Source organism: Sinohyriopsis cumingii, chromosome 8 (assembly GCF_028554795.1).
Source record: "Sinohyriopsis cumingii isolate HCF-2022 chromosome 8, ASM2855479v2, whole genome shotgun sequence".
Lineage (NCBI taxonomy): Eukaryota > Metazoa > Mollusca > Bivalvia > Unionida > Unionidae > Sinohyriopsis > Sinohyriopsis cumingii.
The window spans coordinates 40,760,859-41,049,216 of NC_142968.1; the positions used below are offsets into that span (position 1 = coordinate 40,760,859).

The 288,358-nt window shown below is 35.6% G+C and overlaps 5 protein-coding genes across 10 annotated transcripts; 2 read left to right on the plus strand and 3 right to left on the minus strand.

Moving 5' to 3' along the window:
- The first annotated feature begins 25,771 nt into the window (after window positions 1-25,771).
- Window positions 25,772-78,522, plus strand: LOC149793341 (DDB1- and CUL4-associated factor 8-like). Of its 5 annotated transcripts, none has more exons than XM_089967323.1 (14): window positions 25,772-25,834; window positions 27,257-28,615; window positions 35,675-35,784; window positions 47,052-47,192; window positions 51,177-51,271; window positions 52,509-52,616; window positions 56,895-56,922; window positions 59,724-59,768; window positions 60,251-60,308; window positions 61,765-61,872; window positions 64,242-64,372; window positions 66,340-66,459; window positions 70,677-70,790; window positions 72,241-78,522. In XM_089967323.1, exons 2-14 carry the CDS (start codon window positions 27,358-27,360, stop codon window positions 72,355-72,357), a joined length of 2,433 nt encoding a protein of 810 aa, XP_089823449.1. In that variant the 5' UTR covers window positions 25,772-25,834; window positions 27,257-27,357; the 3' UTR covers window positions 72,358-78,522. The 5 variants fall into 5 exon arrangements, with proteins under 5 accessions (XP_089823449.1, XP_089823445.1, XP_089823446.1 ...); XM_089967319.1 differs by lacking the exon at window positions 25,772-25,834 and adding an exon at window positions 25,940-26,017; XM_089967320.1 differs by lacking the exon at window positions 25,772-25,834 and adding an exon at window positions 25,946-26,023.
- A 7,043-nt stretch (window positions 78,523-85,565) lies between these two features.
- On the minus strand, window positions 85,566-97,034 carry LOC149793342 (protein Flattop-like). Its single transcript, XM_089967324.1, has 5 exons — window positions 96,900-97,034; window positions 96,484-96,546; window positions 92,823-92,958; window positions 91,713-91,822; window positions 85,566-89,595 (listed from the first exon to the last, which is right to left on the minus strand). Exons 1-5 carry the CDS (start codon window positions 96,924-96,926, stop codon window positions 89,137-89,139), a joined length of 795 nt encoding a protein of 264 aa, XP_089823450.1. The 5' UTR covers window positions 96,927-97,034; the 3' UTR covers window positions 85,566-89,136.
- A 170-nt stretch (window positions 97,035-97,204) lies between these two features.
- On the plus strand, window positions 97,205-119,486 carry LOC149793343 (BOS complex subunit TMEM147-like). Its single transcript, XM_089967327.1, has 6 exons — window positions 97,205-97,344; window positions 102,675-102,810; window positions 103,826-103,962; window positions 104,420-104,504; window positions 110,285-110,406; window positions 117,550-119,486. The coding sequence occupies exons 1-6, from the start codon at window positions 97,268-97,270 to the stop codon at window positions 117,683-117,685; spliced, it is 693 nt and encodes a 230-aa protein (XP_089823453.1). The 5' UTR covers window positions 97,205-97,267; the 3' UTR covers window positions 117,686-119,486.
- Window positions 119,487-123,342: 3,856 nt separating this feature from the next.
- Window positions 123,343-152,874, minus strand: LOC149793344 (beta-secretase 1-like). 2 transcript variants are annotated; one of them, XM_089967326.1, is made up of 12 exons: window positions 152,101-152,874; window positions 146,378-146,777; window positions 145,582-145,670; window positions 143,966-144,182; window positions 142,292-142,423; window positions 140,469-140,603; window positions 137,493-137,594; window positions 136,359-136,514; window positions 134,084-134,168; window positions 131,162-131,308; window positions 129,733-129,823; window positions 123,343-124,726 (listed from the first exon to the last, which is right to left on the minus strand). In XM_089967326.1, exons 2-12 carry the CDS (start codon window positions 146,636-146,638, stop codon window positions 124,702-124,704), a joined length of 1,440 nt encoding a protein of 479 aa, XP_089823452.1. In that variant the 5' UTR covers window positions 146,639-146,777; window positions 152,101-152,874; the 3' UTR covers window positions 123,343-124,701. The 2 variants fall into 2 exon arrangements, with proteins under 2 accessions (XP_089823452.1, XP_089823451.1); XM_089967325.1 differs by lacking the exon at window positions 123,343-124,726 and having other exon boundaries at window positions 127,648-129,823.
- A 10,662-nt stretch (window positions 152,875-163,536) lies between these two features.
- Window positions 163,537-280,705, minus strand: LOC149793345 (uncharacterized). The gene is made up of 34 exons (XM_089968985.1): window positions 280,538-280,705; window positions 274,734-276,243; window positions 266,449-266,700; window positions 264,724-265,221; window positions 260,585-260,833; window positions 259,445-259,646; window positions 255,862-255,909; window positions 245,366-245,783; window positions 243,613-243,726; window positions 240,462-240,572; window positions 238,001-238,135; window positions 236,788-236,877; window positions 235,434-235,554; window positions 232,172-232,285; window positions 231,292-231,476; window positions 227,481-229,073; window positions 226,032-226,145; window positions 222,707-222,780; window positions 220,265-220,410; window positions 218,565-218,680; window positions 216,974-217,111; window positions 215,088-215,246; window positions 210,533-210,653; window positions 209,821-209,899; window positions 199,718-207,267; window positions 188,928-189,158; window positions 187,156-187,230; window positions 185,235-185,368; window positions 183,915-184,069; window positions 183,420-183,503; window positions 181,793-181,922; window positions 180,997-181,092; window positions 177,660-177,727; window positions 163,537-171,677 (listed from the first exon to the last, which is right to left on the minus strand). The coding sequence occupies exons 1-34, from the start codon at window positions 280,703-280,705 to the stop codon at window positions 171,572-171,574; spliced, it is 15,384 nt and encodes a 5,127-aa protein (XP_089825111.1). The 3' UTR covers window positions 163,537-171,571.
- Window positions 280,706-288,358: the final 7,653 nt, after the last annotated feature.

The following is a 288,358-nucleotide window of genomic DNA, read 5'->3' on the forward strand; positions in this document are numbered from 1 at the left end:
AGAAGCGAAAAAAGAAAAGAAGACCAAAGCCATTCCATTGCCACCACCACTACCTTCGACTTCTACTCCCGTAGCCCATCGGACACGTAAATCCGTTTCCAAACCACCCTTTCGACCCACCCAAAGTAGCATCACCGAAGAGTGGGTGACTTATTAACACACCAACACAAAATAAAAAATGGAAAAAGTCTTAGCCAGCATTTACTACGATCCCTCACATCCTGCAGGTTACGCAGGAGTTCAAAAATTGTATCGTGCTGCCAAAACGCGACTGAAAAGTCTCCGTTTACCTCAAGTGCAACGATGGTTACAAGAACAAGCTACCTACACTTTACACAAACCCATTCGACGCAAGTTTGCCAGAAGTCGCACCCGAGTGGAAGGCATCGATCATCAATGGCAAGCCGATTTAGCCGATGTCTCTCATTTGGCCAGCTACAATCGTGGTTACAAATATTTGTTTTGTGTCATCGACGTCTTTTCCAAATTTGCCTGGGTCGTGCCCTTGACTTCCAAATCGAGCAGCGAGTTAGTGCGAGCCCTACAACGGGTGTTGAAACAAAGCGGTCGTCACCCTCTTCGATGGCAAACGGACAAAGGCACCGAATTTCTGAACCAAGCTTTCCAAAAAGAATTAAAGAAACGTGACATTCATTTTTTTACCATCGAGAATCCCGAAACCAAAGCCAGCATCGTGGAACGTTTTCAACGTACTTTGAAAGAACGCATGTGGAAATATTTTACGCATCACCACACTCTGAAGTACATCGACATCTTACCGCACCTGGTGCAAGCGTACAACCAATCTTACCATCGAAGCATCGGACGTGCCCCGCAAGACGTGACTCCCGACAACGAAGTGCTGGTGTTCGAGCGTCTGTTCGGTACGTCCCCGACGAGGGCTGTCCCCGAGAAAAGTGGAGAGTTGACCGTAGGAGATTGGGTACGCATTGGCAAAACCAAACGCACTTTCGACAAAGGTTACTTACCTAACTGGACCACCGAATTGTTTCGCGTCACTGGACGAGTGCATGGCCGTCATCCTGCCGTCTATAAATTGGAAGACATGAACGGAGAAGTGCTCAAAGGAACGTTTTATTTACCCGAGTTACAACGTGTGACCAAAAAAGAAGACGACGTGTACGACATCGAAAGCATTCTCGAACGCAGAACCCGTAAAGTGGGCAAACGACGTGTCAAAGAAGTCAAAGTACGTTGGAAAGGATATCCACCCAGTTTCGATTCTTGGATCGACGCTTCGCAAGTCATCGACTATAAAAAGAAGAAGTGACCATCATGCCCTTTCACACAGCAGCAGACGCAGCTACGTCGACCACTCCTTCTTCCCCTAGTTCTTCTGTGCAAGATTTACAAAAACAACCCTTGTGGGTGTGGTGCGGAGAACGTGTGCCTAAAACGCAAATCGTCTTTTTCTGCCAAATCTTCGTGGTGTATTGTGTCATCGGGGCAGCCATCGCCAATTTGAGTTTGCAACAAGGAGACAAACAATTGTGGACCATTTTATTGAGCAGTTGCATCGGTTACCTGCTTCCCAATCCCTCCCTGAAATTCTCCTCGAACGGGAACGTTGTGTCGAGTGCCAGTGGCAGTCACCACTCCAACAACCACAACCAGAACCCCATTTTGGGCGGAGACACGCCTCTGACGTCCAGTAACCCCTCGGACAGCCACAGAACTCTGGAATTATGAGTCACCAAAACCAATTTTACTTAACCTTACCCAGTGACAGTTCCATGGAGGTGTTTCCCAATAACACGTTGTGCTGTTACACGGCCAAATTACCTCAAGCCATCCCCTTAGATCACGAAGCCCATTGGGAAGTGGCTTTAGTAGAAATGATTCACCCGACCCAAGTCCTCAATGTCCTTCCCCAGCAAAATACTTTTAAGGTGGAAGTTCATGACAAACAATTGCAAGATGAGTTGGATAAGATTACATATACCAATAAAACCTATGATGACAAAACTAAAACGTGGACCTACAACTTGTCCATTCTCCCAGGCTATTATTTCAGTGGTCATCATTTGGTCAGCGCCATAGCCTCCAGGTTTAATGGCGTGTTTGGGAAAGCTTTTGAGATTGTCAAGAACAAAAGTGTCACCATGGAGTACCACAAAGTAGCTCGTCGCTTCTTGATGAAATTTGAGCGAAGTAAAATCGTGTCCATTGAATTTTGTCCTGAATTGTTTGACATGTTGGGCGGGGACATGGAGCTGAGGAAGAAATTAAAAGAAGAAAAAAACGAATTACCAATCATTCACGACAACGTGACTTTTGGCCAGTATTTTCGTACCCCGGTAGAACTGAACCAAGGACTGAATTTGATGTTTGTGTATTCCGATGTGGTGGAGTACAACGTGGTGGGACACACCTCCGTACCGTTACTGCGTGTCATTCCTTTCAAAGTGGATTCTGCCACGAACGCTGACGAGGAAGGTGGAAACACTTACCACGTCCACCGCGAATTTGTCCATCCTCACTATTTGCCGGTCAGTAAGTCGTATTTGGACACGGTCAACATTACTATAAAAGGAGATCTGGGACAAAATATTCCATTCACCAAAGGAAAAGTCACGGTGAAACTCCATTTTCGAAAACGGTTCTCTCACGATTCGTAAGTAAGTCATGTATCCAGTGTACCAAGGGGTGGCTCGACAGCGAGGACACGGTTTAGGAGACATGTTAAAATCGGCCTTTCGTTCGGTGGCCCCGGTGTTGAAACCGATGGTGACACGCGGATTGCACGCCTTGAAAGATGCGGCACTGACACAAGGCAAAGAATTTCTCCAAAATGTCATCATCGACAAACAAAACCCTAAAGAAGCCTTCATGAGGGCAGGCAAAAATGTCTTGCTGAAAACGGGCAAAGACATTTTGGGTCGCCGAGACACACCTATAAATGCCCTGCACGCTACCGGGTCAGGCATTCAGCAAGGACAAGGCAGAAAGAGACGACGAAGAAGAAAACACCCTTTCACCAGACTTCAAGCGAGAAAGGCCAAGAAAAGAAGAACCGTTCGAGACTTAGACGTTTTCGATTATTGAAACACAGAACAAAATGATGCACCGAGAGTCTTGCGCTTGTTCCAAGACGGAACTGGATCTGTTTGCCATGCCCCCCACCATGATGACCATGCAAGAATCCCAATGGGTGGAATTTCATCCCGTCTCCTCATTGACCGATTCCGCTCCCATCGAGTTTGAAATCAAAGGACAGCCCGAAGATTACATCGATCTGAATAGCAGTTACTTGTACTTGAAAGTCCAAGTTCTAAAAAAAGATGATAAAGGAGTAGAAGACAATGACGATATAGCTCCCGTCAACAATTTCATGCATTCCTTGTTCAGCTCAGTGGATTTGTACTTGAATAACAAACTGGTCAGCAGCAGCATGGATACTTACCCTTACCGTGCCTACCTGGAAAATCTCTTGACGTACGGAACAGATGCCAAGACAAGTCATCTCAATGCCTGTGTGCTGTGGGTAGATGACACACCGGACAAGTTCGACACAATAGATCCAAGCAATTCCGGCTTTGAGGCAAGAGAAAACAAAATCCTAGGTAAAAAGAGTTTAGAACTGATGGATCGTTTGCATTTGGACATGTGGTTGCAAGAGAAATATTTGCTGAACGGGGTCAATGTCCGCTTGAGACTGAATCGCAGCAGTGCCACTTTCCATTTGCAGGCTGCTAATCTTGATAAGGCTCCTAAAAGCATAATCCAAGAAGCCAAACTCTACGTACGACGCGTAGAAGTGTTACCCAAAGTGGGTCACGACATCAGTCAAACGTTGAGCAGAACAACCGCCAAGTATCCCATACGACGTGTGGAAGTGAAAACGTTCACCATTCCTGCTGGACAGCATTCCATGATCGAAGATCATCTGTTTCAAGGACAGCTACCCAAGCGTTTAATCCTTGGTATGGTCCTGAATTCAGCCTTCAACGGAGCCATCAAAGAAAATCCTTTCAACTTTCAACACTTCAACGTGAAGAAAATCGAAGTCAGTCGCGATGGCAAGACCTTGTGTACCCGACCTTTCGAACCTGACTTTGCCAACAAAAATTACTTGAGATCGTACTTGTCCCTGTACGAAGCCACCGGCCAGTTAGGAACCAACACCAGTCACGGCATTGAGTACGACGATTATGACGGAGGCTATGCTTTGTGGGCTTTCGATTTCACTCCAGACCAAGGCAGCGACGAGGGACATTTCCACCCTATAAAATCCGGCCAGATTCGTGTGGAACTTCAGTTTGCAAATCCTCTGTCAGCGACAGTGAACGTCATCCTGTATGCAGAATTCGATAATACGATAGAAATCAACAGTTTGAGAGAAGTCATTCTAGATTATTAGAAGCCATGGAAGACTGTTATCCCTCTTTACCTAATGGAGAAACTTTGGAGATGGAATGTAAGGAGACCGTGGAAGGAGAAGAATCTCAAGACAAAGACGAAGAAGTTGTCATGATGAAGTCGAGATGGCCAGAACAAGAAGCCCATTTAGTCTCCTGTTTTGCCAAACACTTGGTCGACAAAATGACGGAATTGATCAAGAAAAATTGTTATGGATGTCAAAACGATCATCCCAGTCAAATTCAACACGATAAATGCCTGATGTTAAGTCAAGAAGAAAAATTGGACGAGTATCTGGACGAAGCTTGGAGTCTCATCTCGAACAAAGACGTGTTGCACCAGTGGTATAAAGACTTGCGTGAACATTCTTGTCCACCATTAACCACTCAAGAGATCCATCGTATCGAAACTCTCCTGAATCAGAGTGAGGAAACAGAACGAATAACCGTTTATTCGTCAGACATTTTCAAGCAAAAAGTCAGGATCGAATTGACGACTTATTATTACCTGTGAAGAAAAAAAAAAACACACAAACACAAATGGATACCTGGGAACTTTATTACCTTTTGAACCACAGTTCGTATACGTCTTCTTGGAATCCTGTCGTCTGTGCTAAAGATGAACTCCCTCATCGCAAACCTAAAGACCATCAAGCTTACGTGATCAACACGGATGACAGTCATCTCCCAGGAACCCACTGGGTAGCCGTCTACTTTCCTCAAGAAGGATGTGTGGAATATTTCGATTCGTACGGATTGCCGCCTTTGGAAGACGATATCATCGACTTTATGAGAAGAAATGCTCAAACCACCCGATTCAATAATGTGAAATTACAAGGCACAGATTCCTTGGTGTGTGGACAGTACTGTGTGTATTTTCTGCATCATCGCAGCCTGGGCTATTCCTTAGAACATTTAGTGACTCATTTCGATCCTCGTTCTTCTGCTAGAAACGATGTGAAAGTAGATCGATGGTTTTGTGACCATTATGCTTATCTTTTGTCTCAAGCTAGGAAACGTAGTGTCCATCAATGGCCTAATGATTTCCAACAGTGGAAATCACAATTTCATTCACAACGTTGTCAGCCCTGTTCAAAGTAATTGTAGATTGAGAAAAAAATGTTTGTGATTTGAAAAAAATTGTTTGATGTTATAGTGTTGGATTATTGTTAAAAATGTTGTTGTTTAGTGTTAAGTGATTTTTGAATAAAAAAATGTTGTGTTTAGAAAAAAAATGCCTTTGTCTTTTGTTTAGCTAGAAGAATGTTGGATTGATGCTCTTTCATTTCTTACTATCCCTCTCATGAACGTTGCGGCTCGAAAACCGTGTGGGGGATGTTTTCCTTCACGTCCGCGCTTTGACTTTAAGAACCCGGTTGTTCCCAGTCTAGCCATCCATTGTCGACTCATCCTCCTAAGAAGATGTGCTCCAAACTAGCTAAGCTCAACGAAGCCTACGTGAATCTGCATAGGGTCAGACACAGTCTGATACCGAAGCCAGAAGAAATAGAGAATGTGAGAATGTTAAAAATCACTGAAGACCTGATAGAAGAGCTCTTCAGAGAAGAAATGAACAGGGAGAAAGAAGAATGGACAGAGAAGTACAGACTTCAGAGACAGCAGCAACAGCAGCAACAACAACAACAGCAGCAGCAGCAACCTGAAGCTGACAGAGGCTTTGTCGATTGTCGTATCGACACCAAAGAGTTCTTCTTCTCTTTCCGAAGAAGCAGACCTATCGCCAGAAAGTCTATCCTCAGAGGACATCGCATTCTTAGAAACTAAAAAAAAGAATGCCATAGCAAAAACAAAAAAACAGCCCTTTTCAGGGCTACCCAATACTCTAGAAAAGAAATAACGATCGATTTGCCAATGTGTGTAGGTAGAGTAGTGTGAAAATAAACACTAACTCTTTCTTAAAAAATGTGAGGGTATGTGTTTGTGTGTTTGTGTGATTGTGTTTGTAAGTGATAAAGTAGGTTGGTGTGGATAGTAGATTAAAATGCTGTTTGTTTTTTTGGGGGGCTGTTTGAGGTGTATATTTGGGGTTAGATTGGATTGCCTTGCGTATGTGGATAGTCTATTGAAGTGATGGGTAGCATAAAAAAGTGAGTGAGTGTTTCTTTTAGGTCCGCGCGTTGTTGTTGATTTTGGTCATGATCTAGGTAAGATCAATTTTATGTTATTAGGGGGATGTTTTCCATCACGTCCGCGCTTTCACTATAAATTGAAACTCGCTGGGCAGTCTAGCTACCCTTGTTGATTGATCAACACAGCCAGAAGAATGAATAGCAGAATAGTGAAACTGTTAGAACTCCAGATGCACCTGGAATATGCCAGGCGCATATTAAACGAACTATCAGCGGAGGCTATCATAGAAGAAGCAAGAATGAAGAAAGAAGAGGAGGAGAGAAGAGAGAGGGAAGAAGAGGAAAAGAAAAGAGAAGAGAGGATGTCGTTCAATATTCCCGAAACAGAGAATTGGGGTGTTGAAGCGAATCATCCTCCCTCTGCGCTCCCCAAAAGAAAGGTGAAAGAAGACTGGGGAAGAAGATGCGTGTGCGGCGCCAGGCCAGGAAGGTGCAACCATTAGATAGGTGCATCAGGAGTTCAAAAAACAGCCCTTTTCAGGGCTACCCAATACTCTAGAAAAGAAATAACGATCCATTTGCCAATGTGTGTAGGTAGAGTAGTGTGAAAATAAACACTAACTCTTTATTAATAGTGGAAGTGTATGTCTTTGTGTGTTAGTGTTAGTAAGAGCTGAGGTATGTTTGTGTGAATAGTAGATTATGGGTTTCTTAGCGTATGTGAAGAGTATAGTTAGGGTTTTATTATATGAAAAAAGTAGGGGGATGTTTTCCTTCACGTCCGCGCGTTGTTGGGTCATGATCTAGGTAAGATCCATTTTATGTTTTTTAGGGGGATGTTTTCCTTCACGTTCGCGCTTTCACTATAAGAACCCACAGTGTTCGTCGTTCAAACCATTCTGCAAAGAATAAAAAGAAGATGGCGTCAAACCAAATGGACAAAATACAAACCTTGCAAGACGTTTTAGACAACTTAGGAATAATGGAACAGATGCTAATAAGACTGGTTGAAGACCATTATTCCTATAGTCCCCATCGTGTAAAGATGGAAATTAACAACTTAAGAAAAGCAAAGGACAAGATTAGTGGTGTGATGAAGGAAATAAAGGAGGAGAAGGAGGATGAAGAGGAAAAGATAAGAATAAGAACATGGAACGAAAAAATTGAAAAAGAAGAAGAAAATGAGAAGAGGAAGAAAGAAGAGGAGGAAGAGAAGAAAGAAGAGAAGGAGGAGAAAAAAAAGAAGAGAAAGAGTGTTGGAGATAAAATAAGAAGTTGGTGGAGGAAAAGAAGAAATTAGAAGCAGAAGAAAACCCAAAGGCCCTTTTCAGGGCCCCCATATTTCTCGAAAAGAGATAGCCTTCCATTGCCTACCCCTTTTTAAAAAATTTTAAAAAAAAAAATCCCATGTTAAATTCCCCTTGTCCGTAGATTGTCCCACGATTTATTCCCATGTTAAATTCCCCTTGTCCGTAGAGTGTCCCACGATTTATTCCCATGTTAAATTCCCTTGTACGTAGAGTGTCCCACGATTTATTCCCATGTTAAATTCCCTTGTACGTAGATTGTCCCACGATTTATTCCCATGTTAAATTCCCCTTGTACGTAGAGTGTCCCACGATTTTTCGCCATGTTAAATTTCCATTGTACGTAGAGTGTCCCAAGGGGTTCTGTAATGCTAATTCCCATTGTACGTAGGGTATCCCCCTTCACTACTGTGGTTTGAACTATCGAAATACTGTAAATTAATATAGATCGAGTAAAATATTAACATGTAAAACAGACAACCACGTATACCAGGTTATCTGTTTGTTTCCCAAATCAGTCCGTATGAGATACAAACGAACATTTTGCAAAAGAGCAGATAATAATAATAAAGTATTTGACGATGTTTTGCGTAAGACTTCAAAACAGTTGTGTGTAGATATAAGAACAAATTTTGAACATGAAAAACATTTTATTTTAAGCAAGATTTTAAAACAATAGATATATTGATTGATTGATACATAGCCAAACATAGCGTCGTGTATGTATTTATGTAGGGACGGACGGACTGAAGGATGGATGGATGAAGATATTGAATGATGGATATCTCTATGCATTCATGTATTATGTACGTATATATTGGATTTACTGGCACATACTGACTATGGTGTCGATTAAATAATAAAAAGGGAAAAATTGAGAACGACTATAGGGTTAAGCCAGAAGAAATCTGACTTAGATAGACGGCAAACAGTACGCAGACAGCAAAAGATGCCTACAAAGAGATATTCAGAATTACTATACTTTTATTAAAGATCAAGAAAATATATTCAATTTACAAAGGACGTCTCTAGTTAGACATCGTTATCAGCTAATACCGTACAAATGGGATATATTAGAAAGAAAGACAGACAGACACGTAGAAGTTCGTTTCAATATGCATTTTGCACTATGTATGTATGTATGTATGTATGTATGTATGTGTGTGTGTGTATGGATGGATGGATGGATGGATGGATGAATGTTAAATGTAACATATATGTATCTCTGCGTGTTTTTCAGTCTGTCTGATTGTATGTATCTGTGAAATTTCACTTTACAGACTTCCCCATATGGTCTCTCCTTTTGTGTAAAAAGTAGCACAATTATAATGATGAATAACGTTGCTTGCTTTATTAAAAACGTAGTAACTATCTTCTGAATAACTAGAATTCAACACTGATTATAAATATTCATTAAGTACATATATTTGCATAAATCAAAATGCGATACGTAGAATGGTTTTGCAGAGTATTTGGAGTCACTGTGATCTAATTTTAAAACAGATGGGCATAATTTACGCGTGGTAACAGAAGGCAAATAAAATATGCTGGAGCAAGTACGGATGGATGAACATAGAGAAGAATAATGAGCATTTTCTTGCATGATGTACAGAACATGCATAAAAACTTGCTTAATCTTTTTCAGTTTGTACAGACATCTTCAATTTGTTTTTATCCATCGCATTATCTAAACCATCTTCATGTAACTAATATTCCGCACAAATTAGATACGTTACGGATAAAATGTCTGTGATTTTTTCTTATTTTAATGGAATTTGTCGGTATAACGTGCATTTTTTTATGTGTATACGAACTTGGTCTCCCTGATTCTCTCATAAAATAGAGAACTTGAATCAAACCAAAGATAACTTTAGCTTAGTTTTATTCATGGACAAACGACACTCTTGGTAGTGCAAATGGTCCACTTGCATAGTTGACTAAATATTTGAGGGAGTTTCCTGTAAAATACAGCTTTTCTTTTGGCACTCAGTTCAACAAAATGTAGGAATATCTAACTAAATACACGAACTACAAAATTATGAATATTGCCAAAATACGAACGGTTCTGATTTGGGTTTTTGGGGGGTGAAGGTGGTTGTTGTTGTTTTTGTTATGTTCCAGTAGAAAAATTTCTCCTTCGATTAATATGTCATATAGACTTGAATTACTGATTTTAGGACTTTAAAAGATTCATAAATTTAAAGGTCACCAGTTGGTTATTATTTCCTGTTTCAATGCACGATAAATTTATTTTAACGAAAAATAAATACAGTACTTTAACTACTTAACACAAAAATTGTCGGCATCGAAATTACTAAGAATAAAACTGCACATACATCACAGAATAGCTCTACATGCAAAAATCTTATTTTACATCATGGAACTTTTTCTTTGAAATAATCATATAAATGTACTCCTTTTATAAAACTAATGACTGAAAATAATCAACATTTATAGCAACAAAACAGAAATGTACATCAAATCAAATATCTAACTGATCTGCATTATTTTCTTTGACACACATACAAGTGCTTGCAAACTGTGATTGAGGAGGAGGTCGGAGACCAGAAGGGTATAAGAAACCATTTATAGTGTGATCAGGTACGAATTTTTATCAGTCTTCCTTTTAACTCAATCGAAATTGACACTCAAACTAAAATAAAATACACGGTAATTTAAATCCAATCAACAACAAGAATTCCTTGCATCTGCCCAAAATCGCACTCTATCAATATAAAGCACATGGATGCTGCCCCTTAGTAAGGAGAGGAAGTGAGGATTCATGAAGTCCCCAACCAAGTGAATCGAAAGGCTTTATGGAAGTTACTGTGCCTGATAACTGTAACTTGCTGACAATGAAACAATTTTTTTCTTCACATGAAAGGACTTGTACAATACAAAATAATTAGTGATGTTGATGTTGAGGCAGCCAGATGCATTATTATTATTAATATATATATATATAACACTTTCTATTTGTCAGATACATTGCACGGAAGTTAACCGTTCAGAGCGCTTCCATTGTTGACGATGATGAGCTCATCGTGAGAACCTTAGTGATTTTTTGTGTAGCAGTTCATTGTGCTACATAATTATAACTCATATCCTTTCTCTGCGCTGTAGATCGCTGATCTAAGACCCCATAATGTATTGTGAGCAACAAGGAAACAAACTCGCTAAAATAGATAGAAATACTCGCGTCACACGCACATGGGTTAATTGTTCCGATTTAGTCTCAGTTGTTTGTCTGGGTGATCGGTATATATAACCTGTCCATGACCTTATATACATTCGCCATTTTAGCCTTTGTAAAAACGACTTTTCCGCAAGGAATACAAATGCAAAAGACTTAATGTTTTTATTTACTGTGCTTATAATATACTTTGAACAGTGCCCAGAGTAATCATAAAACAAGGCGATATACAGACATCAAGAGTAAAATCAGGTGATAATTCAACATGATGTATATAATTGCTATCATATATATATATATATATATATATATATATATATATATATATATATATATATATATATATATATATATATATATATATTCTTCAGTTCTTAATTGGAGATTTTTTAAAGATTAGAGAAACAAGTCGCTATGTGTGCAACCGAAAATTGGGTATTATTTTCTTTTTGAGATTTCACATAATGGCAAGCTTGTTGCAACATAAATGTTTAGATGGCATGTACGTCCATAGAAACAAACCTATTGTCAACCTATTTAAGTGTCAGATAAGATTGCATTATTGTCTATCTTGTTTTTTCCGAATTCTTACTTAGCAAGATCCAGGCAAGAATAGTTACCCGTTAAGTCCGAATAAGAACAGCTCCAATGCTTTCTAATACTTGTGTAAGCTCGGTTTATATCAAGCGTTTCCTGCCAAATTCACAAAAATGCTTAAATATGAGCCCATTCTAATACCTTCTGATGCAGTATGAATACTCTTGAATAGCAACATAATGAAGTATATAACAAGCATAGGTGTGCAGTATTACCGTATACCGGTTTACCGTCGTGTGTCTTTCCGGTGGAACGTACCGTATCACTGTATCGGCACTTCGGTAGTTTCCGTCAGTATGGAATGCACGTAACGTGCCGTGTAATCTTATTACGAATTAATGTTATTAGCTGCATGTTTTCTTTTTTCATGACCAAATAATTCAAACTATTATTATTCAGTTTTACGAAACAGTTGTATTGGTTTTATTAATTTTTTAATGTTACAAATATAATTGTAATCATGATTTGTTAATGACATGTTTGACAGGTGTCACTCATGACAGCGTGGAAGCCAAAACAGAGCAGTTCTCACTATTCTTTGATTTTAAATCAGTCTATCTTTGTGTAGACCAGTTTTTAATTCAATACTCTCTAGGAGAAGAAATTTCAATAATGTATGTCTCTCATCGTTTTTATATACTGCATGGCATAAATTTTCTCAAATGCAAACAAAGATTAACACCCTAAAAGAAATATCTATCTATCTATCTATCTATCTATCTATCTATCTATCTATCTATCTGTCTGTCTGTCTGTCTGTCTGTCTATTTCCTTTCAATTGACCCTGTTAAAGGATTAATAAGCTAGCATCTGTTATATAAAATTGTAAAACTTTTTTAAAATTATTTTGTATTTATTTATTTATTTATTTATTTATTTATTTGGGTTGGGACAAAGAAGTGCGTGCATTTTATAAAGTGAACTCCCTGTATGAGAAAATAAAAATACATTGATACTATTACTGTTTTTTCTTTATTATTATTTATAGTTGTAATGGTTGTAATAATAGGAGCAGTTGACTCTAATTTACAAAATACCAATCTCATTTATCACATTAAAATATTATTATTAAAATTTTGTCTAAATGAGGCATTAATTCTAATCAGATGATATGATTCACGGTCTGTGTCATTTGATAAAATCAGAAATGTATAGTGGAAAACAATGATTTAACAATGGACAGATTTTGAACACATCTTGAGACTACATAGTTGTACTTATAGAAGGATATTGAAGATGTTGACAGAGAACAATCTCTACTATTTACAATTTAAAAGAGAAAAGATTGTGGTAATATGTTTATGTTTTATGCACAATGAGGCATTTCCGATGCACAGTACGTTATAGGTTTCGACATTCCCCATGAAGCATAATATAAATTCATAAATAACATGACAATAAGTTAACTGTTTTATCCGTTTGTCACATAGTCGAGCATAGAGGGAGATAAATAAGGAGGGCCAGAGAAATACTTTTATATAAAATTCTAAAACAAAACAGGAAAAATAACATATCGATGCGTAATGATTACGTTTTCATGTGCTTCCTTTCGCTTTTGCTTCCATTTTCCTGTGAACGATTTCATACAGCTCTTAATAGAAATTTCTCCTTATTTTAAAAAGAAAGTTAGTTAAAGTTCGTTGCTGGAATATGGGGAGACATTCAATCAATTATGCACGGAGCACAACAGTTTCGTGGCTGCAGCGTCCGACATGCAGCCGGTGTATGAGAAGTTCAAAACTAACTGCTGACTGGCTGTTTCGAGCACCTTTGAATTGCATCTCGGCTCAGAAGGACAAGACAGTTTTATCAGTAAGGTCAATAATAATAGTTAATGTTAAATACTAAGATTGCAAGCCACGTGATGATACAAACGGTTTGTATTGTGGCATTCATACAAATAGTTGAGTAAAAAATACAACATAAAGTCTCCATCCAGTTTGTATTAGAAATGCGTTCTCAAGAATATGACTAATTATATGTTGTTCAGTTGTGGAACCTATAGTAGATATATTCACCATTCTGAATTCAGACACAAAGAGGCAAACTATTGATAATTAAATAATTACAAATAATCAGAAATAATATGCAGAAAGTGCGTATACAATGTTAGAACACAAAGGGAAAGCAGAGATTTGAATTTACCTCTATGATTTTTTTGCAATTTTCGAAATTACTGAAATGAAGTTTCTTACATTTGGTATGTTTTATTTCATGTGTTGTGCTTTCCAAGTTATTCAGTGGTCTGAGATACAGTTTTGTGGTATGTATATGTAATTTATATTGTGTGTTTAATCTTTGTTCGTGACTGAGGGTAGATTTTCTGTCTACCTGACTAATGTCATTTTTGTCTGCCTAATTTTTTCATGGTTATAAGTGGAAAAGTGACGTTTTTGAGTAGAAATCATTAGTTTTCCAGAAGAAGAAAAAAACTTTCTCTTCATAGGCCCCCTGACTGTCTGTATATAAAGGAGACTGGGTAAACAATTATGCATTCCTGTTTTACGATCAGTCCTAGGAATCACTAATAGTTTTGTTCACATATAAATTATACGTAGGAATTTTAAAGTACTTATTAATATTTTAGACTAAACTACTACTTTGGGATTGTTGAGGAGTCATTTAAATACATTCTGGATTATATCATAGTGATACATTAAGACCTTCAAGATTTTTGGAATTCATTTGGAACATTCCATAATTTTGGACTCGTGATATAACATTTAGGATTATTTGTGAATTAATTCATAATACTATATGTGTATCTTCAATTTTCACTTTGTACCCTAGGAAAAGAAATTATTTATTGAAGAAAAAAAATCATTTGTTGATTTTACTAAACATGATGGTGTTGGTTCTTTCTGGAAAATAGCTAAGATTTAAAGTCGCAACATTTGTGATAACTTCTCTAGAAATAGGATAATGATACTTAAGGGGTCATACAGTTTCTAGGGATGTCTGAGACAATTGTATCATATTATGATATGTAGTTCGCGGACACTGGTGATTATTCCGAGATTGGAGGCAAGATCACTGATGGGAGTTATATTGGAGCCATCCGTTCATATGTACGTCAGCTGTCACAAGACATATTTCTCTAGATCGGGCATAATCGTAGCATCTATGTACAGTATTCCCTTCGGTTTTATGAAAAATGTCCTCAATGACTTTGTCTCCCACCTGATCATAGACCCTAAAAAGCAATCTGAAGAAGAAAAAAAATTCAAACATGTAGGAATACATTTCAAACATGCTATCACTTAGAACTACCCAAGGAAAACAAAGACAAGTAAACAAGTCTCTTTAATTTAGGGTTGTATGACAAGTTAATAGATAATATCAATAAATATTTGCAGAACAAGGTAGAGGTTCACGCATTTATTTTGTCCATTATAATTGACAACAAGCGTATTGTCCAAATAGACTGTGCCTAAAGAATACGTTATGCCTTTTCAAAAAAATAAATATGAGAATATTTGCCATGATGCAAAATTCTATTTACTTGGGTTCGATTAGAGAAATACTATCCCCATTTTGTGGCATATTTTTTAAATTGTGTATTTGTGGTTCCAGACTTTCAAGATGTGAAGGAATTACAGATGAACATAACTCTCTTTTCTGACTATATCAATAAATACAGATATCAAATGTACTAAAAAGGAAAATTAAAATTAAATGAATGTTAAATGTTAATAAACACTGAGTTAGGTTCCATCGTGGTCATTTATAACATACTGATTTGGTGATATTTTAATTTAAAAAATGGACAGCACTATTATTATTGCAATTTCATGCACATTTTCATACCATTGTTCAGTCATATGAACATGTCTTTGACCGACAATGGCCACCAATGTATCAGCACCGATTTTTCTCTAGTCTTGTTTTCAGTTTACTCATGATTAGTTACTATTCCCTGCCACCATATGGCATTTAAAAAATACAGCAGCTACGTAATTATTCATGACCACCACAGTAATATGAGTTAAGTTAAAATTAAGAGCAGTTTCACAAATATGTGGTCAGATAGGACAGTTAATTTAGATGCTGTACCATTCATTCACAGTATCTATTTGGCTGCACTATCTGATGTTTCTTTAACATTTAATTTTATAAATAAAGAGATTTGCTCTATTATCAGACCCAAATTAGAATCAAAAGAGATAAATAAATATGCTTAAATACGAAAAACAATATCTAAAAAGAACATGTCAAGTTTATGATGTTATCATGGCTAGTACAGTATCCCTAGAACAAGAATAAATTTATCTAAAAATATAGAATAATGTTTCTAACATTGACAATTACCGAAATCAAAAAAACAGTAAAATAAAACAGATTCTTCTTAGTAATAAACCGTTGACAGTTAACATTGAACTAAACGCTGTATTATCAGAAAAATTTAAGAACTTCCATGATCCGATTAGTCAAGAAAAATATACGAAAATGACCATAGACATTGATCAATCAAAAGTATAGTCTGCTGATGGTAAGTACGTGCTTGAAAAAATTAAAATGCGAGATCTTTTCGAATGTCGAAGAAAGATGAGCGGAAAGGTAAACTTATATTTGTATCAGCATGATGATGAAATAATTCTTATATCTTCCGCTGAAACATTGACGATAGGCAAAGAAGTATAAAACAAAGTAAGTATAAACTTATACAAATATCAAACAACAAAGCAACATGATGCAATATTATAGTAGTAAGTAGAAAGGCGTGTTTCTGGATCAAAAAACCTATTTTCTCTGCAAATATAAAATTTTCACAAATATCGTCCTAGATACATACCAGATATTACCGATTGTTCGTCGGTTGCGAAAAAAATCGGTGGTCGGCCGGGGTTATCGTTTTGGGGTCTAGATCGTGAATATTTGTAGTTGTCCTGGCAAAATAGGTATTTTGAGCCAGAAACCGCCTCTAGACTTACTACTGCGGTTTATAATAATGTCTAGCACTGGGGCATCATGCCTCGGACACGTAGCATCATGCCCCACCCAGTCGCATTATCTTGACACCAGACCAACCAGTCCTAAGACTAACCTCTTAATGCTGGTTGCCAAGCTAAGCAGCTGTTAGTACCATTTTTTATACGTCTTTGGTATGATTCAGCCGGAGTTCTAACCCGCGACCTACCGCATCCGAGGCGAACGCTCTAACCACTTAGGTCATCGGAGCGGTCTTTTTGCTTTGTGTTATGAATAATATTGATATTTGCATTTCAATATCGTTGGGTTTTGACCACCCCTTGTTTCATATCATCTATTGATTTCCCAAAATTATATTTTGGACATTTTTGTGTTTTTCCTCTAAAATTGTACCACTAACACCAACAATCAGCATCTTTTGTTTCCGATGAAATTGATCTCTACGTTTGACTTCAATCTGTACAACGTCTCTGTAAATGCTCTCAGGTAGTTCCAGTGGTAGAATTTGGCACTGAACTTTTAAACTAGTCATTTACATGAATGTTGTTTTATGGAATAGCAATACGAGCACCAAAGGAAATCTTGAAATCCAGTAAGCGTAGTCCTTATCTCACATACGACACGTCGTAAAGGCGTCCCATCTTTTACTTCTTTGGAATTTATTTAGCAATCCTGAAAGTCTTGAAACTCTTCTTTGTCCCACAGAATTTAGTATACTTCTCCAATACCGTAAGTGAAAGTGGTGGCATCCATTGTCTTATAAGTTGTAGGAACTAGCTGATCAATAACTGACCATACCGGACAATTTAAAAGTAATCAGCTGCATTATAGCATACAGTACCAATTGTTTAACGTGTAAATTAGGGTGCGGATGTTTGTAGCATTTCACTTGAATCTTGACATAATCTCTGGAAATACGTTCTCGCAGTTCATTGGTAAACTACGAGTCCTCTCCACTTTTAACGTATCGAACACATGGATCATGTTTAGACCTACTGGTGTCAAGAAGGAGAGCCGGTCATTTAGACGTCTCCGTCAGCATGAAAAAAAATATGTAAACATCCTGCACTTCTTTTCTGTCAAACAACCGTCGACATGACTTCCTTTTAATTTCATCTTCCAGCCAAATTGATTCCTGCCCTGTACGGAATCACTCGCAAATAAACGCTCAGTTTCTTGCCCATTTGTTAGAAGCCAATATTAAAGAAGTCTTACGTTGGTTTACTTTAACAACACGTCAGTAACTTCAAGGCATCATCCACATCCCTCAACAGACTAAACACTTTTTTGAAGAAGAAAAATAATAAAGTGGCCTTATCACAACTGGCAGATTAAAGAATATATACTCAAACTAAAATAACAAATCATTATTACACCTGCGCGTTGTGGTTTTCTATGCTGTGTCATCATTAGTTCCCTCTTAAATTTGAATCACAATGCGTAAGCAGCCACCAAGAAAATAGTATCCCCCAAAAGACGTTAAAAAAGAATGATCCCACTGGCAGTGCATACCGCAAGAAAAAGAAAAACCCCAAGAAGAAGCAGTTTGAAGAAATACTTATCGAAATGAGAGGCACTGTTGCTCAAAGCTACCGTACTCCCCAAAACCACACCTGTTGATGACACTGTCTCCAGACTTTTCTACTTCTTTGTTGACCATGATGCCTTCCAACCCCGATTTAACACATGTCTTTCCTAATCTGATGAAAAATGGAACCCATTTCTAAAGGAACTCCTTCTCCGCAGGCTGCTACGACCTCTTCTTTAGTTTCAGCCTGCTACCCCTAAAAAAGTGGCTTCACCAAGATCTAAGTCCAAGACATTTATATACATTTGCATTTATAGTATTGATTATTGTATATATAAAAAACGAATTCGCTACTAAATTCATGTTTAGTAATATTTAATTTGGAAATAAAATATTCTTTAAGTAATAAATAATAATGTTTTAGAATCATATTGCTAATTAGTATTCTATTTTAGATTTAGTAAAATACATTTCTTCAAAATTATTGTTGCATTAATCGCAAAAATTTAATTTGTACTCATTGGTTAGCATGAATTTAATCGATATTGAATTATCTGTATTATATTCTAAAAGGCAGAAATTATACAAATGTATGAAGTTGGTAAGGAAAGTTGTAACTTTATATGTATTTCTTGTAAAGATAATGTTTTTGTAGATCTATATCTGGTATGTAATTTTATACATACATCAATTATTTAAATAAAGTTAGTTCATTTATCAAAAATCAGAGAGCTCTGTCTTTCTTACAGTCGTTCCTGTTACCTCTCGTAGCCTTCCCCAAAAATGTAGACGTATCTACACAGTTATGAGTGACACCTCTTGTTTAAAGAGCCTGCCTTTAATTTCTCTCTCTCTCTCTCTCTCTCTCCATAGACAAAGACATTTCTTAAGTTGTGAGTAAATCCTTCTCATAGCAAGACGTGAGAAGAAGGTTATTACAAAAATCTTTGCATAAAGGAAAAAATTCCATTATCGAAAAGACGTGAGCGATGCGATTTCACTTAGTTAGTGGGTTTTCTTGCCCGTAAAATAAAAGATGTCCCCCCCCCCCCAAGAAATGAACACTACGCTCCTCCCAAGACAACCAAAACAGGACAAAGAAAGGGACTGTCTGCTCGTTTAGCCAAACAGTTTAATGTGTTGTCGGTACTAACTAAATCCAACTCACTGATGAGAAAACAAATCATTCAAAAAGCACCTTAAGAAATCATCGATACCGTGATTGGATGTTGTTTGAATGTCTTGAAAGAAACGGCGTCTTTGTCCAGGCTACAGAAAAAAACGCTTACGAAAATATTAGAACGTTCTTCACCACATGATCAAAATGGAACTGCCCATAGGTGAAAAGGAAAAAGATGCTGATTCAACGCGAAGGATTTCTACCAAGGCTGATTGGACCCTTGCTCAACGTGGCTGCAACTTTGTTGGGATCGATAGCGGATCACTTTTAGAAGCATCATGAGAAGATAAAAAGGACTCCTTTCCTGAAAGGTTCCATATGTGTACCTTGGAAAGCTGACTTTAGTGCCCTACAAACGATGGATGGAATTCCATCACTGATACGAACAAAGGGCATCACATTTTACTCCGAATCATAAAGTCACCGATATGTCACAATTACAACAAGAACTACAATTCTTAATCGATCGCACAGAAAAATATCAACGATACTGTCAAGTCTTACAACGCAGTCAGCTCTTTCAGTACCAAGCATTAGACGAAACAGCTAAACCAGCTCTGAGAGATTTCAAGGCGACCATGAAAGTGAACCGAATGTTACGAAGACGAACGCAGACTCGATGATGCAAGGAGAAAAAGATGACAAGAAGTGTTTCAAACTCCTTCTGCTCCCACACCCACTCAGATGTTATCCACTTCCCTATTGACACCTTCTCCAACTCCCAGATAAGAAAAATAAAATCTTTGGTATAAAAGGTTATGCCGACCCCTTCTCCGGCAGAAGCAAAGAAGATAAATGGAAAGGAGAAGTGAAAAGAAGAAAAAGTTATCCCTTTATAACCACCGAAGTTGCTTACTCCTCTTGTTCATCGGACACGTCAAGGTACCTGTAAAGCCACGAATCAAAGATTAATATCGGTGAACTGTGGGTGGTTTTTTAAAGAGAGTCATCATGGAAACCCTTTTGGATTTTAACTACAATCCTGTCCATCCTACAAGTTACGGGGAAATTCAAAGATTGTATCGTGCTGCTAAAACTAAACTTAAAAGTGTACCTTTAGCCAAGGTGCGAAGATGTTTATAAGAACAAGCAAGGTACAAGTTACACGAACCCATTCGACAAACATTTTCCAGATGTCAAACCAACGTGGATGGCGTCGATCATCAATGACACGCCGATTTAGAGGATATCTCTCATTTTGCATCGTGCAATCGCTGTTATAAATATTTTGTGTGTCATCGATGTCTTTTCAAATCATCTCGGGTCGTTCCTTTCACTTCAAAAAACCAACTCCGAGCTAGTATGAAATTTTAAAATATTTTTGAAACAAAGTAGTTGTCACCCTCTACGATTTTTTTCTGAACCAAATATTCCAAAAGGAATTGAAGAAAAGGGACATTCATTTTTAACCATCGAGACTCCAGCAACAAAGTGTCGTGTCCTTGAACGTTTTCAACGAACTTGAAAATACGCATGTGGAAATATACACATCATCACACTCTCAAGTACATCGACGTGTTACCCCATCTCGTCAGATCGTACAGTCAGTCTTACCATTATAGCATCGGATGCACACTCGAAGAAGTGACCCTGAGAACGAATTGACAGTGTTTGATCGATTGTTTGGAACGTCACCCACTGGCCCCCTATAAATGTGGAATATTAACGAATGGAGATTGGATTCTCATTGGAAAAACCAAGTGCACCTTCGACAAAGGTTATTTACCTAACTGGACAAGCCGAGTCATTCCTTTCAAAGTTGATTCTGCCATTGCTGCTTCTTACGAGGAAGGTGGAAACGTATATCAAGTTTATCGTGAATTTGTACGTCCTCACTCTCTTCCTCACAGTGATCGCATTTTTGAAAGTGTCAACATTGGTATACAAGGAGATCTGGTACTAAATAGTCCATCGAAAGGAAAACTCACGGTAAATCTACATTTTTTAAAATGATTTTCTGGTGAATTATAAGTCATGTATCATGTGTACCAATGAGTATATCGAGAACAAAATTAAAGACCTAATAATGTTTCCTACGTTAAATATTTTATGCATATTTTATGTTTTCTAATTTCATTGTGTTTTTTTTGTAATCATGTTATTATATTTGGGTTTTTTATGTTACAGGTGTTGTCTAATGTTGTAAAGCACTTAGAGCTTCTAAAGATTAGGCGCTACACAAAGTCCTCATTATTATTATCGTTATTATTATTATTATTATTATTATTATTATTATTATTATTATATGCTCAAATCCGCTTTTCGTATTGTGGCTTCCATCTTAAAACCGATGTTCACTCCAAAACGATGCTGCGTTGACTCAAGGAAAAGAATTTCTTCAAAATGTAATGATTGATAAATAAAACAAGAAAAAAACGTTTTCTTGAGAGTATGAAAATGTGTTACCTCAAACTGGAAAAGAGACCCTACAAAGTTGCTTCAAGTTTCTGGCCAAGCATTCCTTCTTCGACTACGCTGCAGCAAGGACAAGCCAAAACGAGAAGTCGAAACCCATTCAGAACTCATAAACACGTTTCGAGAAATAATAACTTGATTACTTACTGAAACAAAAAATGGTGTACTGAGATGTCTGCGAATGCTTCAAGTCAGAATTTGATATGTTTGCCATACCACCCACCATGATGACAATGCAATAATCCTAATGGGATGAATTTCATACCTTGTCGTCTTTGCCCCTATCGAATTTGAAATCAAAAGACAGACCGAAGACTACGTCGATCTGAATAACAGTCACATGTACTCGAAAGTCAAAGTAATCAAAACAGACATAACAGTAGCTCCCGTCAACAATGTCATACATTCGTTGTTCAGCGATTTTGGGTATGTACTTGAACAAACTGGTTCGCAGTGGCATGGATATTTACCGTTACCGAGAGTACCTTAAAATCTCTTGACGTAACGAAAATAAGCTATGGAAACCTGACACTTTGGAGAAAATCAACAACACAGACATAACAGAAGCCGAAGGTCATCAAAATGTTGGATTTAAAAACCGTCGAAACGAAAGTCTGATGGATCATTTGCATTTTGACATGTGGTTGCAAGACAAATATCTGTGGAACGGAGTGGATGATCACCAGCTTCCATTTGATGGCTAATGCTAACGAGTACAGAACCACCAATGTTCTTTTTGCCCGATTCTAAAGGCGCCGTGTAGACGTTTTACTCAGAGTTGGTAACGACATCAGTCAAACATTGAGCATAACGACAGCCAAGTCTCCGATACGACGAGTGGAAGTAGAAACCTTCAAGAGACAGTCATGTTCTCGAGATGTCCAGAACAAGAACAACATATTGTCTTAAGTTTTGCTAATGACAAGGCAGAAAGAATTACAGCTCTCTCCAAGAAGATTGTTCATTATTTGAACACTATAAATTAGTGATGATGAGCCAAGAAGAAATGTTGGAAGGGTATCTCGATGACTCTTGGAATCTCGTCTTAGCAAAAAAAAAGTGCTGAGAAAGTGGTATAAAGACTTGCATGGCTATTCCTTCCCTCCGCTGACTTCAATAGAGATCAAACGCATCAAAGTTCTCTTAAAACAGAATACGGATATGAAACGTCCTTAATCGGCTTACTTGACATAAATGCTCAAAAAGAAAGCCACGCATGAATTACGACTCAGTATTAACTGTGAACAAAAAGAAAAAACAAGAGCAAGAATGGATACCTATGAAATGTATTACCTTCTGACGTACACTGGCAAAATGAGAGTATCTTGGATCAGTGAAAGTCACGTTTGACTCCACGATGTGTCAACCTTGTCAATACGTTTCTGTTTAAAATTGTTGAATTGTTGATTTGTATTTTGCGTTTGAGAAGCTTCTGATGATGATTAAAGATGTCGATTTCTGAAATGGCATTGTCTGGTGATTTTATTGGAACTGTGTGAATATAAGTTCTTTCGCCTCTCTCTCTCTCTCTCTCTCTCTCTCTCTCTCTCTCTCTCTCTCAATCTTGGTCATGATTTCCTTCACGTTTACGTTGCTGAATCGAAGGGATGTTTTCCATTATGTTCGCGTTGTAGGCATACAAAGCGGAGCGTTTGTCAGTCCGACCAGCCATCGTTGCATTGTCTTGAGCTTTTATACTTTAGATAAAACACACACGCAATCACACGCTCACACCATTCAATCATGTGGAAAGGGGATTATTGATAGTGAATATAAGGCGTTGGATAGTGCAAGTGGCGTGTTTGTTAGTATGTTTGTGGAATTTAGTCTCCTTCTTTTACACCCTACGCGTATCTTACGATAGCAGGTGTGGGGACACTGAACAAGGCGTTTTGGATTGTGTATGGGTTGCTGGATGGTCGACAGCGACTCCCAGGTTCAATTCAAGTAGACCCATATAAGTGTTTGGATAGCAGTCAAAAGGTTAGTGTTGGACTGAATATGTGATATGTTCGATTGCTTTAAAAAGGAGGTAATGGCTCATGCTCAGAAAGATGGTGTTGGATTGTATATATGACGTGTTGGATTGTATATATGATGTGTTGGATTGTAATCAAAACGTAGAAGCTGGATAGTATATGTGTTTGGATTGTATCTGAAAAAGTACCATTATATTTTCCCTTGTCACTATAAACACTTTTGACCTATAAACACTTAAACCTATGAACGCATTTCCATGTTAAAGCTATCAACAAATTTAACAAGGGATTTCCCATACTTACCTATAATGGTGCCTATTGAGGTCAACTCCAGTAATGTTATATGTTACCTCCATTGAAGTCGGCCACTTGCAACACTGTTACCGCTTGAGCCCAAGTGTCACTACCATGTTGACTCTATGGGCACTTATCGCCTATATAATATAATATTTTCATCAAATGCTGGCTGCATTTTAACCTATATACAGTGGCGTCGCTAGGGGGGTGCGGACCTCACCGGGTGACACCATCTCAGACGGGTGACACCAAAATGAAAAATTGCAAATTTTACAGAGCACACACTGCTCGGTCTAGTCGGATTTCATAAGCGGATAACCGATCATAGTTAAATACATGACTAGCAGGCACAGGGTGCCACCATGCAGTCTGCAGAGCGTCTGGTGCTTATTTGAATGAGATTCAGAGCTGGTCGGAGCAAACTTTGGAGTTATTTTAAGAAGAAGAAATCCATGGTGGAAGTCTGGAGGGGTGACACCATGAGTTTACCGCACTGGGTGACACCAACCCTAGCGACGCCGCTGCCTATATAGATCCCATATGACCCCCAGTTCGCGTATACTACTATTCCCATACCCGTCTTTTGAGGTCAACTCTAACAATGTTACTGTTTCACCCAATCGAGATCAGCCGCATACAACACTGTTACCATTTGACCCTATAAACACCTTTGTCTTTATTAACCCACCCCATGTTAAACCTATATACGCCTATGTACTATGATATGACACCCAAGTGTAATCTTCATGTAAGTCTAAGGGCGCCTGTTGCCTATATAACATGATTTGACCCTCAAGTGTGTGTGCGCGTGTGTGATTTGGATTTTTAACATAGCTTTAACAATTTGTCAGTCACATCGCTACGGTGTCGGTAGTGTGGCAGCTTATAATGATGTCTAACACTGGGTCAACATGACACAGACATGTAGCATGATGTACCACCCTGTCACATTATCCTGGCACTGGACCGACCAGTCCTAACACTAACCTCCTAATGCTGAGCGCCTAGCGAGGCATCTGCTAGTACCATTTTTTATCAGTCTTTGGTACGATTTGGCCTGGGTTCGAACCCGTGACCTTCCGCATCCGATGTGGACGCTCTATCACTTAAGCCACCGGAACAGTGACCCTCAAGTGCCACATCCATGTAAGTCTATATAGACCCCAAATACCTCATATAACTACTGAGTATCACAGTGTATTTCAATTTCAATTAACAAGTAAGTCCTGGGGGTGGGGGTTAGCTTGTTATTCGACCACGTTTAGTGTATGCAGATTTTGTATGGGGCGGATGCTATCAGTAGGATGTTATAGATTATGCAAAACTCAAACAAGAGGAAACACGAATATATTTACACAGGATAAACGAAAAATAAAACAAGTGATTACGCTAACCAACTTTCATTCCGCAAGTTTACAACTTGTCAGCTTCTGATATATCTAAATATATTAATCATTTACATTAATATTTATTGCTTTCATATTTCTGTTCCGACTTTGGCACATTGGCACATGCTTGACTGCCTTCACAATATCTAAGAAGAATGTGCTATTTTAAATCATTGCATGCTTTTGATAAATATATTTGTTTGTGTGTGTGTGTGTGTGTGTGTGTGTGTGTGTGTGTGTGTGTGTGTGTTGTTTTCTTGGGTAGGGGGTCAGATCATTTTCAAAACCCTTTTTCATGAAACCCATCATAACCTATCTTCCATATTTTTGTAGGCCAAAAAGTCTTAGTTATGCGTTTATTACTGTACACCTGTACTATTTACAAATAACATGATCTTAAAGATTGGTAAAATTCGCGATGATTTCCTGGATCCATTTGAAAATGATCATAATTTGGACTGCTTGTAAGTGTAGTGAAACGGTGTAAACAAACAATATTTTTTATTTTATTTAATCTATGATCCTAGCAGCATATGTGATGAGGATTTATTTGTAAGTAATCAAAAGAATGCTAAAATATAAATATTTGAGATCATCATAATGTGTTTTTTTTCCAGTCAATTAATTTCAACCAATCAGAGCCAAGATCAAACGTCATTCCATACTTGTTTTGGGAGACTAAGCAGAGAAAAACAACAAGGAATCAGCTGTGTGAAATCTGTCAACTTCACGCAAGTCTTTGTCTGTTTTATAATGCTGTTTGTAGAATTAGATGAGATATCAATATATTTGGCTACCTTCACGCGATATTTTTATAATTTTGGAGTAGCAGAAACAACTCTTATGGCGAAGATAGAGGCCCTTCCAGGGGGGTTGTCAACTTTGTTTTCGGGTCTTAAAAATATATATATTTTGGTAAATTAACTACATCATCCTCCAGGTTAATGCCATAAAATATTATAAAAATATTCCAATGTAACGGTTATATTGGTTATATTGGTCATTTTCGTCGCATAATATGATAGTGGTTTTTTATATGACGGAAATGTGTTTAATTGATGGTCGTGTCCCTTTTTTTTCTCGTATAGTACATTATATTATTACATTCTGACTTCAACATTATCACAGTCTGCGGAACATTCTTACACTTAACATGTAGTGGATTTAGAGAAGCCTGTTTTAATATTCTGCCAAAAAGAGTCCAGGTAATACAAACTGCATGACAAATTCGTTGCCTGTGAATTTCATTAATTAAAGGCCAATATGTTATTGTTTGAAATGAGAGAGAAAGAGTGTGATTGCTAACTACCGAATGGTGAGAAAGTGATAGACAGTATATCACACCATCCTGTTTGTTTGTACCCCCCCCCCCTTTTGATTATAAAATCAGAAGCCACCAAGGATATAAAAAAATGTACAAAACTTTGTTCATTTCATTAATTGATTTATAAGTTCTAACCTGATTGCCACCAGGGAGTCCAAAACAGTCAGCTTGTTGGCATTTCGAACTAAAAAGGACTTTCTTTAGCAACAGTGTTGCCATATTTGCTTGAGTCAGTCTGTGCTTGCAAGCAATATATATAATGTAGTTTGCTATCTTGGAAAATCTCAAAAATTCCGTAAATATTGTATTTACATCCTTTAAATACATGTATACATTAGTGCTTTCTATTTCTTTGTTCAGTTTGTTTTACAACTATTTAAACTAGGCATTGCAAATACTGGGGGGTTTTTTAATCGGGGAGGGGGGTAAAAATGGCAGGGACTGTGCTGATTCTATGACTATTTGTAAATCCTGCCCCACCCACCCAAGTGGTAGGGGGATGCACTAATTGTATTGACTATCCCTCATTTCTGGGTAGCAGGGAATTTTAAATAGTTTCAATAAAATGTTTGAAAATTTCTCTTTAACTCATGTGAGAGTGCACGTCCTATAATACATCCAGATTCTAACTTGAACACTTTTTGTTGCAGGTTGTATCAATGTCAATGATCATGTGACCATAGCTTGCACTGGTGTATAATTCGGTATCAATAATAACATACCAACACAAAAGGAAAGCAACAGTCTTAGTATGTCAGAGCAGCAGGGAGTTGCAGTCAACAAGTACAGTGTTACGGACACGGAACCTGTATCCACAGAAAACCAGAATCACAGTGCTAAAATACTTGATCAGGGTGCTTTCCAAGAGTACTCAGAATGCATAATGTCTGGATCAAATATATTGGACAGTGAATCAGAGCATCTCAAAAGAAGTATGGAAAATCAGGCCGAAGAAGCTGTCATTCTGCAGAACAGTAACAGAGACATTCAAAACAAGTCAGAAGACCAGTCCATAAAATTTGAAAACCAGTCAAATCACAATAATTCTAATGGAGAACATTACCTTACCATAGGGACAATGAAAAAGGATGATAGTGGTATAGACCTTGAAAAGTCTCCAACAAGTACAAGTGCTAAAGACTGTAGTGACTTAGATGGCACAGAGAGTATAAGTGAAAGCTTGGAAGATAGTGCAGTGTTTTCACAGAATTCTGAGTCTCTGATCCATGGTGAAAATGGTATTGATGTGAACATAAATGAAGCAAGTCTTGATGAGATAGAGAAAACTGATAAAGATAAAGATATTTCAGCTAATACAATTGAAAACTGTTCTGATAAGGCATATGTAACAGAGGACAACCCTGAAATCTCAAATAGTAATGATGTAGAGGGATTTGAATTAAGAAAAGCTGATTATAAATCAGCGTTCTTTGACATGGAAACAACAAGCACCTTATCAGATGCAGTTTCACCACAAAATGATAATCCAAACACCTCGGTGATTCAGATGGAAGAAGGAGAAGCAGCAAGTTCTAGAAAGACTAAAAAAAGCAAACAATCCAGAGCAGACTCGGGCGATAGTTCAGTCAAGAAGTCAAAATGTCTCAGGAGAAGAAGAATAGAAAGTGATTCAGGTGATAGTGATGCCAATGTTGAGAACAATGAAAACATTGAAGAGGCCAATGATTCCAAGCATTCTTTAAGCCTTGATTCTGATGACTTTTCAGATGAGGAGGTTGAGAATGATATTGAAGAGGATAAAAAGTCTGAGAATTCAAGTTCTGGCAATGATGAAGACATGGATATCAGTGATGGAAAAGTTCCGAAACATAATTGGAAGGCACTGACTGATGTTAGGGAGCGAGAATATGGATACAGGAATAACACACCACCTGGTTATTTCCGTCAGAAAATTCAGGGAAGCCTTCGGATGGTGCAGAGATTGAAACTACAATACAAGATGGAGTACCATGAAGGATGTGTTAATGCACTTCATTTCAACAGGATAGGTAACTGCTTTTAATTTTGTCTTATCTCTCAAAGGAACATAATAAATTTCCAGTGAGAAACATATTCAAAGCTCTTAATACATAGCCTTTTAATAAGAGTCTGACAGTATACTGGACATGTTTAAAACCACAACCAGGCTACATGTTTTATCTTTTGGTTAGAATAATACAGGACCATATAGAATGAACATTTAATTTATTTATTTGTAAATTTACTTAGTCTTAAATACAAGAACACCTGGTACTGAATGTCGATACAGTTACATAGACAAAAAGATTTAAGATTTAACACCAATCTTAAGTAAACTAGATAATCACAGGAAACAAAGGCGATTGACTTCCATGGGAGAAAGTGCACTGGAGCTTAAGAAATAATTGCACCTTCTCCACCCCTTTCTGAGTGGACTTAAGAATATATCTGATATGATTTATATCATTTAGATTTTTATATTATGGAAGTATAAGACACATTGCTTAAGTCAGGGCAGTGCATTAGGTGCAGGTAAAATATTAACTGAAGGTGGTGAGTATCATAAGGTGAAGGCACAACATGAGTTCACCTCTAATGAAAGTGAAGAGATAGGGTGAAGTAGCAACTTAATGCTACTGAAGTAATATACTTATATATCAATTCATGAAGGAAACCGCTTTGGTGGCCAAGTGGATAAAGCATCCACTTCAGATGCAGGTTGTTGTGTGTTCGAAACCCGGCAGAGTCATATCAGAGACTTATAAAAATGGTACTAGCAGCTGCCTCACCAGGTTCTCAACATTAGGAGGTTAGTGTTCGGACTGGCCTGCATGATGTCAGGATTATATGACTTCGTGGGACATGATGCTACATGTCTGTGGCATAATTCCACAGTGCTAGACATCACTATAAAATGCCATACTGCAGAGATCAAAGCAATGTGACTGCATCATTTTTAAAGCTACATTAAAAATCCAAATCACACACACATAAAATTCCTGAAGGAACAATATGTGTTTCCCAGATTTATCTAAACCATCATGATCTCATGCCTTCACTTAGGTAATCATGGTGATAATTAACCAAAGGTGAAATCATATCAACCAATATGATAGCAGACATCACCACATGAATAATAAATTCTGGAATTCCACATAATGTCAAGCAAGCAATAGCATATTAGATTTCATTAGGAACTTGATTTTGTTTATATATTACAAAGATCTCAGAAACGCTTAATTACACATATTTAGACGCCATTTTTTTATCTGGGGCACAGAAAATCACTGAGGCAGGAGTCCTCCATATGCATGTAATAGGTGTGCGGCAAAATTCAAAGACTTGCCAGTCCTGCTTCAGCCACCTGCTTTGTGGGAAAATGTGTTGATCAGTTAGCTGTGCTGATATTTACAAAGACAGAAATCAGTGACTGAGAGACCCCTTGATACATACATGTTGCCATTTTATAAGAGTACTTAAAAAAGAACATGTTGCAATAGCTGGGCGGTAAGTTCAGAGGCTTTGGGAAAATGCACTGACATTTACAGTGATTGAATTCAGAGGCCGAAAGACCCAGAGATGTACATGTGGTCATTTATAAAAGTACATCAAATAAACAGTAGCTTTCGTTATTGTGTCATTTCCAAATGTAGTGGAATAAGCAGTGCATGTGACCTCAGAATCAAGACATGTTGAGACTTAGAGAAAATGCCATTCGTAAGTCACCAGAAAACGTAAACTTCACCTTCTTCTGTTAGGAAAGCGAAAACGACTTCACCCTGTGATTATTTAAGCGGTACATTGACTGACCATACCATATTTTTTTTAAATGCCCCTCGCCTTAGCCCGGTTAGTTCTAGTGTTGTAATGAAATGTATTCATCAAGGCATCATTAGCAAGGCCTAGTTTTTATGTAAATTACATTGACAAACTCTTGCCCATTCACAAGCATTCTGTTTTGATACCTGATTGATCATTAACCCTTTTCCGAGTAAGGTAGCAACTATCAATTTCCTGCATGCTATCCTTTGATGATAAGACATGCAGACCTATGTTTTAAGATCAGAACTGGTGATCTGGATATATATTAACTGCATCTTATACACTATTTTGTCATAAAATTACAGTGTGACCCCACTATAACACGGTAGTTGGGAGCCATAAAACCCGACCATGTTATATACCGAACCGTGTTATATGGAACCAAGTCACTTAGCTGAAGGAAATTACCCCCCCACACACACACACACACAAAAAAAAGTTGGGGGTTTAATAAATGTGGACGGTAAAATACGTGCTTCATTGGCACATTTACCATCATGAATTGATGCATATTAAATGAGAAATACACCTGTAGTGAATACAGAGAAGACATAATATAATAGTTTACTTTATTTAGAGAACCATGAATTGGTACCTCTATGTGAATTCTGTTTATATATAAATTTCTAATGTATAGCATGAACAGAGTATCAACACCATGTACTCACCTGCGAACCTCATCATATACATTGAATCCACAATACAAGTGATTCCATCGAAAATATGCATACACATCTTTAAAATATTCATTAATTTTGTAACAGGTCATATTGGTCTGAATTCAGTGGAAAAAACATAGCACAATCACATAACAAATGACGAAGCACGTTTACTTTTAAGTATGTTCCAAGTCAGTAAAAGTTAGTTTGCGTTTTAAGCCGCCATTGGCATAAACTTTTTCGCTACAAAAAGGAAACTTTCACAGCACAGTTAACGTGTTCCAGTCATGTTGGAAAATACAAAAATCCATCATTCCATCACTTTTATTTAAGTTTGGTACTGACGTCTTTGAAGAAAAAATCTTTGCTGTTATTGAAAGATTGTAGTCGGCTTTCTTTGATGAATGGTGCATGTGCTATTGAAGTCACCGCTAAAGGACAGCTTTGGAGAACCAAACGAATGCCCATTTCTTATTGTGGCGGCAACATCAAATAATTATATTGAATGATTGAGACTGCTATTTTTTCCATTTGCTAAGTACATTTTCATAACAGCCAGTGCTTCAGGGTAATAATAATAATAATAATAATAAACCATCATTAACAAGGATAACGCATTTGGTCATGGCTGACCCATCTGCCATGTGGTCCTCAATTTTTGTAATTAAAAACAAATTGAACAAAATTTAAAAAAATAAAACAAATTTTTAAAAAAATTGAAGACCATGCACATAAGCATGCATCGTCGCACACTCATTCGTACATATTTGACATCAATGACTATGTGTGACTATACTGGGAAACATACAAATATTTATCAATTATGGATATGATTATGAAGTTTTCTATTCAGAGCTTTCAATATGTCATTCCAGCTGATCTAGAAGGAATTTCTTTAATGACATTTTAAAAGAAGCAAGGGAAGTTAAATTACATATCCTCATTGGTAACTAATTACATACAGTAGGTGCTGATATAGTAAATGATCTTTTCTAATGATTGGTTTTCAACCAAGGAATATGGAGATTGTTGTTAGTCGTCGATCAGATATTACGCTCAGTATTCGATGATCTTAGTTCAATTATGTTAGAGATATAATCTTGAGAAAGACCGTTTAATGTCATGATTCCTTTAAAATAAAGAATACATTTGAGGGAGTCATAACAGGAAGTTTCAGTACTATTCGGAGTGCCCTTTTCTGGAGTCTGTCAATTCTGGACAGATTATAATTTGATGTGTTTCCCCATATGGTACAGCCGTAATCTATCAGTGGTAGTATATAACCCAAAAAATAAATTTCAAGTGATTGTGGAGGTAGAAATTTCAAAAGCAATTTTAATAGAGTTATTCTTTTGACTACCATTGCACGTAAGTGATCGATATGCGCATTCCAGCTGAGGTGTTGATCAATGTAGATACACCACTCCCTCGATAACTCACGCACATCGGGGTCCAGAAACATCGACCGCACTATAAGTGAGGTGCGTGTTATCGAGGGACCTATAAAATAAGCCCAAAACCAATAAAGTGATTGACGACATAACAGAGAAATGGGGGGGTAGGCAGATTATACTGTTGAATACTCACTTTATAATCGTTCTGAGATTAAATGTTAATAAACATCTCTTCATAACGGTGTACTTTATTATTTCCTCATAGGACAACATTAATTTCAGAATAAATTACAGTATATTGAGGCGATCATCGAAAACATTATTCCACGTGGTTTCCGTTCGCTTAACATGTGTACCACTTCACACATTGTGTACTACGTCACTAATTTTTATGTTGAATTGGATACATTCTAGTTTTATTGTTTGATCCAAATTAGACGTTTTTTTATATACTAAAGATCAACTCTTTTCGAGAAACAGTGTCGATCGAACGATAGATAGATAAGTATTTTTGAATGTGATAGAACAAGGGTTAATCAGTACAGACGTATTTAATTGGTCTACAAATTTAAAACAACGTAAATTACAACAAGTTAATACTTGCCGTTTGTGCCACGCTTGACAAATATCAATTCACTTTTTGAAAAAAATCAGTTATTTTTTTGTGTATGTGTTACTCCTTGGTTTCTCTGCCGCCGAGCAAAATCCCTCAGATTTCTCAACTGCATGAGCTTTACGTAGTCAACATTTTGGGTCTCCAGCCACCTTATGGCAATATCAAAATATTGGATTGCTTCCTCAGTTCCTGTGCAGAGGGGTGGGGGGTGCAACATCTGGGTCTGCATCACTTTCAACACTTGTGTTACTCCAGTTAGAATCGTCTTCTGCTGCAAATTTGTTCGCTATAGAAATAATTATAGTTTCATCTGACATGTATTCGGCTGTGGGGCAATCATTGTCAGCACAAATCCAGTCCTCCATATCATCAAGAGAAACACCCATCTCAGGACCATGAGTCTGTACAAATTTCTCCCAAACAGCCTCGGCATTAATGACATCAGTTTCACTGAAACATTCGAAGTCACTATCGTCGTCGTTGTCTCTGTTACTGTTTTGCTTTACGTCAAAGGCAGCTCCAAGACCCTTAATCCAGCACCCGAGGTCTCTTGTAATCGATTTTTTTTTTTAATGCAACAAACACTTCCCCAAGTTGTTGATCAAAACAAAGCCGGCATGTACATGTAATTAGGTTCTCACAGAAGTACTCACGGGTTTCGATGTGACGGTCGATTGACTCTTTTCATGTTTTCAATGAACAGAATATGTTGTGATTATAATGTTTACACTGAAACGGAATTAAAGGATTAGAACGTGACTTTCACACAGGAAGACGTTTAATTGGTGTTTATTTCATTCTCAGTTGCCACCTGTTAGCATTTACCAGAAGTTTTCATTGATCGCTATTTAAACAGACTGTTTATTTACAGTATACTGACAACTATTTATCATAAGAACTTACATAATATATGATATCTTTAAACAGAGGTCTCGCTAGGATTTTAAAACTGGGTCTTTCTGCCTCTGAAGTCAATCACTAAATATCAGTACATTTTCTCACTCGGCCGCTAGTCAAATCCTTTGAACTAGCCGCCTAGCTGTTGCATCATGTTCTTTTTTTTTTTTTTTAATGTACTCTTATAAAATGGCAACAGTACATCAAAGAGTCTTTCAGTCACTGAATTCTGTCATTGTAAATATCAGCACAGTTAACTGATCAACACATTTTCCCACAAAGCAGGTGGATGAAACAGGACCGGCAAATCTTTGAATTTTCCCGCGCACCTATTACATGCATACGGAGGACTCCCGCCTCAGTGATTTTCTGCGTCCCAGATCAAAAATTGGCATCCAAATACGTGTAATTAAGCGTTTTCGAGATCTCTGAAATTAATTCTTCTTTAGAACTTGCAAATTTCAAAATATGGATTATATTTTTACTGGCATTAATCACCATTTTCGATGATAAAACCATTAATGTATCAAGGTTTAATTTATCAGTTCTTATCGTAATTTTTTCATGTTCAGCCTATTTTAAAGATATTTTAAATACAATTTCTCTGGAAAAAATTGGGAGCCAAGATGGACACCGCGTTATAAGCGGGATCGTGAGTTATCGAGGAAGCGGTGTACCAAGAATTTTTATATTTTTGACAATAGATATGTCTAAGCCATTTTGAGTTAGAAGTAAATCCATGTTAGTAGATAGACGTTGTTTACTTTGAAATTTCAGCAAACTATTTTATCAGGGTACATTTTTAAAAAGAAATTGGCCGTTGTTTAGACTACTCTACTTACTGTCCCTCCATGCCTACTGAATAAACCAATAAGTAAGATGTATTTTTTTTTTTACAAATTTCAACTGCAAAGTAGCTAATGTTAAGGATGGAATGTGCACCACTTCCAGTGACCTTCTGTCCATCCAACTGACCTTTTAGGGCTGTTTGCAATTCTTCCCTGACAAAGTGAAAACCAGTAGAGATCATCTTGACAACGCATATTTGTGATACAGAATTTCAGTGGGAACCTGTCTCTATGAATTTTTTTGTACAATCTTGGTGAAGAGTGCCCCTACAATATCATATACAAGAATCCAAATTTGTGTTGAATTTGTACCGTCCCTACAGGATTTTGGATTTATTTGGTTTAATACCACCCCCACCACTGAGAGACCTACTAAAGATGAAAGAACCATCAAATTCGATATGTGTATCAATAATGTATTATTAATCATATTGATACACTTCAGAGGTGTAGCATTTTTTCTGTTCTCTTTTGCTTTCTGCATCATTACTTTCCTTCAAAAACGTTCAATTTAAACTGAAGTTACTGTGGACTTTTATATTGTTGAGACATTGAATGCATTGGATTTTGAACAGTAATGACCTCATTTAGAAGAATTGTGACCCCTGATTGACTGTCTCCTAAAATTTGAGTTTCCAACTGAAGTTCTGTGCAAGGCTCCACCTAGCAAATCTTAGATGGATCCCTCACCATGAGTTATGTTAATAACTCTAATCAAATGGCAAAAGTAAACTTCACATCAGATATTGGGAGTTATCTTTATATCCTGCATATTTGCTGTACATATGTTAACAACAGGGTAGTTTTTTTAAGCCTACCTGAGTTTGTAACTTCTTTGTTCTGTATTTTTTAGGAACCTTGCTTGCAAGTGGCTCTGATGACTTGAATATTGTGCTGTGGAACTGGCTGAAGAATCGTCCTGCCCTTGTGTATGACAGTGGACATCGCAGTAATGTTTTTCAGGTACTAAAGATGATAGCCTGGAGACAGGAAGGATTACGTAGCAACAGGAATTATAGTAGTTCAGAAGAAATTGAAATCAGCTTGTAACCTGTCACATGGGAGGCTTGTTTCAGCTGTTAACTAGGCCCTTCTTTAATTTGATTTATTTTGCTCATTCCCCACCCCTAAAGCTAAAATTATCATTTGTACAAGGCACTTGAATCAATGTGAATTTGGAGATAAAAAGTGCAGAACCAAACCTCTTCAACCCACCCAACCTTGTACGTGTGCAAAAACCAGGTTTCCAGCTTAGAATATTAAAGACATATAATGAGCACGTTTTTGCTTCTTCCTGTTCTAAAGACTGATGGTTTTTGAAAATTCCTGTGAAAAACAATGTGTTTCCTTTCATTTTATTGCACGCCTGTTTCATGAATGAAATTAATTTCTCAGGTAGAACTGAGTTTTTTTTTTCACAAATTAAAAGAAAAGAGAATTAAAATTGTTTGCAACTTATGGTCAGTAGTTCAGAGTATGTATGCCGACTTTGAAATTTTACAACACATGAATAAGTGAAATGAAAGCAATGCATTTATAAGAAACAAAAATGAATGATATTGTTATCAGTTCTTTTATTTCTGCCCATCTCTATCCTGCTAATTCCCTTCAACAGTTTGAAATAGGGAAACTAGCTATAATAAATCCTCTATATGGACATATGAGTTTTTTAAACATGTTTTTGGATAATACCTCATGGGTGTCTGCCCATCCATTCACTCCACCCTCCAGGGATTGGATCCTTGAAGATGAGATGTGATCAGATTTGTATTTGGTTCAAGTAAAGATTAACTTGTATATCAGATTGAACTTTATGATAGGGATATTATACAATACTAGGGAATTTTGCTGTCTGAACAGAGAAAGAAATATATATATATATATTTATATTTATATAAGAAGGATTGGCCGCTGTGTCTATCCTTAAAGCCCCCAGGTACTTGGGTCCCAGGGTCATAACTTAGAAACTATTGAGATCCCACTCCTATCACCACATGATGGCCTATAGAGCATGAAATTTTTGTTTATGTGTGGAGTTAGGATGCATTGATCTGTCCTTTTTACACACATATATATATGCATCACTGCACACACACACACACACACACAACCATATCTACACTTTATATGCACAAAAAGACAATGCAGAAATACAGATGAAGTCGATCTAGCTATCATTGCATACACACATGCACACACTGAATTAGCCATGGATCATAACTTGGAAACTATATATGATGCACCTGTCCAGCCAACATTGGCCCCGAGTCTTTCATTACCCTCCAGGATTTATCCAAGAAGCCCAAATTTGTGGAATCCAAACTAATTAGGCAGATATGTTTAACCAAAGCTGCATTAAGAAGAGTATTTACCCATTTTTTTGCAGGTAAATTGATGAAATACACATGTAAACATTTTTAACTCTTTTATGAACATCTTTTTTTATACTTGTATAGTTTGTAAAACAATTAAGCATATAATCCAAAGTTATCATTGTGTTCTTCCAGTCATAAGTACAATCATTTTCTAAGGTACCTTCAAATATTTTAAAACTATGCAAATGGGTAAAGTTCTAGGGTATTTCATATGTAATTGGAATGAAAGAACATGGTCATAGTGAGAGTACCCATCTTTCGGACCCATAACATGAAATGTACCCTAGCTAATCATGGTCACTAAGCCATTTACACATTATCAGACCCATAACATAAAATGTACACTAGGTAATCTTGGTCACTAAGCCGTTTACACATATCAGACCCATAACATAAAATGTACACTAGCTAATCTTGGTCACTAAACCGTTTACACATATCAGACCCATAACATAAAATGTACACTAGCTAATCTTGGTCACTTAGCCGTTTACACATATCAGACCCATAACATAAAATGTACACTAGATAATCTTGGTCACTAAGCCATTTACACATTATCAGACCCATAACATAAAATGTACACTAGCTAATCTTGGTCACTAAACCGTTTACACATATCAGACCCATAACATAAAATGTACACTAGCTAATCATGGTCACTTAGCCGTTTACACATATCAGACCCATAACATAAAATGTACACTAGATAATCTTGGTCACTAAGCCATTTACACATTATCAGACCCATAACATAAAATGTACACTAGGTAATCTTGGTCACTAAGCCGTTTACACATATCAGACCCATGACATAAAATGTACACTAGGTAATCTTGGTCACTAAGCCGTTTACACATATCAGACCCATAACATAAAATGTACACTAGCTAATCTTGGTCACTAAGCCGTTTACACATATCAGACCCATAACATAAAATGTACACTAGGTAATCTTGGTCACTAAGCCATTTACACATTATCAGACCCATAACATAAAATGTACACTAGGTAATCTTGGTCACTAAGCCATTTACACATATCAGACCCATAACATAAAATGTACCCTAGCTAATCTTGGTCACTAAGCCGTTTACACATATCAGACCCATAACATAAAATGTACCCTAGCTAATCTAGGTTACTAAGCCGTTTACACATATCAGACCCATAACATAAAATGTACACTAGGTAATCTTGGTCACTAATCTGTTTACACATATCAGACCCATAACATAAAATGTACACTAGGTAATCTTGGTCACTAAGCCGTTTACACATATCAGACCCATAACATAAAATGTACACTAGGTAATCTTAGTCACTAAGCCGTTTACACATATCAGAGCCATAACATAAAATGTACACTAGCTAATCTTGGTCACTAAGCCGCTTACACATATCAGACCCATAACATAAAATGTACACTAGCTAATCTTGGTCACTAAGCCGTTTACACATATCAGACCCATAACATAAAATGTACACTAGCTTATCTTGGTCACTAAGCCGTTTATACATAACAGACCCATAACATAAAATGTACCCTAGCTAATCTTGGTCACTAAGCCGTTTACACATATCAGACCCATCACATAAAATGTACACTAGGTAATCTTGGTAACTATGCCGTTTACACATATCAGACCCACAACATAAAATGTGCACTAGCTTATCTTGGTCACTAAGCCATTTACACATATCAGACCCATAACATGAAATGTACATTAACTTATCTTGGTCACTAAGCCGTTTACACATATCAGACCCATAACATGAAATGTACCCTAGCTAATCATGGTCACTAAGCCATTTACACATTATCAGACCCATAACATAAAATATACACTAGCTAATCATGGTCACTAAGCCGTTTACACATATCAGACCCATAACATAAAATGTACACTAGCTAATCTTGGTCACTAAGCCATTTACACATTATCAGACCCATAACATAAAATGTACACTAGCTAATCTTGGTCACTAAGCCGTTTACACATATCAGACCCATAACGTAAAATGTACACTAGCTAATCTTGGTCACTAAGCCGTTTACACATATCAGACCCATAACGTAAAATGTACACTAGCTAATCTTGGTCACTAAGCCATTTACACGTATCAGACCCATAACATAAAATGTACACTAGCTTATCTTGGTCACTAAGCTGTTTATACATAACAGACCCATAACATAAAATGTACCCTAGCTAATCTTGGTCACTAAGCCGTTTACACATATCAGACCCATAACATAAAATGTACACTAGGTAATCTTGGTAACTAAACCATTTACACATATCAGACCCATAACATAAAATGTGCACTAGCTTATCTTGGTCACTAAGCCGTTTACACATATCAGACCCATAACATGAAATGTACATTAGCTTATCTTGGTCACTAAGCCGTTTACACATATCAGACCCATAACATAAAATGTACACTAGCTTATCTTGGTCACTAAGCCGTTTATACATAACAGACCCATAACATAAAATGTACCCTAGCTAATCTTGGTCACTAAGCCGTTTACACATATCAGACCCATAGCATAAAATGTACACTAGGTAATCTTGGTAACTGAACCGTTTACACATATCAGACCCATAACATAAAATGTGCACTAGCTTATCTTGGTCACTAAGCCGTTTACACATATCAGACCCATAACATGAAATGTACATTAGCTTATCTTGGTCACTAAGCCGTTTACACATATCAGACCCATAACATAAAATGTACACTAGCTAATCATGGTCACTAAGCCGTTTACACATATCAGACCCATAACATAAAATGTACACTAGGTAATCTTGGTCACTAAGCCATTTACACATTATCAGACCCATAACATAAAATGTACACTAGCTAATCTTGGTCACTAAACCGTTTACACATATCAGACCCATAACATAAAATGTACACTAGCTAATCATGGTCACTTAGCCGTTTACACATATCAGACCCATAACATAAAATGTACACTAGATAATCTTGGTCACTAAGCCATTTACACATTATCAGACCCATAACATAAAATGTACACTAGGTAATCTTGGTCACTAAGCCGTTTACACATATCAGACCCATGACATAAAATGTACACTAGGTAATCTTGGTCACTAAGCCGTTTACACATATCAGACCCATAACATAAAATGTACACTAGCTAATCTTGGTCACTAAGCCGTTTACACATATCAGACCCATAACATAAAATGTACACTAGGTAATCTTGGTCACTAAGCCATTTACACATTATCAGACCCATAACATAAAATGTACACTAGGTAATCTTGGTCACTAAGCCATTTACACATATCAGACCCATAACATAAAATGTACCCTAGCTAATCTAGGTTACTAAGCCGTTTACACATATCAGACCCATAACATAAAATGTACACTAGGTAATCTTGGTCACTAATCTGTTTACACATATCAGACCCATAACATAAAATGTACACTAGGTAATCTTGGTCACTAAGCCGTTTACACATATCAGACCCATAACATAAAATGTACACTAGGTAATCTTAGTCACTAAGCCGTTTACACATATCAGAGCCATAACATAAAATGTACACTAGCTAATCTTGGTCACTAAGCCGCTTACACATATCAGACCCATAACATAAAATGTACACTAGCTAATCTTGGTCACTAAGCCGTTTACACATATCAGACCCATAACATAAAATGTACACTAGCTTATCTTGGTCACTAAGCCGTTTATACATAACAGACCCATAACATAAAATGTACCCTAGCTAATCTTGGTCACTAAGCCGTTTACACATATCAGACCCATCACATAAAATGTACACTAGGTAATCTTGGTAACTATGCCGTTTACACATATCAGACCCACAACATAAAATGTGCACTAGCTTATCTTGGTCACTAAGCCATTTACACATATCAGACCCATAACATGAAATGTACATTAACTTATCTTGGTCACTAAGCCGTTTACACATATCAGACCCATAACATGAAATGTACCCTAGCTAATCATGGTCACTAAGCCATTTACACATTATCAGACCCATAACATAAAATATACACTAGCTAATCATGGTCACTAAGCCGTTTACACATATCAGACCCATAACATAAAATGTACACTAGCTAATCTTGGTCACTAAGCCATTTACACATTATCAGACCCATAACATAAAATGTACACTAGCTAATCTTGGTCACTAAGCCGTTTACACATATCAGACCCATAACGTAAAATGTACACTAGCTAATCTTGGTCACTAAGCCGTTTACACATATCAGACCCATAACGTAAAATGTACACTAGCTAATCTTGGTCACTAAGCCATTTACACGTATCAGACCCATAACATAAAATGTACACTAGCTTATCTTGGTCACTAAGCTGTTTATACATAACAGACCCATAACATAAAATGTACCCTAGCTAATCTTGGTCACTAAGCCGTTTACACATATCAGACCCATAACATAAAATGTACACTAGGTAATCTTGGTAACTAAACCATTTACACATATCAGACCCATAACATAAAATGTGCACTAGCTTATCTTGGTCACTAAGCCGTTTACACATATCAGACCCATAACATGAAATGTACATTAGCTTATCTTGGTCACTAAGCCGTTTACACATATCAGACCCATAACATAAAATGTACACTAGCTTATCTTGGTCACTAAGCCGTTTATACATAACAGACCCATAACATAAAATGTACCCTAGCTAATCTTGGTCACTAAGCCGTTTACACATATCAGACCCATAGCATAAAATGTACACTAGGTAATCTTGGTAACTGAACCGTTTACACATATCAGACCCATAACATAAAATGTGCACTAGCTTATCTTGGTCACTAAGCCGTTTACACATATCAGACCCATAACATGAAATGTACATTAGCTTATCTTGGTCACTAAGCCGTTTACACATATCAGACCCATAACATAAAATGTACACTAGCTAATCATGGTCACTAAGCCGTTTACACATATCAGACCCATAACATAAAATGTACACTAGATAATCTTGGTCACTAAGCCATTTACACATTATCAGACCCATAACATAAAATGTACACTAGGTAATCTTGGTCACTAAGCCGTTTACACATATCAGACCCATGACATAAAATGTACACTAGGTAATCTTGGTCACTAAGCCGTTTACACATATCAGACCCATAACATAAAATGTACACTAGCTAATCTTGGTCACTAAGCCGTTTACACATATCAGACCCATAACATAAAATGTACACTAGGTAATCTTGGTCACTAAGCCATTTACACATTATCAGACCCATAACATAAAATGTACACTAGGTAATCTTGGTCACTAAGCCATTTACACATATCAGACCCATAACATAAAATGTACCCTAGCTAATCTTGGTCACTAAGCCGTTTACACATATCAGACCCATAACATAAAATGTACCCTAGCTAATCTAGGTTACTAAGCCGTTTACACATATCAGACCCATAACATAAAATGTACACTAGGTAATCTTGGTCACTAATCTGTTTACACATATCAGACCCATAACATAAAATGTACACTAGGTAATCTTGGTCACTAAGCCGTTTACACATATCAGACCCATAACATAAAATGTACACTAGGTAATCTTAGTCACTAAGCCGTTTACACATATCAGAGCCATAACATAAAATGTACCCTAGCTAATCTTGGTCACTAAGCCGCTTACACATATCAGACCCATAACATAAAATGTACACTAGCTAATCTTGGTCACTAAGCCGTTTACACATATCAGACCCATAACATAAAATGTACACTAGCTTATCTTGGTCACTAAGCCGTTTATACATAACAGACCCATAACATAAAATGTACCCTAGCTAATCTTGGTCACTAAGCCGTTTACACATATCAGACCCATCACATAAAATGTACACTAGGTAATCTTGGTAACTATGCCGTTTACACATATCAGACCCACAACATAAAATGTGCACTAGCTTATCTTGGTCACTAAGCCATTTACACATATCAGACCCATAACATGAAATGTACATTAACTTATCTTGGTCACTAAGCCGTTTACACATATCAGACCCATAACATGAAATGTACCCTAGCTAATCATGGTCACTAAGCCATTTACACATTATCAGACCCATAACATAAAATATACACTAGCTAATCATGGTCACTAAGCCGTTTACACATATCAGACCCATAACATAAAATGTACACTAGCTAATCTTGGTCACTAAGCCATTTACACATTATCAGACCCATAACATAAAATGTACACTAGCTAATCTTGGTCACTAAGCCGTTTACACATATCAGACCCATAACGTAAAATGTACACTAGCTAATCTTGGTCACTAAGCCGTTTACACATATCAGACCCATAACGTAAAATGTACACTAGCTAATCTTGGTCACTAAGCCATTTACACGTATCAGACCCATAACATAAAATGTACACTAGCTTATCTTGGTCACTAAGCTGTTTATACATAACAGACCCATAACATAAAATGTACCCTAGCTAATCTTGGTCACTAAGCCGTTTACACATATCAGACCCATAACATAAAATGTACACTAGGTAATCTTGGTAACTAAACCATTTACACATATCAGACCCATAACATAAAATGTGCACTAGCTTATCTTGGTCACTAAGCCGTTTACACATATCAGACCCATAACATGAAATGTACATTAGCTTATCTTGGTCACTAAGCCGTTTACACATATCAGACCCATAACATAAAATGTACACTAGCTTATCTTGGTCACTAAGCTGTTTATACATAACAGACCCATAACATAAAATGTACCCTAGCTAATCTTGGTCACTAAGCCGTTTACACATATCAGACCCATAGCATAAAATGTACACTAGGTAATCTTGGTAACTGAACCGTTTACACATATCAGACCCATAACATAAAATGTGCACTAGCTTATCTTGGTCACTAAGCCGTTTACACATATCAGACCCATAACATGAAATGTACATTAGCTTATCTTGGTCACTAAGCCGTTTACACATATCAGACCCATAACATAAAATGTACACTAGCTAATCATGGTCACTAAGCCGTTTACACATATCAGACCCATAACATAAAATGTACACTAGGTAATCTTGGTCACTAAGCCATTTACACATTATCAGACCCATAACATAAAATGTACACTAGCTAATCTTGGTCACTAAGCTGTTTACACATATCAGACCCATAACATAAAATGTACACTAGCTAATCTTGGTCACTAAGCTGTTTACACATTATCAGAACCATAGCATAAAATGTACACTAGCTTATCTTGGTCACTAAGCCGTGTAGACATTATTAGACACATAACAAAATGTACACTAGCTAATCTTGGTAACTAAGCCATTTACACATATCAGATCCATAACATGAAATATACCCTAGCTAATCATGGTCACTAAGCCATTTACACATATCAGACCCATAACATAAAATATACCCTAGCTAATCATGGTCACTAAGCCATTTACACATATCAGACCTATAACAAAATGTACACTAGCTAATCATGGTCACTAAACCGTTTACACATATCAGACCTATAACATAAAATGTCCACTAACTTATCTTGGTCACTAAGCCTTTTAGACATTATTAGACACATAACAAAATGTACACTAGCTAATCTTGGTCACTAAACCGTTTACACATGTCAGACCCATAACATAAAATGTACACTAGCTAATCTTGGTCACTAAGCCATTTACACATATCAGACCTATAACATAAAATGTCCACTAACTTATCTTGGTCACTAAGCCTTTTAGACATTATTAGACACATAACAAAATGTACACTAGCTAATCTTGGTCACTAAGCCGTTTACACATGTCAGACCCATAACATAAAATGTACACTAGCTAATCTTGGTCACTAAGCCATTTACACATATCAGACCTATAACATAAAATGTCCACTAACTTATCTTGGTCACTAAGCCTTTTAGACATTATTAGACACATAACAAAATGTACACTAGCTAATCTTGGTCACTAAACCGTTTACACATGTCAGACCCATAACATAAAATGTACACTAGCTAATCTTGGTCACTAAGCCATTTACACATATCAGACCTATAACATAAAATGTCCACTAACTTATCTTGGTCACTAAGCCTTTTAGACATTATTAGACACATAACAAAATGTACACTAGCTAATCTTGGTCACTAAGCCGTTTACACATGTCAGACCCATAACATAAAATGTACACTAGCTAATCTTGGTCACTAAGCCATTTACACATATCAGACCTATAACATAAAATGTCCACTAACTTATCTTGGTCACTAAGCCTTTTAGACATTATTAGACACATAACAAAATGTACACTAGCTAATCTTGGTCACTAAACCGTTTACACATGTCAGACCCATAACATAAAATGTACACTAGCTAATCTTGGTCACTAAGCCATTTACACATATCAGACCTATAACATAAAATGTCCACTAACTTATCTTGGTCACTAAGCCTTTTAGACATTATTAGACACATAACAAAATGTACACTAGCTAATCTTGGTCACTAAGCCGTTTACACATGTCAGACCCATAACATAAAATGTACACTAGATAATCTTGGTCACTAAACCGTTTATACATATCAGACCCATAACAAAATGTACACTAGCTAATCTTGGTCACTAAGCCATTTACACATATCAGACCTATAACATAAAATGTACACTAGGTAATCTTGGTCACTAAGCCGTTTACACATTATCAGACCTTTGACATAAAATGTACACTAGCTAATCTTGGTCACTAAGCCGTTTACACATATCAGACCCATAACATAAAATGTCCACTAGCTTATCTTGGTCACTAAGCCGTTTATACATATCAGACCCATAACATAAAATGTACACTAGATAATCTTGGTCACTAAGCCGTTTACACATGTCAGACCCATAACATAAAATGTACACTAGATAATCTTGGTCACTAAACCGTTTATACATATCAGACCCATAACATAAAATGTACACTAGCTTATCTTGGTCATTAAGCTGTTTACACATATCAGACCCATAACATAAAATGTACACTAGCTAATCTTGGTCACTAAGCTGTTTACACATTATCAGAACCATAGCATAAAATGTACACTAGATAATCTTGGTCACTAAGCCATTTACACATTATCAGACCCATAACATAAAATGTACACTAGCTAATCTTGGTCATTAAGCCGTTTACATATATCAGACCCATAACATAAAACGTACACTAGGTAATCTTGGTCACTAAACCGTTTACACATATCAGACCTATAACATAAAATGTACACTAGCTAATCTTGGTCACTAAGCTGTTTACACATTATCAGAACCATAACATAAAATGTGCACTAGGTAATCTTGGTCACTAAGCTGTTTACACATAATCAGACCCATAACATAAAACGTACACTAGCTAATCTTGGTCACTACGCCATTTACACATTATCAGTCATATTTAACATCGTTATGAATAGACAATTTGATATAGGTTGTGTTTTACACTGTCTATACATTACCCTATTTTGTTATCAAAATCAATTTCAGAAAGTGAAATACTGATTTCATTGAAACCTTATTTACAGCTCAGTTTTACAAAGACAAAATGCTAGTATTTGCATTTGCTGTTATTTATGAAGTAGTGAAATACAAACGCCTGATAATATATGAAAATTAACATAGATTTATGACAAAAATGGTCTTTGCGAGTTTTAATGTGATGACAGGGCACTTATTTAAGATACAGAGATAATATTTGCATTTGTAAGCAAAATCTTTTCTTTACCTTTTCAGGCAAAGTTTATGCCCTTTAGTGGTGACTGCCATGTTGTCAGCTGTGCAAGAGATGGGCAGATTAGATTGGCTGACTTATCTCTAACTGGGGTCTGCAAGGGGACCAAGAAACTGGCCCAGCATAAAGGAGCGGCACATAAGGTATGGCACTAGACATGCTGCTGTTATGTCATAAATGTCATAACTTGATTTCCATATTTTATTTAATTTGTAGGGCACACATTGTTTTCTAACAAACAGCATCATTCTGTCACTTGGGGTAATAACCTGTGTCAATCAAATTGTGACTTTGGTTATCAGTTGCAGCCCAGAGCAAACAAGGACCTAAAACAAAAAGGAAAGAAACAGTAAGGAACAGAAATGACTGCCTCTGCTAAAATATAGGAAACTTTAAATGGCTACTTTTTCAAAACTGTCGAAGAGTTTTACAAACTTGACAAAAGGCATCCTGGCCTGAAAACGTTTCAGGTTTGCACACATGATACCAGTCTGCCATCAAATATGGCTACTGTTGCTAAAAATCTAAAATTAGAGAAATGTTTACATGACATCCTCAAAAACCTCTCAACAGAATTTAACCAAATTGATAGAAAATATCTTAACATAGAGATCATTCAGTTTTGTGCTAATGATGCTGAACTGTCATCAAATGTCGCTATCATTACTAACAAGAAGAAAAACATTTTAGTGACTTAACACTAACTGCTCTTCAGAACTGGACCAAATTTGTCAGAAAGTATTCTGGCATAGAGGGCCTGCAGTTTTATAAAACAGTGCTAATCCACCATTAGGTATGACCACAATGGCAAAAACTATTCAAATGTTTAAACCACTTCTTTAGAAAAACAGTTTAACATAATATAATAAAACTTTAGAGAAAGCATCATGACTTTCATATTTACGTAAACCATGCTAACCCATCAAAATATGGTCACCATTACTAAACTTAGGAGAAAAAAGAATTTTAATTGAGTTCTTCTCAGCATAAACATTCTAGCATTAAGGGCTTTCAGATTTATCCAAATGATGCCAATTTGCCAGAAAATATTGCTAAAAATAGAAACTTTCAACCCACTTGGACCTCTTGGAATTTTTTTTTTTCTAAAGCACTTTTTCCAAGGTGTCAGTCTTTTTGCCCCTCTTTTGTAAATAGAAAACCTATTTTGCAACTCTGAAAACCTATTTTGCAAAATTTCTGTTTACTATAACAATTTAAATAAATAATTTCAAATGTTTGAAAGGAAGACTTAAATCCAGACCTGAAGTTGGAACCTAGTACTGGTGATTTTATTGTACTTGTGTCTCAAACTGGGGGCTGAGTTCATAAACTCTATAAAATACATAGAGAATTTACTTTATAAGTGTACAAATTAGATTTTGATCTTGGTGAAATCTTGTATATTGGTCTGTGACATCACAGCTGTAGCTATTTTTGTGTCTCTTACATTTCAGCTTGAAATGATGATATCACTTGTCATCACAGATAGTTTCATAAGATATTGTACATGCAAGTGAACATCTACTTCTTTGCACAGAATATTATCTAGTATCTAGTGACCTTGGAAATCTGTATAAGGTCACCAGAAAATTAGGTCAGATTTGGTTCATTGATTCTGGAAATATCTTTGTCACTTATTGACAAAGAATGACCTTTGACCTTAAAAATCTGGGATTTTCTATAAAAACACTCATAACATAATTTTCTTTTGTTCACCTTGCCAGATATTTCCTATTTTTCTTCAGTAAAGTACAAGTTTATCAGAAAGACATCAACACCTAAATCAACAAATTCTTAAAGATGATGTAAGAGTTGCACCCCTTTCCAATTGGATTGTTTTGTCATTTGTAATGTCACTTTAAGCACATTATTGACTATATCATGCCTCGGAAGTATGATCTAAGTGCCTTTGCCAAGAGCACACTGAGGTCTGGACAGGAATCAAACCTGTAATCCATGAATGATTAGGAGTAGGATGCTCTGCCACAGCATGCTCCTATTAGAGATAATCTTACATTAATCTCAGTGGAATGCTCATTCACATAAGTCATCGCATATATAAACACTTGCATTTGTCTATCTTTCTGTATTTTCTACTTGCCAAAGAGGTTATGAGTTTGACAGTCATTGTGGCATCCCATATGTTTTTTTTGCGTACTTTTATGTTCTAAATTTTTTTTTAAACTGTCTAATCCCAATTTTTATACCTTTTTTAATCCTGCCCAGGACAGGCAATTAACTTAGCAAGCATTAGAAATACACAAAAAATGTCTGAATTATAACTTGTTTCCCCCCAAAAAAAATTTTATCATGTATAAATTTGTACTCACAAATGTATTTGCAGAAATCACTTATGAACATGGATTATTATTTTTTTTGACCTGTTGCAAACGACTTAACTCATACATATCTGCAGGAAACATGTAGATTGGTCCATAGTCATAATTGAGGAAGCAGGAAAGATGTTTTACTTCAATAAAATAAATCCTTCTCTTTATATTTTCCAAAGTTTACCAATAGTTTTCACCAAATATTCACTGTTGTATTAAGGTGCCATAAAACACCAAGTACATATCTTTCTATTTAAAAAAAGGTTTTTTACCAGTTTTGCCTAATTCATAGGAGGCCATAGGTGGCAGAGTGGTCTAAACCACTCACCTTTACTAATCACCACCATCTCACCTGTCACTGATGGGTTCAGATCTTAGGCTCAGCCAATTTGTGTATGTATGTTAAGCAAGCAAAGGAGTGATGATACAATATTTATCAGAGTACACACTCCTTCTTTGTCCATTTGTCTTTGCCTGTAATGTCTGTATCACTGTGTTGTCATAAACATATGGCAAAATTGCTAGTATTATCTGGATATATCTTGGCCATTTTGCATATTGTTTTGTAATAACTGAACAGGGACTTTGTAATGACATTAATCCTACAAACCTGAAATATTTCCAGATGGGAATGTTAAATACATCTGACAGACAGGGTTATAGTTACAATTTTGTACACCTTTTAAGTCAAAGCAATGCATTTTAATTTTGACATTAAATCAACATATCTGAATCATTCTGTAATAAAAGACACATGGTCAGCATATCATTCATTTGTCATTTGATATAACCATATCCATCTGAAACATGATTCCATTGTTTTGTCCCAGAGTCAAGTGGTTTTTCTTGCTTAGTCAGGAAACCAGTCTGGTAACTGATACCTGGTTTACACAGTAAACAATTTAAATTATGGCACCGCTCCGGTGGCCTAGTGGTTAGAGCGTCCGCCGTGGATGCAGGAGGTCGTGAGTTGATCACCAGCCGAGTCATACCAAAGACTTACAAAACTGGTACTAACAGCTGCCTTGCTTGGCGCTCAGCATTAAGAGGTTAGTGTTGGGGCTGGTCGGCCTGGTGTCAGGATAATGTGACTGGGTGGGACATCATGCTACATGTCTGCGGCATGATGCCCCAGTGCTAGACATCACTATAAACTGCCACATTGCAGACATCGAAGTTATATGACTGAAAAGTTGTTAAAGCTACATTAAAAATCCAAATCACATCACACGTTACTGAAATTATACTGAAATTTTATCAGAGGGACATAAAGCTCGCCAATTTTCCTTTCTTTCATCAATGTTAAGTGCCATGGTATCATTGTATTGTTTTGTAACGTAGATATTGATTGTTTTGCATTTGTAACGTAGGTATTGATGCAGTATATCACCAAAGAAAATAATGCTGTGCAGATATATCTCATGCTTCACCTCAGATTGGCATCTACCAAGTATTGCCTATACCTTATATAGTGTGTATCTATTCATGTTTTTGAGTCATTTTAATGGAGGTGTGACCCCTTTTTAGCTTGTATATTTATCTTATGATAAGCCAGTGCTTATTGATACGTTTACCCCCATTTTTACAAAAATGTTGTAATCTCTCTGATTATAAACTCCACTCTAATTTTTTATAGATTTTTTGGCACGACTTCCTGGTCTAACCATGGAAAAATACTGTAACCTGTCCTTTGTGAGGACAGATGTTACATTTGGTCACTAACTATCCAAATATATGCAGACCTTTTATTTTCATCTGTTTTATAAGAGAGTTATCACAGTTTCATCAATTTTTCAGCTGGCTCTTGAATTAGAGTCTCCTCACATTTTCTTGAGCTGTGGAGAAGATGCCATTGCTTATGAAATTGACCTGAGACAGGAGAAGCCAAATAAGTAAGTATTGTGTTCTTAGTCTTCATTTCAAGGATGTTTTCTAGTTTATTAGCAAAAGCAACTTGCCGTTCGTATCATGTGTAAATAGCATTTCTCATTTAGAACATGAGGATATTGTGAAAAGACTTTTTTGTTAATTAATCATTCTTAGAATGGTGTAGTTTTGATCACTGGTTCCATTAAAAAAAAAGTATTTTTATTGTTCTATCTGACAATTTTATGCCTCTTCCATCGTCTTTTAGCAGAGCTATGATTTACAGTCACCCACATTCCTTTGCACACAGCATCTCCTTTAATGTACACCACACTTGTTACTGAAGACACCTTAGTTGAGTTTTAGTTTCCACGTTCTTCATCTTTTAGCATAGTTTGGGCCCCTGATTGTTGGTCTCCACTTAAAAACATGTAGCAGCTTTATATTGTTATAACCACAGTGGAATTAGATTATTGTCTATTTACATCAGAATGTTGGGCCCATATAGTTTTGTTGCATGATAAAGCCAGGTTAGATTGTTACTGGAGTCTGCATGGAGCAGATTCATTACTGATTTCTTTAATCTTTTTTTTAAGTTATTATCACAATCAACTTTTATTTGTAGTTCTATATTCACTGTATTGTGTCTTTAATGAAAGTATCAGGCTTAAAAACAACTCCTGAAATTGGTCATTTTCACCTTAAAATCTCCTTGAAAATAAAAACCATTTGGTGCAGGGACTGTATTGTATGCTGAAAGCATGTATACTAACCTGCTATACAAGGATTTCCTGTCTCACCTCATACTGCACACACAATTTTTCTTCAGTAGGATAATAATACTGCCAGCTGGATCAAAGTCTGCATTGATAACTGAATTTCTTTCCCCAAATTAGTGAAAAAAAATGGTATGAATTTCTGAATAAAGATAGGGATTGAAAATACATTGCTCAATTTTTCATTCATTCTGGTGGTTTATTTTTATTTTTTTAGAATTAGCATGAATTTTTTATTGCAACATCATAGAATCCATGCAACCACATGTCATTGGAGCCTTAGAACAGCAACATATTCTGAAAGAGTATAAGCTGCATGGAGTATTTTCTCACCTGTATGAGCATAATCATAATGATGTTTGCAGGTGAGAAACAGCATTCCATGAAGCACGTTTTGATGCATTGTAAAGGAAAGGCATTTACATTTTATTGAATATATGAAGTCAGAATTATGTCAACTAAATCTTCTCCATACACATTTTTTCAGATTGGTGATAACAAAGGAAAATGACAAGAAGGTGGCATTGTATTCTGTCCACTCCAATCCCTGCAACTCCTTTGAATTCTGTGTTGGAGGAAGAGATCACTACATCAGGTACAAGGAAAAGTAGCCTCATGTTATAATGAAGAGGATTTTTAGTTACCAATATAACATTTATTATGTAATATATTTCTTTGCCAAGGTTTCCATTTTAATGATTTTACCAGAAATGACATTTTCCTCAGTACCTAGTTGTATCAGTTGGGGATAGATGTCTGTCTGTCCTCACAGATTGATCATTATATATGGATTGGACCTTAAAATCTGTGGTTTGTAGCAACTTGAAAATCTAAGGAAGTTGTGACAAATTAGAATGCAAAGCCTGTTTTGTATAAGCTTGCTACCAATACTATTTGCCTGTTCAGACCCCTTTTTCGCATGAATTATTTTAGGTCAATTTCTGTCAATACTTTTTCAATATTTCATGCATTTTGACAAAATCTATTGCTACAACACTGTATTTATCCATTTAGTGTTAAGAAAAAAATCATAGGAACTTAATGTTTGAAATGGGTTTAAGGTTTGAAAACCTCAGCCATAGATCATTTATCCTGGTTTACCTAGTTAAGTATTCTTTGGAAAACTTATGTGATGGGTCTGATATCACTTGTCTGTACAGCCAAGTGATTTTATTGGTATGGTTATTTGTCCATCATCCATCACCCTTCATTCGTTCACAGTTGCTAATTGTAGAATTTGACCAAAATTGAAAGAAAACATTCTGATATGAAGTTCTTTCAGTTCATTGAAATGAAGCCAATCCACCATCAGATATGGTCACCACTTCTTAAAATAGAAAAATCTAAAATAGTTTCTTAAAAACTGCTCAGCAAAAGTAGACCAGATTTGACACGAAGCAATTTTCAGATTTGTTCCAACAACACGTATCAACCCAAATAACCACCATTACAACAAATTAAAAAAATTACACATCTTTTCAAAAATCACTTAACAGAATTTTACCACATTTGACAGAAAGCCTAATGTCATAGAGGGTTGCAGGGGCCGAGTGTTCAAAAACACTTGCCTTTACAGACCACTGACATCTCACCTCTGTCCTCCACATGGACTAGAGTCTTGACCTCATGTAGCATGGGTATGCAAGAAAGCTTGCCAGTGGCTGCCTGACTGCCGTGTGTAGTCTGTCATGTGCTGAATTTGTTCAGATGATGCTGAAACACTTTCATATATGGAATTAGTATAAACATAAAATTATTTAAATTATTTCTCTGAACTGAACTTTTTCTAAATTGTCACTTAACAGAAAAGAACCAAATTTGATAGTGTTCTAACTTGTTGGTCTTTGGCCACAGAACATTTACAAAACTTTATCTCTAAAATCTGCTATAATAATACAGAAATGGCCAACTGTGACAGAAAGTGTTTTGGCATAGAGGCCTTTTAATATTTGAGAAGTAATGTTGATGTGCCATCATTTATGGAGAAAAGTATAAAAACCAGAGAAACCATGAAACAATTGTTTTCATAGCATAATATGCAGTCAAGAAATTACTACAGAAAGCATCCTACTGTCCCAGAAATTTTGGCTAGCTGCTCTTTCATTGCACTTTTAGGCAGAACATGATACGGTGAGAGATCTCAGACAAACTTGGATCTCTTGTTTAGTTTTATCATCGTTAATATTTTTTCTCTCTCTTCCAGGAAATATAGACATTGTTACCTGGCACTGAATGGTGTCAGCTTTGGCTAAAGTTTCTTTTTAGTCTAAATATATCTTAAGATAGCTCTCATACTTGCTTAGTATGCAGACATTTAACAAGTCAAAAGGTAAAAGTTGAAGTCACATGGGGTGTGGGTAATTTGGCTATTTCATATTGCAATCAACTTAATCCTTGTAGTCTACAGCATTTTAACCATTGAAATTGCTGCTTACAAACTCTTCCCAGTAGGACTAAGGTGCTACTTTAAAGCAGTTCGGTTACATAATAGGAACAACAAGAGAAGGACATATTATCAAGCACTTTTGCAGTATTCTCCTTCAAAGAAATATCCTCAGTTGGGCAAGATTTTAGACCTTTAACCTCTTGCAGGATCTAAACAAGCAATGAACCGGTTTTATTAGACAATATATCCACAAGAAGGCATGGTAGCTGCCATGGAAGTAACATCTTGTTGGTAAAGAAAAAAATACTATGGGGATGAAACTAGTATATTATGATTAAGATCACTAGTTTGGAACACTAAACCAGACAAGGAAGATCGTTAAAAATAATCCTGAAGTATGTAATTATATTTTCAATGATTGTCGGCATTACCACCAGATTGTGTAAATTAGCTATGAAAACTCAAATAATATGAGTAAGAATAAAATTGAAAGCATAGCAGCATTGATAGAATTATAGTTATATAAAAAAAATATGTCATACTTTACTAGCTATAAAGAATTCACATGGTTTAATTAGTAGATATGGGTATTATTTAGATGGAATGATGAGAATGCTGTAGAGGCTGTATACTAGGACATTCAGTATGGCCACCACAGCAGCCACAGAGGTCTCGCTAGGATTTTAAAACTAGGAGTCCAGGACTCCCATTTTGGTAAAAAAAATAGGAGTCCCACCATCAAAAGTTGCAGTCCCTTCTTTCCTACAGAATCAACACAGACGTGAGTGCATCTATTTTTAGATGTAGAGGTTTCCGTAATGTAATCACTCGCTATAATATAGCTCCATTACAACAGTCCATTGACAGGATTGCAAGTTTATGGTTTATTTATTTGTGTACGTACTTGTGGTAATTTTAGGCAAATAAATAGTATCTGATTTGCTGGGGTTTTTTTTCCGTATTATTGCAAATACATGTCATATCAGAAAATAGCTTAGACCTTAAAGTGCATCTCCTGAATTCCACAACATAGCATTGTCCCATACGTTTCTGACCTTCATAATTTGCATTTTAAAGTTGAACCTTTAATAAAATAATGCCTATGCTTTGGCTTCAATGATTTGTATATTTTTTCTGCATATATTTGCCCAATGATTTTTAAAAAAAAGACAATCTAATAAACTGGTACATTCCTGACTTAGCGAAGTCTGCCATTATTTCCCGTTAGGCCTACTGGTTCACTTACAGTTTCAAACTAATTTTATGGCAAAATAGTGTATAAGAGGCAGTTAATATATATCCAGATCTTAAAACACAACAAGTTTGCATGTTTTATCATCAAAGGATATCATGCAGGAAATTGATAGTTGCTACCTTACTCAGAAGAGGGTTAATGGTCAATCAGCTATCAAAACATAATGCTTGTGAATGGGCAAGAGTTTGTTTGTCATCGTAATTGATATAAAAACTAGGCCTAGCTACTGATGCCTTGATGAATACATTTGCTACAACACTATTACTAACCAGTTTAGGCGAGGAACATTTAAATAAAATATGGTCTGTTCAGTCAATGTACCTCCTAAATAATCACTGGGCGAAGTCATTTTCACTTTCCTAACAGAAGAAGGCGAAGTTTACATTTTTAGGCAACTTGTCACCCACTTACGAATGGCATTTTGTCTAAGTATTCTGAGGTCACGTGCAATTCTTATTCCGCTACATTCGGAAATGAACACAATAACGAAAGCTAAAGTTGTTTATTTGATGTACTTTTATAAATGACCACATGTACATCTCTGGGTCTTTCTGCCTCTGAATTCAATCACTGTAAATATCAGTACATTTCCACCTGGCCACCAGTGAGAGCCTTTGAACTTGCCGCCCAGCTGTTGCATCATGTTCTTTTTTATGTACTCTTATAAAATGGCAACATGTATGTACATCAAGGGGTCTTTCAGTCACTGGATTCTGTCACTGTAAATATCAGCACAGCTAATTGATCAACACATTTTACCAGAAAGCAGGTGGCTGAAGCAGGACTGGCAAGTCTTTGAATTTTGTCGCATGCCTATTACATGCATATGGAGGACTCCTGCCTCAGTGATTTCTGTGTCCCAGATCAAAAATTGGCGTCCAAATATGCGTAATTAAGCGTTTCCGAGATCTCTGAGAGAACACTTATTGGGTGAGACATAAATCCCCAAACTATGTGTACACTTTGATCCAGGTGGTAGCAGGCAGTAATCTTTGGTGTAAGGATTAAGTCAGTGGTAGAATGAAAATGGTGAATGGGAAGACATTTGTTCCTAGCAGGTACTAGATATTCAACTCTATGCTGTTCCAGCTTGTCAGTGTTATGCACAGCTATTGTCACATGTGTGCAGAGAAAGTTTATGATGTACAACCAGATTTGATAGAGATTGAATTACTAATGAAGAAATTGTTTGCTTATGAGGATATAATTTGTTTGGTTTTGTATAATTTCAGGTTGTATGATAAAAGGAAAATTGCTGAGGTAAATCAATTTTTGTGCTGCTTTTTCCACTATTACATTTTTCTGAAATCAGCATTGTATTGTAGTTTTACTTGATGAATTAAATTTATGTTGGTGCTAGTAATTGCCAGAATTGTCATTGGTGATTTGATTGATCAGATATCACACATTTCTATAAAAACAACATGGTAATTTCAATTTTGGGGGATTGTGTTGTCAGCAGAATTTGAAAGTAAAATTGCTGATATCCACTAATTTTACATTTTTTAATTGTATAAATGATGTAAGAGACTATATTTATAAGTAAAGCAATACATCAAAGTGCTGTTTGTTTTGAAAATCAAAAATTAAATAAAATGGGCAAATTTAATAAGAAATGTACTAGTCATTAATAGATAATGACTGAAGTTGAATATAAGTTGGATCCACAGGGAACACTTAACAGAGTGCAGCCATTCTCTGGTAAACTTGATGATCAAATATATCAGCATTTTGTAGGGCAAAACTTAGTGATTACATGACAGTGTTTCCCTTTACACTTCAGAGACCCCAAGTTTTGTATTTGACCCCCAGTTTTGATACCAAAATTTGTTTTTTACTCAGTCTGACCCCCAGTTCTCACACCAAGGAGATTTTTGACTCTCAGTCTTGCACCCTTGGGGATACACTGTTACATGGGAGATTCTAGCACCACTACTCATATAAAGGAGCTAATTTAGATCTTATATAATTTTTGTTAGTTTACTTTTTAACACAGCATACTAGAAAGGAAGTTTTCTTTACAAATACAGTACAAATAAAAGCATTAAAACTCGTTTTAATATTATACACTGAGGATAAAGAGCCAGATGATTCACATCAAGCACAGTGTTTAGGTCTGAACGCTTACTGGGGTGGGAAATCGCAGTGAAACAATGTTTAGTACTCCCGACTGAGAATCGGGGGGTTGCAGGTCAAAATTCTAGAATCTGTGATGACCCAGTTGTGAAGGAGACTATGATTTTATGATGTGTTTTGTTTTTTTACCATAAACTGGCTTTTGTTCCACATATTGGATACCACACAGGAAAGTTTTATGAGGCCTGGGGTTTGATGTGGATCATGGCAGATATGATGGGGTGTGGGTTCTACTCAAGTTGTACGGGAACTTTGTGGCATCTGTACTTGATTGTAGCTCAGTTTTGTGTGGCTTGGTTTGGAGGTCTTGTCTGCAGATGTTCCATGAGTTCAGTCATTTTGGTTCTTTTCAGGGAACCTCAATATTGGGATGGATGGGTTACTATTTAGTCTCCTTTGAATGAGATTTACTCTTTGGTGGGCAAATTCTTTCTCATCTGGCAGCAATAGGAGTCTGGGTTGCCAAAATGGCATTGGTTTTTGAACCATCAGGGGTTATATTTGATCGTTGCTACTACAGGGAAGCCTTTCCTGGTCCTCTTGTATTTCAGGGAAGTTCTCAGAAATTGGTGCCTACTGTCATGACCATATGTCCCCATGTGTGTGCAGATTTGGATGGGGAATGAGAGGTTGTGGCATGAAAACTGCATTGTCTTGGGATGCCATTTTTGCCCCTGATATTTCAGCCATTCTGGAATCTTCAAACTACCAATAGGCCTCATATGGTGGCTTTACCATTATTTCAGATTCCCATTTGCTACTAAGGGTTTTAACACATGTTGGCATTTCAGCTCTTGCAGAAATGTGATTTGTTTATAGGGTCTGGATAGGTGTCTGATCATATTGGGGGTGGGGCCACCATGTAGTTACCATTCGGTCCATCATTGGAAGATGGGCATCCTTTGTGTTTGGCAGATAATGGAGATGTTGTGGTATTATGTGTTGGGCATGCTGTCGTGACCCATTCATGTCTCCTCAGGAAGGGCCTCATACAGTGTAGACCTTGCCAGTGTCCACTGACTGTGATGTACATTTTAGTTGGGTGTGACTATTTCACCCAGTGGATATGCATTTTCTTATGTGGGCTCAGTTGGAATGCTTTTTTATGATGTGCTGCCAAAGAGTGTCCTGTTACTTTCAGGGAAATGCAGTTTGTGCAGTGAATTTTAGCAAGATGTTTTGGTGGGTGCTTTACAGTTTTTGCCCTAATCTTTTATGTGCCTTTTGGATGTTTGTACCCTTTGTCTTTAGTAGAGCTGCATGTTTCTGTTTGTTTAGTGGGTTTTTCTTCCTTTTATTATTTTCCAATGCTTTATTTTTTCATTTTTGGAACTTTGAATCAGTACTGTATAATCTGGATTGTGCTGATTTGCCAATAAACCCCATACATGCATACAAATGCTTTAAAATGCTGCCCATTCCAGCTTTGGTTTTCTACTGTAGTGTGTCCAATTGCAAGACCTCTTTGCTCCCATTGCCTCCGAACTTAATACTTCATGTGTTGATGTTCCTTTAAGCACCAGTTGATAAGTCGGTCTTTGTGTTATATTTCGTGCCAGATTCACATTACATTTTCTTGATAGTGACATAGTCCTATATTTATGTGTTGTCAGATTCCTATTAAAGCTGTATTGTCTCTTCAATAAGTATCACATTTGCAGACATTTTATAGAATAAAGAAGGAATGTGAATCAGAGTGACTCATCTTAAATTATTTATTCTATTTATTTACAAATGAATTTGTTAATGCACTAAGAAGACAGTTTCTTTGTCTTGAAGTTTGTTTATGGTTTTTCACCTGAATAACCCCATAGATTCAGTGTTACTCACTAGAATGGATTATATAGTCCATGACAATGAGCAAAACCGTTTAACTGTATTATATTATACCTGCCCTAGATATACAAGTGTTACTCAAATTTCAGAATGTTGATGATGGTGTACTGAAGAAGTTTTGCCCATCCCACCTGGTAAGTTGCTTTTGTGGACAGATTCTGCCTTAGTAAGCATGTCTAACAGTTCGGGGACTCTGTTTCACATAAATCTGGATTTATTGTATCAAAATAGTACATCCTGATTTATGTGAAGCAAAATGTATAATATTTTATTATCTGCATCTATTAATAAAGACTATAATTAAGGCATATGTCCAGTTAATTTATGTTATGTTTGAATGAATAAATTCACTAAAAACCTTAAGAGACTGGAGTTGAACATTTTGTCATTAAATCTTTTAAGCTTTTGTCATTAAAATGAGTTGACTCAAAATGTCTGTTTATTTAGTGGAGTTTGCAATGCACATCCACAGTGTAGCTCACATGGCTTTTGTTCTATAAATTCATATTATTTATTATTTGTAATGGATCTAATATAAATAACCCCCCACCCCCAGGTAGAAATGGTTAAGTTAATAAATAAAAGTAAATGTAATATTTTTAATGATCTGTTTCAGGTTAACAGTGATCTCAAAGCAAATGTCACATGTGCTTGCTACAATTACAATGGCACAGGTAACAAAATTTAAGTTTTAAGAATTTGTATGACCTTATCTACTAATTGAAAATCTAAGTAAGTTCTGACTATACAGAGAAGTCTACAAATGAATATAGTATAACATTATTACATTTGAGCCATCCCAATCATCAAGTCTGAAGTAGGACATGTTCTGACTTTGGACAAAAGAACAAGTCAACAAATGATTACAGTGTAAACTTATTACATCTGAGCCATCACAAGCATCAAGTCTGATGTTAGAGTTGTTATGTCTTTGTACAGAGAACAAATCTACAAATGATAACAGTATATATAAAAAATGTTACATTTGAGCCATCCCAGCTGGAAGAGTTAGATCTGGCTGATGATGTAATAATCAAAATCATAATATGCAACATAGCATCTTTATAGTAACATGTATAAAAATGTATTTGAGTGATACAGGTATTAACAGCAAGTAGTAATCTAGAAGAAAATAAATGGAAACTCATACTTTCATTATTTAGTTTAGTAAATATCTTTAAATAATCAATTAGAGTAAAACATTGATATTCCTGGTCATAAGTATCGGGCTCAGTTTCAGAGAGTACATTTGTCACCCTGGAAAAAGCAGTTAGTGAGGTAAGACAAACAATATTTTACTTTATTGATGATCTTCACTAGTGGCTCAGAAGATTGTAGTTATGTGGTGTACACAGTAGTTTCTATCTAGACTGTAATTAGGTGGTGTTGACAGTATTGTGTCTCATGAGACTGTAATTCAATTTGTGTGTACAGTACTGTGTCACCATGAGACAGTAATTAAGTTTTCAAAGTAGTATTGTGTCTCATGAGACTGCAACCATATGGTGCAGACAGTACTGTGTCACATTTAAAGAAATTGGTGCCTGGTATTAAGCAAACAGGCTTTTTGACAGTTTAACTTTTTGATGAAACTTCATAGTCCATAATGGTCTTTTTAAACTTAAAAACATGTCTGATCAGATAAAGGACAATTCAACTTTACAGATTTGTAAAACCTTTTATGAGAGCGATGCAATACAGCACTTGGGTTCAGCAGTTTGTATCGTGCAGAATTTGTGGACCTGTCAATGATTTGGCTAAACTAGGACAGGTAGACTAGTTAGAGTAAGTGTTGAATATAAATAATTTTTCAATATGTTTTGTTTTGACATTCTGGTTCTAATCAACCTGGATTGCTAATAGGTTTCAAAGCAGTAATTTTTAAAATGGTAAGATTTACTTTTTAGGAAATGATCCATATCATAACAGTGGTTACCCAGGAGACTTCATTTCAGATTTTAGGTTAAATTTGACATGTAAGCTTCTGCTGAGATGATGTTTAATGATATGAATTTTAAAATGGGCTAGATATTTACAAATTTTTGTCTCATCTTTTTTTGTTTTTGGTCCAAAAAATACCAGTCAGCTGTTATCATGTATACTGTGTCACCCATAGTGTTTTAATTACAGAGGTTCTTGGAACGTACAACGATGAAGATATCTATCTATTCAACAATGATCATTCTGATGGAGCTGACTATATACACAAGTATGTTGGCCATAGAAATAACCAAACAGGTAATTTTTACATACCTTATTCTTCATTTACTTTAATGGAAAAGTAACTTAGTCCTTTCAGTTTTTTATTTTTTTATCCCACTATCAGGGAGAGCTTTTCATGTAATGTTGGTTGGTTAAACATCACAAAACATGTTGTGGATTCAATATCTGTCCAGGCCATTCAAGGTCAGATGCCTCCGTGTATTCTTGGGAAGGGTATTTGGCTCCCAGTTTCTTGACATGATATAGCCAGTAATATGTTAAAAGATTCAACCAAGCAAACATCTATCTGTACAGTAGTCTGTTCCCTGTTTTATTTCCACATAATAACTCAAGTTCTCCATCAATCGCCATTACCAGACTTTGTCAGTAGCCTGAATTTGAGGCAGGGAAGGAACCTATAGATTTGGGGTTCAGATAGTCATCGTCATCTTGACTAAAAGACTACATTTTTGTTCACACAGTAACTAAATACTTTTACTAAACTTTGTAAATGGCTTGCATTTGAGATAACAAAAGGCATCTATTGATAGACCCACCAACTCTAACAAGGCCTCCGTAAGCAGTTGATTTTTTGCTGTAAGTTGGGCCCCTTTTCAATAAGGTGTTGCAAAATATTGTGTACTGCTATTGTCAAGCTGGAAAACATCCATTTAAAAGTCCAGAAGTGTGATTCAAGACTGATGTACCAATGGTAAACATCGTATTGAGCTCAGAAGTTTGTAACATTACCTCCAGTACAGTTTTACAGTTACAAACTGCAGAGCTGAATGGCTTCTTGATATCTCTCAATTTGATGTAATCCTTAAAGAAAAAAAGCTAAAGTGATGGCAGTCATCTTTACTGCCATGTGACATACTCAAATCAAACACTTGATGTCCACTAGTCATAATTGTTGCCCTTCCTGCTTTTTTCTCCAAGTAAATGAATATTCCGTTTGCCTCTTCCTTACTATTAAAACTTTGTAAGAGGTTTATTGTCTCTTTCATCCTTACTTCTCATTTGTTGGATACCATTTTTTTTAAAAACAAGAGCTGATCATGCAGATATTTCATATCACAAAATATGTGCAGTTTAAAGCGTCTGAGGTATACCGTTAAAGTTAGTCAGGTTCCACTGAACATAGTAGGAAACCCAGATCCAAATCAAACACAGATAAGCCAGTACCTGGATTTTACCACAGACAATTGTATTTCTGTAATTTGTACTTTTATTTCATAATTCCATATTTTTAGTTTGTTTTCCTTAAAACTTATGGTAAATTGTAAGGGTTGGCAGGTGTGTATTGATTTTGCATTCAGTGTCAGTGGTCAAGGTTATGTTGGCATTAAGAAGAAGCAAAATGACTTTGACACAATATCTGCACTTCTTTATACAGTGAACAAACATCTGATGCTTGCACTGAGACAAGGAAGATATTTATTGATTTTGAATGCTGCTGTTAATAGGTCAATGGGTGAAGTCAGAGGAACTTAAAGGAATTTGGTTTGCACAAAATAATTTTAGTCCAATGTTACAAGACATGGCAAAACGTTTTGTGGATGGCTTGAATTGAAACAAGAAAGACACTTATTGATTTGTGGTCAAAAAGTAAAAGGTCAAGATCACTGAAACTGACACTGAAAGAAGAAAAATGGTTTCTATTTTTAAAAAACATTAGTTCTGTGTTAACCAATAATCCATGCTTACTTTTAAAATGCCTTGTAAGTGTATGTAATTTAAGGGTGTGGCCTTCGACAGTTTCTAAGTTATGAATTGGGGAGGGAGGGAGAGATCATGGGGAGGATGCTGGTTGTAAGGGATCATAGATATATGGGTACTATAGCAACTATGTGCTCTAAGCTTTTCTTTCCCCTTTACAGTTTCAATACATGTGTGAATTTGCATTCACAAGCCAAACTGCCCTGTAAGCAATATCATCAGGCCCACATGGGCCTCTTGAAAGAATGATTATGCAGCACACAAGGAGTGAATGTGACCTAGAAATCATTTTTCTTTATTCTTCTATAAAATGTGCACCCCTTCCTAAAAAGAAGAAAATTGGGTTTTAAAAAAGTGCACATTGGCAAGAAACAATTAATTGAATCAAGATTGTGTGGATTAAGTTTTCCATTAATGTGAACAAACTTAATTGATTGCACATCTGACTCAAAAATATTTCAGTTTGCTTCTTGTCCTACAGGCCACGTGACTTGGAATTTTTAATTCTCCTGCATAAATTGTACTCATCCTGCGTTGTACACAATACTGAATCTACTTAAAAATCAATAAGAACATGTTGTGAAATGTTCTTCCACAGCCACAAGCAGATAAGTAGAATTTTCTGTCCCTGTTTCAGTTAGAAATGCATACATGTTGCTATGATTCCATTGCTTATTGTCTTTCAGTGAAGGGAGTGAATTTTTATGGCCCCAGGAGTGAATTTGTTGTGAGTGGCAGTGACTGTGGACACATCTATCTCTGGGATAAGGAAACTGAAAAAATTGTCCAGTTGATGGAGGGAGATGAGGGGGGTGTGGTAAGTTTTATCATGTATACATATTTACATATAAATATGAGGACACAAATAGCTTAAATATTTTACAATCTTTACGGTAGGTCTGTACCATTTGCATTGCGGAACCAGTTTCTTCATGATTGCTGCTTTTTATTGATTCTGTACAGTATTTTGACTGGTTGTAGAGATGAAATATTTCACATCAATTCCTCAGCTGGTTTAAAAGATAAGACAGAGCAGTGGTAGTGTTATAACTGGTTCCGTGCTAATAACAGTTCAGGAGCAAAATATCGCTTTCATTGTGATGAAGTGTTTGATAAAGTTTTTGACAATTTGAGATATTTTGCTGTAATATTAGAGTATAACCTAATCTGCTGCTTGAAATTTAGTTAGACTTGGTACCATGTTCTAACTATCTGCGAGAGACATATAGTTTTCAGATCTCTCCCTTGTGGTCCCAGTAATTGTTCGTAGGTTAATGATATATAAGTTGCAGTTGCATGAAGATTTTACTTTCGTAATCTTTCCTCCTTCATATAGGCTCTAAGATGGGGGGACTCACGTGTTCACAAATACGCAACAAAAGGAATGGACATTTGCAATGGCAGGCAATAACAATTTCATGTTTAGTGGTCCCCCTCATGAACAGCCCACCCTGGCAGGTGGCTACCCACTCTTTACGGCCAGAATCCCTTGGCACCACTGAAAGGCCACCATTCTAACGCATCCAGCGGCCAACATATTAGTGCACAAATGTAAAATTTACCCCCAACAAGCGGCCACATTTTATTATTATGTGTCCAGAACCAATATTTAATTATGGTACGGCAAGTAATCAAATTTTCTTTCCCAGTGTCTGTTTCTGGATGTTTCTGGATGTCAGGTTTTTGTTACTGTAAGAAGTGTTGGCTAAAGTATATGTATCACTAAGGTTATTAAAATATCATTAGTGCCAACATTTTCAGGAAATGGGCTCAGCAGTGTTTTGATAGAGCTTTGTGCTTCACACGGCGGATTTTTTTATTTAATTGATGATTATGACCGGATGTTTTTAATTGACAAGGTGATAACATGGTCAGATAGAAATGGGGTCAGCCATGTTTGGTCTTCACACAGTGGATATTTTTATATTTTTATTCTTTTTTTTAATTGAAGGTTACAACTGACGTAATTGTCAAGATCATAACATGGTCATATAGGCTAAAAATAGATTTTGTGGATTAACACACACACACAGAAACAATTAACCTTGAACAAAATGGTACCAGACAATGATAGAAAAATCACGTGACAGTACATGTATCACTTCCTTTATAGCAAGGCATTTCATTTACAAATGTTTTGTCTGCAACGTTAAATTGCAGTACTGTACACTTAGCAACATAGGAATAAATCGTTACATAAATTTAACATGTCATCACGTAAACAAAGAAATAATGATTTAGAAGATAAAGTAAAAGTTATTCGACTTGATGACGTTGAGGAGAGTTCACTTGCCAAAATATTTTATGTTGGGAAGACTCAAATAAAATCATAAAAAATAAGGAGAATATTCTGTAGCATTGGGAGAATGAGTAAAGAGAATTGTTTTAAATAGGATACAATGTATATACAAAGATTTAAATAACATTTTTGAATGGTTTTGTAATGTGCATCCCAACAATACCCACTCACATTTCATGTCTAAGAAACTGTTAATTTATGTTACCTTGAAATAACTGTTTTTTAAGACAAGAAAAACATTTTAATAACTGATGCTACTTTTAAATGAAGATATTAACTGCTTTAAGTTATATGTAGCCTTCCTACTATAGATACATATGCATATACATCTCACAAATATAGCCCCCCTCTTGAAAGACTGCCCGTCTTATAAGGTTACTTTCCCAGTGCAGAAGGGGTGGCCGTATAAGAGGGGTATCACTGTAGTTGAATTTAGATAGCTATGTTTATCAAGAAAATCTTGATCTATTATCATCTTTCTGCAGATAAATGTGTTGGAGCCTCACCCATTTGCTCCAATCCTGGCAACAAGTGGTCTAGACCATGATGTCAAGATATGGGCTCCAACAGCAGAGGATCCAACAGAATTAAAAGGAATGAAAAAGGTTTGTTACATAAACCAAGTTATCTATATTTAATGACATATTTTGTCTGATCATATAATTAGACATATTTTCGTGTATAATTAGACATAATTTCTTATATAATTAGACATATTCTCATGAGTTAAAAGCTCATTAATGTCTTTGATAGTCATTCATTAGAATAATCCTTTAGCTGTGTAAGTTTAATAGAGCAATGTATTTAGATATGGTGGCTGTATAGTAACCACCTTCTCCATCTGTCTGCCTGTCCATTTTTCCATTCACGTCTCTTCGAACTACCAGAGCTTTGCAACCCTTACACATCATTAGATATCATTAACAAGTAGATGTGCCTTTTAAAGTTTTTTTTTCATTTCAGTTCCAATTTTAATGGAATTATTGTCCTTTTAAGATCAATGTTAAATCTGTCTCACAGATGATCCTTGTAACCAGAATAGCTCCAATTGATACAATTTGGTGTGTACAGTGTCTTGTAGAACTAGATGGGCCTTTGATGTGTTTTGTTTTGTCCACTCCATTTTTGATAAGAATTATGGGCCATAATAACTTAAAATCTTCAGATGGGATTTTACTTGTAACCAGCACAGTTCTAGAACCATTGAACAAAACATGATACAATTTGGAATGAACATTATCTAATAGCCCAAGATATACCGTTTGCAGGTTTAGTCTTGTCAATTCTGGATAGAGTTATGCCCCTTGACAATTAACTTACTATCTTAACACTGGATTTTACTTGCAACTGGCATAGTTCAACAACCGTTTAACACCTTTTGATTTTTAAAGGTAATTTGGTATAAATATTGTCTCATGAACTTAATGTCTTTTATGTATTTAGTTTTGTTTACTCCATTTTGGACAGATTTATGCCCCTTGTTGAGAATAGTCTTCTCTTCATATGGAAACATGGAATATTGATTGCAGTCAGCAAAACTCAATACACATTTAACATATTCTGATGGAATTTGGTACAAACATTATTTCCTACATCTGGTTGTGTGTTTAATGTGCTTGACTCACATAAACCACTTGAACAGGTCAGACAGATTCATTACCTTTGTCAGTCAGTTTCATATCTGTACATGGGATGTTGCTGATAATCAGCCTAGTTCAAGAACCATTAGTATATTCAGATGATTTGATGTGATCATTGTTTCATAGACTTGTGTGTCTGATCTACTCCATTGTTGCCAGAGACATGGTCCATGTTGATCAACTTCACATCTTTACATGAGATGTTGGTAATATTGACGAGACCTCAAAGGAGAGTTGGATTTTAAACATCATTCACATGAGTCCCCATACATTTCACTGTGAAACTTTCTCTGCTTAAGAAGTAAATTGTTGTGTTCAGTACCTTTTGCAATGTATCATTTGCTACTAGATCTGGTTTACACAGATGCATACATCAAGAAAAAGACTTGGCTGTGCAGATTTAATAAGATGGTTTCAGAGCTAACATGTGCGGTTAAAATTTCAGCAACTAATTTTTAAAGTTGCCTGCAGTGTTGTGTGATTCACTTAAATGTATATTCCTTTATCCTTCATATTAGTTTAAAAAAATGGAAGCCCTGTATCTTTATTACTAAGTTATTGTAACATCTTGAGAACAGAATTGTCCATTTTTCAGGATATTGCAACTTCCAGTTTAGACATTGTTTTGCAGGAGTAAACAGTCTGGTAGCCAGAGGTTGGTAGAAAGTAGTCCAATAAATGGGACCCTCAAATATGTTTTGATACTGATGGATGATTTGTTGGTCTGATCTCACCTGTCCATTAAAATGTGCAATTTTGCTGCATGTAAACCTTCCCAGGGCACTCCACGTACAGCTTAAACACTTATCGGCATTTGGTAACAGCCATATGTAGCATGAAATTAAAAAAGGTATATGGTTTTGTTACCTCACATGGATTAACAAGTCACCAAAATTAGGATTTGATTTGGAAATATTCGTGCATAATGCCAAAAAGGAACCTTCAGCCAGTAATAGCTTAAAAGATGCTTGAAATATCGGTAATTGTCTCATATGTGCAGCAATATGTTGCAAATTTGTCCCAAAATATTTCCCAAAATGGTCCACCAGTATCAGCACAGATTAGTGGGTCTGATTTATCAGACTAAGTAGAGGAGAGGGATGCAGAGGGGCTGTGACTCCAATGTTTGGTACATGAACAAGGTTCCTTAATGGAGGGTCTTATGTGACAAAGTCCAAAGAAGCTACAATTTTAAAAACCTAGCTATAATGTAGAAAGCGTCTCCTTTCTCAGATGAAGTCTATTGTTGGGGTTAGACATTAAGTGTTGCCTGGCTGCTAGAGGCAAGCAAAACTCAGATCAAAATTGGAACATACAAAAACTTGTCCAGCTATGCAAGTGATTTTCATTTGTTACTGTAGAGTATAGTAAAAGGGAAATGTTTGTTCAAAACAGTTAACGATGCAATTAAAGTCAATTCCAAACTGTATTACCCTTGCGCATTCATACTAAATAGCAAAGTAAGCAGATTTCATCATTTCCAGTCTGACAGATGCTTGCATATCCTATGCATTATATGATAAGCATCAAATTGAAAACATTAAATTATTTGAGAGAGAGATTTCAGTTAGGACTTGAAATTAGAACTTCCAGTCTTCTGTATTAGGTAATAGATAAATGAATAACTATTTTGATTGATTGAAATTGGTCTCGTAGAGAAGAAAACCATTGCTCTATAGATTCCATTAAATGTAACATAAAATTCATGGCAGTTGAACATTCTTATAACCACATAAGAAATAAAAAATCTCATGGATAGAAATCGATATAAGTGATCAAGATTCATCAGTTTCATGATATGAAGTGGAAATCATTGTTAGGTTATGCTTGGTGATTCTGCATTGGCTGTTTGATCTTATGGTATACTTACACTTTGTCATTGGAAGATATTTTATGCTCCACACTGGACCACTCCGATGGCCTAAGTCATTAGAGCATCCACCTTTGATGCAGGAGGTTAAAGGTTCGAACCCCAGGTGAGTCATAGCAAAGACATAAAAATGGTACTTGAGCTACCTTGCTTGGCACTCAGAGGCTAGTGTTAGGACTGGTGGACCTGGTGTCAGGATAATGTGCCTCAGTTGGACATGATGCTACTTGTGCTATAAGCTGCCGCTTGGTAGACATTGTAGTGATATGACTAAAACTGTCAAAGCTACATTAAAAATCCAAAATCACACATACATGTACCACACATGGGAGCAGGTGGGGTCTTGTTTTCACGTTTAAGGTCCTGGCTTGATGTTGTTTACTTTTTCCATGGTAATTTGTTTTAGAGTTCTTTGAGATTAAGTCCTGAAATTTCATTATTTAAACAGCATTATTAGCTGGCATTTAATTCCCACATTTGAGGTCCTATCTTCCAAGTCAAGGTCACATCTGACTATTTTAAGTTTTGCTGTCACAGTTTCCTTTCTACTCTATAATTTCAGAGCCCTTTCAGATTTTAAGATGAAACTTTGTATAATTGGGTGTCGCCATCTGGGGGTCTGATCTTCAGCGTCCAATTCACAAGCCAACATTTTAGGTTTTTGTAGCATTTTGACTTTATAGATTATGATCTGTTTACGGTAAATGAATGAAATTTGGTATACTTGAATATTGTCACTAAAAGATGTGTTGCATTTCACTTTTCATATCCTACCTTGTAGGTCAGAGTTACAGTTATACATGTCATGGTTGCTTTTATTTCTGCTTTACATTTTAATAACAGTTTGAAATTTAGGGATGAACCATGGCATTCTTGTTTCGTTTCTCTTTTGTATTTTATCTCAGATGATGTATCACAGTCGAGGTTTCATCTTCCATTTCAAGGCGACTGGTCATTTTCACCCCCTTCTCTGCACTTTTATGGTTTTGGTCTTTGAGATAGAGACATGAAATTGTGTTACTTTTCAGGTGTCTTTAGTAACTCATCAATGTTGAAGGGGTCATTCAGATCTGATCTTTGCCTACTTTTGCTGACCTCACTACAGTAAGACAAAGATTGACTGAATTTGCTTCTTTTTTTTCAGAATGATGATGAGGATGATTTAAGCAGATTACAAATTGTCATCTTCTAATTGAAAGAAGTGTTGTACATGCACACCATTATCCTCACTTGTCTCTTTACAAGACCACAAAATTTACTGCCTCTGTTATTTGGATGGTATATTTATGTCATATATTCTCATGTTCTACAGCTGGTGAAGCGCAACAAGCGCGAGAGAGATGAGGAGAGGAGGGCAGAACCAGAGATGCTAGATGGACAGATGCTCTGGTTCATTATGAATCAGCTTCGCAGATCAAGGAGAAGGGTGAGATTCACAATTAAATTCCATGTAATAAGATCCTGTTCCTTTTGCTGCATTGCCACAAAAGACTAGATAAAGTAGTGATTGTATTGTCCATCATTCCATACATCTGATGAGAACCTGTATTTCAGCTTAATTTTATGTCCCACCAAAAATGTAATAGACACATAGTGTTAAATTTGGCAGGCATGTAGGTCGATTTTTGGGCACATTAGTTCCATGAACACATTTTTAGGGATCCATTAGATAAACATGGTGGAACACTGGAGTAATAACATTACCAGTCTGTCCATCCTTCCCTCCATCCTTTAGGTTTCTGCAAGATAATTTTGCTGGGAATTCTGGGATTTTAACTCAGTTTGATTTGCAGTATTGATATTTCAGACAAGTTCAATTTCCAGCTTTTTCTTTTTTCGTAGAAGAGATATGGCATCTAATTGCCTCATTACTTTTGTTTCTGCAGCGTAACCTTTCCAAGAATTTTATCTAAATTTAGTACACTGGCCTATATTGTTGAGACCTTGAATATCTCCCGCAACTAATCTAGATGTGCCTTGTATGGTTGAGAATTCATCTGTTTCAGTATCATTTGGTAGTGGGGAGGACATACATATACCTAATTCCATCTTCTTTTTTCACGTACAAATATATGATAATTGATGGGACTACATCATGATGAACTGCCATAGCAGTGACAGAGGTCCTTAAAACAATCTGGCAAGTTTCACTGGAATATTTACCACTGATCAACTATCATCCAATTTAGAATTGAAAATAAACCATCTGTCCATAAAAGAAGTTTTAAAGTGGGGTTGAAAAAATATCTTTCTATCCCCATGTTGTATATTTCTTTCAACATGAACATTTGATGCCATGTTCTAGGTTCAAAACAAGATCACTCAATATCAATCCATTAACCTTAACCAGGTGCTAATTTTTGCTGTTGTAATATTGGTACAACATTTTAGTTAGCTAGGTATCTTCATTTTTGAAGGCCAAAAGTTTTAATGTAATAATACTTAAAACAATGAATCTAATCAACTCTGGTGCAAAATATGAAAAAGTTATTGTTAACAAGTTACCTTTAGACCTTTTACATATGATATATATTCACATATAAAATGAGTCCAACTGCAAACTGTACAGACCAGATAAGTGCAGTTAGAAGTAGTTAGTAGAACAAACAACATAGACCCTGATCTACAGCAGATCAGGATCTATGTTGTTTTCAGTTGGACTTGACTTGTAAGCAGATATATATATGGTAAGTTTAAGGCCTTGCGTATTTAACTGCATTGAGTTCAAACATACTCAGAAACAAGTCAGTGGATCTTATTTTAATCTCTAGAAATTTAAGAAATGGACAGCTCTTTTAACAAGCCATGATTATTGCTTACTAAAACCTGTGTTTCATTTAGGTCGTCTGTTCATCATGTTTTACTTTCTTCTACAGCGTGCACAGGAAGCTGGCCTTGAAGATGATGAACCCTCCAGCTCCAGTGAAGGTAGTGACTCAGATTCTGAGAATTCTGAAGGTGTCCCTGAAAGACTTCAGTGTGTCCCTTCCTAGTCATTTAACAGTCCAAGTAATAAACTCATTCAGAGACCTTTGGAGTTGCTGTCTGTATCACATGACAGGAATCTGTGGACTTGAAAGTACTATTGATGCCACTTAAGAAGTTTTTGCTGCTGCAGCCAGTTGGAGGCTGATTCTTTTTGTTTCCCTGGACTAAAAAAACGTGATAATATTGTACAAATTCAGTTGTTTCTCCACATAAATTCGGAATGTTTTGCATGTTGCTATTATTGTTTTTTTTTATGAAAACAAATTAATGTACATAGCCCAGATTTTCCAGAATAATGATTTTTGCCATGAAACCTTCATTCCAATCCTTTATGCAGTAATTTTTTTTATAGATTTAATGCTTACTGCTATTTACTGATAAATCAATATCATTAGTTGCAAAGTTTCATTATAACATGCCTTGTTAAGATGTTATTCTTGATGTAGTTCTGTACCACTATAAACTAAATGACAGAAATCATAATAATGTTTAACAATATAATATGAGTGGACAGAAGACAAGGCAAAGCAAGTATTTTGTCATTCTTTCCTTTTAAAATACTAATTATTTAACCAATTTTGATAGTTCCCACTATATTGCAGTTCAGTATATTAAATTTTTCTCAGTATATCACAGTTCTGTACATAATGTTCTTTACTGTAACACAGTTCAGTAAATAAGATGGCCAGCAGTTGTGGACCCTGACCATAGTGTTTTAACAAGGGAGAACTGTACAGAGACACTGTGTGGACCCTGACTATAGTGTTTTAACAAGGGAGAACTGTACAGAGACACTGTGTGGACCCTGACTATAGTGTTTTAACAAGGGAGAACTGTACAGAGACACTGTGTGGACCCTGACTATAGTGTTTTAACAAGGGAGAACTTCACAGAGACACTGTACTGGCTTTCATTAAGTAAAGTATATTGATTGAGGAAGAAAGGTTTGCTCAAGTAACACAGATTTAACTGACCTGCTTGATGCTATTGGTAATTTTATAACTTTAAGAGTTAATTTAATTGAAGGGGACAAATATGCATGTAATTGGTAGAAAATAGTTTTGGTGAATTTTTACATGTTCCAACATAGTTTCAAGCAAATTTCTTAAATATGCAACTTTATGGAAAGAAAGGAAGTCCAACAGATGGTATTAGAATTTGGACATTATGCAAACATTTGTTACTTTAGTGTATATATCTGTGTTTTCTTGACTGCATCATGTTAGAGTGGAGACTGCATGTGTGTTTTTGAGACTGTATCAGGTATGGGGTCATGGGCACACAGCAGCCTATGTGCCTACCATTATTTATGTGATTTATGAATTTTTGTTTCCAGTTTGGTGGAGTGTTTTTATAAAAGCTAGAAAACATCTCTGCCAAAGTTTTTGCACTGTAGAAGATATTGATCAAGTTAGAATCTTTTTGGTGTTATATATTTCATGCTGATAATCTACAGTTGACATCTTTTTCCTTGTATGTGTTCAGGTTGGTAATCTCCCTTTATTGCCTTCTGTAAGTTGAAATTCATAGTGTTTTATGGAAATGGCCATATGCTTACCATGAATGCACTCCAGAGAATCAGTGAGCCAAGTGGTAAGAGTTCATTTTCACATCAGTCTCACTTCTTTGTATGGATACGTTGACCATGGACCCCCTACATAAATTTATGTATCTTTAAAAATAATATGTTGAATGCATATTACTGAGAGCATGCCTCGAAGTGCTTTTAATTTAACTTTGTGGCCTGTATTTGTTTAGATTGTCACCTTTATGTACAAGCTTTTGTCACAACTGAAAAATATAAGCAAGACATGGGTATAACTATTCTGAACATTTTCTCATGCCTCATCACGACATTGGTAGGTATATAGTGTTTTTCCAGTCCTTGACCTTGGTTAAGTTTCGTGTTTAGGACATTTCAGGCACCATGTTCAACAATATTCCATGAACACATTTCTAACCATTCATATTGTTTGCCATTTCTGTAAGTATCAGTGTCAAGTTGTTGCAGTTAGCTATTTTTATTTTTGAAAACAGTTATTAAACTTGATATGTACATTCATCAGTTGGAATACTACTCCCTGTAAACAAAAATAGGTCACAATTAATTTCTTTTCATGCTTCAGTGCTTATGTTAGCTTCTCGTATTAGATTCTTTCTCAGAAATTGTTGCACAAGCAGAGCAGGTGAGACCATTCATGTGAATTCGTGTTGAGTCAAAACACATTGATTAAAAACCCCAAAATGTTTCAAGGTTAGATTTTCTCTTTGGGGAAGAGCTTCCTAAAAGGTTTGTGGACAAGCCCCATAATAAAGTGTGAATGGGTAGGGCTTTGTCAGAATTCAAGAAGATGAAGGTTGGGGTTGGAAGGCCCATTTTTAAAGAGCACATTATGGATCAGTTTTTTATTTCATAGTCAACTAAATGCACTTAAAGATTTGGTCACCCAGCATTTCTTATGGTTTCTAGAAATTTAACAACTGGTTGAAAAATGATTAAGAATTAGTCCTGAATGTGTGCATAAATATATGCAAAATTGTTGTCAAACATGAATTATTAGGAATTGCTACATTTCCCCTCCACTTCCCCCAGCAAAAGATATTTAACTCATTGGAACATATGCAGAGATTACAGTACATGGATTTGTTGCAACACATGTATAGTGTTCAGTCTGTACCATTTTGTTGACTTTGCTTATTTTCAGAAAATTAAGTATACATGATAATGTAGATAAATTTTTTGCAATATATTTAATTATTGAAGCATATGCAGAGATTACAGTACATGGATTTGTTGCAACACATGTATAGTGTTCAGTCTGTACATATTTGTTGAATTTGCTTGTTTTCAGAAAATCTGTATTAAGTTCCACATTTGACAAGAACAATATGTATCCATTTCCAGATTTTGTGCAAAAAATTGAACTACGAGTTTTCTTGCTTGGGGGGCTGGGGGCTTACAATCTTTGAGCTTTATAATGATCACCTGTCACCATCCAAAAATGATTAATATGCTAGAAATGAAAGATAACTGTAACCTACTTTTAGATAAATGTATGTACTTTGAAAAAGTGCAAAAGATAAATATATTATTAGCCTTGTTCATTATTAACATCTCACAATAATCGAATGGAAAATTAATTTGGTATTCTGTAAAAAGTTAGTTATTTCTTTTACCCATAATAGCCATTTAGGTCTTATTTGTCAGCCACATTATGCACAGATAAGCACCAAGTCCCATGTAATTATGGTCTGTCTACCTTACATGTTGGAATAAGATATTTCATGCCACAGGAAAAACCTTTGTTTCTAACACCAGTACTTTTTTAAACTGGTCAAGAATTTTATGTATATATTTTTTCTGTGCCTATGTCATTTTGACAAGTACTGTCAGAAAGAAATATGGTTTACATCAAAATAGCTTGTGATATTATTTGCTTATTATGTTTATGTAGTCAGATGAACATTCATTAAAAATTGAAATATGTCTGCACGCTGATACATGTAATTGAATTGCGTAAACATTGATTTTTGTTGTAAACAGTTCATTGTCAATAGCTGTTAATCATGTATCAATTGGTAAATATATTTAAAATGTTGGAGTTTTTATAGCATTTAATTTTAAAATGGTATCTTCCAGTTCTATGTTCTCAGTGTTTTGAAAACAATTAGCAAATGAATAGTTATAATGGATTCCCTATTAATTTTCTGATGCAGCAATACAAAATTTTCAGTAAACTTTTGTGGATGCCATACTTTCATTTAGTTGAAGACACTTCCATGGATAGAACACCTGTTTATGAAGGACATCATTTTGGAACCATTCTTTGCTGTGAATGTATTTATTACAGTTTGCCATGTGAGACATCAATATAGGATACACCTATCTCAATAAATGCACTCATTGACACTGTAGATCATTTTTATGCAACAACATCATCAGAATCTGCAGTGTTTTTTGCAGTTAGTAATGAACAAAACACATTTTGCCAGCTTGTAATGCTAATCCATATTTAAAAAGTTTTGTAATGTAAACTTAAGATTTTTACATTTATCCTACAGATTTCAATACTCTGCAGTTCCAAAACTATGCCCATGCCCATGGTACAACATCTAATTCCTAATGAAATATGAGAAAATTTAATCCTTCATGAGCATTGATGTGGGATAGAGGAATCTAACCCTTGACATAAGATCTTCTTGACAGAAACTTCATAAATCCTCATTCCTGCCAAACATTGCTTACCCGTGGCTGAGAATTCCTGATTCCAAACCAGTGCACAGTCTGAATTGTGTTATTCTCAATATAACTTCGCATTCAACTTTATTTAAAAGGACGCCAACCAACCAAGAACTAAATTTGGTTTTCCCGTAAGCGTCTTTTGTAACCAGATTTCACTGTTTATCATAAATCATGTTGAATGTTATGCAGTTCATTTTTTTGTGCCCAAAAGGTATCAAAATAATTTACTAAATTACCAGGAATTTTTATTATGAGGAGGGTGAAGTAAGTGCAGTGTTCTCTTGCAAAAACAAACTTTACATGAAATTCAGGATAAAACAAACACCTACTTAATATATATATATATATATATATATATATATATATATATATATATATATATATATATATATATATATATATATACTAATGATTACTGATATACTAATGATTACTGAGTGCCTTGCCAAAATAAATAACTCAGAAAATTTTTCCAGCTCTTTTTTTAAAGAATACAATCTTAACTTTTTCATCTAGCATTATAAAAAGTATTGATATTTTATAAATAGAAATATATATGTACTCCCATACTAAGACATGAAGAGCAGGTTAAAAGGAAATTTTAATGTGTCTGACATTTGTATTGATGAAATATTTAATATTACTGTTATAATAGGAGAACATTCAGCACATGAAAAATTTGCATCATATTAAAATCAATCAAGTAACATCTTGTATATAGCAGCTTCATGTTTACAGTGTCCATCATTTTCTGTTCTATTACAGTTTTATACACCTGCCACAAGGCAAAGCAGATTTTGTTATGAAGTTGAGTTTCCACCTGTTTGTCATCAGTTTGTGTCTGAAGTTTAGTTTCCATTCAGTAACTTTAGTTGTTCACCATATATGTTCTGAATGGCGTGTGTTTGGGTAAGAAAGAGCCCTATTAATACCAGGCTCAAATGTCAAGGTCAGTGTTACTGAGAGTAGAAAAAAAAGTGTTAATTTCAGGCTCCAAAGGTTGAAAGCCAGGGGCACTCTAAAAGAAACAATTGGTGTGTGCACAAAACCTTTAGTTTTCCATCATCTATGGTGACCAAACTTTGTGAATGGCTTGCACTTGGTGTAGTTAAGAACTCTATTGATTTTGGAGTGAAAAGGTCAATGGTCTGTGTCACTGAAAGAAATAATTTTTAAAAATTATTTTCACAATAAAATTAGTTCTATATATAGGTTTAGTTCTTTATTGCATTATTCTAATTCTCAGAATTCTTCAGGAATGCCATGGTGTGCTTGGTTTGCCTACTTCATGCAATTAAAGTACATGTTCATCCTATTTTATTATACGTAAGTTTGAAAATATTAAAGACACATATATTTAATAGGTTTAAAAACTCTATGCATATCAATTTTTTTTTGCTTATGTCATTTTTCATCTAATATTTATGTCTGATTGAGGAAGGACCATGCTTTGCTAGAATTTGTGGTCTGACTCCATTGCATTTGTAATCACAATAATATTTTAAATCAGAAATCAAATACATGTGTACTTTTTTTTCAACTAAAATAATATAAAAACACATTTTCCATTAGTTCTTCATTATTTGTTTTTAAGAAATGGTCATCAATTTATGCACTGCAGTAATAACTAGTTTTTTCACATGGCATCTGTACATTCAGGATTGTATTTTTTGAGGAAATGAAAGGCATTATGACTTTATGTCAATGAAAGAAGGCAGTCATGTAAAAGGGATAATAACATTTAGATATTTGATCTTTGGGTTAGCAATAATTAATAGTTTGTTTAAAATGATATGTTTTTGTAAGTTGTTTGGAATTAAATAATGATATGATTATTGTCATGCATTTTGGGATGATAAGTTTACTGTACCTTATATTGATATGTGATCAGAGAGCTTTTGTGTTTCAAAATAAAAATTGAAACTAATGTCTTTTATCTTCATTTTTCTTTTTGTTTTTGCAATTTTATATGTTATGGTTTGTAATATGGCTTGACACATGTGGAAGGGGCATATAGTACAAACCTTGTCTTTCCATTCATAAACTTTTGTATAATTTGTATATATTACGTAAACGTTGGATCCATCTACAGACAACATCAACCCTGTTATGTTGTTGCATAATGCACCAGCAAATCAGTATCCATGATGTTTATGACCTGACAAACTGCATTTACCCAGATCTACCAGTACATAATGCAATGGGAGATCTTGGTCCTGGTTGTTTGTTTTTGAGCTGGCTTGTACACAACTGTGTATGGTAAGTCAATGCAGAAAGGCATAGGGGTTCTTTGACCGTATTTCTAAGTGGATATTTTTCAATGATGGTGATACCTCAGGTATTTGCTCTATAGTTATTACACACTTCTGAAAGAGGGACAGGTTGAAGTTATTTGCATTTGCAACATGCAAAGTGGAGACAGTGTTGGCATGCCATGATGCTACTTTCATGTACTGTGTCAAAAATTTCTTAAAATTGAGTAATGATACAAATCATACACTAAGGCAGACAGCTGATCACAACAGTTGTTCCCATGAGCTCAAAAAAATGAGCTTGAACTAGTCTAAAGTACACTAACTTTAACATTTATTAAAATATGGGAAATTAATTTTGTTAGAGTAAGAAATACCAACTTCTGAAAATGCACAAAATTAAATATAATGGTTATTGGCATATTTCTTCCCAATTTATCTTTGACGACCAGGAAGTGAAAATCACCAAGCACAGCTAGCAGTCTTTTGATAAAATTACCAAGCACAGATAGCAGTCTTTTGATAAAATCACCAAGCACAGCTAGCAGTCTTTTGATAGGTGCATAGTATACAGTAAGACCAAACTGTATACTTTGCAACCCAAATTACACCTGACAATCTATATACCAAAATAGATGGACTTGAAGCTTTTTTTTTAATAATACATAAGATACATAAGGTTTTTAATTACAAAGCCAGGATTACTCATGAGGAAAATTTTAAAAATTCTTTTCTATAGAAACAAACCCTATGCAAGTTATGAAAGCAAATATGGAATCTTTTTGTAATTACCATAGGTGAAGGTCACAGTTGATAAAAATAGATTTTGGATATGTATTTAATTTCTTAACGAAAACTGGAGCTCCAAAGTTCAGATTTCAGAGCATTTTGGTATGGGTTCTCGTAACCAAAGAAAAAACCCTACCAGTATATAGGGGTTTTAAGTCCAGTGTCATTAAATGGATTTTACCTATGCATATCATAGCTTTAGTTATAGTGAACAAATTTGGATGCAAAATGGTACATTCATCCCCATTATCCTTGGGGAGGTACATTCATCCCCATTATCCTTGGGGAGGTTCCATCTTAATACTTTAACTTCAAAGACAAAAGTCATTGTACTAAAAATAGATTTTTGCCTGGGCATTACATTTCTGAATAACTTATGCTCTGGTAAACAAATTTCAGTGCAAATTTGTACATATGTTTCCGTCAGCCCAAGAAAGAAACCTATCGATTTTGGATCTTTTAGCTCCAAGGTCAAGGTTACTGTTGCTAAAAAGTAGATTTTGATTATGCATTTAATTTCTAAATGATAACTTAAGAATTAGTGAACAGTTTTCAAGCAACTATGTACATTTGTTTCTGATAATATAAACAAAACCAATATGATTAACGTGTTAGTTGTTTAAAAAATAAGGTCACTCTTACTAAATTAAAAGGTCATACCTTTACATTTCATTTCCAGATGATCAGTTCAAGTGAGCATATTTCAGTGCAATTTGCACATGTGTATTCCTTGGCTTAGGGAAGAATCCTATTGATATTAAGACCAGTAGCTTCAAGGTCAAGGTACCTGTTGCTATAATAAATGTTCCTTGGGCATGGCATTTCTGGTTAGAGTTCAAGTTCCATTAAACAGATTTCATGGCAACTAAAACATGTGTCCCCTTTACCCAAGGAAGAACCCTGCTGATTTGGGGGTCAGTAATTCTAACTTCATGGTCAATCTTGCCAAAATTAATCTGATGAATTTCATTTTTGGGTGATAATTTAAGTTCTAGTGAACAGATTTCAGTGCTACTTGCTACATGTGTTTCACATAGCACAAGGAAGAACTCAGTTGATTTTGCAGTCAGTAGATACAAAGTGAAGGCTACTTTTTTTAAATAATAGGATTTGCATATGCATTTCATTTCTTGTTGACAACTTAAGTTATTGATAACAGATTTCAATGCAACTTGGTACATATTTTCCTTAGCCCAAGGAAGAACCTTATCAGTTTTGGGTTAGTGGCCTTCCTTTGGGATCAGGATTTTGCACACTCTAGCATGTGATAATAGGCAACTAAAGGTAACACTTTTTTTACTTAATGATGTTTCCTGTGATGATGTTCCAAGCTGAGAAAATCTTAAGCATTTTAAAAGAAAACAGTTTATATAAAAAATTATGCCATCTCACCTCTGCGTGGATTCGAGTCTCAGATTCAGCTAATGTGGGTATGTGAGAAAGCTTGCCAGTAGCTTCTCATGGGTCGGTGGTTCTTCCTCCACCATTAATACTGGCCACCATGTATAGCCTATCATGTGCTGAAAAATGGCATTAAACCCTACAACAACAACTACAACAAACTTGTATATTTATGCATGCTTTCCTTTATTGGACATCCTAGAGACATATTCTGTCTATATGCCCAAATAGTAAAACCTTGTTATCACAAATTGTCCTGTCTCTGATCTGATTTTGAACAAAGTTGCAATATATATTTAAATCATCAAGATCTCAAAATTGATAATGAGTGAGATACATGCTTGTTAATAAGGTGATCTTTAATTTGTTTGAGGCATGCAAGTTTTTTTTTTTTACATCCTCCCCCTTTTCACAGCATGATAATATGTTTGATTAAGAATAATATGCTACCTAATTTTGCTTGCCTTGCACAAAAATAGGATATCTACTGACCAATCTTAACTGCCACTTCGGATTACATTTCATTTGTAGTACATGCACATTATCAGCTGCATATCTCCATCTGACTAAAATACAAATGTGACAGTAAAGCCCATCAAAGTAGCCACCTCAACACAAAGCTTCTTATTTCAGTGTAAACAAGGGTAATTAAACAATACTTCATAAAGTGTACAGAAATAATGATTTTCTTAGATGGCATACTTTTGGTTTGTATCCAAATTTCGGAACTATCATGCATTTGCACTTTACAACATATCTCTGGTTATTTTGGGATTAGTTTCCAATGGTAACATCATCTTGGATTTAAGACAGTTGTGGAATAAGTGGATAAAGTTTAAAATGTTTATATATTTCCATTAATTATATTGATAGGCTGAAATAATGTGGTGTGCACACTAACAATTTTATTTTTCTATAGCTCCATTAATTTTGTAAGTAATGATGTTATATGAGATTTAATCTTATCAATAAGACTTTTCTTCTAGAAATGTTTTAAATCATGGGAAACAGTTGTTGTTGTTGTTTCGGGTTTAACACCATTTGTCAGAACAAGATAGGCTATACATAGCATCCATCAAAACTGGTAGAGGAAGAACCCAGGAAAACCCCAGTGAAAACCACAGACCTATGGGAAGCTACTGGCAAGCTGACTCATTTACCAGTACAGGCCAATCCCAAGACTTGAATCTTTGTAGGTAGAGGTCAGAGGTCAGATGGCACTGAACAGTAATCATGAGTGCTTTCAACCACTTTGCCACCCATGACCCCAATGAAAAGAGTAATATCAATCAGATGCAACTGGAATTCAGATTTGAAGAGTAATCCTGAAATTTGATTAAGGTAGCACTAAATGGTTTTTATCTACTGCCACAGTCAAGGTTATACCTCACCTTTGAAGAAACCTCATATTAAGTTCATACTCATCAACATGTAGGGGCCCCAAGTGGCCGAGTGGTCTAAAGCGCTCTCCGTCACAGATCACTGCCATCTCACCTCTGCGTGGGTTCGAGTCTAGGATTCAACCAATGTGGGTATGTGAGAAAGCTTGCCAGTAGCTTCTTGTGGGTCAGTGGTTCTTCCCGGAGTTTTCCCGGGTTCTTCCTCCACCATCAATACTGGCCGCCATACATAGCCTATCATGTGCTGAAAAATGGCATTAAACCCCACAACAACAACAAAAAAAAATCATCAACATGTATTCATCTTCAAGCAGGGAATGGATAGAGAAACTAAATCTATCATGACAAAACAGATCCTGCCATGATTATCTCATATGGCATCGCACCAACCTCTCTTACCACTTCAAAAAATCCTTTAAAACTTGAAATTTTGAACCTCAGACAAAAATGATATTGAATAAAATTAGAGATATTTCATATATGAGGCAGTGATAATTGCATCTCAGATAATACTTTAATGTTTAGGAAAGTGGAAAATGTAAAATTGCAGGCTTGCATAAACTATGTACAATGTTTTGGCAATAGAAAGACAAATATGCAAACAAGATAGAAAACGTAGAACACAAGACACATAATTTTAATAAAACTAGTTGTAAAAGTTAGCAATATAATACATTTTGGAATTAAAATTAATTATTTGTTATTTACAATGGAAGATGTGATTTGGATTTTTATGTAGCTTTAAAAAATGTTCAGTCATATCACTACAATGTCTGCAGTGGGGCAGTTTATAGTGATGCATAACACCAGGGCATCATGCCACAAACATGTAACATCATGTCCCACCCAGTCACATTATCCTGATACCAGGATGACCTGTCCTAACACTAACCTATTAATGCTGAGTGCCAAGTGAGGCAGCAGAAAGTACCATTTTCAGATGTTTGGTATGACTTGGCTGGGGTTTGAACCAATGACCTCCTGCATCCAAGGTGGATGCTCTAATGCATTTTAGTAGAACTAGTTATAAAAATAAGCAATATAATACATTTTGGAATTAATATGAATTATTTATTATTTACAATGGAAGAAAAAATATAAAATTTAAATATTATAAAATTTAAAATAATAGAATTGCATAAACTATGTGCAATGTTGTACACACCAGCAAGATACTTACGCTCCTCTTCTGACAATTGTATACTCATTATTCCCACTATGAAAACAAAGTCATTTGGACAGCATTCTTTTGCATACCAGGGCCCAGCAACGTGGAATGAATTGCCCACTGAACTTAGATACAAAGACACAGTCATCACATTCAAGAGAGCTCTCAAAACTCACTTATTTCGACTGCAAGAACAAACTTAAAGACCTAATAATGTTTCCTATTTTAAATATTCTCAGCATGTTTTTTTTAATGTTTTCTAATTTCATGGTGTTTGTTTTTGTAATCATATCATTATATGTTTTTTATCTTACAGGTGTTGTCTAATGTTGTAAAGCGCTTAGAGCTTCTAAAGATTAGGTGCTATACAAAGTCCTCATTATTATTATTATTATTATTATTATTATTGAAATGAAATATTTTAATTCAGTTCTAATATTGATTTTCCTCCAAGAAAAACATAGTTCTTGTTTTAAAAAAAAGCCATGACTACAGTTTTTAAAAATGCATAGAATCATTTGCAAAAACTTTGACATTATTAAATATTTGGATGTTTTGTATGTTATAGGAATTAGACTTTACCAGTTGCTAGTATTGCAATGTTAGAGTGTAAGAGTTATTGACATTTTATCACATGTATTGTATGTATCATATATTATTTTTGGCATATATGCAGTGCCGATAGCCACAGAATATTTAGAACTTATTCTTTGTATTTTTAGCTTATAATACATAAAATACACTAATATGCTTTCATTCTAACAAAAATTCCAAATTTATTTACCAAGGGTAAGGAAACTCATGGCTTTGCAAAAAAAGCCTATGAATTATAATTTGAATTGGTGTCAAAAGTCATGTAACTCTGTAGACCACAAATTAAAACTCCATCTCTAGATGAGTTTGATTACAAGTAAGAGACTAGGCATATTAATAATGCTCTTGCCTTTGTTTGGACCCTGGATGGCTGAGTGGTCTAAAGCGCTTACCTTTGTTTGGACCCTGGATGGCTGAGTGGTCTAAAGCACTTGCCTTTGTTTGGACCCTGGATGGCTGAGTGGTCTAAAGCGCTTGCCTTTGTTTGGACCCTGGATGGCTAAAGTGCTTGCCTTTCAAACACTGCCATCTCACCTCTATCCACGTGGGTTAATGTCAGACTCAGCCAAAGTGTGTATGTTAAAGAGCTTGCCAGTAGCTTCCCATAGGTCAATGGTTCTTACTGGGTTTTCCCAGATTCTTTCTCCACCATTTATACTGGCCATCATGTATGTTGCTTATTGCAATAGTGAAACCATCATCTAGAAGATCAACAATGACCTACTTATCATGTTGCCAGTTTATGGTATGACACGAGTATAATTTTTTATCTTCTAATGATGACAGTGGTCTCATTGTGGTTGTCAAGAATGAGTAAATGAGAAAATGAGTATAACACTCATTTTTCTAACAGTGACAGTGGTTTCATTATGGTTGTCAAGAATGTTATATTCATTTTTCTAACAGTGCAGTGGCATAATTGTAGTTGTCAAGAATTTTATACTCAATTTTCTAACAATGAAAGTGGTTTTAGTGTAGTTGTCAAGATAGTTATACTCATTTTTCTAACAATGACTGTGGTCTCATTGTGGTTGTCAAGAAGTTATACTCATTATTCTTACAGTGACTTGTCTCATTGTGGTTGTCAAGATGTTATACTCATTATTCAACAGTGACTTGTCTCATTGTCATGTCAAGAATGTTGTAGTCCTGTGTTCAAGTTTTGAAAGTTATATATCTTCTCCATTATGCATTTGGAGTACATAATTGAAACTTTGCACCCTGATATTCTTGGATTTCTTACTGACTGCAAAACAGAAAGCTACATAATCATAATGCACATACATGTTTGGTGGAATACGTGTTTTAATTGTGTTGGTGGCTGTTAGTGGCATGAGTTGTCAAACAAAGCAAGAAACACAATGAGTAAGTAGTGTTATGTAGAGTTTTTATTTATAAAGTGATTGCTTAAACTAAAAAGCATTGCTCAAAGGCTTTCAAAACCTAACATATGATACTATGTTTTCATTATCAAAGACTTTCAAAACCTAACATATGATACTCTGTTTTCATGATCAGAGCAGCCACCTTTATAAAATTTTTCTGCATTTTTCAGCTTCATCTTTTATTTCTAGGGTAACAATCTGTTATTTAAAATATTGAGTCAAGTTCTAAGATAAAGGGGCCAAGACTTCAACTGAATAGAATTGACACTTTTTTCACATTGTTAAATTGTCCTCATGCAATCATTCAAATAATTTTAACAAAGATCTGCAACTAGCATTAGAATTCAAACATCTTATTTCATTGTAAATTTAGTATGAGATATTATGTGATTACGCTCATCAACAAAAAATGAAATGTATTGTGATAACAGAAACATGCTTTGATAAGGAATAAGATAGTAATATTTGTAAATATTTTTGTACACAATTTGTGTATTTACATAATTCTATTACATGTATTTACACATATTGCAAATTTACACTTCATACATAATAAATAACAAATATAATGTTATAAAGGATTATAATGAATATCAGTATTTTAAGAAACAACAGAGATATAAGGTGTGGAAGAGTTTGTTTCAAATTCTAGATATTAAAGACGAAGACACTTTTTGAAACTCATAAATAATATGAAATTTTATATTCATTCATTTTAATTTATATTTTTAATGTAACCACACAGTGCTTCTTTATAATTGTTAATGGGAGTCATAAAAATGGCATGCATTACAAGGCCACCTTACAGTAAGATGTACTTGCACTTTATAACACTGTTCATGAGAGCAATAAACATGAGGGGCATCTTTCAGTGAGACATGCCCTCACTTTACAATAAAGCCATATATGTAAGGGCCACCTCACAATGAGACATGTTCTCACTTTATAACACCATTCATGAGAGCTATAAACATGAGGGAAATCTTACTGTGAGACATGCCCTCAGTTTATAATAAAGCCATAAATGTGAGGGCCACCTCACAATGACAAATGTTCTCACTTTATAACACTGTTCATGGGAGCCACAAAAAGGGCCACCTTACATGCTCTTATTTTATAACACTGTTCAATGGATACATAAAAGTAAGAGCTGTATTACAGTGAGACATCCTTTCACTTTATAATTCTGTTCATGTTAGCCATATAAGTAAGGCCACCTTATGGTGAGACATGCTCTTACAGTGCATGCAGCACAAAAATGGCATTCAATAATGTGAAATTACAATATACAGTGGGACCTCTCTATAATGCCATGAAAGGAATCCATAAAAGCATGCAAAGATACAGATCAGATCACCTTATACTGGGGTACATTATATGGAAAAAAAGAATTAACCCACACCAATGGGATCCATGAGTATACCCATGTTTTATATTTGACTGTGTTATACTGAAGTGTTATAATGAGGGAACACTGTAATTGATTCTCAGTATGCAGTAAAACATATATGAAATAAATTAAGCAACAATATGAATAGAAAGCATAATGAAGTTAATGGGATCCGTGATTATACCTGCACCGTAAGAAATTCAACAATATATAGACGGGCTTTGCAGCAAAGGAGCACCTTACTTAGAAAATTTTGCTTTATCAAACAAGGTTAACAAGGCAAAGTTGTATATCGCAGATACTAGTGGAATAAAAAGTCAAATCTTTCAAAAAGACTTCCCAAAACATGCTTATATTTTGACACTGGGTCACAAAAACTGGTTTAATCTTTTGTGTTCTAAAATGTTTACATATTAATTTATGAATCATTGGTTAACCTGGATTTGATGGTAAAATAACTATAATGTAGATTATCAGGAATCATTGTCATAATAATGTCTTAACAAGGAAGATTACATTGTACCAGATAATAACGATACAGTGGTGTGTGGTGTATGTTGAAAACTATCTCAGTGGAGACCTGTATATTAAGAATACCTGCTCATAAAGGGCATAATTTATGTACTCCTTTATTTAACTCCTGTATACGGACAAAAATTGTGTTCCATTAAGTGTCCTTTTTAGACGTGTTTCACCATGCTTAAGATACTGCACCAGTTATATCAGTGATGACAATACCATTAGTCCATACATGTAGTGTAAATGTGAGGCTGAATTGCAAATATTTTCATGGGTGTGATGCGCACAAAAGAGCAAGCAGCATTCACACAAATTTTCTGATGCAGTAACAGCAGATAACAGCACCGAGTGGACATTCTTCCCATGATTCCAAACAAGTACATTGGCCCTGATTTGCCAGTACATTATACTCCTACATATCAGAATCCATGTTGTTTGCTGTTAGGTATGGTTTATACATGGATTGATAGAAAACACAGAAACATAATCTAGAGCAGAGTTACTTAAAACAAATTAGAAGGCAGTGCTTGATAATTGTTTCTAACATCTTAAATATATTATGCTAATAATTTTGGATAGAAAAATGTGCCGATTTCCCTTCATGATACATGGCTTTTCAAAACTGTGGCTCTAAACTAACAAATCAACTAATTAGCCGTGAATCAGTAAGAACATTCAAAAGCAGTTTTCTAGATAAACTTCACAATTATAATCATAATATGGCCACTTCACAGGCAGAACAAGTAGTGATTTCAACATTTCTGGAACCCTGTTTGTGTTTTCCAACTATTTCCTACTCTAGACACAGCACTATTTCTTAACAAACTAATGATTTACCATCAATCCCTTTCTTTCCGGGCATTAGACCTCCAAATTAGTAACTAAATTAAACCTCTACAATCTATCTCATGATTCTTGTCTTTCACACAGAATTTAATGATATATACATGATTGGGCCAGTTTCAGCTGGTTTGATGTGTCTAAGCAAAACATAAGCCATACTCAAACATTCAAATTTGAGCATATTTTTTGTATGGAAAAACTACTGTTTTGAAGATTTGCGGCACATCATTTTTGTGTTTTGTGACTAATCATGTAAAAAAATATGATTGCTCACATTCAGTTCCATGTGAGTGTTTGTTGGTTTGGAAACACTTTGATCAAAAAGGCACAAATTTCTCCCTTGTGTTCCAGAAATAATCTGCACACAGCAAAACCTTGTATGATCCTTATGTAGGTACAAATAAAATAAAAACGTCTTGAAAAAGTTAACATATAAAATAATGATAATGAATATCACAGAAAAAGTGCTAAAGGGCAAGTTACTTGCATTTATTTACTTTCCATATTTATTCTAGTGTTATTACATGTATTTCTTTTAAAATACATGCAATAATTTGGGTACAACTTTTCAAATTAAATTTGTTCACTTAAAATTTAATTTGGGTAAATTAATTTTGATTAGCCAGTATTAATGATAAAACTATATAAAATTTTGTGATAGTCTTGATTTTTATATAAAAAAAGTACATGATCTTCTTTAAAAACTGTCCACTTGTCTCCCAGCATATCATTCACCTTCGACATTAAAATATTTTACCACATAATTCACATTCTTTTCTCCATAGGAATCAGGTACAGTCTTATGATCTTTGTACAAGCAATTCATGGTTTGGTGAAGCGGCCACACCGGCTTCACCATCTTTGGGTGATGGCCAATTTATGGGTGTTTTAGCTTTTCCTAGATTCTGTAACTCTGGTTCTGGTGACCCTGCCTGTGGTTTAAATGATCCTACCTCTTGTTTGTGCGAAGCTGGAATAGGTGGCAGTACTGGAGAGGTCATGAGTTTTGGACTGGCTGACTTCACTCGCTGTTCATGTGACATGGGACGTGGCCACTCAATTTTAGGGGATGGAGGTTTGAGACTTTGCCGTGATGCAGGGACAGGTGATCGAATAAAATCTGGAGCTGTTTGTGGCTCAGGATTTCTGGCACCTGATCTGTTATCACTTGGTACTTTTGTAGGAGATAAAGGTAGGTCTTTGGCTTCCACAGCCTTATCAGCTGTTTTATCCAGCTTCACTGGCAGAGGAGATGGAATCTGTGAATAAAACAATAACAGTAAGACTAAAACTGAGATAGTACTGATGACTATCATGATAGTGTCCATGACAATAATGAAAATGTAAATGACAATAATACTGATGCTAAGTACTCGCTTATAAAACAGGTCCAACTGCAAACTGCACAGACACAGATCTGCCATTGCATAATGCACTGGTAGATCTAGGTCTGTGTGGTTTGTTAGGAGTAATCAGCAGAACAAACAGCAAAGATCCTGATCTGCAGGTGCATTATGCTATGGCAGATCACAATCTTGGTTTGTTTTTTTAATTTGGCTCAACTTATAAGCAAGTACATATAGCATAATGACAAAATGTTTATGAAATAAGACTACAGTTGATGGCATTTTACAAATCAGCTGTATTATCTTTGTAATTAAATCAGATATTTGAACCTAACAATCCTAATTCTGAGTTTCTATTAAGAGCTGTTGAGGTCACAGACACGTGCCATTGAAATTTACTCAAAGTTAAAGATTTCAAAATCATCTTATTTAGTTTCAACCTTGGCATAGCCATTTTTAAATTTGATACTTAAGCCTCACAACTGATTGAGTGTTTGCTGACTATTAATAAAATGAAACTTTTTTACATAAATTTTCTTTTTTATTTGTGAAAACTATAGTTCCTCCAGTTTACAGGCTTAATTTATTTATATTAATGCATGCCCAACTTCAAATAGCATTTAATATTTTGGTGTTAGTGATCACCAACACTTTGCGATGTGATTAATTTCAACAAAAACAGTACATTTGGCAGTAGAACATTTTATGATTTGTGCTGTTGTATACAGTATTTTGTCATGAAGAATCTCATGTCTACTACTGTAATGTATTTTCAAGACTGGACACATTATGTTAGGAAATAAATTTTGTAACAAAAGAACATTTAGAAATGTATAATGGAAAAATAACAAATTAAACTATTGTTAATTTCAAATCAGAGAAAGAATGGGGTTGTAAAAGAAATACCAGTCAGTAAGGATTAATGATTTATGTTTTAAAAAAAGGATCCAGAACAAAAAATTCCATAAATCAGTCCTTTTCTGTTACATTACAAGCATCCCAGCAGTTCAAATGACAGCAACAAGTTCTCAAAGTACATAGTATAACAGCAATTTATCCAGCTTGGTTACATTGTACTCCAGGAGGAAACATACATGTAGTGTGCCGTAAGACTAAATTCTAAAGAGGAAATAATCACCTACCATTATTTTATTACACATACATGTTGTTGACATCTAGATAAATATACCTACTTAAGAATTATGCAATAAATAATTTGGATACTATTGATTGAATTTTATTTTAAGATCCACCTGTTTGGGAAATATTGGACATTCATTGATGTAAACTGGAATTGTCATGTCTTGATGAACAGTGCATTTTGAAATGATTATCACAAGAAAAATATTAAGTAAAGAATATAAAGGGAATGTACCATACTTACAAAATTAAAACAAGTTAAATATATTACTGTATCTTAAAGGTGGATAACAAGACTGGTTCTGCAGGGTGTGAACCACTGCTCAAACCAGGATAGTTTCAGCAATGGCCTTTGAAAGCTATTTGTGACAGACTGATTTAGACAGTACATGTAGTCTCTTTCAGTTAAAGAAAGCTGATCTTGACAAGTGAAATCATGTTTGTATTTTAATTAAGGTAGGATACTAGTATTGTACACCAATAATTTGTTCTCTGTCATTTTATACTATTTGTTCTCTGTCATTTTATACTATTTGTTATGCCAGTAGCTGCCTGATATCCAGTGATGGCAAAAGCTAGATGTTAAATAGTGGTGGAAAACAAATCTTGTTGGTCTAGTACTCCAATAGTGCTCACAACTTATCAGGGGAGAGACACCAATAGTACTCACAACTTATCAGGGGAGAGGTATAAATTAAATGTATGGAATAACAATGACATCTATTTTTGGAGAAAATGTTTTGAAGTTGTCGACAAGTGTAGTACTATATGCCTGACCATGGTCATGGTGGAACATGACAGTTAACAACATGCTGATAAACAAAATTACAGTTGTGCTGAAAACTATGCCAATGTTGCTAACAAATATTATTTTGGGGATTTTGACTCACCTTGCATCTTTTCAGTGCTCCACTTAAAATTATGTCTCCCTCTGACTTCATTCTCTCCAGACGATATATGGCCCCCTCTGCTCTGGCCATTGAGTTTGTCAGTTTGTTCCCTGAAAAATTTTGATTTAGTGATTTCTAATAAAATAATGTCAGACAACAAATATAATGTTCTGGAAGAGGACATTGACACATATAACAAGTTGGTGTCTTTCAAAATTCTTAAATGAGTTCAGAGGTCCAGGGTTCCTATGCCGATTTGGTGTGACTGAAACAACATTGATTCAAGATACAGGGGTAAACTGAAATGTCAAACATATACTATGGGACATTAATTATAAATATGACAAAATAAAGTCAAAACAAAACTTGACCTCAATTTTCTTAATATTAAGCCATGATACCAAATTTGGTTAAAATCCATTAAGTCCTCCAAATTCATTAAGTGAAAATGCCATTTATGATGCAAGTGCAGTTTTCGAGGAAAAATTGACCATTACTCAATCAAATTTGACTCTAAAAGATTACACTCAAAACTGGTTTAAGACTTTTGGTTGTATTTTAAGGAAGCCCTGGCAGCTTAATTGCAACAGTATAAGATTTGCCAAAGGGTCAAAGATTCTATACCTAAACAAGGCAACCCAAATTGGTTGCCTTGGCATGTCCATGGAAAAGATACATAAGTCCAATTTCTCTATAATAATGAGCTAAAAGTGCCTTTAAAGATCAACCAATCAAAAAAAAATTTATTTTGGTTCCCGTATCAAACTGAGTTTTTAACCAAAAGTCCTTCTAAAGTTATTAAACAAAATCTTAAATTCATGATGAAAAGGACATATAGAGATATACAGATAAAATGGGCAACACAATAGAGTATTTGTCAAGAAGCCAGGGCAGAGTAAGGAGAAAAATATAAAAATACAAAATAATTATTTTAAAAGGACAGTATGATCAGCAAGATTATTCTCATCAGCAGATCAATGTCAACAGATGACAGGTCAGCCATTTAACCCTGTTGGGTATTTCTCAATAATTTTAAAACATCCTGACTTGACAATTCAACACTCAATCTATTTCCACCTGAAATGAATTACAAAATATGTAAATATTTACCAGGAATTATTCTTGGCATATCCCAAGTTCCAATAAAAGTGCCCCATGGTGACACCCTTGACCTTTTGACACCTGGTAATAGATGCCCTTTGTCATTTGCTACAATCTGTGTGAACCCTTGAAATGCACGAGGCCTCTGAAATTATAAAAGGGGTAATTTTACTCATTTATAACATCTGCTTAATATACACACTCAGAAATTTGTCAGTTTAGAAGCGTGTGTGTGTGTGTGTGTGTGTGTGTGTGTGTGTGTGTGTGGGTGTGTGTGTGTGTGCTCATTGTAAGTGGTAGCAACTAATAAGTTATATGGTGTTGTAAATTAGTCATTAAAAGAAAAAATCATTCTGATAGATGAATATAAAAATCAATACAGGATGGGTATATATGGGTATACTTACCAGGATTTAGTAAACAAACAGTGAATAATAAATCAGTTATTATAGTGGTATCTTAAATAAATATCAAGCAGTCAAAATGTTCAGTCAAAATGACAGTGAGTTTTCTTTTATGACTGTACAAACAATTCACATGCCTACTTCCAAACTAAGCAGTTAATTGTTAGTCAGAATATAATGTCTTTGATATACCGCTCCGATGGCCTAGTGGTTAGAGCATCCACCTCGGATGCGGGAGGTCGTGGGTTCGATACCCGGCCGAGTCATACCAAAGACTTAAAAAAAAGCGGTACTAACAGCTGCCTCGCTTGGTGCTCAGCATTAAGAGGTTAGTGTATGGACTGGTCAGCCCGGTGTCAGGATAATGTGACTGGGTGGGACATCATGCTACATGTCTGCAGCATGATGCCCCGGTGCTAGACATCACTATAAACTGCCACATTGCAGACATCGTAGCGATATGACTGAAAAATTGTTAAAGCTATGTTAAAAATCCAAATCACATCACATCACATGTCTTTGATATGGTACCCTATAGATTACCTTATATGGATTGTAGTATAAGGTACATGAAGCCACTAATAACAAGCCTTGTTATAGTTAGGTGGTTAGTGTATCTGACTGAAGCATAACCACAAGTCTTGTATGTTAGTTATAAATTGTGTTCTGTCCAACAACTCATGTTTAGCATTAGATATAAAATTATTTTCTACAATTCACAACCACACCAACATGTATTGAGTATTATGTGTGCTATTCACACTCTTGGGTGCAGGGACCAGTGTTTATTAATGAAATGAAAGCTTAATGGGAAATCCCCCCTCCAACCATTTTGAAAAACTTTAATTTATTTTCTGAATGAATGAAGCATTTGATGAAGAAATAAAGTTGGTTTAAAAGCATAACACACCATTTTTGCACATTCAGTTCAATTTTTGGCTTGATCTTTTAGAAATAAGCATGAATCCTCCGACTGCACATCACCTAATAGACTCTGTGGGAAAACCTGCCATCATCTAGCATCATAAATGTTTTAATACTACAGAAAGGATCTTTTACTTAAACATAGCATGACTCTCTCTTTCACAGAGACTAACATTTAATATCCCCACCTGATGAATGGCTTTTTTTAACATGATACCTGCTTAAAATAATGGTAATAGCAGGACTTGAAATTAGTACTTTTTTCAATAACACAGGATCACCATAATCAAATTTGTACTGATCTTATCCAAATTGTACTGAACCTGCAAAAATCAAACAGAAGCCAGTTCACCTTCTTATTCAACTTTTATTATTTATTACCATCAATTCAAAACAATAACTATTGTATTCAGTGAATGAAGTGCCTCTGCCCCATATGCTTTCATATTTCTCCCAATTATACTCAAAGCGAAAAGTGTACAACATCACAGCCTATCGTGGATAATACCTCAACCATTCATATGCATTTTCCCATTATTTCTGCTACTTTCTTACTCTCTTTCTGTGTTTATATGTATGATTATACCATCTTATTTTGGTGTCAAGCTGCACATGCTGCTTAAACTTTTACATCTTTCCAATTGTCACAATGCACTGAATGTTTATCAACAAGAATATAAAAATCAAAACACATCCAGTAATATTCTGGATCATTTGTTCACTCAGCTAACGTGAACATTTCTAATTGGCCAATGCCAGACATAAACTATCTTGACAGTTATCATCCATATTGAAATCAGCATTTGGGTTAGTTCACCAGGGTAGTTTCATGTGTACCAATTAAGGCTGTTTTAATAAAACTCACCCAAATTTACTTGATGCATGTAATAACACTTGTCAGTTTCTGCCACAGACATTTACTGTACTTCATAAAGTACAGGATTTTGGTATGTATTTCATTAACACAATAAACAAGTGAATGACATCTCACATTTTATTCAATATATCTTACACCAAACCACTTGTAAAATGACAACAACTAGCTGACATTTGTCACTGCTCTAATGCATCAGTAATGGCTAGGGGTTTTGTGATCTGTTGAAAAAAATCTTTGACCTCAGTTAGCAGATTAGTGTTAATTTTGAACCATGTAAGAGAGGTGTTAGGAAACATAGTTCCATACCTCCACCAGGTACGGTTCAGTAGACACTGGTAAACGCATGACTCACACCTTCAAGTTCTCTGTTTCTTGCCACAAAAGAAATGCAATGTTCCAGTAATCCATTAACAGTTAAAGGCCACTGAAGGACTAATATTTCAATTCTGTTAAAATCCTGTAAATCAAAACTGTACATCTGCAAATATGCAGATGCATGGTAATTGTTTGTATAATAGATGTAATTATGATTAGGGAAAGCAGCCTCTACAAAAATTATCTTTGTGAGATCACTACTTTTGTCAAACTTGGTATTTGGCCTTCCTTTCTAAAGTTTGACATGAGGAAAAAAGTGGCAGACACATTCTAACTTATGATTCAATACCAAGCTTAAATGGAATAATTTATTGTAGGTTTGGTGGCTACAGGGTGGAATCTTTGTTTAGATACAGGGAATATTATTTCCCTTTTTCCATCCACAAGTCTAAGCTGAGACCTCTTGGGCTATTCTGATTTGGAATAAAGTGTCTGTCAGTGTGGTCAAATACACACATTTACTCATCATAAACTAAATACTGGATAATTTGGTGTTTAAAATTTCATACTACACACTTGCATATATATATATATATATATATATATATATATATATATATATATATATATATATATATATACATACATACATACATACATATATATATATATATGACAATTATTGAATGGTATGGGCTTTTACAATGGTGGCCAAGCACTAAACTGGGTAAACAAATCAGGACATCAGATCCAATTGTAACAAATTACAGGGCAGCACAAAATGGTTTAAACATGTGCAGCATTCATTGCAACAATCCAGTTTTTATTGGATTACACCTTTACATTGACCTCATCCAAAAAGCATTCTTGTACCATAACAATGATTTTGGTTTATGCAACTGTCAAGGTGTAATTATAATGACCTTTCGATGATTATGGATGTATAGGGTCAAAATAAAGTGAATAATCATCTTTTAAAAGTATGAGCAATCAAATTCTAAAAAATGACACCCAATACTGAAATAATTGGTACTGAACATCTACATGACAAATAAGACTTGGACTATGGGTTTAGTATCATCCTCATTAGATAATCCAAATAAAATAGACTGATGTGTCTCATGAGTGATTATACCTCATATTCACTTACCTCTCTATATTGTGATGGTACTTCCCAGTTCTGTAGAAGTTTGGGTTGAAATGCTGAGTCATACTGAAAAACAACAACGCAAAGAATAACCATCCATACAAGAAATTGATATGATACTTGGGATAATTGTAACAAGTACAATTTATGATGATTAAAAAGTGTAACTGCAACTGCATGTGGACAAGTTAACCTTCTTTGTTACTTATTGATCAGCAACTAACTGCAGTGCCGTATCGAATATTCTGTTATATACACTGTATTCAACTCCGCAGATACAGCATCTACTGTACTCAGTATGCCTTTATCATTCCGTATGTTGTTGTTCCGTGATTTATTTTCTACATTAAGCCCCCTTCTCCGCCTAATTAAACAAACGTGAATGCTTACTTTGTTCTTTAATGTTGAGTCATACCCACCTGATTTGCACTGAAATGCAAAGACATCGTTACTGTACCCACAGGCTCTCCGTGTCACGCTTTGTTTTCCCCTTTAAAATCACTGATGTGATGGATCAATTATGCCCCGTTGCCACAAGCGAGTGCGTATCTAAGGAGATAGGATCGCAGTAAATATGACGCTCACAATGCAATTAGTTTATCATTTATAAAAATAATCAGGTATAAAATATTGCAAATATTCTTCATAAAATATCTATACGACCTAGAAAATGTCAAACTATTCACTTTTGGCAATTTATTCAATTTATCATTTAGTCCGAAAGTAACCGGAACTTGATGATATTGTTTCCTGTGATTAGAACCCACGTTTGTTTTAATAGTAAAATATGACATTATTTCACTTTGGAAATTGCGTGGCCCTAGCCTACGTACCTTATATAATTGTTTATAAATGTTCTGGCTTGTAAGTATGTTTAAAACAAATTCCTGCCGATTAGATCTAAATGTATAACCGGTAGCGAGAGGTGGGTGGGTGTAACCACGAAATAATCTCCGTGTTACCTGCATAGATTACTTATGGGTTTTTGTTTCAGAATTATTTGCTAGTTTGCGTGGGTATTCTCCATTTGGAGTCAGTTGAACCTAGCCATTAAAGTAGTGAGACCAAACCATGTTTTCTGTTATTTAGCAAAACACAGCACTCGCGTACAATATAATATTACATGGGAGGACACTTTTTTTCCCTTCTCATGTGACTTGTCAAATAATCAATGCTGATATTTGAAGCTACACTTTGCATAGCACAATACATTTCGTACTGATGTTTAGCTGAGGCATACAGCTTGTAATGCCTACCCAAAGTTTGACTTACTACTACACCTTTAAGAAATGCCAGACCATTTTCCCTTGTTGATATTATCATGATCATGCCTGATAAGTATGCAGATATAATACTCTCATGTCACTGGTCAAGTGAAAATGATATAATGCACCAACTAATAGCCTAATTTTCAGTCAACCTTTAGCTGCATTATATGTGCAGTTATGACCACATCAACCAGGAAAACGGTCTCACATTCCTAAAGGGTTTTGTAGCAAGTAAAACTTTGTGGGGGCATAAGAAGTTGAATGCCTGAGCTAAATAGTAGTACCAAATTTATTATGCTATGACAAATGTAGCTTGAAATAGCAGGCCTCCCTAAACATAGTAATAAAATAATAAATATGTAAGTCTTTATACTGTTTGTTGTTCATCCATTGACATTGATGTGATATATGATTGCAGTTCATTAATGGAACACCACTTAAATGTGCATTAAGGGATACTGTCATGGTAGCAAATATGTGTGTCCATTTAGGAGTCATAGTTTTTATTTTGTTAAAATATGATTTAAAATCTCTATTTTTGTTGATGTTAAAAAACATCATACTGTAAAAGAAATGAAGTAATGGACACTTAATGATCATAATTTTATTGTATGGGCTTAAATACAAAAATAACAAATTTGGTTTTTTTATCTCTATTTTTGTTGATGTTAAAAAACATCATACTGTAAAAGAAATGAAGTAATGGACACTTAATGATCATAATTTTATTGTATGGGCTTAAATACAAAAATAACAAATTTGGTTTTTTTATTGCTTTCTATGTGTTCTCTCTCCCTCTCATCATCACCATTATCATTATCACCATCTATATGAATGGAAAGTGTTAACCCTGGATTCATCAGGAGAATGCTTGATAATGCTAACATAATTTTTCTTTGATTCTTTTGCTTAAAATAAAATCACATAAGGATCCTGTCCAGTTTAGAATATCTTTACACATGATGTCAAGAACTAAAGTTACAAATGGATGAGGTTTTAATAAGCTGCTGCACATATTTTGATATAAAATTGATAAAATCTGTGAATGAGGGCTCCTGACCCCCAGCCGTAGCCGAACAAAAATGTGTAGCTCTGGTGACCTGATATGTATCCTAATTTAATGTCCTCAACTCTGTAATTTTGTATCATGTATGCTTCCCCAAAAAAGCATGTCCATTTCTTGAATATCAGAATGTTAAATGTGACATAAATTCACATAGCTAGATTAGAAGAAAAGCAATTTTACAAAATAACTGTAAATCTTCTTTCCCTATTTGAATTTTGCACTGTTTGCAGAAACACGTTTACCTTTTATGGGGGCCTGAGCAAAACATACTGGATGTGTGGAATTAATGATGCTGTATGATGTAACAGGTTCTTGACACGTGATCTTTAATGTTGTGAATGTTCTTCGCCTGTGATATGTCCTTGAATTGAATTATGTTTTGATATTACACTCATCATTTTATTTTAATGGTGTATGATAGCTATAACCAATAAACAAGATGTTGAATGTTATTAATACTTATTCCACACATGAGCTTGTCTGCCTTCAGTCCTTATGCATTAAGAGACTTTATATCTTAATAAAATTTGATCCTTCTGGGTTGGTACATAGGTGCTGATAGTAGATGCATGTCTTTTTCCAGACAGTGGAAGTTGTATTTGCATTAGTCTGTCATTTACATCCTTTGGAAGATTTGTGTTCTAGCTATCTAGTTGTGATTTGATGGCAAACCAAACTCCAGCTTCATGTCAGTTTACTTTGGTCACTCCAGAAAAAGGTGTAGACTTCTCCTGCTTCTGTGAGTTGTCGTTTCTTTGCTGGGAGATTTTCACCCAGAGCTGCTATTTTGACATTGAATCTAGCCAGTTTGCTGCCAGCTAGAGCTGTTTTTCTCTTTGCTCTATCTGTAGATGTACTGTCTATTAGTGAGCAGCGCTCAAAGAATTTTTTTTTTTTAGACACAGGCACTGGGCTGGTGACTTAAATAAACTCACAAGACCTGACTGAAATTCTACAAGCCCAGACTCCAACTTCTGAATGCTCAAAATTGAAGCTGATGTAAAACTTTCTCATGAGCATTTTAAATAGCAGCAAATAAAGGCAAAGATGTCTGTTATAAACCACCATTTCACATAGTACTTAATTGGCTGACAATAGTGTGATATGTGTTTGAAGGCTGCAGTGGGTCAGACCATTGTGCTAATTTGTATAGGTAAGATCAGGAAGTGGAACAACCCATCATAGGTCAATCAATGAGATGCTAGATGCATGTACTAGAACAAAAGGTATCACATATTATTGCCTTGAATTAGAATGTTTTAGCCATATGTATTATGTCTGACAAGTTTGTGAACAGCCACATTTCTTTGAAGTTGGATTTTACTGCATATACTGAATGCAAAGTATGATCATTTCAGTTGTCGGAATAGTGTTCCAGTGTAGTTTATTTTTTAAGCTGACTTACGAAGCAGTTAGCTATCAGCAAAGCCTAATCAAAATAAATTTCAGAAATCTTGGTTGACAGAATTTTACTTTGTGAAGCACGCCAGCGAGAACAAAAAGGATTGGTGGGGAGCTATTAATTCTTTGCACATACTGCAAACAATGCATTGATATCTGTCAACTCGGTTCTTACCAGTATTCACTCAGAAAATCCAGCAGAGAAGTTTGAGCACCAGGACCCTCCAGTCACTAGTTAGTCTAGTGATGAACACTAATGACACTTGCATTACCTTCAAACCCCTTTGAACCCTATTGAGATTATATTAAAATTGTAGCTATTGCAACATTGTGTGACAATATTAAAAAAGGGGAAATTTTGGGGCATGTGGAAATTGGAACCCAGGCTTGAGGAATTTCAGTCATGTCTTGTGAGTTTATTTAAGTCACCAGCCCAGGGCCTGTGTCTACATAAAATTGTTTGAGCACTGATATTTGTTTAAATTTTGTTCTTTCAGCCTATTTCTCAAGCTCGGTTAATTTTAGAGTCATCCAACCAGTTGAATGTATTTCTATTAATATCACACCATTACCACAAAAGAATGTCGCTGTGATGTATATTTTACATTTTACTGAAAAGTACTATATGTTCATCTTAAAATTAGATCACAGTTACCCATATTTCACATTTAACTCGCTATGGTTAAATTTGACATTTTACTGTTAGTGCTATAGTTATACTGTTTAAACTATGTGATTTTATTCATCTTTCTTAGTACCACACCACACCACACCAAAAAAGCCACTGATCTGTATTTCACATGTTACAGCTTTATGTTCATTTGTTGCATTTTTTTTTTTAAGATTTTTGCATGTAATTCATGAATATGTGACTATTTGGCATATTATATAAATGCCATCTTACCTAAAACCATGAAACTTGGTGAGTGGGTGCAGCTTGATAAGTTTGATATCCTTTTTGTGAAAAGAAGCCTATATGACTGCATTCAAATTTTGTGTCAAAAGTTAATTTGTGTGTGTGTGACTAAGATTTTTAACATAGCTTTAACAATTTTTCAGTCATATCGCTACGATATCTGCAGTGTGGCAGTTTATAGTGATGTCTAGCACCAGGGCATCATGCCGTAGATATGTAGCATGATATCCTACCCAGTCACATTATCCTGACACCAGGTCAACCAGTCCTAATACTAACCTCTTAATGTTGAGCACCAAGAGAGGCAGCTGTTAGTACCATTTTTGTAAGTCTTTGATATGACTCGGCAGGGATTCGAACCCATGACCTCCCTCTTCCCAGGTGGACGCTCTAACCACTAGGCCACTGGAGCGGTCTTATTTTTTGCATGCTATTTATATTCCAAAGAAGGTCAATGTGAATTGCCTTTTTTGCTTTACTAACATGAGTTAAATACTTATTTTTTTAAATTTATAGCTGGTTTCTAGAGGTGGAAAAGGATAATAGCATTTGAAGCAGAATTTAAGAACAGTGATTTTTTTAAACATCAGTGCATAAATATCATTACTTTATTGTTAACTTATTATTACCTCTGTTTGATATGATAGAAAAAGAATAGTTTTTTTAATATTGTAAGTTATTATTCATATTTACAGTATGTAGGTGATTTCACATTATATAAGCAATATATTAAAAGTGTAGTGCCAATTAATTGGTCAAATTTCAAATTTTAGAAATGATTAACAGTTCAGGTTTAAAGATAAGAGACTGCAAACAAATTTTTTTGTTGGAATAGGGGCCATGATCACTTTAGTATGAATTTATTTTCATTTTCATAATGTTTACAATGGTTACTTTCGTAAAATGTTTATAATTTATACTTTAGACTAGTAAAAGTATAGGAAAATTGAAAGTTGCACTGAAAGTTTCCGGTTGTAAACCCTGCTTTGAAATCACTGCAGCTGGTCTAGTTACATCATTTAAATTTCTCAACTTGTGAGCAAGTGGCATTTAAATAGGTGTAGTGCTTCTAAAACTGTGTTTTAGGGATTTTATTGCAGTAGTGTGCAGTTTTTTTACATATTAATTTTCCCTTTATATATCCGTTCATTGTTTATTATGTTTATGCCTAGAATCAGTACTGTGTGATCTAGCACAACTATGGATCTGTGGCGTGCATGTGCACATTGTGTGTACATGATGCCATGCAACCTCTGCTTCATTGTTTTGGACAGAGACTTAAACATCTGGATAATTTTGAGGATAGTAGATGTAGGGGTTTTGTGGGATCCTCAGCTTGATAAAGAACCCCTTTCCCAAAATGCAGAGTTTTCCTTTTTACTGAGTTACTACTGAAAATGTAATTCTTAGGGGCTCAGATTTGTGTTATTGATGGGATTGGGGGCAGGAGGTTGTGTAGAGAATAAGTTGTTTAAAAAATGATATTAACATAATATTTTACATTATTATTGTTAGCATTATAATTTATTTTTCTATTTTGCAGGGCAGAGTATAGTGCGTTTTGGAAATGTGTGCAGGCAGGAGGGGCATATCTCTTCACACAGCTGTGCAAAATGATTGTATTAGCCACATTCTTCCCAACATCAGAAGTGCCAACAGGAGGCCTTGATGTGATAGGGGTAATTTATTTTTTATACCTCACAGTTGATAAATTCTTAGAGCCAAGACAGGCCAAGCCTACTTATCAGTGTAGAGTTTTCTATTAAATTTTTTCCTTTTGAAAATTCAGTCATTTTAATCAAAATTATATCCTATATTTTGTATGAATGTTATGAAGATTTGATGATAGATGGTGAAGATAAAACAATTTGAATGTAGACATGCAGTTTTATGAAAACTTTTGAAGGTGTCTGACAATTATTAAGCCAAGTTCATAGTAAGACAAACTTAGCACAACAGGTATAATGGTATAATATGTCATATAATGTAGCCCAGTTTGGCAGTAGGGTCGGACAAATCTACTTGCCCTATGCTGATGAAATGTTTCCAGTTTTGTGAAGCTGTTGACATTTTCAGGCTTCTAGACCAGTCAGATTGGCAGTATAATGTTACCTAGTAGACATCTTTAATAGTTGTAATCCTCTTTCAGGCCATATAAAAAATTACCTGTAATTCTGGCTACTTGACTGACCCATTTGTTTCACGCAGATCCTGCATATAAAATTAAACATTCAAAGGGATGTAACCATGATCAAAGTTAAATTCAGGTAGTGAATGATGCTTGATTTCTAGTTTGTGCTATAGAAAAAGAAAACTTTTGTACCTACTCATCATTTCTAATTGTTCTTTCATTCTATCCAGAACAACACATTGTTGTTGTAGGGTTTAACGCCATTTTTCAGCACATGATAGGCTATTCATGGCGGCCAGTATTAATGGTGGAGGAAGAACCCTGAAAGAAGCACTGACCCACGAGAAGCTACTGGCAAGCTTTCTCACATACCCACATTGACCGAATCCAAGACTCGAACCTACGCAGATAGAGGTGAGATGGCAGTGATCTGTAATGGAGAGCGCTTTAGACCACTCGGCCACTCGGGGCCCCAGAACAACACATATTATGTCAAATGTAAATAATAAGAACAGTGTGATATATCCACAGTGTAGTGTAGTAGTCAACTTTGTTATTTCTAGGAGTTTATGAAGTCAACAGTAGATCTGGCTGATTTAGTAGGAATTCATTTTGTCATGACTAAAATTGCGGGGAAAGGACAGCTGAAGTTTATGGTTGCAGGTTTGGGATGGGCCACAGCAGAACTGATCACAACCAGGTAATGGTATATCTTTAATTAAAATCATGATATATATATATATATATATATATATGTAGCTTCTAATTATATTGCATCAAAATCTGTTAATTTTATTGTGAATCTGTTTATTTTCATGAATATCAATTTCGGTGGTTTTGTGAAAATGACATTTTTTGAATACAGACATTCATTGATTGGATGCTGCTAGTACTCGTGCAGATACTGTGTTTGAATGCGTGTATATGTGTACGTGCAAGAAAAAATAAACTGTGATTATTACTATTTTTAACAGGTATGGATGGTTTAGCTTGATACATAGATGGTAATTGGCCATATGTAAATAGATTATATTGAGTTTGGCAGTGTTTATTGACTAATAGCATGGAATAAAACCACTGTGTAAAACTATTTCCTGTTTTCCAAGAGTTTTTTTTATATATGTAAAATATTTGAAACAGATGACATTTCTTTTCAGGTTCGTGACCCTGTTGGTTGGTGCAAGAGGTATAGAATTTGATTGGAAGTACATACAGTTGAGCTTTGATTCTAATATTAGCTTGGTAAGTTGATCTAGGATCTATTTTAATAATGTAGAATTATGTTTTATTCCCATTTGCAGTGCATGGAATAATTGTTGTTAAGAGACAGACACACCATGTGGTTTCATCATGTTTTTCATAAGTTTTTAATAGAGCACACACAAGTGTATTTTATTTGGAATTACCATTCATATGCATTTTTGTCAATAAACTAAACTTTTCTTTGCACTTATTAGATCACTGTATCTTGGGTACATCTGATGGATGTATCAATGAAGTCATACAAGATCACTTGAATGAATCTTTTCTTTTGATCTCATTAATAGCAGCAATGCAAACTTGCAATCAGCATGCCAGCATTAAATAGATGTTTATATCCCTTGTTATAATGTGCCAGTCAGGGTCCGTAACTAGTGATTGTATTATGTACAGTTGCCATGGATACATATGTTCTATTTTCGAGGAGGGCAGAAGAGAAAATGTCAGTCCCAATCTCCTATTCCTACACTAAACCCATAAAGCCATTTAAAAAAAATTGCACATGAAAATGCATGGTAATCAGTTTTTTATTCTTATTAAATAGTTGCATTGATGTAAATATATTCTTCAGAAAAATTATGTGTAAGTGGGGTGTGTGTCTGCTTTTGATAGGATGATATATATTATGCATTTTCTTTATTAGTTTCCTTTTTATTTAGTCTGTATAAGTGTTTCTTACATCTTTTTATTCAATGCTTATTTCATGATAGTCAGTACTTTTGTTATGATGATGCAGGGTTGATGACATTGGTTCCAGAAAATTCATAAGTTTCAAAAATGTTCACTTGTTCTGGCAACTTTTTCACTTGTCCTAAAATTTAAATCACTTGTCCAGATTTTATTATATATATATATATATATATATATATATATATATATATATATATATATATATATATATATATATATGCACTTAAGCTACAGAAAGAACAAACAAATAATGTACATTTATTTCTAAAAAGAATTTAAATTATATTATACATTTTGTTACATCAGATATTTTCAGCTTTCCATTATCTAGATATCTTATATGCATCAGCAATTCCATGACATAGAATGGAAGGGAATTTACTGGAATTTAGACTTTCCATAATTTCTCAAGACTTGACCAATTATTAGCATACAGTCTGTTAATTCCAAGTTAAACTGTGTTTTTTTCTCTTCAGAATTGCATTCAGCCTTTTCGATGAGAAGATATTTTTTTGCATAATGGGCTAGACTGTAGGCTGTGTTAAAGAGGGCTGTCATTTATTTCTTATCAGTCTTGTTTAGTTTTGAAAGAGCATCTCCTTGTAGAGACTTTATGGATTTTCTGCACATACTGGCTAGTGTCAAGAACACACTATGCCTTGTGAGGTCTAGAACTGCACATACTGGCTAATGTCAAGAACACACTGCCTTGTGAGGTCTAGAACTGCACATACTGGCTAGTGTCAAGAACATTATGTTTCATATGCCTTGTAAGGTCTAGAACTGCGCATACTGGCTAGGGTCAAAAACACTATGTTTCATATGCCTTGTAAGGTCTAGAACTGCACATACTGGTTAGTGTCAAGAACACACTGTTTCATATGCCTTGTAAGGTCTAGAACTGCGTATACTGGCTAGGGTCAAGAACACTATGTTTCATATGCCTTGTGAGGTCTAGAACTGCGCATACTGACTAGGGTCAAAAACACTATGCTTCATATGCCTTGTAAGGTCTAGAACTGCACATACTGGCTAGTGTCAAGAACACTATGTTTCATATGCCTTGTAAGGTCTAGAACTGCGTATACTGGCTAGGGTCAAGAACACTATGTTTCATATGCCTTGTAAGGTCTAGAACTGCACATACTGGCTAGTGTCAAGAACACTATGTTTCATATGCCTTGTAAGGTCTAGAACTGCACATACTGGCTAGTGTCAAGAACACTATGTTTCATATGCCTTGTAAGGTCTAGAACTGCACATACTGGCTAGTGTCAAAAACACACTATGTTTCATATGCCTTGTGAGGTCTAGAACGTCGCATACTGGCTAGTGTCAAGAACACTATGTTTCATATGCCTTGTAAGGTCTAGAACTGCACATACTGGCTAGTGTCAAAAACACACTATGCCTTGTGAGGTCTAGAACTGCACATACTGGCTAGTATCAAGCACTACATACTGAGAGAGGCAACTCATGAAATCCAATAGATGTCACTAGGACTAAGCACCAATATATCTATTTGATTCGTCAGGGTATACATAAGATTATCATATCGGAACCTTGGCTAGTGAAGATGGGACCCTCACTGTCGAGAGCTTTGTTTATCACATTTTCTCTTTTTGTTCTTGAAATTGAGAGCTCTCAAAGAAAAATGGATGAAATGTGCAAAAGTTGTATTTTTATCACTGGAGGATATATTGGGGTCATGTGTTCATGGTAAAGGTCACAGGTCAATACAGGTTTATTTTGTTCCTAGTTAATATCTTGTCTGAGGTATAGTGATGAACAATGGTGCCTTTTTATTTTTGTCTGTGTTCTGGCATCTCATTTATAACAGCAAAAGACTACATATTGAAGGTAAATGTCACTGATCAATTTTAGCCCCTTTTCTGCAGTTTTACTCCAGTGTTGTTTCTTCACTGTATAATTTTTGGGCAGTCATAGGATGGTAGGCATGGGGGAAAAAAATCACTGAAGTTTCTTGTTATTTTATTTAAATATATAAATTATTTTGAGTTAGAATTAGAGTTAGAGAGAGAGGAACCCAAGTATGAACTTGTTCCAAGCAGAATTACTTGCACATTTTGACCTGTTCCTGATGTCTTCTAAATTTTTGTTTATCCAATAGTCTGTCCAATGTTTGTGCTGATAGATTCCCAAAAAGTTTCTGTCTGAATTTTTGTGTGACTGTCTCTGACCAATATAGCAGATTGTTTTACTTTTATCTTTCATTTACTAATTTTAATAATGAAAGAAAACACATTCTCCATTTCTTGTCAGATAAGACCAGATGGTTGTAATTTCTCTTGTACTGATTCACTGGGAAAGTATGAGTCATTTAATAATAATAATAATAATAATAATGAGGACTTTGTATAGCGCCTAATCTTTAGAAGCTCTAAGCACTTTACAACATTAGACAATACCTACAAGATAAAAAACTTATAATGATATAATTACACAAACAAACACCATGATATTAGAAAACAAACAAAAAAAACATGCTGAGAATATTTAAGGTAGGAAATATTAGGTCTTTAAGTTTGTTCTTGCAGTCGAAATAAGTGAGTTTTTAGAGCACTATCACTGTGTCTTTGTGTCTAAGTTCAGTGGGCAATTCATTCCATGTTGCTGGGCCCTGGTATGCAAAAGAACGCTATTGATATGACTTTGTAATAAATCACCAGCACCATTATGACTTTGTAATAAATCACCAGCACCATTATGACTTTGTAATAAATCACCAGTACCATTATGACTTTGTAATAAATCACAAGCACCATTACAATTGTTGTAGACCAGTTTCCATTATGAGTTACATCAAATCTATGTCCATAAGTGAGAGACTTGTTTCCCCTATGCATCAATATCCTCATTTTGACAATGTAATATGGTAAATATTTTGGAAATATTTTGTTTAATACAGAATCCTTTTTTTAATATGTGAACTATATCATCTATAAATTTCTACAAGGGGGTTCTTAAGTCAGTTTTTTCAGTGTATGTTTTAGTTGAGCTTTGCAAGGCAAATGTCATTGAGCCAGTTCATTTCGCATCGATCGTTGTCATATGTATCTAGCCACAAGAGTGTTTGGAGCAAGTGTTTCTGTTACTGGCTGAAGCAAGCGGAATCATTTGACGAGTAAGAGAGCTTGTAGCCCATGTTAGGTCTCAAAGAAACATGATGACATCTATGATATCTGCAAGGGATTTTTTTTATTTTTATTAACCCCGTAATAGGTTGACCAGTGGGTCAGGGAACCATCTCAAGGTCACCTTACAATCAAACATTTCTGGTTATCAGATAATCTAGGGATAATAAATATTATCTACAGAGAAAGAAAAAACACACACACACGCATACACACATGCATATGGCACACAATCTAGGTGACATGGACTTTGTGATATTACAGTATTTTGTTCCTGTTTACCATCAAGTCAGAGACAAGTTACATGTTCATTATTGAGGTCCATTTTTGAAGAAATTGGTCCTCTTTTTTATTTACCTTGGCAGTGTATTTTTCAATGTTCTTATGCATTGCAACTATTTGCTTAAAAGCAAAAATAGAAGGATTTTTCAGTATAAATATAATATTTTGCCAAAATAAGCAGGAAATTACCCAAACTGTCCAGTTGTTCACTTCCTAAGAATGTTTCTTTTTTGGACAGATGTACAATATTTGGGAAATAAAGGTGCAAAAACTTCAATAAAACGGTACCAAAACTGAAGTAATACTGCAGTCATAAATGAGATGCTCAATACTTTCATTTTCACTCTTACAGAAAGTACATTTGTTGTCATCTAATATGTTAATTCTTTTAAGAAAATCATTAGTAGCGATTATTCTATGGATTAATTTAAAGTTAAAAGAGATCAACTTGGTATCCTTGGTACAGCATTTCGCCTCACTATAAATCTCAGACCACTCCGCACTACTTATAATTTTATTCAATACTTGCATCCAAGTTTCTTGCTTTGCAGTGTGTTGCCTTTTAGCTTCCTGTAAAAGATCTTTGTAAACAAACTTGAGTGAATCTTGTTTTCGCAAGTTCATTATTTTATCCTCCTGCTTATCAAAATTATTATGTACTAAATGGTTTTTTATGGCATCTTTCTATGCTTTTGGAATTTTGGATATTAAGGAGAAGTATTTCAAGAAATCATCGCTTCTAGTTTTTTGTTTTATTATTTCAAAAGGTATTAAATTACCATGATCATTTAGAATTTCAAAACTGGCTTCTGTCCAGGATTTGTATTGATAGATCATTTTAGGGTGGACAAAATTTAAAATACTCATGGATAGATACTCGTTAGGACTTTGCGGTTCTTCTTTCCAATTAGATACTGCCAAAATTACATCTCTTCAAAAACTGTTTTTAATGAACTTACTAAATTCTTCTAATTTCCTTCTCCCAAAATTCCAAATATCCTTTTTATTTCTGAGTATAGTTGTATTGACTAAGTTCTGCCACGTTCCATTTTCCTTTTCCAGCAATCTTTTAACCCATCTTATCTTAATATACCTAATGAATGAAAATATGTGTATCATTTAGTTGCAAGGGATTCCTTAGGTCAATATTTTATGATTGATCATGCAAAATATATAGGGCACCTGGCTACCTCATTCTGTCTTCATTTCTTATTTAGTTCTGACATAGGTTAGCAGATATCCCATTTGATTAATATTCACTCAGAAAACATAATTATTTTTACCGCTATCACTCTAATATAAACACAGTGAAGGACACGAGTGATAATATGTAATCAACAGTAGTGGCAATTTAGAGATGAATACCGAGTGTAATAGCGATAGCAGTTGATGATGATGTGTTGTTGATGCTCATAATAAATGAAATGGTTATCTTTAAGCTGTTGAAACTGGAAATAATACTTTCTTACACATAATTTCAGTGGCATGACTCTGTATCCAGAATAATACTGCTGGAAAAGATGATGTAATGAAAGAAAGTTGAACTGGGACAATTGTACAAGACAGCATTCTTATATGGTCAATAATATCATGGAAAAAATGTCAGATTTGTTGAATAATTTCTTTTCTTTTCAGGTTCATCACATTTGCACAGCAATGTTAGTTTGGTTGTACAACAGAAATGATGTCAACAAATCTTTTGTTCCAATTGTAATGACTCTGCTTGCTTTGAGCTGCTACAGACCACTCATTGTTGAGTAAGTATTTACTTCTGTAGTGTGAACAAGAAATTTCCATCATGTTCACTTTTGTTTGCATTGTTATTACATCTTTAGGATCCCTGTCTTCTGATTGTCATCATGTGAACAACTGTAATTGCTTAGTGATGCAGAATCATTGACATGGAAGAATATTTTCATACCTCACCCTTCCTTACATCACTGCTTTTCAGTATTAAAGTTGAGGTAGTCATTTTTGTCTTGGTACATTCTTCTTCGTATATGTTCCCAGATCATATCCAGCCCTCTCAGAATGTGTGAACAAGATTTTATTCATCTGCTTGCTGACATGGAAGTCACACAATATTGATAACAACTTCTGATTGTGCCTGGTCAGCAAAATCTTACATCAGGTCTTGTAAATACTGAGCACTTTGTGCCCTTTCACCAGTTTGAGTAATCTGCCTGAGTTTTCCCACCTTTACTCCATCTGTTCTTTGTTTTTGCTCTTTTATAATTGTAGATGAATTTTTTGCATTTCAGATCCCATTATTATATAATAAGCAGCCATATATGTAGTCACATTTAATTCAAGTCAAACTGCAAACTGCACAGACACAGATCTGCTGTAACAAACAACATCAACTCTGATCTGTTGGCACATTATGTAGTGACCAATCAGGGTCAGTGTTGTTTGCAGTTGGACCTATAAGCAAATATAAAAGATAATCAGCTTAATTCTAATGGCCTACCATATGGTCTAGTGTACTGACAGTTCATCTCAATACTCGACGGTTATTTTTGGTAGTTTTCTGTAGTAAATGATTTTCTAGTCAAAGTAATAATGTCATTTCCATAATCTTCTCTGGAATTTATCTTTATTCAGATTTTCCACTTCACAATAAATTCAGTGTCACTAATTACACCAGTCTATGTCATTGTTTTGCTATCTCTGATTATGGGTATCAATGACAATGGACAGGATTTAATTTAGCCCATGTAAGAGATTCTTGTTGGTGGAAGATAATCATCCCACCTGTTTAAACTGTAAAGGGTGTCGTTCTAATCATATTTGTAAGATTTGAAAAAGATGGACGACGGTCATAGCCAAGTGATTGACCTTTGAAACACACACAGACGGATGAGAACATGACTAGTATTGCTGTCAGTGCCAGCTCAGTCATCGGCTTCCATGTCACTAAGCAACTAGAGGTTGAAAGATTGCTATTTATAATAAGATATGGCAATCTTTATTATTTTGCACTTCACACAATTATAGCACTGCCATCACAACAGTTTGATAATGACCTACAAGTGGCAGCTTAATCATCAGGGAGGACTTGGCCTTTTACTGCATCCATTGAAGAAGTTTTTCATTTTTATCTTCCAAACTATTGTCTGCCTTGCTCCATCACTGGTATGATACAGAATTTCTGCATCAGTCAATCTATTAATGAAGAAATCTGACTGAACTGCTGACATTATACACCGACTTGAAACACAGCACTAAAATCCAAGCATGAACCGTCTTTCTTTTCACAGTGATTGCTCCCATCAAACTTCAAGCCAGTCTTCATTAGAGACGCTTTAGACTGTACCATTGAGATCCTAGCTGTTGACAGAGGCATTGTATGCCTGAGAATGTTAACACCTATCATTCGAGCATGAAACAGAAATCCATTCTTGACACATAACAACTGGTTCACAGCATCAAAGAAATAGACACTCTTCTATCAGAAAAGCAATTGAATTCGTTCACAACACCTCCTGAATGGTCTTACTCTAGTTCTAGTCAAGCTCTACATTCACTCAGCCAGCACATTTGTTCATGCACCTTAAGCATATTATCCCCCAAAATCTGCCTACAACAGGAAGAAGAACTTGCCATTCTTCAAACGCACAAGCAGTGTCCACACAGGACTCAAATTAGCAAGCAAAATGTCTTCTCTGCCCTGTCAGAGTAGGGTAAAGTGACAGAAAAAGAGGGAGATGTATGTATTGGGGTTTATTGGCATATCAGCTCAGTCTTTGCCATGCATTGCAGAGTAAGTTTAGGCATCCTCCAAAAGATACACATTCCAAAGATAAGGCATAAAAGAAGTAAAATCCTTGCTATAAACTGCAACATCATCATGGGATACATTCCACAGCATCATACAGCTTTCAGGATGGCACATACCTAAAGGAATATGGGATTTGCAGATGGGGTGGTTGAAGTGAGGTTAGAAGTAAAATCCTTGCTGTAAACTGCATCTTTTAAAAAAAAAATAAAACATCATCCAAGACCTTAGCTGTAGCATCATCATGGGATACATTCCACAGCATCATACAACTTTCAGGATGGCACATACCTAAAGGAATGTGGGATTTGCAGATGGGGTGGTTGAAGTGAGGTTAGAATTGTATTTTTTTTTAGAATGTTAAAAAATCACACAAGACTGCTATTTTACTCAACCTTTGGGCCAGACACACCTCTCCTTTATTACCTTGTGAACCCATTAATTACTTGTGGAGAAAATCAAGATCAGAATAGGTAAATGAAACCTTCATATATCACTAGTTTAGTCAATTAAATTCCATTATTATTACCTAGACATTGGATTCAGAATTATGAAATTTTGAGCTTTTAAGTCATTTATTTTGTTAATTTTTGTATAAAAAAAATAAAACAGTTCTCGGTACACTGTAAATAGCAATATACGATGAAAAAACAATCAAGTAAAATGCCATTAATTCCTACTGGTGGCAACACTTTAAGAAATAAATACCAGTTAAATAAGTCTTGTCACATGAAATTCATGTTTGTTTTATCGTCTAATTTGGTTTTTAGTCTAATCATGTGATGTGTATTCAGATGGGAAAAGTGTCAATCACAGCATTTCTGCGAGAACCTAATTAAGAACCAACTGTTTTGATCTCAGATTAATAAATGGATGTTTACATTGTTGCTATCGTTTAAAAGTTGACCTGCTTTTATATCATTATATTAGTCGTTTGAATCAAATCAAGTAGATAAAATAAACAAGTTAAAAGGTAAGTAGATCCTACCTGCATAACAGCTAGCAGTCGCATTAGTGCGTTAAGTCATTTCATTTTAATCACATAATCAACACTGAGAACACTTGTAGTATATGTTACATGATTAAAGTATTTATTATAGACCAGTGGTTTATCATATTTATTCGTAAATGTGATCCATGATAGCAATGTAACCCAGTTAAAGCATACTAGGTGCATCAAAATATAGGGTTCATTATGGAAAGGTGAGTCCAAAGTTTATAATGAACTTAAAATTGTTAAATTTCTGTAACTTAAATAAACCACAGCACCAATATATTACTTGTGTAGCGGTTTTTAAAAACCATGAGTTTCGATGTTTCTTTAAATAAGTATTACTGTTTTTGGAAATAAAAGATCTACAGTAATGTGTCTATTCTCATGCAAAACATGGTGTGGTAATATGCAATGTTTTTGCTGGTAGATGTGTGATGTTTAAATCACTTGGAGTAAGGTTTCAAATGATCTTTCAGAGATTGCATAAAAAGGTAATTTTTAGAGACAAGTGAGGAACTTCATTAGAAAAAGCTATTTATTAGCATGTATTCTTTAAACAGCATTCAACAACATATTCTCACTGTTAAATGGATATGGCATTCGCTTTCCAACAATTCCACTGTCATCAGAAGGCTAGAGAGAACCAAAATTCCCCAGACCCTCTGCCATCCAGTTTAGGACTTTTTTGGGTTGTATCCTCATAGACAAATCCACATTTAAGTTCAACACATCCCACGCAAGGTTAAGGTTCCAGCAGACTCACTTTCCTACAGATATAGCTTGATCTTTTTTTTCCTCCTCTCAATTTTTGTGAACCTCTGCAATGTGGTGGATGCCAAACTCCCTACCCTCATCTCACCAACTGCAGGTCTGACAGCAAGGAAAGTAGTCACCATTTGCCCCAAACTGGCATGATCTCATTATTCATGCCTTTATCCCTATTCTTCTGATTCCCAAAGCAAGAAAATCCAAGAGCCATCTTATCCTGATTGCTTCCCTTAGTGGGAAATATCAAGGATCAGTGACTTCCTCCTTTGAGTGGCATGGATTCCCAGGACATTGCTGCCTTCTCCTCACCTGCCAAAACAACCATACATGCAGTTTTCATACAAACCCAGATGTTGTCTCGAATCATATCATTAAATATTGTTACACTTCCATCATTTCAGACACATTTTGTCATCATAGAAGGGAGGACTTCTAACAGATCAAGCTTAGACCTTCCTCAATCTAAGACTTTGACCATGCCCAAAACAGGGCCTGTCATGGGTTCTGACATGGTTGAACAATGTACCATAAAGACCACAGCTGAAAGCCACTCAAACTCACCTTTTGTATAAAACCAGCTTCTTAGTCACTCTAACTATAGAATCAGTGAGACTTAACAGCCCATCAGAACTATATTAATTTTTGCCATGAAGGTTTAGTTTCATGAGGGATCCTACTTTCGTTGCTAAGAATGGGTTTCTGCTCATGGGAAAACAATCTTTTGTCTTAAAACTGCTGTCTTCTTTGCACCGCTCTGCATTAAAGCATCTAGGAGGCCCTCTCAGGACACTGAAGTGGTACCAGAATTGGACTGAGTTGACCGGAAAAAGGAAAATCTCACTTCTTTTTTGCTAAAAGAATGACGGGATGATAACTTCTTCTCAGGACACATATTCCTGGATCCATTACGTTATCCAATTATTCTAAAGGGAATCATAGCTGTCTGCCTCACCCAGTCATCATCAGCTTTGTAGGTTACTCTGCTTTGGCTGGATTTGCAAGAAACGTTTTTTTTTCTCAAAACCATGTCAGTGCAATGACCAAGTACTCGCATGAAACTCTAAGCTGCTGAACGTCTTTTAAGAGACTGGAGATAATGACAAATCCAGGATAACTGAATGTAACTACCTCCTAACGTATTATGACTGTGTATCATGTTTTAAGAAGAAAACAATTTTGGAGTAAGTTTGTTACTCAATCATACTTGCCTGATCATAATACGAGCATATGATTAAGGGAATTTGGTGTCAGTCCCTCTATCCAGTGGGAAAGCACTCTCATTTGACCTCAGCAAGCAAATGACATTTGAGCACTTTTGTAGTGAGCATCTTTATTAGCTTAGGATTTACAAGATAATGGATTTACTTCCTAACATATAAATGGTTAAGTATTATTGAAGAAACACATTTTACTCCAAAACGTCTGTCATGCTGTTTTAAAAAAAATACTTAGGAAATGAGATACTAGATGAATACATGATTCTAAATGTGAAAAGATTTAGCTTATGATGAAATTTACGTTCATGTGATGGACAGACTTGGTGGCCATAATGCTAAACTCAGAGCATACTTGGGAATAAAGTCATATTGTCGACATAAGCAGATGTTAAGATAAGTTGTTGTTGTTGTTGTGGGGTTTTACGCCATTTTTCAGCATACGATAGACTATGCATGGTGGCCAGTATTAATGGTAGAGGAAGAACCTGGGAAAACCCAGAGAAGAACCACCGACCCACGAGAAGCCACTGGCAAGCTTTCTCACACACCCACATTGGCCGAATCCTGGATTCGAACCCATGCAGACAGAGGTGAGATGGCAGTGATCCGTAACGGACAGCGCTTTAGACCACTCGGCCACCTCATTAAGATAAGTAGGTGGGGGGAACTGAAAATACATTGAAATTAAGCAGTCAGGTGAAATCATTAAGAAATGACCTGTCATCAGTGACTAGGATTTACACAGAGAGAAAAAAAGAACAATGGAAATTTAATGAATGTTAAATAATGTACATGTATATGAAAAATATATGAATTCAAGTATTAGATCATATATTAGAAAATTCATGTATCAGTCAAATCTCATTAGAAAACACAACAACTATTATCTGTTGTTTCAAAATATTGGAAATTTGATTTGGTTTTTTTTACATTGCTATTGGTGGCAATCATGAGTATGAACTGTTTTGTTGTAAACAGGAAACTTTCACAGCACAATACATATGTTCCAGTCACTATTAAAAATGAAACTATGCTTTTATTTCTGTTTGTTGGTGAGTTCCTTTGATCAAGATCTTCAGCATGATTTGGTGAAGGTGCATGTGTTATTGAAGGTGCCGCTAAAGGCCCTCTTTAAAGGACCAAATGCCTATTTATTATTGCTGCAGCAAAATCAAATAATTATAGAATATCGACTGAGACATTTTTTTCTTCATCATTTGCTTAGTATATCTACAGAACGATCAGTGTGTTGAAGGTAATCAGTTTTCTTTGAAGTTTCAGCAAAACTATTTTCTCTGGTACATTTTTCAAAAAAGATAAAAAATGTCATTGTCTGGTCAATTGTAGTCATTCAGAGGTGGTCGATTGTAGCTAGTCAGGTAGCATGACTATTTTGGTTATCATACGGCATACATTAGTACTAAGGCCAGATGTCAGCATAAGTGGATTATGATATAACAATGCTGTGTTAGGGTAGTTTGTAAATATGAACAAAGGATTTATGTAAAAAATAGATTCCAGTGCAATTCTTTATTGAAGTTTGTGACTTCCTGTCATAGAGCCTTTGAATTTCTCCACTCAAAACACTTTATCTAAATTTTAATATCCCAAAATTTTGCCAAAAAATCACCAGAGGGTATATTTTGTCGCCAGTAAGGAAAAAGAATCACAATTTGCGACATTGGTGAAGCCCAGTGCAGACCCTGCAATGCTGCATATATGGGTTAAACAATTAGAATAAGATTGTTCCTCATTTACACGAGTTTGTGAAGAGAGATTATGTATATGTAAGTCTTAGAAAATTGGGTCAGACATCACCAGTCCATGCACAATCGATATAATGACAGATATTGTATGTAATGTTGTGGTTTCCTTAACTGTTAACAAAGAAACTTTCATAGTCAGTTCCCTCTTAGAAGTTGGAAACTCTTCCAAAATCAAGTTGGTATATTTGGTAGGTTCCTTCCTATAATAATAATATGATTCATTTATTTTGAAATAGTTGTTGTTTCAGGTAGGTCTGCTTATTCATTATTAAAGCTGAGATTATCATGTGTATTAATCATTTTTGTCTTGGTACAGTCTTCTTCATATATGTTACCTGATCATATTAGTAGGTGATATATTTTTTTATGTTTTTCAGGATTCTTATCCATGCAGTGGGCCTGGGATCATGGCCTCTTCTATTAGCAAAGGCAGTTTTCACTAGTTGTATTGGTGCAATAACTTTGCAGATGTATCTAGGAATGTCTATGCAGCAGGCCAACTCCTTCTACTAAGAAGGATGTACTCTGTGAGATGAAGAGAAGCAAAGACAGTTTCAGTGTTGTGATGTGTGTGAGAGTGGATATATCTCTCAACAGCCACAAATCACTGAAAGAAGTTATTAGTATTTTAAATTGGACAAAGTGTTTGTCTTCTCTGCTGTATGCATCACAGGTATAGAGGGGTCTGTATTAGTTGCTTTACAAAACTACTTAACTGCACAATCATTACTATTGTTTTTTACTTTGTGCATCAACTACCACAGAAAACAAACTGTAATATAATTTAATGTCTGCAACTAACAGAAATGCTGAATTTAATTTATAATTGTTGATGATTGGGTGGCAACTGGTGCAGACCCGCTAGACATATGTAATACATATACCTGTGGGTTGGAACTTTTAATTAGCAAACTGATGTACATGAGTGATGCGTGTGCATTGGATGGAACCAGTGATAATACAATAACTGGTGCACATCCAAAATTGAAGTAAATAGTTCAGGGCCATTGCTTTGTTAATTTTTCCTCTCAATGTAAAATGAAACATTTTACCTTGTGGGCTCAGAGGCCTGATGTGCCATCCTTCACATCATTAAAAGCAGGTGATGAAAGAAGTAGCTACAATGGCTTACTGATTATCATTTAGGCTGAAAGACGTTTTTGTTTGAATCCTGTCATCATTTGGAGATATCTCCTATGGCTGGTTTCATTTCTAGGTTTTAGTAACAGGCTTGGTAGGTTTCTGTGACAAGTGGAAAACGTGTACAAGTTTTTTTCTCATAAAATTTTATTTGACAATCACAAGATGTATTTCAAATTTTACATATTATGACATCATTGTATAAATGTTAGTGAGAACAGAGACTCTATCCATAAAATAGAAATATATGTGGACACCTCCTTCTTTATAACATAACATATAATTACCTGTACTGTTTAATGGGAAGAACCTGTTTTCAATAGAAATCCTTGAGCGTAAAACATTTCATGGAATTCAGTTACTGGGGATGCAAGGATATTGTCATGTTTTGGTGCTTGTTCATGAACATATGCGAGGCTGCATATCTTGAGCTGAGACGCATCAACTCAATTTGCAAATATCTTTCAGTTGATGCCACTAAAACACTTGTGTGCTCATTAGTACTTTCAAGACTTAGACTATTGTAACTCAATTCTGTCTGGTTCATCTCAGTATCTGCTCCAGAAATTTCAAAAAGTTCAAAACACAGCGGCTCGGATCATACTTGGAGTACCACGATCAGAGCACACGTCCCCGTTGCTCTGTACCCGACACTGGCTATCCATTTGATCCAGAATCAAGCATAAATTTTGTTCTCTGTGCTACGTTTCACTGTCAGACTCTAATCCAACATACCTATCTGACCTCACCCATGTGTACACACTAGCAAGATACTTACGCTCCTCTTCTGACAATCGTATACTCATTAGTTATTCCCACTATGAAAACAGTCATATGGACAGCGTTCTTTTGCATACCAGGGCCCAGCAACGTGGAATGAATTGCCCACTGAACTTAGACACAAAGACACAGTGATCACATTCAAGAGGGCTCTCAAAACTCGCTTGTTTCGACTGCAAGAACAAACATAAAGACTTAATAATGTTTCCTACGTTAAATATTCTCAGCATGTTTTTTTTTATGTTTTCTAATTTCATGGTGTTTGTTTTTGTAATCATATCATATGTTTTTTATCTTATAGGTGTTGTCTAATGTTGTAAAGTGCTTAGAGCTTCTAATGATCAGGTGCTATACAAAGTCATCATTATTATTATTAAATATTTTGTGGTTTACACACCTTGATCCCTTCAGTAAATGATGGGTTTCCATGAAGCAAATGCTTGAATTTGTAGAAGTTATTGATGATCCAAATGCATCATCATCATCTTCCTTAGTCATGTTATCATCTTTAAAAGTAATGTTCCTCTGCAACTGATGTATCTGAAGCATCATGACTTTTTGACAGATCTTCTTGCAAAGAACTTCCCAATTTGTCAGTAAGTGGCATATGATTTGCTAACACCTACATCAAAAAACATTGTATGGCAGTTAACACTATTACTTCTTTTTGGAAGTGCATTTCATACATTTCTGAACTAAAAAAATTTTTTTTTGATTGCCTGGCATCAGTATAAGCAAAATTTGAATCATGGAATGCAGAAATATCAATACCAAGGCATCTTTTTGAATCAGACTCCTTATTTCAGTCCTTTGTTGTCGCCGATTGGAAAGAATAATTTTTTATCACTGTACCATGGAACAAATTAAATACCTTAATTTATCAGAGTGTATACAATCCAACTTATCTAAACTGGCCCCCCTATAGGCTGACCTCCTCAGGAGAGACTAAACTTTCATATAATGGCCATCTTTAGAAGATGGACAAAAGTTTCGTCCTAACAAGTTTCCTGTTAGGGAGGTTTTGTTATACTTTATTTAGTTGCTTATAAGTCCATCTGCAAACTATACAGAAACAGATCTGATGTTGCATAATGCACCAATAGATCTAGGTCTGTTATGACTAATCAGTGAACAAATATGTTATGCAATAGCAGCTTAGGGTCTATGGTGTTTGCAGTCGGACTTGTGAGTACATATGGTATACATATTATTTACCTGAACATTTAACAGGTCATTTTAACATACTTAAAATTTACAAACAGGAAGAAAGCACAGAGACAGAACTTGGATGGTATTTTTACTCTTTATTTGATGACATCTACAACATAATGAAATGTAAACCAAATTTCAAACAAATATACTTAGTCTCTGAAATGATAATAATGAAAAATTAATAAATACAACTCAGTGTAGCACAGTGCCAATCTGAAAACAAAATAATAAAACTTGAAAGCTCAGTGTTATTGCTACAAAAGTAGAAATTAGCACTGAACAAAAATAAACTTTATTTAAAGGGCAATAACTCTGCCAAACACAAGCAGTATTAAAAAAGAGAATTACAAGGAACAGCTACAATAGTATGAAGGCAATTTAATATGTAAAATTATTGCCAAGCTGGTTTCTTGAAAGTGAGTCTGATCTGTGCCTTGTTGGTTTAAATTCAACCTGAACAGACCTTGTAAGAAAATGCCAACTCCTGGGATGCATACAAAAAAGGTAGTATTAGGCTCGGCACTAGAGCAAAAATGAGCAAAGTTTCTTTTTACTGCATAAGAACTTGACAGCTTAGACATGCAAACTGAAGCGTGACAAACTTAGATATGCAGTTAATTTACCTTGAATATAATTTATGTGATGAATATTTTGACCTATATAATAAACAATATAGAGCAAATATACATTTTCTAAGGGTAATCAATGTTTTTCAAAAAAAAATTTAACAAGTTTTAAATCAGACAAGTGGATTTTATGCCAAACCAATGTGAGCACTGGTGTACCTTGTTAAAAATTCCCACAGAAGAACAGTTTGTTTTTGTTGGTTTTAATGGCATTTGTAACACATTTTTGGCTGTATTATACCAATAAAATTGGATCTAATTGTCCTTTCATAGAAAAACAGGCTGTTCAGAAGTTACATGTTCTTCATGCTATTCTGAGGTCTGAATTTCACCAGATTAAAACTTGCAATTTACAACTACACAAAGGACCGTAGCAGAACAAAATCTGAGATAAAAAAAAATATTTCTGGACCCATATACGCTTCTGCACTAGAATAGCCCTGTTGTATATACAAGATAAAATCATACATTCTTTACATCAGTATGTGGATTGCTTTGGTTCTGTTGCATAGCAAAGCAAAGTTTTATCATGCTGTAAAAAAATTAAGAGTAAAGTTCTTTGTCCTGGGATCTACCACAGTAGCCAACTTAAACCATAGTAGGATTCAATCCCCCATTATTATCATCATGAGCCCAACAAAGTAAATATGCACCTGCTGCAGCTCCTTGACACCACTAATTAATGAGAGAAACATATTGACACCTCTACAACCAGCAATTTATTCCTTGGACAATCATATAAAACTGTTTATTGCTACCTTAAGCACAGATTCCTTCGAAGGAATTTAAGTCTTACTTAAAATTATCCAATCAAGTGTCATTTGTGAAGATTGTTGTTGTTACAGGGTTTAATGCCAATTTTCAGCACAAGATAGACTATACATGGCGGCCAGTATAAATGATGGAGAAGAACCAGTGAGCACTTTAGACCACTCGGCCACCATTTATGAAGACTTCAAAATCAGACTGGTGTTGGTGATATTGAGACCTGGATATATTGCTACAAGTGTTTTGTGTCTTCAAAACCAGTCAGTTATGCTTCTTCCCAAGAGAAAATACTGTTCAGTATACATTGTAATCAATAGACCATTGTGGTAATTCTCTTAGCAAGTGGGTACTACAATTCAAGATCTTTTTGATCATGTCCTTCCATTTTATCAAAAAGTGTGAAACACCGGGACAAAGAAAATCTCCACACTAAAATTTATCAAGTAAACAAAACTTGCAAAATCATTTTCTTAATAACAAAGTCCATTCTATTTTCACTTACCACTCTTAAGGACACTTCCCATCCCACTCTCAGGAAATTTACTATGCATATTATGTAAGAAATGTGAAATTCCATGAAGATAACCTAAATAAAAATAAATAATTCTCAAAAATCTCATGTTTCTGCAAAAAATAACTAGCACATTAAAAAAATGCCTTAAGAACAAATGTCATACACAGCAGATAACACAACATGATGTGATACAAAAGTTTAATAAAAAAAAATTGCCGACTGCAGTATATATATTTTCATTATTAAGAATTTTCTGCTCATCAACATTTATCTCGATCATGTCAATCAAATCCATGTTTTGCCACAATGTATCTTTCTGCTTCATAAATATTAGAATGTAGTGTTACTGTACAATATTTCCTGGTGTGGTGCAGTTTTTCTTTAATTTGAAAGAAAAAGGCAATCTAAAATTTGGTGTAATATTTCCATTGCAAAAAGTTAACATGCAAAACATTTACCACGTAAGTACACTGCAAACATTCAAAAGTAAAAATCTGATATCACACAATCATTCAAATGTCAAAAGATAAAATCCTGTGGCATTTGTTTCATCAGCCAAATTTTACAGCAGCAACAATTACCCATTAAAAGCATAATATTACATTTGCCTTGATAAAATATGTGATATGTTACCCCTGGTACTTCTATATGAACAGGAATTTTTGAAAGGTTGTACAAGACAATTAGTACACATGTACTATAAACCAAAGTACCCTTAATAAGTTAAATAATAAGTTATACAGCAAATTTTAAAGAAAACAAAAACAAGACTTGCATCTATAAAATCTAAAGACATCTAAAGGTATCCATTTAAAACCCTGTTCCCATATAAGGCTTCTATGTACATCAAATCTATCTCAACATAGTTAACTTTTCTAAGCTAAAATTCTGGATTCATGATCTTTGTGTTGCATTGATTCTATTTACAAATATTCCTAAAATAAACGATGTTAGATATAAGGAGTAATTCTTAATGTAATGCATGTATAAAGCTAAAAATGGGTTTTCCCAATACAAATGTGTCAGCTGAATTAATGTCAAGAATGGCACGCTGTTCTGAAAGTCGATACTGGCCTACTCGTCAGTGAACAAAATTTATCATATTTGATATTTAGTATTAACAAGCCTTTTTAAAGTCCTGAATGTATAATATGAAAACAAACATGGGATGTATGCATATACCGCAGAGATGCGTTATGTTGTTGTTTTTGTTGTTCTAGGTTTTAACAACATTTTTCAGCACAAGATATTCTATACATGATGGCCAGTATAACTGGTGGAGGAAGAACCCTGGAAAACCCAGGGAAGAACCACCAACCCACGAGAAGCTACTGGCAGGCTTTCCCACATACCCACGCTAGCTGAGCCTTGGACTCGAACCCACACAGACAGAGATGAGATGGCAGTGATCCGAAACAGTGAGCGCTTTAGACCACCTGGCCACTCGGGGCCCCAGATGCGTTATGTAGACTTGTAATACAAATGCACTTCAAAGAATAGGACTTGAGAATAAAAATAATCCATGTTTAACCTCTACCTTGTTTGTTACTTCTTGAATGAACAAAATCTGCCTTTCATCACAACCTTGCCCTACACTGTATATGTAACAAATTCAACCGTATGATATAAATATGATTGTTGTACCATTGTTCACAAGTACATTATGACTGGATGCAAGATAAAAACAAAACCATCTAAGTGACATTTGTTTCTTTCAATATGGATGAAAGAAGGATATGTATGTTTTGAAACATTCAACTTAATACCTGGCCAAAAGCAATTATCACTTAATGAACATACTGAAAAGCTAGAGTTCATTGTCTGAGAAGAAAAACCTTTTTTAAACAGGTTACACCACAAAAATATATGAAACTCAAGCAGATATGATAGTAGATGATCTTTGTATCAAATAATAATCTACAACTGTCACCATCAGTGGAAACTGCTTGCCCACCTGCTGTCTGGTGGGTATTGTGTCTCGGACAAAGGAGAGCAATTTAACCCACCAGACAACATTTTATGAAAAAATACCAATGGATAGAGAAATAATATAATTAGTATTTCACATGACATAATGTGAGGTCATAAAAGTTAATGACAGAATGTGGCAACAATGCCCACTGGAACAGGTGTCATGACTGTAGTCCGCCATATTATTATGGAGCAAGGGGAAATACAATCTGTCCTAAATTTAATTTCTATTGATCTGAACTTAAAAAAATTATCACATGATGTACTAAAAACCACAATACCATACTGTAGGAAAACAGTTCCCAAGAGAGAAGGTATTAATTAAGGATGGTTTAGTATCACATGACAAAATATGATGATGTCACCATTGTAAAATTTCGCCCTTCAGTGCCCCAGCTTATTCACTCTAGTCCCATTATTATCCAATGCATGCTTCTTCTTCTCATATCTACTTTAAAAGAGTGGGCCTGCCTCTCTTCATTCCCACTCAAATCAACTTGTGCACCACTTTGAATGTATCACATCACTACTTTTGAAGCACTCCTGAAAAAGATTATGAGCAACTTCACTGACTGAATTAAGGGGTGGCACCTCTTAATTCTAAACTGAATATCTGAACGTTGTTTACACGTAACATCTTGACTATTTCATAGAATGGTTAATGTCAAATAGCTTTTTTTAAAATTCATTTCCTTCCTTCCAAACTTTAGTTAGATACGAAGAATGGTGAAATCTATGATAAACGGTTAACTTTATGATGTTTAAAAACAAAGTACCAGGATGACGGATATTATTAAAGGTTGTTGTTGTAAAGTTTAATGCCATTTTTCAGTACAAGATAGACTATACATGGTGGCCAGTATTAATGGTGGAGGAAGAACCATCGACCCACGAGAAGCTACTGGCAAGCTTTCTCACATAACCACATTAGCCAAATCCGAGACTCAAACTGATGCAGACAGAGGTGAGATGGCAGTGATCCGTAACGGTGAGCGCTTTAGACCACTTGCCCACTCGGGGCCCCTATTATTAAAGGTAACAATGAGATCACCAAACGTTTCATTTCATATATTTAAGTACATTTCCATTACTGTATTTGAAAACATGATTTGCATTAATAAAATTTGGTGCCCTCTTTGACTGACTATAGAATACTGGTCCACATGCTGACACTCGAAATATTACTGAGAAAATAGATATGCATCACATGCTAACATGCTGGATTTCCCATGCAAGAAAAACGTCAAAATAGTGCCAATCTGATTCATGAAAGTATCTACTGCATTAAATGAAAATGACACTCAAATGTTTGAAAGAATTTTCAAGAATTCAAGATACCATCTCACATATTCTTGAGAAACTAAGATTTTCAAATTATCCATACTGGATGCAAGATTGGTATCATTTTCATTTAGGACAAACTAGATACCATTAGAAGGCTTTGGTAAAAACTGCAATTTGATATGGCCAGCCATTCAGGAGAATCGGTTTTGATTTTCATTATGGTCATTGTAGCAGCCAAATAAAAGGTTAGATTGGTATTATTTTCATTCAGGACCAACTAGCTACCAGACTTAGTCTTCTGGTGCAATCCCCATGCAGATATGACTAACATCATTACTGTAGTAAAGAAAAGATTTCTTAGGTGGCCACACCAGATGTCAGATTGGAATCTTTTTCACTTAGGAGCAACTAGACATCACATCTCCTGGTGAAAACCCAATGTTGATATGTCTTTCCACCAAGGAGGAGTTGAGATGTGATATATCAGACTGGCACAAATTTCTCTTTAAGATTAGCAAGACTGCACAGACACTGTGGAGGCCATACTGGATATCTGAGCAGCTTCATTTTCAATTGGGACAAACTAGACATTACAAAAAGTCTTCTGGTAAAAATCCCATTCTGATATGACTTTGTTCACACGGAAGAGCAATGATAAAATTTTCAAGATAGCTGCCACAGAGGTCATATCAGCATCATTTTCATTTAAGACCAACTAGACATTATATTAAGTCTTTTTGAGAAAAGCCCATGTCGACTGACCATCCATTCTAGAAGAGAAGTGGTAAGATTCTAAAGATGGCCAGTGTGGCAGCTATTTTTGATGTCCATGCAGAACTAGTTATTTCAGAACCAACTAGACATCCATAAGGCTTATGCTGAAAGCCCCATGTTGATACTACTTTCCATTCAGATGTAGCACTAACAAGTTTCAATATGGCACCATTGTATTTTGAACCAACTCGACATAATAATAAGTCATTTTAGTAAAACTATGTTGATTTGACCATTCATTCAGGAGGAGTAGTGATAAGATTTTCAATATGGCTGATGTGGTGACCATACTAGATGTCTGAGCAGCACCATTTTCATTTAGGACCTACTAGATACTGGGATGAATATGTGTGTCAAGCTTCATGGCAATCCTCCAAGTAGTTTAGGAGAAGTATTGATATGAAACTTGTAATAATATATGGACAGATGTCTGACAACAGACAAGACATCCAATAAGCTATTCTGGTCTACAACTAATAAAACTAAAAACTATACAATGATATACGATAATAATAATTTTTCCATAAAATATTTTCTATTTTCCTGATGTCAATTTTTATAAATATAGTCTAATTCTAACACAAATAATCAAGGGTCAATAAATATTGCTCTGTCCATATTAATAAATAACAATATATAATAACGTATTTGTTCTAATAAGGTACTTAATGTGAACAATTGCTTTTGGAGGTCCAAGCAAGATCATGACCAAATTTATCACTGAATAACAACCATCCAACTGTGAACAGCACAGACCCAGATCTGTTGGAAGGTACAGATGGGGCTTTTTATTCTGTTAATTCAGCTTGTGATTTTATAACACAGACCCAAGGCACAGACCTAGATCTGTCGGACAGTTGCTTGTCAGGCTTTATCCTGTTCAATCAACTTGTGCTTTTGTATGAACAGTACTGTCCCAAATCTGTTGGACAGCTGTATTATCAGGCTTTATAACCAACTTGTAAATTTATATGAACAGCATATACTCAAATCTGTTTGACAGTTGCATATCGGGTTTTTCATTATACATTACATTTTTTGCATCATGAATGACAAGTATCATCTGATCAGATATGAATTTTGGGGGATTTAGGTTGCTGCAATCCGCAAATTTGAGGACCAAACAAACAACGATCTTGATGTGGAAACAATGGACTCCATACTCAGTCCACAAATTAAAGTTTGGATAAAAATGCCATTGAGACAAAAATAAACAAATTCAATGTATGCAGTAATCTGTAATAGCAAGGTTTGTCATATCAAGAGATTACTGACTATGGTGAAATCTTTATATAATTTAATGTAATTAGCCTTTTCTACCATGAAGTCTCTTTACTTTTTCTTGGAAATCCCACACACTTTGCATCTGGAGTTGGAACTAAGTATAAGAATAATAGCTTAAAAAATGGATTTAAATAATTTAATTCTTCTGTAACATTCACGTTTTCAAACCATTCTACTATCATCAAAGTAAACATCATAAAGGCTGGGGACCTCCGGGCGTGATAGGCATTTATGGTGTTAAAAATGCACTCATCATTCTCCTTGAGATCAAAAATCAAAAGGTCTGTAGTCTCATGATTCCCTCACACTGCCATGGCTGACTGAACCTGTCAATCTCATGATTCCCACACAATGCCATTACTGACTGAATCTGTCAATCTCATGATTCCCACACTGCCATTACTGACTGAATCTGTCAATCTCATGATTCCCAAACTGCCATTACTGACCGAATCTATCAATCTCATGATTCCCACACTGCCATTACTGACTGAATCTGTCAATCTCATGATTCCCACACAATGCCATTACTGACTGAATCTGTCAATCTCATGATTCCCACATTGCCATTACTGACTGAATCTGTCACTCTTCCCACACACTGCCATTATTGATTGAATCTGTCAATCTCGATTCCAACACTGCCATTACTGACTGAATCTGTCACTCTCATGATTCCCACACACTGCCATTACTGACTGAATCTGTCACTCCCATGATTCCCACATTGCCATTACTGACTGAATCTGTCACTCTTCCCACACACTGCCATTACTGATGAATCTGTCACTCTCAAGATTCTCACACACTGCCATGACTGAATGATGACTGAATCTGTCACCATCATGGGTCTATCTTTAGCATGCTGATCAACTAAATCCTTTACATCCATTTTTCTTGCTTCCCAGATATAATTTTGATCACTATCACATTTGATGCCAAGAAGATGTAGGGCAGATTTCGAATTATGAACATCTATCAAAGAACGATGATGGGAATGATTGAAATGTAATATACAGATGAATTTAATCAATTTCATCCAAATTTGACCTACCTGCACTTACAGCCTGAAATGGGATGGTGGTGGTGGTGTATGCAGAGAAAAAGTAGAAACTAAGGTACCACATTTTCTGTACGTCTTCAGACATTGTTTGTTGATGTACACCAAATGTTTTTTGGACAAAATATTATTTTTATGCAAGCATAGATGTTTTCAGAAACTGTGGTAGTTCTTCAATGATAAGAGCGACAGACTAATACAGCTTTCTGAAAGTGCAGGAATGGCTTGCTTGTCATTGGAAACAGTCTTTACGAGTACATATATTATTCAAACTGTAAAACTGAGAAAATGACATCTCTTTATTTATTAGTAATTTATATAAGAATTAGTTACAGTGGATAAAAACATATCTAAAAAAAATAACCTAGTACAAAAGATTCTCATTTCAAGTGTTTTATATATTGTTATGGAAATTTATGAGTATTGGAATGTAATTAATTTACTACCAATACTTGTACAAATTTCATTACCAGACCACAAACTGGACTGGTTCAAGGGTGAATATGTATTATCCACAATTGAAATATTAAACACAGTTTTTGATGGGACAACTTTCAATGTAATGGTTTCCTCTTTTAATAAAGGATGACATATTCTTCTAATATTTTTATAACTGAGATGTTGAATCTGCATGTGCATAATACAATATGAAACACATTATTTACTGTGTCAAGTGTCAGTAAGCCAACAAATGCTGAAATGCATTTCTCCTGGAACTTTACATTTTTAATCATATATATAATTTTTCCTAATGACAAGCAAACCTTTCCTCCACTTTTCAAAGGTGGTATTATTATATCTTTTTACTTTTTTAATTGTTTAACTAAATTGTGCCCAAAAATCTAAACTGATGAAATTATTTTCAATTTCTCGTTTATCTTGATTTTTTAAATGCTGAATGAAATATTCTGATTTGTTTTTAGACAATAAAAAACAAATTTTTTACCTGCAGAAAGCATACCATCAGAAAGCACACAAAAATATGCTACTAAATTTTTTTAGATATTAGATTTACACCTTATGCTGATACTACCTATCTGAGACAAGATCGGTTAAATCTGAATTTGACCTCTCTAACTTTTTACGTCGACAAAAACATTTTCTAAGTTGCCACTGAGCAAATATAACAAATAATGGCAGCACACACAGTCCACATATTCCTGCCATCACATATGCCACAATATTCAGAGTACTGTCGTGTATTTCAACTTTAACATAGGCACAATCCTTGTAGTTTCCTGAAAAGAAAAGAGAACAATGCAGACTGATAAGGTTTATTAAAATGAATGACCTTTATTTTTCTTTTCAAATTGCAATTATAAAACATGATACTCCCTTTGTGTGTACAGATTAACATGCACTTGGGTGCAAATGTGATTGCTGTGTCACTCTAAAATACCTCCAAGGGAGCTGTCATACCACATTATTAGCTGTAACACAGTGCAAATGCATTTAATGTAAGAAGAATGAAATTTCTATGATGAGTAATCAATGATTTGTAATAGAAATCTGGCCAAAAACAACATATACTGAACAATTCAAAACTGACTGTAGGTTATAGGCCAGAATATCTATTAGAACTGTTGCATTATTCTTTCTTAACTGATGCTAGGGCATCAATTGTTCTTTGTGAACTGTTGCTAGGGCATCCATTGTTCTTTCTTAACTTGTGCTTGGGCATGCATTGTTCTTTCTGAGCTGTTGTTGAGACATCCATTTTTATTTCTTAACTGTTGCAAGGACATTCTATGTACAGTTATTTAAAAGACTGTTGGAGAGGATAAAGAGTCATGGAACGAAACCAAAAATTAATTTAGGGGCAGTTTAACAACTTTAGTCAAAACGAAGAGTCAATTCATGGGCAATTGTTCCGCTTAAGATAGAGCCAAGAGTTGATTCAGGGTAGCTGTACAACTTCAGACAAAACCAAAAGTTGATTCAGGGTAGCTGTACAACTTCAGACAAAACCAAGAGTTGATTCAGGGGCAGTTAGACAACTTAAGATAAAACCAAGAGTTGATTCAGAGGCAATAAGACAACTTAAGACAAAACCAAGAGTTGATTCAGGGGCAGTTAGACAACTTAAGGCAAAACCATGAGTTGATTCAGAGGCAATAAGACAACTTAAGACAAAACCAAGAGTTGATTCAGGGGCAGTTAGACAACTTAAGACAAAATCAAGAATCGATTCAGGGACAGTTATACAACTTAAGACAAACAAAAGAACAGCAGAGGAATGTCCTGGGCACAATATCCCAGCATATCTAGCCTGAACAACAACATATCTTGGGAGTAAATGTAATTTCATGTGAGTAGTTCAAAATTTGCATAGCAAAAAAAGCAAAACACTGAATTTTGAGACTATTTTCCCTGCATCTTCCTTGCATGGTTCATCAGATCTAAATAAGAATCATTTCACCCTGTTGTCCAGTTCTTTCCTCACGAAAATAGGATACTAGTCTCTTTTGAAGTGATACTTATAGGGCCATGTACAGAAGCCATGTAAAAGGGTTTGGACAACATGCTTGATAAAAATGCAATCTTTAAAAAAAAAATTGAAGAAAAAGCCAGTCTACCTGTGTAATTTTTTAATCCCTTTACATCAGATTTACGGGCGCTGTCATCCCTTACACTGCAAACTGACTCTGCAAATCCAACTTGGAGGTTTTGGCGATCAAATATCACATAGTAGCCCTCCATTACAATGGCACCAATTACAGTACCTAGAATATTTAATAGTACCCATCAAAATGAATGTGTCTATCAATATGCGTGTCGTTTCAAAGATAATTTGTATTTCCTGACATTACTATTAACAACTAACATGCACAAATCTAGGCACTGGTCAAAATATATTTTTTAATACTGGTAAGAGAAATTATATTTGCATTCTAAATTTAAAAATACGCCTCTGAAAGTTATTAGGAAGGTCTGAGGATATAGATCATTTACACATTCATTTGGTAAAAATGGCCCATATAAAAAAAAAAACAAAGACATAGAATGTCCTTTATTAAATTGACTGAAAACACTGGTCAACAGTGAAATCATTACTGACTTGAAAAGGCCCTAATCTGTAGTATTTTGGTGTGCCGAACACGAATATAACCGTGAAAAATTTGTATTGGCTCTCGTTTTGAAGATATTCATATACCTCATTTTCTATGTTTCACTGTGTAAATTTCTCCAGTAGGACTGCAGCAACATCCGGAATAATGATGTAACATTGCATAATACCATCATGCTCACATCATCCACAGTTGATTGCATCATTTTCTGATGCAATGCAATACTAATGCCATGCGGCTGCTGAAGTAAGTTGACGTCAGCAGTGTACTATACATGTGTAGGCCTATTATACTAATGCCAGGCGGCTGCTGAAGCTGACGTAAGCAGTGTACTATATAAAGCCCAATCAGATAGGTTCAGCATTTAAAATATTTTAGACGTTGTGCGAGACAGTTCAAGCTACTGTTACATAAAACTTATTATTTTATCCATTTACGTACAATAAAGAACAGTAATGCCTCGAAAGTGTGTTAATACCGCGGACAATTTTTGCTATATTTGTGGGGAAGTGACATTTGCCAACCAGAAGAAAAGTATCAATTCTCAAGTGAAGAAGGCATATCATCTTTACTTCGGATGCAAGGTTGGTGACCAAGACAAGCCTTGGGCTCCGCATATATGCTGTGCTACATGTACAACACAGCTTTCACAGTGGTTGAATTGCAAAAGGTCATCAATGCCGTTTGCAGTCCCAATGGTGTGGAGAGAGCCAAGCAACCACCTAAATGACTGTTACTTCTGCTTGGTTCCTCCTCTTTCCGGCGGAATAACGAAGCGAAAGAAGTCGAGAATAGTCTACCCAAACATTCCGTCTGCATTGAGACCAGTTCCACATGGTGAGGGACTTCCTATTCCAGAACCTCCAGCAGAATATTCTCTTGATTCATCTGACGAAGACAAAGGTGAGTCGACCTGTTCTTCTCCTGGTCCATCAGCATGCAGTGATCCAGATTTTCACTGTGGTGCATCATCAACCCCACACAGAATAACACAGGAAGAACTAAATGACCTGATTCGTGATTTGGACTTATCAAAGAACAAGGCAGAATTGCTAGGATCAAGACTCCAACAATGGAATCTTCTAGAAGAAGATGTCACAATTACTGCATATCGAAAGCGCCACCAGCAATTGGAGCCTTTCTTCTGAAAGGAAAGTAATCTGATATTCTGTTCCGATATTGAGGGCCTCATGAATGCTTTAAAAATCACTCATGACCCACAAGAATGGAGACTATTTGTGGACTCTTCGAAACTGAGTCTCAAGGCTGTGCTTTTGCACAATGGAAACATTCTTCCATCTATTCCAGTAGCGTATGCTGTCCACATGAAAGAGACATACGATAACTTAAGGCAGCTACTGAATTCCATTGAGTATAACAAGTACAGCTGGCACCTCTGTGGTGATTTGAAGGTAGTTGCCCTTTTAATGGGACTGCAGCAAGGATATACAAAATACATGTGTTTCTTATGCGAGTGGGATAGCCGAGCAAGGGAAATGCACTACATGAGGAAGGAATGGACTCACAGGCAGAATGTAGCCATTGGAGAGAAGAATATCCAACACCCAGCTCTGGTTGAGGCTCAGAAAATCTTGCTACCACCCCTTCACATCAAACTAGGTTTGATGAAGAACTTCGTGCAAGCCATTGACCGGACTTTGCCAGCATTCCGATACCTGCATGAAAAATTCCCTCGACTCAGCGAAGCAAAGATTAAAGAGGGAGTTTTTGTGGGTCCTCAGATTCGAGAGCTTTTCAAAGATGACCGGTTCAACAACTTGCTGGAAGGTGACGCGAAACAAGCATGGAATGCTTTTCGCCTAGTTTCTACAAACTTCCTAGGAAATGTTAGGGCAGAAAACTATAAGGAACTAGTAGAAGACATGTTGATGAAATATAAGAAACTTGGCTGCAATATGTTTCTAAAGATTCACTTCCTTCATTCCCATTTGGATTTCTTTCATAGCAACTGTGGTATTGTTAGTGATGAACACGGCGAACGTTTTCATCAAGATATCGCAACAATGGAACAAAGATACCAGGGAAAATGGTCCACTACAATGCTGGCTGACTACTGCTGGACACTCCTCAGAGATGCTCCCGAACAGCTATACAAGAGACAGGCGAAGAAATCTAAGATGTAGTCAATGACTTGATTTTTTATAGGTAGGCTATTACAGTTGACCTTTTACTATTGGAATGCATTTCGTTATGTAAACATTAATTTCTTGCAGATTACAAAAAAACTAGAGCCAGTTTTGCAATTTGACTGTCATATTCGTGTTCAGCACATAAAAATTGATAAGAATTGACTAATTTTATTTCAGTAACATGACTTTTGTAAAAATTTGTTGTCCAGTGAAATTAGTAATTAAGCCACAAAAGTATTAAATACTTAAAATCACTGACAGATGCATCATTTAAGCTTACCTGATTCAGAACTTGTAACAGCAAACTTAAAGCAATCTTCCCCCTTAATTGTATCATTGTCATTACTGACAGGTCGTAGGTATTGCTGAAATAAGAACATTCCTTTGATTTGAAATTGAATTTGTCTTCCTTTTGCATGTACCAAAACCAAAACATGAACAGTGAAATTTTACAAACTGGTGACTAATGACTACTATGAGCAGACAGAGAAATATGTTTTTTAATAAGCATAATAACCTTGCAAAATAAGAATATAACAATTTTCCCTCAAAATTTACAATGTCTCTCTAATCAGTTCTCCATTACTATGCAAGTCTCCCACAAGATGCAATATTTCACTACCTTGGTACTCAGTTTTCCATTATTATGCCAGTCATCCACACTCTGCAATGTTCTGCTACTCAATTCACCATTATTATACATGTCTCTTACAATTTGTTTGTTCCACTACTCAATTCTCCATTACTATGCATGTCTCCCACAATTTGTATGCTCCAATACTCAATTCTCCATTACTATGCATGTCTCATACAATTTGTATGCTGATTCTCAATTCTCCATTACTATGCATGTCTCCCTCAATTTGTGTGTTCCACTACTCAATTCCCCATTACTATGCATGTCTCCCTCAATTTGTGTGTTCCACTACTCAATTCCCCATTACTATGCATGTCTCCCTCAATTTGTGTGTTCCACTACTCAATTCCCCATTACTATGCATGTCTCTCTCAATTTGTGTGTTCCACTACTCAATTCCTCATTACTATGCATGTCTCCCTCAATTTGTGTGTTCCACTACTCAATTCCCCATTACTATGCATGTCTCTCTCAATTTGTGTGTTCCACTACTCAATTTTCATTCATATGCAAGAAAACAGAAGCAACAAGAGTTAACTGCAACCAAAGCATCACAGGGAGCCACAGAAGCTCAGCTGATAGAGTGCTTAACTTGTAATCAAAGGTGCAAGGGTTAAGTACCTGCCTAGACAAGGCCAGGTTGGCTGTCTGGTATGTCCTTGGGAAAGGCACTTTGTTCCCATTTCCTCAGCATGATATAGTCAATAATGTGTTAAAAGTGCCCTTTAAACCAACAAACCAAAGAAAGCATTTCAAAGGGTCCTACTCATAACAACAGCAGGGCCTTAAAGAAAGAAGCTTATGTTGGGAAACCAAAGTTGGGTGAATGACCAATCAGGGGTCATAACTCTAAATGATGATACAGATTACTGTATATCCAAGACATTCATGGTCTCATCAAGGTTTATGATAAATTTAGTTGAAATCCAGCATTTCTCAATAATTTTATGCTGCAGAAACTCAATTAGGGTCTTATCTGTATAAAGCTAAATACCATGTATCCTCGCTTATAAGTCAAGTCAAACTGCAAATAACAAAGATCATGATCTGCCATAGCATAATGCGCCTGCAGATTAGGGTCTATGCTGATGTTCTAATGATTATTCCTAACAAACTGCACAGATCAGATCTGCCGGCACATTGTGCTGTAGTTGGACTCTTCTTATAAGCAAGTATAGACGGTATGAAATTCTTGATCAGCCACAAGTTACAACTTGCTAATAACTTACTCTTTGTCACTTACTGGTAGTCAGTACATAGTTATACAAAATCAGGAACACAGGATACAAAAATGTTACTGCAAGTTTTCTAGGATGTATACATCACAATAGCTAGCACTACATCTGCTCTTTTTCACAGGTATCTCTGAGTTGTTCATGCATGCATGTTTGAACTTCTCTTAGCTTCTTCTACCTGATGCTTTGGATGTAACACAAAAGAGGCATGCATTTTGGACCCTTTACGGTAGTCATCATGACATCACATTTTATCAAGGTGTATCACAGCACTCTGCAAGAGACTGGATGTAAAATTATATGCTTGAAAACTTCTGTTTCTTATTAAATAATACAAAAATAAATCCCCACATAATTTTGTCACAGTTCCATGAAAGAAAATGATAAAGTCAATGAAAAGTATATCAGACCTTGGGAAATCTTTAGCAGTTAGCAGTACTACCTTCGATAAACTGGTCACAGAGTTGTGGCAAACCAATGTGAGCTAAGTAATAAGGTACTATATTACTCTGACACAATTAATACCAACCATAAGCACCGAAAAACTCTCAACAAGACTATTATACTATTATAACGAATAATCTGTGAAGGCCCATAACTCTTTTTATTCTAAGAAACTAGTGTTTTACATTAGCCTGACCCAACAATCTGAGCAAGTGAAAACAAGAATTAAACAAACAGACCTGTGGTGAGAGATTTAGGCTGAACATGGAGTTATTGGTGGTTGGTAATACAAGAGTTATCACTGGGAAGTCATTGTATGGAACCCTGTTTCTCCCCCAGCACAAAACTTCATCTCCAGTCCAAAATGTTGTTAATGGAATCGTCAGGTTCGTGTGCTGGAAAGAAGTTAAAAATTATAATGAAGGTTATCATGAATGGCAGATGATATACCCTGTGTCTAATAATCCTCTACATCATCATTTTTTAAAAATTTTAAATCATAATCACATAGAAGAAATGTTGCATATGCAAAACCACTCACAAAATAAAGCAATTATTAAAATACAGTTCAAAGACTCAAGTTTGTGATATTTATTAACAATCCAAAGCTGAGTAATAACAAGATACTCCTTGACAAGAAAACATTTTATACCAACTTGACAGTGACAAAAGCAATGAAGCAAGAATGATAGCCATGAAATTAACCAGACTTTCAAGGGGGTCCACTTCTTTAAGACCGTCTCAAATTTATGTGTAAACCAACTCTCAAATGGTTCAGTTCTTTAGGACCATACCAGATTTATGTGTAAAAAAGACCAAGACTTTCAAATAGGTCCAGTTCTTTAGGACCATATCAAATTTAAGATTAAATATTAACCAGTCTTTAAAGGTGGTCCACTTATTCTGTTAACTAAAGGAGACGTTCAAGGGGGGTCCACTTTAGGGCCATATCAAATTTATGTGTAATTCTAAGGATTACTTCTGTGGTAAACTTTAACAAAAGTTTTATCTGACAGGTTGTTCTCTTTTAAACCAAGGCAATCTAAATTAGGTAGGCAATCATGCAGATTCTCTCTAAATTAGGTATTCTACTAGATGTGGGAATGGTTTTTCAACGTGATGTATACTTTCATGTGCTTTCAACCCTGAAAGCAGTAATAACAACCCTTGTTCTCAATTTAATTGCCATTTTTACTAGCAGAGTAGGCTGAGTCTTTATAACTTTCTGTCCTCACATGAAATTCTGGAATAAAAGAATGATCCATATCCCTTAAGCATGCACGGATTAATCCAAGCCTAAAACATGACATATATGAAAATATACTTTTTTATGCCTTTGTTATTCAAACCTACAGCCAAACAATTTTCCTTACCAGTAAGCTCTGTTGAACTCTTTTCACAATACTATTAAAAACCTTAACAGGCAGTCTCAGATTGGTTGTTCCACTGTCAACTATAGTCTTTCCAAAATTGTACTGAAAGGAAAATAAATTCATTTAACAGAACAGAAATTTACAAAATATAATCTCTAGGTTGTTTCCATGAGAAAATTTCAATTAAATATTTTTGTTGTGTACTGGATACAACATCTGCAAATGAGAAAAAGGTTACTTATGAGAAAATTTCATTCTGTGCAAATACTAGTATATTGCAGGTAAATTTAGCTGTGGGGAAGTTTTTAGTGACTAATGGGTTTACAAAAATAAATGCCATAGTGTATCCCCTTATTTATTTAAACCTCTCTAGATTCTCAATTGCTACAATTTTGACAAAATTCCTTACTAGACATATCTGAAAAAATTCTGATACAACTAACAAGACCTTTTCATTAATAATTAATGAAATTATAGGTCCAGAAATAATAATGTGATTATAGAACACAGGATCTAAAAAATGATCTAACATAAAACATAACCAAAGTGTGGCAGATAGAAAAGTGGCAAATTTCAACAAGTTGGGACATATTTTATTTATTTATAAACTCAAACTGCATCACATCCATGTCTATTAAATATATATAATGCAATTTAGTCCAAATAACACTGAGCATGCCCATGTTCTCATGACAAATTTTCAATATGAGGTGCCCAAATCAAAAACCATATTAGTAGTGCAAGGGACATGGTTCCCACGCTTTTCTAAATATAAATTTCCAGGTCTTTTCCAGGATGATATTAATTTTTTCAAGGTTAACATATGACCATTACTGAATGGAATTAATGAACATTTTGGATTATAAAACAACCATTTTCCAAATCTGAAGATGTTTCTCTTTCATGAATCTCCAAAACATATATGTCAGACAAGATGATCATGTACAAAACCACAAAATGAGTCACACGAAACAAATTTGACTATTTTTCCATAAATTGGCATTTAAAGCCATTTCAATTTACAGAATATAAATTCTAACTTCACTTTGCTGACCTGCATTTTGTTGCTACATGGAAACAAAATAATGAGCATAAATTATTTTTTCCTTTCAAACCTTTAATTCCAAAGAATTCTAGAGCAATATGTGTGCATGTTATACAAAGTAAACATTTCCTATCATAGTATGAAGAAAAAAAACAATAAATGCAAAGTTTTAGAATCTTGTTATGAAAAAAGTTTAACCCTGAAATTATGTGTCAATAAAATCTCAAACATGATTTTTTCAACCAACCTAAACTCCTGAAGATGATTTGGTTAAAAATCCCATCCTTTAAAGACATTTACAAAAGGGTTGATTTAAATTCTGACAAAAGACCTTCAAAATTATATATTGTTGTATAAACAAAATTTTCTGTAAAATCAACTTGTCTTGAAGTTAAATAAACCAGTCCCCAAACCTGTATTGATACATGGGCTCTTATCGTTTCTTAAGATATAATAAAAGGGATGACAATTTCCCATTTCTCCTGCGTTCCATTTAAGATCCGAAACCAATGCTTCAAGCTCCATGTCACTGTATAATAGTTTCACACCAAAGTTCAGCTCAGGGATTCAAAAAAATTTCTAATCCGGGTTTCCGCCAAATATTCCAACCCCATACTTCACATTTGGACATTTTGGATGGAGTGTGGTTTCAAAGCAATTACATATAAAAAATTGGGAATCTGCAGCCACCATAAGATAGCTTACCAGCATGAAATCGATAGGAAAATTATTTATTTTCTCAAAAATGGCAAGTATTTATATCGTTGTCTTTAATCCGCTGACAGACTAGACAAAACTCAGCATAGATGAAACCTGACCCGGTACTTGCCATTTGTGTTAATAGTCACATTACTTCACAAATCTCAAATGACAACATTGGAAGCCCAATAGTCACATGATATCAACAACAAATTCCTTTCTAATGTTGTACAAAATTTCAATTATATTAAATGAAAGTCTGATACCTTTTGTGAAAACCAGAAAGAACATATAATTCTACAAGAAACTTGCCAGTCTGATTCATCAAGCAAAGTAGTCTGGTTCCCTGCTTTGTATGCTCCCTACGCAAGAGAGCACGTCAACGTGGTAGTCACATGACACAATAAAACTCCGAAGTTGGTCTCGGAATAAATAGAGAGATTTTTGTGCTCTTTCGTTTTTTGTATCTTTATTACAACCAGTATATGACTTTCATTGAACATTTTTTCTACAATATTTGAAAATGAATGTTGTGAGATTATGTGTGCTCAAACAACATGCAATCGAAATCGCTAGTACCAGTTCAAATTTCATCAACGCATTAGTTTCATCGTCTTTCAGCAGATTAAAGACACAACGATTTTAATACTCTTGCAATTTCTGAGAAAACGAATAATTTTCATATCAATTTCATGCAAGTATAACTCGATTTAACAACGTTTAAGTTTTCTAGCCCATCCGCTAAGCGACTACACTTTAATGCCACCATGTTTTGATGCTAGACTGGTTTTCATACCTTCCATTTAAAAATTAAAAAAATACGGATCCTGGGCTGTCTGTGAATTAAAAAGTCTACTAGATGAATCTAATCCACTAAGCATTTGGATTGTCTCAACAAATATATTTATGGTAAGCACCCAAATGATCCATACTGAAACCTCCTAATATTCTGGTTTGAATTCGATAAATTTAACTCATGATCAGTTCAGTTACAACTCAATTATGCAATTGTTTCAGGCATCACGTTGTGGAGGAAAATTCCTGGGCTTTTCCTGACTTTTGTCTGTATCTGCAAAATTCAAGGACTTTTCACAGTCAGGAAAAAATTATAATTTCTCCTGAATCTTTCCCGATTTCCCAGTAGCATGGGAACCCTGAAGGGAACAGTAATGGGGAAGATTATTTGTGTTTATCTGCATAGGTCTGTAAAACATGTCTGTATGCAACTGTACCTCTTTGCAGTCCATATTGAGGCTGACTCCTCCCACCTGAACATCTAAAAGTATGACTTCATAGTACCAGGTTTTGTAAATAGGAGTGTAGAATATAGGGCCGATGTGCAAAGATGAGTCCAGTCCTCCTAAGATCTAGATAGAAAATAAAAGTTATATGATTAGATTAATCAAATATATATCAACCTTGCTTTATATAATTTTAAAAACTTGAAAGACCACAATATAAGACTGTGTTCTTTTTACATTTTAGTCAACTTCTGTTAACTTAGTCTTTAGAATAGTCATTTTAAGTTCTTTTGTATGTTGCAGTCAAAGCAATATATGACTTCTCTACAAAGAAACAAATGGGCAGACCCAGTATATGCATCATGTATAATAAATCTGGTTTCCTGACCTTTTCACCACATTATAAACATAGTCAAGAAAGCAAGGTACCAAGCAACAATGAATAAAATAATGACAGATCAGCCATAATAGTCTCATTCATTTTAAGAGAATGAGAAAAGAACAGTCCAATGTCTGATGGCCAATCAGGACAGTTCAATGTCTGATGGCCAATCAGTATCATTCATTTTAAGAGAATGAGAAAAGGACAGTCCAATGTCTGATGGCCAATCAGGACACTCCAATGTCTGATGGCCAATCAGAACACTCCAATGTCTGATGGCCAATCAGGACAGTCCAATGTCTGATGGCCAATCAGTTTCATTCATTGTAAGAGAAAGAGAAAAGAACAGCCCAATGGCTGATAGACAATCAGTATTATTCATTTCAAGAGAATGAGAAAATAATAGTCCAATGTCTGATAGCTAATCAGAATTGTTTGCATAAAATCGAAAAGTTCTATATGCCAAGATGCTCCCTGCCAAATTTGGTTACATAATGTTAAGCAACTTTTTTAATAAAAATGATTTAAAAGTATGTCTATTTGTATTAACAATGGCCAGAATCAACAATGACTCAGCATCCTTTGTACAAATTTATAAGTCCTTTATGCCAGGAATTTTTCTGTCAATTTCAATTTCAATCAAATTATGTTGATTAGCAGAAATCATTTAAACATCAATCACTCAATTGTTCATCATTTAATGGCTCTCTGTCCCATTATAGCCAATTTTTTGGCATGCATCTTCAAGATCTAAAAAAGCAGAAATTTTAAAAAGAATTAAACCAGCAACATTCTGAATTTTTGAAGTTTTAATGTGACTTATGCTACCATCATGCCTCTCATATGTATGTCAGATGAGCTTGAAATGCCAACAGAACCATGCATTTCAATGCTGACCAATGGGTCTCCCATCTGTATGTCAGATGAGGTGGAATTACTGACAGACCTACACAGTTATTGCTTACCGTTGTGCCTCTAATCTGTATGTCAGATGAGGTGGAATTACTGACAGACCTACATAGTTATTGCTTACTGTTGTGCCTCTAATCTGTATGTCAGATGAGGTGGAATTACTGACAGACCTACACAGCTATTGCTTACTGTTGTGACTCTAATCTGTATGTCAGATGAGGTGGAATTACTGACAGACCTACACCTACAGAGTTATTGCTTACTGTTGTGCCTCTAATCTGTATGTCTGATGAGGTGGAATTACTGACAGACCTACATCTACACAGTTATTGCTTACTGTTGTGCCTCTAATCTGTATGTCAGATGAGGTGGAATTACTGACAGATCTACATCTACACAGTTATTGCTTACTGTTGTGCCTCTAATCTGTATGTCAGATGAGCTGGAATTACTAATATACCTCTAATCTGAGTGTCTGATGAGTTGGAATTACTGAAAGAACCACACTGATGATGCTTACCATTGTGCCTCCCATCTGTATGTCAGATGAGTTGGAATTACTGACAGACCCACACAGTTGCATGCTGAACATGTTAGGAATGCTGGTCTGGTAAACAAGGGAGTCAAAGAATGGTGTGATGGAACTGTCAGGCTGCAGCATATAAACATTAATTAGACTAATTATAATACTTAAAGATGATAATAGATGTTATAGAAAACAACTCCAAAATTTACAACTGATTTAAATAAATTTGCTAAAAATTCAGGAAAACTAAGTGATCATGATGAAAAATAAAATGTAATTTGAAAGCATCTCTGATATCAAAGGACTGAATCCCAGCTGGCTGCTGTTCAGAACACAAGTGAGAACAAGTCTGACTTTAACCATGACCATGAAATAACAAATCCATAAACTGGAGACAAAAGAGGTAAATAGTACTTTTCAATTTCTGTATGATATCCCTAATATTAGTAATATCTCTGGAAATATAAACAAGGAAGTATATATATATATATATATATATATATATATATATATATATATAAAACATGGATCCCAAAATTCAAATGGCTCTTACTGGACAGTTTAGGCAGAAAATTATCACGCCAGATGGATATTTGTAAAATATAAAACCATTCAAAGGAGGTATAAAATGTGATGAAAAAGAACAATTGATATATTTAATAATTACATGTAAAAGAAAATTGTGCCATTTTCCTAGTTGCCATTGGTTTCATTTTGTATTATCCTTAAATGGTTTCACTATTTTTTTCACAAATTGTTTATCTATAAAAATGATTCTTCTTTCAGAAAGCTATACAACATAATTTTCACTCAACATCTTTTATTCCACTGCACAGCTTTTAAAAATTACTAATTAAATTGACAACATGCAACATACTACATCAACACAACAGAGCATTTAATTGACAGGCATTCTGGTCAAGTCTGACAGTAAAATTTTATTTCATCAAGTCTCAAATAGGGGATCATAATAAATATCTTTTGTTGTTGCCAGCAGCTTTTTGTTTTTACTTTGTGCCTAGGCTAGATATAAGTTGTTCTGAACAACTGATATGCACTGACACACTGACACATGTTAAAAAGTAAACTGTGAGGGACTAATGCAATGTACAAAAGTAAAAACCCTGGGTTATTAGTTAAATTCATCCTGTTTTTACAAATCCAGGAGATAAGATTTCACACCATTGTTATATTGTGATTTCTGACTATAAAGTGTATAAATAATTGTGAAACATAATTATAAACATAATTACTAACAGCTGAAACATAATTACTAAACTGAAACATAAGTAATAAACAAATGAAACATAATTACTTGACAATTGAAACATAATTACTAGACAATTGAAACATAATTACTAAACAAATGAAACATACCATAATTACTTAACAGCTGAAACATAATTATTAAACAATTCCATGGCATTAAGTATGGGCGACTTGTGTCCTCTGTCTAACATCTCAAGTTGGTAGGTGGTTATCTGAGCCCAACTGTCAGTCTAAAACAATATTTATAGTTTTAAAAATTCAAATGTAATCAAATTAGTCAAATTAAAAAAATGCTTTATACTTTTAATACAGCCCTCAAACAAGTAAAATTTATTGAATTAAAAATAAAGCAGATGAAAACTTGTATATAAAACAAATCTCATAAATAGAGGAACTTACCCGTGCTATTTCAGCATATCCAAAACCTAAGATTCCCTGCCAATTAGAACCATTTATAAAAAAGTTCTCTGCAGTTGTGATTCCAGCAATGTTGGCTTTGAATGAGATATTTGGAAGCAAGGACACACTGATGATGTCTGAACCCAGAGTACCTTCCCATTTGCCTTGTGTATAAGGTACAAACACTGATGTCCCTATCTCCTGGTAGGAAGCAGATCTGAAAATATGATTAGTGTAATGGGCAGAGATGAGTAACACTATCTGCCCTTCCTCCCCAAGAAATGGCAGGGGCAAAACAATTCTAATCATGTTGACAGGGATTCAACTTGTCGATTATACATACTAGAAATGTCCAACTTACAGACTGAAAAACAAAACTAAAAAACTGTCCATTTTGTACACCAACATCATGACTGTTAGTATGGGTGTTTCTGCAAACTTACATGAAGGTTTTCAAACCAGAATATTAGAACACACAAGTCCCTGACATTCTACTACCTTAAAACGAATTTCCATCAATTTAACATAACTGCCAGTGTTTTGGGATCTGTCATATTGGTATCCTGCTGAGGTTTGCCTTCACTTCTGATTAAATATTACTTGTTAGAAAGTTATGACTGAAAGGATGTGGAAGTATACCCTCTCGTCTGCTGGGGAGATCTAGTCACCCCTGAATTTGTTACTATGGTAACTCATCAGAGGGAATTGATCTGGTTGATTCATTTGTTCAACTAATCACTCGTCTTATCAGTGAGAGGTTTATATATCCCTTTGTCGCCAGCGTCATAGTTCAATTGATGCCCTCAATTTTACCCAAAATTAGACTTACTGGAGATAGGGATAGAATTTGTTGTTGTTGTTGTTGTAGGGTTTAACGCCATTTTTCAGCACAAGATAGGCTATACATGGTGGCCAGTATAACTGGTGGAAGAAGAACCCTGGAAAACCCAAGGAAGACCCACTGACACATGAGGAGCTACTAGCAAGCTTTCACATGTACCCATGTTAGCCGAACCTAAGACTTGAAACCCACACAGACAGAGGTGAGATGGCAGTGATTCATAATGGTGAGCACTTTAGACCACTCAGCCACTCAGGGTGGGATAGAATTTGTGATCCAGTCCAACTATATCTGTGTATAACAGTCCAGACACTATGAAAACATCTCTTGTGCAGCCTTATGCTTAGTGTTACAAATCTTTTTTTTTACTTTGTTTAACTACAATAAAGAAAACCAAGACTTTGTAATGTAAATAAAAATTCAAGTGTTTTTCTTAGTCATTTCTTTGTTTATACCCATATTTAAAACATGGTTTTCTATGATTGTTTTATCCAATGTTTTAGCTAAATCCTGGCTGTAAGACAATGTTATCATTCAAAACCTGGAAGATGCAATAATAGGTCTCATCAATACAATTGTTACATGACCTAACATGTAACAATACAGGCTGCACCCGGGACAAAGGGGTACATAAACCTCTAACTGATAAAACAAAGTGATTAGTTGAACAAATGTATCAACCTGATCGATTCCCTCTGATGAGTTACAATAGTCATGGACTAGGACCTGGGATGACTAAATCCCTTCAACAATATGCATATGGTCCTACTAGTACCTTTCTCTGTGAAAGAATGTGGTAATCTCTGGATAACTTCTGGCAGCAACTGCAAAATTACTGCTTCCAGTATCAACCAGAACATTCAGCTGTCAAAGATAATTATTTGAAGATACATTCATACATATATAGATAATTTTAAACTAGTCTAATGACAATATCCTAGCTGGTGATAACCCATTTATGGACATCTAAACTAAAAATATGTACTTCCAACACATTTCCCTGCCAATGTAATGACATTTCATTCTTAATTAAACAAGGGCCATAATTCCAAACAACTTGGCCAGAAAATGGCAAAAATTAAACTTTAACTAGGTCTTATTAAAAATAAAACCTCAAACTAAATGTTACCTCCAACTTAAGTTCTTAAGAAGTTACTGAGCAGAAATTTGAGGGCAAAGTTGTGAGGTCCAAAGGAGGCTACATCTCCACAACATTTTACAGAAAAAGGTAAAAATCAAACTTGACCAATGTCTCTGCAAAACAAAACCTTGATCCAAATTTAGAATAAAAATCCAAGAAGTCTTTAAAAAAAGATACGGAAAATAAACTGAAAGACACACACACAGACAATATTTATAATAGTCAAAACATGTCCAATTCAACTCTTTAAAACTTTTTCATCCAATTTTCATGAAATTTTCAAAATATATTTCTCAATCTTGTTTCAATCACTGGAAATTTTTTCAAAACATAAAAAGCTAATTTTGATGAAATAGAAATGCAAATTAGTAGGCAGAACATTGTTTTTTCCAAAGTGTCAAGTGTTCACACAGAAAAGTTGTAATCTTACCTTCTGTGGAGGTGTTCCAATCATTACTTCTATGTAGTACCCTTGTCCTGGTCTACCTTCCAGGTTATCATGATGTTCAACACTAGGATCAAAAGAATACAGCACTTCTCGTCGCAACCGATAATCAGAGGCTACTGACTTGTCCTTTAAAGTCTTGTGAAGTAATGACAGTTTAAAAACATCACCACTCACAACAGTGAAACATAAATTAAGTAATATCAGCAGATTTAATGTATCAATTAGGTTAGTACAGAATTTCATTTTGTTTCCTTTTCAAAAGTTCTGCATGAGTTTTACCAACAGAGATGGCCAAAAAATATATCTAGCTTCAAGTCAAATCCATCTTGCCTGTGTTTTCTATGATGTTGATTGCCAAAGCACATTTTCATTTCTTCTTAATCTGTAAAAGAAAAACAAACTCTTAATAATTCAAATACAGAAATTCAAGACAGAATTATACTAGATTTACATATGTATGGGACGAGTCATAAGATTTTCAGACCAACTGCACATACCTACTGGTGTACTATTAAACAGCAAAATGGATTGATTAGTCTCAAATTTACTGTCTGCAACAAAGTCAACAGAGTAAATACTGAATCAGGGGAAAATTAGACTTTAGAAAGGCCCAATGAAAATACGTGATCCAAATGGTTCTGATATTGCTTGCCCGACTGTATGTACAAGTCCAAAATGCAAACCAACAGACCTGGGTTGGTGCAGTTTTTTTTATGAGCAATCAGTAAAAGAAACAACAAAGACTCTGATCAGTAGGTGTACTATGCTAAGGAAAATCAGGATCATTGTTCTCTGCAGTTTGACTCGACTTACAAGTATGTATTGTAGTTAACATATATCAGCCTGAAAATGCAAATTCTGACAGAATGAGACTGCTTAATGAAATGCATGGAATATATACAGTACATGCATCATGGATTACAGAATATCCATGATCACATGATGGACTTTAATAATTTCATGCTCTTTCTGGGATGGACCTGATGTAGTGGCCATTGTGGATTGTCATGAACAGCTAAAATAAACAGTGCAGAATGCCCACTATGGCACCTCAGCTTCCAGGGACTGTTGATACCAGCAACCTGTCACATTGTTAGCGTAAGCAGTTGTATAACCAGAAACATGCAAGTTAAAACAAGTCCAACATGATGAGCTTCAGACATTTACTATTTTATTTTCATGTATCAGTAGATACTATTTCTCTGTAAGATGTGAATAGGTATATCTGGTATTAGATTGATTTTCTTTCACATGTTTACAATAGATAGATTGAATAACAATATGTATTGCTCAAAATAAGTAGAAAGTGATGCATTACCATGACAACTTGTGCAAAGGATAGCACATTGATATTCATGCAGGACAAGTACTAATTATAGGTAACCAATGAAATACACTGTACTGAGAACAGAAATAATACTGTTCCCCCATTTATTGGTCATGTGCTGTTGATACAATGAAACAGATGCTCTTCAAAGGTAGAGGACCTACAAGTGAAGCCTCAGTGCAGGGGGTGGGTGGGCAGAATGTTAATAATTTACCTGAATCTTTAAAGAACTTCAGAATGTCAATGCTCTGAAGTTTTGGACATCATTTATGTCAGGCAAATGATACCAAAAAACATTTCGACAGGCTGACATGCAATCCAAACAGAATATGCATGATTTAGAAGGGCGCTGGGTGTTGGGCTTTCAGACTTTTACTGTTAGCACTCCCAAAAATGTTATTGGTTTTATCATAACTCTGATTTTATGAGACTTTTCTTCTCATCATCCTTTTTATAAAAAAACATGCAGAAAACATTCTAAAATTTGATGTTTATTTTCTCAAAATGTAAATCCTATGCACATATAACAAGTAATCCCTTACAGACGAATTTCACTTATCTGCTAAATTTAGATTTTGTTTAGCCCCTTACCAGCCCCCCACCCCAAAAAAAACTTTTCTCAACAGCCGCTTCTGTAGACAATGTTACATCAGGACTGAAGATGTTGAGATACATGTGTAGCTACAAAATGATGCTCTGATTTCAATGAATTTACTCTGTCTCTTAGTAAACAGTATTAAATACATTAAGAGTTGAACATAATGACTAAAGGTATAATATATTGTGGCCTCTATAGAAATGATGAATTAATATTGGTACATGAAAGTACCTAAATACATGAATCTGCAGACGTAAACTGTTGTCAAGATGAATCGCACAAGCTTTAGGTACTGATAGTCGAATATTACCTGTAAAATGGAACTTTTTCCTTTTTTTGGCATTAGTGTCATTTTCATTACAAGTTCATATCCTGCTTACATTCACAATCAACAAAACGTTTTTTTTTTTAAGTAAATCCAAGTAGCCATTAGAGGGGTAGGCTGTTTCACATTATAATTATAATTACAATGATAAGCATTATCTGTTAATTAGCCAACCAGGCTTCAAGCTTGTTTATGTAAGTCTAGCCTTGAGCTATTCTGCAGATTGGCCGCAGATAACTAAAATATGAAAAAGGGAGCTTCCTGGGGGGAAAATGAGACACTTCACTGGGACACATTAAGGGCAGAAGCAATATCATCCTTTGATAATTTCATGCTTATTTTACCATGTTGTTTGGGTCCCTGATGAGAGGATATAATATAGACCTAAATCAATCAATGGTAAAATATGCAAACATTTTTTAATGAAGTCAACCTAAAAGTGTCATCCAGTACAAACCACATTTAATATCATGTGTTGTGATGTCACAATGAAAGCTGTGCATGTTACTACCCTATTATTTTTTCTAATGTTATGATTTGTGTGTGTGATTTGGATTTTTAATGTACCGGTAGCATTAAGACATTTCCAGTCATATCGCTAGGATGTCTGCAGTGTGGCAGTTTATAGTGATGTCTAGCACTAGGGCATCATGCCACAAACATGTAGCATCATGTCCCACCCAGTCACATTATCCAGACACCAGGCCGACCAGTCCTGACACTAACCTCTTAATGCTGAGCACCAAGTGAAACAGATGCTAGTACTATTTTTATAAGTCTTCAGTATGACTAGGTCGAGGTTCTAACATGTGACCTGCTGCATCCAAGACGGACGCTCTAACCACTTAGGCCGCCAACCCAGTCTACAGGTTATGATCAGCCAACTGATGAAAGAAAAAGACTAAAAGCACATCAAGTGCAGATTGTCACTTACTGAAAAGGAATGAAGCTAACTGTAAGGCACTTTAAGATACATAAGAACAGCAAAACAAAATGGTAACACAGATATTAGTTCAAATCATGACGGGAGAGGGGGAGGATCAAGTGTATTATTTGCATATTGATTGTTCTCTAAAGTTATCAGGCACTTCATTCTAGAGAATGGTAGCTGCATATCCGTAAGAATTTTGCCATGTGTCAAGGTTTTCAGAGATTTCGGAGGGCTCTTAATCCAAATTGTAGAAGTCTCTTAATCAATATCCCTAAGTCAGAGCTTGCATTTTTGCATTAAATAAGAGTTTATGATAGCTACATGTGTATCAAACACAAATCTCTGAGCATGTTCTTGTATTTTTTCAAGTTTAATAGTGTTCATGTCACTGCAGAAATGCCAGGCTAAGGGACAGTGATTGAAATTGGATAGGATAAAAGCATGCATGACTGTCAGTTTTTTAGTCTAGTTAACTTCTAAGCAATAAGTTTCAAAACCGATAGTTGCCTTGAAGCTTTCCTACAAAGATTTTTACATGTGAATTACACTGCAGTTCCTAGCCAGTGTTGATTCCTAGCAATTTAACCAATTGAGAGAGCAATGATTAGCATAATGACATTTAGTCTTGGAAAACACTTTATTATTATCAAAACTTATTTTTTTTTAAACTATAAAAGCTTGGAAATGAAACTGTTTCAACTACTTCACACATTATAAATCTTGGAATACCTCAGACTATTTTTCCACATAAAAAATCATGTGATTTTAAAATAAAGGTCCTTGCAACTGTTAAGGTACTATCACTATTAAATGCCAATATGCATTATTACATTAAAACTGTCAAAAGTCACAGGTTATTACATTTTCTAACTTGAAAATTTAAATACCTATTTCATTAAAATATGGTACCAGTATTAAAGCAATGAAAATATTCAACGGTTAATCACTTGTATTCATAGTCACTTTGTTTACATAATGGTTTAACCATATGTACAGTGAAGATTTTAACTTATGCTGAATAAAGTACATGATTTGGTTTACCATTGCAGGTACCATTAAATGAATTTGAATAAGCTAACAAATATTATAAATAAGTCACAAAATAATTCTTTGAAAATTGTGGCAATAATACTGCAGTGGTAGTTGAATGTAAGCGGCCTTTCAATAAGTAGATTATTTAATCAGCAATGGTAATCGTGCTAATACTCCATAGGGTCGTGTATATCACAGATAAATGATAAATGTTGCATGCATGAATCAAAGTAAATAAAATGGCAATAAACATACAGCTAAAATGTAACATGAAACAATGAGATTCGGGTAAAAAGAATTAATAAAGTAAAATTTGCACGTATGCAAGTGACACAAAGTATGATATGATTTGAGTAAGCTGGCCTATTGTACACTTCAATACAGGTCTCCTTGTAAAATGTAAGCAGCCAGTAACTTGCATACTCTTTATTTATTTTTTTCATGTCAAAGTAAGCTGAGTAAGCTGGCCTATTGTACACTTCAATACAGGTCTCCCTGTAAGATGTAAGCAGCCTGTAACTTGCATACTCTTTATTTTTTTCAAGTCAAAGAAATCAGAAAATATGCATACATGCAAAATAAATAACTTAACAACAAACATAGTAGTTTATAACAATTGAATGGCACTGTCACTGAACAAGAACTGGTCAATGCGATGTGACATATGGTGATCTTTACATGTTTGTGTCTGTAAGTATTGGGACACCAAAACTGTTCTATTTTTTATGTGCATACAAGTCTTGGAACACAAATAAATGTTTCCTTTTGCAAGATTTATGTCATTACGATATGGTAAGTAAAGGTTTCATATCAAATGTCTCTTTAACCACAGCTAGTGCTTGAAACTTTTCACAGTTGGCTTGCATTTTATTCACGGTGAACCAATCATGTGTTCGTATTAAACCAGTTAATCAGAATGTTGGGCTGTTTCAAGTGTGTCAATCAGTGTTCAAGTCTTGTGAGGAAACAACAAAGTCTTATCATTAGCAGTTATATAAAGAGCCAGATTAAATCAAATTACAAAAAATTAAAAATGATAAAATCATTAAAGAATGTTGATGCCTGACACCTGAGGAATCCTTTTTTTTGGATTTCAGTTATTCATGACACCCTGCATTAATCAGCTGCTTTCCATTTGACAGATAACAGCAACTCTGTAAGACACCTACAGAACCAAATGTCACACTATTAGTCCCACAATGTAAGACATAGCACGTTATTTTTGACGCCCAGAACATAGTCATACCATAAGCCCTTAGTTTACAGATGAAAACATCATGCGGGAGACTGTCAAAAGGTTTGGTTAAGTTCATCAGAAATGCAGCTACATATTTTGGCAACAATAAAAACCGAACATTAAGTGAGACAGTCAAAAGCCTTATTTAAAAAGGGGGGTGGGGGTGCAACAATAAAATACTGGAGGACTGTTTATCATGACTTAATAATTCACACCAATAAGATATGTATTCTAGTCGATATCCGAGTGTCTTACCTGTGTGCAAGATTACTACATAAAATGAAACGTTTTATATCGATCATGAGCTGTGACTAGCAACTTCCGGAATGTATTGCCGCAACTAAAGTACGCAACAGTTGACAGAGGTAGACCGACGGATCTGCAGGAACAACGATATTTTGTTTATGTGATGCTTGTTATTCCGGTTAAATAGCAGGAATAGTAAATGGCACAGCTTTGGAAACATCACTGAGCTGCCAGATATCGGTCATTCCGTTATAATACGTAACTGAGATCTTCAGGTTCAACACGATTTCATTTTAAATCAATTTATGAACTTGCCCATAGCCTCAGGCTTTTACCTGATTGCTGATTTCTTAGAGTAAAAATGATTGGTTTCCATCAGGGTAACACTGGGTAAACGTGATCTGTAACACGTACTTGCTTCTATAAACTACCAGAAGATGATCATGTGACCCTTGTTTGCATTTTAGAAGCCCGTATAACCCATGTTTTGGAGAATTAATCACATTAGAAGCTGGGCTATTAAACTGTTGTATGTTGTGCTGTTTGGAGTTATTTCAGATTACATGGTATGGAGTTATTTCAAAATTACTTGGATTCAGAAGGATTGATTCTGTTATTTTTCTGAAAATTACGTGTGCCCATGTAATATTGTGGAACAAGAACAGTTTTGTTTATAAAAATGTATTCAGCTATCAGAAACAAGAGTGATCATTTTTATTTCTACATGAAACTGTAGACTTCAACACTACAGATTGCAGCATACGTTATCGTCTTCCATCTAGGATTCTTCGTCGGTATTCGATTGTGAAATCAGTAGAACATTTTGTTATTAGGACTACTAAAATTTTATTCTCTGATTATTTTCGGATTTGATTCTATAGAATCGTAAGTTCATATTTTTTAAAATTAATTTTACAGAATTTTTACAGGGAAATAAATTATTGTATTTTTCAAAGCTTGCTGTTTGCACTCTTTTTGTGTTACTGTTTATTCGAGCCTAAACAAGTGACATAAGATAACATATTTGGACTTTGGACATTTTAAAATACATGAGATTTTTTTCTTCAAAGGAGTTTGATGTTTCATCCATAAAACAACAATCACAGGAAAGGATTCAGAAACTCTACTGGGTCAAAAAGTATTTCCATGAATTAAAGTTAAGAGTTTCTTCACTTCTGCTGAGTGTTGAAACCAACTCTGATATTCTCTAGCAATATTATTTTGAAATTATCCAGTAAGTCTGCCATCTCCAATGGAAGATTGGCACCATTATCACTTTGAACAAACTGGATACATTTAGAAGATTTTTCGGTGAAAATCCAATGTTGATATAACCATTCATTCATGAAAATAAGTGACAAGATTTTCAATGTGCTCATTGTGGCAGCCATATTTGAGGTTAGCTTGGCACCATTTTCATTCAGAACCAACTGCCATGTCATAATATAAATTTCCATTTATCAATAACAAGATTTTCTGGTTGGCAGTCGTGTTGGCCATACTGGAACATAAGAAGACTTCTGGTGAAAACTCCATGCTGATATGACTTTACATTCAGGAATATTAGCAATAACCAGAATTTCAAGATGGCTGATCTGGTGGCCATATTGGATGTCAGATTGACACAATTTTCATTAAGAACCACCTGGACACCATAAGAAGTCTTATACTTAAACCCCCATGCTGACACAAGCATCCATTTAGGTGAAGTAGCAATAAGATGATTTTTTCAAGATGGCCACTGTGATGGCCATGTTGGATATCTGGGTGGTACCATTTTCATTTAGGACCAACAAGATATCATACAAAGTCTTTTGGTTGAAATACCGATGTTGATATGATAATCCACTCAGGAGGATCAGTGATAAGAACTTTAAGCTATTTTGGACCAACTGGACCATGGGATGAATGTTTCTTGGCAATCCTGAAATAGTTTAGCTTAAGTAGTGATGACAAACTTATGATAACAGACAGATGGAAGGAAAATGGAAAACATGCCATCCCATAAGCTCTTCTGGTACATAATCCGTAGAGCTAAAAATGATGAAAAGTTAAGTAAAATTAAATATCAGTATCTCTTTATTATATATCTTCTGTCATGTTTTTCTGAATGAACATCAAGCTCTTGTGGGATTTTCTTCCCACTGAAAATGATCCAGTCTTATCCCAGTTCTAAAGCTCTTTCTCTGTATGGCTTGGCAAACATCTGAACTTAGATGAATGAATATGATTGGTTATTTTTAGTTTTTTCCTCCAGTGTTTTGGAGTGCATCTGCAAATAGGGAAAACACAAGTCAAAGTTTGTTTCTCCACAACTTCCACAATATAAAGTTAACATGCACTTATATACCTTTCACCAACTTGGATATTTATTTTTTATCACCATTGGTAAAAGAATAGGCTATTTAAAATAAATACCTAATGAAAATGACAATATTAGTGTATTTGAAATAGCACAATAAGTTTTTACAGTGAAGGCAATACTAATGTATGAAAGTTCACTTATGACATCTTTATATATATAAAAATGGAAAAAGTTACTTTTTAAGAAATAATTTTCTTCATAAGTTCAGAAATTGAAAATAATTATGTAGAGCTATAAGTCTTCTATGAGATATACATCAGAAGACCTTCCTGTGTACTCTCAAACCCAAAGCAACCCCATCATTCAATATCAAAATAAAGAAAATTATATGATCTTCAAGCCTTCTCATTTTTATTTTATAACAAGGATTTTTATAGAGAAAATCGGGGGAACACCTTTTCTGTAAGTATTGAAAAAGCTGTGCAAAATATATGAAACTCTTGAGAAGAACCTTAAGGCAAATTTAAATGTCACCATTCCTTTTCTCTTTTTCATGTGATCCCATATTGTTTTTGAATAAAATGGCCAATTAATATTGATTCAAAAATAAGCTAATTATGCCAATTTTTCTCACTGTATTATTGCATGCCATGAGGCAGTATTGTGTGTGAAATGTATGTTGTTGTTGTAGGGTTTAACACCATTTTTCAGCACACGATAGGCTATACATGGTGGCGAGTATTAATGGTGGAGGAAGAACCCGGGAAAACCCTGGAAAGAACCACCAACCCACGAGAAGCTACAGGCAAGCTTTCTCACATACCCGAGACTCGAACCCACGCAGACAGAGATGAGATGGTAGTGATCCATAACAGACAGCACTTTAGACCACTCGGGCCCCGAAATGTATATATATGGATTGACATTCATTCATTAATAGGAAAAGCATGTGCTGTGTCTAAAGCAAACAGGCGATGAAAATGACTGTGTCTGTGTACTGTGAAATGTGTTTGAAATAGCCCAAAGTACACTATCTTTCCCTGCCTTTAAAACACATGATTTTTGGAATGTAAGCATTAAAAAAATTTAAAAGTGTACTTATTAAATTTGTAAATATCAAAAAGGTAGAAAAAGTTATGGACTTTTTTAAAATAACCATTGAAAATTTTATGAGATGCATATTGTACTTACGGCCTTGCCATGTACTCTCAATCAACATTTTCAGATAGCAAAGTAAACAAAATTGAAGGTTCTTTAAGCATCCACTATGATCAGCAACCCTGAAATCAATGTATTTACCACTGATATCAGTGATGGGGTATCTCAGATAAACTTACAGGGTAAACTAATCTACAGTAGGACACAATTTTGAGTCAGGCAGTTTTATATCCATGGTAACATAAAATTAAGTATACCAACAACTTTCAGGAATCACAGCTCTGTAAAGAAAAGGTTCCTTAATATTTACTACACAATATGGATATGTCTAGCTCAGTATCAGATTCAAGGTGAAATTGAATGCAACTTGAGATTACTTCTCTGTCTCTAGGTGAAATTGAATGCAACTTGAGATTTCTTCTCTGTCTCTAGGTGAAATTGAATGCAACTTGAGATTACTTCTCTGTCTCTAGGTGAAATTGAATGAAACTTGAGATTACTTTGCTGTCTCTAGGTGAAATTGAATGCAACTTGAGATTACTTCTCTGTCTCTAGGTGAAATTGAATGCAACTTGAGATTACTTCGCTGTCTCTAGGTGAAATTGAATGCAACTTGAGATTACTTCTCTGTCTCTAGGTGAAATTGAATGCAACTTGAGATCACTTCGCTGTCTCTAGGTGAAATTGAATCCAACTTGAGATTACTTTTCTGTCTCTAGGTGAAATTGAATCCAACTTGAGATTACTTCTCTGTCTCTGAGTGAAATTGATTCCAACTTGAGATTACTTCTCTGTCTCAAGGTGAAATTGAATCCAACTTGAGATTACTTCTCTTTCTCTAAGTGAAATTGAATGCAACTTGAGATTACTTCTCTGTCTCTAAGTGAAATTGAATCCAACTTGAGATTACTTCTCTGTCTCTAGGTGAAATTTATTCCAACTTGAGATTACTTCACTGTCTCTAAGTGAAATTGATTCCAACTTGAGATTACTTCTCTGTCTCTAGGTGAAATTGAATCCAACTTGAGATTACTTCTCTGTCTCTAAGTGAAACTGAATGCAACTTGAGATTACTTCTCTGTCTCTAAGTGAAATTGATTCCAACTTGAGATTACTTCGCTGTCTCTAAGTGAAACTGAATGCAACTTGATATTACTTCTTTGTCTCTAAGTGAAATTGAATGCAGCTTGAGATTACTTCTCTGTCTCTAAGTGAAATTGATTCCAACTTGAGGTTACTTCTCTGTCTCCAGGTGAAATTGAATGCAACTTGAGATTACTTCTCTGTCTCTAAGTGAAATTGAATGCAACTTGAGATTACTTCTCTGTCTCTAGGTGAAATTGAATGCAACTTGAGATTACTTCTCTGTCTCTAAGTGAAATTGAATGCAACTTGAGATTACTTCTCTGTCTCTAAGTGAAATTGATTCCAAGTTGAGATTACTTCTCTGTCTCTAGGTGAAATTGATTCCAACTTGAGATTACTTCTCTGTCTCTAAATTTCTCATTTATTTGCACTTTTAAGCAAACAAATGTACTAAATGTTTTGATCTTCAAGTAAGTATTAGGAAGAAGCAAAACCAACAAGTTTAAGTCAATTTCAACAATTTATTTCCCTTGAATACAAAGTGAAAATTCAGAAGACACAGTATTGTGAATTAAATTACAAATAATCCTTAATGTTCTGTCACAAGTCCAAAAGTATATAATTTTCCAAATGAATTCCAATAATCTTGATTGTCCTGATGTACAAAGAGACTTAAGTTTCTTGATGTACCAAGTCTTAAATGTGTTGTGGTACTAATATTCTTAAATATGTTGATGTACCAACAATCTGGATGTATCACAATGATCCAAAATGTCTTTGAATGAATCACATTAATCCCAAATAGTGTTTTAATCCAAAAGGTCAATGAGCACTTCTTAATTCCAATGAATAATTTAAATAAATTATTCCTCTCAGATTATAAATGAACACAACATTAAATGATTCCACAAACTAAGCTTACAACAGGAATGAATAACTTGTTTACCACATCCTTTATATACAAGCTGTCACCTGACCTATGACCAGAATGTCCTGGAAAATTAATGATTTCTAATGGAAAAGTTTCAGTAATTAACAATACAACATTTGGCCTTGAACTGAAATTCAAGTATATATCTTTTTTTGTTAAATTATAAAAGTCAGATAGACACAACCCTTAGTCAACTCAATCTCAAGTAGGCCAAAACTCAACCCTCAGTCATGGACAAAGGTCAAGCACATAATATAAATTAAATATACATGACATAAGAAAATTTCACACCTTAATCCCCATCTGACAGAATATTGTCCTTGTAACTCTGTTGTATCTCCTTGTAACTCAGTTGTAGCTCATTGTAACTCTAATGTAGCTCCTTGTAACTCTGTTGTAGCTCATTGTAACTCTCTTGTAGCTCATTGTAACTCTGTTGTAGCTCATTGTAATTCTGTTGTAGCTCATAGTAACTCTGTTGTAGCTCATTGTAATTCTGTTGTAGCTCATAGTAACTCTTGTAGCTCATTGTAACTCTGTTGTAGCTCCTTGTAACTCTGTTGTAGCTCATTGTAATTCTGTTGTAGCTCATTGTAATTCTGTTGTAGCTCATAGTAACGTTGTTGTAGCTCATTGTAACTATGTTGTAGCTCCTTGTAACTCTGTTGCAGCTCATTGTAATTCTGTTGTAGCTCATAGTAACTCTGTTGTAGCTCATTGTAACTCTGTTGTAGCTCAGCTGTGCTCCTTGATTATGTCATGAAAGATAGCAACTAACATATTTTCACCCTTGTTTGTGTCATTATCATTTACAAGATTAAAGGTGAGAATGGCATTTTGATATTGAAAAGCAAAATTATAACTGCCTGACTCATAACTGTCTTTCATTTATTTAGCTATTAAACTTTCAAATAAACACCTTAGCAAAGTAAAATTAAAAAATCTAAACTTGTTATGTCAGTATGTTTTTACAATTTTTTAAACACTATATAGCATAAAACACAAGACAAAAGGTGTATGATACAGTCCATTATTTATTTCAGGGACTCATTAAGGTACTTCTTTAATAAAACAATTGACATTGACATGATTCTGCCTCGTTGTGTATACACTTTTAAGTAAAATATTTTGTAGCCCTGCTCTGCCTATGAGATCAATAAGACCCTGCAGTATAAGTGGGCAAAACATTTACTTTATATTGTATGTGCCAGATACACCTTACTATTATTATGGTAAACCATTCTTAAGAAGTTGAGAAAGGGGAAGCACTCTTTTGCTTCAAGAAATAAAAAAGCCCAAAAGTACCTATATGTAAGAAACCAGTCTAATAATACTAGCATCCTCTAAGGATATCATGTTCCCTTAATTTTCAATTTCTGAGCATGCATGGTTGGGGGAGAGGTGTGCATAGAAAATTGTAGAAAGAAGCATTTTTAAAGCAAAATGAAAAGAAAACAACAATAATTTCCTTCAAATAAATTGATCTTATTTGCTTTATGGACATTCTCCTTTCTTGGTCAGACATGAATTGTACGGTATCTGTGCAAAAGATATTGAATACCTTCTAGGTTTCACTTCAGAATAGATTTTTGAAACATTTCATTATTAATCCTCAAAGATAAAATTATGGTAAATACTTCATGGAGCAGTACTATATAAATTTTCATACATTTTACTTTGGATTTGATTTTTTTGCTTGATTTACAACACCCAAAAATTGTGAAATTAAGATTGTGTTAAATATAAGAAGGCTGAAAATTACATTAAAAGAAGGTCAGGTTTAGACTATATAAAGATTTCCTTGTTTTTAATTAGAGCTGGACTATGTATATGGTCACATGATAGCAGACGGACCTCACTGGGTGCATTTTAATGTTGTTGTTGTTGTTCTAGGGTTTAACGCCATTTTTCAGCACAAGATAGGCTATACATGGCAGCCAGAATAACTGGTGGCGGAAGGACCCAGGGAAGAACCACCGACCCACGAGAAGCTACTGGCAGGCTTTCCCACACACCCACATTAGTCGAGCCTTTCACTTGAACCCACACAGACAGAGGTGAGATGGCAGTGATCTGGAATGGTGAGCGCTTTAGACCACTTGACCACTCGAGGTCCCGGGCGCATTTTTAACACTTTGACATTAATTTCTGTGGTAATAAAAGTCTATTTACTGCTGAGACTGATAGTTAGAAATAAATATTTAATATACAGTAATATATTCGTCTGTGAGTAAAACAGTATACAATTCATTATTTGACAGCAACAGATAAATAAAAAAATTGTTGTTGTTATATTTGGAGTAATCTCAATGCATTACCATGTGAAAGTTTATGATGTATATACTGTTCTCTCTCTCTCTGAGCACCTAATAAATTGACATATTACAATGCTGCAGTCTATTACTGAATATGGCCTGGCTAATGAAAATGAAAAACAGGTGGCAACCCTATATATGGTCCTGCAATTACGAATGTGCATTTAACAGTTCTTGTTATAAATAATTGACTTGTCTCACTTAACTCGTCAAGTTTTTGGATTATGTATTGTACCAGCAAAGCTTGTGAGACATATTACTTAAAAGAATTACTTGTTGATTAGATCTTCGCATAGACCTCCAGTTACAAGTGTGAACAAAAAGAAAAATCTTGAATTTAAATTGATTTCATCAATAGGAAAAACAGCAATATTTAACTTGTATCTTCTTTAGTACTCTTAGAGACTTTCAGTTCTATTCTTATATTAAATAAAATTAAACACATGACCATACTGAGTATGAGAGACTTGCTGACCGATTCACACCATTTAACCTGACCCTGAAATGCCGCAGAATGAAGTGTTATATATTTTCGATATATTGAGTCTGCATATAGTGAATTAACAAGAATAAAACTGATACATGAGTGAAATATTGTATGAAACATAACATTTAACCAAATATACATTGTTATTTTCTTTTACACCTATAATCATTTATAATTTTGAAGGTCTGTGCCAGAATGAACCATTAGGAAAGTCTATTGAATGATGTCGCATCTGCTTCACCTATATACCGGTAGTATATAATCTAATAACATGTCATAGCCAGTTTACTGGCTTATCTTCAGGACCAGCAAGACCTCAGAATTAATATTTGTGTAATGTTTCATTGCAATCCTCCAAGTAATTTAGAAGGCATAGTGATTACAAACTCACAATAACAGAGGGATGGACATGAATGATAGACAGCAGGCCATCAAACCATTAGATCATGCAAAAAGGTCATGAGCCTGCATGTTGACCCCCATGATCCAAGCATTACTATAAAATGTGTGACCCTGACCCAAAGGTCAAATGGTTCATCATGTATAATGCATAATGAATCATTTTAGCTTCATAATTATTCACCCAAATAATCAACAAAATCCACGCACGAAGGGGTTTAGAAAATATAGGCAAATGAAAATTGTTTTTAACTCCTGAAATGCAAGTTTTCTATGAATGTGACCTTGACCCCATGACAAAGAGACAAGAATTCCTGTAACTAAATGAATTATCTTAGCTTTATAATGGTTCATCACGACTATTGAGGAAAATCCATCTAGGGTTGAGGAAATATAAACAAATGAAAAATCCTAACTGTAAGACAAATTTTCAAGTTGGTCACTGTACTGGCCATATCAGACCTATGCAGGACCAATTAGACACCATATGAAGTCAGACCTATACAGGACCAATTAGACACCATGAGGTCAGACCTATGCAGGACCAGTTAGACACCATATGAAGTCAGATTTATGCTGGACCAATTAGATGCCATATGAAGTCAGACCAATGCAGGACTAATTAGACGCCATATGAAGTCAGACCTATGCAGGACCAATTAGATGCCATATGAAGTCAGACCTATGCAGGACCAATCAGATGCCATATGAAGTCAGACGTAAGCAGGATCAATTAGACACCATATAAAGTCTTTTGGTAAGACCCCATGTCAATACGACTTTCCATTCAAGAGTATTAGCAATACAAATTTTAAATTGATATGAACATCCTTCAGGAGGAGTAGTGATAAGAAAAAAAAGGTTTCCAGGATAGCTAGCGTGATGGCCATATTAGATGGAAGATCAACGCCATTTTCAATTCAGACCAACTAGATATGATAAGAATACTTTATTTAAAAAAACCATCGATTGATATGACCATCGATTCAGCAGTAGTCATAACAATGTTTTCAAGATGGTTGCCATGGCTGTCATATTGGACTTTCAGTTGGTACCATTTTCACTTAGGACAAATTTGGCATCATAAGAAGTCCTTTTATGAAAACCAGATGTTGATTTCACCATCCATTAAAGACAACATGATGTTCAAGATGAGAGTTTTCATTTAGGACCAACTAGATCATGGGATGAATATGTGTGTCAAGTTTCATGGCAATACTCCAAGTAGTTTAAGAGTAATAATAACAAACTTGAGTTAATGGATGGAAAAATGACGGACAAAAGACCACCCAATGACCACTAGAATTAAAAACCTGAGAGTGACAACAGTTGTGTCAATGTTTGCAAAGTTTGACTGCAATTTACCAAAAGCTGTTGGAACCATTATACATATTATACTTACAGTAGACCACTCTGGAGGTCTAAGTGGTTAGAGCATGCGCCTTGAATGCGGGAAGGCATGGTTTCAAACACCAGCCGATTCATAATAATGACTTATAAAAATGTTACAGGCACCTGGCTCGCTTGACGCTCAACATTAAGAGGCTAGTGTTAGGACCAGTTAGCCTGATGTCAGGATAATGTGACTGTGTGGGACATGATGCTATAGGTCTGTGTCATGGTGCAGCAGTGCTCGACATCGCTATAAACTGCCACTGCAAGACATCATAGCGATATGACTGAACAATCTTTAAAGCTACATTAAAACTCCAAATCACACACATACATATACCATACCAAGGACAGCAGAACCATATGCACATGTCATTTCAGTATTGTCTACCATGTTTCAGGGAAATTCTTTCAGCTGTGGAACTAGCTGTGCAAAAAAAATTAAGTCGTGTAAATAATGTCTACCAAGTTTCACAAAATTCCTCAAAAGCTGTTGGACTAGGTGAATGCACATAAGGGACATAACTCAAGAAAAGCATATCTGAGCATTCCAACAACACCGCATGTACATGTTCACCTCCTATCAATATCTGCCATGAAAGAATTATCATACAAGCATTTAACACTAAACAAAGGAAAAACTCAGAGCTTGATGAGAATATTGTTTACCTTATGTCAATAATGTTTAACAAGTTTCATCTTAGATTTATAAAAAACAAGGTAGAAGTTGCACACAAGAAAGACAAGTCATATACTATATGCCACTGGTGGTCATGTTGGATATCAGATCAGTACCACTATTATTCCAAAACAAAACGAGTCCTTCAGTATTAACATGGCTGATCTGACCCTCTGTGCTGGAGTAGCAATGATGACAATTTCAAGATGGCTACCATGATGGATTTGTTGGATGTCTGATTGGCACCATTTTAATATGGGACTAGCTATATGTCAAGAGAATTCATTCAATAAAAACAAGGAATAGCAATAACATGATTTTCAAGATGACAGCCAGGGTGGTCATGTTGGATGTCAAATCGGTACCATTTCCATTTAGAACCCTCTGCTAGTCGTAAACCTTTTTGTGAAAATCCCATGTCGATATGACCATCAGCGAAGGAGTAGCAATATCAAGATTTTTCAAGATGGCAACTTCAGTGACCATATTGGATCACAAGGGGCAACATTTGTATTCAGGGCCAATTAGACTCTAGGATGAAATTACATTCCTAGATATTGACCTTCTTCCAAATAATTTAAGAGGAAAAGCAATAAGAAACAATTGTTAACAGACGATAGACCAACAACAGATGCAGCCCCATCACATAAGCTCTTCTGGTCTTTGATAAATAGAGCAAAAAAATGCAGTCAATGAAATTCAAGAAATTTTTTATTTACAGCATAAACTAATATGCATATAATTTTTGTTTATAAAATACAGATCACACTTCGGGTTTGTTTCTCACTTTTGCATCCATTCTTTGTTGATATAACTCTATTGACATATTTACAGATATAAAAAAACAAATCCAAATATGTAAGAACATTTATGAAAATGTCCAAGCATGACACTTCTATTTCATCTTTGCATTTAACCAGACAGCTTAAACCAAAAAATCTAATTATTTTAGAGCCTGTCTAAAACTTGCTACATTTTTTAAACAAAGATGATTCAATTTTATAAATCCATGTGTTCAACAACAAACCCACCCAGTTAACCACTGCAACAAAGCAACCCAAAAAGCCCCTGAAGTAATGTTTTCTTTTTAAGAAATAGGTTTGCTTTCCAAAAATATAGACAGAAAAAAACAGCTTTGCAAACAAGATGTAAAATTAAGCAGTAATATTTTTAACTGAAGCATGATAACTGATAAATTGGGATTATCACATGCCCAAACAATAGTAGCTTTGCCCATTAGAGATCTTCTCATGGAAATATAACCAAGTAATTAAATAAAAATTATTGACATACAACCCTAAGCTGCTGGCTCTAAATGAAATCATTTTGAAATTTCATGCAGAATTCAAATAAAGTGCATCAGTTTTCTAAAATATAATGCTTCACATCATATCACACACACAAATAAATTCTTTATTAAGTGAAATTACAAAATCATGCATCATCTCCAAACCATGGAGAGTGAAAATAGCTGCAAAACAAAACTGCATCTTTCTATGCATATATCTTGACAAAGGTTCACAAGTACACTAAAACACACACGTACATATGTTTAGAAAGTGAACACAATATAAATTCTATTTTAAATAAGCATTTAATGTACAGAGTAATATAAATTATTTCAACATTTCATGAGGCAGTGACTCTACCAAATTTATCTCATGCATAACGCACCAGTGGATCAGTGTTTACACTGTGTAGATGTACATCTGCCATCCCATAATGCACCTGCAGATCAGCATCTGCATGTCTCAGAGTTTAACAGTTGGGTACGTACTACACACGAGAAAACATTGTATTATGAACACATCATTAACAAGACAATTCTTTAATTAGTCCTTATACCCTGATAATTGATTTATCTGCTGATTTATTGCATTAGATTAAAAAAACACAAAGTAAAAAAGTAGATCAAACATCAGAAAATTATTTTTTTTTCAAAAGTATTTGCTGCAAGATGATTGAGTTATTATTAGCTCAAAGGACATAATCTATACAAATAATACTATAACTTGACCAAATCTGATCTTTCATTATGACAGCTGAATCTTTCATTATGACGGCTGAATCTTTCATTATGACAGCTGAATCTTTCATTATGACGGCTGAATCTTTCATTATGACGGCTGAATCTTTCATTATGACAGCTGAATCTTTCATTATGACAACTGAATCTTTCATTATGACGGCTGAATCTTTCATTATGACAGCTGAATCTTTCATTATGACAACTGAATCTTCATTATGACAGCTGAATCTTTCATTATGATGGCTGAATCTTTCATTATGACAACTGAATCTTTCATTATGACAGCTGAATCTTTCATTATGACGGCTGAATCTTTCATTATGACGGCTGAATCTATCTGACAAGATTAGGTACTGATAATAACAACTATTGCTTAAATTTGACAAGTAGTTCTTCAATACATGCATTCAAAATGCATACACACTAGTTTGCTACTTGCAAAATGGTCTATGCACTAACTGATATTTTCTCTGTAAAATGTACACCAGAAAATCTGAATTGTTCTGAAATTAAATACTAAAGTAATTTTACCATTGTCTGTTCATTCCTGCTTGTTGAGTGATCTGTACCTTAGTTATCATCACAAAACATCCAGACAAAAATTATTGATCGCTATGGACTTTAGTAATGGCACATTGGCAATGATTTGGGTCAAGAAAAGTGGAAATAAGGTCTAAGCATTACTGTGCAAGGACATTTCATGGTTTTCCAATACAGAGTGACTTCATTGTGACTATTCAGTATGATAATCAATCTGGTTTACATTGGATCATACCTGGACTCATTTAAAAATTAAACATATTTTCTCAAGGCATTTATATAATGATCTTCCAAGGAATATGGATCAACGAGAGAAACAAAGCAAATGAATGCCATTTAAAAGTATTTGTAAAAGACACCTAGAGTGAAAAAGTTGGTACAAAACACCTACCTGACCTGCATAACTTGACATCATAAAGTACACATGAAGGCATTAAATCACTGAGAATTTTAAGTTCATTCACATGAAGATGAAAATTTAAACCTTTTAGTTACCACAAATTTAGTGTTTGTTTCAATCAAGGCATACAAAATAACATTACTTACATCTTCATTTTGGCTTAAAAATATATAAAATTTGTTAATCAATTTGCAGTGCAAAATATCTGTGCAGACTCGTGCAGTATGAATTCAACAACCTATATTTGTGCATAACATTCCACCCTTTTATGTGCTGGAAACCTAAATCTAGTATTTCAACCTGGATCATGTATGTTATCTTTTCCTACAAGCAGGGCCCTTGATGGATGAGTGGTCTAAAATGTTTGCCTTTACCGACTGCTGCCATATCAGTCTATGTGGGTTTGCATCTAGGGCTTGACCAATGTGGATAAGTGAAAAAAACTCAGTAGGTTCCCCAGATCTGCAGTTCTTACTGGGGTTCTTCCTCTACCAGTTATACTGGCCACCACATATAGCTATCTTGCGCTCAGAAAAGGTATTAAAGCCAAAACATTTCCCACAAGCAGGGTTTATTCTAGAATGATAAATCAGTAAATTCTACAGTCAAAATCAGTGAGATTTTATACCTGCATATTTAGCAAAATGGTGGTGTAGAGTATCAATTGACAATCAGAGGAAAGCATAATGATGAATGGGAAAAAGGTCCTTTTATTATTTCATCAAACTCAAATACTTGGTTTACATGAAACATGGTACAGCATTTTGCTTGCTATACAAAAATATTTCAATGTAAAATTATTGTGAACAAATGAACATTATTTGGAAACACAAATCTCCCAGACTTTTGGAGAATAGTAACTACTGCAGATCCCACAAACAGCTGCTCACATAGATCCGCAGAAACTTAACAGACCAGTTGTTTAAGAACTGAACTTCATATTTTACAGGATCCATGAATTGCCACAGTGAAATGAAGACCATCCTTGTGTAGTGTTATTTTCAAGCTTCAGGACTTCCTGACTCCATAAAGAATGGAGTTATATTATAATTACAAAAAAATCACAAAAATCAAAACTAATCTCAAGAAATAAATACTATTTTAACCATTTTTTTAACAAATACTGTCAAAGAACACAAACAGGCTGTATGAATACAAAAGAATTTTTTTTTCTAGCATTAATGACTAATAATTTCTAGTTTTCTGCATCAGATTATGTGATTTTTAACCAATTTAAAAACTTGCTACAAAGGCTTGATAAAAATGTCTACGTTTAACATCTACATGCCATTTTCAGTCAAGATACAATATTATTCACAACACACACATACTGTAAAAACCTAAACTGAATTCACAACAAATTGCAGCCTCCACTACCCTCTACATTCAAAGCTGGATCAAAATGAATATCAGGATCAATAAGCAACTTTCTCATATAAATATATCCCCATGTCTGCCACATTCCACGATTACTCAAAGATGTGCATCAGTCCAAGGACAAGAAAAATGGAACAACTCTATGAAAATAGTGCAATCAAACTATTTTTTCATAATGACCATAATTTAAACCAAGTTTCACTGCATATACTTAATACTGACTAATGCATTCACGAAATTCTCATACATTGCACTCAGCCATTAGTGAATAAGGGCAATTACTCTTACAAATTCCAGGAAGCAAAAGGTTTGTCAATATGCATCTTTATATGATAACCATTATCTTTTATTGTTGACCATAATATTTACAAGATTCACGCAATTCATTTCAAACTGGTGAATTAGTTAGGGTAGGACTAGGGCTGCACTAAAATTTCAGAAGCAAAGTGCTTTGTTGAAATGTATAATTATGACAATAATAATTACCAAGTACGACTATAATAATAACCAAGTCTTATGGCAACCAATCAAAAACTGAATAATGACTTGCGCTAACAACACTGTGTCAGACAGAACGGAAGGTGGTATAGATGGACAGTCACTAATTTACCACCATCTGTCGTCAAAAATATTACAGACAAGTTGCCATCAGAACTACTGAGGACAAGTTACCATCAAAAGTCTTAAAAACAAGTCAACGAAATTATTTGTACCAGTGACTTAAGAAGTATACATAAAGGCAAACAAATAATGCAATATCATAAATATCCAAATTGTTCAAAAATTCAAGTTTTTTAAGTAATCAAAGAACAAGAAAGCAGTAAATACGAGACATGAACGATCCTGAAAGTTTATCCGTGATTCAAGTGTAAATTTTTCTTTAAAACAATACATGACTAGTACAATATTGAAAATGTTTTAGATAAAATATGAAATGAACACCATTATCTTAATCTTGTATGAGTATAAATTTGAAAAATCAATTTATGAAAACCTTGAGAACTTTATCTAGTATGAAATATATATTTTTAAATACATCAGATACAATAAAACAATGGATATAATATAAACAAGATCTATTACATGTACAACATGTAACCAAGGAAACGAGATTCATATACTTTCTATACATTTGGTAATGAAATTTTAAAGTATCATGTGCATATTAGAAGTACAAAGTGAGTGCAACAAGGAAGTGATTCATCTGGTATGAAATATTTATTACAAGAAACCAAATGAGGCTGAAAAAGGATGCAGTTTTTTTTAAAGCAACAAGTCACTTGTCGGATGTGAAAAATGTATTACAAGATATGAAAATAAGGATGAAAAAGGATATAACATATTTAATAACACACAATAATGCATAATGTTCCAACAAATGACAATTAAATGTGCCTTGAACTGAATGTGAAAGTTTGATGTTAGTATAGTATGACAGATGTTTGTAAGGGAAATGAAACTTGCTGATAATTTAACACACTTCTTGACAGAATGAACAAAATACTGATTTTGGTTAAAAAAATTGAAGAACATGATGGTTTATATCTTCTTTATAATTAAATTCTGTATTAATAACAAATTCCATTAATCCCCACAAAACTGTCTTGTAAATATGTCTAGTTCAATGGCTCCCATTCAAGCTTCACATGTACTGGAATCAACATGACAAATATTGAAGTCAAAGAATGCAAAATAACTGATCTTGCAATCACCATTCATTTAATGTTGTTAATCAAGCAGCTCACTAATCTGTGTTTAGCAGTGCACAGAAAAATGAATCAAAATATGGCAATACGAGTCAAGACCCATGCCAAGGCAATGGAGGCCTTGCCCATAGACATACACTCTAGCTGACCCAGGCTGGTCTAAATTATATAGTGCCAAGGCAATGGAGGCCTGCCCATAGACATACACTCTAGCTGACCCAGGCTGGTCTAGATTATATAGTGCCAGGGAAATGGAGGCCTGCCCTGAGATACACACACACAATGGCTGATGAAAACTGGTCTAGATCAAAAGCAATGGAGACCTTGCCTCAAGACACATACTGCTGACCCAGGCTGGTCTAGACAACATAGTGCCGTGACAATGTACACTTTTATTTCATAATGCTTTTTAAAGTAATGCAAGTCAATGATATGACAGAATAAAATTGAATACTCATTGTTTCCCCCGCCTGTTTGAAATACAAGTTGACATAAATAATCAACATAGGGTTAGGCGGTAAGACAAGGACATTCCAGTCTCAGAGTTACATTATATGTCTTTTGCTAGGCAGATCTTTGACTGGAACTTTCCTTTCTTGGTGCCACTCTAACACATATTTATTTTGCAACTCATACATAAGCATAGTGCATTCAATGTTATCATCAACATGAGATTATAGCTTAAGATGATTCCTTTATAGAAAATGCCAGTGTTATATCCTTCCTGTTCTCGATTTCTAAAGTTCAAGTTCTAATACTGTTGTTGTTGTTATAGGGTTTAATGCCATTTTTCAGCACAAGATAGGCTATACATGGCGGCCAGTATTAATGGTGGAGGAAGAACCCGGGAAAACCCCGGAAAGAACCACCGACCCACAAGAAGCTACCGGCAAGCTTTCTCACATATCCACATTGGCCAAGTCTGAGACTCGAACCCACGCAGACAGAGGTTAGATGGCAGTGATCCATGACAGAGATCGCTTTAGACCACTCGGCCACTCGGGGCCCCAATAGTTGTAATACTTGATTTAATAAGCGTAACTACATAATACTGGACACCATGTACATTTGGCTCACCTCTTATTTAGCATGACTGCAAGCTTTTATATTTTGTTAGCTTTTATAGCAAGGATAGAACATCTGTTGATTTGACAGGCTAGTGACTGACCAAAACATTACTGTATATAATTGCTTATTATAAGTCGAGTCCAACTGAACTGCACAGACCCAGTTCTGCTGCTTCATAATGTAATGGTAGATCTGGGTCTATGCAGTTTCTTAGTATAACAAAATAGACCTTGATCGGCCAGTGCATTATGTGATGGCAGATCAGAGTATAATTTGTTTGCAGTTAGACACTACATATGAGCAAGTATACACAGCATATGCTTAAAATTTTAAATTATTTAACAGATTTCTCTAGCATGACACTTGCGGAGCACGTCCTTTATTTCTGTATGACAAATTTACGTTTGGTTACGGGTCTTATTCTTACGCTGTGTTCACACTATATTCTCTGTAGACTGATATTTTAAGTTAATATCAATGTACAAGCTTTAAGATCTCTGACAAGGCTAAATCATATTTTTTTTAAAGTCCGCAACAAAACTGATTACACATAAGATTCAAAATTTAATAAATTGTCTTTTGTATGAGCACAGACATTTTCAAACTGAAGTCACGTGTACAAGTAAATAATTGCTGGTATAACCTTGGTAATCTGTACTGCATGGGGAAACAAAAAGAACAGAGAAAAAATGCAAATTTGGATGAAAAGTTTGGGTTCTAGCAAATTATTGCTGCGAAATGTTGCAGTATTTGACATTACGAAAATATGTCATTTATATACAGCTTAGGATACAAGCAATTCAAATTCAAAATTTTTTGTTTACACATCTGTGTGCATTTTCTCACTTTAATACCTACCCCAAAGTTAGGATCATTACAGGAAAGAGTAAGGGAAGACATAAACTCCCAAATCAATTATTAATAAAATATCTGCTGAATGAGTGTTTCAAAATTCATCAAATTAGCAAAGATTAGATTTCTCATCAAATACACAAAGAAAGTGTACATTGGTTAATTATTTTCCAGCAAGACACATTTATTTAGATAACATCAACTTTCCATAACGCCAAGTCAGTGCAGCTAATTTACAGCAGGTCCTAAATTAGTACTGATTTTCCAAGGACTTTTCACTGGCATTATCCTTTCTTTTCACAAGACTGTTATTGTGTAATTAACGTTATGTATGTAACAGAAGTCACAATCACATGAATTCATCTCCAATCTCTCCCAGAATTCTGAGCACTACAAAACACTTAGGCAACAAATGATGTCACAGCAAGGATGTAATAATGTAAAAATCATATAATATTATGCAGTAAGTAATGATTTTAGAAAGGTGGACACCCTTAATAATCTGGAAGTTAGAATAAACCAGTAATGACAATGAAAATGGTTTGGATAAACCAGGTTCCACGGCATATGCATCATTATTTCTGTCAGAAAAGGTTCTTTTCATATTTTATATCCCCTTTGATGAAAAATTAACAGATCCACTGGGTGGATTGGTCACCGGAAGCAATGCTAGGACAATTGAGGAGTTTCATCAAGATGATCAACTCCTTGATGCCATTTCTACTCTGTCTTTGGCCAATGATGCCTGTGATCAGACTAGTTGAGGTATTTTCTACATTTCTTCGAGCCACAAGTACAAGGAATCTTCACATCCTCAATAGGGAATTTGTAGTCATAGGTCAGCTCTTCACCTCGGTTGATTCTGTAACAATATAAACACACAAAATTAGAAGAAGAATATAACATAGGAATTCTTGGATTATATTTTTATGAACTATGGCAGACCTTAGAAAACTCAATCCTCATGTTTTGAGGTTTCCTTGTCTAGAGTTTCCAGAGAACATCACTAAATCACCATCTTTGAATGAGGTACAATTATTTTTTTTAAATTATGCACCTCATTAATGTGATGCCACCAACCAATGTGGTGTGAGTTTCCAAGCCTGTTATTCTGGAAATTACACCACTACTGATGATCTGATGTCACTGACTAACCAAATAGGAGACAGATATATTACTGGTCTAAGATACTTGCATGTCAATTAAGGCTAGGTATCAATTTAGGTTAAAATATGGAACTGTGCTAATAATTGAATGATGGTAAGTATTTTATATTTGGGTTATGTAGTTTTTGAGAGAGCAAAACTAACTTTAATCGTGTAATACTTACTCGCTACTACTGCAGTACTTTCCTTTTCCAGCACTTGCAGTCCCCTGTGCAAGTTAATTATCCCCTCCTCCAATTAATAATGGTGGGCCAGAATTGAAAAGAATACAATCCCAGTCTGACTCCTTAATCAAATTATGGAACATCATTCTCTTTTGACATGAACCTAGACTACAGCACATCAGCACTGGGTGGAAGGTTGGAATCTTTACAACAGTAGCTTGTAGGTATTACATAATTAAAAATACTGTTACTCTCATCCACCCCTCCATGCACACAACAAAACTACATTTTAATAGCATTAATACATTACCTGTTAATAAGGCATTGCTGAATTCTGAAGGAGGCTGATGGCTTCAACAATTATGGTACAGAAAAGTATTGTACTTAGCCTTATGGTCAGAGTGATCACTACTGTAGCTGGTATAAGGTTGTTCTGCCGTTAATATAGGACCCAATGAAAAAACTACTTTGCCCTGATGCACCAATGATCAAATGAAAACTTAGAAGGTAGAAAGAGAAGGTAGTGGAAGAATGACAGAAGGCAGCTCTTAAAACTTGATCCAAGGAGGAGTGATTTACATAGGTCCAGCAATAACCCTTACCTAATGGATTTTAAATCTCATTAAAAAATGGTCCCTCTCGGTAAGGGACTGACATATTCTCTTCATAGTGAGGATTATCAACCTGGAATGTGGCCACCTTGTTTCAAATGTCTCAAACACAGATGCAACTGAGACTGAGAATCTGAATAGAAAGTAGACTCTTGAAGACAGATGAGTCTGAGTCAAGAACCCAGGTTGGCACAGAGAAACCAAATCATTGGAACAGTTGAACGATAAGCAGCCATTTTCTGTATAAAGATACAAAGCTCACTTCTTGCCCTTGCAGACACAAAGGAGTAGGAAAAGAGTCTTATCAGGAAGCTTCTTGAAAAATGATTACTTAAAAACAGGAACTGGAGAGGGTGCAGGTAAAATCTTAGGGTAATAAAGTCTGCGGCCAAGCTTAGAGGCCCTGGAGGAGAGAGAGGTAAAAGAGAACTGACAATGTCTTGGATACAAGAACCATTGAGGGACAGGATTTGGTCAATCCTGTCCAGAGAACATAAACTCTCCCAAGGCTGATGAGTAAATTCACCCCCACATACACTGAGAAATAAGGGATAAGATCCTACTTTCCTACAGTACAAGTCACATGGGTCATGTATGCCCATTTACTCATGTTAAATTAAATATAAATTGTTCTTTAAAATTTAATACTAATTTTCTTTAACTCAAGTCTATTAAATTATGATTACTGAATGTTCTGCACCTTAACTGTCAAGAAACCTCCAGATGAAAATTATTGCTATGGACTTTTACTATGGTGGCCATGTACTAAAACTTGGGTCAAAATAAGAGTGCATCGAGTGGAATCGTCACCATCGAGGGTAGTATGAATTTGTTTATCAACATGTGTAGCATTCTTTGTGACATCACAGCACATGACATTCTAACCAGATTGTACTGAATCACACCTTTAGCAGACCTGCCAACCCTGACGAGTCCATCTCAGTAAGGCAGTTGATTTTTGTCCTTAAGTCTGACCAGTTTTCAGTAAGGTGTAACAAAATATCATAAACTGCTATTATAAAGCTGGAAAATGTACTTAAAAGTTCGGTATTCAGAATGTGCAGCGACGATAAACATTATGTTCAACTGAAAAGTTTGTCAAGTACACGTAGACTTTATTTACCACTAGTACAGTGCACAAATTTTAGTTCCAAACCCTATGCTGTCTCTCAACTTGGATGTAATTCCTGGAAATTCTTTTTCCATTTCACATGATGACGGCAATCATATTTCCCACTACAGTCACACTCAAATTGGCACGTATGTCCAATAAACATAATTGTGCCTTTCCAGCTTTTATTCACAAGAATCTGAATATTTCTTTTCATTTTTCCTTGTGTTCATTATTAACACTTTTCAAGAGGCTTATTTTCCCTTTCGTCTTTAAACATGCATCGCTTGCTGAACACCATTTGTGAAAAAAATTCTATGATCAACAGTTTGATCATGCAGACGCTTTGCATGAACAAATAGTTGCAGTTTAAAGTGTCTGATGTGCTGCTGTTAAGTTTGTCTGGTTCCCAGACCAATTTCACTCTTTCTAATATGAAACCTGGATCCAAATCAAACATGGCCAAACCAATTTCTGGATTTTTTGGCAAAGTTTCGTAAGACTTAAGGCAAAATAGTAAGAGTTGGTAGGTCTGCTTTAGATTCATTTCATCCAAAAATGTATATGTACTTTAACAGATTTGCCATATGCACCTCTCTGGGCATCTAAATAATGACCTTCCAAAGGAATATGGATGTATGTGAATCCAAATGAAGAGAATACTTGCCACTTAAAGGTATATAGAATCAAGTTCTAAAAAATGACACCCATTACTGAAATAGTCGATGTTGAATGCCTACATGACCCAAACAACTTGTACTATAGGTCTGGGAAATGTCTCTTTGGATCAATAGAGAATATCTGTGGGTATTGTCATCAACCAGTTACCAAATTACTGGAGGATGGGGAAATCTGATGACCTCAAGTGAGATGAAACAACATCCATCAGCCTGATAAAAGCTCTGCAGTTGGAGGCAAGGTGAGGTGGAACAGAAGAGCTACAAAATTGAAGTATATCCTGGTTGAGATAAAACTGAGGGTTTTCTGAATGGAAGGATGATAGGGATGTAAATGTATGCATCCTGAAGATTTATGGAGACTTATGACATTCCTAACCAAAGTGGTATCATCCTGCCTCAAGCATTTTTCCTAAAGAAATCTGTTTAAATAGAGAGGTTGATTATGTGCTAAAACCTTCCACCTTTTCTTGACAACGAGAAGATCTGGGAATAGAAAACCAATGTATATTGTTTTCAACTCTCTCAAGTGCAACTTTCTGGACTGATGGAAAAAGATGAGGGTGGGGTGTCCATGTCAGTAACAGAACCTAATCAAATCCCTAGAAAAAGAGTCCCTAGAAAAAGAGCTAAATGAGCTCCTACCAGATGCTGAGAAGAAGACGCTGCTAGAGTGGGCACAACACCCAAGGGATGACCCTCTACCTTCTTGGGTGAGGGGCTTGAGTCTTAAGACTTTATCACTCTGACAGCCATATCTACTGAAAAACAGGCAAGTGGGAGCTTTGAATGGAGTCTGCTTGTGAGACAGTTGAAGGTGTGCATTTCTTGGCCTCTTTCAATGGGCCTGGTATGCTACTGCTAGCAACCTGAGCTGTTGGTCCCACAAAATCCTGTAATGTCACAAGGGAATGAAGCCTTCCAGGACCAAATCCACCATGACAGGTGCAGACTTTAAAAGGTTCTTGCTGTGGTCCAGCAATACCTTTGACATCTCCAAAGCAGATTCTCGGTATTGGCAATGAACCCTCTACAAGAATGTCATTGACATTTAGTACACACGATGCAATATATTCACTACAGGTTCCAGCAAATTTTAAAGTGCCACTGTATATAATGATTCCTCCTTCAAGAGATCAGCATGTAAAGCAATCTTCACAAGAGTATGGGACTTGAGTTTCAAGGCCTCCAATGTTTTCAACAGGAGGCAAGCCCAGGCCCAAGCCAATATCCCCACCTGTAATGCCCCATTATCTGGATAGGCCTTAAGTGGCCAAGGCAGTGAATGGAATTGACAGACTGAAGTAGAAATCAATGACTGAAGCACAGAATAGGGCCTGACCACTCCTGCTGCTTGGTTAACTCTTGTCCCCAGAAAAACCACTGTGTAAACTAGAGAACCACAGTAGTGTGTGAGCAATAGAAGGTCTGGACAAGATGCTGCTCTAGACAGCCTCACCAGACTGGAAAGATTTTATTTGTCGTCAGTTCCAGAAGGCTTAGGACACAAGTCTAGAGGAATGTAAACGTTGTTCACTGCTTTACTGAAAGTCTAAACTTCGTCCTCCTCCAACCCCTACCCTGATGGATCAGAAGGAGCTAGGGTCCCCAATGGAGGGGAAAGGACAGTTGCCACTGGTTCCTCTGAGAACTCACTTGAGTCCATCATGATGGAAATAACATTATCATCCTCAGTCTGCTCCTAAGGCTAGACAGGAATTTACCTCCTAGTATCTCTCTCTGGCAGACGTCAAAATGTGGTTGTCCTCATTCTAATGCTACTCATGCAGTGCTGGCTGGACTAACAATTCTAGTGAACATCCTATGCAAATGGGAATGTTCATCCCTTCTAGATCATCTAGGGGTTGATTGGTGGCACTCCTCCTTTTCGTTGGCCCAGACTCGAGGGGACAGCGCATGTCCATGGTCTGTCATGTCCACCCGAACTTGAAACCAAGATGGGGACATCGATGGTGCCAAGGAAGGGTGAAGGGGTGTACAAACACACTCCCAATCCCCATCTGGATCAAATGGTTAACATCAGGATTGGAGGGGAGATGTTGATATCTCTGTCAGGTCATTATGTGATGGCAGATCTGTCCCACCGACACCAGAAATGTCATCCCCATGTTCTGATATTCAGCTGGTTTTACAAAAATGCAACCACTTGTGTTTCATACATCAGTGGTTGACACTGTCTGCTACAATTGGGAATATTAATTTTTTAGACGTTCCACATGCAGTACAAAGACCTGATGCACATTCATTCATTTGATCAGTAGATATGGTTATTGAATTACCACCATCATAATGTCCATAATATGCAAAAAAGGTCGATGATAGTATCTAATTAAACTTGCTTTTTATTTTTTTTAGCGTTGTTTAAATTGTATGTATATATCCATTAGGTATGGTAAACTACCTTGGATACCCATTTTCATTTTCATGACACACCTCTTTCCCATGCTGAATATACATGCAATCATAAAATAACCCAGCAAAACTTCATACTCAACAATGGTAGAACAATGGTCATTCCTAATGCAGGCTTCCCCAAGTTTAACCACATGGAATAAAGCTGAGGTGGGCAAACTTTCCAGTGCAAGTGCCGCATACACAAATTTACACCTGGTCACAGGCCGCATAGTTCATTAAGTAAAATAATTTTAGGTTTTTCTAAATAACAACATAATTAATTTTCAGTTGTTAATATGTCGTTAATATTTGAAAACTTAAACTTAAACTTCAAAAGAAGCACATTTATTTGATAAAACAGAGTAACATAAACAGAGTCAGTGTGAATGATGACTTGAAAGCCCTTGGCGGGCTGCATGCAGCCCGCGGGCCATAGTTTACCCACCCCTGGACTAGAGTCTTGTAAACTACTTAAGCTGTACATGGCATATACAGAATATTCATGTCATGTACTTTTAAACTGAAATATCTCAACCACTGATGGCACTGGGTCAAACATTTTCAGATACTGCATAAATCATCATACTGAATAAATTTAAGATATTTGATATGGGGGTCCTTTCAGGCCAACCTTTAATATCACACTTTATTTCAACAGCTTTGATTTAAATGTATGAAAAGAGATTAACAAGGTACTTACGGTCTCATTGCAAATATAACAATGTGTTTCTTCCCATCAATGTTGATAACTTTTGAGTAGCAGTTGGGCTGGAAATAGAGCATATCTTCTGTTTTTAGTTTCTTCACCAAAAACATCTCATACAATAATCAACTGCTCTATTTTCAACCAATTTTGTTCAAAGATCAATCTCCTAAAAATTTTATTTACCATAAACAAAGTATCATCCAAAACAAAACTATAAAGATACAAATCTACAAAGACCGTCTCCAACTTGGTAAATAACGTTTAAAAAATATGCAAAATTCACAAAGTACTTGACTAAACAAGAATATTTTCATTTAAATGTACTGAAATATAACCAGAGGAATGGTGAGCAATTTGTTCATGTAAATATAGCCTTGTCTCTCCCATATTTCAACTGTACCTCATGATGGAGATGAATTTAAGGACACAAAAAAGCACTTCTTTATTATAGTAGTGTGAGTACACAGATTTGTCAACATATCTTCTGAGGATAAAACTATAAAAAGTGCTAAGTTTCACTGTAATTACTAAACACTGCAAGATTACTTACATACACAAAAAATTCTGCATCGACTTTTAAGTCAACAATGGGGAATAACTCTTAACAAAACTAATGGGTAATGGGAGCATCATTTTATGCTGACCATAATGTGTACTAAGGCAATCCTTAAAAAGCAGCATCACAAACTGCAGCATTAGTTACACTAGCAAAACTATGTCAAACACTGTATTAAGCTATAAGACAATTACTGTATATACTCACTGATAATACGAGTCCAAGAGCAAACTGCACAGACCCAGATCTGCCATCACATAATGCACTGGCAGGTCTACATCTGTGCAGTTTGTTATGAGAAATCAGTAGAATGAATAAAACTGACCCTGATCTGCAGGTGCAGTATGCTACTCTAGATTGGGATCCTTGATTTGTGCAGTTTGACATGACTTATAACATGACATGTATATATGGTAATTAAAATATGGTAATAAAAATTATCGGAGCAATGTGGTCTACCTATACACATATCTTCAGGAGATGACTATAATATTTACCAATCTTTTAAGGAAATCTATGAAAAACTACAGGACTAGTTATGCCAATGCATTTGTTTCATAAATTGCATTAAGCTACAAGACAATAAACAAAAATGGTATAGTAACAAAGATGTAAACCTTCAGGTGACATTAGACATTTACCAAGTTTCATATCAATCCAAAAAAATATGAAACTACTGGAACTAATGAGATCATTTCATACACTACATTAAACTTAAACTGTCATATAATACATTAAACTTAAAGACTGTCATATAATACATTAAACTTAAAGACTGTCATATAATACATTAAACTTAAAGACTGTCATATAATACATTAAACTTAAAGACTGTCATATAATACATTAAACTTGAAGACTGTCATATTAATACATTAAACTTAAAGACTGTCATATAATACATTAAACTTAAAGACTGTCATATAATACATTAAACTTAAAGACTGTCTTATAATACATTAAGCGACAATACAGAAGTGCAACAGTTCTAATTTATTGATCAGTGCATCTTCAAGGTGATGACTATAATATTTAACAAGTTTCATGGCAATCCATCAAAAACTGGGGATTATTTTGCACTAATGGGATTGTGTTCTGCATTAAGCCAAAAAAAAAAAAAAAACGGGCAATAACTCCAACAAAATTGTGGCAGCAAAGTGATTGTTGAAAAGCTGTATCTTCAGGTAATGACCATAATATTTACAACTTTACTGCAATCCAACACAACCTAAAGGACTGGTTGTGTTAACAAAATTTCATCATACACTGCTATAAGACCAAAATGCCAATAACACAATATGCCCATTTTCAGTTCATGACCATAAGACAAACCAAGTTTTATGGGACTCTATCAAAAACTGTCAGAATAACTATGCTGATGAATGCCAAATGTAAGGAGAGGAACAGACAGACTGCCCAATGGATCGACATGTGCATCACTGTAACCCACGATCAAACAAAAAAAAACCTATAATGTAATCTGTACAAACTTCTGACAAGAAACTAAGTTCTAAATATAACTGTTGTTAACACAACATGACAAAAATCCAGCTTGTTCACCATTATTCCATCCCAAATGCACCCAACCCATTTCTAGACCATGACGTAAGGCATGAATCCAAAATCAGTTTAATACTTGTATACTGCTGCTACACAAAAAAAATTACTCAAAAATGTCACCATGTTCTTGTACATTTTACCTCTGATCCCTACCGGGGGCAGAAAAAGCAATTATATCCTTCTAGTTAATCCCTACCATGGTCACCAGGGGACAGACCAAACAATCATATCCCTCTATTTAATCCCTACCACACAACATTAGGGAACAGACCAGGCAATCATTACCACTCTAGCTAATTCCTACCATGGACACCATGGGTCAGACCAAACAATCATACCCTTCTCAAACATAACTATGAACAGACCAAGCAATCATACCCCTCTCAAACCCTACTATGGACACTAGGGGACAGACCAATCAATCATACCCCTCTCAAACCCGACTATGGACATCAGGGGACAGACCAAGCAATCATACCGCTCTCAAACCTTACTATGGACACCAGGGAACAGACCAAGCAATCATACCCTTCTCAAACCCTAGTATGGACACCAGGGGACAGACCAAGCAATCATACCCTTCTCAAACCCTATTATGGACACCAGGGGACAGACCAAGCAATCATACCCCTCTCAAACCCGACTATGGACATCAGGGGACAGACCAAGCAATCATACCCCTCTCAAACCCTATTATGGACACCAGGGGACAGACCAAGCAATCATACCCCTCTCAAACCTTACTATGGACACCAGGGAAGAGATCAAGTAATCATACCCTTCTCAAACCCTAGTATGGACACCAGGGGACAGGTCAAGCAATCATACCCCTCTCAAACCCTACTACGGACACCAGGGAGCAGACCAAGCAGTCATACTCCTCTATCTAATAATCCCAACAATGGAGACACCACGGGACAGATCAAGTGATCATACCCCTCTAGCTAATAATACCAACCATGGACACCAGGGGACAGACCAAAGTAATCATACCCCTCTAACTAATCCCAACCATGGACACCAGGGGACTGACCAATTAACCATACATTTATTATGCAATATGTACACCAGCTTTGCTTTATTTCCATCTAGAAGTTTACAAAGCTATAGAGTCACAGAATGATGAGGGAAGGTATCACAGTATTGTCCAGCTAAAGCGTGGGAATAATCAGTTAAGAGGTACATAATTAGAACACATATATGATGAAGACTTACATCACAAGAGTGATTAATGAAACGAGCAGCAGTCCCATGCATAGTGGCATCAACAACTTCCATGTCATCAATGCGGAACATGTAGCATCCAATGCCCTGAGAGAAGAACAAGTTAATTAGATAAAAAGTCATGCTAACAACATGATAATGAACAGATCGATCATTTTAGGAGAATGAATTTTACAGGTTTGGCTTTTTTCCTTTATACATATATAAAACAAGAAGGTCCATGCATAATTACTTTTACATTAAAATTTTTTGATGGTATGTGCTTACCATACATACTGTAACAAACAATACAAAAGCTGGTTCATATAATCTTTTAGCTTCCAGTGTTTTTCTTGTTAAAGTCAAAATTACAGCTCTTATATTTCTGAGAGCTATCTCAAATACAGAGGAAAAATATGATCATAATTTTATCAAGAAAATACACATCCAACAAAACTAAATAAAACTGCTCTTGTTTTAAATTATTCTTAATTAACACAAAAAGTGAGATCAACTGAAGTAATGCTCTCATTTCAAATGCTGGTAAATTGTGATTCATTAAGTCATTTATTTTCAGCTAGAGTAAACTTCCTTAAAAACCTGACTCTAGACATTGTGACCATTAATGACAATATTAAGATTCTCTAGTACAAGATCTCCCTTATAGCCCTATTTATTGTGTGAAATTTCATTACATTTTAGTTTTTGTCAAATATGAAATGCAGACAACGCCAAAAGGACATATCTTGACGTGAAAAGTACTCAAAAGGCTGGTTTAAAGTAACAGTCTTCCATATAACATACATACCTTGCTTTCATAGTACTTTTCCCTCTTATCTGTCAGTGAAGACCTAATTACCTCCCCTGCATACTCTATCACCATCTCTCCAGCATCAATGTTCCTCTTACAGTAGAGTCCACGACCATGGATTTTGGATCTGAGGATACAGAGTATTAAACTGAATATAATTTTAATATAAACAGAAACATTTGTAGGAAAACACAAATAAAAAAGGCAGAATGTAAATTCAAAACATGCTGTCAGTTCATATAATGTGGTCAGTAAAAACTTTTAGAATTACAAAAAGTGATCATTTGGTTTGATCTTTCATTTTTTAATATAAAGATGTCAGAGGAGAGGCCCTAATTTTTAATACTCAAATTTTGATCCTTTTCACTGAGTATTTTATACTGTTTTGTAGCCAATGTGTAAACCAATGCAAAATGGAACTCTTGAAATAAAAATGAATGTGTCTATGCTACAAGCATTTAGGGCAGGGGTGGGCAAACTATGGCCTGCGGGCCGCATGCGGCCAGCCAATGGGTTTTCATGCGGCCTAGGAACAAGACATCATTTGCACTGATTCTGTTTATGTTACTCTGTTTATCAAATAAATGTGCTTCTTTTGAAGTTTAAGTTTAAGTTTTCAAATATTAACAACATATTAACAACTGAAAATTAATTAAATGTTATTTAGAAAAACCTTTTGTTTTTGCTATTTCAAATATTAATTATTTTACCTAATGGACTATGCGGCCCACAACAAGGTGTAAATTTGTGTATGCGGCACTTGCACTGGAAAGTCTGTCCACCTCTGATTTAGGGTATGCCATTAATAAGCATCAGGGTCAACCATTATTAATCCTATGTGACAATTTCATATCTTATGATCCTGCAATTATTGTAACTATTCATCGGTAAGGCAATAATGGGTGCTGAGGCATTAATAACATGTTGTAAAGCAGTACAACCCTTGGGAGGGGGGGTCTGGTTTTTAACATAGCTTAACAATTTTTGTCATATTTCTAAGACATGTGCAATGTGGCATTTTTATAGTGATGTCAAGCACTGGGGCATCATGCTGCAGACATATAGCATCATGTCCCACCCAGTAATATTATCCTGCTGACACCAGGTCAACCAGTCCTAACACTAATTTCTTAATGCTGAGTGCCAAGGGTGGCTGCTACGAGTACCATTCTTACAAGTCTTTGGTAGGATTCAGTCAGGGTCCGAAACAGCAAACCCTCCCCCCTCCCAGCGAGGCAGATGCTCCAACCATTTAGGCAACCAGGGATTTACCTGTACAAACTCACAGCCTCCTCAGCATGCTCCTTTGTGAGGCAACAAGGGTGATGAGGCATTATTAATATAAAGAAGAACAAAACTGTAGGGTCTTACCTGTAAATACTCATAGCCTCCTTAGCATGCTCCTTTGCAAGGCGAAAAGTGTGGTGATGCATACATAACATCTACTTGTATAAATCCACAGCTTCCTGAGCATTGCTTCTTTGTGAGGCAACAAGCATGATGAAGCATTATTAATAAAGGTAGCACAACAATGTAGGGACTTGCCAGTACACATCCACTGCCTCCAGAAGGGTGGTCAGACATAATTAACGTTATTTTGTAGTTCAACACTGAAGAGACTTACCTGTACACACCCACAGCCTCCCGAGAATGCTCCTGAAGTTTACGGAATCTCATTGCCATTGGCAAGTCCATACTTGTTGCTCTCCTACAGAAAGAAAACATGAGTTACAGCAAAGATCTTTCCTGTTCCATTTTGAAGACAGACATTTTTTTATCTTCAGTAAATACTGAACCTAAAGTTTTATCCCCAACATATAGTATGGATATAACAATTAGATCACAACATATAAATATTAACACCTGTACTGCCTAACCTACATTTTGAAAACAATCCTGTGTGTAGATTGGTACTTTTATAACATGGACAAAAAAAGAGACATATATTGCACCTACAAGACTGGTTTTATCCAATTGTTGGGGGAAAATGGTTAGTGCCTGGACTGTAGATATGAAAATTAGGTGACTGTCAGTGAAACAAAAAGTGAATTTTAACAAAGGCAGATGTTTTTCATTTGTATTTCCACTTTGAATTAAATGACAAGTGTAAAGCTGTCACCTTGATGACTTGTGAATCATCTCCACATCTTCCTTACAGTTCTCCTCTACTGGCATCTGGCGGTACTTGGACATAAGGAAGCTGAACATGTCATATGGCTTCCTGCCCTGGAATGGTTCTGATCTGGCACACCCTGTGGGATTCTGAACTGGCTCCTAGAAAATACATATGACAGGGTGTTTCATATCTGGGATGATCATTCAACATACATGGTTTACAACAGATATACACACGCTTTTGAATAAAACTTTAAACATGCAGCAGCAACACCTTCTGCAGTCAAAAGATGGCCTCAAAATGCTGGTGGGCTCTCATGTGGGGGATAAAATGGTAAAAACTGCACCACTTGGATGCATGACAAGGCGGCATCTCATCAAAAAATGATAAGCTCAACTAATTAATATGCGTGTATACAAATGAAAAAAGTTGGAATGTGATAAATATTTTACTTTCCAGCTGTATGACTCATTTGTCGATTGATCTCTTTGCCTTAAACAGTGATTAGATCAATTAACTAATGGACAACAGAAATACTGAATCCCACAGACTGAAAGAAATAACAGGTCAACAGATGAATGTGCTCAAATTCTGTTCAGCACTTTTTGAAATTTCAATCCAAGATTTATCTATTTTTAGTATCTATAGCCATATCTTGTGGAATATCATCAAAAATTGTTCAAAATTCCGACCCATGATGCTGTCCAGCAAATCTGATCAAATTCTCTTGTCTGATTTTTGAGAAGTCAGTCAAGGATTTTCTGTTTTTATTTAGTATTACTGACCAAATTTGTTGATTGCTTTTTTAAAATAATCATTTGAAAGCTTTTTCTACATCAGTAATGGCAGACATACTTGATGGCAGTCCATTATCATGTCACCAAATTGTATGGACTTTGCTTTCTGTTGAATTTAGTCAAATTCTGACAAGCAGTTTGTAAAGGCCTTTCTAGTTTTAGCAATTGTCGGCATTTTGAATGACACACCTGCTGAACAAATTTGAACGGACTTGATGCCAGAATGCATCCTGCAAATTATGTGCAAACTGGTCAAACATATTTTGTTCCAAAGTAATAAAAAATAATTCTGAATGACATGCTATGGACCATGGATGATGCACAATGGATCATACCATGAACTCATTTGGCCATCGAGTCTGGTAATCTTAAAACTGTAACATTTACGTTAATCCAGTGTGTGTATGTATGGAGATATTAACAGATATGCACACAGATGCAAAAGCGATCAATGTGTCAAGCTTCTACCAAGGCAGGACTGACAGTAAATGACTGACAGTAAATGGTAGCTTATGAATCTTATTACCTCTTCATCTTCTGGCACAAGGTGCTTGTGGTATCTGAATCTGTATTTCCGGCAATGTTGAGCTCCATACAGCTGCTCTACAAGGTATACTACTGAATTGTGATTCAGTCCGAACAGTTTCAGCACATCCAAACCTGGTATTAAAAAAAAACTGAGTTTAAAGCTAAATTCTATTGCAAGATAGATTCTTGCATTTCCAACCATCAGTAAATGTTGGTATATCTAGGTTTTAATACACAGACAAGCACAAATCAATTTTAAAAACATAAAATGCGAATTTAATACATCTTGCCTGGATACAAATTTTGATTCCCTTATTTTGCCTCTCCCTAATTTCTGATAGGAAACAGATATCTTCAAGCTTAAAGGTCAAAGTTAGTACGATAAGTAACATATCTGTCAGCATGCTTCAAGGTCAGTGTAACATGCACAAAACTTTTGTCAGTAAGCAAGACTAATGTAAAATGCAGAGCGCATTTGTCAGCTTCAAGACTAGTATATGGTCAAAGTACAATCAGTTCTAAAACTAAACCTCTTAATGCTGAACATAAAGCGAGGCAGCTGTTAGTACCATGTTTATAAGTTCAAGACAAGTGTAACAGGAGTAAGATACTTAAAACTTTTCTTTATGTTTCAACAAAGACTAATCAAAGAGACTTAAAGCAATTCTTTGCATAGATTCAATTAATAGGAGTTAGTGTTTGGTAGGAAGTAATTAATATACATGGGCATTTCTTTAGATGAGATATGCATTATATAAGCCTCCCATTAACTATTCCAAGTGCCAACTATGGATGTTTAAACACATAAGAGTACTGATAAATGAAGTATATGTCAAAATATTATTCTAGCAGAGTGGTGCCGCCATCACCCAAGGGCATGCTAACACTAAGTTGTATGACAGAGACCAACTGTGGACTTGAAAGTAAAAGAGGCATGATATATATGTCACAGTGACCTACTTTGGTGGAAAGGTGTTGTACCCACACAGACGTCAACATATCAATTACCATGACCATCAAACTACAATGCTAATCTTAAACTCACTGAAGCATGAAATTTAGATTAAACTGACTAACTTTATATGATATGGCATTTTACCCAACAAGATGCATCCATGAACTAAGGGGGGCCCCGAGTGGTCTTAATCGACCTCCGTTACGGATCACTGTCATCTCACCTCTATCTGCATGGGTTCGAGTCTCAGATTCGGCTAATGTGGGTATGTGAGAAAGCTTGCCTGTAGTTTCTCGTGGGTCGGTGGTTCTTTCCAGGATTTTCCCAGGTTCTTCCACCACCATTAATACTGGCCACCATGTATAGCCTATCGTGTGCTGAAAAATGGCGTTAAATCCTTCAACAACAACAACAACCATGAACTAAGCTGCACAAATCCCAACCAACTGCAAGTAAGAAACTAAGGTAAATGAAAAAATTAACCAATGTTAGGGAACAATGAAATGTTCACACTGACCTAATTTTGGTACTTTATTATTTCGCACATCAAGATATAACCACATATGAAGTACTATGACTGGACAACTTGACAAACTGACTACACTACTTCAGTCAGTTTCTAAGCATAATCTTTGACATTAAGGTTAACCATAAACCCAATGTGCTATCACTGTTAAAAACAAGAAAATTCCTCACTCCATGAGACAACCTATCAACCAGGATGATACAAAATAAAATAAAAGCTTATTCTAGATACATTCCAAATTCAAAGTGAGTGGTATTGAAATAAAGGAAAGTAAAAAGAACCTTTAACACTGAGGTGAATGGACAGTATGTATGTATGTATGTATGTATGTATGTATGTATGTATGTATGTATGAACACACATATAGATGCCAAAGTAATTGCTATTCTTATCTTCCACTAAGACTGGCTCAAGAACAATTATGCAAATTATAACTACCTCCATATGACAATGTCTTCATTCTGGAAGCAACTCTGGCATCTTGAACTTTTTCTATAACTTGCTTCCAGGCATCTGAAATGTGATTGGTTACTTTTGATTAAAACATGAATAAAGTTATGCATTTGCCGTGTCATTCACAGTGACCTACTTTTAATGTGATGATCTAGAACTCAATATAATAGACCAACTCATAAAGCTACCACACTGAACAATCAAAGCTGTGTCATGCAATTACAATATGCCTAAGGTAACAGAAGCCATTAAAGTATAAAGTGTGGCTCACAGGGATCTAATTTTTGCAAGAGTTTAGTTCTCTACAAGTTCAATCCACAAACAAAATTACAAGACTGTAAGTGAGAATGGCTGAAAAATTCACCTAAAGTAATGCAGACTAAACCAAGGAATGATGAGAAAAGGGCAGCGAAGAACTGACAGATGGACAGATGGGTAGGAAGATGAGAATAACTTCAATAAAATGTTTCAGTGAAAGTGTTTGAGATTTCTGGGAGTGACCATTTCTTTAAGAATATGATATCAATAGCTGCTTTATTTTTGCCGATGTTTTTTGGTTGTAGATTTAATAAAGGCATCAGAGCTCAACCAAAAGAAATAAAACATGACATCTTCCTCTTGCTCACTGTAAATCTGTGATGACCTTTAGCTTGCCATAAGCATTTATTCAGATTTTCATTTTTTGGATTGGCACTTAAATTGTTTACATTTTCTTACTGCATCTTTGCACACATCATCAAACCACAGCTGGCTGACACATTTAGGAATCACCAAAGTTTTGATACTGAATCCCCAAGAACATCATGGAGTATCTTTGTCAAAGGATCAACTGTCAAATTTGATTTGCAGTGAGAACAATTGCTCCCCATTCTACTGCATTTATTTTCCATCTGTCATTTCAGTACATTATTTCTTCAGTATAGTGGAAAGTGCTACTACCATTAAGGTTGTCACCAACTTCCCAAGACTAGATTGATTGCAGATAGCCAGATCTAAAAATGAGTAGGGTCCTGTAGCAGGATGCAGGCAGGTATATAACTAGCACACACCAACAACTATTGTTCTATCAAGATATTTTTGGCTTTTGAGGAGTTTTATTATTTATGACAATGGTCACACCTGCATTGACCACATGAGTAACACTTGTAACGTTGTTGTAGATTATGCACCCTGATGTCTGCATTCTTCAATGCTGATACCACCTGATTCATGACAAGTTCTGTAATTTGTATCTGAAAGCTAAAACCCGTCTCTTTTTAGTCAATTGGACAAGGTCCCAAAAAAGTTCAGCTATTCTATATCTCAGTAGAAATCTATGAATGAAAAATAAAGTCAAACTTCACATTTTTTAAATCAAATATCAAAGATACAATAAGTTAAATTGTATCAGAGACAGTCTACCAAAATTAAGATTCACCTTCAGTGCCGTGGGTGGGTGAGTAGTCTAAAGTACTCGCCTTTACTGATCACTGCCATCTCTGTCTGTGTGGATTCGAGTCTTGGGCTTGGCCAATGAAGGTATAATGAAAGCTTTCTAGTAGCTTCCAGTGGGTTGTGCTTTTTATCTGGGTATTCCTGGGTTCTTCCTCCAACAGTTATGAAGCCACTAAATATACATTATCTTGTACTGAAAATGATCCTAAACCAACAGGAAAGAGGTTTTGTCTTCCTGTCTGGATCATCGTATATTAAATCTATAATGTGGAATCCCATCTGTAATTAAGAAACATTTATTCAGATTCCTTGAAATTCTTTACCTTCCATGGTATCGGCTTTGCAGGAAAAGCCATCATCACTGGTAATCTCATACAAAAGTCGCAGCCCATTGTTGCTGGATGTGCCATCTAACTGCTGTGCCTGCCGATTCTGTCTTTCCTCATATTCAGCCAAGGAAGAGAACTCTGTTGCTATCACCTCCTCCTCCACTGCAGGCTGTGGCAGTAATGCCCCCTCCTTCTGTGGGTGAATTATGGGATGGCTTAAAACTCCTGAAATTATGGCAATATAAAAACAGTTATAAACTGCTTGAGATGGACTTTCTGAAAAGCAGGGAAGACAAACTTCAGTTACATCTGCAAATATCATAATTTCACCTCTGCTTCCAAGATTTTCAACTTTGTAAAGTTAACAGAAATAAACTAAAATACGAGTAAAAAAGAATGTAGTTCCACCTGTGTCCTGTGAAACTGTGTATACCCCATCTATCCGATATGAAAAAATGTACACAAAACTTTTCAAGTTTTACCTCAGAATACAAGTATATGATGGATTGATCAATGAACAAACAGATAAAAATGTAAATGTTAAAATACTGAAACTTAAAAAATGTTAACATCAAAATGCACAATTATATGACTTGTCTAGCAAAAGTAAAGTATTTCATATAGAGATCTTAACAAATGAGTTTTGACGAAGAAAATGACGTGGATAAGCAGACAAAAGTATTATAATTAATGAACCGTGAAAAGCAAAAATATTAAACACTAGTCTAAGAGGTGTACCAAATTTCACAGAAGCATCAGGAATAGTTACTTTCAGAGTTATGAGCTGGAAATGAGTAATGATTAATGAGTGCACGAACAAATGGATAAAAACAAAACTACTGAAACTGAAGAATTCCACAAAATTTTGTCACAGAACTTAATCTTGAACAAAATGTTAGTCTGCAGAATACATTTTTGTTTGAATGACCTTTAAATACCAAAAATAATAAGCCTCTTCCATACCTAATTGCAAGCCCTCCTCAATTTTTTGCTAAAAGACCATGAGGTATAGAAGTAAACTTATAATGTGAAAATGAATTTTTCTTCTAAAGTCTTTATGGGGTTTTTTAAAAACCAAAATCAATAAGCGTTTATGAAATGTAATCATTCGCAAACTTGACGAAGGTACATGGCTGAGAATTGAAAATGTTAGCAGAAACCATTTCTCTGCTTTCATTCAGTGACTTTGTCAATCATTTTGAGCCCAAATTAAACAGGCTTCTTTCTGATACCAAGAGCGAACCATCTGCAAAGACTGGTCCCAATCTGTGACATAGAACAAATGTTATTGTGCAGAAACTATTTTTTCTTTTTTATGTTAACAGTGACTTTGATGTTAAACCCAAAATCAACAAGCTTGTTCCTTACTCCAAACACATAAATTTGTAATGCTGAACTAATGTTATTATTTGGAAACCATTTTTATTCTTTCTGTCAGTGACTGTCATCTTTGATCTTTTGGCCCCCAAATCAAAGTTAAGTTTATTATTACCTCACGCCATCCATAAACTTTGCTAACTGTAGATGGTGGATGTGTGGAAATAAAATTGGCAACAGAGTGTTTCACAGATGTCTGGACATAACATAATGCAGCTCCACCTTGTGGATGGTGCATAATGAAGAAATGTAATCAAAACCATAGCAGCGAAAAACAACATGGCCCTGGAAACCACTGCCAGAAAAGGAACATATAAGTTCGGTCTCAACTTCACTAACTTGGGTTCAACAGCAATCACTGCCACTGAAATTTCATTCGAGTAGAACAAAATTTTACACAGAATTTTAACTTTTGAGATCATTTTTCTAGCCATACCCATACTAGGTACATTAGGGGTCAAGCTAGACTCGAATTTTAGGGAGAAGTGACTTCTCCTTTTGGACAGAACTGGGAGAAGTGGGAGCAAAGCAAGACACGCAATATGTGTGTGTGTGTGTGTGTATTTGTATTTGGTGTAAACCGAGGACATTCACTATATTACACACAAACGTACCGAGGACACACATCCAACTGAGGACACCTGTGGTTGGAGAAAAAAAATGGTAGCCTAGAATAACGTAAAATCATGGTTTGTAGGAAGGTCCCCACTTGGTGCTTGTTTATGATTTTAGAGTATCTTTCTTCCAAAGCTGGAGATACATATGCCCAAGTCCATGTCCTTGATTGCCCAGTAGAAAACTTGTAGAGAGAGAGATCTCCACTATCAAATTAAACATTGCAAAAACAAATTATCTCACTTTAGACCCAGCATCAAATACTAACTACATAGCTAAACTGTAAGAAGAAAACCTGGTGCATATAACAGTCCCTGGTATTTTTTAAAATATTTCACGCATGTGAGATGATAGTGTTGTTAAACTCACGATACATTCATACCATACATGTCCAATACATGCAAATAAATCTATGACATGTACAAAAGTATCAAAATGCTATTGGAAATATGCATGAATTCATTGCAGAGCTGTACCGAAATTGCAGAATTATCCAACCAATTTGTAAAGTAAAGCGTCCTGTTTGAGGCAAGATTTTGTATACAAAGATAATGAAAAGACATCCTTGATATGCAAAATTTATTTTATGATTATTAAATGAGCTATATCTGCCCCATTTTCATCATTTGCCTACTTAATATTCAAACAGGAGAGAACAGATGTGAATCAAGTGAAAAATCCAGCTGAGATCAAATTATCACTAACCGAATTTGGAAATTACACGCACAGAATTTCAGTAAATATATAGAAAGATAACTATATTATATAGAGGTCAAACATTTATCATCAAGATGATCAGTCCCAAATGAACCATTTAATTGCAATATATTTTTCATTATTGTGCTCTTAAGACCTGTGTCTTTATGTGCAAGCAATCATAAACTACTGAATGCATTCAATGTTCATTTAAATGTATATACTTGCTTCAGTTGGTGATTTGACAACTTTGCTTATCATGAATTGTGTTTGTATCCATATTTCTGTAAACACAAGGCGCCAATCTATATTGTTTTTCCAAATTTAATGATCTTTTTAACAAAAGCCAAAATGCTCAGGATGTTCTACTGGACCAATGTGTATTTATAACTTAAATGAACATTTATTTAGAGTTGCATCAGATTCAGCATGTTTTACATAGAAGGGAGAAAAAAAAACTGTTTAAAACTTCCAATCAACGATAAAAAACACCTTCATGAGGTACCTTGGATTAGCATATGTATAAACTAAGTGATCTGGAAGGTGAACCATGAAAATGAGAGAGAGAGAGAGAGAGAGAGAGAGAGTATGACGTGTATTACTCTATTTTTACAAAAAGCGAATAGTCATTGCCGATAAGGCGACTTTCCTACCATAAATGCTCAATTCCAGCCAAACGGTATTGTTACAAGCCAGGGGTATTTGCTTGACCGAGCGGTGTCAAACCCTGGCACAATTCCACTAGAAGTCATAAGTTTATCCCAAATTTTCAAATACTTGTATACAACTTCAGTTATAAATTAGAGAGCCCAATTACTATGCCACCTTAGGCCAGTCAATTTATGGTTTCAAGGAACATTTCACCAGTACAACTGCATCACATCTGCCACCATGACAACATAAACGGTATCTGCTAAGTCCCTTCTTTATTCCTTTGTGTAATTTATTGGTCTCCTACCGTAAATAAAAAATAATAATAAATAATATCCACCACAGTCACATCACCAATGTACACCACTAGGTTTTAATAGGGACTATGGTATTCCAGGGACACTCTGGCGCTTTTAACCTGAATTCACTACAAGTCAACCATGGCATCATGGAAAATCACTAACACTTCACTCCGTGACGTTTGCTCCTATTCCTTGGCTAATTGTTTTGGGCCAAGGATTATTTTCCATCGCACTGAGTTCCAATAATCAAACAAGTAATCACACAAATCCAAGAATTCCTTACAATGGGGCACTAAAACCAAATGCTCATACTCCATATTTATTACAGTATGATCTCCAAAGCAGTGAATTAGTCATACTAATTGCAGGACAATCAGTCAATCAATAAATTCATCAGTCAGTCAATAATGACGATATATGTTAAAATAATTATGTAATTGCCTTAAAGAACAGTTGTAGACAAAACTCTTATGGAGGTTACAGTTACCTAATACTAGTATGTGAATTGGATATGATTTTAACGTAGCTTTAATAATCTTTCAGTCATATCACTACAATGTCTACAGTATGGCAGTTTATAGCGATTTCAAGCACTGGGGCATCACACTGCATACATGTAGCATGATGTCCCATGCAGCCACATTATTCTGACACCAGGTCGACAAGTCCTAACACTAACCTCTTAATGCTGAGCACCTAGTGAGGCAGCTGTTAGTACAATTTTTATGTATATGTTATGACTAGGCCTTGGTTCGACCCCACAACCTCCAGCATCCAAGGCTACTTGAGCAGTCGTATTGATTGTTAAGACTGGACTAGATATGCAAACATGTCCTTGTTGGTCATAATGTAACAATGTCCATGGTCTCCGTGATTTTGTCAAATAGTGTGCGTCCTTAGTTTGCATGGATTATACAGAATATTTGTGTAAATGTGTGTGTCCTCACTTGCATTGCTAAATTTCTTATTTCTTAGAACTGATAAAACAGTTCCCTCCTTGATACATCACCATTTGCTAATAATTTACTGCCTCAAACAGTATTTCTCTTTGTTCTAACATCGCCAAAAACAAATGTCCACGATATGTGGTTCCATACCTGAGTTCTCGATATCCACCAAATACAAGAATGTCTGTCTCTGTGTGTGTGTGTGTGGGTGTGTGTGTGTGTGTAATGTTTTAATTCTCTTATTTGAATTATGCCATCTATTTCCCAGTATGCATATTTGCATTTAACATTGCTTTAAAGCAATACTTTATTTTCAGGAAGAATGTTGTCTGAGTTCTATCTATATTATAAACACATTTGTTTAAAAACTTTCATATTCATATTCAGTGTATTTTGACTTAAAAAGAGAACAACAGAAGCTCTACATTGTAATAATTTTAACTTATTAACTACAGAGATCTCGGAAACGCTTAATTATGCGTATCTGGATGCCAATTTTTGATCTAGGACGCAGAAAATCCAAGAGGCGGGAGTCCTCCATACGCATGTAATAGGTGTGCAGCAAAATTCAAAGACTTGCCAGTCCTGCTTCAGCCACCTGCGTTGTGGGAAAATGTGTTGATAATTAGCTGTGCTGATATTTACAATGACAGAATTCAGTGACTGAAAGACCCCTTGATGTACATACTTGTTGCCATTTTAAGAGAACATCAAAAAGAACACAATGCAATAGCTGGGCAGCAACTTCAAAGGCTTTGACTGGCGTCCGGATGCAAAATTGTACTGCTATTTGCAGTGATTGAATTCAGTCAGAAAGACCCAGAAATGTACATGTGGTCATTTATAAAAGTACATCAAATAAACAACTTTAGCTTTCTTTACTGTGTTCATTTCCGAAAGTATCGAAATAAGTAGTGTACGAGAATCAAGACATGTTGAGACTTGGACAAAATGCCATTTGTAAATTTGGATAAGTATTTTGGGGTTCAACGGCACACTTACGAAGATTGTAACGAGATTAAGAAGAGTGCTAAAGCTGCTAGAATTGATAGCTCGGATAGGACAGTAGCTAAGTGTAAGAATGTGTGTGATGCCTAGCTCAGTGTTTGGAACAAGTCCTTACTTGGATAGCCAAATATTCAGTATCACTCTGATGGACGAACAAGAGCTATTAATGAGGTACACTGGCTGACCATACTTGTTTTTAAATGCCCCTCGCCTTAGCCCGGTTAGTTCTAGAGTTGTAGCAAAATGTATTCATCAAGACATCAGTAGCTAGGCCTAGTTTTGATATCAATTACGTTGACAAACAAACTCTTGCCCATTCACAAGCATATGTTTTGATAGCTGCTTGATCATTAACCCTTTTAAGGGGCCCCGAGTGGCCGAGTGTTCTAAAGCACTCTCCGTTACGGATCACTGCCATCTCACCTCTGCCTGCGTGGGTTCGAGTCTCGGATTCAGCCAATGTGGTTATGTGAGAAAGCTTGCCAGTAGCTTCTCGTGGGTCGGTGGTTCTTTCCGGGGTTTTTCCGGGTTCTTCCTCCACCATTAATACTGGCCACCATGTATAGCCTATCGTGTGCTGAAAAATGGCATTAAACCCTATAACAACAACAACAACATTAACCCTTTTCCGAGTAAGGTAGCAACTATCAATTTCCTGCATGATATCCTCTGATGATAAAACATACAAACATGTATTTTAAGATCAGAATCGGTGATCTGGATATATATTAACAGCCTCTTGTACACTATTTCATCATAAAATTAGTTTGAAACTGTGAGTGAACCAGTAGGCCTAACGGGAAATAATGGCGGAATTCGCTAAGTATTGGATTTACCAGTTTATTAGATTGTCTGTTTTCGTAAATCATCAGGCAAACTTTTTCAGAAACATATACAGATCATTGAAAGCAAAGCCAAGGTATAATTTTATTAAAGATTTAACTTTAAAATGCATCTTATGTAGGTTAGAAATGTATGGGACAATGCTATGTTGTGGAATTCGCGAGATGCGCTTTACCGTCTAAGATGTTTTCCGACCCGACACATATTTGCAAAAATATGGGAAAAAAACAGCAAATAAAATACTATTTAACCATTGCCTAAAGTTACTACAAGGACGCAAATAAATAAACCATAAATTTGCAATCCTGTCCATGGACTGTTGTAATGAAGCTATATTAAAGTGAGTGATTACATTACGAAAACCTCTCCATCTGAAAATAGATGCACTCGCATCTGTGTTGATTCTGTAGGAAAGAAGGGACTGCAACTTTTGATGGTGGGACTCCTAATTTTACCAAAATGGGAGTCCTGGGCTCCTAGTTTTAAAATCCTAGTGAGATCTCTGAACTAGATTACAATATTGTAATTGCAAGTTAGTAAAAATGCTTAATCAACTACCCTTAATCAAGAATATTTTTCTTTTTACTTTGTAAAGTTCATTATAAAATGGCAATTGAAAAGATTTCTAAACTTGTTTGAAACATCCCCTGCTCCATGTACATGAGAGACAATGCACATGTCTTTCAGATCATACTGTTCGTCCTAATTATTTTAGAAAGAGGGGTTTTCTTAATGTAATCACTCACTTCATAGCTTCGTTACAACAGTCTATTGCAAGTGTAAGATTTTATTATTTGTCTACATACCTGGTGTAACATAAGGCATTGGGTAAATAGTATTTGCTTTGCTGTTTGTTTTGGGGGCTCTTCGTATTTTCATAAAAATTAGTAAACTCAGAATACAACCTTGAACTTATGTATCTCATCAAATTCCACAACATAGCAAAGTCCCGTCTATTTTTATGACCTACATAATTGCATTTTAAAGTTAATTCTTTAATCTAATATTTAGTCTCTGCTCTCTTACAAATTTTATATTTTCCCCATAATATATTTGCCCAATGGTTAACGAAAAGAAACAATCTAATAAAATGGTAGTCCAAGAACAGTTTTGTCTGCCATTATGGTTCCAAACTGATTTTTATCAAGAAAATAATGTACATGCGGCAATTAAAATAGGGACCCTGAGTGGCCGAGTGGTCTAAAGCGCTCTTCATTACCGATTACTGCCACCTCACCTCTGTCTGCATGGGTTCGAGTCTCAGATTCAGCCAATGTGGGTATGTGAGAAAGCTTGCCAGTAGCTTCTCGTGGGTCGACGGTTCTTTCTGGGGTTTTCCCAGGTTCTTCCTCCACCATTAATACTGGCCGCCATGTATAGCCTATCGTGTGCTGAAAAATGGCGTTAAACCCCACAACAACAACAACAAAACAGCAATTAAAATATACATGTTAGTGATTAAATTCTTAAAACTATTTACATAAATGTAAGTTTAGAAACACAAGTTTGTATGTTTTTATCATCAAAGGATAATGTGTGGAAATCGAGCAGTTATAGTTGCTAACTTACTCAGGAAATGGTTAATGGTCAATCAGCTATCAAAACACATGCCTGTGAATGTGCAAGAGTTTGTCGGCATAACTGATATCAACATTTTGCCTTGAGCTGTCTAACATAACATTGGAAGTAAACTGGCCAAGACGAGGGAGCATTGCCCACTTAGCCTGGTAGCGTGACCCCTGGTACATAGGTCAACATCAGAATTGTCACCTGTTGACTTCATGAATTTGTTATACCATCTTGTTCACCAGATATGACCATATTTCTTTCCAAGATGTAATGTGGAAGCAGCCAATAAGCAGGTGCAGCTTGTGCATTTAAGGAAACTACTGGTATATTCCATTCAGTAAAATTCCATTATCCACAATTTATAAGAAAAAATATCTCAAAATCATTTAATTTGGATCAAGTTCTTTTAAGATGTACAGGAAATTGCCTGTGCTTTGTGGCTTCACTTTGTTTTATGTCTGAGACTGCACAATGAAAATGTGTCCCTTCAAGAAATTTTACTGGCTACAACAAATTACAAATGGCGGAAATCTTACCTGGTCAGTCAATACACCAGTGTCATCAATGATTTTAACTCTATGAAACTTTCAGCAGTCTCTGACGACCATTGCAAACATTCATTATCATGCAGAAATAAATCCACACTAAGTGATCTTGACAATGAAATCTTTGCCACTGTGACCAGGCATCAAAGACAAAATAAAATAGCTCCATTCTTGTCAATGATATCAAAGCAGAGGTACAGGTAAAACCCCATGCTCAGGGTCCCAAGAATAACATCATAATATAAGCAGGATTGCGTTTTCAAAAAAATTCCCCACTGAAAATGTCATCAGTTTTAACTAACCTCATGATCATACATTGGCTGTTTTGTTCACCGGGTTTCATCAGACATGAAATATACTTTAGGTTTGAACTGTATACATGCCAATATGACAGAAATGGTGCATGGTGAAGTTAAGGCATTATTAAACACTGTGCTGGAATTAAAAATCTGCTAGGGATACAAATAATCAGCTCTTCCAAGAGTATATATTTTGGTTGTTAAAAAGAGAGGTCACCTTATATTTTTAAAAATGGGAGCCATTCTGTCATCATGTTATAAGTGGTATCGCATTATAATGAATTGCAATATAACGGGTTTTGCCTGTACTATGATGACTTGATAGAAACCAGCGAATAGTGTTGGGTGTTTTTTAAATCATTGTATTTAAAATCAGTTTCTGAAGAAATGGTCTCCACCTCCAGAAGCTAGAATTTACTGGGCGAAAGACACAGGATTTTTAGTACACTCCAATTATGGCCAGTATGCCACAAATCTGAAGCATATTCCATGTATCATTAATTACCTAGGCTAGCCACTAAAGCTGAGGCAGGGAACTGGGTGGCTGAGTGATCTAAGATGCTCACTCAAACATCTAACCTCTCTCCACACGCATTCAAGCATCCGCTGGACCAATGTAGGTACATGAGAAGCTTGCAAGCAGCTTCAAGTGGGTTGCTGGTTTTTCATAGGTTCTTCCTCCACTAAATACACTGGCTACCATGTATAGCTTATCATGTGGTGAATAATGGCATTAAACTGCACAGAAAACCCCCCAAACTAAAGCTGAGGCCACGCATGAAATGCATGCAGTCCTTGAACTAATTCCTATATTCATTCACAAGTTCAGCACACAATTGGGTTGAGGATATCCTATCACGGTACAAAATGTAGTCATTAATATGGAAAGCTTACAACTCAATAAAAAAGAATATTTTCTTTACCTATGTTAATGAGGTACCAAAAACATTTTAACAAATGGCAAGAGTTAAAATATATAGCTTTTGGTACCATATGATGTAATATATCCAGCATTAATGTAGGAAAAGAAAATACATGACTTGTTCCAGAATCAAAGTTTAAAAAAACCTTCACCGCAACATGCTAAACCCCACCTGTGTTTTATAAATTCACCTCACATTCATAGCCTGATCACATAAATGTGACTTAAGAAAGCGTTAGGATTTGATTGAACTAATCTGTCACAGTTCCATTCTTGTCATTTTGTATACTATCGGACCATGTCTGAAAACAATGCAAGTCTGATTCAGCAATGCATCACACTAGGTTCACCACTGGCATCAAGTAAGGGGAAATAACTTTAAAGATACAAGAATGGTATCTGGTCAAATTACTTTATCAAAAAATAATTTCCATGTCTGAAATGTAAGGCAGGTCCTATTTATTTGTTCTAGCTCAAAAAGTACTCTTTTTTTGCAGGTTCAACTTCTGCAGGCTCACACATGCATGCATCGCATGGCATGATGAGAAATCTTGTACTTTCACATGTGAAAATATGATACATTTTTCACACAAGAAAATATAGGAATGAAGAAAAAAATATTAAAATTATTTTGGCAATAAGTCTATATATTTGACACTTAAGTATATTCAACTACTGTCATAAAGAACTGTAACGTGGACAAATCGATGTGGTCATAAAAGAAACTGAAATACTTTAAAACCTGTATGTAAGTATCTAAAATGTAGGTTACAAGAACCTTTTGACTGTATGGTGAAGTACTTACAGATATTCCAATTATCAAGTTTCACAATTCAAATATAAAGAGCACCCAAAAAATGAACACAGAATGTCAACAAAGTCAATGAAGCATGAAATTTGTATCATTTGTAAAAAGGATGATAAACCTATCCAGATGCATCCACGCGCCAAGTTTAATCATTCTAGGTAGGATAGATCCCTAAAAAATATCTGATATTAAACAGACTTACCAGACATATGAGGTCCACTGACATTCCTTATTTTCTGTGGACTCTTGCGATGTCTCTTGACAGTTGCCCTCTTTTTCCTCTTGTTTGGTGTTAACTCCTGTTCTTCAGTACTAAAGACTTTTGGTGCATTGAACAGCGACACTCTTTGTCTACTACCATCGGGCACACTCTTATTGACCAGTACAATTTTATTTGCCTCCTCTCCTGTAGGACTCCTAATTGACAGTGGTGTAATAAAATCCTCGGACAACTGCCCTTGAATCAAACCATTCTTTTCCAGGTAGGAATTTTTAATGCCATATCTTCCCTTTGAACCTTTAGTAACTTTATGAAGAATGTTGGGTTTCCTCAGTTTTCTTGCTAACAGTGATTTTATTTTATTGAAGGTATATTTGCCACCTATGTTTTGACTGGATGCAGATAGAACTTTGCCACCTACAATTTTAGACCCTGTATAGCCAGGTTTTGAGTCCGTAGATGTATGACACTCTGCATTGGCATTTAATAAACTTGTCATTTTGTTCCGAGAGAGGATTTCCTGTAGTGAGCAATTATCTAACTTTGCACTAAAATTGATATTTGCTTTAACATACTCTCCAGTTGATGTTTTAATGGCAACACTCATAGTCCTTGGTGGCAGGTTGGGATTTGCATCAGATAACATCCCTTGATTAGACTGTTTTAATGCAATATCTTTAAGCTTTTGCAATAATTCTGTATTTTGCAACACTCTTCCAGGAGACTGAATGCTGCTTGAGGAATCAGACTGTCTTACTTTAGAAATGGTGCTTGAACAAGAGACAATTTTATCACCAGTTGGTATGGCAATTAACTCCTCCATAGGCCCTTTTGACACCAAATCCTGACTGCTTTGGGATGAAAATAAATTATTTCCAAACATTCCTTTCTGCATAGAACCTTGATTTGTACTGGAAATGATGTTTGGAATTAACACATTTCCATTACCGTTGACCACAACTGACTTTGAACTTTGTGACTGTGTTGGAATGGCAGCTGTGGTTGTCATGACAACACTGCTAGATAAAGAACCACCTTTACTAACAACAATCTGTACTACAGAGGGAACAATTGGCCTGTTGACTGACTGCTGCTGTTGCAGCTGAATATCTGCTGCAACTGATGCAACCTGCCCTTGCATTGCACGAAGTGACGATAACATACTCTGCAAACCCTGAGGGGTGATTGTCACTTTCTCTGCAATACCTCCTTTGTTCAAAACAGCACTTCCCATGTAGGTCAGTCCTGGATTTGAGACCAATGGAGGAATCATAGCCAAATTTGGGGATGGATGAGACAGTGTTGGATTCTGGATTGTTCCCATTCCTGAAATCTGATTCAGTGCATGAGTAACACTACATCTTGATACTGCGATTGGCACAGGCTTGATGGACATATTCTGGGGTTGGTTTGGTTGTAGAGTTGTGAAGCTGCACTGGTTACTGGGTAGAATTGCTTGAGGCTGTCCAAACTGTACACTAGAGTGATTGCTATATACAAAACTTGTATTCAGAATTGGATTCAAAGGTGAATATTGCACAATGGTTGTCCTACCCTGAAGACCATCAGCAGTGGTGATATTTGCCTGAGCTGGATAAATATTTGACTGTATACCAACCTGAGTGACCTGTGGATATTGGATAACTTGGTTTGCCTGTATACCTAGTTCATTTGTGATTCTCCCCCGATATAATGAATGAACTGGCTGTGTTGTTGGAATGAATGGAGCCAAGGGAGGGTTTCCTATTAGGTCACTTCGCTGACCAAGCAAGCCTTGCTGTGACTGGCCGACTTCTTGGGCTTGAAAAGAAGCATAATCCGTTGACAGAATTTCCTGATACAACTCAGCAAAACTTTTCCTGTCCTTCTGATTTAAATCTTGAGACACTTGTGTGCCAGTTTTTGAAGGATCACTCTGCGAAACAGTTGTTCCACCTGGCATTGTTGAAGTGACAGAAGCTAGGATCTGTGAAGAAATGGTTGGCATACTATCACTTGTTGGAGTTGATATCCTTTCCACTACAGTATTTTTTAGTTGTGCTTTGATCTGCTCTGGAACTGAAGAACTCGTCAAAAGAATGTCTTTCCTCACTGCTGCCTCTCTTGAAATTTCCATAGGTGATGGTACAGTCACTGATGAAACACAGGCTGTGATTGGTTGATTCTGAGGTAATGAGACAGACCGTACAGAGGCTGGAATATCATTTGCTGGATTTTGTATGACAGGTAATACATTAGCCTGTGATTCTGATGAATTATCACTCATTTCTGGACCTTTACTGAGCTTAGCACAACTTTTCCTCGACAAAGATTTTAATGCAACATCATAATCTTTCCTTTTGTCCTTTTCTAAATACTTCAAAATTTGTTCATTTTTGAAGGGTCTGCCAATAAGTCCCTTTTCAGATTTTTCCCATATAAAACTTGTCTGATCTTTGGGATCCTTCAGAACCACTCGATGGCCCTTTTCTAGCAGCTCAAGTACAGTCTTAGGAATCTGGCTCAAGGGCATGTGAAATGCCTCGTTTGATTTCTCTTTTGAGCTCGTTTCCATCATGGGATCCAACACAGAACATTTCTTAATATCACTGGACTCATTTCTTTCCAACTCTTTCTCTTTTGTTGCATCTATTCTCAATTCTGATCCATCAGATATAGCGCTAGAATTACAGTCCATAGCCTGACCACTCTCTCCAAATGCGTTGCTTGTATCGGAACTTAGAGAGTTTGTTTCCTGTTGTTTTATAGGTTCTTCAGAATGCTGAGGGGGAGTTTTACTTTTGACTGTGGTACCTATCTCAGAACTCTGACCACTATTCTGTCCATCTGAATTGTTTATTTCTATCATGACATCTTTTCCGTCTTGTTTTGAACTCTCGTCTGTTGGTTTATTATCCCCTGAAATATTCATACCACTTTCCTCTGCAGACTTTGTGCAGTCCTCTGGATTGTGATATGCCACAATGAACGATTGATCTCCTAAACTGCTTTCCTGACTAGAACCCTCTGTCATTTTGAGTTTATTCAATCTTTCCTTATCAGCTTTGCTGTGCAAGAACACCCCCAGGCTCTCATCTAAATAAGGATACACTGATTTGCTTTCTGGAGCAATATCCTCTTCCTCTAAAGTGTTACAACCTTTTTTTCTGCCCAACTCAGAATCTCTGTCTTCTTTAACTTTCTCCTGCATTTCAAGTCTGTCTTTGTCTTCACTGTCCTTCTCCTCTGAAGAATCTCTTTCCTTGCCCTGAAACTCATTCTCACTGAATGCTGACTCTTCCAAATCTTGCTTCCTACTTTTGTCTTCAATGGACTGAACCTGTGATTCATCGTTACTGCTAGTTGCACCATCACTCAACCTACCTCTTTTCCAGGTGAAATCTTTGGTATCTATCAATTCACTTTCATTTTCACTAGTGCTAGTGCCTGGATTGTCTTTCATGCTTTTACCATGTGAGTCATCATCCGAGGACTGTATTTTCCTAGGTCGTCCCCTACCTCTATTCACTTTTACCTCCTGACTTTCTGCTTGTAATTTGTTTTCTGTCCATTTTACATCGGCTTCCTCTGATGGATTATCTTTGTGCTTTGGAGGTCTTCCTCTACCTCTTTTAACAACAGATTCTTCTACCTCTTTCTCTTCAACAACTTCCATAGATATGGGAGGAAATTTTCTTGGCCTTCCTCTGCCACGTTTTTCAGGTGTAGACTGTGTATTCACATGTTCTGAAGATTCAGTGAAATGTCCTGGGTTATCTCCACTCGATTTTCTTTTCTTACCTCTTTCCCCTCCTGTAGTGCTTGGACTGACAACCTCTGACTTCTGTCTCATCTCAGATTCCATAGCAAGCCGCTGAAAGACAGTGCTCCTTCTGAACTTGGGCAAAGATGGGTTATCCTCTTTGTCTTTATCCTCGTCCTCTTCATCACTTGTGCTGACCTCAAAATCACAATTTTTCACATGGTTCTGGTAACTTTCTTGAGTACGGTACATGCGTTTACAGGTTGGACATTTAAAAGGACCCTGTTCTCCAGGGCTGCTTTTGGCTAAACTTTCCATTTTGATTTTCTGTGCAATTCTGTCATGAAGAGGTAGCTCCTGTTCAACATTATAACAACCAGACCTCCACTTCTCTTCTAGCTTTTCCCCATCTCCATTGTCATCAATGCCAGAACTGACAAGCTTGTCTTTGGCCTTATCATCAAAACTAAGATGTCTTTTGTGAGGATTAGTGCCGACTATAAATTGAGTTCTTTTGCTTCTCAGTGGGTAGATCTTCAGAGGAGATAAAACTACCTTTGCCTGTCGCATTTTGTAAGAGTTGCCCAATTTATCTTTAAGCAGGTAGTCTTTCAGTGGAGATGGACTTGTTTTATTCATCTGTTTCTTTGCCTTTTCCACATCCTCACTTCTTTCTAAACCAAGACCTCTAAGTAAAGCCATTTTTGTTTCACTTCTTGCCTCGTTTGATAAGTCATATGTTGAACTGGAAGTGTCCGGCACAGACTTATCATATTTTTTATTGCAAACAGTTTCATTTTTTCTGTCACATTTCTCTTCTTTTACATTCAAGACATCTTGATTATTTTCTGACTGTGATGAAGTTTTCTTATTACTCTTATCTTCAAAGGACATTTTGATTTCAGAACAAGTGAAATCTCCCTTCATGTTGATATCACAATTCTGAGCAGTACTGAGAGAATTAATCTTTTGAGGAGTGTTCTCTTCGTTGCACAAGGTGTCCTCACTATCAGTTACATGATTTACAAACACTGATTTTCTGGCTGATCTATCACCCGAAGCCAAACCCCCACCGTATAATCTAACATTTCCATAATCCCCAACCTCTACATCTGAACGAGAGTCTGGCCGTAACTGATCACCATCGACTTCATCCACAATGACATTTTCACCTTTACCATGCACTCTTTTATCTCGTTCTTCATCTCTCCCATTGTGGGCATTTTTACGAATTTCATCACAATCTTGCTTTTCTTTCTCGGCTGAATTCATAGATAACTTTTTCACATGACAGGATGGGTCAAAACTGTCGGTATCCACAAAGGCCATTGGACTTACACCAATTTCTTTCAACTCTTTTTTGGGTAATGCATCCATCAGATCTGTCAAGTTGTTTGTCATACAGACTGATCTATCACCAGGGTCATCCATCTTCTCTACATATGACCCATCTCCTCTTTCACTGACCCTCACCTTCAAATTCAGCACAGTGTCAGGCTGGTGACTCTCAACTGGAACATCATGATCCTGCTTTTCAGAGTCTTCAAATTTTGAACTTACAACCACAACTTTTGCTGAATCAGAAAGAAATTTGCAATCCTCATCTAGTTCTTTCTGTCCTGGGCTCATCTGCAAGCACACTGATGAGTCTTTGGTTGTTAGGTTGACACTTACTTGTTCTTCTGTACTGTCTTCAATAATAATGCATGCCATATTTGCCTCTGATAATTTACTAGAATCTGACTTAAATGAACATCCCATTGTTTCATCATTTCCTTCTGATTTTGTGATCAAGCCAGTTACATTATCACCTTCTTTTGCTTGCTTTCCAGAAATATGCATTTCTCTTTGCTGCGAAGTTTCTGCATCACTTAAGACATTAGATTTCTTCAACCAGCTTGGGTCAGTAGAGACCACTGCGTGATTCATGGGTAAAGACTGGAATGAATCTGAAGTACCTACCTTGGTGAGATCTGAATCCTCAAAACTAGCGCTTTCATTACTTATTGTCTCAAATATATTTCTTTCCAGTCTTTGTGCAGGTGTTGAGCAACTAAGTGGCATGGCTGCTGTGTCTTCCCTTGTCTCTCTGCTAATCTGCTCCATTCCACTGTTAAACACAGCTTCACTGGATTGCCCATCACACTCCATCATCTCTACTGTACGATCCTCCAATTTCAAAAGAGCTGAATCATCACTTTTGTCCATTTTCTTCAGTCTGTCTGTGCCTACAACATTGCATGAATCTAAAGCCTCACCTTCAATCACCTCCAAACTTGAACCCACTTCCATCTGTGTACAACTGTATACATTTTTAGTTTCCATAACAAATTTTTGCACATTTACTTCATGAATTTTTTCTTGATCAGCGTCTTTTGTAACACCTGAATTAGATTGCTCGTGTCTACATTGACTAACAATCTCAAGCTCTGGTTGCACAACTCCTTCTTGAAACTTCTCCTGCCCTACATGTTCCACATCTGTTCTTTCTTCTGTTGATGAGTTACTCTGCTCAAGAAATGCCTGTGCTAGCTGTATGGCTTCCTCTTCTGATATGTTTGGATCTTCGGTCATCACAACAATTGCCCCATCCCCTGACAGATCTTTCAGAAGATTCTCAAAACTCACTGGATTCCCAACTTCAGATATAGAGTCTGTCTCCTCAGAAATTGGATCCAAATCTGATATAATCTGCACACTATCATCACTTCTGGAACTTTCTGTTGAAGCAGACAAGCCAATTTGTTTCACAAAGATCTCTTCCAAAACTGGTGCCGACACTGGTCTAGGTCTTGACTCTTCAGATAAACTTGATTCTGTTTTGCTTTTATCATTTTCACATCCCTGATGTTCCTCAAACGATCTTGACCTTGGTCTAGTTTCAGTGGCAAGTACTGTAGGGCTAGCTTCAGTGGTTAGAGTGGGGAAAGATCTGTCCTCTGATTTAGATCTCCTTGGTAACAATGTAGGAGGGGTAAATCCAACTGGCTGGTCACCTGGACTTGACAACATCCTTTCTACAGATGGTGACCGTGAGGATACAGAATTTTGACTTCGTGGTCTGCTACTAGGCAAGCTACCATAGCCAACCTTCTTTTGAGAAGCTCTTGCTGCTGCTTCATTCAGTCTCTCAACAACTTTGTTCAATCTGTTATATACATCGAATTCTGACTGGGCTGATTCCAGTGGCACAGATTTTGATGTTGAATCTGCCAACTCTTTTGAGGATCCTGCCAAATATTTCTCTGGGTCTTTAATGTTCAAGCACTTGAGAGTGTTGGGTGACAGCTTGCTCAAATCTATTGGAGGCTGTGACTTCACTTTCTTCTGGGCAACTAGCGGCCATGATGCACTGAGAGAAGTTGCATCAAAACTTAAGGAAATGGCTTTAGGAGGGAGACATTTGGAACTGTTACTGTTTGTGCTAGAAACAGTAGTTACGTTTTCCTGCATTTTGCAGAACTTGATATTCCCTAAGTGCTTCTGTACAATAGGAGTCTCATCTCTTGTGAGATCAAACACTTCCATAATGCTGTTTTGAGTCAGGTCAATAACATTTTCCTGTTCAATGCTTTTCTGAGTGGGTAGAGACTGTTTGGGACAGATGTCAAGTCCTGGAATGTTGAGCTCTGACAAGGGAACATAGTCAGGGTGTGACTCATCATGTACAATCCTGATATCCTGCATTATCACTTTTGGGGACTGTGCCTCTGGCTGGATCTCTATAACTCGACAGGTGTACACACATCTCCGGCGGCAGTCCAGTGTGCTCCAGTAAATACGAGTGGACCTGTCAAGTAGTAAGTATCTCTAAGAATATATTCTGCTTGTGTAAAAAATACGTTAATCAACTTAAGAAAATCTGAGGCTACAAACTACAATTTTTCTCTAAAATTTGTCTCTAAAGTGAACAAGCCAGCAAAAAGAGAAAATTGCATGACACAATTCTCTTTATATTAACTTCAGCTTCCAAAATTATGTTGTCACAAATCCCTTTTCTCACTCATGTGCTTGAAAAATTATGCAGATTTATTATTCCTACTTTTCCAGTCTGCAAAGTTGTTTAGGGTCTGATGTCTCTGTCTCTGTCTGCTGACCCCATGACAAGATACGCTCAGATGATATAAAAATGATGAAAAATCTTTATATCCACAATAACAAGTCAATGATTTGATGAAATACACGTTTCTTTTCTCTATGAAGAACAAATGAATGAGAAAAATAATCAATGTAGAAAGTTGCAGACCACAAAATTCCCAGTGTTGCAAGGTTACAACAGCAAGATAAATGGCATGTTTAACAGTCATGTGTGTATAAACTAGTAAGACATGGTTGACTTTGGCATGTTAAACAGTCATGTGTGTATAAACTAGTAAGGCATGGTTGACTTTGGCATGTTTAACAGTCATGTGTGTATAAACTAGTAAGACACGGTTGACTCTGGCATGTTTAACAGTCATGTGGGTATAAACTAGTAAGGCATGGTTGACTTTGGCATGTTTAACAGTCATGTGTGTATAAACTAGTAAGACATGGTTGACTCTGGCATGTTTAACAGTCATGTGTGTATAAACTAGTAAGGCATGGTTGACTTTGGCATGTTTAACAGTCATGTGTGTATAAACTAGTAAGGCATGGTTGACTTTGGCATGTTTAACAGTCATGTGTGTATAAACTAGTAAGACATGGTTGACTCTGGCATGTTTAACAGTCATGTGTGTATAAACTAGTAATGCATGGTTGACTTTGGCATGTTTAACAGTCATGTGTGTATAAACTAGTAAGACATGGTTGACTTTGGCATGTTAAACAGTCATGTGTGTATAAACTAGTAAGGCATGGTTGACTTTGGCATGTTTAACAGTCATGTGTGTATAAACTAGTAAGGCATGGTTGACTTTGGCATGTTAAACAGTCATGTGTGTATAAACTAGTAAGGCATGGTTGACTCTGGCATGTTTAACAGTCATGTGTGTATGAACTAGTAAGGCATGGTTGACTTTGGCATGTTTAACAGTCATGTGTGTATAAACTAGTAAGGCATGGTTGACTTTGGCATGTTTAACAGTCATGTGTGTATAAACTAGTAAGGCATGGTTGACTTTGGCATGTTAAACAGTCATGTGTGTATAAACTAGTAAGACATGGTTGACTTTGGCATGTTTAACAGTCATGTGTGTATAAACTAGTAAGGCATGGTTGACTTTGGCATGTTTAACAGTCGTGTGTATAAACTAGTAAGGCATGGTTGACTTTAGAGAATAGTGAACCCAAAAGCAAACACTTTACAAAGCTTGGTCAAGGCATTAATCCTGAACAAAAGCAACCCTGCAAATCCCTTTTTCTTTTAACCGTAATTACCTTGACCCGTGACTTAATCACCCCTAAATCAATTCATCCATACTTTATGTGTAAGCCCGCCACAAACTTTGGTCAAGATATGTGGTACAGAATTAAATTTTTCTTGCAAAAACAAATTTTCTTTTCTTAAGTGACCTTTGACTTTTAGACCCACAAATGTGTGTGTGTGATTTGGACTTTTAACGTAGCTTTAACAATTTTTCAGTCATATCACTACAATGTCTGCAGTGTGGAAGTTTATGGTGATGTCTAGCACTGGAGAATCATGCCGCAGACATGTAGCATGATGTCTCACCCAGTCACATCATCCTGACACCAGGTGGACAAGTCCTAACACTAACCTCTTAATGCTGAACACCAAGTGAGGTAGCTGTTAGTACCATTTTTATAAGTCTTTGGTATGACTGAGCAGGGGATCGAACCCACAACCTCCCATATCTGAGGTGGATGCTCTAACCACTAGGCCACCATAGTGGTCAGACCCACAAATTGATGGCTTTCCTTTTCACCCCAGGTTTAAGCCAGCAATATATAGGGTATAGGTTAGTGATGCAGAATTGATCTTATTGTTCCAGATTTACCTTTCCTCTCATAGTGACAATGACCCTGACCTTCTGACCCCAAAATAAATAGGCTTCTTTCTTACCACAAGTGTAACGAATCCAAAGTATAGTAACTACTGGCGGTGAACTCAGGCTATTTTACAAATATAAACTCATCACAGTTGGACAACATAATATAATATGCTCCATATCTGAATGTAACTATATATATATATATATATATATATATATATATATATATATATATATATATATATACACACACACACACAACTATATATATATTCACTCAATTTCCACAGAAAACTTCAAAAACTTCAAGTACTTTACATATAGGCAGTATGTGAACTCATCCACACCTAGGATAATAAAGACTTATCCAGCTTGGGATAAGTCTGGATATCTCAGTGTGTACTTACATAAAATCAACAGGAATGAGGTAGTTTCTCTGGTCTGAAAGTGGAGTCAATCGACCAAGACATTCAATGGTGGAGGAACCTATCACAAAATGAAAGGATATATATATATATATATATATATATATATATATATATATATATATATATATATATATATATATATATATATACACACACACACACACACACACACACTTACACACACAAAGTGACTAAAACGTTCAATCTCTAAAGCTGTACTTATGGGTCATCAACAAGTATTACTATTACTATTAGTGGAACACTACCCAAGTGAGGTAACTACTGTAAAGTATAAACTGATAATTAAATTTGAGTTACTTCCCTTATAACATAAAACAAAACCCAGTGATCTACACTTGTTGCAAAGTTTTGCAAGAACTTTCATTTTGTTACTGTTATTCAGTCTTCTCATCATTATTATTCAAAAGAACACCGGTAAATAATGGGTATAGACTAAAGTAAAATGAGACCAACATCTAGAACAAAATTACAAAGTGGAACTCTTCTCAGCTAAACCAATAATCAAATTTTTCAAAAAAATGCTTTGGGCAAAATCTGACCACTTTGGAAATTGGAGCACTTTCCTAAAAGTATAATATGATTTTAAAGATAATCTGTATCATAAGAATTTTCTTCTATGAATAGCATTAGCTATTCAAATGTAAAATGAGAAAATAAATGTAAAACTCACCAATAATGATGTTGATCTCAGCAGGGTTAAGCCCCCTTGACCATGGTTTTTTGGTGTAGCGAATATTTTCTTGACTAACATAAACTCGCCTCAGCACAGCAAAATTGTTATCTTCTACTAGCTGAAAATAGGCCCAAAAGAGATAATGTACTTTTAATCAAGAACAATCAAACTCTATAAATGTGGACTACTACATGCCAGGAACAAAGTAAATACTAGAAATTACTGTGGATTTCGGTTCTAATGCCTGATTGACCCGGTTGCCACTTACTGTCTGAACTGTGACAAATTATGTTCTGTCATGCTAACTGGCAACTAGCAGTCATACAGTGTGCCACTAGTCAGTGCAATCTTCCATAACCTAATTATAATGTCAGTGACAGGTGCTGAACATGTGATCCTACTAACTTGCCCTATTTGTTTATGTCTACTTGTTGAAAACCTTGTTCTGTGTGGGTGTGTGTATGCATGTGTGCAGGATCCCACAAAGTTATCTTCAAGGAGTTTTTAAGGAGCTGTGACAGGTACAGCATAGAGTTGAGCTGACCTGATAACGAAAGTATTCAAATTGAATTAAAACACCAAATTTTCATACTTCCAAGGTGTGTGCCATTTAATAGTCATACAACAATCAATCAAAACGTTAGTCTTAAATAAAAGATTTCCAATCTTGATTGTTACCTTTCATATCAAAGATAGCCAGATAATGAGTGTTCTAAAATCCATAAGGAAGCATATTTTATTCTATTACACAAACATAAAAACATTCTTCATATTAGAGTCAAATAAGGAAGTTCTACTAAGTATTCAGTCTATTAACACTAATTACAGTTGCACCAAAATCTACAGATTATTCCAGAGCATGGATTTTGGTCTTCAACTCTTGGCATAGGAACTTCATTTCTCCTATAAGACCTTTCACTTTACATCTCAAAGCATTAGCATTGTAATTTTCTACCACTTACAACAAGGTTCTCAACCCTCATGTATACATCAACAAAGTCATGTAGGCACCTTGACTGCTATTAATAAAAATATTAATTAAAACATAGTACTAAAGCAGTTTTACCAAAGTCTCTTCATTCCTGAGTAACCTGCACCTTAGTTTTTGTCTAAAAAACATCCCAAGAAAAAAATTACTGATCACTACTGACTCACAATGGCAATCAGGCACTAAATTGGGTCCAAAAAGATGATGCTGGGTCTAACCATGACCTGTGCAAAGAGTACAATTTTATTTCTTCCCAATATACAGTGATTTCATTGTAACATTATAGTGTGATACTCAGTTAAGTTTAAAACGGATTGCATTTCTTGGTTGGCTTCATGTAAAAATGTCAATGTACTTGAAGAATTATTTTGTCACATGTATTTCTTGGGTTTTTTTATATAAAGATCTTGGTTTGTACATTTAATGCTATTATTCAGAACATGGTAGGCTCTACATCGCAGCCAGCACAACTAAAAGGACCCAGTAAGACAATGGAAAGAACCACTGACCCCTAGAAAGCTACTGGCAAGCTTTTTCATATACCCAAGTTGGTTGAGCCAAGACTCAAACTCACTCAGACAGTGGTTAGATTTGCCAGTTATTTGTAAAGGTGAGTGCTTTAAATTAGCCAACCAGAGCCCCACTTTAGACACAAACATGTTGTCATGTTCATAGGCGTGCTCACAATATCACGGGTTATATACAACTCAGCAGTCATGTTATAACAAGTCATGGAAAGATTAAAATGGTTCATGATGTATGATAGCTAGTTACCATCCAATAATTCATAAAAATAAGTCTCAACTGAGCAAATCAGACAGTATGAACAAATTCAGTAGAAATGAATTTTACATGTAGAGGATATATGGGAATACCCATTGATCTATGTCTAGTATCCATTCCTGGCCTAAACATTACTATCACATTAATCATGTATTAAGAGTGGGGGTTATTTTTATGTTTTTTGTACCTGACGGCATTGAACAGGATGAAATAAACTTGAATAATACCACTTGTGAATGCTGATGTGCTTATTCATTAGAGTAGGACTAGATTATAAAACTGTAAAAATTAGCAGCATCATAAAAAGTTAATGATTACAAAATAAATATATAATAAATATATTCTGGGTCAGCCAGGAGGAGGACCATAAATTTTCAGCTCATAACTTAGTCCAAACAAAGTTATCTCCTTGTTACAGAATGAGATTAAAGATATATTATCTAAAACTTTGATCATTTTATGTGTAGTGTTAATGAATATAATGTTAATAAGTGTAGTTGTTGTTGTTGTTGTTGTGTGGTTTAATGCCATTTTTCAGCACACGATAGGCTATACACGGCGGCCAGTATTAATGGTGGAGGAAGAACCCGGGAAAACCTTGGAAAGAACCACCGACCCCTGAGAAGCTACTGGCAAGCTTTCTCACATAGCCACATTGGCCGAATCCGGGACTAACAAGTGTAGTACTAATAAGTGTAATATTAACGAGTGTAGTGTTAATGCATATAATGATAATGTATAGTGCTAATATGTAATGTTATGGAGCAAGTGTTAATGTGTGTAAAAATAACGAGTGTATCGCTTATGAGCGTAGTGTTAACATGTTGTGTATAATAATAATGTGTAGTGATGATGGCAGAAGTAATCATAAAATATCTTTCTAATGTATTAGATTAGTGTAGGCCTCAATTTTTACTAAAATAACACTACTAAAACTTGCCAAAGCCCTCAGAAACAATGTTATTTTCTCCTTGCAGGACATTTTTTAAACAATAGACACAAGTGGGTCTGATATCACTCAACACTGCAGTCAACATTTGTCTGCTGGTAATGTCAGTATAATCAAAACCAAATTTTTAAGTAAATTATGTTTCGCTGTGAATACTTACCAATGACATTATGTTAGGAATATTAGCCTGCTACCTCACTAATCCAGCCCTACTAAAGGCAAAAATGGTATTTTCTTGTCCATCTCATATAGACAAAGGACAATAACTCTTGCCCACTACCTTCCCATGTCACCATCAGGTGTCACTGTTTTTGTTTAGCTGAGCGATATACTAACAAAGATATCATATGGCAGAGCAGAATGGAGTGTTTATAAGAAATGTGACAGGGTAAGTATTCTCAGAGAAATACAAAATAACCTTAAAATTTGCTTTCTCCTTCAAATACATTCCCCAATCACATTATGTTAAAAGAAAAGGTAATAGAAGGAGGGATCATCTGATCTCTACCTCAGGTATCCTTCATGGGAAAAATGGCTGGATTTTGCATGTGAATGATAACCTGTTCTCCTAATTACTTAAGCAACACAGCCTTACATATGGTTAAGAAGATCATTATTGAAATAGCCTTATGTAAAATATTTCACTGGAGAATCAAGAAAAGCCGACAGGCTGCACTGATTGTTTTAAATGGGTCTGTTGGTCATCTGGGCTGCAGCCACAGGACCTACCAGATTCAAGGTTTGCCTCTGCAAAGCTAAATCTCTGAGAGAAAAAAGTATGGCTGACTCTTTAAGTCAGCCAACAGCTTCTACTAAAACTCAGTTTTAATGCAATGCACACACAGCTCACTCTAATCTCATGAGTGGCAATCTTCCAGTTGAGCAAAAAACTTGTGTCAGAGGTTTAAACCAATGTAGCTTACATGCAACGTGTGTCTACTAATTCCAACTAACATCAAAGTAAATGTAACAAGTGTAATGTCATAGTAAATGTAACAAGTGTAATGTCATAGTAAATGTAATAAGTGTAATGTCATAGTAAATGTAATAAGTGTAATGTCATAGTAAATGTAACAAGTGTAATGTCATAGTAAATGTAACAAGTGTAATGTCATAGTAAATGTAATAAGTGTAATGTCATAGTAAATGTAATAAGTGTAATGTCATAGTAAATGTAATAATTGTAATGTCATAGTAAATCTAACAAGTGTAATGTCATAGAAAATGTAATAAGTGTAATGTCATAGTAAATCTAACAAGTGTAATGTCATAGTAAATGTAATAAGTGTAATGTCATAGTAAATCTAACAAGTGTAATGTCATAGTAAATCTAACAAGTGTATTGTCATAGTAAATGTAATAATTGTAATGTCATAGTAAATGTAACAAGTGTAATGTCATAGTAAATGTAATAAGTGTAATGTCATAGTAAATGTAATAATTGTAATGTCATAGTAAATGTAATAAGTGTAATGTCATAGTAAATGTAATAATTGTAATGTCATAGTAAATGTAATAAGTGTAATGTCATAGTAAATGTAACAAGTGTAATGTCATAGTAAATGTAATAAGTGTAATGTCATAGTAAATGTAACAAGTGTAATGTCATAGTAAATGTAATAAGTGTAATGTAATAAGTAATCTAATGGAATCAGCTGCATCCAATCAGACTGCAAAGTATTAGATGCAGTTCTGGCTAGTTACATTTGCTAAGAGTCAATGTAGTACAGAGATGATCCATGGCTTCGAAGGTATGTCACAAGGAGCATCAAGATGTCACAATGGAATAAAACATCAGGTAACACATGCAATAAAATCTTCCTGAAACTTACATCTCCATCCACTCTGTCTTGATGAAACTTGCAGAAGACTTTCTTGTCCTCTTGGAAGACACAGTTGTCTCCCCTGGCACACATGAAATGATAATTGGCTGGACATCCTCGAGTATTACAGCCCACGGTTGCTCCCGACTTCTGACACAAGTCACATTTCTGAAAGAAAACCATCAGCATATATAATTTTATCCATAAAAAATACACTGCATACATGCCATCCCTAACAAGTCTTCTCAGTAATGCAGTAAATATTGATCAATTTCCAGTAAGTTATAACAAAATATCACGTATTGCTATTGTTGACTTGGAAAAAATTAATATAATCAGTTCAGAAGTGCAATCTGAAACTGAGATTATTTTAAACTAAAAAGTCTGTAAAGTACACATAGACCTTGTTTCAAGTTCAGCTTCTTCCCATGTACAACAGAGGCTTCAAACAAATTGCCATCAATAATTGCAGAAGCTCACAAGCAGGGGATTTTCCAAAATCGTGTTCTAAAATTGGATGTACAAATGACACCATTTTCATGTAGGACCAACTAGGTATAATAAGAAGTCTCTTGGTGAAAACCCATGTTAAAACAAGCAGCAAAAACAAGATTTTCAAGATGGCCACCAGACAGTCATTTTGGACATCTTGATGATCAACATAGCATTATAAGAAGTCATTTAATGAAAACACCATGATGATATAGCCATTCATTCTGAAGAGGTAGTCGAAACAAGATTTTAAAACTGGACACTGTGGCAGTCATATTAGACCCCAGTTCAGCACCAAGCAGACACCAAAGTCTTTTGGTGAAAACCTATCTCAATATGACATTCTGTTTAGGAAAGTAGCCAAAACAAAGATTCCTTGATGGCTGAAGTGGTGGCCATATTGAACTTCAGATCAGCACTACTTTTTTACTTCATTTGGAACCAAGTAGACATCATAAAAAGGTTTTTTTTTTCAGTGAAAATCCCATTTTGATATGACCACTGATGTAGAAGGTAGAACGATCATAAAACTTTCAAAGATGGCCAATGTGGCAGCCATATTAGATCCCAGCTCAATGACATTATCGTTTAGAACTAGCAAGAAGACATCATAAGGAGTCTTTTAGCGAAAACTTCATGTTGACAAGACAATTAATTAAGGAGGAGCTAGAACAAAATTTTCAAGATGTTAGTCACAGTGACTCCATTTTTATTCAGGACCAAATAAATATCTTAAGAATTACTTTTGTAAAATCGCGATGTTGATATGACCATCACCTCATGATTAGTAGCAATAACAAGATTTTCAAGATGACTATTGTTGTGAACATTTTTAATTTTAGATTGACAACATTTTCATTTAAGATCACCTAGACATCATAAGACATCTTTTAGTAGAAACCCATGCCAATATTAACATCCATTCAGGAGGAGCGGCAATAATAATATTTTCAAGATGACTAATATTGTGGCCATATTGGATATGTGAGAAGCACCCTTTTTATCCAGGACCAACTAGATAGAGCATGGGATGAATGTGTAAAGGTTTATGGCAATCCTCGAAGTAGTTCAGGATGAATAGCAATAATAAATGGATAGAAAACTGACCATCCCATTAACTCTTCTGGTCTATAGATGCAGATGAATTATCTAATGATTTTTAAAGCTAATCTTGAAAGACTCTCAATGAAAAACAGTGAAATCTATCTATGACGAGCATTCTGGGAATCAAAAAATGTGTCTTTTATAAGCTGGTGCCCTTTTAAAAGAGAAGAAAAAATCTGAATCCATAAACAGTGTCTATTATGAAAAGGTGTCCTCATATCAAGACCTTACCTAAAGCAGGCTTTAGAGTACTGAAATCAACAAAAGATACATCCAAAACACCTTTGAGAACTACCTACCAGCATCTTGCCCCTACTGTATGCCTCCTGGACATTCTGCAGTGATCCATTGCTGTCCTCATATACCTCTGCTGACCACAGTGCACAGTTAATATGGATCCAGTCATCCTGACCCGCATAAAGGAGGCGCCCAGCATCCTAATATGAAAAAGAAAAAAAAGATGAAGAATAAGTTCATATGTTCAAATTTGTATTACATAGTTATCTAATTAAGGATTTCAACTGGTCAATTATCTGAAGCGTACTGTGAATGGCACATTCAATGACCAAGCCATATTTGGTCTTAATGACCTCCTTTTGTCTCTTAATTCCAACAGTTGGCAGTTTTCTTGTTTTCACAATGTGAAAACTGGATTAAGGCCTTGCCTTAAAAGTCTCCACAATCAAATGCAGTTTATTTCTAATTCAACATGGGTGGTTTTAACTCACACTGTTGTAAGTTATTATGTTGACCAATCTAATTTAAACTGGATAGGTGATGGAGTCTGCAAGTTTTCTGTATGTATGAATGTAAAAGATAGAAGATAACACCTTTAGTTGATATGATAGTCACTATTATGCTGAGGTGCCATCCGTCTGTCTGTCCATCCATCCATACATATGTAAATATAAAAGTAAAAAAGATAAGTAAGGCATGTAAATAATAGACAAAGATAAAAACTATACTATACTTGAAGTATAGGATGGAGTCACTGAAAAAGTAAATTCCAATCCTCCTAACACTTTTAATTATAGAACAGCCCCATAAATCTGGACATAACTCTAATGAAAAGACACATAGTGGGGCTATGAACCAGCAATGTGTATCTTGGAAAAACAGGGTTCAAGCACCAGTCTTCGAAACTCACAGTGCAAATCTCTGATAAATATTTTCATCTGCAACATAACTGGTCAAAGTGTTTGCATACACAGATGTAGCAACATCTTAGTCTAATCAACTCATACCTCCTTCCCTGCCAATGAAACTATTGCAAAATAAGAGTAATGCCAGCCTCGTGAATTGTTTCCACTAATAATGACCTTGACCTCTGAGCTAGGAGATAGACTATTGCATGGAAAGGTGTGGAGCTGGGTAAAGCTTCATTAAAACATCTTTAGAGATTTGAAAGCGAAGTACTGATTAAGGAAACTGGCCACTGACATGAATTATCCCTTGCTGTGATCTTGACCTTCAGGGCAGGGACTGAATAGACAAGTCAATGTTAAAATATGTAGCAGGCACCATTAAAATATTAAGATTTTTAAACAATAGATGTCCTTCCTTGTACCTCGACCTTGAGACAGGGGGCATGGTTTGGGTACGCAACATCCTGTCTTAGTCATGACGTATATTTGAACAAAGTTTCATGAAAATCTCTCATAATGTTACAAAGTTATGGACCTGACACATGTTAATTGGAGGACAACAAAAGCTAATATATAATACCCATTTTAAGATGGGGATATAATAAAACTGTATTTCAAATAAAATTAATATTCAGTACAAAGGAAAAATTTGAGCCCCAAGACATACCTATGGTCCACTTACTTTCTGATGGCAGTGACAAAAACAGTATCTATGACCAAAGTGCTAGCACAAAGAAAAACTTACATTATGGTCTTGGTCTCCAAACATCGAACACAGGATGCATCTGCGCACATCTTCTCCTGCTTCAACAGACATATCCAAGGATGAGTTCTCAATACCTTCTTCTGATTCTAAGAGGGCTGTAGGATGAAAATGCAAATATTAAAATACACAGTACAACATAGTTAAATGCAATGAAGTGAGAAGGGAAGCTTGATGACCCAGACCCAACAGCAACAAACCAGTCATATCCAGCAACCAAAAGAGAAACCACAAATGATATGCAAGAAATATACATGTGGTCATTCTCAGAAACATGAGATCTTTTGCAAATTTGAACAATGTTTCTAATAGAGATAACAATCTTTATGTTTCTAACTAATTGAAACTTTCACATTTTCTTCTAAATAATTATATTTCTGTCTTAAATAAGGATTATCGTTTTGCTCCTCCAATAAGGAAATTATACAAGGTGACTTAAAATGTTTTTTTCTGTGCATAAGGCTGAAACAATTCTTCCATGACTTACCAATACACAATGATGAAATGAACTCTTTGGAAGAAAAACTTGTCCATAACTAACAATGAATATACTGCAATCTTCTGTAAACTTATTAAAATTTAGTTAAGTTGATGAATATATCACCCCACACACCATTTGTTGAATCTATCCCCTATATATTAAAGATACAATATGTTATATAGAAATAACTAGCTTTTAACAACTCAGTGAAAGCATTCATTTTGGTTACAATGTACATCACTTCCCTATACAATAATGTAGCAAACTGTAAAAGGTTAACATCAACAGGTAGAACCATAGCTATTAAGATGCAAATATTACCTCTCTAATCAAAGCAGTCTAGTGCAAATCTGCAATAATTTTATTTCTCGTGACTCCCACTACACATAAGATGGCAGCACTACCATGAAGATCAAAGCTGCCCCCATCTTACATCAAAATCTGAATCGGCCATTTCGGTGCGAAACTGCTAAATTCAGCACCTTTTATTATTTAAGATTTATAGACAAAATCTGCATCAGCTGAACATGAACAGAACTGGAACTAAACAGATTCTATCAATACTGTAACAATGCCATAAAACTATTACATTTCCAGTTGAATATTTGTTGTTGTTGTTTAACGCCATTTTTCAGCACACGATAGGCTATACATGGCAGCCAGTATTAATGGTGGAGGAAGAACCCAGGAAAACCCCAGAAAGAACCACCGACCCACGAGAAGCAACTGGCAAACATTCTCACATACCCACATTAGCCGAATCCGAGACTCGAACTCACGCAGACAGAGGTGATATGGCAGTGATCTGTAACTGAGAGTGTGTTAGACCACTCGGCCACTCGGGGCCCTAGCTGAATATTTGAAAGAAGATATCACATTCCTTGACAAAACAATATTATGTGAACATAAAATATTATATAAAATATACTGTAAACCTACAGATAAACACTGTTATTTACAGTACGATTTCTATATAGCTATAAAATAATTACATTTGTAAAACACAAATGGTCCATTGCAGGAAAAATTCAATATGCCCCATTTGCAATAAAGAAAAAAAACCCCAAGACTTAATTTAAAAAAACAAACAAGCCACCCAAGTGGGCTGACATTACTCACTCAAATTACATAACTTAACAGTCGACCATATCACTATACGCATACACACACAAACTCCACTTGTCAAAGGACTTTTTCTTACCTTTAGGGGAAAGCTTCTTCATGGGAGTACCAGATATCCTCTTGAATGGTGAGGGTTGAGGGGAAACTGGAGGCTCCTCCCTCTCAAGCCACTGTGCATAGGTATGGTCAATGCACGGGGGTATTGTGGCATCTGGCAACATTCGGCTGAAAATGTTATTTAAAAAAATGTCATTTAATACAAACAGGAAGGCTATGGCATGAATTTTGAGTATGCAACCAAGCATTGCTATAAAATGTGTGACTTTGAAACCATGGTCAAAAGGTTGAGAAATGAACTGCATTAACTACATATTGATTAATCTCAAGTACAGACAATGTATGTGCGCAGAAACATTTATTTTTTAATCACGGTGATAACTTTTGACCTCAAAATTAATAGTTTTCTTCCTTAAACCAAGTTCAAACTATCCAGAATGTCTGGTCCAAATCTGTGATACAAAACTAATGCTACTGTGCAGTAACTTTTTTCTTCTTTCAGTCACTGATACCTCAACTATACCTTTAGACCCAAAAGATAATAGGATTCTTCCTTACCACAATTACAAGCCATCCACAGTTTGGCAACTGTACCATTTATAGGACACGGGTTATTTTGCAGAAACATTTTTGATCTTTTAAAGTGACCCTGATCTTTGTCCTTTTCACACCAAAATCGATAGGTTTCTTTCTTACAAAATTTGGAAAACTGAACATGGTGGACAACTGGAGCTATTGTGTAAAGCCATTTTCTTCTTTTAGTCACGCTTTGATATTTTACCTTTTAAACACAGTTCTTCCTCACCACAGGTGCAAGCTATCTATAAAGTTTGGTAACTGTAGATATTGGATTAACTGAATTACTGTGTAGAAATGAAACTGGTACAGACAGAAGGATGGACAACATCCTAACATAATACCTGTAACAGTCTCATGGTGTCTGTATGGTTGCATGAAATGTCAGGATGATAAAATAGCCAAAACTTTCATATTACTGGAAAGTCCAAGACTGGCATCAACAAATTGTATCAACGATTTGTTACATCTTAAAAAAAGAAGTTAAGTTTCATAAAACACAGATTAATGAATAAACAAAAATCAATCTGGGCTTTTCACTCATCTGGACCTATGGAATGTCCCCATGACATACACAGAGCTGGACATTACTTATAGAAAATTGCTCACTTAAAGTAGTTGTCCTTTAACATGATATCAAAATTGGACAAGTCAATGTTATTTCAAAAAGGGCATTTTCTTTATACAATTAACAATCTTTAAAAAAATGAATAGATAAGCTTTGTGCTTGAAGCAACTTGCCAACTTCAACTTCAATTAAATCTTAACTTACTTTAGAACTGTTCCAGTAAAACATACTTGGGACCAAGGGAAGGTGCTTCAAGTGTGAAGGAAGAAGTCACTCATAGACACTGTCTAGAATTTGTATGCCATTTTCACATTAATTCTTTTGGTAGTCACACCTTGGCATATTTATTCCCAAAAATACTGCCTTCCATGGGTACACTGACATTATTATTCAGGGCTTTACAAACTTTATAAAAGTCAGGGAAAGCTGAGCAGAAAAAGACCCTGACTTTGAGCTTGCCCCAAATATGACAACAAAATATCACAAGTAAAAAAATACAGAATGAAGTATAGGATATTTATTTTACAAGTATATAACTTCCATCCTTTGGTTATTTTTGTTTGCACCTTAAAGTCATGTGTCAATAAGTCAATATATATATAATAACGATAAAATGGACATAAAGATATGGGTTATGGAAATGGAAAGATTTTTAAGAACAAGAATGGCGTTTAGGTAATACACTTTAGAATGAAACATTAAACAGCCAACACCTGAACTGAGAATTACTTAATTCTGATCATTTTGTAATATACAATAAATTTCCACTTAAAATTCCATTCATCATAAGACTGTATTATCATATCCTGTAAGAAACCAAGGTAAAACCATTTCCCTCACTGAAATATTCCAATGTTAATGAATTCACTCTTTGCTTTTATTCTAGGGAATGCTGTGTCCACTCACATGCCTGCTTCTGCTTCCAAGCCATCCAGTTTTCACCTTGAAATCACCGACATACATCTAGACAATCTCTGACAAGCCAACTTTAAAGAATGATCCATCTCATTATCTTCCAAATAATTAAAATTTATTGGTCTGTTGTAATAACCAAATAAACAACTGACAATAAACACTGCTTGTGGATTTTCAGGTGACTGGTCAAGCCTAAGATTCAAACCAATGCAGATATAGGGGAGATGTAAGTGATTGCCTTAGACCATTCAGCCACCCGAGAACCCCCCTAATATATATAATGCCTTGATGATGATGATGATGATGATGATGATGACTTTATACTGTTCATGCATTGTGGGACTAAACATACACCACATTAGTTTCTGTACATGAAGACCGATTTAGTAGTATCATTTCACTTACTCAGGCCATGACTGGTTGATGTCCCACAATTTGCTTGTCTTCACATTGTACCATGGGAAACAGCGTTCCATTTGCTAATAATGATAAAATGTATATTAACAATATTATATTTAGATAAAAATAAGACAGCTATATTAGGTCAAAATTTGATTTTATTGTCTGAACCAGTTATGAAAACAATATATTCAATGTAATTTACAAATTCAAAAGGGAGATAATGCAGATACAAAAAAAAGCTTTCATTCTTGAAATGACAACCTATCCACGAACATGAGATATTCCCATTTAATATCTGACTATTCTGATCCTGACCTCATGATTTCAAAGGATGTGTTATGTTCCTTAGTAAACTCTAGTACAAACACTACTGCCAACCTATCCAGAGAGACAGAAGATGCGTCTTTGTCAACCTGTGGCTTTTTATCTGACCCACTTACCTGACTCCACTAAGAACCCTAGGGATTGAAAACTGAAGTCAAACCTTCTAAGAACATGGAAAAATTTGAACCAATTGATAACTGAGTAAATGACACCCTGAACCTTGACTAATTAACATTACCATTAGACACAGAGTGTCAAATCCTTAGATGAGTTTTGTCCCCTGATAAATTAGGGCTATCAGCAATGGATACATTGCAAAGGGATCTGCTCACTACAATTTGCTCAAGTGGGTTTTAAATAGAGCAACTTGTGTTTTGAAACAAATTCTGTGGCTTTAACTCCTATAAAAATAGGATATGGAACAAATCCAACTCATTCAAAGCTTTAGCAAGATAAAACTGTGACAAATTTTACTGAAATACAGCATTATTTAGTAAAGCTACAATGCAGAAACCAAAGTTAGCAGGATATACAATTAAGGGCCTGTACTCCCATAAACCTCACTGTATGCCATAAATAAGTCATTCGCATGTTTCAACCATATAAAACTGCATGAGAAATGTGACAAATCTAACAATGATTGGTAATGTTTTGCTATAGAAGCTAGTCAAGAAGTCAGATGAGGGGTCATCCATTTAGTATAGCAAAGCTTGAACCCTCCCGCCCCTCCCTGTACACATGCACACTTTTTTACACACACCCCACCTGTGTATGTATGCATGACACCCCCCCCCCCCCGATACCCCAACAATTCTGCAGAATGGCCTAGTTTAATCTACGCAAAAACCAAAAAGGATTAATAATATTAATGTGTTTAATAAAACAGATAGTCCACCGATGCTGAATGTCTGGTTGCATCAAAAACTTAAGCTGCATAACTTTAAACAGTCTGTCTAGTGTCCATTAAAATTCAAACGCCTACTGATTCCAGTCAAACAGGTTACATATTAGACAAATTGTTAGAGGTTTCACCCCCAACCCACCCTGTTACCTATGTGTACATAAATTATCGGTAGACCCCCCCCATAGGCAAGTGTATGTATTTGGGTTACCCCTCTCCATGCGTACATACTAAATGGACGGACCTTAATCAGGGGTTATAACTCCTTTAAATGGTGTGGAATGTTGGAAATCTAACTAGTTTAATTTGGCTGAAATCCAACAAACCTTTATAATGTTTTTCTGCAGAAATCGAAGTCAGAAGGACTGGAGATCAGCGGCCATAACTCCTGTAATAATACTGGGTGAAGGTGGAAACGAAAGTTGGAAAACCAGTCAAATTGAGGTCACAACTCATCCAAATAATGCTGACCTACCAACCCTAGCAAGACCTTCTCAGTAAGGAAGTCAAATAAATTAAACCAATTTTCAGTAAACTGTAATGAAATTTCATGTACTGCTACTGATGATGCGGAAACATGCATTAAACAAATTCAGAAGTTTGAACTTAGACTACTGTAATGAAGGCCAACATTATGTTCAAGGAAAAAACTTGTAAAGTATACTTGGACATTAATTACCTCCAGCACAGTTTGAGAAACTGCAGCTTTAAACCCCATGTAGTTAAAGGCTTTTTGCAATATCTTTCTACTTCAAAAATAATCTAAAGGATTGTTTTGTTTCTTTAATTTCAACTGTTGATAACAATCATCTTTCTCACCATGAGATATACACAAATGAATATATGATGTCCAATAAATGAAATTCTTGCAATTCCTGCCTTTTCCACAAAAAATCGGAATATTCCCTTTCATACACAATGCTTAGAAAATCCTAGAAGTTCCAGCACTTTGCATGATCAAAAAAATAAGCAGTTTAAAGCATCTTAGGTATTTCTGTAAAAGTTAGGCTGGTTCCTTGAGCAACTCCACTGAAATGAATATAAAACCTGGATCTGAATCAAACAAGGACAAATCAGTTTCCAGGTTTGAATACTAAAATTGTATTTTTTTAATTTTTACCATTATTCTTAAGTCCATAATTTAAGGGTTATTTCAGTAAGCCTTTCAGTCAAATTTTAAGGGTAAGCAAGTGTTACAATGCCACTGAAAGATTAGAAGAGAACCTTTTAAAAGTCAAATCAATTTAAAGCAGTATACAAAATTCAGTTAAAATCCATTAATTCCCTGTAAAAAGTTATCTTACAGAAACCAAATTTTTCACCGAGACAAACAGCTGAAAAATATGACAACCAATAGGGTCCACTGGCTTCATCAACTAAAAATCAACTGACCTTATTCATCTGTAAGCTCTGATGACACTAATCTAAAGAAGCATTAACTGTTACACTTTAAAAACATTATTAATTAAAAGGGCAAGCCAGATGGATGGTCAAATGAACAGTGGTGACATTATCAAACTTATATCTCCACTTTTTATGATATCATCACAATACAATCACAATCACTATACTGTTGTGTTCCTGATCATGTGCCATCACCATGGTTACAGCTCACAGAAAACTGCAGGTTGCTGATATTTATACATGACGATCATGTATCAATTATAATGAACCAATGCAGAGGACACTGTTGAATATGGTAAACAAGCTACTCTCCTTTAGTGCTCTGTATTGCAGTCAACTGGAAACAGAATTATGTGGACTGGGGGTAGGAAGAAATCAAATCTATACATTTTTAACCCATATATCTTTCTTTACAAAATCTGTTGATACATCCCGTTGACAATATGACATCATCAGTTTTGGGTAGCGTGATTGCCATGACAACAACTGCTGCTGTTTCAATCATTTTGATAACAATTAATCCATGAAAAGATAACTCTCAACAACTTATCAAAACACTCTAACAAAATCAGCTTTGGCCTTTCAACTATTTATGTCATGGCCATGGGGGTTCCATACAACTAAGTGAACATGTTGCCAAGTATTATAACAATCTATCCAAATTCTTCTGACTCAAAAGTATATTTTAAGATGACATACCTTGATAAATATGGATCTGACAGAGTTAATGGCCTTTTTCCGAGCTTGCTTTTGCTCCTCTGGATTTGAGAGTGCCGTCATGATGACTCTTACAATATCTTCGCTAAATTCCTCCTGAAATAGCAAAGATGAATGCAAGTTTAAATTGCAGCCTAAATTAGGAAATTTCCACAACACGTATCTTGCAAAACCGCGGGCAATTAAACACACAAAACTGTAACAGGATTATCGTATAACAAAGATTAAAAAGGCAATGATGTACATGAAATTTGTCATCAAAACTGATAGATAAAGTGTCATCCTATGATGAGATTACTTTCTCCTACTAAGAACCTGCACTTTACTAATACAAGGCAGTAACACAAGGCAGATAACTAAACACTTTACCAGACTTACTGGGATTATCATGTCCAACAACAGTCTGCTGGTTGATTACTCAAAAGATAAATGAAGCACCTGTCGATTACTTGAAAGATAAATGAAGCTGTATCCCAAGGCCAGCAATGAATAAAATTCACTCATCTGATTCCAACCAACCGCTGGTTGCCTCTCATCAGTAAGGAGTAAAAGAAAAAAAAAAATAGAAGACATAAAATACTGACAAAATCTTACAGAACTCTGCATCAAAAACAATCCTTGCATTCTATACATTATTTGTACATAAGCTCAATAGCATTTCTTTTTTAAGGATTGTTTTTCTTCAGATTTTTTTCTCCATCATTAATTTCAAAGGAATCACCTAAAGCAATGTACCATATCTGACTTGTAACTACATGTGCCCTAATAAGCACTATCCCATTTTTTATCACCATGCATGCCTTATGTCTGGTAACCACCTAACTTTTGGGTTAAAATCAATCCCAAAAACTGATATTACATGTGCTTTATTCAGTACAACCACACTGGAACCGAGAAATATACCCTGTAACCAGATAGCATGGAAACATGGAAAAAAGAAGCTAACTCTTGTGCATGTGTACATATTCAAAGTTTGAACCTTGTTTCTTGTGTCAGTCCCCAACATGTAAAAAAAGGGAGCTAACCCATGTGTATGTGCACATACATATAGTGGGACATTGTTTAACATGTCAGTTTCCAAAATGGAAACTGGCAGTAACTCCTGTGCTATGTGCATACACATAGTGTGGACCTTGTTTCAGCATGTACCCAATATGGAAAATGAAGACAACTCTTCTAATTTGTGTATACACATGATGGGATCCTGCTTACTATGTCAATGTACATTTATGATAGCTTTATCCTCATGAAAGTTAGCCAAATACTTTTTTAAAAGCAGCATACACTGAATGGTCTAATACAAGGTTTTTGCTATATATATAAAAAACTGTCATGGTAAATTATGCTACTGTAGTTTCAAACCCTGCAGTATCTAACGAACTCTAGCCAACTCAAGGCAGTGTACAATCAAAATATTACAGATAAACATACCACAGTAGAATACTTCCTCTCCTCCAATTTGATCTTGATTTGACTCAGGTCTTTTGGGTACTTCTTTGTAATATGTACAGGATCCTCAAGGCTAAAGCGAACCTGAACAGATTTAGGTCGACTGCAATCGGACTGGCTACTATGTGATGCTGATTCTGACTTTAGTGATGCTGACTGCGTGTTCAAGGCATGAACAGATTCTGACTGGCTGTTAAGAACATCTTTTTCTACTGACATTTTTGAAGATTCATTGGAAACTTTAACATTTGATTCTTCTAAATCAGTCACAGATTTTAATTCTGTTTCTGAATTTGAATTCACAATTTGTTTAGACTCTTCCACTTTTGCAATTCCTGATTGATGCCCACCTGAAGCATATTCCATATTAATTAACTCACTTTTACAATCTCGTGCCTTAGAATTAAGAATATTTTCAGATTCCTTTCCCCATTCTTCAGGGATAGGATTATTTTCTTCCGACTTCTCATTTTTTCTTACAGTCTGATCCTCAATAATGGGTTTTTCTTGTGAGGAGTCTAATAGCTGCAGCTGTTTTGACTCAAAAGTCGCAATTATACCTACATTTTCAGTCTGCTCAGATTTTATTGTGCAAGCAATATCTACAGACTTCTCAGATTTACTACAGTCATTGACTTCACAGGAAAGCTCCCCAACATCCATGGCTTTGTGAGACTCCTGATTTAATAAATCTTTCTGTACACAGTTAGCATCTGTGTCAAAGGATTGCAACAGTGCACTATCCAATTCTGAAGGCTTAAGATCTGATACTGAGTCTGAATTAAATTCACAGCTAGCTACACTTATCACAGATACCGAATCAGAAACTTTGGCCACAATATCTTCTTGAACATAAAGTCTTTCACTATTAATAACTGAGACATCCTTACATATATGTTCTCCTTCAACTGATACTGACTGCAAATCCAAGCTTTTTACTTTGCAACCTGATTTATATGTATTAACAATCGCAGCAGACATTAAATCACCTGATAATTCAGTTTTATCACAGCTGGATATTGTATCACTCGTAACGTCACACAATTCAAAATTAACACCTGAGACATCTAGATCCTTTGAATTGTTCTCACCTTGCTGTTTACCAACAAATTTAATCTCCTTTTCTTCACCTTTTACATCCTTGTCAATACAAACTGATTTAATCTTAGAATCATGTTCAATATAGTCAAGCTTCTCTTTTTCACAACATTCAAATTTACTTGAATCACTTGGCTCTGTTCCAGAAATATTCACTTCTGAATTTGAAACCACAGATGTGGGTTGTGTAAGAGTGCTTTCCTTAGGTAATACTGTTTGATCACATGACAGCTCACTAGAGGTCACAACCTTTTCTAATGAAGATGACACATCTGAATCACAGACATCTGTGTTTTCCATATTTGTTTCCTCCAAGAGATTCTGCGAGATTTTGTTATCACTATTGAAAGTGTCTGTATCCATTACAGAAGAGTTATTTTCTTCAGGTCCATCATCACAATCTTCTGAAGTTGTGTTTCCAGCACTTGAGTGGGTGTTTTGAGGGGATTTCTTATCCTGTACATTTTCTTCTTTTTTCTACAATAAAAGGAATAAAAGATATTACTTGGCACAGTAACATGAAAAACTTTATGAAAATGATACTTCATAGTCTATACGTATTTTTACATACATTTTCACATGCAATTAATAAAAAGACTATATGCAACATATAAAACACTTCAAATGTTCCATAAAACCTGGCCCCATATTCACAAAACTTCTCAATGAATACTCAAATATTGCTTCTTTGATTAAGATTAAATTTGTGAAACATTTCATATAAGATACATTTAATGAAAAGCATTCTCATTAAGAAATTAGTAGCAGGTGAATTTATTCTCTCATTATCAAGCAGAGTTTTGTAAATACATGGCCTGTTGTCTCATTTACACTTGTCCAATTCCTCATATATTTAACTTGTAAAAACTTCACTATACAATAATGAAGCCACAACTATGGTGGCCAACAGAAAATGATACATGTCTTACAACAACCAAAATAAAATTAGGTACAACATTAAAAAATTATAATGAACAATGTTTACAATGCAAAAGCCAATAACCCAATTCCATCTCAACCCTAGCCCCACCACTCAGTCTGACTGGCATTTTCACATAGGACTCTATCATATACATTTAGTCCAACCAATACTATGAAGGGAAAAATTTATAAAATAAATTCAATAATCACATTCAGATCAACAATTCTCTGCCCTTCTTATTCAAAACTATACCTACCATTACCAAGAATTCCAATAAAGAGTAAAAAGGATTATTCTCCTGTTCAAATTCATTGGTTGAACCCAACATCAGTGATTTTTTTCCCCAGGGAAATTAGAAATGGGACCTGGTCTCATCATGTTGGCAAAACGCGCACAGAAAAATTTAAATTAAATTTAGACAGAGTTTTGCATTACTTTCTAATATTTTACTGTGAAATCTTGGCCCATTTTACATTAAGAATGGGGGCCTCATTTTGGACACTACGCTTCCCGGAAGAAAAAAGAAACCCATGAAATTCCAAGGAATTGTGTCCTGCTTCATGCGCTGCCATTAGAGACACAATTGTTTTCAATTTCCAATGAATTTTGACCTTGACCTTACCTGCAGATCAAAGGGACAGTATAAGTGTTGTTGTTGTTGTTGTTGTTGTAGGGTTTAACGCCATTTTTCAGCACACAATAGGCTATACATGGCGGCCAGTATTAATGGTGGAGGAAGAACCCGGGAAATCCCTGGAAAGAACCACCGACCCTCGAAAAGCTACTGACAAACTTTCTCACATACCCACATTGTCCGAATCCGAGACTCGGTCCCACGCAGACATAGGTGAGATGGCAGTGATCCGTAACGGAGAGCGCTTTAGACCACTCGGCCACTCTGGACCCCAACAGTATAAGTGCATGAGTATGTAAGGTAGTAGCTGCAGACTACTGCCAGAGTATGACAGCTATCACATCAAAAGGACAAGACTTATGAAAATAAATCCATTTTAACTGAAAATGTCAACAAGAATTTCAAATATCTTGACCTTGCCTGGGTAACAGATGTGGTCTGGTATGCATGAATATGCAAGGGTAAGGCTCCAAATTCTACTGTCCATGTATGACAGGTATCCTTCCCAGGGCAGACCTGCCAACAAGACTTCAGTAAGGAAGTCTGTATTTTTTTCATAAGTTAGACCAATTTTCATTAAGGTGTAAGGCAATATTATTTATGAAATTTCATGTACTCTATTGCCGACTTAGCAAATATGCATTTAAAGTTCAGAAGTGTCATGCGAGACTAATGCACACAAGGAAAGCATTATGTTCAACTAAAAAGTGTTTAGTACACATCAACTTTAATTACCTCTAGTACAGTTTCTGAAACTACAGTTCCAAACCCCATGAAGCCTAATGGCTTCTTACTATATCTCTCAACTAGACATTGTTATTGTTTTTATTTTCAATTTTACATGGTGATGACAATTATAATTCCTGCAATGAGACACACATAAATCAAGCATGATATGCTGTAAAATAAATGTAGTTGTTGTCTCTCCTCCTTTTCCTTCCCCAAGAATTTGAATATTCCTTTTTATACTTATGTGCTGATTGTTCAAATGTTTTAAGAAGCTGTCTTAAGTAAGTTCTCTCACTTTCTTGTAGAATTATGAATATTATAAACTTTGCAGAAAATGACAGATTAATTGAATAATGTAATAATTGAATAATGTAATAATTGAATAATAATAATCATGTAATGATGTGTACCTCATCAATCCTAATGAGGTGTTGTGCACACTTGGATGTAACTAGTGAATGGATGACATCTTTAAGTCGCACAAAGAACTCGTGTTGCAATATGTTGGGCAACTCATTTGTCTGATTTCCCTTGCACACCTGGCAGATGTAGCTAATGTCGTCAGGAAGGTATGACAGAATGTTGTACATTTCATCTGCAAACATAAAATGACATAATTAACAAACATGCAAGATTAAAATTTGTTCTATGACTGCAAAAACAGATTTGGCCCTTACAAAATTTTGAAAATCTCAGACGATAAACTCTTCCAAGTAAATGTAAACATGAAGTACTGCAAAAAATGTAACAGCTAAACATGTTTACATTTTGTAAAATTTATTTTAAAAAATAAAAGACAATGGCTAAATTCCTCCAACTACTGGGTCAAAAATGATTCTAAGTAAACTATTAATGCAAACAAGAGGAACTTTTTTTAAAGACAATAACACCTCTTGTTTTAAATTGCTAATATTGTATCTGGACCACTAGTTCAATATGTGCAGTTTCACAGAGATACTGTGAATGGTTTCAGAAACAAAAATGTTTATTAAATGACCTACTGACAGATGAATATTATAAAAGCTATATCTCCTATATTACATATGCAGAAAGAGAATAAAAAGCTACAGTTTTCATAAACCATGTGATGCCCAATGGGAGATAGGTGTTGAACCTAGTACTGGAAAGTGGGAGATAGGTGTGGGCACATGTTAGAGTGACATACAATGATACATTAATTTGGTTACAATCCTTAACAAGAAAACTGGAATCAAAATCTTTTTATTTTATGTAAAGTGAGGAATACATGAATTTGAAGTAGGTCAAAATTTCTGGAGATATGATGTTTACCATTTAGTCCTTCACACCTGGCATGTACCCAGCTGTCACATGAAGAGCACTGGATCATCTTGGACTCCCAGTCATCATCAGAGTAACACTTGTGACATACTGGACAGAAATTACCTGTCAAAAGAAGGTCTCAGTGCAATCAACATCACAGTAACACTTGTGACATATTTGACAGAAATTACCTGTCAAAAGAAGGTCTCAGTGCAATCAACATCACAGTAACTCTTGTGACATATTTGACAGAAATTACCTGTCAAAAGAAGGTCTCAGTGCAATCAACATCACAGTAACACTTGTGACATATTTGACAGAAATTACCTGTCAAAAGAAGGTCTCAGTGCAATCAACATCACAGTAACTCTTGTGAAATATTGGACAGAAATTACCTGTCAAAAGAAGGCCTCAGTACAGTCAACATACAGCTGCCAACCCCAGAGCACAAAAACACTGACTTCTTACGACAAAAATATAAACTTTCTGGAACATATTCTGATTGTTAGAACTTTAATGCATATGTAACTATTTACAACATCTACAACCATCAGTAATGTAGGACAATAACTTAATGTCAAAGATGCATGTGTTGCATTCTTGTACCTCTGAATAGGCCCCATTTGGACGCCAATTCAGAAGGTGCAAGAATGCAATGTATTCAAAGTCAGACACAGGCTGTTTATAGGAGTCTTTTCCACAACTTGTTTTCTTAATCATTATCAATTCCAATGTACCATCTTTCATTGATATCTGAATTATGTGTGATTATTTTTCATTGAACTGTTTTTGTTCTAGCATATGATTAATCCCTTGCGATTTTACTGTCTAGAAAAAGTGTGCAAAATAAATCACCACCAACACTAGCAACTAAAAGAGAAAGGTTAATTTCTGAAAGAAATTTAGCAGAATGAACTTCCAATTGAATTACATCAAGATTCTCTCTGGCATTTTTAAATTCAAGCTGAGTTATTGATGATGAAGCAGCAAGATGATGTTTATCAGCTTTTTTATGCTGTTTTTGGTCATGGGTGCCTCCTTGTCCAATAGTAAAATCACAATTACACCATTTGCAAAAAGCAAGGTTTTCCCTTCACTAGATGGTTTCATAAATCTAAACAAGATGGCACAATTGTCCTCCATTCTTTTATTTTCTTTACTTGAGAAAATTCTGAATCTTTATTCAACATGACGAGAAGTTGAATATTAAGAAGAGATACAGTGATAGTGGCAACTGCTTTGTGCAATCCAATATTGTGGTTAAAGACGGGCATGGCAGCCTCAACTTTGAATGAACCAATCATATTTTAAAACTCTCTATCCCTATAGACATGTGATACATTTACTCTCAGATCAGATTCTGTTGTGTCCAATGGATGACCTATATGTACAAACTGAACTGTACTTTTATTTGAAAGTTACTGTCCAAATGTTGACATTTAAAGCATACATATTGCCGTAATAGATGCCTTGATGAGCAAATGATCCATTTAGAAGTGACATCACTCACATCAGCGGAAAGCTGCCTCTAAATAAACATGCACAGCTTAGCTCATCCATTTCCTAGACAGTTGTCACAACACTTCTAATAGCAAGGTAAATCAGTCATTAGAGATTCGTTCTTCACCAAACTAACAAACATGGCATTATGTACTCCAAAACTCATCTCAAATGTATTACTGAAAAAAAGAGCCAATTTATATTGTATATTTCTGCAAGCATAATAAATGCTGGAACAGATGCATATGAGGAAGACAAAAACAGTCATAATCTACATTTAAAAATGGGGGGCCCCGAGTGGCCGAGTGGTCTAAAGCGCTCTCCGTTACGGATCACTGCCATCTCACCTCTGTCTGCGCAGGTTCGAGTCTCAGATTCAGCCAATGTGGGTATGTGAGAAAGCTTGCCAGTAGCTTCTCGTGGGTCGGTGGTTCTTTCCGAGGTTTTCCCGGGTTCTTCCTTCACCATTAATACTGGCCGCCACGTAGAGCCTATCGTGTGCTGAAAAATGGCATTAAACCCCACAACAACAACATTTTAAAATGATGTGCACTGAAAAAGTTATGACCTAGAAAGCCATCAATTTTGCCTCATTAATTTTATATATTTTTGTTCATTATTTGTCAGAATCACTAGCAACTGTTTTTCTCATACTATATGCAGAATGACAGAGCACTGCAATTTAGCTGGTTTCATGAAAATCAATAAATTGATGTCTGTTTTGGATAAGTATGTTAGTGCTTAGTGAAATCATTCAACAGGATACATGTACATCAGTCACACTGCTCAGGTACAGCTGGTAATTGCATCAGCAACCAGCTCTGTGTCGTGTATCACATGTACAGAGACACGGGAACACAACCAAGTCAGCAACTGGTTATAAAACATTAGCCATATGATCAACTTGACCTAGAAGTACATGGTTTGAACTTCTCTGTAAAATGCTAATATTCATGGCTCATTTATTTTTCTTTCTGTGCTGGTTCTGCATATTGATCAACAACATGGAGTACTGCCTAGCATAGACATGGCATTTTTTATTTCAGAGCCATCTTTTCATGGGTACTGAGTAAGTTTTTTTTCCTTCAAATTGTAGATTCTATGTGAAAATATATTTACTCTGCTCATACAAACATGCATCAAGTTTTCAGCTGCAATTCTTTTTAATTTAGATGACTGTAGCGTGTTTTAGAATATAATGCTTTTTCCGCTGGTGAGGTGAAATTTGAATCCCTACTCAAAGACTTATTCTGGCCACTGGAAGAGTCATGCCAAATGGGGACAATCTGTCTAGCAACTGTGAGCTAGGCTTTAAGTGTTCATTTCATAGGTGGCTTTCTTCTTAAGAGTAGATTCTAAACCATCCATTTGCATGACCAGGCACTTACTCCAACAACTGGCGTTCTCTGTGAAAAACATAAGCTTATTATCAAAAGTGTAAATTCATCGATATTAAGATTATAAAAAGACAATATATGCTTAAAATGACCATACTTTAATACTATTTTTGAAACAAAAGTTCAGTTTCTTCAAAGATTGGTGAATAAATCTTTGAGGTCCCTCAATCCATATATTTGCTGTATCTGCTGCTATTGAGAACGTATAAACATGTCTCCACAACTGATATCAAATTTTGTTGTCTTCAATACACTAAAATTTCCATTTATACGTCTACCTGCCTCTTTTCTTTAAGCCAATACATACACACAAGCACTAAAAATGAAAATTGCAACAATGTTAAATCAAGCCTTTTTCTAATGTGGAGACAAACCTTTGTCCATAAGTTTCCCACACTCGTAGCAAAGTGAGAAGTTGTATGTCCATGTAGCATTCCAGGCAGTCCCAGGTGTTGTGGCACCACAACTTTTACACCTCACACATTTAGAGCAAATCTGAAATAATCATGTTTACACTTTAATCTACACTTCAAAAATCTACATTTAAATTAATTTAAATTAAAAAATGGTCGTTTGGAAAGAAAACAAAACAGGGTTGCAATTAAAATGGAACAGCACTATATTGAATATATATGTATAAAATTCTGCATAATATATGGAGAAATGAACAGTATTGAAAATAAAAATGACTTGGACAGTTCATATAATACTATATTACAGTTACTAACATCCTTGTAAATACACATAATTTTAACTATAAATGTCTAAGACCTTTCTTCTTTTTATCTTTAAACTGAATCGAAAAAAATGCACAAAATATCTCGATTAAATATCCATGAATTACCACCGATAAGCATTTTCTGTTGAAATGATTGTTTTGTTTGCAGTGCAATAATGAGGCAGCTAAATACAAAAGGAGGTAACTGTCAAATTTTAGTTATATCCTTTTACAAATCCTGACTTCAGTGTCAAAAGGCCAGAAGAGTTCAGCATGTAAAGAGCTTAACTCATTAACCCCTGGAGGTTTATGTCGTTTTTGCCTGAAATACGAGTAGGAAACACATTTTGGGGACTATTTCTGAATACATCCTAATATATTGACTTTCAAGAGATTTTCCATTAATCTAATGGCTAGTTGTGTTAGAAACATCATTTTTCATTGGTTATTTTGCTTGCGCATGAGCAGAAGGGTAAAAGAAGGAGTTCTTTTTCTTTTTTTTGCTTAACAGACCCAGCAGTTTAGTATCGAGACCACTCTTTATTCCAAATGCCCACCTTCTCCTACTTTTTGCAAAGGTTCATCTGTCTGTGTGCAGTTTAGACCGGTCTGCCTTAGATCTGAGGCCAAAAAGTCTAAAACACTGACACAAAATCAGATTCTGACCATGGGCAAATTTTAGGTGGAAAAAAAAAATGGGTCCAAAAATTCAGGTTTTCTCTCTGTATTTTGTAGTGCAACTAGAACATCCAGATTATTTGGTATCACTATAGAGCTAAATCTGTCTTCCTTTCTATAATACCACCCACTTTAGTGTATCATACAAGACCTTGATGCTACAGAGCTCGGCAGTAGGCTACTACCTCCTGCCATGTAAATGCAGAGCCTGGGGTTAATGAGTTAATTATTAGAAACACAAATTATTCTTAGTAACTGAGAGTAAACATCATGACAAAATAGTAAAATCTAACTCAAATGTACTAATTTCCATCACGGTGGAACCAACTTACCCAGATTCCTTTCTTGGATGGTTTTGTGGGATAATTGGGCCCAAGGCACTCTGGATGGTAGGTATTCTGACATTTATCACACTGCAATAACTGAAAACACCCCAAATATCATATTTAAGACAGTAACAAACAGATATATCTGTAATACATATTTTTTTACAGTAAAAAGATTTCTTCAAGAATACTTACCTGATTTTAATGTGTATATATTAGGAACAACAACTTCACTAATTGATTTTAATATGGATGTATTAGAATAACAACTTTACTACCTGAGAAAGGAGACATCGTATGAGAAAAGATATTGAAAAGTCTTCTTGATCTCATAATACCTACAGGTAATTGAAATTACTAACAGATGTCAGTAACATTAATTTATTGCCAAGTCTGATGCTACACGAAAAAGATATGTCCAAAGCCATACATTTGAGCTGAAAGTGCACAACGAATATTAGTCTGACAGCACAATGATTTCTGTGTCTCAAGTGTGACATTAGGATAAATAAAAGGTACTTCTTTATCTTCTTCAAGAACGCCCCCCCCCCCGACAAATGGTGAATATTCCATCGACTGTGTGCATATCCATCTCTCTATAATTGGCATTTTAAGATATGAAATTTTCCATCGATTCAAACAAGAGTCATATATATATCGAGAACATTTCATGAAATCTGGATGAAAATGTTGATAAAGAGCTGAATCTTATATGCAAAATATTTGATCTATTTCCCCTGTTTAGCTGGAAAAGCTCCAATCCCAACACCTGATTATATATAAAAATTTATACCTAGCTAGTAACTGAATTGGTTAGTGGCTGATTGGAATCTCTGTTATACCACAGCTGATTGACAAAATGCACTTTTTGGTCATAGGGGTTATAACAAAACATTCTGTTGATGAAACAAAATGTGTTCAAAGTACACAAATGCCCTTCGCCAACCTATTCCAATTTTTAATGACACTGCAGCCCAACACAAAAGAGAAAATTACCTAAACACAAAATGTACGCAATGTCACTGAATGTATGCCACAGCAATATACTTTTAGTGTTATTGTATTGAGCTCACCAAGTTACGTCTACATTCAAAGCTGTATAGCTGTTGGACTATAAAGATCTCTAGGTATCAACCCTGCACAAATCTGAACCATGACTACTGTCATGGAAGCATCATGATGGACAAGCAAAAGTTCTAATAATACAATGACAACTTACGTTATTCTGCCTGCCACAGACATGACAGAACTGACAGCGAGAGCAACACCAGTTCTCCAGATCCTCCTTACTGGGACTGGAGTCCTCTAGACAGAACTCATGGTAAGGCTCACAACACAATGTGCAATATATGAGCTGAAGAAACAAGTATGCATAAATCAATTTGAAAATATATATTACAAGCACCTGTTCTTTTTAATTTCATTTATAGTCTGGAACTCCCTTTCTCTGAACTGATTGCTAAAGTCAAGTATAGTAAATATTAGTGACTGATCTTCAAGCTGAACACTTGAATATTCCTCAAATATTCATTGAAAGACATAAATAAGCAGAACAAATACTGCAGTATATACTCACTTATAAGTTAAGTCCAGCAAATTCAAGATAAGCCATTCCATAATGTGACAGCAGATCCAGGTTGTTCACAGTTGGACTCAACTTATGAAGGTAATATATATATGATACCAAATTAGATACATGTACACATGACACCGAAACATAGGACATGAAATAAAATTTTGAAGTTAAATTTTGTCAGAAAATGCTACAACTGAAATCAGCTATTAACTTCATAACGTAGAGCCTTTAGCAAACTTTGTATGGATCGTTAAGTCCTTCAAATGTTACGGAGCAAAAACGAATATGTGCAAAGGAATGGATACAAGATGAGGGTAAAAATGAATATTGGTAACACTATATGCCTCCGCCATATACATTTGGTGGGCCACAAGAAATGATTAATTGCTCACATTTCCATACAAGTTTATTAGAGTCAAACATAATGAACTTTAGATTAATATTGTCCATGGGACTCCAAAAAAATGTTTTATTCCAATATCAATGAAACTGAGGATACATATTTTACACAGAATTGTTTTCTTTTTTGTTGTTGTCAATATTTACAGCATTTTAACATATTATTAGCTACTATCTATACTTGCTTATAAGTCAAGTCAAATTTTAAACAACAAAGATCATGATCTGCCGCAGCATAATACACCTGCAAATCAAGGTCTATTATGTTCGTGTCTCATGTGACAGCAGTTCTAGTTCTGTACAGTATGCAGTTGGACTCAAATTATATCGAGTATAGAAAGTATATGATATCATCATAGCTGCCAACCCTCCATGCTCACAATTAATGAAAATAGGGATAAAAATTCGTGAATTTTGACATGAATTCATGAAGCAATCTTCAAGTCCGGGAATATGTCGGAACAAATGTTTAGCATGGTCTCCAGCAGATAAAGGTAGATTGTATTCAACAAGAAAACTCACAAACAATGCTTCAGCATTGGTAGCTTGCACGTCTTCCGTCAATGGCTTAAAATATTCCAGAGCTGAAATCTGCAAGTTCTTAATTTTCCCAACCTCTATGTGCTTTTTGTTTCCTATGTGCTTCCTCACATTGTCTCTGCCACCATGCCCAATATTAAAATTTGTGACATACTGTATGCAAAAAGCATGATGTATATCAATGTTTGATGGCTGAATCCAAGGCCAATTTTTGCTATATTCCAAACTAAACATCACTTTTTGTGCAATACATTTCTTTTTCCTTATTGGTGAAGACATTTTCAAGATGTGATGCCGAATGGTAATTCAAATAAGTGTTTGCGGCAATGCACGGAACAAAATTACAGTTAGGTCCCAGTTTCTCTCAACAGCATTTGTAAAACTACTCTTATACATATAAATTAAAATACATTAAAATGCTTGCTACAGGGCCAACTGTACCAATCAGATTTAGTTCCACTAATATCACGACCAGCAGTACCGGACCATTTCGTCAAGTGCCAATATCAAACTAGCGCTTAACAGGAAATTGGTTATTTTATTAAAGATTTCAAATAACTGAGAATTGGGGAATTCATGATTTTGTTGAATGGTTGAAAAAGTCGTGAAATTCACGCCAAAATCGTGAGGGTTGGCAGTCATCAATCATGCCAAGGATATGGGAAAAAAGTGCCTTTACCCCACGGACACACTAAGGCAGATAAACCTATAAAGGACCTGAAGTAACTAAGGTTGTGTGTTGAAATAACAGATCCTGTATATTGTTATAAATGAACTCAGGATACAGTGATGTCCAATGGACACCCAACATTATTTTGTTATATCCCAATATCATTGAAAATGAGGTTACCTATTTTATAATTGATCAAGAGGCTATTGCATGGCTATTGTGATAAAAGACAAAGTCTACTGTTCTGTAGGACCTATATTGTAATAACAGATACATTACTGTAAGTTAACTTTGGATACGAATGTTCAAGAGATCCCTAACATTATTCTATTATATTCAAACATCACTGACATTGATAATTCAAATTCTATACAGGACCTGACAGGATTATTATAATAACTGATATGGTATAATGTTGTACCACCACTATACTTTAATAACAACAATAAAAACATAACATTTACAGCATGCCCAACAGGTAAAGACTACGAATACCTTGTGTTTTCCTGAACTTCCACAGAGGTAGCAAACAGATCTGACACACACAGGACCTGACATAGTCAGTGACATCCCATTCACCCAGGCATACTCCAGATCATAGTCCTCCTAAAACAGACAGGTCATCATGCACAAGGAGTCATATGAAAAAAATGGCTTGGATAGTGTGAAGGTAATTAGAGCTGTAATGACACAGTGAAACATATTAGCAATATAAATATATTTTACAGTCACATGATATGCAGTATTATCCAAAAATATTATGCTAAGACAATGTCACTTTAGTAATATATGCAACGGTGTAAATTTATAAAGTTATGACTTCTTCATGTAGATAAGATTACTGGAGTAACAAAATGATTCAAGTTTTACAGACTATCTTTCGCAAAACTTTTTTTATGGATAAGTTATGACTGAACATGTCTCTCCATCCATCTGGCTGTCCTCTTGTCTATTCATCAGTCTGTATTCCATGAAACCATCTAGATCTAATCCATTAAGCGAGTAAACATATTGAGAAGTGTTGCACCCTGAGCAAGTTCTGGGTCATTCTCTCTCAGAAACTTGCCAGTATTCCCATCAATTTATTTAATAAATTATTTTGAATTTTACAGACAGCGAGAGAGAGAGAGAGAGAGACAAAGAGAGAGAGATACCAAAAATGGTGCAGATGACTTTCATCTCTAGTAGCATACCATGCACAAAATCTGGACAAAAAAGGCCCAAGTTACAATGATATAACTGTGTACTTGTTAAAGTGCAAATTCTGCCCAGGTGTTTGAGGTCAATTTCATGGGGTTGGTAATGTCACTGTGATTTGTAAGTGGACTGTAAAATGAGCTGTCAAGTGATCACAAACGCACGGAACTAGAAAACTATAAAATACTCTACCAGCATGGAATCAGCATTTCCATCAAATTGCATAAAGATATTTCATGTATTTAATTGGAATGAATTAAGTAAATTCTATGTTTCACTGTGTATTTTTTAAACTTCAATATCTCAAAGTCTGATATTGCCAAACTGTTAATACCACATTATCTAGCCACAAGACTTACAGTCAATAAAACTTAATACCACAACATCTAGCCACAAGACTTACAGCCAATAAAACTTAATACCACAACATCTAGCCACAAGACTTACAGCCAATAAAACTTAATACCATAACATCTAGCCACAAGACTTACAGCCAATAAAACTTAATACCACAACATCTAGCCACAAGACTTACAGTCAATAAAACTTAATACCACAACATCTAGCCACAAGACTTACAGCCAATAAAACTTAATACCACAACATCTTGCCACAAGACTTACAGCCAATAAAACTTAATACCACAACATCTAGCCACAAGACTTACAGCCAATAAAACTGTTAATACAACATCTAGCCACAAGACTTACAGCCAATAAAACTGTTGATACCACAACATCGAGCCACAAGACTTATATCCAATAAAGCTGTTAATAACACATCTAGCCACAAAATTTACAGCCAATAAAAACAAATTGCTGGTAATTTTAACAGGGCTATGCAGGAAGTAGAAACTGGAAAGTAGTTTTTCATCGTCAGTCTGTTTTCATTCTGTTCTCATGCAATATGAGGCCTTTGGAAATACATTTTATTTTACAATAAACTTCCAGTTAAAAGACCTAAATGAACATCTCAGACAGAGATAGAGACAGAGCAAGAGAGAGAGGGAAAGAAAGCAGAGCTGCCAACCCAACAAGCATGTTCATCACAATATATAGCTTCAATTTTTAAGAATCTAGGCATCCTGTCTGGAATAAATAAAATACTTCTTAATAGTAACAGACTCTCTAAACTCATAATGCTTCTTACCGTTTTCATTTAATGTTTAAACAACTACAATAGCTTTTCTAATTTGTACACTCTTACACATACACAGCTGATACACTTTCCATCTCATCACGTAAGTGCTTATTAAAAGATGAATCTTTTTCAAGTATCAAAACCATCAATAAACTGAAAACCTCTAAAAACAAAAAATTTACCAAGGGTTTTCCTTTTTGAGGGCTTTCACTGTATCTGCAGCTTCCTTTTCTCTTCATGTCTGATATCTTTTTGTTTATTTAATCGATTTATCTACATCATATATTTTACATTTAGTTGTTGTTGTTGTTGTGGGGTTTAACGCCATTTTTCAGCACATGATAGGCTATACATGGCAGCCAGTATTAATGGTGGAGGAAAAACCCGGTATAAACCCCGGAAAGAACCACCGACCCACGAGAAGCTACTGGCAAGCTTTCTCACATACCCATTGTTTTACATTTAGAAAATATCTTCTATGTATAAAGTCTATCAAACTGGTGCAAAAAATTTCTCCCCACATGACTCCACATTTAACACGCCTGTTCGCAATTTTATCTGAAAATATTTTACTTTCTTGAATTTTTTCAATACAATTTGAAATGTTTAATTTTCACTACACTTAAGAATTCAGCAAAATCTGTGATTGTTTACAGCTTTGAGAGAGATGTATCCAGTGAAATTCAAACTAACTTTGCTGAAGCTTTGCATGTGTAAAGAGCCTAATATCCCCAAGTAGATATACCATATATAGAGGGGCCCCGAGTGGTCTAAAGTGCTCTTCGTTATGGATCACTGCCATCTCAACTCTGTCTGCGGCGGTTCAAATCTCGGATTCAGCCAATGTGGGTATGTGAGAAAGCTTGCCAGTAGGTTCTTGTTGGTCGGTGGTTCTTTCCGGGGTTTTTCCGGGTTCTTCCTCCATCATTAATACTGACCGCCATGTATAGCCTATCATGTGCTGAAAAATGGCGTTAAACCCTACAACAACAACAACAACAATATACCATATATACTCGCCAACTGCCAACTACCATCACATAATGCACAAGGAGGTCTGGGTCTGTGCAGTTTGTGAGGAGTAATCAGTAGAATAAACAATAACAAACAACAGATACTCGGTCTGCAGAGCACACTATCAGGAACTTTGCTGTTTGCAGTTTGACTACTGATAAGCAAGGATATTATGGCAATTTCACTGACTTGTATGCTGGCAGAGTATAAGGAGTTTTAGGAAACAGTTTGTCACTTGCTACATAAAGAAATAAAAGCCATCTCAGTATTATGAGGCAAAGATAAAAGGGTTTACCACAAAGTCAGCTCTGACTAGATGATGTTGATCTTCAAAACTACCAGACCTCCAGTGTCTGATGGTGGATAGGAGTGGCTGCAATGTTACTGTGTCCTGTCGACCAAATCCAAGCTGAAAAGAAGATTAGACCTAAAATCAAATTTCAGGTTGAAAATTATAAATTCATAAAAGAATTAGTCTACTCTCATTGCTTTTTTCTCTATCCACATTGGTAATTAAATACAATGAAATGCATGTGAACAATTTAACATAGATCTTTCAAGGCTAATAAATGATGGTGATAAAACATCAAGCATTAGACTCCAGACAGGTGCTTGCTACCATGCACTAATTTGGCATTTTGCAACAAAGTTGTAATTTCTTGCCACATGGCTTTTATTCAAATTTGGTATTAAACGGAGTGTAACTGACAATTGCACAACTCATCTCTATGACGCGTTTCATAACCTCCAGTAGCCACTGAACATAAATGCAGACTGAAGCCTACCTTGACAACAAAACAAGCTCCTGTGATATGCAAAAAATATTAATTCTTTTATATAAAAAATAACAGATTAAATCTGTTTTTCTTTGTTTCTTATTTTGTATCACTGTTCTTAAATCTGCTTCAGAAGATATTGTCTACCAACAGAAGCCTTAAAAACTACTTCAAAACATGAGGTTCTCTGGTGTTTGTAATATAAATGGTTTGGAACTTATTATTTCAACAAAACTTCAACATAGTACATCTTTTCTGCACTTGCTTAAAACTACGAGTGATTAGAATCTTGGTTTTTTTAAAATTCTACTGTAAAACTTCAATAATAAACTGTTTCATATTTCAGTAATTAATAACACATTTTACTGATTCTTCAGACACATCAGACCAATCAAGAGTACATCACAACATTCATGAATAGAAAATGTAAGAAAAGATGAAATATTACAAAAAAGCAACATACTTGGAAAAAAACATGTAGTCTTGAATCGAAAATTAAATCCAAGAGGGGGATGACTACTAAAACCAACGGAAGGAGAGTAAAGAAATGAAATGTGTTTTAAATTAATTTAAATAAACAGAAAAGTTGTCAAAATATTTGCAACCAAGTTTTAGCTTCTAAATAACTCCACATTTTCACCTGATAGGGGCCAGAATGCCCCACCTTTTCCATTTCTGCAATAAGCACCGTAACTTCAAAGGACAATATTTGAGAGTCCCTTTTCTTCACTTCCTTTATATATGTAACCTCTATATAAAGAATATTTCTCAACAAAGGACCAAATGTGTGGTCAACCGAGTATCCATTATAGACAAGTTTCACTGCATACGTAAATTGTTTTGATTTTTTGGGGGATTTTTTAAAAACGTAGCTTTAACAATTTTTTCTGTCATATTGCTACGATGTCTGCAATGTGGCAGTTTATAGTGATATCTAGCACCGGGGCATCATGCCGCAGACATGTAGCATGATGTCCCACTCAGTCACATTATCCTGACCCCAGGCTGACCAGTCCTAACACTAACCTCTTAATGCTGAGCGCCAAACAAGGCAGCTGTTAGTACCATTTTTGAAAGTCTTTGGTATGACTCGGCCAGGGATCGAACCCACGACCTCCCACATCCAAGGTGGACGCTCTAACCACTAGGCCACTGGAGCAGTCGTACGTAAATTGTGTGAACATGACTGACACAAACTCTGTATTATTACAAGCTTTCAAATAACAAAAAAAAAAAAACAACAGCAAATGAGGTAATGCAGTTTAACTTTACCTTGTCCTTCAATCGTCCCTCCTTTCTACCCTGTGTCTCTGTCATTTTTGGTAGTAGTACTTCTACACAGCCCTCTTGTGTCACATTACTCTGCTGACCTCCAATATCAAAGTTTAGCCTCCGGACCTCAGCTCCAGCCCTGAACATTCGCCCTGATCTTACATTCTGAAAAAAAAGTTCAGGCACTGGAAAATCTGGCTGCTTCATGATACCCTCCTGACCCCTACCAGTTTGAGACAAACTAGTTTTGTGATGAAAGGACGTCACACCACCTCGAGTTCTATTAGTGGTTGTTTCTTTCTCCAAGTCCCCCGCTGCTTCTACATCACATGCTCCTTCTTGACCCTGTCCTGACTTCACACTGATGAAAGCACTTGTAGCTGCCCTGGCATATCTAGGATTTTCACATCTTCTCTCCCTACAATGGAACATGTAAAATTTACTATAAATGCTTCCCTCACCGGGTCATTACCTCTCTTTGAACATCAACCTTATTGTTTAGTCCTTCCACTTTCTAAATATTAACAATGACAAGCATATTTACTATTTTCTGTATTCACATCACACCCCTATACTGAAACTTTTCCTTCATGCTGCATAGTACTTTATGAATTGTGAACATTTATATGTATTTTACTTAAAGATGTTAAGACTTATTTCTCCAAGCCTATTTAGAAAACTCACTGTACAGCAAAATCAATAAGAAATACTACAACACACATGACAATACCCCACACAAAATAACGTTAACTGCTAAATGTATTTTGCATAGTATATCACTGCTAAATGTATTTTGCATAGTATATCACTGCTAAATGTATTTTGCATAGTATATCACTGCTAAATGTATTTTGCATAGTATATCATGAAAAGTCATGTACAGATATGGTTTCAATAGTACTCCACTTTAATCTATGATTTAATACTGGTGTGAAACTTACCAAAAAACTTACCAAAAAACTAACCAATAACTGACCAAAAACTGACCTGTTTCGATTTTTCTCAATGGCAAGCATATGTATCAAGCTTCTATGAAATAATTCATGACGAGTCCAAAAATGAAATGTGAAAGCAAAATCTTTAGTTCGTAACTTTAAGACAATTCCTGAAGCAATATGACTCTTTCTGGGATACAGTAAGTATGATACATGTACCATGTTTTACTGAGGGTTGTTCCAGTAAAACATATACCCCCCAGGGGGAAAGCACTTTCAAATTCAACCAACCCACAACAGAAGCAATTAAAAAAAATTATGATCCACCGTCAGATCCGTTTTAATCGAAAAACACTGCCCCCTACAGAAGCATATTTTTAAACATGATTTCTGGCTGTGGGTTAGTGGGCGGTAGAAGCGATTTTAATATTGGGTTGGGGACAGAAGCGATTTAAATGACAGCTGGCTGGAGGTAATCTATTGAATTCTTATAGATCATATAATCTACTGTATCTTTATTTGTATTCATTCATTATAATCAATCTTTTGTCCTTTTGTTTGTTTGTCTGTCAGCCAAGTATGTCTCTGATACTGTGACTTATTATTTGTAGATGTCATTGATCAGTCCCTTAATACCTACTAATTTAACATCCATGAATACAGATTTTATAATAGATATTTCTATTCTAATACAGAAATCATGAATTTGTATCCTTACTAAACTGGGTGTTTACTAAAGTGATCACAATGTCTTGCTATTTTTCTTTGTTCTCAGGCACGCTGCTTTTGATTAGAATAATAGTTTAATCTTGTATTGCTATAAATGTGTGGTCAGATTCTATGATTCCTTGTTATTATTTTTTCAATAAATGTTTTGGTAAACTTATAATACATGAACTGTCAGAAAAAAACCCATTGATGCCTGTGAAAGTAATGTTGCATTATTTTTGTCTACTTTTACACTATATCATTTCTTGTAAGAACATCTTTTTCAGTTACCAATGTCTTATTTTTATGCCTTGTTGCAAGACTAATATAAAGTTATAAAAAATATATAGCAAGTCAAACATTTTTATATCATAAGTTACATTTTAAAAAATGGATGAAAGTCAAGGAATCATTTTTCCCAGAATACTCATAAAATCAATGTCATTGCAGTTAACTGTATTGTCAACAGCATCATCATCATCACTGATGGCCTAGCAGTAACATCCTGCACTTCCAATCCAGATGTCACAGGTTCTATCTCCCACTTCTAGTCTTTCAGATGAGACTTATACCTATGGCCTGAGGGGCTTTCATGGCAGAGTGGTATAAGATGCATGTCTTGTGATACAGATCTGAGAGGCTTCCATGGCAGTGCTTGTCATGTGATTACTTGCCTCCAACGTGCAAATGAGAATGTTGCCAGTTACTTGTGGAAGGCAGTGGTTCTACAAAAGTGGTGTTTGGTGCCTCAAAAGGACTTGGATTTTCTTCTGCAGTAAAACTGTCTGCCATATATAGATTCTCTTCATCTGAAAATGGTGTAAAGGCCATAATGATCTATCGAAACCCAAGATCGCATGTCTAAATAACTTCAGCTGTTGGAGATAAACATCAAATCAACAGAGGCTCCATGTGCCCAAGTGTACTAAGGTGCTTGCTTTTACATCACTTGCACATCTCACCGAGTGAATTTGTGTCACAGATCAACCAATTTAGGTTGGTGGTCTTTCAGGGTTCTTCCTCCATTAAATATTTTGTTAAAAAATATATAAAAAACAAATCGAACAAAACTAAATCGACCAACGAATCAACTGTGGCAACAGCAGCAAAGGTACTAGTCAATCATTTTTGCCACAGCTGTATGAGTTAATAAATTTTGACTCAAGTAATTTTTGTAGATCTTTGAATATCATCAATTATGCCTTTCTGACAGTTACCTAAACGTCATCATCAGTTGGTACAAATGGATTTTTGATGGTGAGCATATGAGATGGAAAAGTCTTGAGCAATCCTGCATCACACACTGCCGAAAAGTTTAGATTTCGCTCACTTAAATTTTCTCTAACAATGTTCATTGTTCCAACTATAACTGTTATAACTTTTTCAAGCTATATTCACCAATATCTGGAGATATGCATCTGTAATAAATATTTGTAACAAAGTATGAGAATGCATCAATGTTTTTCAATGATGCATTTGAATTGAGCAACAACCACAATCACCAAATCAAGAAATAAAATTATTCACATCTCTCAGGCAGAAGTAGGGTATAATCATAATCTGCCAAAAGATTTTAAAATTTTTAAATTTGCCAAATATTTTTCCAACCATACTGATTCAGAGGACATATCACCAGAATGGACAGAAACAGACCAGATGGTTAAAATCAATTTGATACATGTTTTAAGTAGCTAAATTGATCTTGGTTTAGTTAACTGTACGCCCTTTATTGTCTTCCTTTTGATGAAATTTCTTATTGAAGCTGAGAAAATAATGTTGCACACATAAAAAGTGGCACACTTCTACTCATTATTGTTTTTATTATACTTCTAAATTCCAGCCTGTTCTTATGATCTTGTCCCCCCACATACTGTTTGTCTTGTTCTGTGAATATGCATATCAGTGGGGAAGACTAAATCCAAGATTGAAAACCTCTACATTTCTGGATGTATTCTGCTTAGATTCCATATTTCTGCAAAAAACTCAAAGAGTTCAGGACTCTCTGTACTAATTCAGTTCCCACTGTAAACCTGTGCAAACACCATATTAAAATTCACTAACTTAAATTTTCGAGTGCTCATGATCAAATCTGTATCAGTATAGACACATCTATGATGACAGCTTTTGTGAAAAGAAAACCATAACAGCCGCACCATTTTCTGGATCTATACAAATTTGAAATGTGTGCTTTCAATACTGCACCAAAGAGTCAGCTGCTGATTTCAGTAACGAGTTGTCCAAACTCAGGTCTGTAAAGGGACAGAAATTATAATACAATGTCCCTCACTTTTTTCAGTTACAAGTAGGACAAGCTCTCAAAAGATTGTTTTTACTAAAATCTTACTTTCATTATCAACCAATCAGGGGCAGACAAACCCATATATAGTCTATTTTATCTTCACTGATTTATAGTATGGTTCTCGTTCTTTCACATCTGTAGTAATGTGAGTCCTTTAACAACTCTCAATGGTTGTAAGCCTTTTTCGACCATGCTGACTGGACACACTGTAAGATAATGTTCAAGTAACAGAAATACCATGGGATAACCAGAGACCAATAAAATCAAATAGTCAAGTTATCTCCCCTGCAGAGATGCTGCCAGGATTTCAGGATTTACTCTAAGTTTTGTGTGTGTGTGATCTCCAATGAGGAAGTCATGGCAGGAGGAATAGCCATTGTTAAATATCTGTCACTCTTTTAAATATCTGTCACTCTCATAACACTTAAATATCTCACTCTTTTTTAATGTTTCACTATGTTACGGCTCTACTGAAATCAAAATTCTTGAAGAGATGTCATCTCTAGTTGTATAGCGATTATTACTGTGATGTCATTGGGCATGGTCATGTGGTTGTGGTGGGGTCTTTGTTGAGTTGGACTTGGATAATTGATTCATAGTCAATGAACAGGTTCTAAATTTAATGTGTTTATTTTGGAGCTCTGTTCCTCCATCACATTCAAGATTTGGATATACCAAAGGTGAAATTAGTATAGCTGCATCCTAAACAACTATCATGGCTACTTCAATGTATTTAATGTGAGACTTTAATGCAAGAACTAGTAGCTTCATTGATTTTTGGAATTTAAAAAATAATTTATTCTCAAACAACTCAATTTGGTGCAGATTACATTGTTTTTTAATGATACTGTGAGAATACTACCACTGGGAAAATACTGATAGGAATATACAGAAATAATGATATTATTTAAGTAGAATATATTGTGACAATACAAGCGCTAGTTCTACAACTTTGCAAAATACATTTTGTACAACTATTCTGTTGTTTCTAACAACACTGTAATATGGTAATAATTTCTGCCCACTTTTTACTTCAGTCCCTTGCTAATTAATAGTTTTAGATTTTACAACAATAAGCACATTTTACCTTTTGACAATAACATCATTACAAATACAGTGTGACCCTGCTATAACACGGTAGTTGGGAGCCATAGAACCCGACCGCGTTATAGACCGAACCGTGTTATAAGCAACCAGGTCATTTAGCTGAAGAAAATTATGCATGCACCCAAAATAAACTGCATGGAGGGGGTGTAGGTAATAAATGCAGGCTTCATCGGCACAGTTACCATCTTAAATCAATGCATATTAAATGAGAAATACACCTGTAGTGAAAACAAAGAAGACATACAATAGTTTACTTTATTTAGAGAACCAAGAATTGGTACATATATGCAAATACTGTTTATATATATATGTCTAATGTATAGCATGAATAGTATCAATACCGTGTACTCACCCGCGAACTTCATCATATACAGTGAATCCACAATACAAGTGATTCCATCGAAAATATGCACACACACACACACAGAGCTTTAAAATATTCAATAATTTTATCACAGATCATATTGGTCTGAATTCAATGGAAAAATATAGCACAATCACGTAACGAATGACAAAGCACATGTATTTTTAAGTATGTCCCAAATCGGTAAAAGTTTGTGTTTTAAGCCGCCATTGATTGCTTTCATAAGCATAAACATTTTCCCTACAGAAAGAAAACTTTCACGGCACAGTTAACGTGTTCCAGTCACGTTGGAAAATGCAAAAATCCATCAGATTCCATCACTTTCATTTAAGTTTGTTACTGACTTCCTTTGATGAAAAGTTCTTTGTTTTTATTGAAAGATTGTAGTCGGCTTTCTTTGATGAAGGGTGCATGCATGCTAAAGGACATCTTTGGAGAACCAAACAAATGCCCATTTCTTATTGCGGCGGCAACATCAAATATCTGGGACCGATTTTTTTTCTCTCCATTTGCTGAGTATGTTTTCATAACAATCAGTGCTTCAAAGGTAATTTGTTTCCTTTCAAATTTAAGCAAACCATTTTATCTGGGTACATTTTTTAAAAAAGAATTGGCTGTCGTTTTTCCCTCTATGCCTACTGAATAAACCAATAAGCAAGATGTATTTTTTTTTTTTAAATCTTTACATATGTGGTAGTAGCGTTATGCTGCTTTCCACTCATGCATCTGAAAATTAACAAAGGGTCAACGGACGATGGAGATCCAGTTGTTCAGGTTTGATGACAGGAATTATTACAGATAATGTGAGTGTTCTGAAGGATTTAATTCTGAGTGAAAAGAAGAGATATTTTACTTACCATCCACATACAAGTGTCAGTCTTTGTAAATATATTAATTACTAGCAAGCGGCCAAAATTCCAATGAAAGATAGATTACGAGATAATACCTTGTCCGGTTGATCTCCGTTACCAGAAATGTCAGCAACAAAAAAGATGACCGGGATATTTCCAACATACAGTACTCATGCCAGAAGTCATGATAAGCGGATTATAATATAACACTGTTTAGATGTTTATGTAACAATAGATAAATTTCAGTGCATTCTATAACCAGCTTGCAGCTTCCTTTCATGTGGCCTCTCAATTTCTGCACTCCAGACCAAAATTTCAGAAGCCACACCACAATCGTCTTGTATTATTCATACGCGATCTGAGGCCCCGAGTGGCAGTGGTCTAAAGCACTCTCCGTTACGGATCACTTCCATCTCACCTGTCTGCGTGGGTTTGAGTCTCGGATTCAGCCAATATGGTTATATGAGAAAGAATGCCAGTAGCTTCTCATATGTCGGCCGCCATGTATAGCATATCGTGTGCTGAAAAATTGTGTTAAACCCCACAACAACAACATATACGCGATCTCTTCTCCAAAATGATAATAAAGTTTTAAAATTTGTTTCGTACTTTTAAGAAAGATTTTTTTTGTGCACAAGAAAAATACATGTACATGAAATTTCGGGAGCCACACCACAACCGTGTTGTATCCGAATTTGTTATAATGGAGCGCACTATAGTGGGGTCACACTGTATTTAGATTGCAAGAAAATAGAAGTTACAATTTTATTAAAAGCATTGGTACCAGTAAGACTAAAGGACATGGTAAAAAAAATATCAGGATGACCAGATTAGTAGTGTAGTGAAGAATCCATATATCAGAATGACATCAAGTATTTTTTCATCAATTTCATCATTAGTTAATGACACTGCTTAAAATGTAGTGTACTAGATAATAGACTTCTTTAGTTATCCAATTTGTAATACAAATACCAAATGATGGCTTGGAACCAAGTGCCAAAAGGTCTGCAGAAAAAAACCAAAATGATCAAATATACATAGGAAGAACCGAACACAAACAGGACAAATTTTATCCATCTTGCTTTGAGTTTACACAGATCAGCCAGTCTCTTATGTTTAATGTCATTTCATTTTTGCACATAGAGAGCATGTACTTTATTTGGTCATACATCTGCATGATATAAAAGTTTGTCTCTTTATTCTTTTGTTGCCATAGTGGTTCTGCCAACTAGAGATCTACACACACTTAATTATGTTGTATGGGGATTCTCTGATGCTCCCTATGAGCATTAATCTGTTAATTGTTTCTGAATTTAATATGATCCTCCTCCTCTTTGTATGAATATTATTCTGTGCTGTGAACTCCTTTCATTGCCTGCTGTCTGAAACGCATATGCATAACTAGCTTGAACAACATACTATTCTTTATGGTTGTGTAATTTTCAACATCTCACAGGTATGGCTCCATACCATCTCTTGGATATCTCTGTTCCAAAAAGAAAAGTTTTGAACCAGAGGTCTTGTTAGGATTTTAAAACTAAGAGTCCATGGCTCCCATTCTGGTAAAAATATGAGTCCTGCCATCAAAAGTTGCAGTCCCCTCCCAGAAAACTATGCAAATTATACGAACTATTGGTTGCCATAGAGTTTAATTTCTACATTCATTCACTGACATAGCTCTTGTTTGTCCATCAGAATTTGTCTGAATTTTTTCGATCCAAGGAAGGTCTTATTCAAAGCACTAAGCTAGGCATCACACACTTTCTTACACTTGGCTACTGTCCCTTCCAAACTATCAGTTCTAGCAACTTTAGCACTCTCCTGAATCTCATTACAATCTTCGTCAGTTTGCTGTTGAACCCCAAAATACTTATTCAAGTCCAAGTCTCAACATGTCATGATTCTGAGGTCACGTGCACTGCTTGTTCTGTTACACTCGGAAATGAACACATTAATGAAAGCTAAAGTTGTTTGTTTGATGTTCTATTATAAATGACCACATGTACATCTCTGGGTCTTTCTGCCTCTGAATTCAAGCACTGTAAATATCTTTCCCACCCAGCTGCAAGTCAAAACCTTTGATCTTGCCACTCAGCTATAGCAGCATGTTCTTTTGATGTACTCTTATAATGGTGACGACTGGGGGGCGGGGGCTTTTAGCCACTAAATTCTGTCTTTGTAAATATCAGCACAGGTAACTGATAACACATTTTCCCACTATGCAGGTGACTGAAGCAGGACCGTTAAGTCTTTGAATTTTACCACCCAACTAAATAAAAAAATTGGCGTCCAAATACGCCTGATTATAAGCTTTTCCGAGACCTCTGTCACTAACATGAACTTTGCCAAAGATTCACTTCCTTGAATCAGTCCTTTGCTGCCTCTTATGCCAGATTTTTCTCTTCCATAGTGCTGCATTAGGGTTTTAAGTCCAACATTCACATAGTCTGCTTGTTTAGACATGGGTATATTTAATAAATATAACCGGCATATTGTCCATCCAACACGTACATCGGATTCGCACTCAGCATCAATTTTGGGCTCAAAATCACACAATGGTATTTCCATTGACATTTTCCCAATGTCCAACAGACCAATATACATGAAATTCATTTGTCATCATAGCCATCACCAGCCAGTATTTGCCGACTGAAAATGTCGTCTGAAGACAAACCGTGTTGTGATTCAGCCATTTAGGTTTGCTGTGTGGCCCTTATTCGAAAGACGCATTTGTAAAACTTCCATGATGAAAGTAAGGCTAAAACTACCATAAAATGCTTGTTCCAGGGCCAAATGAACCAATCAAATTTAGTTTAATAGCCATTCATTTCAAACTGAAGTATCCAGATATCTGGATGTCGCATCAAGTCCTGTGAGACAGCCACGGCAGCAAGAATTACATCGCGAAATGCACTTTTAAAGTTAAAAGTTTAATAAAAATGGGCATACTTAGCAAAGCACATTTATTATATCCGCGACATTCATATAATTTTTCTGAGCACGTATCACTGCTTTAAAAGTATGCGAATTCGTACAAATTACGTGCACTTGTGTGTACCAGCATTGATTAATTGATTGAATGAACTTACGTCGCGTGTGTCCAGAAGGGCATGTACGACGGATTTATTCCCGCACAGCAATTTGCTAAATGTTCCTGGGGGATGGAATTAGTGTCACATCCCCCAAGCGTGTATGTGCTCAAGAAGCACCTGCTAATTTAGCCATCAGATCGTAGGACTATATGTCAGACCCAATGTTTTATTCACGTTCGACTGCTAGGAGGGGGTTAGATGCAATTTTAAATATATATTGATGCTTTTTTTCTGACAACCCCACCAGCGATTTCTCATTTTGTTAACACAGTCCACAACAGAAGTGATTTTCCTAACCAACCTTTCACTGTCAGAATCAAAACAGTTTGAAACACAACCTCCTACAGATGTTTTTTCAAAGTGCCGTCCCGGAGGGGGGGGGGGGTAAGAGATATATGTTTTACTGGAACAGCCCTGATATTGGTTCAAGAAAACTTAAGGTCAGGTCCAGAATGAACTGCAAGGACAAAATCTATTGTTAGTTGCAGTCATGCTGACCCTGACAATGAAGCTATTGGCACCCAAACCTTTGGGGCTACATGGAACATGTATACCAAATTTTGTCAAATTCTGTAATAAAAAATTAATTTGTCACCCATAAATAAAATGCACATGAAAATTTAATTTTACCAACAACAACCTCAGAGATATAAAGTTCTACCTGAGGATAAGGAATCAAGTGAAATAAATTGAGTTGAATTCTGCTAAATGGAACTTAAGTCAGCACATAAAAATTAAATGCACTGGCAAGATCTATTTTTAGCAATAGATAATTTCACCTTGGAGCTACTGACTTCTAATTTAGAGTTATTATCTAGGCCAGGGGTGCATAACCCATGGCCTGCAAGCTGGATACGGCCCTCAGGGCAAATTAAAACACAAACACAGAAATCAGGCCCGTGAACAAAACTTATATTAAAGAAATTAGTGTTTGCAGCCCTCGAGTGGTCTTGGAAAATGCAATCTCTCTCTTGGCCGAAAAAAGCCCTGCTCTCAGCAAGAAACAAGCTGCAATGAAATCTTTCCATTAGAACTTAAGTTACATCTAGAAACAAAAACAGATACTGGATAACAAATTACAATAAACTCAGACATTCATTAGCAAGGTATCAAGTAAAAAAAAATAATAATAATACTTACACACAAGCCTGTTTCAACAGGCCTGGACCTCCAAACTTCGGCTTGTCTCTGCCAAGATAAAGAATAAAAAGAAATTATAAGCTTCTGAAAAGTTATTACCTACTTAAAGCAGGTGTCTTGTATATTTTTTAATAATAGAATTAATATTATCCAAGCTAAATTTAACACTAATGCTGACACAATGATCAACATTTTATCTTCAATATGAATTATTGGCTTTAACATTAGCTGTTCCTTTAAAACACCACTTTATAAGGGGCCATAGAAATAAATAAATTTCACTGAGGAAACTTTTTTTTAAAACTGTATCAAGACCTGATTGTGAAATGCTGAAATATGACCTGATCATGAACATGGCAAAAAAATTGTTTAATATTTTAAAGTTATTAAATCTGAGCTTTATGTGACTTCAGAAAATTAAAACTGAGCCAAAAAGGGGATAAATCTAACTGAGTGATGTGAAATATACATAAAATTATAAAGAAACACACATCATTAAAATCTGTCATAAGAGACAGTAATAATTATTAGAAATAGATGCACAACAATTTGCTCAACAGACCTTAAACAGAGAACCCTGTATCAAATCAAAATGCAGGGATCCAGATCTGTCATAGCATAGTGAACCTGGAGATCAGGGTCTATGTTATTTGTTGCGCTGATTACTCCTAACAAACTGCACACAGATCTTCTGGTGCATTATGCAATGGCAGATCTGGGGCTGTGCAAGTCACAGTTAATCTTGTCTTCATAAGTATATACAGTATTAGTAATAGGTACATTGCAAAGAAAACTGTTCGCTACATATTGCTTTTTAGATCCTTAAAAAGAACCTGTTCATTGTTGGTTGGGTTTAACACATTACTGGTTATACAACAATACACAATGCTGGAAATCTATACAATTAACTGCATGCTTAAAATGCTACAAGAACAGACTTAAAGATTTAATAATGTTTACTTCCTTACTTATTGTCAGCACATTTTAGTTTTGCAATTTCATGGTGCTTGTTTTACTAATCTGGTCATTGTATATGTTTTTATGTTTTATCTAATATTGTAAAGTGCTTAGAGCTTCTAATGATTAGGCGCTTTACTAAGTCAACATTATTATTATTACTATTTTACCCAGCTGAAGCAAGGGGAGCTAAGTGTTTTTGACAAGATGAGATAGATAAGTGACCTTGGTTTGCCTGACAGGAAACAATTTTGGGAAATCAAAGTTAGGTAATTCATTGTCATCAATGCAATGATACAGTAAATTTTTTTGCTGAAATCCAACATTATATAGCAAAGTTACCCTGTGGAAACCAAAGGACGGGCAATCACTTGCAAATTATAATGTTGATTGGTGGAAATTAAATTCCTTCAAAAGTATAAAGTTCCAAGCTCAATTTGACTTGAATCCAACAATCTTTGGTAAATCAATGCTGCATAAATAAAAGTCATGAAAAAAGGAAAGAAGGGAGCAAATATCCTACAGATGGAACACTGGGGTGGGGGGACTAAAAAATTTAGAAAAATGCCACTGCTGTCAAAGTTAGTGGCATAGACAAACAAGACACATACCGCTTATAAATGATGTCATGGACAGCGATGCAAATATAAACACTGTAAAGCTTTAAAAGGGAGTATGTGGTGTGTGGGTTGCCAAAGCCCTTACCGGGTCTGATGAAGCAATGCCCAGTCAGGGTGTCCAAAATTTAATTTTGGGTTATTTCACTGAATATTAGAAACCAAACTCATTCAAAGCTCATCTACATAAAGAACAACACCAAATTTGCTTGAAATCCAACAAACCTTTGTAAAGTTATGCTGCAGAAACCAATGCCTGAAAGACAAACAATCTAGTGGCATAACTCCTGTAAATGATGTTGTGGAATGCTGGAAATTGGAGTCTATCAAAGCTATTAATAACATAAAACCATATAGTAAATCCGGCTGAAATCTAAGAAACCTTTGTAAAGTTATGCTGTAAAAACCAACTCAAATGGGATATAACTCTTGTAAATGATGAGAGGAAATGTTGGAAATTAAACACATATAAAGTCTCATTCAAAACAAACTGGTTTCAGTCCAACAATCCTTGGGTATTAAGGGGCCATAACTCCTCTAAATGATAGCAGAAAACTGATACTTGAAGTCTTCAGGTCTTGACAATATCAAGCTAAATAACAAAACTGGTTAAAATCCTACCAGTCCCAGTGAGTAGAACCAAATCCAATCATTTCCAGTTAGTGAAAACCAAATCCAACCATTCCCAGTAAGTGGAAACTAAACTGTTGATGGATTGAAATTATTATTATAGGGTTCTGCCAAATTCATTAGGCATGGAACTAATGATGTCACAGAATCCTAGATAATGAACTCGTTCAAGGTTTCATCAAGATAGAGTTGGCATAAACTGCTTTAAAAGATAAATTTAGTAACATGTTCAGACTAGAAATACAACAAAATTGTGCTAACTTAAAACATGCTGTTCGATAAGCTCTAAGTAGAGCTATAAAACTTGGCTAGATCATTCTAAGGAAGCTAAAAATAGGATTTCTATGTGTTTGCTAAGTAAGCCAGATAAATACACAGCATTATCATTGGACACAATTTTTAATACAGCATGTTCTAAAAAGTCAATCGTAGAAAGTTTCAAACTTAAAACTGGCTTACTCATTCCAGAGAAGAAATTTAAAAAATGGTTTTCCACCTGGTTACTGAGTTATAACACTGCCATATTAGACCCAGTCTGATAAAACATGTCACAGAATGCTTTGTACCATGAAGGATAAAAACTGGCTCAGCCATTTCAGAGAAAAAGTCTAAATGGATTTTTCACCCTGTTGTTAGGGAAGATGCACTGTTGCTAGGGAAGCCACCATGGACATAATTTCGATACTGACACTCCTACCTAGAGTTATCTCAAAAGTGGCTCAGATGCTCAATAAAATAAGTTAAAAATAGGGTTTCCACCTTGTTGCTATAAAATTACTACAATTGCTAGTGAGTCACCCACACAAAATTTTGATAGTACAAATCACAACAAACATGTCAAGCCAGTTTGTCAAAATTAGCTCAGCTTATTCTGGAGAAGAAGCAGAAAATAAGATTTCCAACTTGGTCGCCATCGAAACCATCATCACTGCTAGGAAAACCACCCTAAACACAATTTTAACAGGTTATACTATGAGACCCATTCCTAACAAGTTTTCATCCAAACTGACCAAGTGTTTTTTGAAAAGTCATAACTAGTGATGTTGATGAACAATGAACTATGCATATGGAATGCTGGGTCAACTGACCTTACCATAAAATGAACTAAAAAGATTGATTCAGTATGCAAGGGGAAAGTTCTAAGTCACATGACTCAGCCAAATGTAAGATGACACTACAAATCAAATCTGACCTAGTTATTCATCACATCAAGACTCATTCTAAATTTTATAACAATGCATGAAACCCTTCAAAACATTTTCAGTGAAAATAAAATTCATGACTGATAAATGAAAGGATGGACATGCCTAACAGACATGTGTAAGACTATATACCCCCTCCAGAGTATACGGCTGGGACAATAACAGCTACTTTCTTACTGGCAGTGACGGCATGTTCCACAATCCAATGCAAGACAGCCTTTGCATACTTTGCATCGAACTTTACGTTTCCCCATCCTGAATTTTTGCTGCTGTGGTTTCTGGACTTTTCTGGGTGGTGGTGGTGATTTGATGAATGTGACTGATGAATCTTCTCCCTTTTGCTTGATGCCCTGTAAAGGTTGTTCATCATCAGAGAATTCTGGGGATAAAAAGGTCCATGGGTCAAAAGTGTGAACAAAAAATGCAAGAAGACCAGGCCAGTCTAATATTCTTAAACTATATACCATAACAGTCTTAAGCTAAATACAGTAATATTTTTAGCATGTTTTAATCATGCGATCATTTATAAATCAGATTTTAACTCAACAGTTAATCCAGGGAATTTTCAGTTTCTAATTAAGGTTCAATAATTCTTGTGCCCAGTCTACTGGATCAATTAGAATGCAGGGTCTGAGTTACTACATGTTGGATTCAGCTAACCCACTGGATCAATGTGAAGGATATCCATATTTATTTAATTCAGCTAGCCCACTGGGTCAATTGGAGAGATATCCTTATTTGTTGAACTCAACTAGCCCATTTGGGCCAATATATCTGATATTCTTACTTATTTTAAGTTTTGTAAAAACTCAAAATATTTCACCAAACATATAATCAGTATTTACCCATAACAAAAAAGGACATCTTAAATCATGCTGGATTATGTTAGATTCATAATACAAAGTCTTTTCTGGGATATTGAATATAAAATTAGAATGAATATATGATGGAATACAAATTCTGTTTGGTAGCATGCTGGGTTACCTTATGATTCTGAAATTTGCCTGACCCAAATACCTCATATTTTAAAGAAGTTAAGGAGACAGGACATCATAAGCTGGATCCAAATACAAAATGCACGGATCTCGATCTTCCATCCCATAATGCACTGGCAGTTTGCTATGTTCAACCAGTAGAACAAACAAGATAAAACCTAATCTTGCAGCACATTATGCAAATGGAAGATCAGGGTCTATTCTGTAACATATTCCCTGATCTGCTGGCTTATTATGTGGCAGCAGGTGAGGGGCTATGTCGTTTTGGAGCTAACTGCATTTATATTCAAGATATATGCCTTAACATTTTTTATCCATGTACCTGCTTTTTCCAGCTCATCTTTTTTCAGGATCTTCGCCTTTTCTTGCACAGGCAGGGCACTAAGCCTAATCTCAGATTTAGGGGAGGGAAATTTTGCAATTGGCTTCCCAAGAACCATGGAGGCATTGCGGCAGACATGTTTGATCCTGGGGCCCCTTACCTCACTGGTAGGTGAATCCCCTAGTGATTCTGGGGAACTTGTTAGAAGTGCACTAGACTGGTGTTTTTTTGTTTGTAAATCATGAGCTTCTGAAAGGTAAAATATCATGATGGAATTATGAAAGACAGTCCAATACAAGAGGCCCAAATGCAGCAAACTCGACACAAGAAGAACTTATAACCAACAAATTTAAAGATGTTCCTCCAGCTGCTCCTGAATTATGATGTTGTATTATTATGTCCTTTAGGTGGGCTGTTAACACTTGCTTTCTTTTTCTCTGGGTGCACTCATATTAAAGAACTAGTTGGTATAAAAGCAAACACAGTTGAACAAAGACCAAGACATGCTACAGTTTCTATTCATGCAATATTTATTATGTAAATATAACCTTTCAGATCAATTGTCCCTCTTAAAAAATTCATTGCATCAATCTGGTCCAATGTTACATCGTTATGATCCATAATTGAAATCAGTATATTTAACCAATGTCATCAGACAAATAACTTGATCATGCTCAAGATGCAACATCTGTCAACAAATGATGACCCAATCTAGTGTTAACTAGCAGAGCACACTCTCAGGCATAGACATGGTCTTCTGAAAGACTAATTTTCATTGGCTGAAGTACAACTTCAGCAGTGATTAGTTCTGACAACAATATCCACTACCCACCTAAACAACTACATTTGAAATATCAGTTGTGAAAGAAAATATTATGTTCATTCCTAACATGTCTTGTTCAAAATTTTCCAGCAAGAGACTGATACATTGTATGGATTACATTTTTCATTAATAAATAAAAAACATAACAAAAAAGAATCACATTTGCCAATGAAATTTCCAGCATTCTCCTTTATCAGCTCATCCTTGCATTTTCATCATTAAAAGTCACTGCTGACCATTATTGCAATGAACTTTCATGGTTTTGCTAACGATATAATGAATCTGATTTCTGAAGAAAACAATCTGATTAGCATGAAGAAAGTATTGCATGTGCAATAAGAATTTTCCCTTTTCTTCAGTGAACATCTTTACCCCACCCCAACAAAGACACACATACACACACACACTTTTTTGGACAACATTATGCTTTATTATTCTGAGTACAATCAAGACTTTTTGTTTTGTTTAATTAGCCATATTTAAACATGGTATTTTCATGCTTTCTGACCAACTTTTGTGTCAATTTAATGATTATTCATGAATGCAATGATGTTTCATTTTACAAGAATTAAAAAAAAGTGACACATGAAGCGTCAAGAAGCAAGCAAATCTTCGTGCATTTGTGACCCAGTTTGACACTACTTGCTGAAAGGAACTTCCAACAATTCAAAATAAGATAATTTCTTCCTTTTCGCAACTGAGTGTTTAATGTTTTCCAAATTAGCTGCTTTGGTGGTCATACTGTACGTCAGATTAGTTCCAAGTAGACATGTGAAAATATTATACTGATATGGCTATCCATTTGGGAGAAAACAATATTTTAAGATGGCCACTATAGTGACCAGACAGAATCAGCTTGCATCATCATGTCCAACTAGATGCCATAAGAAATGTTCTGATGAAAATCACATGTCAAAATGACTTTCCATTTATGAAGAGCAGCCATAACAAGACATCTGAGAGGAACACCATTTTAATTTAGAACAAACAGGACAGCTTAAAAAGTCTTCTTGTAGTAAATGTAAGCTGGGTTATTACACCTCTCATCCAGTAAAAAGTTGGAACAAATATTATTTACCCATTTTTGATAGTAACCCATTTTAGCGGTTACTGTCTCATGATAAAATAGAAATAATGCAGCAAGTTTTCTGAATCAAACTAAAGTTCTTTTGTTATATTATCAGGCTCAAAGGTTTTATGCAACTATTTTGAACATTCTAAATTTTGACCTCTCCACACTCAACCTATTATTGTCAGGGAGAGAGTCACTTTGTCTTCGAAGTTGAATCAAGCATGGACCCTGATTCCTCTTTGACCCTCAACTGTTCATTTCTGATCAGTTAAAACAGTTCAGGGTGTCACAATGGTCCTCAGGGGAAGGGGGTCAAATTGGCAACCTGATGTTAAGTCATTAGCACAACAAGAACTATGTCAGATGGAGACTGCCCATACAAGTTTTACGACTCTCTGCTTTAGTCCTAAAAGTTTTGTCAGTGGCAAAAGGGTGTCATTCATTTCAGGTGTAGGAGGAAAGGACTCTACAATAAAAATAGCAGAGCAAAACTTGCCAGTCAATTGTTTGACCAATGAACTTCTAAGGATACCCAAACATAAAATAAAGAATGGTGTTAAAATCTGAGAAGAGGTTAAACTAGTTTTAGATGTGAATAGTGTTCAATATATTTAATTTGTATTATTTGTTGGCTTTTCTTAATGATTATATGTTATATACATTGGTACTTTGTACTTGACCTTGTCCAACATAAAGTTCACTGAGTACCTGTCATTGATTAATCAATATCATATATAGCTAATATTTCTCTGACAGTACAGATTAAATATTTGGATCATTATCAATGGAGTTAAACATATTTATCTTAGCCTGAGTCTAAGGCATTGGAATTCACCATGGAAAAAGCTGGTGAACCTGATGTTTACCATGTTCTTTATTAAAATTTTAGTAATAGATTTTATCCTCTTGACAACTTGGAATGTTTTAGAAATGAACTTCTGACTGTAATCCTGGTTCTATATTTTGACTTAGCTTTTTTTAATTTAATTTTTGTTACGTATACTTGATTTAATTCATGTTTATTTTTAATTTAATTGTTTGTCAGTCTTAATTTTTTTATTCTATTATAGTGCAAATTTATTCACTAGAAATGATACTTTTTCAGAAAATTGTTTGACCTTGACTGTTAGTTTATAAACACCGTTTTGTTGATCTAAATTCTGACCTTGATTCAAAATTAGTAAACAAAGTTCTATTTTAAAATGATTGGTTGTTTCCAAGGTCATGATGGGCCTACATGGTTTAATATGTAAACAACTTATTTTATTTTTTATTTTAGCGAAAATTATTGGTCTAATCAAGGCCATATTCTGTGTATGTGATATAAATATGATCACGTGACCCCCCCCCCCCCCGATTTCACAATTCTGGTTTTTCCATAACTACACATTTGTTAGTTTTAATAGAGATGTATAGAGAGAGATTTCTCAGTTTTGGGTTTTTCACAGTGTTGTCAAGTTAATTTGTTGTAGCCAGATTTTGAGTTAATTATCTTCAAATCATTTGGATTTCAAAAGGATTAATTCTTTATTCTCTGGAAATATTTGAAGAGTGCTCACACAGATTCTGGAAAGACATTGCTTACAAGTTTAATTTGGATTTCCAATACCAGAGTGCCATTATTTGTATTTCTACAAGGAACTGTAGATAAGCACAGTACTGACTACAGCATATGTCATCATCATCCATCTTGGAATTTACATCAGGATTCGAATTTGAAATTATTAGAACATTTATTACTAGAACTTTTATAATTTAATTCGTGGATTATTCTTAGATTATTTTTGGATTTGATTCCTGAAACTTCTCCTTTTTTCATTTTTACAGAATTTTCCAAGAAAATAATTTGCTAAATTTTAAAAAGCTTGTTGTTTTCACTCTTTCTGTTTACTGTTTTTTCACTCTTTCTGTGTTACTGTTTATTCAAGCCTAAACACGTTAACATTTTGTTTACTTGAGAAATTATTCATTCTTGCCTTAACATAATTTAAACAGTCTTAAAGTTTTGTTCAGTTTTTCATGTGGGTGAATTATTTATTAAAATTATTATTCACTGGAAATACAAAGTGTTCATCAGTAATATTCTTGGGCAAAAACAATAATTAGTTATTATAGTGAATACAGACAAGAACATTTTTGGATTATATTATTGTGCATAGCATTTGCAAAAATGCAAAAGATTAAATAAACATATCTGAGATTTATCTAAACCATCAATAACATGATTTACTACAAAAACAGTACCTTTATTCTGATATTCTTCCTTTTTCTCAAACTTGTTTGATTTTTCTTGCTTGGCTTTGAAAATTTCTTTAAGGGCTTCTCGTGTACTTGTAGATTTTTTTGCAGTTTTGTCTTCAAACTCCTTCAATTTCTCACAGTCAACTTGTGATGATGACACTGAGGGATCTGGAGGACGAAATATCATCTCCCCTTTCTTTGAATCATCGTGAAAAGGAGTCAACTCCCTTCTAACGGTTTCTGTGTTTGCTTCTAAATCAGCCTTCTTACTAATTTCAAAAGTAGGCAAAGCTTCAGTTTGGGTGATGATTTTTATCACTGGTCCTGCAGAAAACGATGTCTGTGTGGTAGACTGAGATTTATCAGATGTCTTTACAATGACACTTGCCATGTTAGCTCTATTGGGCTGAAGCTCTTCAACTTTTGGAAACACACGCCGACACTTACGCAAACGACAGGAACTGCAATCCTTCTTTGTTTCCTTGGTAATCTTGCATTTGCCTATACAAAAAAAACATTGTTTACTAAGATTAATTAAATTCTTTTCATATTGAGAAAATCTCACTTGTTCCAAAAGACATTTAACATTCTATAGTTTAAGTTGAATCACCCAAAATAAAGCAACATCTAAAATGGACTGGCCAGAATCCTTGTGTTATACACAATGTCTTTATCTTCAAACAGCAAAAAATAAACTATCTTATTTCACATAGGCCAACAAGATACTAATCAAGTATTTGTCTTTGAGAATTATTTTTCTACCAATTTTCACTTGCAACTTATGCTTAAATGCATTTTTTTTCATTTTATCTTCCAATTTGACATTTCTTCACATGCCGCAGATATTCAAGAGCATGCAATCTGCGATGAAATACAGCATATTCCCAAGTTTGGATGCATAAAACATTTATCAAGTAAAGTTTGCAACAAGACAGTTGTCCAATATGGTGACTAGGATAACACAAGAAAACATGACACCTTTGAATGATATAACCCATGCTCCTCGTCACACTACAAAATATGTCTGCATTTACGAGCGCTGTGTAACCTACTGATGTTACTGATACTACTACTGTAAGTAACAATGAAAGTATTTAGCAGCCAGTGTTAGTAAACGAATGTACTCAATAAAACCCTTTTGTGAAAACTTCCTTCATCCTTTTTAGGCTAAAGGGTAAGCAAACAATCTTTCAAAAATAGTAATCTGGGAATTTATTACTTCAGAACAGATCATGTCCAACCTTTAAAATAAAAAAGCACTTTCTAGTGACTAAATTCTTGCTATAAGACATTGCCTGACACAGTCAACATCAGGCTATCCAGTTTCCACATCCACTGTGAGAAAAAGCTGTTTATTAATATCAACACAGCCTAATTAGCTTGCTTTGTTTTATAAATATTAATGTCAAACTTGTTTCTGCCTTAGAAAGTAAACTCGTATGAAATCCAATTGGAAGATCATCCTGAAACAAAATATTAAACGGTTCATAATATTTACAAATGTAAAATTGGGACACTATAGTTCAATGTGGTGAGAATCCCTGTTTAAGGACTTGTACTTTGTGTAGCAGGACTCCAGGTCTTCTAAATAATGGACACTTTAACTATATGGAGAACGGGTATTCGAGACTTTCATTTTGAAATTTGTACAAGAAGCTTTGTCTCATAATTTCCTACAAATCTTGATGATGAAACCTAATCATCTGCCGAAGCCATTTAGTAGAATACCTGCAAACTTGCAAAACAGTTTTCTTTTCTTCAGCTTTGTCACCTGTCCCCTGTAGAACTTCCGACATGAGTCACAGCTGGGAACTCCATAATAATACTTTCCATGCATAAGGCTGCTGTCCCCACATACAGCACACTTATTCCTCTGGGCTGCCAACTTCTTGGTCTCAACATCTATCTGGCTGACAGTGGGCTCTTCACAACTCCCAATTTCTGGGCTTTGGTCCATCTTCTCTGACAATGATTTTTCATCTGAATAAATTAAATAAAGGTAAACCTCCCTTAGCAGATATTTATTCATTTAAGATATACGCTTCCATATTACATCATTAATGAAAGTCTTTCTCAACTTAGTCATTTTCAAATTCTATATAAAAGACACCATACCATAAAAGTTAAATTGTGTCACCTACAATTGCTTTTCATAGAAGCGATTAATTGTGAAAACATAGATAAATTGACTCAAGTCAATGGCATGTCACTTCACGTCCCTGTACATAGATAAACTGACTCAAGTCAATGGCATGTCACTTCATGTCCCTGTATTTCCAAGCTATGCCAAGAGGAGCATGGCAAGACGCGGAAGCCAATATTTCAACACTATTAATACATATAGAGATACATACACACACACATATATATATAGTTACAAGATAGGAATCTAGATAGTTTTCAAGTTATCATCCCAGGGTAAGCTCCTGATTCTAGGACATGACCTAGAGCAGTTGTTCTCCACCTTTTTTGCTACAAATTCAAAATATACTTTTTCTGAGCCTCACTACCCCATTTCCACATTTTTGTTAAGTTTTTGACACCTTAAAAAATCCATTATTGTCATGGAATTGTGTACAGTATAAGAAATTACAACTATATCATAAATGAAGAAAACTGAAGATATGTTTTGTTTCCTCATATATCATTACCTGGGAGGGGGACATAGTTTTAATCATAACAATTTCCAGATATTGTTTTCTGTTCACTCACTGGTGTGCACACAAACAACTGGCAGTGGAGGACCTGTTGCCTCAAGTTCTATGTCAATGGATTTTACCATGAAGTCACCTTATTGAGCAATTCTTATAAATATCAACACAATACAAATGAATCTTATCAGGAAGCTGTCTATTTTATGGAAGCAAACTTCAACAAGGGTGGTATGTGAAAATAAAAAACCTCACTTCCTTGCAATGCAGTGATAGAAATGTTTTATATATTGAACCGTTTGGAATTTAAATGTCTACAAAGTCAAACCCATATCACATGATTTCACACAGAAGTCTGGTCGACCTTGTACATTTCACAGCTAATCAGGCAAGTCAAATTCAGTTATATGTCTCATACATTCCTTGATGACAAATGTTCGAGTTTTTATATTCCAGTGTGAATATTCTTGTGAGGGAAAGATGCATGAATGAACATGGTTATTATAATGACAACGTTGTACATTCTTACGAAAAAATTGCATGTGTGACAAAGTCTGTTTTTGTATACACATGCATAATGTTTATCATGGTATTCATGCTCAGATGTAACTCATGTAGTAAGTACATGATTCAGTTATTGTAATTTAGCTGTTGTGAACTCTGTGATACAAACACTGCAGTTAATGAAAATAGGGATAAAAAGTAGTGAATTTGGACATGAATTTGTGAAAATAGGGATAAAACGTAGTGAATTTGGACATGAATTTGTGAAAATAGGGATAAAAAATAGTGAATCTGGACATGAATTTGTGAAAATAGGGATAAAACATAGTGAATTTGGACATGAATTAGCGAAAATAGGCATAAAAAGTGACTTGAACTTCCTCAACTGCTTGATCGTAAATTTGTTTTCTAAACAGTTCAGACTTCTTGCCTGCTGGTTGATCTTGGTAACTAAAATTGCTGACAAATTTTCTGCAGCTAAGGAGGCCCTAAAGTCTGTCTTATTTTTCTTCACTAGAGAAAATACTCTTTCGCTCTCACTGTTGCTGTGAGGAATGCAATGGAGCTGCAGCACTTTTGGATCGTCCACAGGAAAATTTGGAAGTGATTTTCGAGTCCGGGAACATTTGTCAAAACAAATGTTTAGCATGGTCTCCAGCTGATAAAGGTGGATCGTGTTAAACAAGAAAACTCACAAATAATGCCTCAGCATTGGTAGCTTGCAGGTCTTCCACCGAAGGCATAAAATATTCCAGAGCTGAAAACTGCGACTTCTTAATTTTCCCAACTTCTACGTGATTTTTGCAACCGATGTGCTTCCTCACATCATTTCAGCCACCATGCCCAATACTAAAATTTGTGGCACACAGTGTGCAAAAAGCTTGATGTAAATCAATGTTTAATGGAGACAGGTGTGTATCAAATTGCCAAACTACCGTGTTCGGTAATGTCCTTTAGAGGGAGAATTTTATTCTTAAAAAAGCATTTATTTATACAGCAGCCAGAAAGAATATTAGGGACATGGTAAACTTTATTTTCATGGTAAAGTTGTCACAATTGAAAAATCGCAGAAACTGTTACTCAAACTACCCAGTCAAGCTGACCCCGACTGTGGCGCCTCTGGAAAAGGCGGCAGAGATATTTGAGTCTGATTGGTTACGTTAAATAAGGGGGTGTTTCCCGCACTAAATTTCCTAGGTTTTAATATCGCCACATCAAAAAGCTTTTCCTGCAAGAGGAAACCCAAGAGTAGGACTCCGGGAGGAATTTGTAAGAAATTCCCTCATAAAAGAACTATTGTTCTAAGAGGACTGTTGTTGAAAGAAACTGATGAACTCATTTGGTGATTAGAGGGAAGAACGTTGAAAGCAAAGGTAGTGTGACAATTCAATGTAATTTGTTGATGTCATATATAATGCTTTTCTGAATTTATTTACTTGTATTTGCATGAATCTTTTTTCTACATTCGTATAATAATTTGCTTTATGAAGTATAACTGTGTTTTATGAATTTTTTTTATTTGTCGCCTTGTTTACATAAGAATTAGGTTCTAAGCATTACATTACTTAATATGATTACGAGAATCCATGTGAATTCACAGAATTTATAAGATTTCACATATGATTAAGAGTGTATATTGACTGAAATGATGTAGTAATTGATGTAATGTATCTCATTTATGTGCTGTGTAAATTGAGGCTGGCTCAGAACCCCAGGCCTTGTATGGTGTGTTAATGTGTGATGTTAATGCATAATGAATTAGCCATTTGACTAACTAGGGTCATCATAGGACATGTGGAGGAGTCGACTGATAGCTGTAGCATCTGTCTAGCACTGTTAGTAAAATATGATAATGAGGGAGAATAATGGAGTTGACTGATAGCTGTAGCATCTGTCTAGCACTGTTAGTAAAATATGATAATGAGGGAGAATAATGCAAAATCCCCTGTATCATAAATAACAGGAAATATAGGTTGTCTCTATTTATATTTATTTAAAAGGGAGAAAATAGCTCATGAGACGTATACTGTGACATCATCCTGAGACGCAAACTGAGAAGTGCAGTGGGACACACAATCCTGTGACGTATTAATTTCTGAAACATATTCTGAGAGTATCCTGAGTGGGATGGTGGCAAGTATCATCCTGAGATCCAAGGGTCTGAAAAGCTACAGTGGAAGCAGAGCAAACTGGGGACAAACAGGTTATGCAATTGTATAAGACGTTGACTTCGATTATTCACTTGATCCTCTGATGAACTAAATATATCAGTAAACAGATCAGCTATTTTATTTAAATCTATTTGTGATTTCTCTGTAATTCAGTGAAAGTTTTATTTCTAAAAGCAGAGTATATTCCTGATGTAATAAATCCTCCCAGTTGTTTATGTAATTTATTCAATTGTTTGTTTACATGTACGGGGGCTCGTGTTGGTTTGTTCTATATATCTGCTCAGATCTATATTTATTTCACCTATAAGTTTTCACCACTTATATTTATATTTACTCAAACTGAGCAATAACATCAAGGGCAGTCAACCCCTAGATAACAAAACCCCAAATTAAGAGGGACACCCAGCAAAGTCACCACCTCCCACCCCGACACATTATCCTGACACCAGGCTGACCAGTCTTAACACTAACCTCTTAATGCTGAGCGCCAAACAAGGCAGTTGTTAAATGGATTCAACTTAGGTGATCATTTGGTAGTACAGACACAATGTTAAATCATCTAAAAACGCAAACATATCCTCTTTCGTTAAACACATAACCTCTATAATGGTTCATAAATTAATACTCAATCAACAGCAAAATATAGCTTTCACAACTCCCATACTTTAGTCATTGTTGACAGTAAAATGGCAAAAGAGCAACGAACAAATAGCCATGATGTGTGTGTGCATGACCTGCCACCTCCTACCGCAGTGGAGGAAGTATGTTTCCAAAGTTTACCCATTCATGTTGATACCAAGTAAATTTAAAATTATTTTTATACAAATAAGTAAATGTCTGCTTTAAAGTGAGTGATTACATTATGAAAACCTCTCCATCTAAAAACAGATGCATTCATGTCTGTGTTGATTCTATAGGAAAGAAGGACTGCAACTTTTGATGGTGGGACTCCTATTTTTCCCAAAATGGGAGTCCTGGACTCCTATTTTTAAAATCATAACAAGACCTCTGAACGTGGTGTCAGGCTGAGTGGAAAAAAACTAAGTTAAGTATCAAAACTGGAGGTTAGATATATAAAAAAAAATTGAGAGTCTCTGAAGCATTAATGATAGTAAAGGGGAAAAAACTGTTAATTAATTGTTTATTGGGTAACAAGTAAAAAGTCATGCATTCATGTATAATCAACCTAAGTCAACATGATGGATCTCTCTCAATGATGACTGTCAAACTACAGTAAAATGAAGATACTTTCAGTTATCAATCTTTTTTTAAAAACATGATCACTGTATAATTTAACAAGAGATAATTATTCTTCAAAATACGGACAGATTTGACTCCACATCAGAACTGATAATCACTTTCTTGTTAGAGAAAACTATCTTATGGAATACCATATGACAATGTTAACAGTTTCATTTCACTACAAAGACTTGTAAACATTTAAAAAATTTGATAAATGTGACAGCCCTATGAGGAGTGATTTATCTGGTGTGAACAGCTAATTTCAAGTGGACCCATCAAAATTCAATTTTCTGGATGTGCCAAAAGATCATTCTCTATATTGTGCTCATAATTAAAGTATAAACTAATTTTTCACAAGTATGTTGACATTAGCAACTGCTAAAACTGCTGATGCCAATTAAAATCATCATGCTGATTCACTTAAACAAATGGCAATTTAAAGTCTCAGGAGATGTGTACTGTACTGTTGTCTGCCGAATTTTAATTTGAAACAAACATCGTCCACAACTGTAACTTACTTTCAAGCCTGAATAAATGATTTGATAGATAACATTTCTTAACCGAGTAATAGTCAGAAATGCATTATTAAACAATAAATGAAACTTTTATTACCTTATATATGAAGTCAAACTGCAAACAATAAAGATCCTGATTTGCCGTAGCATAATGCACCTGCGGATCTGGGTCTATGCTGTTTCTTCTATGGATAACCCATAACAAACTGTACAGACCCAGATCTGCTGGTGCATTATGTGATAGCAGATCAGGGTCTGTATAGTTTGCTGCTGGTCTAGTCTTATACACAAGTACATAGAGCAGTTTTAGAATACAAATTTCAGAGAAAGGGGAGTTATAAACGAAAATGCATGACAATATTTCATGATGACAAAACATGAACAGGAGCCATAATCAGAATAGGAAATTGAAATCCAATGCTTTCCTGGTAAGGAGCCCCAAGTAGCCTAAAGCCAACATACCAATGTAGGTCTTAATTACTGCAAAATATATGTTGCCAACATACCAATAAATGTCTTAATTACTACAAAAGATACAGCGCCAACATACCAATGAAGGTCTTAATTACTGCAAAAGATATGGTGCCAACATACCAATATAAGCCTTAATTACTGCAAAAAAGCATAGTGCCAATATACCAATGTAGGTCTTAATTATTGTAAAAGATAAGGTGCCAACATATCAATAAATGTCTTAATTACTACAAAAGATACAGCACCAACATACCAATGAAGGTCTTAATTACTGCAAAAGATATGGTGCCAACATACCAATATAGGCCTTAATTACTACAAAAGATACAGCACCAACATACCAATGAAGGTCTTAATTACTGCAAAAGATATGGTGCCAACATACCAATATAGGCCTTAATTACTACAAAAGATACAGTGCCAACATACCAATGAAGGTCTTAATTACTGCAAAAGATATGGTGCCAACATACCAATGAAGGTCTTAATTACTGCAAATGATATGGTGCCAACATACCAATATAGGCCTTAATTACTACAAAAGATATGGTGCCAACATACCAATGAAGGTCTTAATTACTGCAAATGATATGGTGCCAACATACCAATATAGGCCTTAATTACTACAAAAGATATGGTGCCAACATACCAATGAAGGTCTTAATTACTGCAAATGATATGGTACCAACATACCAATATAGGCCTTAATTACTACAAAAGATACAGCACCAACATACCAATGAAGGTCTTAATTACTGCAAAAGATATGGTGCCAACATACCAATGAAGGTCTTAATTACTGCAAATGATATGGTGCCAACATACCAATATAGGCCTTAATTACTACAAAAGATACAGCACCAACATACCACTGAAGGTCTTAATTACTGCAAAAGATATGGTGCCAACATACCAATGAAGGTCTTAATTACTGCAAATGATATGGTGCCAACATACCAATATAGGCCTTAATTACTACAAAAGATACAGCACCAACATACCAATGAAGGTCTTAATTACTGCAAAAGATATGGTGCCAACATACCAATGAAGGTCTTAATTACTGCAAATGATATGGTGCCAACATACCAATATAGGCCTTAATTACTACAAAAGATACAGCACCAACATACCAATGAAGGTCTTAATTACTGCAAAAGATATGGTGCCAACATACCAATGAAGGTCTTAATTACTGCAAATGATATGGTGCCAACATACCAATATAGGCCTTAATTACTACAAAAGATACAGCGCCAACATACCAATGAAGGTCTTAATTACTGCAAAAGATATGGTGCCAACATACCAATGAAAGTCTTAATTACTGCAAATGATATGGTGCCAACATACCAATATAGGCCTTAATTACTACAAACGATACAGCGCCAACATACCAATGAAGGTCTTAATTACTGCAAAAGATATGGTGCCAACATACCAATGAAAGTCTTAATTACTGCAAATGATATGGTGCCAACATACCAATATAGGCCTTAATTACTACAAAAGATACAGCGCCAACATTCCAAAATAGACCTTATTTACTGCAAAAGATACGGCGCCAACATTATGTAGGTTTTAATTGTATAGTTTGAAAACAAGGTTTACAAAGGTTTGGGATTTGAAACTGATAAAGCAACAGTCAACATTACGTTCAACTTCATAAGTTTGTAAAGTACATTTTTTTTCTTCTCCATTTTACATGATGATGGCAATCATATCTCCAGCCATGAGACCTACTCATATAGACATGTTATATCCAAAAATTTAATTGTGGCCCATCCAGCTTTTATTTACAAAAATCTGATTATTCCTTTTGATTCTCCTCTTAAGAGGCTCATTTTCCATTTCATCTGGGTACCATTTTAAAAAAATTTAATATCTTATAATCATGTTTCATCACGCAGACACTTTGCAAGAAAAAATATGTGTAGTTTAAAACATCTGAGGTACTATATAAAGTTAGTCTGGTTTCCTGACTAACTCCACTAAATCTAATATGAAACCCAGATACAAATCAAACACGGATGAGCCAAATATCCGGATTTTACCACAACAATTATATGTCCATATTTTTGGGGCTTTTAATCCATAAGTCTGTAATTTAAGGGTCATTTTCATAAAACTTATGGCAAAATCTTAAGGATTGGCAGGTTTGAAATTTCAGTAATTAAACAGGAATTCTAGTCGAGTATATACGCCAATTTTCACAGCAATATTTGTCATTTAAAAGTGATTCATGTACTAATGAGAAGACAGAATGAAGTAGCCAAGGGGTCAATTATGTCGTGATTTCTGATCACAAGGATATATCTTTGGAATTTAATTTTAAAAAATCAAACAATTTTACAGTTAACTACATTCTAAAATTTAACTTGATAACACCATATTTGTACAAGTTTTCTTTACCAAAAAATCAAGAAAAGATTTTTGTGAAACAATAGTAATTTTACCTTCATCTTGTGTGAGCTGCGGTCTCTCCACCTTATCCATATAACTTCCTGACATGGCAGTTGTAATTCTAACTGGCACTGCTGGGGCAAGACCCAGTTTCCGTTGCCTCTTTAGCTTTCTCTCTAACTTAGCCTCCTTCTTCATTTGAGCTTTTAGAGACCGAGCAAGGGCTGCCTTGGACCGATTGAGAGCTGTCATGTTCAGCTGAAACTTTGCTTTGCGTAAGATGGAGCTACCACGCCACCTTGACATTTCAGTTTGTCCCTCATTGCCCAAACCTGATTTCCTGAATTGAGACAGATTGATTGAACTAAATGCACTGACTCCAAACTTGGGTGGAGCAAAGAGAGTTGATGAGCGAATGGAAACTGGGGGCTGTTTGGAGGCAGAAATTGAAGCTGCTGGGGGAGAATCACTTGTCCCCGCCTCCCAGGAATAGGTTTTACAGCTCTCCTCGATAACTTTCTTTAAAGTGCTATCCTCTGAATTTTCTGTTAATTTCATACGCATTTTTAAACTGGGTTTTCGTTCACGTTTCCCTTCCAATACCAGTGGCATTTCAAGCAACCCTGGTCTAGAAGAAAGACCTGAACCCAAGTTTGAAGGAGGGGATGAAAGGTTAGGAAATTCTGGTCTAAATTTAGTTGGGGTCTGAAAAATAGATTTTGAAAATCCCTTGTCTGGTGATACAAAACTTGTCTCAACAACCTTCTTGTCACTTCCATCAGGAGGTGTTGCAATTTGAACATCGTTTTGCTCAGCAGTCTTTGGACGCTTTGTGACAATGATATGAAATGAGTCATCTTCCAAAAACCTTTTATTAGGTTTAATAACTCTAGAAGATCGAGAACTTTGGGTTGGCAATACAAACTGTTTTCGATGAGAGGTTGGTGTAAAAGTGGGTTTCTTTGCTTGCTTAGCATGGTGAAGAAGTTGTTTGGCAACGTTTCTTTCCGTTCTTTTTATGGACACTGAAGATAATTTCTGTGTTGAAACTTTACTTTTCACAAGTCCTTCCTTATAGTGGGGAGATCTATTTAAAACTCCTTTTACAATCCTACCCTTTTCACCTCCAGGGCTAAGTTTTATTTTTATTTTTCCTAAAGATGTGTCAAGACCCTTTTGCACTTTAGGAGATTTTGCATCACTAAGTCGTCTCCCATCTTGGGAATTTCTCTGCAACAACACTTTCTTTGCCTCCTCAACAGGTGAGCTCAAATCTTTCACTTTTCTGATGAAATGTGATTTACTTGGCGTTGTCAGTCCTTGTTTGATCAACTCTTTATAAGATTTCCTTAATACAGCTTTAACCCTCCCTCTAGTTCTTTCCGAGGCTGGCAGTTCATCTAGTGAGGATCTAGCCTGTGAGAAACGGGTTCCTGAGCAAATAGGAGTGTCCACCAACTCCATTTCAATCTCTTCTTCTGTTTCTCCATCTTCCAATGCAGCTTTAAGTTTCTTTTCCGCCTTCTTGACATCTCTAACGTCAAACCCCTCAAATTCTTCTTCCTGCAAAATGACAGAAGAAAAGCAACTTTCTCAGAACAAAAATACATTACTGCAAGCAGAATGGCCAATCTGAATTGGTACAAAGGAATCCAACTATAACTGCCAATTGTGTTATAACAAGAATTATCAAACATTTGATGAATGCGTGTGTGTTCAAACCCATGACCTCCCACTTCTGAGGTGGACGCTCTAACCACCAGGCCACCGGAGCAGTCTTGATGAATGTGTGTATGAGTATGTGTGTTTTGAGGTGAAGGGGGAGGATGTACAAAATGCCAGTCAAACATACTAATAATTTTACTACCTGAAAGATTCACTTTCAACAAAATATCAGACATCTATATGAATCAGACCTCTAAGAAGTTAAGAGACAAAGAATGCAAAAATGTGTTGATTTTTCTTCTGGTCATTTTCTATAGTCAATTTGCATTGTTTTCTTGTTAGTTTTTTCTCCTTTTTGTGTGTCTTTTTCATTATATGCTATAGATAAGTGTACGCTGAACCTGACCATGGCAAAAATCAAGTTCATTTTCTACCACACCAGAATCATTATTTTAAAAAATTCTGTAAACAACCAATACATAGCTAAAATTCTCTGAGTATGGGTTTAATATTAGGATTATTATTAATGGAAGTAAACATATTTATCTCTAAGTCAAAAACACTGTTTTCATTGTTCTTTATTATAATTTCAGACCTTTTAATTATAACTAAGAATTTAACCTGTAAACATTTGAAGCCTTCCATAAATAAATTAGTAAAAGTTTATTTATTTTTTTAATGCGAATTTTACCTGACTCTTTCATTTGGACTAGAATTTATTTATTCAAATTATTTAATTCAAGTGATTCTTCTCTGAAAATACAAAGTGCTCAAGGATAACATTCTTGGAAATGGACATGGATTTATAGTGAAATTTCAAAAAAGGATATATTCCTTGATTATATTATATATTGTGATTCAACAACTGTTGGTGCATCAATACATTCAGTATTACATTATTTGTTTATGGAATAACAATAATGTTTACACTGAACTTTAATCATTAGGACTTTGTGTTACAAATTCTAGGATTATTTGGGTTTTATGCTGCTATACCATAAGTTCTTTTTTTAAATACATTTTCACTTTGTATTCTTGAGAAATAAATTATTTATTGAAGTTTACAAAGCTTGTTGTATCTCAGTTTTTTTTATTATTTCATGACTATTAAGTCGTAATAAATTCAGTGTTACAGTTGGCACCTTTACTTTGGTGTGCAGGTGTTTAAACAAAGCCACTCTGTCTTAAAAACAATAGTGATCTTGGCAGACCCGACAAAAATCATAAAATATTGACATTCCGTCTCTTACATCCTTCATGGAAAATTATCATCAGATAGAAGAAGAAAAAACACACTAATAATGCAAATTTCACTAAGAAATCAGGTGTTATTTGTGCAACTCCAATATCTCAAGTTACAAACCTTGTGTGTCTTCTAAGAAGTGGAGTATTACAACATAATATTTTCATTATTTTGACCCATTTCAGCATCAAGCTTACATCAGGCATCCACGGTTCTTCAGCTAGACAGTACAAATTATAGTGAAGTAAACTGTGTGGAGTAAACTGATGCAGGTATGAGTAATTCTTGCAACTCATTCACCCAAGAAGAGTGTGCTTGGGAAATTGTTTCTTAAGTCCTGAACGTGTCAGCTTGTCTGACATTTTGAGTAATTTCGCTTTAATAAGTTACAGCTAAGACAAAAAACCTGGATCCATGATGTGACTATGTTATATCTGAATTTACTTCATGACAAAGCATGATTATAACAGGTTCCCTGATATGGTGAACAAATGCTTTAATCTTTTGCGAGCCATGCTGACACTAGCATTTGCCCAAAATTGCCAAATGCAACTAAGTATAACATATTGATTAACTTCAGCTAAAACAATAAATCTGGCAATTAACACATTTTATACTTGTCCATTAGTCGTTCGATTTTCACCACTGCCAGTTGAAAATGTATAATTCATCATACAATCAAACATTAGCTTGTAAAGAACAATTTAAAAGAACAAGGAGAAAATGACTGCAGGATAGGAGATGGAAAATTCCATGGAGCAATTCTTCTCATAGACACCAAATAACGGAACATTCGAGGACAAAGATCTGAAAATAATTTTGAAAATTCTAGCACCCACCTAGCTAAATACTGTTTTCTCTGAAGGTAAATTTCCTGAGGCATTTCGGAACTCCTACACATTTCTTTAGATCTTAAAAATCCACATTATATGCGTTCTACACCCAAACCATGTGTTTAATAGAGAGGAGACACACGATAATAGACACTCTACAGAGAAAATCTTCAAAACGTACGAATGTAATCAAAGTACATCAAATTTAACAATAAAAATGCTACCATAATGTGAATGTATAAAAATAAATGACAAAGGTTCTATATGTAAAATCTTTAACGCATATGGTTATTTGTGGATTTGTGTAAATTACAACTTTCTTCTTAAATAATTCAATCAAATGTTACTACTGAAATTTACTCTGAAGTTAATGTAGTTTTGTCTTTCCATAATTTTGCTGATGATCAGTTTAATGAGTCATTTTCCTCACTAAAAACTTCTCTATTATCACTCAACATGTTCAACTGTCTTGGTCATAACTACATATATCACATGACCCAATTTTTCTAACATGCTGCCAAGGATGGAAAGACAGGAATAAAGCAGATTAATTTGGGATCAAAATGTATCTAACAATATATAACATTTTAATATTTAAAATTGTGGTGTGAAACCGTAACTTCTAAGACAATAGACTCATGTACCAATGCAAGATGAAGGCCAAGATAAAATACAAAATTGATAATTACAACATACGCACAACAGGCTCGATTCCCAGTTCTATTAAGAGAAAATGTGGTTTCCTCAGATCTTATCCTTCATCTTACCTAACACGTCTAATTTCGTCATCACAGAATTACTCAAAACAAATAATGAAAAATCAGCATACATTTCAACATGTTACTGGTTATATTTAGTTTCAAAACAAAAATACAGGCAAGAAGGATTTTCTTTACTATCTAAGACAAAAGGGTCTTGTGATGTGTGATGTGATTTGGATTTTTAACGTAGCTTTAACAATTTTCCAGTCATATCGCTATGATGTCTGCAATGTGGCAGTTTATAGTGATGTCTAGCACTGGGGCATCATGCCGCAGACATGTAGCATGATGTCCCACCCAGTCACATTATCCTGACACCGGGCCGACCAGTCCTAACACTAACCTCTTAATGCTGAGCGCCAAGCAAAGCAGCTGTTAGTACCATTTTTGTAAGTCTTTGGTATGACTCGGCCGGGGATCAAAAGGGTCTAAAAGGGTAAAAACCAGAGTCAATCACCTACTCGAATGAGTGGGATAGCGATGTTTGATTGGGTAAATGCCTGGGATGATATAATGACAAAATTATCAATAGAATATAACATAAAACACCATAACTTTGCAAGAGAAAAATCCACTCTAAGAAACTGGAAGAAAAATATATTGTCGAGTCACATCTGCAACAATATTTTTTTTCTTCCCCAGTTCAGAGGCAATCTCTGTCATCTGACCGTAGCTCTTCAGTCCCAACCATAAATAAATCAGCATGGGGCTTGATGAGTTATGGTAACATAAAAGCAGAAAAATCTCTCAGTAGAAACAATGTTTTTTCCATATATTTCTGCTACTACTAAGTATATTCACTGCATGTTTATTCAGTGGAATTGTATTAAGCTTCCGATATTATGAGCATATCTGAAAAGCAATATTCACTAGACTGTGTGATATGGGGAAGTTAAGCATCGACTTTGCCAGGTACGGTACAGTAAGCATGTACATGGTACTATTGTTAGTCTAGGGCTGCAAAGTGTGGTGTTTGCAAGTCGGCAACTTTAAAATACATCATATAAGTTTTGGAACAGTAAATGAAATGGATTATTTTCACAATATTTATGGTCGATCGATAAATGACGAAAGAATAGCCTAGTGTTGCGCCAGAGATAGGGAATAGTATCATGAGTTACTGTCATAACGACAGAACTATCCTAAATTATGAAATATACATACAAAACATCGTATCAAAGCTAGTAATATAAACAGGTGGAATACTTGATAATTAAACTATATAGAAACTATAGTAACGTGGCAGAATTGTCACTCTTAAAGGTGTATCACAACGTTATCCGTACATAAACCCTGGCAAGATAACGATGACGGCCATTTTGGATATATCCAAGCACCCCATCCTATATGTTTACCTCGTCCGACTCTCCAAAAAGCTCCCTAAATGCTCTTAAACCTCTGTGGATATTTGCAACAATTGTCAAAGCAGGATCTGATACATTTTTGGCGTCGTCTGCGCCATATCGAATCCCAAGTCGATCAAACCTGTAGCCCGGACGACCTGGGAACCGAAGTCGCGCCATGTTGATTCCGATTGAGATGAAAGATGGCGGTTTGACACAATGAGGATCTTTTCAGACCCATTATATGACGTTTTTTCTTCATTATAAATAAAAGTAAACTTTTTTAAGTAGTACTTTCAAGGACATTGAATGGTAAATTGAGACTTTAAGTTTTGTGAACAAGGCTTTACGTCAATTCGACAAAATATAACTTTTTCAATGGATGTTTTACTAAGACTCGGTTCTGGGCCACCAGCAACCAATTGGTGTGCAACAAATACCCGCCAAGTTATGATGGCCTTTTGACATAATATTTTCAACATCCAAAAGACCTTATTATCAGGCGGGAAATTAAGCAAATGGTGATTGTTTTAAGTTACGTTCATAGTGGTCTTTCAATTAAACGAATAAACAGACAACTTTTCATTTTGAAATGTTCAACACATGTTCAAAAATGCAATGAGGCCTTCTCGCTGATTTGGTAGCGTGAAATTTGACGTTTCGATGTGTTTCATACTTGGGGGCTGATTTCTGTTAATAAATCAATTTGTTTCAAATCAGTAATGAAAATAACATTAAGAATCTAACTTCCTTTTAACAGATCTAGTTTAATTCCCAGTAAACAACATGTAGGTGGACGATCTCAATTTTCATGATAGTAAACTGGTGTAGTAAGATGTCCATATATGGAAAATTAAACTGGGTCACGTAGAACGAATTATTTTTTTCTTCTTCAATCAATGGCATTGTTACCAATATTATAGTTTTGTTTGATTTTTTTAGTTTGTTTTGTTTTGGCTTAGTTTGTTATTTTTGTTGGTTTTTTTGTTTGTTTTGTTTTGTGGGGTTTTTTTTGTTGATATTTCTTTTTCTTTTTTTTATTTGTTTGCTTGTTTCTTTTTCCTTCGCCCCCTTCTTTAAACGCAATAACAGCACGAATATAGATAGAAAATAAACAACACAAATAAACTAAGATGACAAAATATTGAAATGTTCATCTATTTTTGCGTGATCCTCTCCCTCGTGGTAAAATGTCAGTATTTATCGGTAAGCGCATTAATTCAACTATAGCAATCGCCGTTCATCTAATTAAGAAAAATAGCTATCACGGGGAGGGAGACAGGGCCGGATTATCCATAGGGCAACGTGCCCAAGGGCCCCCGAGGCTCAAGCCCCCATCCCCACCCCAATATTATCGTCTGATTTCACAGGCAGTGTTGTTAACAGTACTGTAACCATAACAATGGACAAGGCAGGATAGCTATGGGCCACCTATGTTGGCTGTTCCCAGTGCCCCCAAAGGCCTTAATCCTGCCCTGGAGGGAGAGCAGGGAGGTTCGTTACTATAAGTTGGGTATTTTGTGAAGCCAATTAATAAAACCACAAGCTGAGCAGATATGCTACCCATGCAATGGTATACCCCAACTGTTGTCACCAATATATTGATATAAAACCTGACAACTCTGATTAATTCAATGTATTTATCGGTAAGCGCGTTTATTTTAACTCTTAAGTTTATTAGACAATAAATAACGCATTTGGATCACGCCTTAGGCAACACCTTTTGTGGTAGTGACCTTAATACCAGTCGATGAGTTGCAGAAGCCTCGAGGTTGGGGGTGGGGGTGAAGATTAACGTTAGCGCGTAGGTAATTAGTATGGCAGACGGCGCAACGCCTAGCGTGTAAATGACATCATACGATATTTATAGCTGTCTGAAGAACCCTCTAGAAATGGGGGTTCTGTACCACTTTTTCAGAAGTGGTCATTCGAGCGTAGGAAACGGGATGGACCACTCCAACGTGATGTTTTGGACCAGTATAGGAAAATGGGGGTTCTGGACCACTTTTCCTTTAAGTGATATTATGTAGACATTACGGTTTTGGACCACATGTTTCTGCCTATAGAAATGCGGGTTCTGGACCACCTTGGCTTGTGTGTATTATATATCTAGGTTTTATTTTGATTTGGTTTGGTTGTGTCTATGCGCGAGTGTGTGAGTGCCGTCGGTGGAGTATCGTTTATCATCAAATGGGCACAGTCCTATTTTGTTAATGGGCATTGTGGACATTGTGTGCCGTTGTAATCGGAAAGTTCTCATGAAGTAGTAATGTAGATGTCCATGTAGTGTTTGTGTGTAATGCTGGTGGATGACTAATTTGGTGGTGACGGTTTTCTTTAATATACTCCTTTGGATTTTTTCATGACGGTGCCATCGTCGAGGGTAATTCAATACATTTTGGATCTACGTCCCATGAATTTCGTGATGGGTACACAAAGAGTTTCATCATTTGAACTTTACCAGCACTATTGTATTGTCTTCGCAGTGGAAGGGGTGGTCTTGTGGATAATCGCTGAGATCGAAGAGTTATCGGTGCTGATACATGTCCGCATAGCCGCGTAGGCGTAGATGGTGTGAATTTCATACACCAGCGAGTCGGTATCGGTCATGAGTAGCGTGGATTTGTCGCTATACTTCCGCTTGATGAGGTCGTAATGAAACTCAACATGAGCATCTTGGAGAGATAGAGGATGGCTGAAAAGACGTATATGGCTTTGTGATGGGGCGTGATGAACTTTGTTGAGCATGAGTGCATGTTGTAGAGCTTGTTCGAGTAGTCGATGGTGTAATTTGTACCTGGTTGTGTTTGCGAGATTGGGTACCAGTTTTGTTTTTTTACATTAGCATCTACAAGTCCGAATTGGTTTTTCTGCTGTAGTTGCTCCTAAGAAACCATCGAGTTGGTGACAAGAATTTGTTCGGCACAGGACGGATAGTCGGAATGAGTGTCGTGGAGATGTTGTGGATACCCAGGAACGGCTTCGACGAAATAGCACCAGTCGTCATGATATCCCACCTGCTCTCCTGTGATCCGCTGAAATGTCCTACGGGAAGCGCTTGTGACATCGACCGTCCTTAGAGAATGTTTGTGTCGATGTAGCTTTGTGGCGTAGGCTTTGTCGGATCGTAGTTTTTCATATACTTGTGGTTGACGACGGCATATTTTTTTAAAACTGAAGACGGTACTTCCGCTGAGTACCATGTGCTCAGTGAACACGAACATATCTGGATCGGTGAAGAGTTCTAAGATGACTCCGGAATGTTTAATAAGAGCATCCAAGGAGAGTCTATGTGAGGAGAAGAACCAGAGTGGATCAACGGTTTATGTACGCTTTCCTGAAATTGTCGAGCACATCCACGAGCACATCCGATTTGAGATAGACATCGTGATAATGGCCGAGGATTTTGCAGTCGAATTAGATCCATCTCTTGTTCGCGCACTGGTACTCACCGTCGGTAATCCCTGACAGGTGCAGGTGGAAATAAAAGGCATCTTGGGATAGCAACGAGGTTTAATCGAAACTCCACCACGAATCGATGTGCTCGTAGGGATAAACTTCTTTTTGTTTGAGCAAATACGCATTGGAGTCAAATTCATTTTTCAGGTTGTGGAATGCAGGATAGTTTTTATCGAGTTTCTTCAGCGACACCGGCATGAAATTTGTGCTATCGATGAATCGAAAAATTCCAATCGAGAACGACATGTAATTTTCAAAATTGTTTGGGATGCATTTAATTTTTGATCCAACCTCGAGGAGAAGTTGTTTGACGCGTAGATGACTGAGTGCAGAAACGATGAAATGTACATCGTACCCTCGTAGACTATAAGTTATCACCGGAATAAAATATTGATCTTTGAAGCGTAGATTTCAATCAGCATGAACAGTTCCTCGACATTCACCGATGATACGGCAATGATCTCAGACTTTTCTATCATGCGCCTTAAAGTACTCTTCGCAGATTTGGCATTGCTACGCTGCTTTGTGTTGTCGCAGTTGTTGTGGTGCAAGTGGGATACTCGCTGCTGAATTTTTTCGAATGTTAATGATACGTTTCCATTCAGCTGCAAGTTACTCAAAGAACCACAGTCCTCACCGCGATGTTGACGAAACGGCGAAGACCACTGTTCATTGGCGGAACTGCAGGTTTTATAGCCGATCACACACGGGGCATGTTTCTTCCACTTGGATAAATGAGTGATCGGTATCAGCCGAAGGTCCTTTCACCTTTTCAAGGATTGCCTCCAAGTCGAAGTCGATATTGAAGATTGCACGTATTTTTGTAATGGTGTACGAACTGTAGTGTTTCGTCGTGTGACATCTGATCGGTTGGCAGTTCTTGACAGTTTCCCGACATGGCCTGGTCGTGTAGTGACTGAAGTCTTTAATTTACACGAAATGGTTTTGCTAATGAAGTGAATTGATGCTGAGTTGTGAAGCTGTTATGGAGATCAGCACGGGATAGACAACGAATTTTTTATCGACCGTTTTCTTGTCGTCGAGCCCAAACAGGTTGAGGAAGAGTCCATCTTTGAGCGCTTCCAGTTTTTCATTGCTGCCGGAAAGGTAATCCCGGTGGTGTTGATGGTACTCAGACACGGCTTGTAGTTGAACACGCGATCGACATGGTCTTTGGTGGTATGTAACGCGGAGATTGCCTACAATAGACAGAAGTCATCGTTGTTTTTGATGTTCATGCATGCTTTGGTAGCAACAATTTGCTTGGCAACGATTTACTTCCATGCAACGGTGTAAATTACAAAGTTTTAAACGAGACAGAATTGATTCAGGCGACGATCGACGCCGATTCTGACTCTTGATAGTCTTCGATGCGATGCTGAATAAACCACCATGCAATGTTGACGCTGTTGATGAAATCGTCACTGAGGTAAACAATCAGCGATTTGGATTTTATGCACGCGTCGATGCTCTAATGGATCGTAGATCGCACGAAATGAACGTTGAGAGCTACTCTAAGGTTGATGGCCGTGTGTACGCATAGTTCTTCATTAACCGTATATTTTAGAATACGGTACAGGAGTTCTTTGTCGACTCCGCGTTCAAGCACGTGTTGATGCTGGTAAAAAAATACTTTGTTGGTGCCTCCGTCTGCTCTTTCAGTACGTCTGGGTGGTAGAAGTGTCTGCGTGATCTTAGCACGTTGTCGTAGAAGAGCTTGTAGATTGATTTTGGGTAGTTTATTCTCGATGTCAGCTCATCGTGATCGAGTTATGATCTCATGTTGAAGTCAGAGAAGTTTTGAAGGCTTAGCTGTTTTTCAATTGAGTGTCCTGTACTTGTCTCACAATTGCCTCATGTCCTCATACTCCAAGTCGGTGTGCTGAAAAACATTTTCGTTCGTCTATGGCAGCGCGCAGTTTTCTGCAGCTGCGATATCGTTTTCGTGCTACCACATTGTCCATGCATTCGTGATCTTTTCATTGTTCCTCCTCGTCTTCCTTTCAACCAAACTGTCGTCGCTTAACGTAGCACGTTTTCAAGATCATGTCCACAAGACTCGGATGCAATTGGTAGATGATGTCGTGGACGATGTCCTCGATGGTTTTGGCCAGCCTTTTATCGATCGTTTCAAATTGTAAACACAGCGAAATACTTCTCTGAGCTGTTATTGTCGTTTTTGTCCCATGCATTGATGAGACAGTTTCACATCATGGTGCTTCCACCGTTCATGACCCTCTTCAAGTGAAGATTTACTTGCATTTCTCACCTCGTTGATATCGGCATGCAATGGTCTGCTTGAGAGCATGATTGTCTGTAACTATCATCGAGCAGCAACTTGTACAACTCTTTAGCGATTCGAATAATTTCCGCAATTGTACCTATATGAGTTCGTTAGATATGATCACAACGATCTATACGTGATTGTTGAGAGTAAAAATCTGAAAATAACTTTAGCCGAGATTGGTAGATGCTTTGATGAATTTTACCTACCTGATTAATGTAACCACTCCGTGGTCAGAAACAAAGTTGCCACTGTGCCATTCGAAAAGATCAGCAATCGTCGTCAGCGCGAGGACGTGCTCAAAAAGCTTATCGAGGAGCGGGCAGAGTTACGTCAGTGCATTCTCTAGGACAAGATAGGTCAGCAGACGTTGCAGCGCGATCTCGCCGGGGAAGTCTTCAAGCTGACCCTGAGTAAACTTGACGAAACGAAAACGATGTATGATGTCAAGCAAGACACGCTGAGATCGACTCAACAATCACAACAACGATTGCAGTAGGAATTAATGTCTGCTCCAGAACAACTTGCACTGGTCAATGGAAAAATATCGTTAAACAAAAACAACCGTGAAAAAACAGAATCTAAAGATGCGAAGAAAGAAGAAAAAAAGCCACACTGGAGAAGATAAAGAAACAAGAGGAGAAGGAAGAAGCCAAACTGGAGAAAATGAAAAAGGAAGAGGAACTTATGGCATCAAAGTTAACAGAAGTTCCTGAAAAAAAGGAAGTGACCAAGAAAAGATTAGAAAAGCTGTATGAGCTTGAGGAAAATGTTATGCATGACGAAACTATTCGTCGACTTACATGAGACATTGATTATTCAGAACCAGATTCGTTCATGGAATGATTGGCTAAATTTTATAGTGAAAAATCTCCAGCTATTTCAAATTGTTTAGGAAGAAAAAACGTACGGGCTGATGATGCTTATTTCTGTGTTGTAGCAGCCCGAAGCATACTGAGTAAAGTAAATAATACTTTTGGTAGAGACATTATCAACCTCAAGGACAAGATGAGGAGAAAACTATTGATATGAATGAATGGTTGATGATTTTAAAAAATTAAACAAAAGTCTTCTTAGTAATTCTGAAGTTAGAGAAAAACGTATAAATATTTTATTGAACAAAAATTACAACATCAACAATAACAGCCTACACAAAAATCTCAGCAACACCGAAAGAAGATGGTGAAACAGAATGAAGTGGAATCGACGGTAGTATACGATACTACAAAAATCCATCCGAGATGATCGCTTCTAAAGCAGCGGGAAATATCGGGGTTGAAACCGATAATGAGATGATTTCCTCAGTATCTTCTGGATAACACACAATTGATGGCGGATCAGTTTCAGATTCTGTAAGATCTCATTTAGTCACATACACTTAAATAGAAAACTATGCTTTCAAGATATCTTGTATCCCACATGGCTCTCGACGATACCAAGCTGATGTTCGATTCATGTTTGGTCACCTCCACGATACGGTATAATTCCCTGTTGAAATTCAACCAATAGGCGTAGTACGTGATAACGCTTCTCTCCGCCGAAATATGGAACTGCTACTTTAATGTCACCTCTAGCAACAATTAGTTTTCGTATTGGGCCTCAACTAAGCGAGAAACGATCAAGATCTCGCTAGGCAGGTACAACAACACCCACATAGCCACGGAAATCTCACGGCTGATTACCGACCGTGGACACACCTCCGCAAACATCAACAGAGCACCAGAATCACTTTCTCAGGAGGGTACCGCGTGGGGTCGGACATCGATCACTCGATCGGGTCTATCCTGTGTTTTAGCGCTAGTACTATCATAGACAGCAAAGGAGTGCATGGGGGAGACCTTCCCATGAATATTAACGACATGGACAGCCTTCTCATCAGGGATCGTTATTGTTCGTTGGTCCGGCCTCCAACGTGATTTATTCTACAGCGATCAATGGTCCCACTGGGATTGCTCATGCGATTTATCCTAAACCCTTCATTTATTATCCCATCCTAAACGCATACGCGATCTCAGAAATCACCATATGGCTCACCAATCAATCTGGATCAGCAGGAACTGTCAACTCAGCTGTCAGATCTTTCCAAGCAG

Excerpts from the sequence above, each read along its gene's own strand:
- LOC149793345 (XM_089968985.1), bottom strand. The coding sequence starts at position 280,705 with ATGGCGCGACTTCGGTTCCCAGGTCGTCCGGGCTACAGGTTTGATCGA. Across the intron at positions 260,834-264,723 it reads GGAAGAATATCAGAATAAAG|AAGCTCATGATTTACAAACA; the intron begins GTACTGTTTTTG and ends TTTACCTTTCAG. Across the intron at positions 226,146-227,480 it reads AGAGGAAGTATTCTACTGTG|GAGGAATTTAGCGAAGATAT; the intron begins GTATGTTTATCT and ends TTGCTATTTCAG.
- LOC149793343 (XM_089967327.1), top strand. The coding sequence starts at position 97,268 with ATGACATTATTTCACTTTGGAAATTGCGTGGCCCTAGCCTACGTACCT. Across the intron at positions 97,345-102,674 it reads GTTTATAAATGTTCTGGCTT|GGCAGAGTATAGTGCGTTTT; the intron begins GTAAGTATGTTT and ends TCTATTTTGCAG. Across the intron at positions 104,505-110,284 it reads TTGATTCTAATATTAGCTTG|GTTCATCACATTTGCACAGC; the intron begins GTAAGTTGATCT and ends TTTTCTTTTCAG.
- LOC149793341 (XM_089967323.1), top strand. The coding sequence starts at position 27,358 with ATGTCAGAGCAGCAGGGAGTTGCAGTCAACAAGTACAGTGTTACGGAC. Across the intron at positions 52,617-56,894 it reads GGAAGAGATCACTACATCAG|GTTGTATGATAAAAGGAAAA; the intron begins GTACAAGGAAAA and ends GTATAATTTCAG. Across the intron at positions 64,373-66,339 it reads AGGGAGATGAGGGGGGTGTG|ATAAATGTGTTGGAGCCTCA; the intron begins GTAAGTTTTATC and ends ATCTTTCTGCAG.
- LOC149793344 (XM_089967325.1), bottom strand. The coding sequence starts at position 146,638 with ATGAAATTCTGTACTAACCTAATTGATACATTAAATCTGCTGATATTA. Across the intron at positions 145,671-146,377 it reads TTGGAACACCTCCACAGAAG|CTGAATGTTCTGGTTGATAC; the intron begins GTAAGATTACAA and ends TATCTTTGACAG. Across the intron at positions 144,183-145,581 it reads ACATTCTTTCACAGAGAAAG|ATCTGCTTCCTACCAGGAGA; the intron begins GTACTAGTAGGA and ends TCATATTTTCAG.
- LOC149793342 (XM_089967324.1), bottom strand. The coding sequence starts at position 96,926 with ATGTCTTTGCATTTCAGTGCAAATCAG. Across the intron at positions 96,547-96,899 it reads TGCATTTCAGTGCAAATCAG|TATGACTCAGCATTTCAACC; the intron begins GTGGGTATGACT and ends GTTGTTTTTCAG. Across the intron at positions 92,959-96,483 it reads TACCATCACAATATAGAGAG|AGGCCTCGTGCATTTCAAGG; the intron begins GTAAGTGAATAT and ends TTATAATTTCAG.